Source organism: Pelodiscus sinensis, chromosome 30 (genome assembly GCF_052426305.1).
Source record: "Pelodiscus sinensis isolate ZL-2025 chromosome 30, ASM5242630v1, whole genome shotgun sequence".
Classification (NCBI taxonomy): domain Eukaryota; kingdom Metazoa; phylum Chordata; order Testudines; family Trionychidae; genus Pelodiscus; species Pelodiscus sinensis.
In genome coordinates, this window is record NC_143081.1 from 6,941,121 (window position 1) to 7,223,086 (window position 281,966).

Sequence of the window (281,966 nt, forward strand, 5' to 3'; positions counted from 1 at the left end):
AACTGAAACTGAAACACAGGGAAGTAATTCTTTGTGTTTTATTCTTTGTTGTTGTCACTGTCGTGTAACACCTAGCACCCAAGAGCTTTACCAACTATGACTTTCTTTGTTTTATTAATAACATTAACTTTCTTAAGATTATGAAGAGATTCCTGTTTCCTAAGAAAAACAAAAAGCAGGAGGTTCTGTGCGGACGTGTGAGACTGAAGGACTATTATTAAGAAATTACATTTTGTTTTCAAGCACTTTCCTAAGGGAGAGCTAATGAGGTTGGGAGTCCCCACAGGGAGAATTTCCCAAGTGTTTTTTCCTGGCTTTCCAGGGGTTTTTGTATTTGGTTGGTGGCTGCAGGCATAACTTCGAGCTTTCTTCAGTTAATTTAATGGAGGATGCATCTAATGTATTCAGATTTTGGGCATCTCTTCTGTGGGTGATGGTTTGAAATGTTTCTTTTGGTAGCCTTGGTGAGGATCTCAGGAGGTGCGTGACTGGTCGTTGCTTTTCTCCACAGTGCCGAGGGAGCTCACCCATCCCACTGGCTCCTCAACACTTTGCATGACTTGCCTTGCTCCCGCCCTCGCAGGCTCAACCTTGAGTGTATCACAGCGGGCAAATGGCATCTTTCCCCAAGGATGGTTCCTTGTTGGGACCTGCCTGATTATCTGGATTGTATGTTCACCCTGCCGGCAACCCAGCCCTGGAAATAGGCCCTGATGTTCCCGAGTGAAAGCCCCAGAGAATTTAGCGTGAGCGTGTAGTGAGAGCACCCGATTCTCAGTCTGAATTCCTCACCCACAGCCAGGCCTGACACTGGAGTCACATCTCTTGGCACCGCACTGAATGGGAGCCTGGACACAGGGTACTTTCAAGGCTGATACTGGCTACCAATGTCCCTCCCCCCCCCACCCCCCCACACACACACATACACCATTTCATTGCTACATTTATTCCAGAATAACCACTTCCTTGTACTGAATAAACTGGATGGGCCTTTATATTCAACATCCAAATGACACCAAACACTACATATGGGACACTTGCAACCCACTCAGCTAGCCTCATTAGCACTGGCACTGCAATGGACAGAACCTTTTATCTTCCCCCTCCCTTCTTTTTCTGTTATAAATTGGAAGGTTCCCCCCTTTTTTCCCACTCTCATCTGAGGAAGTGGGTTTGCCCTGGATAAATATAGCTATGATAGTCTGTAAGGTGCTACAGGACTAGTTGTGTTTTTAACATTACAGTTTAACAGGGCTCCCCCTCTGACACTCCCTTGCGCTTGGCTTCAGTCCAGGTTTGGTTTTACTTTTGGTTTCTCATCATCTTGCTCAAACAGAATGTGAACTGGAGCTCCTGGGCCCAGTGTCAGCGGGAGAAAATTTCTAGTCCCTGCCCTAGGCCAGGTCAGTATAGAATATATGGAGATATATACCTATCTCATGGAACTGGAAGGGACCTTGAGAGGTGACTGAGTCCAGTCCCCTGCTCTTATGGCAGGACCAAGTACCATCCCTGAAAGATTTGCCCCAGATCCCTTAGGGACTGAGCTCACAATCTTGGGTTTAGCAGGCCAATGTTCAAACTCCCCTCCCCACAGTCTCACTCCTCAAGCTTCTAGATCCTATTTTGTCTGTGAGAAACCTCTCAGCCGGATTGTCTGTCAGTGAGAGCACTTGACTGTTCTGTGTTCGGGATCCGCAGCATTGTGCAAAGTGTTTATTTTCCCATGTCTGTGGCCGATTTTCCCAGAGGAGCACACTGTGGGGCCAGGTCACTGTGAAGGCTGTTCCCCACTTGGGCACTGCAAATGCAGAAATTGGGGGCCCACATGAGACTTTAAAATTACTCTCAACTACAGGTTTGTGTTCAAACTCCTCAAGGTCACAGATTCCCTGGCCTAACACTGGTATCACTCCTCCCACCCAAATGCAACGACCCCCTTTGGGATCCCAGGAAACCCTCAAGCTCTTTAACCCTCCCTCTGGACAACCCCTGTAACTGTTCTGAATGGCTGGCTTTGCCATCTTAAGCAGGTGCACCCAGAACCGCCTGCCTTCTAGGTCCCAGAGCTCAGAGCACGGCCTGACAATGATGATTTTATTAACAAAAGGAAGAAAACATCCAGGTGAATGTCACTTGGGTGGCAGGTGTCACAGAGCGACTGAGAGAAGAAAGAGACTGAAACACAGAGGCTTGCCTACCTGGGATTCACTTTGGAGCATCACACCTGGCCTTTGTGTAATGACACCCCATACATGGCTGCAGCAATGTGCATGCACCATCTGCCTCTTGAGGTACCTTTGACAACTCCCACTGCACTGGTTATGACACCCCTGGGGAGAATAAGTGTCAAGCCCACAGATGGAAAGCAGTCTGTCTTACCAGCTGAAGGGCAAGACAGAGGTGCTGGGGTTGCTGAGGGCTTGAATACAAAAGAAGCAGGGAGGCCAGCAGTGTCCCTCTAAGATTTTCCATCCATGAGCGCAGTGAGTTTTGTCTTGTGACCCAAAATTGAGGCCATGTGTGCTGGTTCAGCTGGGTGCCACCATGGAACCTGCCAGTTACTAACAAATAGCTGAGGTGTATTTATTTTTAAAATGTTATAGGAGAAAAATATTAAAACAAGGGATAATGAACAATGTACCTGACTTTATTTCTTTATTTAATATGAAATCAAATCAAGAGAAAATTAATACTGCAAAAATGTCAGTAGCCATTTGGTATCTTACATGTATCTGTTCCATTGAGGCATAAAACTAAAACTCCGCAGGTGGAGTCATGGCTGTCCTGTGTTAAAGTCTTTATTGGAGCAAAGGGGAACCAGGTCTGCCGAGGGCTTTGTTACAAATAAAGCCGAGTGGACAGTGAGAAGGCAACTGCCATGATCTTGTTAAGATCAATAAGGAATCAAGCCACTGTGGAGAGGAAGTGATGACCCATGTTTCAAACAGGCAGAAGGTGGCCTGTTCACCCCGTGCTGCTCCTTGAAGCAGGATCAATGCACGTGCACGCCTGCAGGGCAGCAGAGATCACAAAACATTAAGCAGCCATCAGGGCAGTCATCGTTGGATACTAGCAGAAGCTAGTTCTCTAATTAAAACAAACTGTCCATTTGTTGACAATAAAGGGAGGGGAAAAGACAGGACTTTCACGGGGATGGAAGTTTTTTGTTACCAAAGATGGGTGTTTTTCCCAACAAAAGTAGGGTGTGTACACTCACTATTTTGTCAATGAAAGGCAGTTTTTGGTCACAAAATATGCCAGTGTAAACAAGGCCCAAGTTTTTCACCCACTTTGTCCTCCCTCAATGAAGAGAGTGCAATGGACCAGCCCCTGTTCATGAGCACAGAGCACAGGCAGTTTGACAAATTCCCCAGCCCAGTCGTTGTTCCTCAGTTGTTTCCAGGTGGTGAGTTGTAGTAGTGAGGCCATGTAGTGATGTTACCTCCTCTTTTCATAGCTGCTCCTGTGTGTCGAGAACGTCGCTGTCCCAGACAACTCCCCAGGGCAGGTCGTGGGAAAGCAGAGGCACAGGATGGAGTCCAGTGTCACATGAGTGGGTCACATCCCCTGTGGGCTTTGGTCTGTCATAGCAGGAGTAATTTGAGCTAAAACGCTCACAGGAAATGCCATCAGATGGGGTCTGAATCCTCCAAGGCCTGCTGTGTTTCCTAATAGGCCACCCCCCGAAAGGTTTGACCACATGGTGCTGGTGGGACTGGATGTGAACTTCGCTGTGGGTGTCATGCCAGGAGCAAACAGACTGAAATGTGGGCACAGAGTCAGGGCTGATCCCGTCAGACACAAGGCAGCACACACAGTCCAGCCATGTCTGAGCACTTGGCAGGGGAGGATTTTTAAAATGATCCCTTATAGGCAACTTTGAACCAAACCTGCCATCATTCCATCACCACAGATCCCTGGCCAATGAGGAGAGAAAGTTTAGAAGGAGCCAATCAGAGGGCAGGTGGCTGGGACAGCCCTGGCTATAAGGATCTGCGTATCAGAGCAGAGGGCAGTTGGGTGCAGGTCAGGAAGGTGCTGGAGGGTTCCCAGAGAAGCGCCGTGGAGAATGCCAGGCAGGCTCAGGGGGCTAAGGGGAGGGACACTCCGGCCTGACACCTGCCAGGCTGCTGGTCACGATACAAGGTCTAATGAGGTGCAAGGGTCACAGGGGAAGTGGCCCCAGGAAGAGGCGGCAGTGAATGGAGAGTGAGGGTGGGATGAGGCTGATGGCAGAGTCTCTGGGCGGGAACCCAGAGTAGTGAGTGTGTGGGCCTGGGTCCTTTCCCCTTGTACCACCTCTACCCACCATTGGCCTGTGGCCTGGACAGACTGTGGCTGCCCCAGAGGGGAGGGGCTAGACTGGGGCTGCAGTTGGCCACAGTGGCAGGTGAGGCTGAGGGCTGCTGACACCCCCAGAAAGGGGTGAGGGAGCAGAGTGGTGGGCACAGCAGCAGGCAGTGTCCTCGGGGGGCTGCCATGATCTGGGGAGGGACATGGGAGCAGAACGGAGCATGGCGAGAGCTCAGTGAGACAACAGGTGAGCCACCACCCAGAAGGGCAGGAACTCGTACCCCTTGGCCTGCCTGGATCCAGCTACCAAAGCTCAGGGTCCCCTCCTCCCAGCATTGGGAACCCTGTGCTGGCTCTTCAGCCCCCCCTCCCGGCACTCTCCCCCCACTATCCCACCATGAGGCTGGAGCACACAATATCCACTTGCTTGGGGGTCAACAGACCCACCCCAAGAGAGGTTGCTCATCCCTGCAGAGGGGGATGCCCTGCTGATGAAAGAGATAATTCTCAATGTGACAGACAGGAGGCACTGGGGAGGGGGGGGAGCCCTATTAAACCCTGGCAAACATGGGGGTTCCGGGGGTTGCTTTGGGGTACAGAACATCTCACCATCACTTGGGGACTGAGTGTGGGGATTGGAACCCACCCGGCCCCGTCACTCCCTGACTGCACAGCGCTGCCTGGGAAGGAGCAGAAACTCCAAACGTTAGCTTAAGCCTCACCCCCAGGCTGCCTGGGTCAATGGGCCGTAGCTCCACTGGAGTCAATGGGGCTGATCCCAGTGGGGGTCAATGGGCCATGGCTACATTGGAGTCAATGGGGCCAGCTGCCAATGGGTGTAAATCAGTGTAACGCAAGGGAGGTTCCAATGCACCAGCTGAGACCTTGGGCCACTTGTGGAAGATCCGACCCCTGGGGGCAGCTCCTTGCCCTCCCTCCCCCCGGCACTGGGTGACATTGCAAAGCCCATTGCAAGGCTGGGGGAGGAGGTGGCGGGAAGTGGGCAGCTGCTCTCAGCTCCGCCTAAGGCGAGTTGCAGCTGCTGGTCCAACGGCTGAGCGCTGTGTGCAACTGAGGCTGTGACTTCCCCTGCCTGCGTCACAGGGGAGGGGCCCATCCCCCTCCCTGCACTCACATGGGGCCAGAGGCTGAGCTGAGAACCCAGCTCCCAGCCCAGAGTGACCAGCTCAGCATGGTGCTGCCTCTGCTCCTGCCCCTGCTGGGTAAGTGACCTGCATCCGCCCCCTGCCCTGAGCCCCCATCTGTCTGGAGACTCTCCCAGCCCTGCCCCACATCCCCCTCTGCACCCCTGTCCCCTCTGTGAGCTCTCACCCCCTCTCTGCTCTTCCCTTCCAGCTTCGCTCCAGAGTGTCCTCAGCCCGGTGTCCCCTGCAGGTAACGATGCCTCCTGGCCTTGCTGAGATGTTCACGGTGGGGTGGGAAGTTCTTGGGCAGTGGGTTTGGGGATCCCCCTCCTCTTCCATTGGGTGTTGGGAATTGCCAGGACGGGGGGGAGGTCCCTGGGTGCCCCATGTCATGGGTGCATCAGGTGAAACCTGTCCAGCTGCAGCAGCTCCAGTCCAGAGCCATGTCCATGGGAGTGGAAGAGCAATTTGTGTTGATGGCTGATTGTGGGGAAATCCCTTTGGAGGGTCCCAGCCCAGGCCATAGGGGAGAAGCTGCTCCAAGTCCCAGGGGTGCTACCCAACCCTTCACTGGCAGCCTCAGCAGAGAGAGCGAGGGCTGGACGGGCCATGGAGACTGAGCTCCCATCTCACTGTGACACTGGGCCCCTGGGCAGGGCCTGTCACTGTGGGGCTGTGTGTGGAGGTGGGGGGGTCTCTCTACACCAGAGTTGGGCTCCCTTGAAGGGCTCTGGGCCGGGGCACTGACCCAGGACCACCCAGTGATGCATTAAAAGTAGGTTCTGCAGAGACCCCAGAGGAGAGGTGGCAAGTGGAAAACTCCCCCCTCCCTTCCTTCCCCACATCCAGCCAACCCCCCTCACTTCTCTTTCACCTCCATGTCCTCTAGTCAGTGGGGTCACCGTGTGAGTCTGTAACTAGAACCCGAGGGGCCCTGTGGCAGAGCAGACACTGACCAATCTAGCGAGATGGCACCATGAGCCTCTGTGGGCACAACCCGCTTCCTCAGGTGCACAGGGACTCTGCTCTCTCTGCTCCTCTGCCCACTGGGGCCGTGGGTTTGCCCACCCAAGCGCATGACACTCTCTGTGTGTCTCTATTGGTTGGTCTCCAAGGCGCCACAGGATGACTCTGTCGTCTAGTTAGTGCCAGGCAGGTCTGGAGCCCGGCAGACGGGTTCTGCCCTGTGGCCCTGGCAGGGGGTTGTGGGATGAACACCCTGATGGAATGGGGGAAGCTGAGACTGAATTTTCATCAATAATCCTGCCCCCACTTCAGTCCTGTCTGTGCACCTCACTGCCCCCAGCCTGGAGGGGAGGATTCTGGGGTTCCTGCGGCATTTAAAGGACCCTTCCTGCCCCAGCTCTGCTCCTGATCCCACAATGGGAAAAGCAGATTCCCTCCTGGGCTGCTTCCTTGTCCCTGAATTGCCCCTCAGCACAGGCTGGGTCCCATGCACAGAGCTCCTGCACCAGGTACGGGGGTGGGGAAGGGGGCAGCAGACCATGGGCAGACGGGGACATGGTGGAATTCTTATATTCTTATGTCTCTGTTCTAGCTCTCCTGCCGGCCCCTGCGCTCTCTTCATTTCCCAATCTCACAGAGTATCTCCCAGGGAACTGGGTCACTCTCACATGCCAGGCTCCTGAGAAGGTGCAGACTTCAGGATACAGATTCTTCTATCAGAAAGGGCAGCAGGATGCCACTGCAGTCTCACCCACTAAGACAAGTGTCCAGATTAAGCTCACAGTTGAGAAGGGAAATATTGGGTCCTACACCTGTGTGTACTGGAGACGGGAATCCAATGGCGAGATCTCTAGGAACAGCAGCTCCATCTCCATCGCCATAACAGGTGAGCCTGTTTCCTGCAGTTTGGCCACACGAATGCCCAGCTTACAGGGAGCATGGACCATGATCCTCTACTGCCCACATAGTCAGTGGGCACGTCTCTACTGCATGTAAGGAGCTGTAGCCCCTCTACAGTCACTGGAGCAGAGCCCAGCTAGTGTATGTGACACTATCTGGGGTATTCCCAGCTCTGACGCACATTGCCACCACCTGCCCTTAGGGCAGGGCAGCTGGACACCCCCAGCCTCAGCTGCTAAAAACTTCGAGTCAGCAGGATCAGTGTGTGAGCCTGTGGGGTGATGGGAACAAGCTGGAATCCTTATATTTTTATGCCTCTGTTCTAGCTCTCCTGCCGGCCCCCACACTCTCTGCATATTTGCCAGGGAACTGGGTCACCCTCACATGCACGTCTCCTGGGCAGGTGCAGGATTCAGGACACGGATTCTCCGATCAAAAATGGCAGGAGGATGCCACTGCAGTCTCACTCACTAATACAAGGGCCCAGATTAAGCTCACAGTTGAGAAGGGGAGTGTGGTGACCTACACCTGTGCGTACTGGAGACAGGAAACCAATGGAGAGATCTTCTCTGGGAACAGCAGCTCCGTCTCCATCGCAGTCACAGGTGAGCCCCTGTTTCCTGATGTTTGACGAGTGGGATTCTGAAGCCCACCCCAATACCACAGTCTCCCCGTTTCTCTGGTGAGGGCTACTCCCTCCCTCTCAGAGCCTCTATAGGGTCCAGATGGGTGCCCAGTTGATCCTCAGAGCTGGGCACTGCTGCAGGGAAGTTCACAGCACTAGGGCTTGAGGTGTTCATCCAGGGCATGCTCAGAAATTCTATAACACTGCAGCTGCCGGGACTGCTCAGTCATGATTTCCGTCGGGTGCAGGACGGGTCACTGTCCTGTTACCTGTTGCCCACCCCTAGTGGTGGCAACAACGGTCCAGGATAAATGTTCTCTCTGTTCATTTCCATCCATGTGAGGATTTTTTTCCTCCATGTGCAGAATAATTGTATGTGCGCTGAGGCGTGTGCAGATGTGAACCATCAGCACAAAAACAAACTAGCTGTGGCCCTCAGCTAATCAGCTGGGCGGCACTGGAATCTCTCCCGAGTGGCCGCATGAGTGCCCAGCTTACAGGGAGCACGGACCCATGTCATCAGTGGGGCAGATCTCAGCTACAGTTACGGAGCTGTAGCCCCACTAGAGTCAATGGAGCAGAGTCCAGCTGGAGTGACACTATCCAGGGAGGTATCCACAGCTCTGTGGCATGTCACTACCACCTGCCCTTAATGCAGGGCAGCCTGGTCTGTGCCTGCTGGATGCAGCTCCCTGATACCCCGGACCCAGCTGCTAAAAACCTACCTCCCACCTCCTGCAGGCTGAGCTGGCCTGGGCAGGAGCTTCCCCCTCAGGTACCCAGCAGAGGAGGCTGGTCCCTCTGGGTTCCCAACAGGGAGATCTCTGCTCCTCAGGATTTTCCTGGCCCAGCAGGGACATGGTTCCTGGCATGGGGCTGTGGCTGGCTGGGGTCTGTGCCCAGGATCGCTCTCCTGCTCTTCACTAGTTCTTCCTCTGCTTCTACATCACCAGCCTCCCATGTAGGAACCGTCTTCTCTCTGAACCCCTTGTTTTTTCCAGACTCCCTCCCCGCTCCTGAGCTCACCATGTCCCCACCGCAGCTTGTCTACATCGCTGGGGAAAATGTGACCCTGAGATGCTCAGCTCCTGGAGTGTATAACCTGGCCAGGATCCGGTTCTTCCGAAATGGAGAGACAATCCAGCCCCAGGAATTCCCCCAAGTTCCGTCTCATTCTACAGCTTCGATCCAGCTGTCGAAAGTTAACATGTCGGCCGCTGGTGCGTACAGCTGTGAATACTGGCACTGTGTGAATGGACGAGAGTTCAAATCAGAGAGGAGCCAGCGCATCCGCATCGCAGTGACAGGTGAGACCCCCGGTCTGCTGCTCTTTGCTGGCCCTGTGGCCGGGTGTCTGCTCTGTGAATGGGGTGAGACTCCACAGCTCCTGACAGGAATACCCCCTGGGTCACTTTCCATCCCTGTCTCCAGCTCCCCTGGAGAGATCGGACCAGGACTCAAGTGCAGTGCAGTGCCCAGGTCTGGTGCCGTATTTAAGGAAATAGGTGGGCAAATGGGAGATAGTCCAGAGAAGAGCAACAAAAAGGATTAAAGGGCTAGAAAACATGAGCTATGAGGCAAGACTGAAAGAACTGGGTTTGTTTACTCTGGAAAAGAGGAGACATGATGGCAGCTCTCAGGTACCAAATAGGGTGTCACAAGGAGGTGGGAGAAAAACTATTCTCTTCAGCCTCTGATGTTAGGGCAAGAAGTGATGAGCTTAAATTGCTGCAAGGGAGGCTTAAGCTTGATGTTAGAAAAACGTCCTGTCTGGGTGGTTAAACACTGGAATAAGTTGCTTAGGGAGATTGCAGAATCTCCATCTCTGGAGATATTTCAGAGCAGGTTAGACAGACACCTGCCAGGGATGGTCTAGATCGGGGTCGGCAATCTTTTCAAACCAAGGAGCCAAACAACATCAAAATTCAGAACAAGAGGTCAACAAAGAGCCAGTAAATAATTATGCCCATTTACATGACTGAAAATATACATCTAAATGTTATTGATAATTGACATAATGATTAATCATAGCAGAAATGAACCATTGTACTCACAGACTTTGTTTAATGGGACTTCTCCTGCTGCATCTTTTCACAAAGTTCTTTGAAGTTTACATCATAACTGGTCAAATCCAGCTCCAGGCAGGCATTCAGGCTGTCTTCTGTCAGTCCTATGGCAGGGGCAGGGCATGTGGGGATTCAGGAGTCTAGGTTGGAGTGTACAAGGGGCTCAGGGCAGGAGACTGGGGTATGATAGACTGAGGGCACAAGTTGGGGTGTGGAGACTAGGGATGTGGGGGTATGAGGGCTCAGGGCAGGGGGTTCAGGTGTATGATGAGTTCAGGGTTGGTGCATGGGGGCGGGGGGGTGCAGGAATGTTATGACACTGCAGCCGGATGGGGACTGGTTGATCAGGCTTCATTTTTTAAAAAGTAAAATATTATGTCCAACACAAAAGGTTTCAACACCATGTCAGGCCCTGAAACACCGGAGGAGGGGTGCTGGTGGAACATTGGAGTATCCCGACCTCAGGAAGAGGCTCCCCACTGATCAGTTATGTCTGTCATAGAGCGGGCACTGCTGTGGGGAAAGCTCACAGCCCTGGGCATGGCTGTAGGGGAGCTTGCAGCGCTATCTCATGAGCCCCCATCCCTGCCACTGCATACATGACTATGTTGCTAGGACAGGACAGGTTCTGATGTCACCCTGATCCTGTGCCAGGACTGCCCAGCCGGGTCCCTATGGCCCATGTGTGCAGTGGGGAAGTTGCTACCCTGAGTGCTTGGAATGCAGGAAAGAAAACCCCATTGCATTTGACTTCTTCTCCCAAAGTAGGTTTGTCTCTAGCGAGATCCCCAGCCTAGGGGACTGGCCAGCTGGTGCTCACAGCTGGGACAGAGACCCCCCAACCTGGGACGTGCTCTGGAAATCCCAGTTGTGAGGTCCCTCTCCCACTGGGTAGCACGTGGGCATGGGGCAGGGCTAGGGTGCAGGGAGTTTCCCCTGGAGAAATCTCTCTCCACTCTAATACCTGAGATGAATTTTGCCTGGTACAATCTGCCCCCCCACCACGTCCTTCCAGAGATCTGTACAGGGCGTGACCTTCTGTATGTGATGCTAAACCTACCCCCATGGCTGCCTCCATATCCCTGAGCCGCAGGTACCTCCCCAGAGCCTGTTCTCCGCACACTGGGCTGCCCCAGTCACAGAGCTGTAGGAACCAACATGGTGGCACAGGAGGCATCTCAGCTAGGGGATCATTCAACATCAGAGAGAGAGGGTATCTGAGCCATGCACCTCCCTGTGACACAAACCCCACCAAGCCGGGGGCTCTGAGCAACCCATCTCCATGTGCCTGGACACACACTGGGCATCCCTGCCTTGACTATCTCCCCTCTGGGGCAGCTGGATCCCAGCAGCACCCAGATCCCAGCCTGTCTGGCCTGAGAGGGCAGGACCCCAGATTCCCTGGGCCCTACCTGATGGCAGGTGGGGCCTGAGGCCTTAGCAATGGAGGGAAAGTGATTCATGTCCCAGTGTCCATGGCAACTTCTGACCTCACATCCCAGCCCCTCACTGTATGGGTATGTCTACACTACAAAGTCAGTTCGAATTAACGTCCATTAGTTCGAACTAACTTTGATAGGCGCTACACTAGTGCTCCGTTAGTTCGAATTTAATTCGAACTAACGGAGCGCTTAGTTCGAACTAGGTAATCCTCATTCCACGAGGATTAAGCCTAGTTTGAATTTACTAGTTCGAATTAAGGGCTGTGTAGCCCCTTAATCTGAACTAGTGGGAGGCTAGCCCTCCCCAGGTTTCCCTGGTGGCCACTCTGGGCACCACCAGAGAAACTCTTCTGCCCCCCTCCCGGCCCCGGGCCCCTTAAAGGGGCACGGGCTGGCTACGGTGCCCATGCCAGGTGCAAGCCTGCCAGCACCCAACCAGCAGACCCTGCACCTGGCACGGATTGAGCCACCCACCCGATGCCCCCCAGCCCTCCTCCTCTTCCTGGGACCAGGCTGGCGGCTCCCGGGAGCTTGCCCGGGACCGCAAGAGGCGGGCACCCACCTGGGCTAGTGCGGACATCATGGACCTCGTCCACGATCTCCGCACTAGGCACAGGAAAGTGGCCAGCTAGGGCAGGATAGCTGCCAGCCTGGCCACCCAGGAGCAGGTGTGCATGAAAATCAAGGGGGTCCACTGAGACCCCTGACCCTGAGCCCTGAGATTACAATGGCTGTCCTGGGTCAGACCAAAGGTCCATCTAGCCCAGTAGCCTGTCTGCCGACAGCGGCCAACCCTAGGAACCCTGGAGGGGATGGACCAAAGACAGTGACCAAGCCATTTGTCTCGTGCCATCCCTCTCCAGCCTTCCACAAACCTTGGGCAGGGACACCACTCCTACCCCCTGGCTAATACCACTCCATGGACCCAGCCTCCATGAATTGATCTCACTTCCCTTTAAACTCTGTTCTAGTTCTAGCCTTCACAGCCTCCTGCAGCAAGGAGTTCCACAGGTTGACTCTTTGCTTTGTGAAGAATAGCTTTCTGTTACTAGTTTGAAGCCTGCTACCCATTCCTTTCCTTTGGTGTCCTTTAGTCCTTCTATTATGGGAACTAATGAAGAACTTTTCTGTATGCACCCTCTCCACCCAACTCCTGCTTTTAGAGACCTCTATCCTGTCCCCCCTCCATCTCCTCTTTTCTAAGCTGAAAAGTCCCAGTCTCTTTAGCCTCTCTTCATATGGGACCTGTTCCCAACCCCTGATCATTTTAGTTGCCCTCCCCTCTCCCTGCCTCTCTCTTCCCCTCTCCCACCTCCTTTTCCCAGTCTCCCCCAGTTTTGTTCAATAAAGACAGATTCCATTTTTGAACACAATTGTCCTTTATTTTGTACATCAAGAAAAGGGGCTAGGGAAGGGTAAGTGGAAGGAGGTGAGGGAGGAATGGGGCACGAGCCCCCGATGGGGAGGACTGGGCTGGCTCTGCGGGCTTCTGGGGGTGGAAGCTCTCCTGCAGCCCCCCAATTGCCCCCTCTCCCCAGATGGCAGCCTGTGGCAAGTGCAGCTGGGCTGATGGCTGAGTGCTGTGATGTGCCCAGTGTGGGTACTCCGGGCACTCCAAGCCAGGACTGCTTTGCAAGCGGGGAACCCCTGAGAACTGTCTGTCCGGGGTGGGGGTCGGGACCCTTTAAGCGCAGCCCTCGGCTAGCCTGAGACAGCATCTCCACGCTCTAAGTCCTCCTCTGATGCCCTGCCGGCACTGCTTCCAGCCAGCCTTAACCCCGCTTCAGGGTCCACTCAGTGTGGACATGCTAGTTCGAATTAGCAAAACGCTACTTCGAACTAGTTTTTAGTTCTAGACGCATTAGTTCGAATTAGCGCTGTAGTGTAGACATACCCCCAGCTCTCACTCATTGCTGTGCCGAGACCCTCAGAGTCCTGAGGTGGAGCAAGAGGCTCCGGAGACAGAGCATGAGTCAGCCCTGAGTACATTGAATTCTGGGCCCCTTCCCCACTTTGTCCTCTGCCCTGTCCCTGCTGACTCCTCCCCTTTCCTGCTCCCCACAGATCCCCCTCCCCAGCCGGCACTGACTGTGGATCCCCCCTCTGGATCAGTGAGTGAAGGGCTCCCCCTGCTCCTCACCTGCACGGCCCCAGGGGACACCGGTGAGCAGAGGTTTCATTTCTACAAGGACGGAGTTGAGATTGTTCCTGGGGATGCAGGGTCTGAGATCAATGCAACAGAGCCCAGCACTGGCTCTGTGAACAACTCTGTGACCAGCATCCTCAGGGCTGGTCCTAATAACACGGTTGAATTCACCTGCGGGTACGAGAGGAACATGAGTGGAAGGTGGGTCCCGTCCCCCAGGAGCCTGCCTGTGAACATCACCATGTCAGGTGAGATGTCTCTAATTCCTCCTTCAGCCCCCTGTGCTGCTCCCAAGGGAGGAGAACCATACTCAGGGGCTCTGTTGGGAGAGGGAGGTCCAGTGGGGCAAGAGATGCCGCATGCAGATAGAAGACAAAGGGGTGATGACAAGTCTGTCACATGCCCTCCCTGTTCAAGCGATGACAATTTCATGGCCCAGGTGTCTGGTCTCCTCAGTGTGTCAGGAGCAGACTGAGCCCCTCGGTCCCCTTTGTAGAGATGGGGAAGGGAGGCAAGGACAGAACAAGCCCCCCAGGAGCAGAGAATTAAACCCCCATGGCCAGTGCCCTAGACCAGGCCCATAACTACTGGATCTCCCTTTCCAGCCTTAGAACGAGGAGCCGGCTGGTACAGACAGAACATGTCAGTGAAGGGCTGGCTCAGCAAATTGTTGTACTAGTGGACTGGTCTGTGGGTCCCGCCCTTGTCCCAGGGCTGCCTGGCTGTTCTCACGTCCCCTTCCCTCCCTTTTCTCTTCCTGCTGTGTAAACAGACTCACTCGATACCCGAGATATTCTGCTGACAGCAGGCGGTGCCCTGCTCCTGCTTGGAGCCCTGGCTGCTCTGCTCTGCTGGTGCTGGAGGAAGACAAGAAGTGAGTGACAGGAGCTGAGCTGACGTTGTGATCTCCCATCTGCTCTCTCAATATGGTGTAGCCTGAAACGATTGTGTAGTTAAACTATTAACAGCCACAAATCACCATACCATGGTGTGGGCATGGAAACCAAACGCAAGGTATCCTTGCAAAACGAGATATTCACCTCTGAGTGGGAAGTGCAGGTACAGAGAGAGAATCGAGCTGTAAAAATGAGAGTGTTTCCAGTCACAGATTGGTGCGTGTTTGGCGTCAATCACACATGATGTCACAGAACCAACCCAGAGGAACTTTGATTAGAGACAGTTGATCCGTCCTTTCACAGCAGTGTCCAGAGAAGAGAAAGGGAAACCTACAAGCCCTCTGAGACTGGAGAAGTGCTGGTACCTTTCCTCTCTTCTAGCACACACCTTAAAATTCATCCCTCATGTGCTGCTGTAAAAGAAAGGAAACCCCTTTCTTAGGTTTGATTTCAATGTGACTCAAAAAGCCAATGACCCCTGACCAGTTCCTCAGCACTGGGACTGTCAGGGTACATCTAAACTACATGCCTCCGTCGACGGAGGCATGTAGATTAGCCAGATCAGCAGAGGGAAATGAAGCCGCGATTAAAATAATCGCGGCTTCATTTAAATTTAAATGGCTGCCCCGCTCTGCCGATCAGCTGTTTGTCGGCAGATCGGGGCAGTCTGGACGCGACGTGCCAACAAAGAAGCCTTTCTTGATCGGCACAGGTAAACCTGGTTTTACGAGGCATACCTGTGCCGATCAAGAAAGGCTTCTTTGTCGGCGCGGCGTGTCCAGACTGCCCCGATCTGCCAACAAACAGCTGATCGGCAGAGCGGGGCAGCCATTTAAATTTAAATGAAGCCGTGATTATTTTAATCGCGGCTTCATTTCCCTCTGCCGATCTGGCTAATCTACATGCCTCCGTCGACGGAGGCATGTAGTTTAGACGTACCCTCAGTGTCCACAATTAGCCTTAAATGACATAGACATTAATGAATACAGAACTCAGGGTATGTCTACACTACCCTCCTAGTTCGAACTAGCGGGGTAATGTAGGCATACCGCACTTGCAAATGAAGCCCGGGATTTGAATTTCCCGGGCTTCATTTGCATAAGCGGGGAGCCGCCATTTTTAAAACCCCGCTGGTTCGAACCCTGTGCAGCGCGGCTACACGGGGCACGAACTAGGTAGTTCAAACTAGGCTTCCTAGTTCGAACTACCGTTACTCCTCATTTCACGAGGAGTAACGGTAGTTCGAACTAGGAATCCTAGTTCAAACTACCTAGTTCGTGCCCCGTGTAGCCGCGCTGCACAGGGTTCGAACCAGCGGGGTTTTAAAAATGGCAGCTCCCTGCTTATGCAAATGAAGCCCGGGAAATTCAAATCCCGGGCTTCATTTGCAAGTGCGGTATGCATATATTACCCCTCTAGTTCAAACTAGGAGGGTAGTGTAGACATACCCTCAATAATTTGTAGCTACACTGATTAGATCAGGCCTGTGCAAAGTACAGCCCATGGGCCGGATCTGGACTGCCAAGCCGCTGGATCTAGTTAGGGATGTAATAGTGCCATCAATTAACTGATTAACTGATAAGCAAAAGCTTGTAGGTTAATGCTAGACTACATGCAGTCCCTCCCCCCACTTGTCAGCAATTTTTTTAGCAGACTGGCCAGAAGCCCAGCTCAGTGCTGGCTTGTATCAAGTCTGGGCCCTACCCCCACTGCATTTCTGCATTTAACATGTATTAGGAGCCAGGAGGGCAGGCAGCCCTGCTCAGCCCTGCTCAGTTCCAGCTCCCATTCTACATACCCAAACCCTCTGCCCCCCTCCTGCACCCATATCCCTTTGCCCCAGATCAAAATCCCCTCATGCCTTAGGTCAGAATCCAAACCCTTCCACACCAATCCAGTGCAACAGGTCCCAACTGCCTCCTTCACCCAACCTCCATCCCAGAGCCTGCACTTCCTCCATTACTATCATGGCAGAGGACCAAATTCATGGAGTGGCCCCCATCAGAAATGATTGCCCAGCCCTGGATTAGAGCATATCTCTGTTATAACGAATATTGCCTCTAAATATTGGTAATTACTAGTATTTTATCAATTGCAGTGAGCATTTATCAGCATCCTGTATAAATAACCCTCTAATCCATTCCAATTCATGTTCTTTGCTGTCAGTTGCTTTCTGGCCAACCTCATGCTACTTCTCACATCAGCTCCATTCTTCTCTGGTTCTGTTTTAGATCTGAAGCCTTTGAAGAGCCCTGAGGGACCTCAGCCCAGAGCGCACACCAGGGACGTGGATCCCAGTCATGACAATAAGCGATCAAATGAGCGATCCACAGGTGCTGGAGAAAAGCAGGTACCATGAATGGGTTCATAGACCTCGATTTTGTGCCCAGTCCTGAAATGCAGCTGCCTGTCTGGGGTGGGGCAGCCAGAGAACAGTCACAAAGGATGCTGCCCAGGGTTTGTTCAGGCAGGAGAGCTGGACCTGTCCCCATCGCCCCAAAACTGCACTGAATCACACCAATGTAGGGCTGGAAGGGACCTCAAGAAACCATCTAGTCCTGCTACTCTGCTGACCCAGGATTCCTTAAGCCTAGCCCATCCCAACCCATGTTTGTCCAGTTCATCTCTTAAATCTCCAATGATGGTGATTCCCCAGCATCCCTAGGTCGCCTGTTCCAGATCTAAGCAACCCTTAGAGTTAAAAACTTTTTTCTTAAGATCTTGCCTAAACCTCCCTCGGCACAGATTAAGTCCATTGCATCTTGTCCTATGTTTATTGGACATGGAGGACAATTGATCACAGTCCCGTTTATAACATTGTATTAGAAGACAATTATCAAGTCCTCAGCTTTCTTGTCTTCTGACTAAACATGTCCCACTCATTCAACCTTTCTGCATAGGTCACATTATCTAAATATCTGTTCTTTTTGTTGCTTTCATCTGGACTCTTTGCAGTTTGTTCACATCTTTCTTCCAGTGTGATACCCAGACCTGGACATGTTTCTCCAGCCTAGGCCTCCCCACTCTCGAATAGGGAGGGATCATTAACTTGATTCTCTAACAGACGACAGTCCTGTTGCCTCAAATGCCATTTGTGCTGCTCTGAAACTCTTTTTCTGCAGTGCTGCTGCTGTACCAGTTACAGCTACTTGCGGTCAGTTGCCTTTAATTTTTCCTTCTTCCATGGAACAGCTCACAAGTCCCTGCATTCATAGAATCATAGAATCATAGAACACTAGGACTGGAAGGGACCTTGAGAGGTCATTGAGTCCAGTGCCCTGCCCTCATGGCAGGACTCAGTACTGTCTAGACCATCCCAGATAGGTGTCTATCTAACCTGCTCTAAAATATCTCCAGAGATGGAGATTTCACAACCTCCATTATTCCAGTGTTTAACCACCCTGACAGGTAGGAAGTTTTTCCTAATGTCCAATATAAACCTCCCTTGCTGCAGTTTAAGCCCATTGCTTCTTGTCCTGTCCTCAGAGGCCAAGGAGAACAATTTTTCTTCCTCCCCCTTCTGACACCCTTTTAGATACCTGACTGATCTCTGAGCAATCCTCTACTTTTATAAAAGATCATTTTAATCCCGTCCTCCTCCAGCCTTGTTATCACTGATGTCTCTGCCCCATCATCCAATAATTTAGGGTGCATGCACCCCTTCCCCTCACTGTGTCTTTTTTCTCCCCCACCAGGACTCAGATGTCACCTATGCACTCGTAGAGTTCTCGGCCTTGAATGCTCACAGATCCCCATTGAAAAACAAAGCCCAGCCTGCTGAAGAGGAGCATGTGCTGTACAGTGAGGTGGTAACAAAACCTAGCAGAAGGCAGCTGAATAAGGAGGATAAACCCTCTCTACATTCCTCTGCATAGTCCCCTCATCCTCCAAGCATCTATATCCTTAATCCTTTATACCTCAATGCCCCTTGTATAGCATGTGGCCAAGCACACACCAAAGTCACTGTTGTCAGAATATTTATCCTACCAGCACCTTGTAATTTGTGGTGGATGGGAGGAAAACTCCCTTTGTCTTTTAGAAATCCCAGCACCGAGTTAACTGAATGTTCTGTAAAAGGTTAAACCCAGAACAGTGGTTATACAGGAAATGTTGGCACTGAGCCAGGAGAGCCAATGGGAAAAGCAAGATTTTTAAACCAGTTTTGTCTGCGTCAGTCTCCTTTGTGTGTGAGTTCAGAGCAGGAGCTGGGGAGAGGAAGATGAAAGAACCAGGAATAAAGGCTTGGATTTTGCAATGATAGTCATGCCTAAGGAAAGACTGAACCCTGGAACAAAGGAGATGTAAGGAGCAGGGAATGTTTAGTTAGATGTAATCAGGTTATTTTCTCTGGGTTTTTTTCTTATAGGTTGGCTAAATTCCTCTATGCTAACCCCCCATGTACACTGTAACTGAAACGGAATCCCAGGGGAACAATTTTTTTAAGTTTATTTGTAACACCTAGCAACCAAGGATGCTTTAACAAATATGTCATATTTGTTTTCTTAATAAAAATTAAGACTAAAAGGCTATGTCAAGACTGCAGGCTTCTTTCAGAAGAAGCTTTTCTGGAAGAGATCTTCTGGAAAAAAAACTTCTTCCAAAAGAGAGCATCTATAAAGCAAAAGTGCATCAAAAAAGCAATCTGAATTTTTGAAAGGTAGCATGCACACTGAATGGATACTATCTCACATTTACGGTAAGCTGTGATTACTATGGATGGAGTGGCCACTAGGACACCCCCCCTCCCAGTCTTTTCAGCTGTTTCTATTTAAAGGGCTTGTGCCTTCCCCGCAGCTGCTAGGCAAGGTGCCCTTTAAATAGAAACAGCTCCAAGGGATCCTGTGCCTGAGGCAATGCACTAGAGGGGGGCGGGGGAGCTGAGCCCTTTCAGCTGGGTCTATTTAAAGGGCACTTGTGTTCCCCAGCTGCTAGGCAACCGGTTGCCTGACAGGCTCAGGGAAGGCACCAGCCCTTCAGTAAAAGCACTTAACAGGGCTCACAACTCCCCCAGCCTCTAATGAGTTGTTAGGAGGCCAGACAGCTGAGCCCTTTCAATGGCTTCTATTTAAAGGGCCTGTGCCTGCTGGGGGGTGCATTGCCTGGCAGTCACCCACAGGTGCAAGCCCTTTGAACAGAAGCAATTGATAGGGCTCACAGCTCTGCCCCACTGGCCAGTAGCCTGGGAGCTGCCCAGAGGTGTGAGCCTCACCTGCTTCTATTAAAGGGCTTGTGCCTCCCAGGCAGCTGCCAGGCAACAGGTTAGAAGCTCTTTGTAAAGAATGTCCTCTCACACCTGTGACAGACAATGCTCCAAGGGTGTGTCTAGACTACAGGGTTTTGTCGACAAAAGTCCACTTTTGTCAACAAAACTATACCTGTGTCTACACTGCCACTGAGTTCTGTCGACAGAACGTTGACAGAATTCAGCAGTTTTGTCGATGGCGGTAAACCTCATTCTACAAGGAATAATGCTTTTTGTTGACAGAGTTCTGTCAACAAAAGGCTTTATTGCATCTGCACTGTCCTTTGTGTCTACACTCTCATATCGACAAAGCAGTTTACTTTGTCAACAGAACTGGATGTAGTGTAGACGCTCTTTGTTAACAGAGGTTTTGTCGATAGAATCTGTAGTCTAGACGTACCCCAAGTGACCCCCAAATGGAGCTTATTGACTTGCAGAATGATGCTTTGCTTGCGGAGAAATTCAAATCAACACCACTTCTGGAATTGTGCGCATTTCTCAATGAACAAAGCTTTCCAAAGGGCAAGGCTCATGCCCCAAAGATGCTTCTCTTGTTTGGACCAACTTACATCCCTGAGCAGACATTTTCTGTGATGAAATTCAATAAATCTAAGGACAGATCTTCTATCAGTGATGGCCACCTTGCAGTAGTGCTCTGCACTGCAACATCAGCAACACATAGACTTTCTTCTTCACACTGAGTTGCACTTTTTCTTCAACACTTACATTTATTGAACATAAGTTGCATTAAATTCATGTGGGCAATAAGTCGGATGTGGCTTCTGCTAGTGCTTATTAACCTGTGCCCCTGCAGGTATGGCCATTTAAAGCTCCTGTTGTCTGTGGATCACCACTCCTAACCCTTGTGAGCTGTAGGAGGTGGTGTCCCAATTCATACAGTGCCCATTGGCTGGAGACGGTGCTCCACGGTGAATGGGAGATTCAAGCAGCTGTACCAGTGGAGGTGCATGTAAATGAATCACAGTAGGCCTGCTGGGACTAATCCTGGTGAACTGTGTCTGCTCCACGGGTTGGATACTGACCACCACTGGTGTAACTAAAAGTTTAGTGTTGTTGTTATTACAAATGTGACAAGTGTTCTCAAAATGTTAGCATTATTATTACAAATGTTACAAGTGTTGCCTTCTACGATAATCTTTGGACAATGCTGTATGCAGTTAATTATTATTAAAATGTAATTACTTTGTTGTTTAAAAACATATTGGCAACTTTTTACAGCACTGTGATGGTGCATTGCGGTTCCCCCGACTCTTGCACCCCCGAAATGGCACGGACAGACTCCACCAGCCAGTAGAATAGAGGTGGTTTATTGCTTCTCCAGGATACAGCACAGCACAGAAGGAATCTGGTTACAGGGCAGGCCTAGGATGCCTCAGCCCCCCTTGATATGGGGGGGTCTCCGCTTCTAAACCCCCCCAGCCTGTTGCTGAGGCTGCTTCCTCCATGCTCCCAGACAGAAAACTAACTAACTCTCCTCCAGCCCTGCCCCCCAGCCAGGGGCAGCATTCACCTTCCTTTGTTTCTCCCCATGGGGGTTAGCTGGTCAGACAGGTTTGGAGCTCCCTTTGCATAATGACCAGACAGCAGAGGTCACCACAGCCCTAGCAAGGCACCCCCACTACGTCACAAGCACATGGACCGCCCCTTCTGCCCAAGGCCCCGCCCCTTCTGGGTCTGCCTGCAGACACTTCTGAAATTTGTGAAGTGGCTCCCCCTCAAAAATTATTGCCCGCCTCTGCCCTAGGTGCCCATGCCCTAGGTGGTGGGAGGAGACTTCACACGCTCCCCTGCCCTCAAGCCCTGATTGGCCTGGAGGCAGAAGGGGGAGCACATGAAGTCTCTTTCCACTGCCAGGGGCATGGGCACCTCTTGGGGGGCAAAGAGTTCACATGGTCCCCCACCTCCAGGCCAATCATGGTCTGTGGGTGAGGAAACAGGGAAGTATCCTGGCCCCACCCCTTCTAGTTGAGGCCTCACCCCTTCCCATGCAGCTCAAGGCCACTTCAAACATTTCTGAAGTGGCCCATGGTAAAAAATTATTGCCCACCCCTGATTTGTAGCTCTTTGCAGTGTGCCTGGAATTAAACTATTGTGAGTAGTTTTGTATCATCTGCAAATTCTGTCACCTCACTGCTTACCCCCTTCCCCAGATCACTTACGGGTATGCTGAATAGCACTGAGTCCAATACAGGCCCTTGGGGAACACCATTATTCACAGCTCTCCCTGCGGAGCCCTGCTACTAAGGAAGTTTTAGAAAGGGTCCCAATATGCACTAGCAGCTGGTTTCTATATTGTGATGGTTGTCATGTTTGCCTAACATGCCAAGTGTCTCTGGTTCAAACACAGAGGCTATGTCCACACTGATGGGTTCTTGGGCCAGAAATATGAGGCTAAGCATGGAATATCCCGAGCCTCATTTGCATACCTAATGAGCTGCCATTTTTGCAGAAGAGGCTCTTGCGCCAGAAGGAGCTGTCTACACTACCTCTTCTTGAGTAAGAACAACCCTCTTGCGCAATGCCGTTACTCCTGAAAATAACCAGCGTAGCGGCATTGTACAAGAGGGTTTTTCTAGTGCAAGAAGGGGCAGTGTAGACAGTTCTTTCCGGCGCAAGAGCCTCTTCTGCAAAAATGGCAGCTCATTAGGTATGTACATGAGGCTCAGTAATATTCCATGCTTAGCTTCATTTGCATATTTCTGGCACAAGAACACGCCACTGTAGACATAGCTAAAGCAGCATTTCTTTTCTTTCCTACAAAGTCTATTGGCCTTTCACTACCTGCTGGTTTTTAGAATAATCTTAAACTCTCATGCTTACCTGCTCCTTATTTAAGGAGGTGATTAGCCTGCCTGCATGGGCGGGGGGAAAGGAGGGAAGGAATAGAGCAGGGGTGGGAACCTCAGGCCCAGGGGCCAGAGGCAGCCACCCTCCTTACCCCCAGCATCTGGGAGCCAGTGCTGGCACTCCAGGACCCCCACTGCCCCACCGCAGGGCTTGAGCACACAAAATCTACTGGCTGCCCTCCCGCCCGCCCCCCCACCTTTGGAGGGGAAAGTGGGAAGTGTTTTTCTCAGAGGGGTCACATCAGTGAAGGGTTTTGTTTTTGTGTTTTTACTTCTTGCTTGTGTGTGGCCGCTGACAGATTTTTCTGTGGGTCAGTGGCCCCAAGCCAAAAAAGGTTGCCCACCCCGAGAATAGAGCATCGTTTGAGAGCTTGGCTGCCGGCTACTCAGCAAATGTGAGCATAAAACAATTCCAGCCTCTCTGCCAGCTGTTCCCACTGTTCTGTTTCTTTCCAGTTTACAACAAACCACCTTCAGCTTCAGGTGAGGGTGGCTGTGTATGAAAACTACCTGCACTGAGACACTGCTAGGGGCCCTACTCTGCCTGCATCATCCCCTACAGCACAGAGGGAGTGAGCCGGCTGGCTGCCTGTTCAGAAACCCGCTTCCCCTTTTTGTGCCGGGCCCTGCGTTGCTCTGTGTCACTGTGGCCCTGGCGCAGTAATAGGTGGCGGTGTCTGTAGCTGTCAGCGAGCAGAGCTGCAGAGAGAACTGGTTCTTGGAGGTATCCGCGCTGAGCGTTGCGCGGCTCTGGAAAGCCGGGCCATAGTTTATGCGCCACTTAGAGTCACTCCAGTCGATCTCTCCTACCCACTCCAGCCCTTTCCCTGGAGCCTGTCGGATCCAGTCCCACCAATTACTGGTGACAGAGTCACCACTGATGGCGCAGCTCAAGGTCAGGGTCTCTCTGGGTTTCACCGCGCCGGGCCCAGACGGGATCAGCTGCACCTGAGAGCAAGCACCTGACGAGAAAACAAAACAAAATGTGGCAGAAATTCATCCGATCAGCCCCCCTCGCTGTGTGATTCCCGGCCCCTGCAGCAGCCACTCACCGTCTGGGGCGGCCACTAGGGCAAGGAAAAGCACCAGGCACTTCATTGCGTGTGATCGAGAGCGACACTGCGACCCGCGGGCAAGGCTGTGTCTGGGGAGAGATTGAGGCTCCCAGAACCAGGGGCCGGTGTTAAAGAGGAAGCCCGGGAGCAGGGATTTGCATGTGGCTTGCACCTAGCGAGGGTACAAAGGGACCGGCAGGGGCTGCTCTGGCTCACAGGGGACGTGTCATCCCCAGGGGACTGTCTCAATGACTTAACTACCTGCATCCTGCTACAAAGACCTTTTAAATCTGCACTTGAAAGGGAATCCTCTGAACTGTCATTCATGCTAAAATTTGACACTTTACATCTGAGTCTAAACAAAGGCTCTAGTTATCTTACCCATTACAAAGATAGCTTCCCTAATTATCACCTCTAATATCATTAGCCCACAGACATTCACCTCCCCCCCCATTCCCCTTCTGTTCTGAAATTTGATTTGTCCTTTTCATATGTGTTCATTTTTTAAAATTGTATCCTTTGGTATATATGGTTGCATTTTCTTCCACTGTTTGATCTGAGGAAGTGGGCCTGGCTCGCGAAAGCTCATCATCTAATAAACCATCTTGTTAGTCTTTAAAGTGCTACATAGTCCTGTATTTTGCTTTGTCTATAAGGTGCATGTAACATGGTGTCATAATCAGGCGTGCTGATCTGAGGGGTTAACTCTGTATCTAACAAGGCATTGGGTGGAGGTAGGAATTTCAAACTGGAAGAGAGAGGGAAAATCTCTCCTTTGTGTTAAGAGCAGTTTCTTCCATGTATTAGAGGAGATGGGAGATGCTTCTCTGTCCAAGAACCGACTTCTTAAAATGTGTAAGTAGCGAAAGAGTTAATTTGTGACGTCAGAGCGTTCCATCCTGAGGGCCCTTCGCTCTCCTGCGCTCCAGACAGGGCTGTTTGGCGCGTGTCTCTGCTGCCCCCGTGCGGCAGACGCGGGAAGTTCCGCAGCTCTGGTGTGTGTACGAGCAGCCCCAGGGTTCGTGTCATTGTGTGTCTCGCACAGTAATAGCGGGCGGTGTCCTCGGGCTTCAGGCCGGTCATTTGCAGGTGCAGCAGGTTGTTGGGATTATCCCTGGAGATGGTGAAGCGGCCCTTGAAGGCCTGGGCGTAGTTGATGGAAGATGAACTTGGGTGTATTTCCCCGATCCACTCCAGCCCCTTCCCGGGAGCCTGACGGACCCAGTTCATGTAGTAGCTGCTGAAGGTGAAGCCGGAGGCTTTGCAGGAGAGGCGCAGCAAGTCTCCGGGCTTCTTCACATCCCCTCCGGACTCCACCAGCTGCACCTGGGACTGGGCATCTGCGAATAAAGGGATAAGAAGCGGTAAAAAAAAAACAACAGCCGATAATTGTCTGAGCTTCTGACTCTGTTATTTGATCAGGGACAAAAAATACCTTCCAATGCTGTTACAAGGAAAACAGCTGCGACCCAAATTCTCATTGTCTCTAGTGCTGGAGGGGGAAGTTCTCAGGGGACTGGCTGATCACTCCCCAGACCCAGCGGGCTTTGGATTGTCCTTGCGGGTGCAGCCTGGTCTAAGAGAGGGGCAGCCTTAAACAGGAAACTCACTCCCTTATTTGCATATCCCCTCCCTGCAACACCTAATACCGCCTCACTGAACTAGCCCAATTCACCTCCTCGGAGATGCAGAAGGGAGCGAGCCAGGATCTCTCAAGGCGCTCACCTTTACCCTGCACGGCCAGGCTCGGTTCCCTGCTCTGGCGCAGACTTCCTTTTGTCACCCGGGTTAAGGCGCCTTCGCCCAGGTGCAGAGCGGGGTTTTCTGAAGCACCGAGCGCCCAACTCCCATAGGTGCGTCGGTGCCAGAACACCCCGGTACAAAGTCCTGGCGTAACCGCACTCGCTGGAGACGACACAAGGACACCCCGACCCCTCGTACCACTGAGGGCGGGGGGGGGGGATGCTTGGATCGAACCAGCCTGCACAAGGCAAAGGGGGGAATCTAGCCCCCTCCGCGGGGCCACACGTGACCTCCTTGTGTCACAATAGGGGGCGTAGAGGAGGAGCCTTGTCTGGCTGGGAGGGGACCGGGAACGTTCACGGGTCTCCGCGTCGGGCCATTCTCATGGGCATGTCAGGCCGGCTGGGCCCTGAGCCAGGCAGAGACACGGGAGCTTTGTGAACAACAACCCCGGGAAAAGGCACCGAAGGGTCACAGCCAGAGCCCCCCGCGTGTGACCAATGACCCAGTCCCCAGTGTCTCCTCACTGTGGAAAATCCCCTTCCCCCTGTTAGCGCAGGCGCGGCTCTGCCCTGTCACTGTGTCTCCGGCGCAGCACTAGGGGGCGCTGTTCGCAGCTGTCAGCGCGCGGAGCTGCAGCGAGACCTGGTTCCTGGCGGTGTCTGCAGAGACCGTGACTCCGACCTGTAGCACGCGCGCCCCGCCCGTTCCAGCCCCTTCCCCGCGGGCTGCCGGACCCAGTCCCAGGCGGCGCTGGCGTGGAAACCGAGTCTCCGGAGATGATGCAAGTGAGTGTCAGGGACTCCCCGGGCTTCGCCCCTCCCGGGCCCGTTTCCCGCAGTTGCACGTGGGAGAGGGCACCTGGGAGGAAACACGGAAATGACGGGGGGAGTCAGGCCCTGCCCCCTGGGAGCAGGGAACATGTGAAAATGACACACCCTAGAACGGGCCAAAGGGACTGAGGCACCCAACTGCCACTGAATTGCATTGGGATAGGAGCACCTCATGCCCTTAGGCTACCTGGGACATCTCCTCTTCTACAGGCAGTGCAACAGGGATCCCTCCAGTCACATCCCCAATAGCCACGTACTGAAGGGGCCTCCAGCACCAAGAGGAAAATCAGCAGCAGGTTCATCTTCAGTGAAGGTGCAAACTGTGCCCAGCAGCCAGGCCCGGGCAGATCTGAGCCAGGGGGGAAACTGAGGCTCCTACAACCAGGGTCTGGTATTAAAAGGGGAACCCGTCGGGCGGGGATTTTCACATGGGTTGCCCAGAATGAATGGGAAAGGGGCCAGGGTGTGAACTGAGTCTGCACAAGGGGATCCCAGCCTGGGTGTAGCCAGACAGACCGCCCCCCCCCCCATCTCATCCATCTTATTTGCCTCTCTGAGGATCCTGAAGCATACAGGGCGGAGAAGGAGCAGTAAAATCAGCATAGTCTATGCTGGCTCATCTGATCCTGAGAAGCTGAAAACATAGATATGAAGAGAGAGAGCGATTAAGGCAATCAGCATAGCCATTAAGCTTTGATCTGCTTTGATGCAAGATCAGGATATGCGAGTGTGCCCGGCTGGCACCCATGTTGATATGAACACACAGTCCCTGGGAGAGGAATCCCCCACTGAGAAAAGAATGCCCAGTACTTCCAATTTTGTTATCTCTCTTACAAGTGTAAATTAAGTTCACAACTCCCTTGTAAGAACTGGTCTCACAAAAGGCAGACCAGCACTATTTGGCATCACAGATAAGAAAGAGAAATACGTGACCCAAAATGGGTATAAAAGATGGGTCCAGCACACACTCACTTTGAGTGTCATTCTACCCTCTACCTGCTGATCGGTTAGGTGTTTGACCTCCCGAGGTTCTATGGGGACGCCCACCTCGTATTTTCATCTTTCCTAGGAATTGAGGGACCGGCCCTGGCCTGACATGCTGGAGTCGAGAGGCACAGAAGGGGGTAAAAATTGTACCTGGATGTGGTCCTCTGTCTTAAGTGTACACATAGAAAGAGTAAGCTGTTACTCGGTACCATTATTTCTATTTTTCTATCTTTATCTTCTTTGTAACCATTTTTAAGATCTATATTTTGCTAGTAGTTAAGAAATAGAGCAATAGCCATTGTAACCATATGATTTATAAGCTTCCTCAATAAACCTGTAACTGTTTAAGCTTTAACCTGATTCCTTCAGTTGCTGTAACAGAACCAGGCACAATTTAAAAGAACTTCAGCAGGTCATTAGGGACAGTATAGGAAGAGCTTGGGCGTTTGGATTTGTGTCACACCCAGGTGGCAGAATCCACTGGGGCACCTTTCAGTCTTTCCCCAAGGCTTCCCGCTGCGAAGGAATTACGAATTCTAGCAGCTGAAATCTAAGGTGTAATAAGCTCTTCCTATAAACTCCAGGCATCTGAGAGCCTGTTGGCTGCCCTCTGCGATGGGACCCCGGTCCTAGCACTAAAGTCACAGATGTTAAACTATTTTTCGGGGCACCCTCCAGCCTTCTAGGCTGCCCACTGCAATGAGACTTTGTGTCTCAGCAGTTGAAGACCTGGGTGTAACACACACGCACACACTGCCCTGACCGTCGGCTGACACTGGGACGTGACCTCCCCGACAGGGGAGGAGAACGGGAATCCCCCCAAAGATCCGCAGCCTTAGTAATCTCCGGGTGCTGGGAAATCTCCCTCCTGTGGGTGCTTCGGCTCTGCCCCGTGTCACTGCCCACAAAGCCCCTGAGACATTCAGTGCCTCGCATGTCTGCATGGGAACCATTTCCCCTTTTCAGGCCAGGCCCTGCATTGCTCCGTGCCACTGTGGGACTCTTTGGCGCAGTAATAGGGGGCGGTGTCTGCAGCTGTAAGTGAGCGGAGCTGCAGCGAGACCTGGTTCTTGGCTGTGTCCGCAGAGATGGTGACCCGGCCCTGGAGAGACTGGGCGTTGCTTGTGCTCCTGTCATATGGATGCACCCGCTCCAGCCCTGTCCCAGGGAGTTTCCGGATCCAGTGCCAGTGGCATATCCAGCACTGATGGAGAACCCGGTGTGACGTAGTGGGGGGGAACTTGCTAACCCCCACTGGCTGCCGTGGGTACCGCAGCCCAGAAGGACAGGCCATGAGTCATTATGCAAAGAGGGGCTCTCAACCGGTTTGACCACCCCCCCCCCCCCAGGGAGAGGAACAAAGGAAGGTGGGATGCTGCCCCTGGCTGGGGGGCAGGGCTGGAAGAGAGAGAGTTAGTTCCTGGCTGGAAAGCAGGGGAGAAGGAACTGGGGAGGGGGCTGGGATTCCCCTATCTCAAGGGGGGCCCTGAGGCCTCTTAGCCCCCAGTTCCTGTAACCAGATTACATCTGTGCTGTGCTGTATCCTGGAGGAGCAATAAAGCACCCTCAATTCTACTGGCTGGTGGAGTCTGTTTGTGCCATTTCGGGGTGCAGGAGACGGGGGCCCCCAACGCGCGGTCACACCCGGACACAGCGCAGCTCAGGGTGAGGGTCTCTCCGGACTTCACCACGCCAGGGCCAGACTGGACCAACCGCACCTGAGCGAGAGCTCCTGGGGAAGGCGAAACAAAGCGACAAAAGATTCAGCCACCGAACGTCTCTGTGTGTCCCTGACTCCCCCGCTGCCCGCCGACACTCCCAGCTGAGGGCAGAGAGCAAGGAAAGGAGAAGCAGCAGAAAATCCATTTTCATTTCCCATTGAGAGACTCTCTCCAGCAGGCAGGGCCGGGCCGGGCTGTGTCTGGGCGGAGACTGAGGCTCCTAGAACCGGGGTCTGGTACTTAACCAGGAACCCCCAGGCAGGAATCTGCATGCGGCTGCCGCAGGGAGGGGATGAGAGAGGCCGGGGCTGAGCGCTCAGTACGGGGCGATGCCCCCTCGGGGTCACGTCTCCCCTGTACACCCCAGACAGGCCGGGCGCTCAGCGCAGCGCACACGTAGGTGGGAACATTTCTCCTCTGTGCAGATTCGGTGGGAATTGTAGCTCCAGGCCTGGGGGTTCAAAGAGGCTCCTAGATCCCGCGGACGGTCAATTCGATCCTGGCTTCGAAAGTCCTGGCCGGTGTCGCAGTAGCGGGACTGTGAGACCAGGGCTCTTTCATACAGCCCGGGGGAGGCTGCCGGCTCCTAGGCGCCCCCTGCCGAGTCCCAGCGCCCGCCGCAGGCTGCAGAGTGGCTCTGCCTGGCTCTGGTGCACCCGCTGGTCAGTGCCGGGGCAGGAAGGGCCCTGAGCGGCCAGAGGGCGAGTGGGGAGAGCAGCCCCCATGCACGCTGGGAAGGCAGAACCGGGGGGGGGGGGGAGCCGATCTGTGGGGGGTAAAGCCGGGCACAGGGCTGCAGGGAGCTCTGGCAGAGGGGGCGGAGGAACCAGGCAGGGAAGAGAAAAGAGCGGCGGGCTAAAGGTAGGGGAAGGCAGGGACACTGGGAGAAAGGAGCCGAGTTGGGCCCAGAACCCCTGGGGGTAGAGCGGGGCTCTATAGCTGGAGCCAGACAGGGGAAGGAGCCGAGCTGGTCACAGGGTTGCTGGGGTGGGGGAGGGGGCAGAGAAGAGAAGGAGGGTGGGACGGGCACCTCAGGCAGGTGGGGGTGGGGCTGTGAGCGACCAGACACCAGAGTCTCCTCTCACAGAGGGGTGACGCTCGGGGTTTCTCTGGGTAGGGGGAGGAGAAGCTTGTGGCTTCCCCCAGGGCCCACTGATGTGTTGCCGGGGGGGGGGGGGGGCGGAATACCTGTGGGGGTATCAGGTGAGCATCTGTGTTCGTAGGGCGGCACCAGGAGTTGGGAACCTGACGCGCGGTTAGACTCACAGTGACACCAGGGCTGGGGGAGTTTTGAAGGATGGTCCAGAGCGTCAGTGCCCGGTGCCCAGCTAGAAAGTGTTTAACCTCCAGCGGCCCGGGCGGCTGCTTTTGCTTTTCCTGTTTCTCCCCTCACCCTGCAGCTGAGGGGGACGTGGGGATGTCGGGTCCCCGCTAGGAGGCACTTCGGGAAATCTAGATTCTAGTTACTGCACCTCGAGCAACCGATCCCCACGTCTGGCTCTTCCGAGCTGCGCGTTTTTACCTCTGTGTCTGAGCCTGGCCGCACCGAAACGTGAATAGTCGGGAAGCCCCGGGGTTCATGGACACAGGGTCATGGATGTAGAGACCTGGGGCCTAGTGAGAGGGATTCTGTTTACACTGCGGCCATAGACCCCGTTGCTGCGCCTGGCGCGGGATTCCCTGTGGAAGTGCTGCCCCCGCGCGGCGCAGGGGAGCGATTCTGCCGCTGGAGTTTTTGTATCAGCCTGTCGGAATTCCCCTCGCTGTGTCTCGCACAGTAATAGCGGGCGGTGTCCTCGGGCTTCAGGCCGGTCATTTGCAGGTGCAGCAGGTTGTTGGAGTTATCTGTGGAGATGGTGAATCGCCCTTTGACCGCGTCGTTGTAATATATGCTCGAGCTGTAAATGCTGGCGACCCACTCCAGGCCATTCCCGGGAGCCTGCCGGACCCAGCCCATGTAGTAGCTGCTGATGGTGAAGCCGGAGGCTTTGCAGGAGAGGCGCAGAGAGTCTCCGGGCTTCTTCACATCCCCTCCGGACTCCACCAAGGTGATCTGGGACCGGGCACCTGGGAACACAGACAAGTTATCAATATTGGTCTCCACGCAAGGGGAATTTAATATTCTTCTGCCGTCAGTCAGAGGAAGAAAATACCTCCCAAGCCGCTACAGCGACACAGAGAAGGAGCAAAAATTTCATGTTTCCTGGCGCTGGAGCGGAAAGTTCTCCGGGCACTTCGAATTGTCCCTGCGGGTGCAGCCTGGGCAGAGCGAGGGGCAGATTTAAACAGGACGCTGACTCCCTCATTTGCATACCCCGCTGCTTATAAGAGCCCCGCCCTGCTCCTGCCAAGGGTGAGCTTGTCTCGCCCTAGGGCTCCGGATGCAGGAGTCAGAACGACCCGGCCCAGGTGTCTGTGTAGCGCCGGTCTCAGGGCGCTGGGACCCTCCTGACACTTTCGGAACCCGGGGGGGATGAACCCGCCAGTGGCTGTGTTTCCTCACACAGGGATTGAGAGACTGGCCATTGTCATGTGTCATGGGAGCCAATGGCCTGGCTCCCAAAGCCCTTTTGGGAGAGCATCGATCTATGTACGGGCAGGGGGTTCCTCTCTGGGCTGGTCCGTCCCTTTGGAGCAACAGCGCCACCTGCCGATAAACACGCGGCACTTTCCCTACAGGAGATTTTACTAGATACGGGGGACTGATTCCCGTGGCTTGTGCACCTGCCTCTGACCTGCCCGGGGGCAGGGAGCTGAAGAGCTGTGGGGCTCTCCCGGGGACTGCGCTGCACTTGCTAGAGAGCCCCGCAACTCTGCCCATGGGCTCTGGAGGCTTCTCTCCTACAGGGAGTACCGGGTACTCAGGACTCAGCCCTGCCACTCCCAGCTTGGGCCGCAGCGTTCATGGCTTGGAGGGGGTGGGGGGAACCAGGGAGCCTTCAGCAGGATGTATGTGTTCTGGCGATTCAGGGTACCACCACAGATAAGGGATGCTAGGACTTCAGGGGCGCTGTGGATGGATTACGGCTACAGCCTGGAGAGGTGCTGGAAACTCAGGGGGTTGCAGCGGGTTCGGGGCTTCAAGCTGGGGGCCGCTGGGAATTCAGCCAGGGATCAATTTTCAGGCTCGCAGCTGGTGTCAGGATTTGGGGCACCGCTGTCTGAAAGAATTGAAATCTCTCCCCGTTGAGGAACCCTGTTTTAAGGTGCACGTGGGGTGGGGTGACACAAACCTCTAACTCACCCCCGCACCCTAACCCCTCTATCACACACAGGCTGCCTCTTCTGCTAGTGGCTAGCTGCCTGAGCGCGCCCCCTGTGGCACCACCTGCAGCATTCCCCTGAATTTATCCCTCCCCGTCTCTCACACAGTAGCAGCGGGCTCTAACTTCCCCCGATCCCTTTCCTACTGCGCTCAGTGAGTTTGATGCGGTGAGTGGCGGAGGCCGCTGACCCGTGTCTGGCCGCTCACCCAGACCGGGATGCTTCCCAGCTGTTCCCCTAACTCCATTGTGCCCCTCACTCTTGAGCCGCAAGAGGCCGTTGCAGGGGGAACCCTTGGACCCGATAGATTTTCTAAGGTACAAACTGGGAGACTTTTGATCTCTCCTGACTGGCTGCGGACAGACTGGAGCGGGGCTCTTGGCTTTAGCGGCCTCCCAGCCCGGCTACTCTGTTGGTAATTCCCTGCCCTAAGGAAGCGACCAAGGTTCCCACCTGAGCTCAAGCCCAGTCCCTGAGACTAAGAGCCCCACACTCGGGAGGATCCGTGTTTGCTGCACTTCTCCCTCCCCCGGAACCTGCCAAACCCCTGGCAAGGCAGAATCACTCCTGGGGAACCAGCCAGAACTACCTAGCCAGATGCCCTGAACTGCAGATTCCTAAGCACGTGTTCTTGCAGTGAGAGGGGGACATGGAAATGAGGTGACCTCTCCACACAGGAAGCAAAGGCGGTGCCGGAGCGGGATTTGAACCCAAGGCCACACAGATACATAGTAGAAAAGAGGGGACCACAGAGAAAAAGAAACGAGGGTTTCACACGCACACGTGTTGATATGTGAGCTCTTGCCAGACAGAAAGGGAGCAGCCTCCGCTTACTTTAAATCTTTTCAGCTCTCCCCTTCTTCTGGAGGCAAGAGCTGGGATCCCCTTTTCCCCAGCATCGAATTACCTCATTTCTCTGGACTGTGTTTGGACTTGAGGAAATGACCTGGCTTCTGGCTGCCCCTGTTGCTCAGCCAAAGGCCCCGGCTCAAGAGCAAGGCCTCAGGCTGTCAATGACCCATCAGCCTTCTATGACTGTCCCTCCAAATGGAGCCCGGCTCATTGCAAAGTGTAAGGGCTCCCATTGTCCACAGTCCTGCTTTAGCTTCCTCTGGGGATGGGGGCGGGCACAGAGTCACACATATTCCCCTCCCCCTTCTCCTGCCAAAGGCTCCTGCCTCCAGCCCTCTGACCCCAAGGCCACGGAGAACAGTGGGAGACAGTTTCTGGGAATGAGCCCCCAACACCCGCTCCCTTGGGCCATGGGCGCCTCAGGGACATGCGGTCACTTCATCCCTTTATAACAGGCGGACCATGCAAATGGGGAGAAGGGATCTGATTTAAATCTCTCCCTCTGCTTGCCCAGACTGCAGCCGCAGGGACAATCCGCAGCCCTCTGTGTCTGCACAGTGACCAGCCAGTCCCCGGAGAACATTGCCCGCCCGCACCAGGGACAATGGGACTTTGGCTCTATTTGGTGTTTATTCTAGGCGCTTTGGAAGGTATTTGCGTCTTTTAAATGCACTGTCTACGTGTGTGGGGGGGGGGGGTTGGGAAGGGGGGTTTATTGTGTCATTGCTCTCAATGACATTTTAAAATGCGTTTTAACTCCCAGGTGCCCGGTCCCAGGAGCTGGTGGAATTCGGAGGGGCTGAGAAAAAGGCCGGAGACTTTCTGCGCCTCTTCTGCAAAGCCTCCGGGTTCAACTTCGGGTCCTCTGGAATGAGCTGGGTGCGGCAGGCTCCCGGGAAGGGGCTGGAGTGGGTCGCGCACCTCTACTGGGATAGATGGGACAGAGCTATTTACGCGGACAGAGTGAAGGGCCGATTCACCACCTCCAGGGAGCCTTCCGAGAGCCTGCTGTACCTGCCAATGACCGGCCTGGAGCCGGAAGACACTGGCCGGTATCACTGCGCGCGAGACAGACAGTCACCACAGTGCGGGGAAGCCGGGCTGAGCTCGGACAAAAACCTGCCGGCGCTGACTCAGAAACGCTCCCCTAGGGGGCGCTGCGGTTCTACACTCGCAGTGGGGAGACAGGGAGCGTGAAATCTCCGGGCCTCGTCACAATCGCCAGGTTCCTTCTTTCCCGCATTGGGCACCCGGGCAGGTGCCGCGGGCCGGCCGGGCTGCTGAGGGAACCGGGCTCTGCCTGGCCCTGCCTGGGCAGCTCTGCCCCAGCCTCCCTGATGAGCTGGCAGCCGGGAGCTCATTAGTGACCCCGGGGCTGAGCTAGGAGCTGGGACTCTGGGGGCAGCGAGCGCTCGTGCAGCAGGGCGGGGCGGGGGGCTCAGAACCAGGACGCAATGTCGGAGTCTCTGTGAGGCGAGTGGCCATGGGGGGCAGCGAGGGGAGGTGGAAAGCGGATTGTGTGAGTGGAGAGGGCGTGTTGGGGTTTTCCCGTCTCCTGCACCCCCTTAATGGCAGGGACAGACTCCACCAGCCAGTAGAATAGAGGGAGTTTATTGCTTCTCCAGGATACAGCACAGATGTAATCTGGTTACAGGGTAGGCCTAGGATGCCTCAGCCCCCCTTGAGATTGCGGAGCCTGGGCCCCTAAATCCCAGCCGGTTGCTGTGACGTAGTGGGGGTACTTGCTGGGCTGTGGTGACCTCTGCTGTCTGGAGCAAGACCCAGCAGGGAAAACCTCACTATGCAAAGGTGACGCCACACCTGTTGAACCAGACACTCCCATGGAGAGGAACGAAGGAAGGGGGAATGCTGCCCTGGCTGGGGGGCAGGGCTGGAAGAGTGGGAGTTAGTTGCTGTCTGGGAGCATGGAGGAGACAGCCTAGGGAAAGGGGCTGGAGTTTAGGGGCCCAGTCTCCCCCCATCTCAAGGGGGCCTGAGGCATCCTAGCCCAGCTCTGTGATCAGATTACATCTGTGCTGTGTGGTATCCTGGAGAGGCAATAAACTTCCTCTAGTCCACCGGCTGGTGCAGTCTGTTTGTGCCATTTCGGGGTACAGGAGACAGGGGACCCCCAACGCGCCATCACAGTTGCCTAGGCTGCTTCCTCCATGATTCCAGCCAGAAACCTAAATACTTCACTTCCAGCCCTGCCCCCAGCCAGGGCTCCACTCCCTTTCTTCCCATTGTTCTGCTCTCTGGGAGATAACTCATCAGACAGGTTCGAAGCCCCCTTGAAAAATGACTCTTCCCCTGCCCTGCTGGGCCCTGCTGCAGACAGCAGCCAGTGGAGGTCACTCCCAACTCACTGCCCAGCATAGCAACCAGCAAGGTACCCCACACTACACACAGTGTCACACCCCCTCACTGACATGTGTAACTGAAGGGAAAGGGACACAAGGATCAGAGCAATCAGCAGCCAATGGGAACTTGGATTCCTCAGTACCTGCAGAGGTGCAGGTAAATATAGCCCAGCGGTGTGGGGGCCCAACCGGGGTTAATCCAGGTGCACCATGTGAGGCCCAGAGGCTGGTATTGGCCCACACCTACCTCAGCCTTAGCCCCCACAGGCCATTTTTTCCAGTTACCTGCTTCCACATAGAGCACTGAGTCACAGAGGTGATCTGGAGAAGGTTTCCCTAAATCTTATATAAAGTCAAAAGTATTTAAGGTCCTAAACTCTAAAATCACTCTTGAAAAATGGGGCATAACTTCCTGAGTCACTTAGTGGTTCCAAAATGTTCTTTGTCATTGTTGAAAATGGGATTTATGGCATTAGATGCTTTTAAGAAGTTTACCTTCGATTTGTGTATCAACAGCTTTAGAACAGGGGTGGGCAATAATTTTTGATGGGGACCATTCCAAGATTTTGGGAAGTGGTTGAGGGCCACACTCTTCCATGATATTAATGGAGGCGATGTGGGGTGTGGGATGCAGGTTGGGTGTAAAGGGCAGCTTGGGGAAAGGGAATGGGGTGCAGGAGGAAGACTGGAGTTTGGGAGGAGTTTGGATGAAGGAAGCAGTTTTGACCTAGTGCAGGGGACTGGAGTGCAGGGATTTGGGATGTGACCTATCGTAGGAGAGATTGTGATCTGGAGCAGATTTGGGAGGTGGTAACAGGGGGCCAGAGGGTTTGGGTATGTTGAGTTCAGCAGGGGTGGGGGTAGCAGAAGGTTGGGGCAGGGAAAGGCTGGGGTTCCAGAAGCAGGCAGTGGCCGGGAGACTTACCATCCAGAAGCCAAACTAGCCTGCCTGCCTGCTGAGCTAAGGCTTATGTAATCCACACACCAAGGCTATGTCTACACTGGCGTGATCTTGCACCAGAAGTATGCAAATGAAGCTAAGCGTGGAATATCGCCGAGCCTCATTTGCATATCTAATGAGCCGCCATTTTTGCAGAAGAGGCTCTTGCGCCAGAAGGAGTGTCTACACTGCCCCTTCTTGTGCAAGAGGGGTTTGGGAGCACAGCCAGCTCCTGTTCTTCCCCCCACCTTCTACACCCTGCCGCCTCGCTCTTGTCTATGCCGGCCGGTGGCATGCCCCTGCATGCCGTGCGTGCTGGCTGCTCCTCCTGGGGTCCCCAGGTCTGCTGCTTTTGGCCCCAGATCTACCATGCCTGTGCCCTCCATGCCCTGCTTGCCACTCACAGAAGTGGCTGCAGCGCCACTGGGGCTGCCCGTCTCTGCCGCAGGCAAGCGGGCGCCAGTGCAGGGAGCGGTTTCTCTGTCACAAGCAGGTATAGAAAATCCATATAGTCTCCCCCAAGATGTTTACCAATACATTTGACACAATACGTTTCGCAATCCTTATTAGCTTAGAATCAGAAGGGTATCCCTGTTAATCTGAATCTGCATAAACAACCAGAAATCCTGTGGCACCTTATTGACTAAGGGTATGTCTACACTACCCTCCTAGTTCGAACTAGGAGGGTAATGTATGCATACCGCACTTGCTAATGAAGCCCGGGATTTGAATTTCCCGGGCTTCATTAGCATAAGCGGGGAGCCGCCATTTTTAAATCCCCGCTGCTTCGAACCCCGTGTAGCGCGGCTACACGGGGCTCGAACTAGGTAGTTCGGACTAGGGTGCCTATTCCGAACTACCGGTACACCTCGTTTCTCGAGGAGTACCGGTAGTTCAGAATAGGACCCTAGTCCGAACTACCTAGTTCGAGCCCCGTGTAGCCGCGCTACACGGGGTTCGAAGCAGCGGGGATTTAAAAATGGCGGCTCCCCGCTTATGCTAATGAAGCCCGGGAAATTCAAATCCCGGGCTTCATTAGCAAGTGCGGTATGCATACATTACCCCGCTAGTTCGAACTAGCGGGGTAGTGTAGACATACCCTAACAGATTTACTGGAGCACAAGCTTTTGTGGGCAAAAGAGGGTCTTTTGCCCACGAAAGCTTGTGCTCCAATAAATCTGTTAGTCTATAAGGGTATATCTACACTACCACCCTAGTTCGAACGAGGGTGGCTAATGTAGCCATTCAAACTTCCAATGAAGCCCAGGATTTAAATATCTCGGGCTTTATTTGCATATTCCTGGGTGCTGCCATTTTTAAATGCCCCGAAGTTCGAACTACCTGCCCGCAGCTACCTGCTCTCCTCATTGCAGGAGGAGTAACAGTAGTTCAAATTAGGATCTTTATTCGAACTACCTAGTCCGTGCCTCGTGTAGCCGCAGGCATGGAGTTCGGACTAAGGGAGATTTAAAAATGTTGGCACCCGGGAACATCCAAATAAAGCCCGGGATATTTAAATCCTGGGCTTCATTTGCAAGTTCGAAAGACTACATTAGCCACCCTAGTTCGAACTAGGGTGGCAGTGTAGACATACCCTAAGGTGCCATAGGACTTCTCCTTATTAGCCCATTTTCTGTAAGCATGACTTTTGGACCTCCCTCTCCACTCTATCAATTTGGTTTTGGTAATTGTGATTTTATTAAAATTAAATGAGTAAACTAGTAGGAAATTTATTTCACTAACTACAAATTTTCTGTTTTCATTTTTTTAAAAATTTTAAACAGTAAAAAAAAAACATTGGAAAGTGCAAACATATGTAAAAGCCAACAAAAAAAGGGGGCGGCCAAAAATGTTTTTGCTTGGGGTGGCAAAAAACCTAGAGCTGGCCCTGCTTGGAAGGCTGCATATGGCCTGCAGGCTATATTTTGCCCTGGCCTGCTCTAGGCAGACTCAGGCAGCAGCCCTGGGGATCTCTTGTTTCAGTTTAGAATCTATGGCTCTTCTGAGTTGAAACAACCAAGATCCATTTTTTTCTTGTCAGAGATTTGTATTTCCTTCCCCCAGAGATCAGTAGGATGGGACCAGTTCACATGCAAGTCTCCAGTTCATGGATCAGGGGAGCAAAGAACAAAGTGTTGTGTCCTCTGATGTTCACAATTGTTTGTCTGATATCTAGAGGCCTTCTTACATTGGGCAGAAAATCGCCTCTCCCTTTGTAAACTCATATTTCACTCTTGGTCATACTTCTGTGTTCCATTTTAGAAGAAATACTTAAATATCACCTGATAACAAGGGAGATGCACATCATCAGTGAGATTAATGCAGACAACAACATATAAGCATTTCATAGAGTCTAAACATTACAAATATTTGTGTAAATTTTAGATTTATATTAAGAAACATTAAAAACATTCTTATAAGTCTAATACCAATATTGAGCAAAACACCCAAGTGACTTAGCCTGGTCTCCAGTTATGAGGTTGGTTCTTAGCTAACACCAGCAGCCGAAGCAAGAGCTGGCATCAAACGTGCCAGCAGCACACCAGCCATACTGTGTTTCTTAGCTGCCAGGTCGCTTTATCCACACAAACTCACAAACCCACTCTCCTGTGTCTAAATCTGGCCAGTCTTCCAAATACCTTCAGAGCGTATTTCCAGCTACATGGGTAACCCTTTCCACACAGCCCAGACACATCACACAGTGATATTCATGGCCACAAGTTTTTCCATGATCTCTGATAAGATGCTGACTGGCTAAATATTCTGACAGCAGAAACTTGGGTGAGCCCTTTGGTACATGCCATACAAGGACTGCAGGGGTATAACGGGTTCAGCATGTGAATTCTTAAGGTGGAGGAGAAGATACAGAGGAACAGAGAGGGATTCCCCTCTTATTTAGCTGTTTTCCGGGTGTGGGTTGTCACTACCTCACTGTACAGCACATGTTCATTTTCAGCAGGCTTGGCTTTGTTTTTCGGCTGGGTGGTGTGGGCCTGTGAGGCTGGCAGAGCTAAGAGTGCGTAGGTGACTTCTGAGCCCTGCTGGGAGAGGAAAGAGAAATGATGAGGAGGAGGGGGGCATGGATGCTGCAGCTGAGAAAGAGGCTATGGCATTCTTGAGGGTATGAACAGGAAGAGACCTGGGAGATAGTCGTCCCTGTCTATGCTGCACTGCTGAGTCCACAGCTGGAGTGTGTCTCCAGTTCTGTGCATCACACATTAAGGAACATGTAGAGAAATTTGGGAGGGTCCAGAGCAGAGCATGTCCAGTTTGGGGACAACACTACTGAGAGAGAACATGAAGCCATCTGCTAAGCCAACCTTACAAAGAGGATGGTGACCAACTGTTCCCCATGCGCAATGAAGTTCAGACAAGGGATACTGGGCGTAATCTGTGGCAAGGCAGGTTTAGCTTCGGTATTAAGAGAAATATTCTACCTCTAAGGGCAGTTAAGCTGTGGAACAGGTGACTGGGGGACGTTGGGAAATCTCTGTCATAGAAGAAACACCCACTGGTCTGGTCCAGGTTTAAGTAACACTACCACAGCACTGGAGGCCAGAACCGACGGCCTCTTGTAAGTCCATTTTCAGCCGTACAGTTCTGTGATTGGGTGGCAGTTTGGGGAAAGGGTTGGCTAATTCCCAGCCCTTCCTTCTGCATCATCAAACTCTGTGCAGTGTCGCCTAGTGACAGTTGTCTGATGGCCACACCCTAGAAAGGCAGAGATATTTGAGGCCTTGCCAAAAGATTCAGGCCTTGTAAATTACCTGCTCCATCTTCTCCACTCCAGCACCTGCGGCATTTGATCCCTTGCTGTCATGGCCTGGATCCAGGTTCTTGGTGTGTTCTCCAGGCTCAGCCCTTTCCGTGCTTTTTGGAGTCTTTGGAACTAAACCAGAAAGAGGGAAGAACAGAGCCGCGGTGGAGACATACCCTGAGGAAATGCTCAGCTACAGGGTGTGACCTTGAGTAAACTCATCCCACCTCTCCACTTGCTGTGCCAGAGATTGATCTTCCAGCAGTCAATTTAGCAGGTCTAGTTACAATCCACTAAACGGAATGCTGAGAGTGGCTCGGGTTGGAGCCAATACTCCTTGCAGTAGCAAGGGATAAAGGAAGCCAATGGGATCATTTGCTTGGCTTAAGGTAAGCTGACTCCAGCCACATATTTTACATAGCTGGAGTTGTGCACCTTAATGGCGATCTCCCAGGTCTGGTGTAGAACTTCGTGCCCAAAGTTGCTCTGCATTTGTTTAAAGATGTATTTTTAGCAGCCCAAAGCATGGAGATGTCTGTGAGTTTTGAATTGTTTTTCCCTCACTTCACCCTAAGCACAGCCAAAAGCCTTAGTGGTGACATCAATTGAAATCATTTGTCTGAACTCAAACTTCAGCTGAGTAGGTTATTTGACATCAGATGTTGATAAAGCTGAATTTGTGTCAATATACTTTTAATAACCTATCAATGAATGTCCTTTGTCTTCTTACTATGCTTCATCCTCTCATTCAAAGTCAAATGCCTCACTTGTCCTGCATATTCTGAACTAGAGAATTTACCAGGTGTTTTCTGGGTTCTTCAGGGCAGGGAGCTGGTGGTGTGCTGGTTGCAGGAATCAGGGCATGGATGTGGGGATGCAGGGAAAGAAACTGGAGTTTGGAGGTGGAAGAGTGAAGACCGGGGGTGAGGATGGGCTCTGGACAGGAGGTCCTATCTGGCAGGGCTTTCTCTCCTCCCCCCCCCATCACTAGGAGCCTTCTGGCTCCCCTTTCCCAGTCTCACTGGATGACAGGAGCCTTCTGTCTCTGACCCCAAACCACAGCTGCCAGGGGCCTGCCTCCCTCCAGGCTCCCCTCTCCCAGTACTGTGGTCTAGGGCTGGGGGAAAGGGCTTTGTGGTTGGTGGCTACTTACTCATTGTGGTGGCAGGCAAGGTGGCAGAGCTCCAGTCCTACTGGACACTCTCTGGGTGGTGCAGCTGGCCCCAGTAGCCACTCTGCATATAGCTCTCCCCTGTGGTCTCACTGCCCCCAGTGGCAACTCCCAGTGGCCATTCTCAGTATCACATCCCTCCCCTCTCTGCTCCCTCTCCATGTTCTGGATAACAGTCCCATTCCTGGCACTTCCCTTTGTCTTCCACACCCAAACCCTGACTTTGCTTTAAAGTTAGGCTAAGAGAAAGCTGCATATCAAATGTAGTGGTTTCACCTCTTAGTATTTAGGAGGCATTCTTGAAAAAAGAGATTCACAAACTGATAGGCAGACATTTGTAAAATATAGGGACTGGTTTTGTTGGAGTAAGAGTTTTATATCTTTTTATATTTCTATTTTAGCTTTAATAATGGAGTAATTTAGTAAGACATTTACACTTTACCAATTAAGCCCTTTAGTTAAATATAAATTTCTTTGTTTTAAAGTTTAGTAAGTAAAGAGACAGGGTTTTGGTATTGTGTCTGTGTTAATGGGATTAGAAATATTGAAAGCCTGGGCCTTCAATGTGAACTGTTTTGATTACAAGATTTAGTAAGGTCTAATTTATGAAGCCTTTTGCTTTTTATGAATATAAAACACTGCTGTTTGTATACTTTTAAAGGTCTCTGTGAAAAGACTGTGTCAATGAGGAATGTATCATCATAAAGTTAAGGTGTGAAGGATGGTGTTAGAGCCAGATGGTCAAGAGAGAAGGGGGAGAATGCGGGGTGAAGACAGATTTGTCAGCCTTGGAAAAATCATCAGCACACATCATGATTAAGGAAGGGGCAAACTGATGACTCTGGAGTGAAGCTGGCACCCTAAAGACAATTGATTACAGGATGAGCCTTTCTGAGATGTTTTGGAATGTTAACATCAAAAAGATAACACTGGACACAGACTGACAGAGCAACATCCATAGACTTCAACAGAGGAAAGGATTATAAAATCTGGGTATTTTGCTATGGGACTTTGGGTTCATCTTGCCACCAACTCCAGAAGCATCAGATCGTGACCAACAGAGCCCGGATCCCCCTCAGTGATCAATCTGGCTGGCCACTAGATTGATCCAGACTCTGGACTGGCAGGGCTCGCCAAGCCGTGGCGAGCCCCACTCACCAGCTGTGCTGTCTGGCGTTCTGCGCATGTGCAGATCGCCCGAACCTGGCTCTTACGGGTGAGTAGATTACATAGATTGTTGAGCCCTGTGGACTGGTAACAATAACATCGTCTGGTGGGGCTGCGTGTATGGTGTGTGTGTGTGAGTGACTGAAAAGCATATGCTAACTGTTGTATTCTCAATAAATGCGGCGTACTGCCTTTTCCCCTATAGAAGATCTTGTGTGCTTTGTTTAAGCAGAACAATTTGGTTTCCATGCCTGAACCATAGTAGGATTTTTTTGGGTTGTTAATATTTTAAACTCTTTATACTGCTCTTTACAGAACACTTTCTGACTAGACCAGATCTCAGGTGCAGGTGGGAAATCCCAGCTGCTTGTCCTTTACCCACCTCTGTTCTTCTTAAGGCAGTAAGAGATCAGAGCAGCCAGGGCTGCAATCAGAAGGAAGATGCCACCAGTTATCAGCAGAATATCACGGGTTTGGGGTGAGGTTGTCCCTGGTGCAAAGGAAAGATGAGGAAGGGCAAATGAGAACAGCGAGACAGCCTTGATAAAAGGTCTGAGGCCCACAGAGGAATCTGACCTGGCAACAAATTTCCTGTGATAAAAACCTCACTATGTTGTCTATGTCACTTTCTATCTGTCCCAGACTGCTCCTCTTTTGAAGTGAGGAAGAAAGGTCCAGTGCTTATGGGACTGGTCTTTGACATTGGCTGTGGGGGAGGATCAACTCCCTGATATACCACAAGGTGACTGTGGGACTTGACTCCTCTTTGCCTCATTTCACCATCTCTAAAATGGGCACTGAGGGGCTAACTCCATTAACAACACTGTGAGGGGCCCAGATCCTACACCACTGAAGTGTCATAGCTAGAAAAGTCATAGGGGGACATCAGGGTTTCCTTTCCACTTTGTTTTCTGTCACAAGTGAAATCTGTCACCTCGTCCAATCTCCTTTTCCCAGAGCAGCACCAGGGTCTCCTCCAGTGGGAGTAACACAGCAAGCTGGATTAAGACATTAGGGAAGTCTCACCTGTCACAGTCACATCCACAGCCTGGCTCCTGGGGGACGGGATCCACCTCCCACTCACATTCTCCTCGTACCCACAGGTGAATTCCCTGCTGTTGTTCAGACTGGCCCATGGGATGCAGAGCACAGAGACGTTCATAGTAGTGGTGCTACTCTCCATGGTGCTGATCTCTGACTCGGTTTCAGCAGGAATAAATTTGATTCCGTCCTTATAGAATAGAAACCTCCGCTCACCAGCATCTCTGGGGGCTGTGCAGGTGATGAGCAGGGAGACCCCTTCGCTCACCACTCCAGACAGGGGATCCGTGGTTATCAAAGGCGGGGGAAGGGAATCTGTGGGAATAACCAAGGGGGGGGGGGTTCAGTAGGGACAGAGCATGGGAGGTGAAGTGGAGATAGTACCCAGAATTCAATATACTCAGAGCTGACCTGTGCTTTCTCCAAAGCTTCTGGTTTACTTAAAGATCCCACAGAAATGAGTGAGAGTCAGGCCAGGAGCTGAGGGTGGCTTCCTTCAGATACAAAGTGGGGCTGGGATTTCTCATCATCAGGTGGACAGCGTTACTAGGACGTGACTTGGTATCTCCTAATCCCTGAGCCTATGGAGCACTCTGCAGACAGGCAGGGCCATGGGAGTTTGGCGATCATCCCCTCTGGCCAGACTGACCTAAAACTGGGTGGTCCTGCTGGGATCCAACATTCCCAGAGGGCGGAAGCACAAGGCAGCCATGTTCTCGGCCAAGCTGAGTGGCCATCTGTTGGGTTCTTCTCTGAAGGGCAGCCATGTTGGAAATGAGGCAGCCATATTGGCTACAGGTGTCCTTGGCTGTGCTGATGTACATGTAGGATACAGAGCAGTTGCCGTGTAAGTCTGTGTCACCAGAAACAAAAGGAATCCTCTTACAGAATAACAAATGTAGCTGGGCATGAGACTTGTGGGCAAGAGGCCATGCACACTGACACCCAAATGAATGTGTTGATCTTTAAGGTGCTACAGGGACCCCTTCCCTAGCCATGTTGTCATTTGGTGGGTGTTTGGGATATTAAGGAGGCTGGGGGCATGGCTGAGGAGAGGGGAGGAACTAGGAGCATGGCTGGGGCTGCAGCTGGATAGGGATGGAGAAGGGCCTCCCCAGTGAAGACCCACACATCCCACCACCCCCAGGTGGAAATAAATGCCCCCCTGAAATCTCACTGCCCCCCAATAAGGTGTCTCTCTGTGATGCTGTATTACACGGCCTTCCAAAGGTCACAGGAGGCACTTGGGGTGAGCAGGGTTCAGGGAGAGGGACAGGGCTGCGGAAGAGTCTGGACACCAGGGGTCAGTTAGGTACAGAAGAAGGGGCCCAGCCAGCAGGGATCTCTGGAGGGATCTGGGAGCAGGGGCAGATGTTACCAGGCTAAATTCATCTCAGGGGGAGTGGAGTTTCCATGGGAAATGCCCTGCACCCCTGTGCCTCGCTGTGCCCACGTTACCCAGCAGCAACCTCAATCCCCCTGATTCCAACACTTTCTGGGGAAAGTGTGTGTGTGTGGAGGGGGGAGGGAGGGCATTGTTACAAATGGATTAAACCCAACACACCCATTCCCATCAGGCTATTCACCCCCATGGTCCCAAAACATGGACAGAGGCAGAAAATTGGGGAGAACCCGTCAGTCGACCACAAGACCATGGTGCCTGCTCCTCAGCAGCACCTAATTGCTGGATTCCTCCCCTCCCAGGGATCTCAATCACCCCACAGCCCACCTTGCCTCACAGCCGCTCTTCACCAATTCCCTTCCACCAGGGCAAATAGCACTGGCCACTCAGCATCGGCAAGGGGGGTTGGACCTGCTGCCAAATCCTGCCCTAAATGCCCCCATACAGCCCTTGTATCTCCTCAGGCCCATGTCGCTGGGCCCCCAGCCTAGGAGTGGGTCAGGCCAGAGCTCCCCTGGCTCCTCCTGCCTGTCCACTGCTAGCTGCCAGCTGCATCCTTCTTTTGCCAAGGCTAAGAGAGACTGGGTGTCCCCTGGCCAGCCACCTTTTTATGCTGCCCAGCAAGGCTCTGATTGGCTGACTCTCTCCTGCTTGTGATTGACTCCCTGACCCAGCCCTTTCCCTTATATGGAAGCTATGTTTTAACCCCTTATTTGCCGGTGCAGGACCACCACAGTGTCAGACTCTCATTCACCAGATGTGTGTGCGTGTGCACACACACACGTATGTTTGTACCCAGGGACGTGAGCACCCTGCTCTGTTTGTGTAACACTCATCTCATGGGCTACAAGTCCTGGATTCCACGCAGGGAATTCATCTCTGTACCAAAAACCAACCCAGGGAATCTGGGGACAGCCCAGCACTCACCTGTCAGAGTGATGAGAACTGGGGGACTCTCCAGTGACTGGATCTCCCGTCCCGTTGGGTGTATCCAGTACCGGCAGGTGTACGACCCGGAGTCCCCAGGCTTCAATTTTAAGATCCTGACACCAGAGTAGCTGTTTCCGGGTGGGACAAAAGGTAGGAAGATCCTTTTCCCCTCCTTGGAAAATTGAAATCTTGTAACTGCCTCATTGCCAGTGGGAGGAGAACATGTTAGCTGCACGGATTCCCCTGAGAGGTAGAGCTGGTGCTGGGGGCTCAGGGCGAGGGTGGGAGCTGCTGGGGAGTCTGGAAAAGACATCGGGTCAGATTCCAGTGCAAGAGAAGAGACACAGAGAGCTGAGAGGCAGAGATGCAGAAGAGGAGGCTGTTACTGCCTAAATGGAGCTAGAGTGTTTCTTAAACTCTGTGCCATGGCCTCTTTTAACATTTTCCCCCCTGTCCCCAGTGGAGATGGAAGCTCAGCTGGGACAATACATGCAGCAATTAAAGGAGCCACGACCATTTCTTTTTTCTTTTTTCCCACCTCAACAATTTTCCCTTGGTATTTCACATAAAAAATGATTGTTTGGTGTTCCATGGTCTTTAAAAGTTTAAGAAACACGAGTTAGAGAGATTCCCACAGAAAAATAAATATCCCCCTGAAATCCCACTGCATTTCCCCCGTCCAGTGTCTCATCTTGCCCCTATATCACACAGCCCTCCAAAGGTTCCCTGGTGGGGTAACTGGGTGGGCAGGGTTAAGGGAGAGGGGAAAGGTGCGGAAGGGTTTGGAAACCAGTGTTGGGGTTAGATACAGAAGAAGGGGCCCACCCAGCAGGGGTCTCTCTGGGGATTCCATCCCTGCTTTGAGAGAAGAGTTTGTATCCCCTGCTGCTTTCACCCCAGGGGTGAGCATGTCCAGGTACCTTCTGCCCCTCTCATACACGTGGCCTGTAGGGGGTCCTGACATATTTGTGCTGCCAGTGTCTGGCATAACATGATAGACACCAATCCCTTTTTTGACAGAAATCAGATTGTTCTCCTCTGGCAATGCCCACCCAGGACCCCAGAGCTGTGAGCTCTCCACAGCAGTGCCCTGGCAATGCCCAGTCTATGCTGAGCAGCTGGGAACCCCAGTCCCACCAGGGACTCTCTGAGATGCAGGGAGGGAGGCTGGGAAGATAGAGGGTGAAGGTGGGGTGCTGGGGTGGGTTTCAGGTCCCCAAAGACTCCTCCCATCCAACGGCAGGGAAACCAGGGGCTCACCTCTCACAATGATGGAGATGGAGTTGCTGTTCCTAGAGGAGATCTCTCCACTGTATTCCTGTCTCCAATATGCACAGGTGTAGGACCCAGCCCTTCCCTTCTCAGCGATGAGTTCCAGCCGGGCCCCTGCATTTGGGTGTGGGACTATGCTGGGCTCCTGCTGTTCATTTTGAAGGAAGAATCTGTATCCTGAGACCAATCCATTTGAAGGAGCTGAACAGGTGAGGTGAACCTGATCCCCTGGGAGATAGACTCGGTAGCTGCGGTCCAGAGAGAGGCTGGGGGCCGGCAGGGGATCTGGAACAGAGACTCGGGGTCAGTGGGCAGGGAGATGCCAGGATGGAATGAGGAGAAGGGAGAAGGGTAAAAGATCCGTCCTGGGCAGACAGGAACACAAACCAGCCTCACTCCTTGCCTTGCCCCCACTCCCACACACCATGGCAAATAAACCTCATTCCGGGCCCTTTTCCGAGATCCCAGGCCAGAAGGGCCCATTGTGCTCATGGAGTCCAACCCGTGTGTCACCCAGCCCCTGGGATTTCCCTGGATGGTCCCTCTGTCACCCAGGGCAGATCCCTGGGAAGCTCATTGAGGCTTCATTCAGAAATCATCAGCACTGGAGAATCCACCCCAGAGTTTTGGGAAGTGTCCCCCTGGTTAATTCCCCCACCGTGAAAATGCCCCCTATTTCCAGCCTGAGTTTGTCTGGCCACAGCTCCCGGGCACTGGGTTGTGTTTGCAACTGAGCTGTTGATTAATCCCCAGATAGGAGCTTCTAGACAGAGATCACGCCCCCCCAACCCTTCTCTGTGTTGTTAAACAGCTCCTGGACTGTCTTTCTCTAAGAAGGACCCGCTGTGGCGGCGCGTCGGGGTTTCCCCGACTCCTGCACCCCCATAGTGGCACGAACAGATTCCACCAGCCAGTAGAATAGAGGGAGTTTATTGCTTCTCCAGGATACAGCACAGCACAGATGTAATCTGGTTACAGGGCAGGCCTAGGATGCCTCAGCTCCCCTTGAGATGGGGGAGACTGGGCCCCTAAATTCCAGCCCCTTCCCTAGGCTGCCTCCTCCATGATTCCAGACAGAAACTAAAACTCTCTTCCAACCCTGCCCCTCCATCCCGAGCTGCACTCCACCTCCCTTCCTTTGTCTTTCTCCCTGGAAGCCAGCTCGTGGGACAGGTTGGGAGCCCCTTGCATAATGACTCATCCCCTGTCCTGCTGGACCATGCTACAAACAGCTGCCAGTGGAGGTCACACACAGCCCACCGCCCAGCATAGCAACCAGCAAGGTACCACACTACATCACACCCGCCCTCCGTCTCACTGGACAAATTCCAGCTCCCTCCCTCTGTGCAACTTCACTCCCATCTCACAGCCTGCTCCCTGCACCCCTGAACTACACTAACCCTCAGTCAGCTGCTCCCCATCCCATAGAGGCAGGAGATGGCAGGGTGATGGAGGGGACCCAGACTGTGCCACGGGGCAATTCAGGGACAAGGGCAGGAGCTCTGCAGATGTCCACATAGGGCAGCAAGGATCGTCCATGTGACTCGGAACCACCAGATCCCCTCTCTCTCCATCCAGAGGAAGCGGGTGAGCTCATTTGTGGAGGGTGGAAGGGCCCTTCCTCCACTTGGGACCCCCAACATCCCAACACTCTCCATTCAGGGGGAATGTGGGGTGCAAACAGAGGGGCAGGGATGTTGTTGAAAATGGATCGATCCCAACAGCCCCATTTCCATCAGGACAGTCACCCACAGTCTCCATCCAGGGGCAGAGGGATAAGCGGGTAAGAGAATCTGTCATGTGACCATCAGCCCTGCCCAGCAGTAGCTAGAAGGCGCTGACTAGAAATGAGGAAGCTCTGGCAGATGTGAGGGAGTAAAGGGGGGAATTCTTCTGCCCATCACTGTTCCTCTGGAGCCTCTGCAGAATCTGCTTTTACTGCCCTGCTGCATGCGGCTCAGTCACTGTCCCTGTCCCTGTCCTTGAGCCCTCTGATCTGAGAGCTGGGGCAGAGAGCTCCACATGGGTGGGTGTGACGTAGTGGGGGTACCTGGCTGGTTTCTATACTGCTGGCTCTGGGGTAACCCCCACTGATGCCGTGGGTACCACGACCCAGCAAAACAGGATAAGTCACTATGCAAAGGGACCTCTCAACCGGTATGGCCAGACACCCCCCATGGAGAGGAACAAAGGAAGGTGGAATGCTGCCCTGGCTGGGGGGCAGGGATGGAAGAGTGTTGGTTAGTTGCTGTCTGGGAGCATGGAGGAGACAGCCTAGGGAAAGGGGCTGGAGTTTAGGGGCCCAGTCTCCCCCATCTCAAGGGGGCCTGAGGCATCCTAGCCCAGCTCTGTGACCAGATTACATCTGTGCTGTGCTGTATCCTGGGGAGGCAATAAACTTCCTCTATTCCACCGGCTGGTGCAGTCTGTTTGTGCCATTTCGGGGTGCAGGAGACGGGGGACCCCCAACATGCCATCACAGTGGGCCCTGCCTAGGGGTCAGTGTCATGTGGAAGTGGGAGCTCAGTCTCCATGGCCCCTCCCACCCTCACTCTCTCTGTTGAGGCTGCAAATGAGGGGCTGGGTAGTGCCCAAGATGATGGGGGCAGCCTCTCCCCTATGATCTGGGCTGGGACCCACCAAACAGACCCTCCCAGCAGGTATCAGATGGAGTCGCTCTTCCACCCCTCTGGATGTCAGGGGAAGTCATGGGGACATCAGGGTATGATCCCCCCTTCCTTGCAATTCCCATCACCATGGTGTGAGAGGATCAAGATCCCAGCCCCACTGACAGAACCCCTCTCCCCTCCCCCACCCCACTGCCAGCATCTCAGGGAGGCCAGGAGACGTCGTTACCTGCAGGGGACACCAGCCTGGGGAGACTCTGGAGAGAGGCTGGAAGAGAAGAGCAGAGGAGGTGAGAGATCTGGGGATGCAGAACTGGGAGGATGCAGACAGATAGACACAGACACACAGAGGGCCAGAGGCCAAGCACTCACCCAGCAGTGGCAGAAGGCGAGTTAGCTCCATGCTGAGCCGGTCACTCTGGGCTGGGAGCTGGGTTCTTGGCTCAGCAGGGGAAGTCACAGCTTCAGGCGTGGCCACCACTCAGCTTGGGCTGGAGACACACTGGTGTGTGGGGCACAGAGTGTGGGGGAGGGGAGCTGCCCATTTCCTGAACTTGACAGTGGGGCATGGGGAGGGTTTCCTGTCGCCAAACATTGACCCCCTCTGCTGGGACTGACCCCGCTGTGGGGAGCGGGAGCTGGAGGCAGGGCCAGGCCCAGCTGGAGATGGAATCTGGCTGAGGAAGGGCTGAGGGGGAGGGGCATCCCAGCCGAGATGAGGCCGTGGGGAGAAGCTCTCCTGTCTCTTGGTTTATCCCCAGAGGGGAGAGTCTTTACACTGAGGGGGCTGCAGCCGTGAGTCCCTGCTCCCCCACCAGCTAGACCCTGCCCAGGTGTAATTTCCATGTCTCTGGAGGGAAAGAATCCGACATTTTCTGATCATTGTGAAACTTCCCCTTAGTCACCAGCTGGGCCGTTGCTGTGGCTTTGGCTTCCTGTTCCGTGGTCTGAGCGCTGTGAATTTCAACCCCTCCCATCAGGCACAGATTCCCATTTGCCCCGTGACCAAGGTTTAATTTCTCTCTCCCTGAACTGCCCCTGAACGCAGTGCATGGAATGGGGATGGTCCCCTCCCTCCCCCATCCTGTATGGAATTGTCTTATGGACACTGTCATGATTATGAGGTTAGCCAGCAGCCTGGGGATTAAGGGGTTAACACACCTAGCCAGGATGTAGGTGGGACTTTCAAACTGGGACAAAGGAATTTGGGTTTTTTCCTTTCTCCCCTTTTGTCTCTCTGGGTGAGTTCTCTGCAGCTACAGAGCGGGACAAGCATGTCTCTCTCTCTCTCTCCAAGACACCAGTCTCCATTTTCTGTAAGTAGGGTAAAGTTTAGGTAGTTTCATTAGGTTTTATTGTGTTATGGATTGGCTGCTCTTCCTACAGGAGATCTCGTGAGGGGATTCTCGTCTCCAGCACCTGCCTTCTCAACTGTGCGCTCCAGCCCGGCTCTTGCCTTGGGGGTGGGGCCTTGTTGCCCTTTCTGTGAGAAGACTCTGTAACCCGAAAACTGCACGAATCAAGTAGCCAAGCTCCTGGTGCAGATTCACCCTCCGCACAGCTGAACAAATTCCTGGCCCCCTACATTTGTGCAACTTCACAGCCCCATCCCCCAGCTTATTCCCCTCAGATAACCCCATTCAGAGTCCCAATCGGCTGCTCCCCCTCCCATGTGTGGAGGAGAAAGGAGGGTGGGTGGGATCCAGACTGTGGTTAGGTGCAACTCAGGGTCAAGGGCAAGAGCCTAGGAGACAATTTGCATTCTCCAGAGGTGACTGGGGCATCAGAAGTGGCCCTGGGGCTGGAAGGTCCTAAATGTGTCTCAGGAATCCTCTAATCCCCACTCTGCCCATGCAGGGGCAGCAGGGGAGGGCAAGGGGCGTGTGGGAGATTCCTTCATTCTCCTGGGACTCCCCTGGCTGGGGCTGGAGAAGTGGGTGGAAAGGGGGGGAAGGGTTGTTAATACAAATGGTTCAACCCAAAGACCACCATACCCATCAGGGTATTCACCCTCCATTCTCCAAGGGGGGGAAGGGAGTAGAGGTGGAGGTGGGGTAGAACCCATGAGCCCAATCTCAGACCTGCCCATCAGGAACTAAAAGGCCCTGAAAGCTGGAAAGAGAGATGAGGGAGTCTGGCCGGACAGTTTAATATTTGTAAGTTTAGTATGTTGTTAAATAAAACAATTGTTGTTACAGCTCTTCCTGTTTGACTTGACTGATGCACGGTGATCTACAGATACAGTGCAGGTGTGTCCCAATAGGCAGGATTCAGTCCTGGTCTCACACTTACAGTCCCCATGGGCACTACCCAGTCTGTACGTCCGTCTGTCCCTCTCTCTCTGTCTCTCGTATTTCCTAGACCCCAAAGTCAGAAGGGACTGTTGTGAATTGGAGTCCAACCTCCTGTGCCCCCAGGTCCTAGGAAATCCCTGAACTGGCCCCTCTGTGACCTAGAGCGGGTCTCTTAGAAGCACACTCAGGCTTGATTCAGAAATCACCAGCGCTGGAGAATCCACCACAGCCCCTGGTGTCCCTGTTGTTAATTCCCCTCAGTGTTACACGCTGGGCCTGGTTTCCTGTCTGAATTGGTCTAACGCCAGCTCCCGAGCACTGGGTTGTGTTTAAAGCTTGTCCACCCTCTCCCCTCCCCTCCGCTCACTGAGCCAGAACCTCTGGTCTCCCCCAGCAGAGCGCAGAGTTGGGATGAGACATCCCCCAGCAGAGTAAGGCAGACACTGATAACAGCCCCGCTCGGGGAGGGCTTAGCTACAGGGATGTGACAGCACCCAGGGCACAGGCCCAATGGGACCAAACCCCACATCGGCCCATCTCACTCTGCCTAGGGCAGCTCCTGGGACGTTCGTCCCACTGACACTGGGCCCTGCGGCTCCGGTTCACGTTCTGTCGGAGCGAAATCACAGGAAACCGAAAGTAAAACGCGAGCCGGGGCCAAGGCAAACAGAAGGACGAGGTTATTGAGGAACAAATGTGCGGGTGGCGGGTTAGGGCGTGCCCGGCTTGCATTACAGCTGGTGACAGACTTTGCCCCGCCCTGGACAATGGGAGGGGCTTGACTCCGACCTGGCAGGAAAGGGCGGAGCCTTAGTTTGGAGGGGTAGGGCTAGGAGCAGCCAGTCTTCAGTCCCACTCAGACCATGCTGCCCCTCCCCCAGCCAGACCTCAGTGCTGCCCTGATGCGGCTCTACTGACGGCTTAAAGCATCCATAGACCGGTGTCAGACCACAAATTGCTGGTTGCTGGATCACGGTGACTGCTGGAAATTTTGCCCGTCTGTGGTGCTGGGGCTGAGGTGGCAGCAGGAGGAGCAGAGCAGGAAGCGTCTCCCGCCTTCCCGCTCCTACTCAGCTATGATGGCATCCTGGCCCTGCATCCTTGGGGAGGGGAAAGAGGAGGGATCATGCGCACTGCCCACTGGAAATAATAACCATGCGCCCTACAGGTGGCAGCCCTAGTCTGGGGAGTGCTGGTCTGGGGTGGTGTCAAAGAGCAAAGGGGTATTGGGAGGGGGCATGGTGGGGTCATGGAGCAAAAGGGTGTTGGCAGGAGCTGTAGAAGTCAGAGGTTAAAGGGTCAAAGGGCATGGGTGTGGTGGGGGGGTCTGTAACGTAGTGTGGGTACCTTGCTGGTAGCTAGGCTCGGGCTGTGGGTGACTCCCACTGGCTGCTGTCTGAACCACGGCCCAGCTGAGTAGCTGATGGGACAGGGAGGTTACCTGTTCTACCAGTTACCTCCCTGGGAGAGGAACAAAGGAAGGGGGAATGCCGCCCCTGGCTGTGGGGCAGGGCTGGAAGGGACGGTTAGTTAGTTTCTGTCTGGGATCATGGAGGAGACAGCCTAGGGAAGGAGCTGGGATTTAGGGGCCCAGTCTCCCCCATCTCAAGGGGGACTGAGGCATCCTAGGCCTGCCCTGGAACCAGATTACATCTGTGCTGTGCTGTATCCTGGAGAAGCAATAAACTCCCTCTGTTCTACTGGCTGGGGGAGCCTGTTCATGCCACTACGGGGGTGCAGGAGACGGGGGACCCCCAACATGCCGTCACATGGTCAAATGATATTAAACACTGGGGAACAAGGGGCTGGGTTGGGGCTAGTTAGACTGGCAACATGTTATTTCCATATTCATTATTTGCATAATCAATATTCAAATATAATGTTACTGGTCCACCAAATGTTTGTGAATGGGTTTGCTGGTCCACAGTATAAATAAGAATGGAAACCACCAGTTTAAAGAGCTCAGAGCCCATTAACCCTGGGGCAGTGCCCCCCGGCCTCCTCCCCGCCTCCCCAGTGGTCCTGCCCAGCATCAACCATCAAAAACTTCAGCACAGTCTGTCTAAACCTCGGCAGGCCCCGCCCACCTGATGGCAGGTTCTATGGCATGATGAGTTCAGCAAGAGAGTGAGAAATGTGAAGTCCCGATGCGCTGCACCAGCCTTCCCCTGGAGGCACAGAGTCCCCTGGATGGTCCTCTTCATCAGTGGGGGACACAGTCAACTAAGCATTTTGCTCTGTGATGTGCCACAATCGTCTGTCTGGTGTCTCTGGGCCTCGTGCTGCTTGGCAGGAAAAAGCCCCTTCTGGTACAAATGCAAATTGCACTCTTGGTCCCACTTCCCACCAGACTGGGAGTGTTTATAGCGACAGAGCAAACACTGAACTATCCCATTAAACACGGGGCACTGCCAGTATCCGCGAGATTAACGCAGGCAGCAACTTGCAAGTGTTTCCCAGCACCTAGCTGCTAAATACTGTCTTTGACGTTGAATCGCTTTGTGGAGTAAAAGGAACGTAACCCATGAGCTGGTCTATTTCCAGGTAGGAGCGTGTCTGTTCTTACCTCGTACCCACAGACTGGGCAGCAGCTAGCATCAGACATGCCGGTTGTGTACAGGCCATGCTATTTGGTCCATGCAGATGTGCAAACCCACATCCCTTTGTCCAGTGTTGGTTTTTTTATTAAGCACCTCCAGAATATAGATCCAGCATCTCTACATACGTGCCTGTGTACACGCCATACGTATGTCACACAGGGATCGTCATAGCCGGGGTCATCAGCTTTCCATGAACCCTGACAAGACACTGGTGTGATGAAGCAGGAGATCTCAGGGGTTTCTGAAGGGTTGGCAGGCAGAGGAGAGACCCCCAATGTCCCTGGGTGTTACTGTTTTCATCAGGAGGTTTGTTGTTCAGTGGTCAGCACAGAACTGGGGATTCCAGACACGAACCTGGAGAACAGAGACCCCGGTGACTGGTGACCTGCTGATGGAGAGGCCCAGATCGGGTGGCACAGCTGCATCTGGCCAGTGGGAGGACAATGGGCTCTGGGGAGGACCCCAGTGACCTGCCCAGCTGGTTCCAGCCTTGGGGAAACAAAGGGCAGAAGAGAGGAAAGGCAGAGAAGAGAGGAGGCCAGGTGACCCTGTTTAGCTGGACCAAAGACAAAGGACAGGGGAGAGGCTTCTGGGGGCAATATCAGAGACTACGGTGGGAGGAGAAGGGGACATCTGGATGAGGCAGAGAGAGCAGGCAGAGCATCCCAGCTGCAGGGGAGACTGAGGCATGCTGGGTTTAGGGAGGCCAGACCTACAGGCCTGAACGTTCCTATGCTGGTTTCAGATGCACAAAAAAACCCCTCCAGTTTTATTCTGGCTAAGTCATGCCAGTGTAGAGATCAAGGTGCAGATACCTGGGTGTCCCGGCCCTGAGGATCCAGAGCAGGTGGACTCCCGGACAGGGACCACGGTGAGAGACAGGTGTGCTGGAGGATCACCTTGTGGGGTGACTCCAAGCCACAGAAGGAAGGGCCCTTCCCAGAAGAATCCAGTCACATTTGTTTACAAGCAGCAGTGGGAGAGGAAGATGATGAGGCCATTGATGATGAAGAAGGAGCCACCCACGGCCAGCTCCCGGACCCAGAGGAAGCTGGGAGCTGCAGAGAGAGAGAAGCATGGTGGAACCAGGAGCTAAGTGTCACTGCTGAGAACGATGGGTGTGATGTCCGTGTATCCCTGCCTCCTGAACTCATGGCAAACTCCCCCAGGGCTCACAAGCCGTCAAGCTGAGACGTGAATCGCACGCCAGCCCGTCTCTCTCACACTGATTCTTCCCCACACTTTGTCTGTCCCTCTCCTCTCTGCATGTCCCCCAGCCCATGTGTGCCCTGTCCTGGCCTCACTGGTCCATCAATAGAGCTGGGTAAGAACGTGTGGGAGTGAAGAGGGTGAATTTCTCTAAGGAGACATTAGCGCCCAAGAGCCACCTCACCTGACACTGTGATGTTCCCAGGGATGGTCACAGCCTGGCTCCTGGGGGACGGGATCCACTTCCCACTCACGTTCTCCTCGTACCCACAGGTGAATTCCCCGGTGTTGTTCAGACTGGCCCATGGGATGTGGAGCACGGAGACCTTCACAGAGCTGGTGCTGGGCCCCATGGTGTTGATCTCAGATGCTGCTTCACCAGGAACAAACTTGACATTGTCTTTGTAGAAGTGAAACCTCCTCTCGCCGTCATCCCAGGGGGCCGTGCAGGTGAGGAGCAGGGAAAATCCGTCCGTCACCACTCCAGATGGGGGATCCATGCTCAGGGAGGGCGGGGGAAGGGTATCTGTGGGCATTACAAAGGGTAGGGTGTGACAAAGTGGGGACTGTGCTCCTTCTGTTTGCTTTGTTATCTTGTGTGTGATTCCCACTGTCCTGCGCTGCTCTGTTGTACCCACGTTTCCCCGGGCACTGCACTGGTGCCTGGCTGGGGATGGGAATGTTGGGTGTGGCTCTCACTGAGGGAGGCTGCCCCAGGCTTCCCCATTGTAGCACATACCAACAATAGCCCAGGCTGTCTGGTAACCTGAGCCTAGGTGGGGGGTGCAACCAGGTGACACCTTGCCTGGAATCTAAGCAAAGGAGGGGGTGGGGCTGCCTAAAGGGCTGAGAGCAGTTGCTGGGTGTGTGAGCTCTCTGGGCCGGGGAAGGATGCAAGAAGGGGGCCAGGGCAGTGGCTCTGGGCCCCCCCTCCCGCCATGGTGGATTGCACTGACTGCTCCTGGTCCCTGTGTTAGCAAGTGTGAGCTACGCTGTGTGGCTGCCAATGAATAACCCTTCTGTTCCACGTGCCGGATGAGAGTCAGTCTGGCTGTGGAGGGGGGTGCAGGGCCCAGGGACTCTCCCACACTCTGTGACAGTGAGGTCAGTAGGGACAGAGCCTGGGAGGGGATGTGGCGATTTTGCCCAGAATTTAATATACTCGGAACTGACCTGTGCTCTCTCTCCAGAGTCCTTTGTTTCACTTCAGGAAGGGGCTCCCCATAGAAATGAGTGCGAGCTGGGCCGGGAGCTGAGGGTGGCTCCCTTCGGATGCAAAGTGGGGCTGGGATTTCTCATCAGCGGGTGGACAGGGTTACCAGGGTGTGACTCGGTTTATGCTAATCCCTGAACCTGTGGTATTGACGGAGCCCTCTGCAGACAGGGAGGGGCATGGGAGTCTGATTGTTATGTTGTGGGGAGTATCACAGCATAGGAAGAAATCAGTGGAAAGGCAGAGAGCTGGAGTAGCTGCAAGTGTCCATTTTACTGTATAGCACAGAACTAACTAGAAGAAGCCCAAACCAGCTGGGCTGACTCCAGTGGCCTAACTTGGTTACTATAACAACAAGATCTACATCTACAACCCAATACACAACACTAGTGATCTGTCCTCCCTAGTGCTGGGTGGTCCTGCTGGGATCCAACGTTCCCAGAGGGTGGAGGCAGAAGTCAGCCATATTGGGTGCCCTGGTCTCTGTCTGTTGGGCAGCTATGTTCTTGGCCATGTTGAGTGGCCTTGTGTGGTGCTCCTCTCCGAAGGGTGTCCATGTTGGACACGAGGCAGCCATATTGGCTAAAGGTGTCCTTGGCTGTGCTGGAGGGTACAGAGGGTAGACATGCTGGTCTGTGTCACCAGAAAACAAAGGAATCCTCTTACGGAAGAACAAATGTAACTGGGCATAAGATCTGTGGGCAAAAGGCCATGCGCACTGAGCCCCAAGTGAATGGGTTGATTTTTAGGTGACACAGGGCCCCTCAGGGTATGTCTATACTACAAAGTTAATTCGAACTAACAGCCGTTAGTTCGAATTAACTTTCATAGGCGCTACACATGCGCTTAATTCGAACTAGATAAACCTCATTCCACGAGGACTAAGCCTAGTTTGAATTAAGTAGTTCGAATTAAGGGCTGTGTAGTCACTTAATTCGAACTAGTGGGAGGCTAGCCCTCCCCAGCCTGCCCTGGTGGCCACTCTGGGCACCACCAGGGAAACTTGTCTGCTCCCCTCCTGGCCCCGGAGCCCTTAAAGGGGCACGGGCTGGCTACGGTGCCCGTGCCAGGTGCAAGCCTGCCAGCACCCAGCCAGCAGACCCTGCACCTGGCACAGCACGAGCCAGCCACCCGCTGCCACCCAACCCTCTGCCTCTTTCCAGGACCAGGCTGGTGACTCCCAGGAGCCTGCCCGGGTCGCAAGAGGCGGGCGCCTGACTGGTCTAGTGCAGAGATTTTGGACCTCATTGAGGTTTGGGGGGAGGCCTATGACATCCACGACCTCCGCACTAGGCACAGGAATGCAGCCGTCTAGAGCAGGATAGCTGCCAGCCTGGCCACCAAAGGCCACATGCGAACCCAGGAGCAGGTTTGCAGGAAAAACAAGTTGGTCCAGTGAGACACCCGACCCTGAGACCTGAGCTTAGAACATAAGAACATAAGAACATAAGAATGGCCGTATTGGGTCAGACCAAAGGTCCATCTAGCCCAGTAGCCTGTCTGCTGACAGCGGCCAACACCAGGTACCCTGGAGGGGATGGACCGAAGAAAATGACCAAGCCATTTGTCTCGTGCCATCCATCTCCAGCCTTCAACAAACAGAGGCCAGGGACACCATCCGTACCCCCTGGCTAATAGCACTCCATGGACCCAACCTCCATGACTTTATCTAACTTCTCTTTAAACTCTGTTCCAGTTCTAGCCTTCACAGCCTCCTGTGGCAAGGAGTTCCACAGGTTGACTATTTGCTTTGTGAAGAAGAACTTTCTTGTATTAGTTTGAAGCCTGCTACCCATTCATTTCATTTGGGGTATGTCTAGACTACAGGGTTTTGTCGACAAAAGTGGACTTTTGTCGACAAATCTATACCTGCATCCACACTGCTTTTGAGTTATGTCAACATAATGTCAACAAATCTCAGCAGTTTTGTTGACGTATGTAAACCTCATTCTACGAGGAATAACACCTTTTATCGACAGAGTTCTGTCGATAGAAGGCATTATCGCATCTACACTGTCCTTTGTGTCCACACTGTTATGTCGACGCTCTTTGTCGACAGTATCTGTTGACAAAACTTCTGGCGACAAAACCCTGTAGTCTAGACATACCCTTGGTGTCCTCTAGTCCTTATATTATGGGAACTAATGAAGAACTTTTCTTTATTCACCCTCTCCTCACCACTCATGCTTTTATAGACCTCTATCATATCCCCCCTCAGTCTCCTCTTTTCTAAGCTGAAAAGTCCCAGTCTCTTTAGCCTCTCTTCATATGGGACCTGTTCCAAATCCCTAATCATTGTAGTTGCCCTTTTCGGAACCATTTCCAAGGCCAAAACATCTTTTCTGAGGTGAGGAGACCACATCTGTACACAGAACTGAAGATATGGTGTACCATAGTTTTATACATCCCCTCTTCCCCTGGCTTCCCCCTTCCAGCTCCCTCCTCCCAGGTTTCCCTCTCCCCTCTACCACCCTCTCTCTTCCCCTCTCCCACCTCCTTTTCCCAGTCTCCCCAGAGGTTCATCCCCCCCCTTTTGCCCCCAGTTTTGTTAAATAAAGAGAGTTTCTATTTTTGACCACACATGTCCTTTTTTACATCAGGAAGGGGGGCTAGGGAGGGGTAAGTGGAAGGAGGTGAGGGAAGAATGGGGTACGAGCCCCCCATGGGGAGGACTGGGGTGGCTCTGTGGGCTCCTCGGGGTGGAAGCTCTCCTGCAGGGCCTCCTGGATCCTGACAGCCCCCGATGGACACCCCCCCGGATGCCAGTCTGCGGCAAGTGCAGCCGGGCTGATGGCCGAGTGCTGTGATGTGCCGAGTGAGGGCACTCAGGGCACTCCAAGCCAGGACTGCTTTGCTGTCCCTCATCGAGGTAGACAGGCAAGCGGGGAACCCTGAGAACTGTCTGTCCAGGGTGGGGGTCGGGTCCCTTTAAGCACAGCCCTCGGCTAACCTGAGGCAGCAGCTCCATGCTCTAAGTCCTAACCTGGCACTGCTTCCAGCCAGCCTTAACCTCGGTTCAGGGGCCACTCAATGTGGACATGCTAGTTCGAATTAGCAAAATACTAATTTGAACTCGTTTTTAGGTCTAGATGCACTAGTTTGAATTAGCTTAGTTCGAATTAACTAATTTGAATTAAGTTAGTTCAGGTTAATGCTGTAGTGTAGATATACCCTCTCTGTCTATATAGCAGCCTTGTTCTCAGTCAGGTGGGTGTTTGGGATAGGGAGGAGGCTGGGAGCCTGGCTGGGGAAAGTCAGGGGACACTGGGAGCATGGCTGGGGCTGCAGCTGGATAGGGATGGAGAAAGGGCCTCCCCACTGAAGACCCACATGTCTCACCACCCCCAGGTGGAAATAGGGTCTCACTCAACACTGACCCCAGGACAGGAGGGCTCAGTTTGGACAGGCTCTGTCACCCAGTCTCCAATACCCAGTGCAGACAGTGTAGGCTTGGCTGTTTGCTGTCAGTGGTGCTGCCCTGGATGGAGACCCCACTGAAGGTCTGGTCCTTTCCCTGACTGAAGAACCCATATCCCAAGAGCTAAGCACCCCAAGGTGATCAGCTTCACTGGTACACTGATGGTCCCAGGGGGCCCAGTGAGAGGATGGCGAACTGGTGGAGGGTCATAGAGGAGAGGGGACTGGTGAGAAAGTCTGTGACACACACACACACAATCCACCCCAATACCCCACCCCGCCCAGGCTGATGGATACTTGCTGGCTCTCTGGAGCGTGGATCTCTGATGTACAGACACGTGCATGGCCTGGAGCCCTTTTTCTTTGCACATTCAGGGTTAGAGGGAGCAGCCCCTGGCAAACGCAGCTGAGACGCTCCATCCACCTCCTTAGTCACACTGCAGACGTGTGACCCCCGGAGCAGCCCAATGTGAGGGGACCAGGCTCTCCTAGACAGTAACTAGGGAGATCAGGACTCAGGAAGAGGGACGGGGTTTGGGATCAGGAGTAGATAGAGAAAGAGAGCTGGCATTAGATACAGAAGGGTCACAGCTGGCAGGTGGAAAGCCCTGGGAGATGAGGGGCCACTGGCTTGAGGGGGGTGGAGGGATAGCTCAGTGGCTTGAACACTGGTCTGTTAAGCCAAGGGTTGTGAGTTCAATCCTTGCAGAGGCCATTTGGGACAAAACATTTTTCAGGGATAGTATTTGGTCCTGCTCTGAAGACAGGGTTTGGACTTGATGAACATTCAAGGTCCCTTCCAGTTCTAGGAGATAAGCAATCTCCATTAATTTAATTTAATCAAACTCATTTTCAAGTATTAAAAACCCTGCACCTCTGTACCTCAGCCCTGCCCTGTGCGCACATTGGCCAGTAGGAGACACGGGGCCTTATTGCTCGATGTCGGTACGGAGCTGATGGGGGAATGGGCAAGATTCCATTAACTCCCTGTCTCCGGAAGATTGTCATATAGGAAGTGGCAGGGCTGGAGGCAATGAAATGAGCTAACCACAGAGGTGCCACCTCGCTGATCAGCTGGGAGCATCTCCCTGCAGTTGGGGTGCCCAACCCCCCATGGCTTGACAGAGAGCAGAGATGTTTCTGGGGGCCAGGAGCCCCAGATCACCAGCAAAGCACTGATGAACCTCCAGATGGAGCTGTGACGTAGTGGGGGTACCTGGCTGGTTTCTATGCTGCTGGCTCTGGGGTAACCCCCACTGGCTGCTGTGGGTACCACGACCCAGCAAAACAGGATGAGTCACTACGCAAACCAGTGGCCAGACACCCCCATGGAGAGGAACAAAGGAAGGTGGAATGCTGCCCTGGCTGGGGGGCAGGGCTGGAAGAGAGTTAGTTAGTTGCTGTCTGTGAGCATGGAGGAGACAGCCTAGGGAAAGAGGGTGGAGTTTAGGGGCCCAGTCTCCCCCATCTCAAGGGGGCCTGAGGCATCCTAGCCCAGCTCTGTGACCAGATTACATCTGTGCTGTGCTGTATCCTGGAGAGGCAATAAACTTCCTCTATTCCACCGGCTGGTGCAGTCTGTTTGTGCCATTTCGGGGTGCAGGAAACGGGGGACCCCCAACGCGCCATCACAGGAGCCATGGACCCAGGGAGCAACACTGACCAGAGACAGGGACTGAAATTGCCGTGACCTGGACCTGAGAAACTGGGCAGTGTCACAGCTGGTACATGGAGCAGAAAGACCCTGGGGCTGTTGTTGGTCCTGTGGCAGACAGGGGCACTTACCAATCACTGTGATGGAGATGGGTTGAGTTCTCTTCGATGGGATCTCTCGCCCAGACTCTATCTTCCAGTAATCACAGCTGTATGCTCCGGCTTCTGACTCAGACACATTCAAGAGCAGAAGGAAAGTGCTGACATGGGACCAAGATTCGTGGAGCTTTCTGGAGTCAATTATCCGCCCACCCTTAAAAAACCGGATCCCGGATTGGGTGGAAGCACTGAGAACTGAGCATGTCAGGTTCACAGATTCGCCGTGTAGGAGGCTGCCGTGCGGTGGGCTCACAGTGAGTTTGGGGACCAACGGCTGGGCTGGAAGGAGGAGGGAGGAAGCAGAGAAGTCTCTTTACAAGCAGTGCCCCCATTCGTGTAAACAGTGACCCCCTCCCCCTCAGCCAGTCCCACCCACAGCTTCTCCCAGCCTCCCCTTTGTTCTTCCCAGGCCTTTGCACAGTTCTGGGGGCACCTTCCAAATATCAGCAGCTGCATCATTGGAGGCTGCCAGGGTGGATGTATCCAGACCCGGACAGGTGAACACGGACCCAGCGTAAGAAGCGGAGGCTCTTTGGGTGGAGCAGGACTAGAAGGCAGGGCTGGGAGGGAACCAGGGTCTCTGATGTTCTCTCTTCACACCTGTAAGGCCCATAGGATGGTCCGTTCAAACACACAGGGCTTGGGGTCACATGACTGGTGGGCACACACTGCTGAAGCCAGGAAATGATCCAGCTGGGACCTGGCTGAGCAGCTGTGACGTCCTGCTGCTGTGAGGGACCCTGCTTCTTGCCAGGCTCCTGCAGTCAGTATCCAGCCTATTCCTGCCCCACTCCCAGCCTGTGCCTGCCCTGCTCCACCCTTGTTCCACGTCTGGCCCCACTGTCACCATCCAACCAGGCTGCCTCCATCCTGGCTCCTAGAACCCAGAGCAGGGCCCAGGGCTGCTTCAACACTGGTGATTTTCCAGCCAGCACTGGGTGTGTTTTCTGAAAGATCTGCCCTGTGCCCAGCAGGGTTCACTCAGGGCTGTGCCCTGGGCTCTGTGGGGTCCAGGCGTGTAATCATTCAGCCCTTCAGGACTCAGAGCTGATGTTTCTGTGACAGTAACACCCCAGCTGATAAATCCTGATATGCATTAAAGCAGATTCTTTGGCTTGCTCGGACACCAGCCCATCCCCATCTCAGCATTGGCAAGGGGGGGGGGGTGGACCTGCTGCCCATTCCTGAACTAGATGCCCCCAGGCAGCCGTGGTATCTCCTCAGGCCCATGTTGCTGGGCTTCCAGCCTGGGAGTGAGTCAGGCCCGAGGTGCCTTGGCTCCCCCTGCCTGTCCCCAGAATGGCACAGTCCAAGGTACTTCTACTCCCCTGGTCCCAATGCCTGCCCCCAGTACAGTGCTGTCCAAGGTAGTGACGAATCATAGAATAATAGGACTGGAAGGGACCTCGAGAGGTCATCGAGTCCAGTCCCCCGCCCTCAAGGCAGGACCAAGCTCCGTCTACACCATCCCTGACAGATGTCTATCTAACCTGTTCTTAAATATCTCCAGAGAGGGAGATTCCACCACCTCCCTTGGCAATTGATTCCAGTGTTTGACCACCCTGACAGTTAGGAATTTTTTCCTAATGTCCAATCTAAACCTCCCCTGCTGCACTTTAAGCCCATTACTCCTTGTCCTGTCCTCAGTAACCAAGAGGAACAAATTTTCTCCTTCCTCCTTGTGACACCCTTTTAGATATTTGAAAACCGCTATTATGTCCCCCCCTTAATCTTCCTTTTTCCAAACTAAACAAGCCCAGTTCACGAAGCCTGGCTTCATAGGTCATGTTCTCTAGACCTTTAATCATTCTTGTCGCTCTTCTCTGTACCCTTTCCAATTTCTCCACATCTTTCTTGAAATGTGGCGCCCAGAACTGGACACAGTACTCCAGCTGAGGCCTAACTAGTGCAGAGTAGAGTGGCAGAATGACTTCACGAGTTTTGCTTACAACACACCTGTTGATACAACCTAGAATCATATTTGCTTTTTTTGCAACAGCATCACACTGTTGACTCATATTCAACTTGTGGTCCACTAGGACCCCTAGATCCCTTTCTGCCATGCTCCTTCCTAGACAGTCGCTTCCCATCTTGTATGTATGGAACTGATTGTTCCTTCCTAAGTGGAGCACTTTGCATTTCTCTTTATTAAACCTCATCCTGTTTACCTCTGACCATTTCTCTAACTTGCTAAGGTCATTTTGAATTATGTCCCTATCCTCCAAAGAAGTTGCAACCCCACCCAGTTTGATATCATCTGTATATAGGGGAACCTGGAAAGCTGTGCCTTGAGGATAAATGGTGATGTCTGCTTTTTCCACAGTGCATATCCCTAAAAAGAAATCTGGTGCACATAAGCACGCAGGCAGGTTTGGGAGGGAGAAACTGTGAGAGGAAGGAATGTTTTGAATAAAAATGCAGATTAAAAATGATAGGTGAGACCACATTAAGAACAAAGGACAAGCAGCCGTGTGCTGGTACTGATACTTCTGATCAGCTTCTGATCAGCAAACATTACAGGTGAAGCCATAAAACTGTCACCTGCACATATAGTTTAGGCAACACCCCAATGTCCAAGGCACCACTGCTAGCAGACAGCTGCATCCCTCTCTCTCCAGGGCTTGAGAGCAACTGAGTGTCCCCTGGCCAACCACCTTTTTATGTTGCCCAGCAGAGCTCTGATTGGCTGACTCTAGCCTGCTTCTCATTGGCTCCCTGCCTCAGCCCTCATTCCTTATGTGGAGTTATGTTTTAACCCCTTATGTGCCATTGCAGGACAATCACCTTGTCGCACTGTCATTCAGCAGGTGTGTGTGTGTGAGTGGGTGGATGTGGGTGCGCGCCTTCCTCTGTCAGTGCAACATTCATCTCATCAGCAGCAGGTGCTGGATTCCCACAGGAAATGTCTCTCCATGGCACAAAGGCACCAGTGGAAGCTAGCACAGCCCAGCACTCACCTCTCACAGTGATGGAGACAGGGAGACTCTCCACAGACTGGATCTCCTGTCCAGACGAGCGTGTCCAGTATCGGCAGGTGTATGATCCAGAGTCCCATGACCACAATGTTAAGTTCATGATGTTGTAGTAGGTGTTGCCAGGTGTGAAGATCCTTTCCCCGTTTTTGGAGAATTGAAATTTTGTAATTGCCACATCACCACTGGGAGGAGAACACTTGAGCTGAACAGACTCCCCAGAGAGGTAGAGTTGGTGCAGGGGTCTCTGGGAGAGGGTAGGAGCTGCTGGGGGGCCTGAAAAAGACAACGGGTCAGATTTCAAAGCTGAAGGGATTCAGGGTGTGAGAGGAGGAGATAAAGGGCAGGAGGCTGTTACTGCCTAAGTGGAGGACGAGGGGGATTCCCACAGAGAAATAAATGCCCCCCTGAAACCTCACTGCCCCCAGTCAGGTGTCTCTCTGTGGTGCTGTATTACACGGCCTTCCAAAGGTCACAGGTTTCATCTGGAGGCACCTGGGGTGAGCAGGGTTCAGGGAAAGGAACAGGGCTGCAGAAGAGTCTGGACACCAGGGCTGTGTCTACACTGGCCACTTATTTCGGAAAATCAGCCGCATTTCTGGAATAACTTGCCAGCTGTCTACACTGGCCCCTTGAATTTCCGGAAAAGCACTGACAATCTACTGTAAGAAATCAGCCGCTTTTCCGGAAATACTATGCTGCTCCCGTTCGGGCAAAAGTCCTTCTTCCGGAAAACTGTTCCAGAAAAGGGCCAGTGTAGACATCACAGTAGAGTTTTCCGCAAAAAAGCCCCGATTGCAAAAATGATGATTGGGGCTTTTTTGTAGAAAAGTGCGTCTACATTGGCACGGACGCTTTTCCGGAAAAAGTGCTTTTCCGGAAAAGCATCCTGCCAATATAGATGCGCTTTTTCTGGAAATACTTATCACAGAAAACTGTTCCGTTTTAAGCATTTCCTGAAAATCATGCCAGTGTAGCCCTAGCCCAGGAGTCAGTTAGGTACAGAAGAAGGGGCCCAGACAGCAGTGATCTCTGGAGGGATTTGGGAGCAGGGGCAGATGTTACCAGGCTAAATTCATCTCAGGGGAGTGGAGTTTCCATGGGAAATGCCCTGCACCCCTGTGCCTCACTGTGCCCACGTTACCAGCAGCAACCTCAATCCCCCTGATTCCAACACTTTCTGGGGAAAGTGTGTGTGTGTAGGGGGGGGAATGTTGTTACAAATGGGTAAAACCCAACACACCCATTCCCATCAGGATATTCACCCCCACAGTCCCAATCCATGGACAGAGGCAGAAAATTGGGGAGAACCCATCAGTTGACCACCAGACTATGGTGCCTGCTCCTGGGCACTACCCCTCAGCAGCACCTAAACGCTGGATTCCTCCCCTCCCAGGGAGCCCAATTACCCAACAGCCCACCTTGCCCCACAGCCGCTCTTCACCAGTTCCCTTCCACTAGGGCAAATAGCACTGGCCACTCAGCATCGGCAAGGGGGGTTGGACCTGCTGCCAATTCCTGCCCTAGATGCCCCATTGCAGCCCTTGTATCTCCTCAGACCCATGTCACTGGGCCCCCAGCCTGGGAGTGGGTCAGGTCAGAGCTCCCCTGGCTCCTCCTGCCTGCCCCCTGCTAGCAGCCAGCTGCATCCCTGTCTCGCCAGGACTAAGAGAGACTGGGTGTCCCCTGACCATCCACCTTTTTATGCTGCCCATCAGGGCTCTGATTGGCTGACTTTATCCTGCTTGTGATTGGCTCCCTGCCCCAGCCCTTTCCCCTTATATGGGGTTAGGTTTTAACCCCTTATGTGCCAGTGCATGACCACCACACTGTCAGACTTTCATTCACCAGATGTGTGTGTGTGTGCGCACACGTATGTTTATACCCAGGGACGTGAGCACCCTGCTCTGTTTGTGCAACACTCATCTCATGGACTACAAGACCGGGATTCCACGCAGGGAATGCATCTCTGTAGCAAAAACCAACCCAGGGAATCTGGGGACAGCCCAGCACTTACCTGTCAGAGTGATGAGAACTGGGGGACTCTCCAGTGACTGGATCTCCCGCCCGGACGGGTGTATCCAGTACCGGCAGGTGTACGACCCGGAGTCCCCAGGCTTCAATTTTAAGTTCCTGACACCAGAGTAGCTGCTGCCCGGTGGGACAACAGGTGGGAAGATCCTTCTCCCCTCCTTGGTAAATTGAAATCTTGTAACTGCCTCATCGCCACTGGGAGGAGAACATGTTAGCTGCACGGATTCCCCAGCGAGGTGCAGCTGGTGCGGGTGGCTCAAGGTGAGGGTGGGAGCTGCTGGGGGGTCTGAAAAAGACAATGGGTCAGATTCCAGTGGAGGAAAAGCGACACAGAGAGGCCAAGAGGCTGAGATGCAGAAGAGGAGGCTGCTTCTGACTAAATGGAGCTAGAGTGTTTCTTAAACTCTGTGCCATGGCTTCTTTTAACCTTTTTCCCCCCTTTCCCTCCTCGTGGAGACTGAAGCTCAGCTGGGATAGCACATGCGGCAATTAAAGGGGCCATGATCTTTTCTTTTTTCTTTTTTCCCCCCTCAACAATTTTCCTTTAGTGTTTCACATAAAAATGATTGTTTGGTGTTCCACAGTCTTAAAAAGTTTAAGAAACACTGAGCAGTGGTTTGAGCATTGGCCTGCTAAACCCAGCGTTGTGAGTTCAATCCTTGTGGTGGCCATTTGGGGCAAAAATTCATCAGGGCTGGTATTTGGTCCTACTGAGAAGGCAGGGGACTGGACTCCATGACCTTTCAAGATCCCTTCCAGTTCTAGGAGATAGGCAATCTCCATTATTATTATTTATTAGCCAGAGAGATTCCCATAGAAAAATAAATGCCCCACTGAAATCCCACTGCACCCCGCCTCTCCCGCCCAGTGTCTCACCTTGCCCCTATATCACACAGCCCTCCAAAGGTTCCCTGGTGGGGTACCTGGGTGGGCAGGGCTAAGGGAGAAGTGAAGGGTGCAGAAGGGTTTGGAAACCAGGGTTGGGGTTAGATACAGAAGAAGGGGCCCACCCAGCAGGGGTCTCTCTGGGGATTCCATCCCTGCTTTGAGAGAAGAGTTTGTATCCACTGCTGCTTTCACCCCAGGGGTAGCTCCTGCCCCTCTCATACATGTGACCCGTAGGGGGTGCTGACATAGTTGTGCCACCAGGGTCTGGCGTAACAGGATAGACACCAATCCCTGTTTTGACAGAAATCAGGGTGTGCCCCTCGGCAATGCCCACCCAGGACCCCAGCGCTGTGAGCTCTCCACAGCAGTGCCCTGGCAATGCCCAGTCTATGCTGAGCAGCTGGGAACCCCAGTCCCACCATGGACTTTCTGAGATGCAGGGAGGGAGGCTGGGCAGACAGAGGGTGAAGGTGAGGAGCTGGGGTGCTGGGGCTCACCTCTCACAGTGATGGAGAGGGAGTTGCTGTTCCTAGAGGAGATCTCTCCACTGTATTCCTGTCTCCAATATGCACAGGTGTAGGCCCCAGCCCTCCCTTTCTCAGCGATGAGTTCCAGCCGGGCCCCTGCATTTGGGTGTGGGACTGTGCTGGGCTCCTGCAGTTCATTTTGAAGGAAGAATCTGTATCCTGAGACCAATCCATTTGAAGGAGCTGAACAGGTGAGGTTAACCTGATCCCCTGGGAGATAGACTCGGTAGCTGCGGTCCAGAGAGAGGCTGGGGGCTGGCAGGGGATCTGGAACAGAGACACGGGGTCAGTGGGCAGGGAGATGCCAGGATGGAATGAGGAGAAGGGAGAAGGGGTAAAAGATCCGTCCTGGGCAGACAGGAACACAAACCAGCCTCACCTCACTGCCCTGACCCCATTCCCACACACCATGGCAAATAAACCTCATTCCGGGCCCTTTTCCGAGATCCCAGGCCAGAAGGGCCCATTGTGCTCATGGAGTCCAACCCGTGTGTCACCCAGCCCCTGGGATTGCCCTGGATGGTCCCTCTGTCACCCAGAGCAGATCCCCGGGAAGCACATTGAGGCTTCATTCAGAAATCATCAGCGCTGGAGAATCCACCCCAGAGCTTTGGGAAGTGTCCCCCTGGTTAATTCCCCCACCGTGAAAATGCCCCCTATTTCCAGCCTGAGTTTGTCTGGCTCCAGCTCCCAGGCACTGGGTTGTGTTTGCAACTGAGCTGTTGATTAATCCCCAGATAGGAGCTTCTAGACAGAGACCACGTCCCCCCGACCCTTCTCTGTGTTGTTAAACAGCTCCTGGACTGTCTTTCTCTAAGATGGACCCGCTGTGCGGCGCGTTGGGGTTTCCCTGACTCCTGCACCCCCATAGTGGCAAGAACAGACTCCACCAGCCAGTAGAACAGAGGGAGTTTATTGCTTCTCCAGGATACAGCACAGCACAGATGTAATCTGGTTACAGGGCAGGCCTAGGATGCCTCAGCCCCCCTTGAGATGGGGGAGACTGGGCCCCTAAATTCCAGCCCCTTCCCTAGGCTGCCTCCTCCATGATTCCAGACAGAAACTAAAACTCTCCTCCAGCCCTGCCTCCCCAGCCCGGGCTGCACTCGACCTCCCTTCCTTTGTCTCTCTCCCTGGAAAACCAACTTGTTGGACAGGTTGGGAGCTCCTTGCATAATGACTCATCCCCTGTCCTGCTGGACCATGCTACAAACAGCTGCCAGTGGAGGTCACACACAGCCCACTGCCCAGCATAGCAACCAGCAAGGTACCCCACTACATCACACCCGCCCTCCGTGTCACTGGACAAATTCCAGCTCCCTCCATCTGTCCAACTTCACTCCCTTCCCACAGCCTGCTCCCTGCACCCCTGATCTCCACTAACTCTCCGTCAGCTGCTCCCCATCCCATAGAGGCAGGAGATGGCAGGGTGATGGAGGGAACCCAGACTGTGCCATGGGGCAATTCAGGGACAAGGGCAGGGGCTCTGCAGATGTCCACATAGGGCAGCAAGGATCGTCCATGTGACTCGGAACCACCAGATCCCCTCTCTCTCCATCCAGAGGAAGCGGGTGAGCTCATTTGTGGGAGGTGGAAGGGCCCTTCCTCCACTTGGGACCCCCAAGATCCCAACACTCTCCATTCTGGGGGAATGTGGGGTGCAAACAGAGGGGGCAGGGATGTTGTTGAAAATGGATCGATCCCAACACCCCCATTTCCATCAGGACAGTCACCCAGAGTCTCCATCCAGGGGCAGAGGAATAAGTGAGCAGGAGAATCTGTCATGTGACCATCAGCCCTGCCCAGCAGTAGGTAAAAGGCGCTGACTAGAAATGAGGAAGCTCTGGCGGATGTGGTGGAGAGAAGGGGGAGTTTTTCCACCCATCACGTTTCCTCAGGAGTCTCTGCAGAACCTGCGTTTACTGCCCTGCTGCATGGGGCTGGGTGTCTGGCCTTGGCCCTCAGCCCTCTGATCTGAGAGCTGGGGCAGAGAGCTCCACAGGGGTGGGTCTCCATGGCCCGCCCAGCTCTCTCTCTCTCTGCTGAGGCTGCCAATGAGGGGCTGGGCAGTGCCCATGGGGATGGGGGCATCCTCTCCCCTGTGACCTGGGCTGGGACCCACCAAACAGACCCTCCCAGCAGGCATCAGATGGAGTCGCTCTTCCACCCCTCTGGATGTCAGGGGAAGTCACGGGGACATCAGGGGATGATCCCCCCTTCCTTGCAATTCCCAACACCATGGTGTGAGAGGATCCGGATCCCAGCCCCACTGACAGAACCCCTCTATCCTCCCCCACCCCACCGCCAGCATCTCAGGGATGCCAGGAGATGCCGTTACCTGCGGGGGACACCGGCCTGGGGAGACTCTGGAGAGAGGCTGGAAGAGAAGAGCAGAGAGGGGGTGAGGGATCTGGGGATGCAGAGCTGGGAGAGGGGACTCTCCAGGCAGACAGACAGACACAGATGGGCTGTGGGGTGGGGGGGGGCTGAGGCCAAGCACTCACCCAGCAGAGGCAGAAGGCGAGTTAGCTCCATGCTGAGCCGGTCGCTCTGGCCTGGGAGCTGGGTTCTTGGCTCAGCAGGGGACGTCACAGCTTCAGGCGTGGCCACCACTCAGCTCTGGCTGGAGACAGCTGCTGTGTGAGGCAGAGTGTGGGGGAGGGAGCTGCCCATTTCCTGGGCTTGACAGTGGGGCGTGGGGAGAGTTTCCAGTCCCCAGACACCGACCTCATGTAATGGGACTGATCCCACTCTGGGGAGCTGGAGCTGGGCCAGGCTGAGGAAGAGCTGGTGGGGGGAGAAAGGGGGCAGCTCAGCTGAGATGGGGCTGTGGGGAGAAGCTCTCCCATCTCTTTGTTTATCCCCACAGGGGAGAGTCTTTAAACTGAGGGGGCTGCAGCCGTGAGTCCCCACTTCCCCACTCAGCCAGACCCTGCCCCTGGGCTCACACCTTCCTACCCAGGTGTCATTTTCACATCTCTGGAGGGAAAGAATCCGACATTTTCTGATCATTGTGAGGGAGCCACTTAGTCACCAGCCGGGCCGCTGCTGTGGCTTTGGCTTCCTGCTCTCTAGTCTGAGCGCTGTGAATTTCAATTCCTCCCACCAAGCAGAGATTCCCATTTGCCCCGTGACCAAGATTTATTTCGCTTTCCTTTCATGGCCCATGAACACCATGCACGGAATTGAATGAGGTTAGAGATCTGGAGTGTGGAATGGTTTCTGGTTTTACATGTGCACAGGGAATCCATCCAGGGTGTTTCCCTCAATGTCTGGGTGATCATCTGTGGCTCTGGGCTGAGAGCTGGGTTCTCAGCTCAGCAGACGCAGACCCAGCCTTAGGTGAGGCCACCACTCGGCTCAGGGGCTGGAGAGATGCTGGGGTGTGGGGCACAGGGAGTGGGAAGTGGGGATGAAGCAGAAGCCCCATGTGACCAGTAGCTCAGGGAGGGGCTGGGACTCATTTAGTCGAGAGAGGCTCAGAGGCTCAGAGGACAGTCGAGAGAGGCTTACACTCACTGGAGATCTGGCCCCAGGGGCTAAGGCCTGTTGACACCCTCGTTCCCCTGCAGACTTGGGAACTGGCCTGGCATTGCTGGGGCCTGTTAAACTAGCGCTGTATGCTCTGCTGTGGCACAGGGAGCCGTAGCACAGCAAGGTAGCCCTGGGCCCCAAACCTTCACCGTGTCACGGGACTGACCCTGTCCTAGGCAACAGGAGCTGGAGGTAGGGCCAGACCCAGCTGGAGATGGAGCCCAGCTGGGGAAGGGCTCGGGAGAGCTGAAACGGGAGCAGCCCAGCTGAGATGGGGGTTGTGGGGAGAAGTTCTCCCGTCTCTTTGTTCATCTCCACAGGGGAGTGGCCCAGCTGCAGGGACACATCATGGGAGGAGAAATCACCTCAGGGCCTGTGGGTCTGTCATCAGCGGTGCTGTGCCAGGCCCTGCCATGAGGGGACACTGCAGCCATGAGTCCTCTCTGCCCCACCCAGCCAGACCCTCCCCCTGGGTCCAGGCCTTCCTACCTGGGTGCAATTTTAACGTCTCTGGAAGGAAAGAATCCGACATTTCCCATCCCCGGGAAACCTGCCTCGTCTGTGCTGAGGTGTCGGTTCCCTGTTCTCGGTTCTGAGATTCAGTCCCTCACACCAGGCAGAAGTTCGTGTTCACCCCGTAACAAAGAGCTTTGGGGATTAACCGTCTCTTCCCTTGTGTGTCCCATAAATACCAGGCATGAAGTTTTCCACCATTGTACTTGATGGGGTGTCTGTGCTCCACTGGCGATGGAGCTGCTGTGCCTAGAGGAGATCTCACCATTGGATTTGCATCTCCAGTACACACAGGTGTCTGTCTCACTTCCTCCATTCCCAGCTGTGAGCTCCAGCCAGGCTCCTGCATTGGGGCTGTGGACAATCCTGGGGCCCTGCTGCCCGTTGTGTGAAAAGAGCCTGTGTCTGAAACCTGCACAAGGCAAGGAGCAGAGCGGAAGATCGTAGCCCAGTCCCTGGGAGAAGCAGAGCTACAAAAAGTGTGTGTGGGCCAGAGAGGGAGTGAGGACAGAGGGTGGGTGGGTCAGCGGAGAGGGAGAGGCCAGGATGGAATAAGAAGGGGGAAGAGATGAGCCCTGCACAGACATGAAAACAAACTAACCTCATCTCATTGCATGTCTCCACCCCCACACTGGGAAACACACCCCGGCAAATAAACCGTGGCCCAGCTTTCTGACTCTCCATCCATCTGTCCGTCTCGCTCTCTCTCATTTCCTAGATCCCAAAGTCAGAAGGGATCATTGTGAATTGGAGTCCAACCTCCTGTGTCCACAGATCCTAGGAGTTCCCTGAATTGGTCTCTCTCTGACCTAGAGCAGGATTCTGAGAAACACATTCAGGCTTGATTCAGAAATCTCCAGCACTGAAGAATCCACCACAAGCCCTGGGGAACTGTCCCTGTGGTTAATTCCCCTCCTTGTTACGCTCTGGGCCTGGTTTCCTGTCTGAACTGGTCTAACATCAGTTCCTGAGCACTGGGTTGTGTTTCACGCTTCTCCGCCCTCTCACCTCCCACCCTGTCTTGCTGAGACAAAACCTCTGGTCTCTCCCAGCAGAGCACAGAGTTGGGGTGAGACACCCCCCGGCGGAGCAAGACAGACACTGATAACAGCCCCGCTCGGGGAGGGCTCAGCTTCAGGGATGTGACAGCACCCGGGGCACAGGCCCAATGGGACCAAACCCCACATCAGCCTGTCTCACTCTGCCTACGGCAGCTCCTGGGACATTTGTCCCACTGACACTGGGCCCTGCGGCTCCGGTTCATCTTCTGTCTGAGCAAAATCGCAGGAAACCCAAAGTAAAACCAGAGCTGGGGCCAAGGCAAACAGAAGGCTGAGGTTCTCATGAAACAAATGTATGGGGGATGGGGAAGGGCATGGCCAGCTTGTATTACAGCCGGTGACAAGACTTTGCCTGGCCCTGGGCAATGGGAGGGGTTTGACTCTGGCCCTGCAGGAAAGGGCGGGGCCTCAGTTTGGAAGGGTAGGGCTTGGAGGGGCCAGTCTTCAGTATCACACGGACCATGCTGCCCCTCCCCCAGCCACCCCTCAGCGCTGCCCAGATGTGGCTCTGCTGGACTGGTGCCAGACCATAAACAGCTCGTTGCTGGGCCGCGGTGGTTGCTGCAGATTTTACCCGGCTGTGGTGCTGGGGCTGAGGAGCCAGCAGGAGGAGGCAGAACAGAAAGTGCCTCCCTCCTCCCCGCTCCTACCCAGTTACGATGGCAGCCTGGCCCTGCATCCTCGCTTGGGGAGGGGAAGGAGGGATCATGCGCACCGCCCACTGGAAATAACGACCATGCGCCCTAGAGGTGGCAGCCCCACTCTGGGGAGTGCTGGTCTGGGGTGGTGTCAAAGGGCAAAGGGGTGTCAGGAGGGGGCATGGTGGGGTCATGGAGCAAGAGGGTGTTGGCAGGGGCTGTAGGAGTCAGATGTTAAAGGGTGAAAGGGCTCAGGTGTGGGGGGGTCAAAGGGTATAAAACACTGGGGAACAAGGGGCTGGGTTGGGGCTAGTTACACTGGCAACATGTTATTTGCATATTCATTATTTGCATAATCAATATGCAAATACAATGTTACTGGTCCACCAAATGTTTGTGAATGGGTTTGCTGGTCCAGGGTATAAATAAGAATGGAAACCACCAGTTTAAAGTGCTCAGAGCCCAGGACCTTTTCAATCACCAGCCCTGGGTCAACGCCCCTCCCCCCCCCACCGCTGGTCCTGCCCAGCATCCACCATAAAAAACTTCATCGCAGTCTGTCTGAACCAGGGCAGGCCCCGCCCACCTGATGGCAGGTTCTATGGCATGATGAGTTCAGCAAGAGAGTGAGAAATGTGAAGTCCCGATGCGCTGCACCAGCCTTCCCCTGGAGGCACAGAGTCCCCTGGATGGTCCTCTTCATCAGTGGGGGACACAGTCAACTAAGCATTTTGCTCTGTGATGTGCCACAATCGTCTGTCTGGTGTCTCTGGGCCTCCTGCTGCTGGGCAGGAAGAAGCCCCTTCTGGTACAAATGCATATTGCACACTTGGTCCCACTTCCCACCAAACTGGGAGTGTTTATAGCGACAGAGCAAACACTGAACTATCCCATTGAAACACAGGGCACTGCCAGTATCCGCGAGATTAACGCAGGCAGCAACTTGCAAGTGTATCCCAGCACCTAGCTGCTAAATACTGTCTTTGACGTTGAATCGCTTTGTAGAGTAAAAGGAACGTAACCCATGAGCTGGTCTATTTCCAGGTAGGAGCGTGTCTGTTCTTACCTCGTACCCACAGACTGGGCAGCAGCTAGCACCAGACATGCCGGTTGTGTACAGGCCATGCTATTTGATCCATGCAGATGTGCAAACCCACATCCCTTTGTCCAGTGTTGGTTTTTTTATTAAGCACCTCCAGAATATAGATCCAGTGTCTACATACGTGCCTGTGTACACGCCATACGTATGTCACACAGGGATCGTCATAGCCGGGGTCATCAGCTTTCCATGATCCCTGACAAGACACTGGTGTGATGAAGCAGGAGATCTCAGGGGTTTCGGAAGGGTTGGCAGGCAGAAGAGAGACCCCCAGTGTCCCTGGGTGTTACTGCTTTCACAAGGAAGTTTGCTGTTCAGTGGTCAGCACAGAACTGGAGATCCCAGACATGAGTCTGGAGAACAGAGACCCCAGCGACTGGTGACCTGCTGACGGGGAGGCCCAGCTCAGATGGCTCAGCCATTTATGGCTAGTGGGAGGACAATGGCCTCTGCAGAGGACCCTGGTGACCTGCCTAGCTGGTTCTAGCCTGGGAGGAAGAAAGGGCAGGGGAGAGGAGAGGCGGAGAAGAAAGGGGCCCAAGTGACCCTGTTTAGCTGGACTGAAGACAAAGGAAAGGGGCGAGGATGCTGGGGGCAATATCAGAGACTTGGTTGGAAGGAGAAGGGGACATCTGGATGGGGCAGAGGCAGCAGGCAGAGCCCACCTGGCTGCAGGGGAGACTGGTGTGCTGGGCTGAGGGAGACCAGGCCTACAGGCCTGAGAGTTCCTATGCTGGTTTCAGATGCACCATAAACCCTCTGGTTTTATTCTGGCTGAGTTGCTCCGGTCTAGAGATCAGGGTGTGGAAACCTGGGTGTCCCAGCCCTGAGGATCCAGAGAAAGTGGGCTCCCTGATAAGTCTGACAGTCAGCGACAGGTGTGCTGGATGGCCCTTCTCAGAAGAATCCAGTGACTTTTGTCTACAAGCAGCAGTGGAAAACGAGGAAGATGAGGCCGTTGATAAGGAAGAAGGAGCCGCCCACAGCCAGCTCCCGGGCCCAGAGGAAGCTGGGAGCTGCAGAGAGAAGAGAAGCGTGGGTGGAATCAGCAGGTAGGTGTCACTTCTGAGAGCAATGGGTGTGATGTCTGTGTATCCCTGCCTCTAAAGCTCACGGCAAACTCCCCCGGAGCTCACAAGCCATCTCGCTGAGATGTGAATCCCACCCCCAGCCCTTCTCTCTTACACTGACCCCTGATTCTTCCCACTTCTGTGTTTGTCCTTCTCCTCTCTGCACATCCCCCAGCCCACCTGTGCCCTGCCCTGGCCTCAACAGTCCATCAAAAGATCTGGGTAAGAGCATGTGGGAATTAAGAAGGTGAATTTCTGTAAGGAGACATTAGCACCCAAGAGCCACCTCACCTGACACTGTGACTTTCCCAGTGACGGTCACAGCCTGGCTCCTGAGGGACGGGATCCACCTCCCACTCATGTTCTCCTCGTACCCACAGGTGAATTCCCCGGTGTTGTTCAGACTGGCCCATGGGATGCTGGTGCTGCTCTCCGTGGTGCTGATCTCTGACTCTGCTTCCCCAGGAGCAAACCTGACATTGTCTTTGTAGAAGTGAAACCTCCTCTCGCCGGCATCACAGGGGGCCGTGCAGGTGAGGAGCAGGGGGAGCCCTTCGCTCACCTCTCCAGATGGGGGATTTATGCTCAGTGAAGGCTGGGGAAGGGGATCTGTGGGATTAGAAATGGGAGGGGTCAGACGGGACAGGGCATGGTAGGGGATGTGGAGCTGGTGCCCAGAATTCGACGTACTCAGCCCTGATCTCTGCTCTCTCTCCAGAGCCTCCTGTTTCACCTCAGCATCCGGAGGAGCCTCCGCTCAGAAATGAGTGAGTGCTAGGCCAGGAACTTCAGATACGATATGGGGCTGGGATATCGGGTCAGAAGGTGGCCAGGGTTAACAGGGCTTGACTTGGTTTCCATCACCCCTCCATTGCTAATGGCCCAACCCCTGGTACTTATGGAGCCATCTGCAGACAGGGAGGGCCCTTGGGAGTCTGGAGATGCCACCCCCTCTGGGCAGACTGGCTGAGAGCTGGATGGTCTTGCAGGGACTGGACTCTCCCAGAGGGCCGAGGCACAAGGCAGCCACATTCATTCCCCTGGATTGTGTCCGTTGGTCAGCCATGTTCTTGGCCATGTTGAGGGCTCAAAAGCAGTGCTCCTCTCTGAAGAGTGGCCACGTTGGGTGGACTTGTTCGTGGCTCTTTTGAGCAGCCTTGTTCTGTGGCTGTTCGTGTAAGTTTCAGAGGGGGTCACCACATTGGGCTGTGTCTCTGAAAGCAAGGAGGCACCTTCAGCAACCATAGACACTAACAAATGTCTCTAGGCATAAGCTTTTGTGGGCTAGAGGCCAAGAGACGTTTCCATGGGAAATTCCCTGCACCTCTGAAACCCAACCCTATTCATGCCTATATGTTATCCAGCAGGAGGCAGGGGATTATCCCTCTATGGCATATTGGAGGGGCCAGGGGAATGATTAAGATGCCATTGCCTGATCCATCTCCTTATGATCCTCATGTATGAAGCGGCAGGGCTGGAGGCTGAGAGTGGGCATTGAAATGATCTAACCACAGCAGTGCCCTCTAACTGACCAACTTACTGATCAGTACGCACTGTCCTGCTGTCAGGTCTGACATCAGGGCCTTCATTGGTGTGTTGGAGCGGAAACAACAGATTGTATGGTAAATAGTACAGCAAAAGTTGTTTCCTGTCAATTGTAGGACCTGTGTTCATGAAGTGCCGTAACGAGGCTGAATGTGTCCCTTTCATTGCTTTTGATGTGAAAATGCAAATATCAAAGGCAGGGGAAATGAGCTTTGTAGTGCGTTAACCAGTTAATGTTTTTGTTCAAGCCCAGGGTAACGGTACCAAATCTGTCAATTTGAGATTCTACAGACTGTCTCTGCAATTGGCTAGTGAAATCCTTTTGTAGAAGAATGGCTACCTTTAAACCTATGATCGAGGGGCCAGAAAGGCTAAAATGCTCTCCTACAGGTTCATGTTCTGATTTCTGATTCATGGGAAAGCACCCAGGAGTCCTGGCTCCCATTAGCTGCCCATTAGCTGGCTCTGGAGTGGTTGGGAGATATTTCCTGGAACTCAGAGGAGGGTGCTCCAGTCTGTGCTTGATGGTGTACTTGTCAGGCCTGTCATAGAATTATAGAACCATAGAGCTGGAAGAGACCTCAGCAGGTCATCAAGTCCAGCCCCCTGCCCAAGGCAGGACCAATCCTAATTAAATCAACCCAGCCAGGGCTTTGTTAAGCTGGGACTTAAAAATCTCTAGGGATGGAGGTTCCACCACCTCCCTAGGGAACCCATCCCAGCAGCGGCAGATTTAAGGCAGGGCAAGCGGGGCGGCTGTCCTGGGTCCCATGCTACCAAAGGCCCCACGCATGCGCCATGTCAAAGGGGGGGGGGGACGGCAAAATTGTGCTGCCCTGGGCCTCTGCATCCCAGTGCTTCACAACCCTCCTAGAAAATAGAGTTTTTCCTTATACTCAATCTAGACACCCCCCTCCACTATAACTTGAGACTATTGCTCCTTGTTCTGCCATCTGTCACTACTGAGAACAGCCTCTCTCCAGCCTCTTTGGAACCTCCCTTCAGGGAGTTGAAGGTGTGACGTAGTGGGAGGGAACTTGCTGGTTTCTATGGGTCTGTGGTAACCCCACTGGCTGCCCAGAAGGACAGGGATGGGTACCACAGCCCAGAAGGACAGGGATGCGTCATTATGCCAAGGGAGCCCTCAACCGGTCCGACCAGCTAACCCCCATGGAGAGGAATTAAGGAAGGTGAATGCTGCCCTGGCTGGGGGGCAGGGCTGGAGGAGATTGAGTTAGTTCTTGTCTGGAAAGCAAGGGAGAAGGAGCTGGGGAGGGGGGCTGGGACTCCCCCATCTCAAGGGGGGGCACTGAGGCCTCCTAGCCCCAGTTCCTGTAACCAGATTACATCTGTGCTGTGCTATATCCTGGAGAAGCAATAAACTATCTCCATTCTACTGGCTGGTGGAGTCTGTTCGTGCCATTTCGGGGTGCAGGAGACAGGGGACCCCAACGTGCCATCACAGAAGGCTGCTACCAAATCCCCCCTCACTCTTCTCTTCTGCAGACTAAACAAACCCAACTCCCTCAGCCTCTGCTCGTAGGTCCTGTGCCCCAGCCCCGGAATCATTTTCGTCTCCCTCTGCTGGCCCCTCTCCAATGCGTCCACATCCTTTCTGTAGTGGGGGGCCCAGAACTGGACACAATCCTCCAGTTGTGGCCTCCCCAGAGCTGAATAAAGGAGAATAATCACTTCTCTGGATCTGCTGGCCACGCTCCTCCTAATGCACCTAAATAACCATTGACCTAAATAAACAACTAAAAGGTCTAATTTCTGCTGCTCTGCACTACAAAGGCTGAAGCAGCACAGAGGAAATGTAATTGCTGTAGAAGAATTGCTGGTTTTTGCAATTGTATTGTGCTTTTATGAAATTTACGGCCACCTACATATTTTATGGACTTTATGGACATGTCCAATTGAGGCTAATTTTGTATGAACTGTTCATACATGTACTGATGGTTGGTAAGCCCACTGAGACGGCTTCTGTTTGGTGGAGCAGTAGAGTTAAGGCAGCTTGTGCCTGTCCTAGCTCTGCCGCACTCCTGAAAGCAGCTGGCGTGTACAGTGATGGCTCCATGGTGCCATGTTCTGCCCCACTCTGACAGGCACCGAGCCCACAGCTTCTACTGGCCACGGGTCCCTGTTATCGACCAGTGGAAGCTGCAGGAGAGGTGTCTTCCAGCAAGGATTGCATGGGAGCACTCCCTTCTCTGCCTTTTTCAGGGACATGTCAGCCCCGTCCAGGAGCACCACTTACCATGGGGATCACAACCCCAATCTTGGCAGGTTCCCCAAGTAGTACAAGGGCCCTACCATCAATCAAATGTTAGCTCCGCCCCCTACCCCGGCAGTCCCGTCTCCCCTGTCACCGGAAGTCTCGCCCTTGGTGGTAATACATCTGGGGTCAAGAGGGACAGGTGACTGGAAATAAGGGGTGTCATGTGACCCCTCTGAGGACTCGCCCTGCCTCCCTCTACCAATCAGGAAGGGTTTTTTCCCCCCATGTGGGACCACCCCATGAGCCGCTTTGACCAATCGGGGGGCAGTTCCAGGATCGGATGACCCGCCCAGAAGTGGGTCATGTGACCCTTCTAAGAGCTTCCCATGACGCCCTAATGGGCAAGAAGTTTAATGAGTCTATAAAACAAATGCCCATGGCCTTAACTTTCACACACATTAGTTTACTACCCTGAGTGATCAGTTCTAGGCACATCTTTTCCTTCAGTAGCTGTCTCACGACTAAGTACACATCGTAACCTTTGGAATTGTGTGCTATGAATGTGTTGTCAAGGAACTCTTTGCCAATAAATGTCTTAACGAACATAGAGAGACACTCACTACCCTTAAATTCCCAGGATTTTTCTGGTTTTACGGCCATAGCAAAAATGTAATTGGGGGTGTGCAACCCAGTCTCCTGCGTGCATTCGAAATCATAAAAAATATACTCTGAGGATTCGGGCTAAGGCTGTCCATAAAAGATAAATGACTGTCAATGTTGCCAACAAGAAAGCCCTTACACTGCTTACAGCACCGTCGCTTGTCCACATAAGACTGACACACATCACACAAAGTTTTAGACAGGCATTCGACTTGTTTTTTCGATGCGCAGTCTGTGTGTCTGACTAAGAACTCTTTGGATCGACAAAATAGTCTACAGCTAGGACACCTCAGTGACACGCCCACGCTGTCTGAGCACGTTCTGCTCAAGCAGAGGCAGCAACAGTACCTGCAAGAGTGGTCGTGACTGTACACTGTGGGGCAAAACTCAATTTTTCGCTCCGAACAACTTTTTCACATCCAGAACCCCATAATAATGCTCATCGTGCAACAGGATAAAATCATCTTGGGGTACACCGGGACCCCCATTTTAAAAAAGCCCCAGCTGCCTTTCGCCGTATACAGCACCACCTGTATGTTAACTCCTAAATGCTGTTCATTTAGGATAAACTTTGCTACGCCGCTGAGCATAACCTTTTTTGGATCTGACCACCCCAGTTTCCCGGGAAGCTCTCTCACCCCCTCTAACAATTTGGCGTCCGTAGGTTTACTATCGGACATGACGGCCAAGAGCCCGCACGCAAAATACAGACTGGTACCGGTGTAGGCCAGGTCTACTAAACATGGTCTCTTTTATGAATAATTTAAATACCAAGGATAGAGTTTTAAATTCTACGAGCACCCCCACCCCTGTTTTTTACAATTGTCACAAGGAGGCGCATTGTTCCATTGAGGTGCAACTCTCTATTACTCTGGAATAGCTTTGAGGTCTGGTTTAAAAAACCCTCAGCAGTCAGCTCGTTCCTAGACCTTCTGACCGAAAACAAAGGGTTAGTTAAATTACGGCTCTCTAAACGTAACTGAACATAATCATCAGGGCCTACCCTACCATTAACGTCATCTAGAACTAACTGTATTCCCCTACGTATGGCTTCAATAACCTGTTCAGCTGAATTTATTTGCTCAAGATTGACAAAAGGGAATGCCTCACAATACACTTACCCCACAAATCTACGTACTTCACGTTGCCAACTTCTCGCTCTCTCCACATACAACTCTGGATTTTCAGGGGCACTTGAGGGTTCCTCTACGGGCCCATCAGGGGCATCTTCTGCCTCAGATGCTATTTCAGAGTCAGAGCTGTCTCCGTGAAATTCATCAGGACTAGCCAGGGACCCGTCTACAGACTCACCACCCCGCAGGTCAGAAGCCATTTTGTGAGCCTCCAGCAGGGGGCATCTCTTTTTGGTATTTTTTCCTCATCACCTCTTTAGGATTTTTTAAAAATTTTGCAGTCATCTTGGCCTGGAACTTTTTGGAGGCCACCAGTTCATCCGCCAAATGCTGTACCCCCTCTTTCTTTTAGGCCCCCTGAGGATACAGAATTCCTCAGTTTTCTGAATGAAGCATCAAACTCTTCCCCCATACTAGAATATGGGGGAGCTGTGATGAGCTTATGGTTTTGGGAGAATGGTTTGTCAGTCCTTGGTTTTTTATTCACAACCCCTAGAGCGCGTGCTCCGGGTTTGTGAATGTGTGTGGTTTTGCGCACGTTCAGAACCCCTAGAGCGCGTGCTCCGGGTTTGTGAATGTGGGCGTTTTTGCTCACAGTTCTCAGGGCTTGGTGTGGCAGTAGCCGCTGAGGAACTGGAGTTGTGTTTGTGTGGCTGCAACACCTCGGCATTGCAGGAGTTTTCAGTCCTTGGTGTTTTATTCACAACCCCTAGAGCGCGTGCTCCGGGTTTGTGAATGTGTGTGGTTTTGCGCACGTTCAGAACCCCTAGAGCGCGTGCTCCGGGTTTGTGAATGTGGGCGTTTTCGCTCACAGATTTCTCAGGGCTTGGTGTGGCAGTGGCCGCTGAGGAACTGGAGTTGTGTTTGTGTGGCTGCAACACCTCGGCATTGCAGGAGTTTTCAGTCCTTGGTTTTTTATTCACAACCCCTAGAGCGCGTGCTCCGGGTTTGTGAATGTGTGTGGTTTTGCGCACGTTCAGAACCCCTAGAGCGCGTGCTCCGGGTTTGTGAACATGGGCGTTTTCGCTCACAGTTTCCTCAGGGCATGGTGTGGCGGTGACCGCTGAGGAACGGGAGTTGTGGTTGCATGGTTGTTTCTTACCAGAGTCTTTCGTTTTGTCCTTGGGTTTGACGTATGTGAGGTTTGGACCACCCGGATGCTTCACCTGCACTCGTGCTGGTTTGCGTTGTTAAGGGTCTCAAAGCAGATTCCTGGTTCTTTGGCGGTTCTGGAGGAGGTGTCCTTGTAGCTCTGACTACAGCGTTGCTCACAGTTCTCAGGGCTTGGTGTGGCAGTAGTCGCTGAGGAACTGGAGTTGTGTGTGTGTGGCTGCAACACCTCGGCATTGCAGGAGTTTTCAGTCCTTGGTGTTTTATTCACAACCCCTAGAGCGCGTGCTCCGGGTTTGTGAATGTGTGTGGTTTTGCGCACGTTCAGAACCCCTAGAGCGCCTGCTCCGGGTTTGTGAATGTGGGCATTTTCACTCAGTTTCCTCAGGGCTTGGTGTGGTGGTGGCCACTGAGGAACTGGAGTTGTGTTTGTGTGGCTGCAATACCTCGGCATTACAGGTGTTTTCAGTGCTTGGTTTTTTATTCACAACCCCTAGAGCGAGTGCTCCGGGTTTGTGAATGTGGGCGTTTTCGCTCACAGTTCTCAGGGCTTGGTGTGGTGGTGACCGCTGAGGAACTGGAGTTGTGTTTGTGTGGCTGCAATACCTCGGCATTGCAGGAGTTTTCAGTCCTTGGTTTTTTATTCACAACCCTTAGAGCGCGTGCTCCGGGTTTGTGAATGTGGGCGTTTTCGCTCACAGTTTCCTCAGGGCATGGTGTGGCAGTGACCGCTGAGGAACTGGAGTTGTGGTTGCATAGTTGTTTCTTACCAGAGTCTTTTGTTTTGTCCTTGGGTTTGACGTATGTGAGGTTCGGACCGCCCGGATGCTTCATCTGCATTCTTGTGCTGTTTTGCGTTGTTAAGGGTCTCAAAGCAGATTCCTGGTTCTTTGGCGGTTCTGGAGAAGGTGTCTTTGTAGCTCTGACTACAGCATTGTCAGAAAAGTTGTCCATGCCTGTGAGGTGGGGGAAAAACATTTTTTTTGTAAAAACACAACAACAACACATCTAAACTTAACATCTCTCTCACCCACACCTGTGTATTTACTTAAAACCTCATAGAGCCACCAAACCGACAAGCAAAATACATTTACTGGGCTTCATCGATCCATCGGTCACTGATGCTGGGGAATTTTCCTTTTCCGCTGTCTCTTTCCTTTTTCTTTTGAGCTCCTTTTCCCTCTGGTCGAATGACCTCTCATGTTTTGACCGTACTGTGGAACAAACAACATTATTATAAAACACATGAAACCCTCTTGTAAACTTTAAAATCATTAGGGGTTTTTCTATTTAAAAAGTTATAGCTTTAAAAACAAAATAATCCATTTCCGGCTGTACAACAAACACCAGTTTTGAGTTTATTTCTACCACTTAAAAAAACAAACAACAAAAACCCACACAATTTTTTTAAATACATCTCATTTTGCAGAATAAAAGCCAAAACTGCTTTTAAAACCCCTTGTTAGTTTCAACAAACCAAGTACTGTAAAAAACCCTACACCTATGCCTTGCACAGCCCCTTCCCCCTCCCTCCACACACATACACTAAACAGCAGCTTTATAACACACACTAAATCAAGTTGGCAACCATATACTTTTCAAAACCCACATGCATTGAACACATCACATTTTGCACAGAAAAAGCAACCCACCAAACACACCTTACCAGCAGTTTGCCAACATCTATTTTAAAAACACACCTTTGTCTGTCACAAACTCCATCACACACACACCTTCAAAAACTCCCCACAACGGTTTTAAAACCATTTGCAACTCTATTTTTAAAAAGCAGCGGTATGCAACAAACTGTTTTTTAAAAACCACTTATATGTAGCATAAGCCCCTGAATCACCCACAACTTAACCCCTACTGCCAGCTTTTTTAAAATAAAATCGCCAGGTAAAAACACTCCACCTTTTTGTAACCATCCCAGATACTTTTAGCCTAACCCCACCATTTCCTCCCCCAACTCAGAATTGAACATTTATTTTGAAAACACATTTGGCACAGAAAGAACAACCCACCACCCAGCAGTTTGCCAACATACAGTTTAAAAACACCAATAACTCCCCCACAATTAAGTTTTGAAAAAAAAAACCCAACTCACAATTTAAACGTTACAATTAGTTAAAAGAAAAAAATAACCCGCACGCTTTAAAAAAGATTATGGATAGTTACCTTCTACCACAGGGTAAAGGCATGCTGGCACAGGGCTGTTCTATTTTCCCCTATGTATATTTGGGACTATGGAATAAAGAACAAGCAAAAAAATGTGAGTTAGGATTACCCCCAAATGCTTCAAACCCCATTTTAAAAACACACCTAGGTCTTGCACAGACCTCATCGCTCTCTCTCTCTCTCTTACAAATGACACACACACAAACCCTGCATAAATTTAAAAGCCAACTGCAAAAAAGTTACCTTTCACTATGGGCACATGCTTGTTCTGTTAATCCCCCCCCCCCCAATGTGTGCTTGGGCCTTAAGGTTAAAGAATAAGCACAAATATTAGTTAGTATTACCCAGGTTTTTTTTTTTTTAAACGGTATTAAGCACAACTACAGTTAAAAATGGTTTTTACCTTGGCCTGGTGGGGAACTGCAGATTAAAATTACTGGTTCCATGTTAAACAGATCACACTGCAATTAAGATAGACACCATTATTTTACTAAGAGAGCATGGCCAAAGAGTGGCATTATAGAATATATATTTTCAAAGTTAAAAACAAGGAACACACCTTCTCCTGTTGCACTCCAGCAGCCATTCAAGAAAGTTTCTGTTGAAAAGGACAGTCTCCAAACTACCTAGGTTTTTGATACCTTCCTAACACATTGTTTCAAACAACTTCAAAGTAGTAACTAGCAGGTGAATTTGATCACTGCAACTCTGAAATAATAGATCCTTAAAGCCTTTAGGCACCCCTCCCTAGCATTGCTCTTTGTGATCTGAGGGTGGAAGAATTAAGCTGTCTCCACAACTGAGTTGCTTTTGGCTACATTTTTTTCCTTTTAGTTAAAATATATTTTTTGTAGGGCTTTCTTACAGTATTAACAGTAAAAGCACCAATCCTTAATGTAGCTGTATCCATTTCCACGTGGACACCATTTGCAGATATCAATACATGTCTTGGGCTTTGTTTTTTCTAAACATGCTTCTTTCATGCTGAAGGTTTGGGGTTTAAATGAAATGCTTTTAAATGTTTGATTGTCTTTAGAGCAAATGCTTGTTCTACAGTATGGGTAAAAGTTGGAAACATTTCAGTTTGGGGTTAGACCCTTAATTTTTTGTAACTTCTAATGGCTAGAAAAAGTAGCCCCTAGCATTTAACCATCTTCTGGGTCATATTTAAACTGTCCAATAGCATTTCTACCAACTGCTGTGTCCTTTAAACTGTCCAATAGCATCTGCAAACTCCTGAGGTGTTATTTAATTAGATATTCATTAGAGCCACCCATCCAACCCATCAAATTTAATTACTGAACATTACCCTCACTTGAGGGTAAGTGGTCACACCTAATCCGAACCATTGACTAGAGCCCCTGGCTATTCAGTGAGGTGCGGTTAAACTATTGAGTTTTTGTCTAATCAATCCTAACTGGGGAGAGGGGGGATTTTTTTCTTTTATTTAAAAAAACAAAACATTTTGAGGGGTTTTTCCTTCCCCTGAGTTTCTACCATACATCTTTCATAGTCTTTTTCTTAAGCAGGGTTCTGTAACTTTTTGTACGCACCAGACATTCAATATAACCCTCTAAGCAGGGGTCTTTTGGCTTGGTCATGGTCTTTAAAACACTGTGAGGATCTTGACTGAATTGCACTGCATTTACCAAAGTCACCCCTTGTGCTATGTGTTCTTGAGTTAAGCACAGACATTGCATAGCATTACCTACGGCAATAACAGTATTTAATAATGGACTATGGAGCACTTTAAAGACTAACAAGATGGTTTATTAGGTGATGAGCTTTCGTGGGCCAGACCCACTTCCTCAGATCAAATAGTGGAAGAAAATAGTTTCAAGGGAATCCTCTGAACTGTCATTCATGTTAAAATTCGACACTCTCCAGGAAGGAATGAACAAAGGCTCAAACTATCTTACCCATCACCTCTAATACCATTAGCTCACAGACATCTCACTCTCCCCACCTCTAATATAATTAATTCACAGACACTTACCTTCCTTCCTCCCCCCCCCCCCCTGCATCCCCCTCCTGTTCTGAAATGTGATTTGTCCTTTTCATATGTGTTCATTTTTTTTAATTTTATCCTTTGGTATATATGGTTGTGACTATTTTCTTCCACTATTTGATCTGAGGAAGTGGGTCTGGCCCACGAAAGCTCATCCCCTAATAAACCATCTTGTTAGTCTTTAAAGTGCTACATAGTCCTGTTTTTTGCTTCAGCTACACCAGACTAACACGGCTACATTTCTATTAGTATTTAATAAGCTTTCCAAACACAGTTCAGCACATAGGCCCCGGAGCTTGCAGTTTATATCCTCTGGAGTCCAAGTCACACAGTCATGGTACCACTGGGCTGGTGCATCTATGACACAACCCTCACAGTCCTCAAAAAGCTTTTCCCTAAGGGTATGTCTACACTACCACCCGAGTTCAAACTAGGGTGGTAATGTAGGCAACCGGAGTTGCAAATGAAGCCTGAGATTTGAATTTCCCGGGCTTCATTTGCATAAAGCCGGGCGCCGCCATTTTTAAATGTCCACTAGTGCGGACTCCGTGCTGCGCAGCTACACGCGGCCCGGACTAGGTAGTTCGGACTAGGCTTCCTAGTCCAAACTACTGTTACTCCTCGTGAAATGCCAAAACCCTGCTTAAGAAAAAGCCTATTTGTAAGATGTCTAAAAGGATGAAGTTAGAAAATGGTGAGGGGACACACATGAGATATAAAACGTAGTAGCTGTAAATATCTCTTGAAAAGGGGCTTTTGTGACTCTCTTCTCTCAGAAGGTTTGTGTGATCCTTACATGAGTAAAAGTTTTAGTGGAACACATGGTCTGTATGTTTTTTAAATAAAATCATTTAAAAAAATAAAGTTTGTGAGAATCCATTTTGTATAAAGAGGCCCATTTACTGAAAAAGCCTGAAAGATGTATGGTAGAAACTCGGGGGAAGGAAAAACCCCTCAAAATGTTTTGTTTTTTTAAATAAAAGGAAAAAAGTATTTCCCCCCCCCCCCCCCAGTTAGGATTTATTAGACATGAACTCAATGGTTTCACCACACCTCGCTGAATAGCCAGGGGCTCTAGTCAGTGGTTAGGTTTAGGTGTGACCACTTACCCTTGTTGAGGTTAATGTTTAGTAATTAAATTTGATGGGTTGGATGGGCTGGCTCTGATGAATATCTAATTAAATAACACCTCAGGAGTTTGCAGATGCTATTGGACAGTTTAAATATAACCCCTGGGGTGGGTAGAGCGCTATTGGATAGTTTAAAGGACACAGGAGTTGGTAGAAATGCTATTGGACAGTTTAAATATGACCCAAGAGCTGGTTAAAAGTTAGGGGCTACTTTTTCCTAGCCATTAGAAGTTACAAAAAATTAAGGGTCTAACCCCAAACTGAAATGTTTCCAACTTTTACCCATACTTTAGAACAAGCATTTGCTCTAAAGACAATCAAACATTTAAAAGCATTTCATTTAAACCCCAAGCCTTCAGCATGAAAGAAGCATGTTTAGAAAAAACAAAGCCCAAGACATGTATTGATATCTGCAAATGGTGTCCACGTGGAAATGGATACAGCTACATTAAGGATTGGTGCTTTTACTGTTAATACTGTAAGAAAGCCCTACAAAAAATATATTTTAACTAAAAGGAAAAAAATGTAGCCAAAAGCAACTCAGTTGTGGAGACAGCTTAATTCTTCCACCCTCAGATCACAAAGAGCAATGCTAGGGAGGGGTGCCTAAAGTCTTTAAGGATCTATTATTTCAGAGTTGCAGTGATCAAATTCACCTGCTAGTTACTACTTTGAAGTTGTTTGAAACAATGTGTTAGGAAGGTATCAAAAACCTAGGTAGTTTGGAGACTGTCCTTTTCAACAGAAACTTTCTTGAATGGCTGCTGGAGTGCAACAGGAGAAGGTGTGTTCCCTGTTTTTAACTTTGAAAATATATATTCTATAATGCCTCTCTTTGGCCATGCTCTCTTAGTAAAATAATGGTGGCTATCTTTATTGCGGTGTGATCTGTTTAACATGGAACCAGTAATTTTAAGCTGCAGTTCCCCACCAGGCCAAGGTAAAAACCATTTTTAACTGTAGTTGTGCTTAATACTGTTGAAAAAAACCCTGGGTAATACTAACTAACATTTGTGCTTATTCTTTAACCTTAAGGCCCAAGCACACATTGGGGGGGGGGGGGGGGGGACAGAACAAGCATGTGCCTGCAACACTTTATCCCATAGTGAAAGGTAACTTGTGTGCAATTGGCTTTTAAAGTTATGCGGGGTTTGTGTGTGTGTGTGTGTGTGTGTGTGTGATTTGTGAGAGAGAGAGATGAGGTCTGTGCAAGACCTAGGTGTGTTTTTAAAATGGGGTTTGAAGCATTTGGGGGTAATCTTAACTCACATTTTTTTGCTTGTTCTTTATTCCATAGTCCCAAATATACATAGGGGAAAATAGAATAGCCCTGTGCCAGCATGCCTTTACCCTGTGGTAGAAGGTAACTATCCATAATCTTTTTTTAAAGCGTGCGGGTTATTTTTTTTCTTTTAACTAATTGTAACGTTTAAATTGTGAGTTGGTTTTTTTTTTTTCAAAACTTAATTGTGGGGGAGCTTATTGGTGTTTTTAAACTATATGTTGGCAAACTGCTGGGTGGTGGGTTGTTCTTTCTGTGCCAAATGTGTTTAAAAAAAAAATGTTCAATTCTGAGTTGGGGGAGGAAGTGGTGGGGTTAGGCTAAAAGTATCTGGGATGGTTACAAAAAGGTGGAGTGTTTTTACCTGGGGTTTTTATTTGAAAAAAAGCTGTCTGTAGGGGTTAAGTTGTGGGTGATTCAGGGGCTTATGCTACATATAAGTGGTTTTTAAAAAACAGTTTGTTGCATACTGCTGCTTTTAAAAAATAGAGTTGCAAATGGTTTTAAAACCGTTGTGGGGAGTTTTTGAAGGTGTGTGTGTGATGGAGTTTGACACAGACACAGGTGTGTTTTTAAAATAGATGTTGGTGTTAGGACCTAGAGAATTGGGCCCAGTGCAGTTATGTTAAGACAGATCAAGGAAAGAGGTTAACAAAAGTTTCTAAGTAGTCCCTGAGCAGAACTAGAGACATAGTTCAAGCAAGGGGGCGTTCACTACATACTTGCTTGAGTTGCAGAAGTAAAGTAAGTGAAAGGCTGTGCCTGTGATGGGAACAGCTAGTTTGAGAACTGAGAAGGTAACTCCCTGTTTCTGTTCTCACCCTGATCTTAACGAACTGTCTCTGCCCTCTGTTGTTTTAACTCCCTGTCTCTTTGTTGTTTGGTACTTGCCTTCTGGGCTGATAAGAAAGCTGTTGACGTATTATGAATTGCTTAAGGCCATGAAGTATACTCATTAACACTAGAAGCTTCTAACTAATTAAGGGAAGGCTGAGATGCTTGGGCAAATGTTTTATGACGCGACGGAACTGTCTATATAATCTTACTTGTTACTGAAATCAGAGCTGGTTCACTTAGGAGACTGGCCGCTCTCTATTGTAGTGCGCACTATTCAATAAAGAGCTTGTGATTGGATCTTGCTGGTGTTGCCTGTCTCTTTGCGGTCAGACAACGAACGGAGGCCGTCCGGGTTAAAGTCCCTGACATTGGCAAACTGCTGGTATAGAGTGTTTGGTGGGTTGCTTTTTCTGTACAAAATGTGATGTGTTAAATGCATGTGGGTTTTGAAAAGTATATGGCTGCAAACTTGGTTTGGTGTGTGTTATAAAGCTGCTGTTTAGTATATGTGTGGGGGGGGGGAAGGGGCTGTGCAAGGCATAGGTGTAGGGTTTTTTACAGTACTTGGTTTGTTGAAACTAACAAGGGGTTTTAAAAGCAGTTTTGGCTTTTATCCTGCAAAATGAGATGTATTTAAAAAAATTGTGGGTTTTTATTTTTGTTTTTTTAAGTGGGAGAAATAAACTCAAAACTGGTGTTTGTTGTACAGCCTGAAGTGGATTATTTTGTTTTTGAAGCTATAACTTTTTAAATAGAAAAACACGCTAATGATTTTAAAGTTTACAAGAGGGTTTCATGTGTTTTATAATAATGTTGTTTGCTCCACAGTAAAGTCAAAACGTGAGAGGTCCTTAGACCAGAGGGAAAACGAGCTCAAGAGAAAAAGGAGAGAGACAGCTGAAAAGGAAAATTCACCGGCATCAGTGACCGATGGATCGAGGAAGCCCAGTAAATATGTTTTGCTTGTCGGTTTGGTTGTTCTGAGGTTTTAAGTAAATACACAGGTGTGGGTGAGAGAGATGGTAAAGTTTAGATGTGTTGTTGTTGTGTTTTTACAAAAAAAAATGTTTTTCCCCCACCTCACAGGCATGGACAACTTTTCTGACAATGCTGTAGACAGAGCTACAAGGACACCTCCTCCAGAACCGCCAAAGAACCAGGAATCTGCTTTGAGACCCTTAACAACGCAAAACAGCACAAGAATGCAGATGAAGCATCTGAGCGGTCCGAACCTCACACACGTCAAACCCAAGGACAAAGCAAAAGACTCTGGTAAGAAACAACCATGCAACCACAACTCCAGTTCCTCAGCGGTCTCCGCCACACCATGCCCTGAGGAAACTGTGAGCAAAAACGCCCACATTCACAAACCCGGAGCACGCGCTCTAGGGGTTCTGAACGTGCGCAAAACCACACACATTCACAAACCCGGAGCACGCGCTCTAGGGGTTGTGAATAAAAAACCAAGGACTGAAAACTCCTGTAATGCCGAGGCATTGCAGCCACACACACACAACTCCAGTTCCTCAGCGGTCTTCGCCACACCAAACCCTGAGGAAACTGTGAGCAAAAACGCCCACATTCACAAACCCGGAGCATGCGCTCTAGGGGTTGTGAATAAAAAACCAAGGACTGAAAACTCCTGTAATGCCGAGGCATTGCAGCCACACAAACACAACTCCAGTTCCTCAGCAGCCACTGCCACACCAAGCCCTGAGAACTGTGAGCGAAAATGCCCACATTCGCAAACCCGGAGCAGGCGCTCTAGGGGTTCTGAACGTGCGCAAAACCACACACATTCACAAACCCGGAGCACGCGCTCTAGGGGTTGTGAATAAAACACCAAGGACTGAAAACTCCTGCAATGCCGAGGTGTTGCAGCCACACAAACACAACTCCAGTTCCTCAGCGACTACTGCCACACCAAGCCCTGAGAACTGTGAGCAATGCTGTAGTCAGAGCTACAAGGACACCTCCTCCAGAACCGCCAAAGAACCAGGAATCTGCTTTGAGACCCTTAACAACGCAAAACAGCACAAGAATGCAGATGAAGCATCCGGGCGGTCGGAACCTCACATACGTCAAACCCAAGGACAAAACAAAAGACTCTAGTAAGAAACAACCATGCAACCACAACTCCAGTTCCTCAGCGGTCACCACCACACCATGCCCTGAGGAAACTGTGAGCAAAAACGCCCACATTCACAAACCCGGAGCACGCGCTCTAGGGGTTGTGAATAAAACACCAAGGACTGAAAACTCCTGCAATGCCGAGGTGTTGCAGCCACACAAACACAACTCCAGTTCCTCAGCGGCCACTGCCACACCAAGCCCTGAGGAAACTGTGAGCAAAAACGCCCACATTCACAAACCCGGAGCACGCGCTCTAGGGGTTGTGAATAAAAAACCAAGGACTGACAAACCATTCTCCCAAAACCATAAGCTCATCACAGCTCCCCCATATTCTAGTATGGGGGAAGAGTTTGATGCTTCATTCAGAAAACTGAGGAATTCTGTATCCTCAGGGGGCCTAAAAGAAAGAGGGGGGACAGCATTTGGCGGATAAATGGGTGGCCTCCAATAAGTGCCAGGCCAAGATCACTGCAAATTTTTTAAAAAAGGCTAAAGAGGTGATGAGGAAAAAAATACCAAAAAGAGATGCCCCCTGCTGGAGGCTCACAAAATGGCTTATCTGACCTGCGGGGTGGTGAGTCTGTAGACGGGTCCCTGGCTAGTCCTGATGAATTTCACAGAGACGGCTCTGACTCTGAAATAGCGTCTGAGGCAGAAGATGCCCCTGATGGGCCCGTAGAGGAACCCTCAAGTGCCTGTGAAAATCCAGAGTTGTATATGGAGAGAGCGAGAAGTTGGCAACGTGAAGTACCTAGATTTGTGGGGTAAGTGTATTGTGAGGCATTTCATTTTGTCAATCTTGAGCAAATAAATTCAGTTAAACAGGTTATTGAAGCCATGCGTAAGGGAATACAGTTAGTTCTAGATGACGTTAATGGTCGGGTAGGCCCTGATTATGTTCAGTTACGTTTAGAGAGCCGTAATTTAACTAACCCTTTGTTTTCAGTCAGAAGAACTAGGGATGAACTGTCTGCTGAGGATTTTTTAAACCAGACCGCAAAGCTGTTCCAGAGAAATAGAGTTGCACCTCAATGGAACATTGTGCCTCCTTGTGACAGTTGTAAAAAACAGGGGTGGGGGTGCTCGTAGAGTTTTAAATTCCAACCTCGTGAAAGGAGGAGTACAGGTAGTTCCGAATAGGAAGCCTAGTCCGAACTACCTAGTCCGTGCCGCGTGTAGCCGCGCGGCACGGAGTCCGCACTAACGGACATTTTAAAATGGCAGCGCCCGGCTTTATGCAAATGAAGCCCAGGAAATTCAAATCTCGGGCTTCATTTGCAAGTCCGGTTGCCTATATTACCACCCTAGTTCAAACTAGGGTGGTAGTGTAGACATACCCTAAGACAGTGGCTAAGGAAGGTATAAACAGCAACGCGTACAATAGAGCGCATAACTTTTTTACGCTTAGGATGTGGCACTGGCTCAACTAGGTCAATGCCAAGCCACCCCCTGAATTCTTCATGGCCGTCGTCCCTGGCGTTCTCTTCAATGCTTTGTATTGGTGTTGAGCAAAAACCAGGTGGGCCTGATTCGTCTTCCTTGTCCGATGCAATGCTGTCCTGGGTCTGAGGGTCAGCTAGAAAGGCATCGTCGAGCTGTTGAGAAATTGCCAGAAAGAAATAATGTAAGACGCTCTGGTCATTTTATTTTTTTTTAAAGTTTACTAAATCGCGGTTTCCTAACCCCATGATGCCACAACTTCGATGTTTCATTTACCTGTTTGGCTTCTTTTCCATGCATCTTCTCCAACTTCTGGGAGCCGTGGTCACCTTTCTCCTGCAGGCCATCTAGCTCGTCGGGCTGCCTCGTGAGCGGTTGGGTTTCGGCGTCAGATTCCGGTGTATCCATCAGTGGCTGGGCCAAAGGGCTCCCTTCAACTTCTCCTTCCTCCTCGGAACTGTCGCTGATGTAGCGCTTTCTTCTCGGCACCAAAACAAAGTTGGTGAAAGAAGCCATGTTTCCGCTCAGCGTTTGCATGCTCTCTGAAACATGCGCTCTTGGAACAAGATGGCCTCCTCTTGTGTGGCGCTAGAACTTATGGGGAAGTGCTATGCTCTGATTGGCAGAGGGTGTCATGGGAAGCTCTTAGAGGGGTCACACGACCCGCTTCTGGTCTGGTCAATGGGTCCTGGAACTGCCCCCCCGATTGGTCAAAGCAGCTTGCAGGGTGGTCCCACAGGGAAAAAAACCCTTCCTGATTGGTAGAGGGAGGCGGGGCGAGTCCGTAGAGGGAGGCGGGGCGAGTCCTTAGAGGGTCACATGACACCCCTTACTTCCGGTCACCTGTCCCTCTTGACCCCGGATGTGTTACCCCCAAGGGCGGGACTTCTGGTGACAGGGGGCAGGACTAATGTTTGATTGATGGCAGGGCCCTTGTACTACTTCTCCATTTTAGAACTCACTCCTCAAAATTCAATTCAGGCATAAGAGAGGAAATGAAACTGAGACAATGCCCAGACCAGTCATGAACCCAAACTAGCCCGCGTTGTGAGCAGTACCAGGAGTAACCACAGTCCCCCACGTGTGTGTTGGTGAGTGGGAGATGCAAGGGGAGGGCAGTGTGTGTATGTGAGACTTTCAGAGACGCACACAATGTGAGAGAATGGTAGAGATTTGAATTGCCAAGATCCCTCCATCCCCCTCTCTCTGTGTGGAGATGGGATACAGGCGTGGAAGGGGAGGGACACCCTGACATCAGCACCCCTCTTCTCCCTCCCACAACCTGTCCGGAAAGGAGGAGTTTCCCAGGGGGGCCGCTCCAAGGCAGGAGCATCAGGACAGTGGGTGGAAGGGCAACTGAAGCTTGGCATCCAAACCAGTCAGGATCCCCCTGACGGACCAGGAGGGACTAGTTGCAACTTGGGAGGTGAAAGGTGATGGAGGTGAAAGAGATCCCGAAATGGTCACATCCTTGATCCTAAGGAGAGGCAGGAGCAGCAGAATACGGCCCTGTGACGTAGTGAATACCAGAATACGGCCCTGTGACGTAGTGAATACCAGAATATGGCCCTGTGACGTAGTGAATACCAGAATACGGCCCTTGCTGGTTGCTATGCTGGGCAGTGGGCTGTGGGCGACCTCTGCTGCCTGTAGCATGGCCCAGCAGGGCAGGGGGTGAGTCATTATACAAAGGGGGCTCCAAACCTGTCTGACCAGCTACCCCCCAGGGAGAGAAAGAAAGGAAGGTGAAATGCTGCCCCTGGCTAGGGGGCAGGGCTGGAAGGTTAGTTTCAGTCTGGGAAGCAGGGGAGAAGGAGCTAGGGAGGGGGCTGGGATTGTAGGGCCCAGCCACCCCCCCATCTCAAGGGGGGGTACTGAGGCCTCCTAGCCCCAGTTGTTATAACCAGATTACCTCTCTGCAGTGCTGTATCCTGGAGAAGCAATAAACTCCTTCTATTCTACTGGCCGGTGGAGTCTGTTCGTGCCATTACGGGGGTGCAGGAGACGGGAAAAACCCAACGCGCCGTCACAGGCCCGAAGATGTCAACACAGCAGGGACGTCCCCATGCAGAGCAATTGGGAGGGCTGACGGAGTGCTGAAGATCGGGCTGCTTCTCATGAAGCCAATACGGAAGTCTCAACTGATGTGGGGGGTGGGGCTTATCGGCCAGGGTTACCCTCTGTCAGGGCCCATCCCATCTTATTTTCTCTGCACATACAGCATATCACACCTCCCATTGGCCAAGGATCAACCTTCCTAACCCATGAGAGCTGCGATTGCCTGTTCCTTCAGAGGCACATAAGTGATCCATGGGGAGGGAATGGAGGTGAACCCTAGTGCATTGCCACAGATTAATTGCCCACCCCTGGCTTAGCTCTTACAGTGTAGGAGGCGTCCTTGAACAGACTCACAGACAGACAGATGCATGAACCTCTACAATATAGAGCTCCATGATTGGGGGAGAGATTTATACAAGACTGGCCATGTAAGGGGTCATTGGAAGCGTGAGGATCGGCCCAATAGGATATGTCCTATTTCTGAGCGTGTGTCATCTTTGTGTCTGAGGGGAGGAGTACGGACAATGAATCTGTATTTCAAATACAGGACATGGATCTAACCCACGACCAGCGGCGGAGCGAGAGAGAGCCGATGGGCCGTCAACCAAGACAATGGACCATGCCAGAGCTCAGCCTTCTTAGGAACCATTCAGACAACCTGTGAGTAATGGCAGCTGTCACTCAGCAAATCACACGAGAGCATGTGACCAGACCATATGACACTGAATTTCCTTGAGATCCCCCACACATCCATTTTAGATCCATTCCTATCCATAGAGATCTCTTTTAGTTTTCTCTAGAGACTCATATCTATTATAGATCTATCCACATCAATAGAGATCTTTTCTAGTTTCCTGTTGATCTCCACACATCCATTCTAGATCCATCCCTATCCATAGAGATCTATTCTAGTTTACTCTAGATACTCATACCTCCATTGTAGATCTATCCACGTCAATAGAGATCTATTCTAGTTTCCTCTACATCACCACACATCCATTCTAGATCCATCGCATTCCATCGGGATCTTTTCTACTTTCTTCTAGTTGCCCAAACATCCGTCCTAGCCCCATCCCTGTCCAGAGAGATCTATTCTAGTTACCTCAGGATTCTCATGCATCGTTCTAGACTCTTCTCCCCAATCTGGCCAGTGCTGGACCCACCTGAACAGGGCTCCACAGCCGTTTGGAATGTGGGCCAGGAGCATCGGAGACTAGCCCCTGTGGGAGATGGGATGCGGAAATGGCTGGACCTGTGATGCTCACTACTATGTGTGTGCAAATCCGCCCCGCTTCCACCCCCAACAGGGAGAGGATTCTGTTAAGTTGGGTCCTGCTTTGGGCATGGGGCTGGACTCAGTGACCTTCTAAGGTCTCTTCCTGCCCTAGAGTTCTATCGCTCTACGGAAGGAAATCACATGCAACCCTTTTCTTGGGGCTCTTTGGGTTGACATGTTGGCCACTGGGAGGTTCGGTGTGTGAAAGGCCCAGGCTTGGGGAGGAGCATGGGGTGGCTGACAGGATTCAGAGAACCAGGGAAGAGCCGTAATCACAATAAGGAATAAGACCATCTAGGCCCTGCTCCTCAGAGGGGTTTGGGTGCCTAACTCCCTTTGACATCCCAGCCAAAGGCAGATCCCTGAGACTTGCATCAGGAAAGGGGCACTTTCCCAGGTATATGCCCTGCACCCCAATCCCTGAGCCCGTCCTGCATCCTAATGCCCTCCCCGAGCCTCAACCCCCAACCTGGCCCATCCCTCAGCCACCTCCCAGAACTCAAACCCAGACTCTGCACCGCACCGCACTCCTGCCACCAACCTCCCTGGCACTCCAAATATCTTGGCCACAGCCGCACCCCCGGGCTCCTGCTCCCACTGAAGCCCTTGCCCCCTTCTGCACCCAACTCCTGCCTCAGTCCAGACCCCCACATTTTTGGCACCATCCTGGAGTCCAGAGAAGCCAGGAGCCGGTGCCCCCGTCATGGGGTGATCATGTTGTTTTGCACACAGGGGTCCCCAAAATCTACTAGGCCCAGCTCCAAAGGAGAGTCCCCTCTTCACCTCCAAAACCCTCACAAGAGCCATCTCCTTGCAGCACTGCCGGCTGGACAGGTCTGCAGATCTCCGCACTCTCGATCTGCCCTGGCTTTGCCCACAGTGCGGGGCTGGAGGCTGCTGTCACAGAGTGTGTCTGGCCTGTAGGTTCAGGCCTTGTCCCTCCTGGCCTGCCCCTGAAATCTAGGGGCCAAGGAATCTTGCTGCAGAACAGCCCTGGAGGGTTTCTGACACTGCTGGCTAGGGTGAGGCAGCGTTAGTCACGTCCACAGTCAGGACCAGGCTGTGAGCCGCTGTGTTAGCCACATCCTCAGGCAGATGGATGGGCAGGGACTCTGTTGGCCATGGCGCCAGGCCAGGGACCGGAACAGAGAGGAAACCTCCCGCTAGGTGGGCGTGGCCGTGACCTGAGAATTGCCCCAATGGGCATCTCCCCCCATGGCCGATCTCCAGTGGATGTTCCCAGACAGGAGAGTATGTGGCCCTGTCCCCACCTGGTCCATAAAAGCCTCAGACCGGAGGGAGAGGCTGCATGACATGCCCAGGATAGATCTGACGATGAAGCGGTTGGTGCTGGGGCTGCTCCCCTGGGCCTTCCTCATGCCCCCGGGTGCTGGGCTGGTGAGTGGGGGAAGGGCGCTGGGGGTGTGGGGAGAGGGGCCCATGCAGGGTAGGGGACTGGGGGTGATTGAGGGTCTTCCCCTGAACTACCTGGGGCCAAGGGGCTATTGGGACCCCTGCAGCCTCTCCTGAGTACCTCTGAGGCTTTCCGCCTATGCGGATGGGGGGGATCAGCCCACAGGGCTTCTGTGGGACTCCACTGCCAAGCCGTGTGTCCTACTTGGAGATGCAACGAGCTGCTGGTAGGGCGGCTGGGGAGAGATGGAAGGAGCAGATACTGGAGAGGGGCAAGAGCAGGGAGCTAAGGTGACGGGCTTGGAGCTAAGAAACTTGGGATCCTTTCCCAGCTCAGCCCAGGATCTCTGGGGGGAACTTCAACTTGGACATGGGGCTCCTATTTCCATGGGTGGCTGACGGAAATCGGGCACCTAAACCCGCTAGGAACACACCCCTGGGGCCTCAGAATCCCCTTTTAAGAATGAAAATGATTCTGTGTCTGTTTGAACCGGACACTGCTCGGGGAAGGGGTTGTGATCCATGCTGGGACTAGCACAGGAAGAAGTCCCTGACCTGGGTCTAGGTCCCACAATAAAGCCAATCGCTGCCATTCTTTAAAGGGGAGATTTTCCAACACGCCCGCCCACCCGCCCGGCGCCTTCTCCCGAGCAGATACCAGAAGGTTGGTTGTTTTCCGGAGGGACATTCCTACTTTGCATTTTCAACCCCCAAAGGAAGTTTTTCAGCCACCAAAACCCTAGAAAATTCCTAGCCCGGGAGGGAAAGAACCAGGTTGTAGAAGAAAAACATTCAGCCAAGCTGAAGGGCAGAAGGCTTCCATGGGTGGGATTTCTTCCGTCAAACCCAGTATCCCTGACACCGGGAATTCGTGAGTCAGCAGAGGATCCTGGCCCCTATGGGTGGGTGAAGTAGCCACAGAAGCCCCGTCCGTGCCCTGCTGGGGACTGGCAGGACCAGCTTGGGGTGACGTTGGCCCACAGCACAGAGATCACAAGGCAGGGCGATGAGTGCCCCACTCCGTGTGCTGGGTAGCGACTCCGCACCCAGCCAGCCCAGAGATGCAGATTGACCCTCTGACCCCATAGGGCGCCCTCTGTGTGGGGCAGAGCAGAGAGGAGGGATCCAGGGACACCGATCCCCTAGGGGAACGTCTCAGGGATGAGGCTTTGAGGTTCCCAGTTCAGATGGGGAACAGGGTCCCAGTGCATAGAGGTGAGGGGGCTCTCTGTATGGACCTGGTCTCCTTCCAGGTATGATCACTGGGGCCGGGAAGCCCAGCCCCACTCCACGCCCTGCATGGCCTCTCTGAAAATACAGCAAAGAACCAAGACAACTCTCTGCGGTGGGTTGCTGCTGGAGGAGAATTTTGTGCTGACGGCGGCTCATTGCCAAGCAGGGTCAGTTCCTTTGGGATGAGATGTAGGACCAGGGGAGGGGAAGCTGGGAGCTCTGGTCCCAGTATGGGGGCAGGGGAGGGGAGGGGGCAGCCAGGCTGGGGGAGCAGAGCCAAGGGGTCTGATCTGCTTAGGGGGCATTGGTGAGTCTCTAGTGGCCTCTGCAACCCACTGCCGAGCCCCAGTGCTGGGTAAATTCATGGGGCTACAGGCAGTGAGACCAGCTGGGGTCTGGCCCATGGCCCAGCATGGGGCAGGGAGGGGTCACAGTCCCAAGGCAATTGTGCAGGGTTCTGGGCTGGGGGACTGGGCATCTGGAGGTATCTGGGAGGGAGGAGTTGGCTGTGGGGAGTTGGCATCCAAGCACAAAGGAAGGAACCTGAGACCCAGCCAGACAGCACCGCACTGCCCTGTCCCAGCAAATCAGAATTTATGAGCCAGCAAAACACGTATTCAGCTCCCTCCCAAACGCCCCACGTGGGCTGCTCTCGGCTTTTACAGCAGCGTCGCTGTCGTCCTGCAGGGCCCACACCATCAAACAATGGGAACGGAGTCGGCAACGCATCCGTGTGCAGCAACAGTCCCTCCCCGTGCAATACAACAGGGAGACTTCAAACAATGACATCATGCTGCTGCAGGTACCGCCCCCATCCCATCCCCCACCCCCAGTGACCTCACACTGCTGCAGGTACCGCCCCATCCCATCCCCCACCCCCAGTGACCTCACACTGCTGCAGGTACCGCCCCCATCCCATCCCCCACCCCCAGTGACCTCACACTGCTGCAGGTACCGCCCCATCCCATCCCCCACCCCCAGTGACCTCACACTGCTGCAGGTACCGCCCCATCCCATTCCCCACCCCCAGTGACCTCACACTGCTGCAGGTACCGCCCCCATCCCATCCCCCACCCCCAGTGACCTCACACTGCTGCAGGTACCGCCCCCATCCCATCCCCCACCCCCAGTGACCTCACACTGCTGCAGGTACCGCCCCCATCCCATCCCCCACCCCCAGTGACCTCACACTGCTGCAGGTACCGCCCCCATCCCATCCCCCACCCCCAGTGACCTCACACTGCTGCAGGTACCGCCCCATCCCATCCCCCACCCCCAGTGACCTCACACTGCTGCAGGTACCGCCCCCATCCCTCTGCCCTGGGCCTGGCTGGATTCTCCATCCCCCGACAGATGAACTCAAGCAGGGTATTTCTCTCACAGCTGCCCTCAAGTTGGAGTCGGGGCTAATTCAGGGCCAGCCCAGGGCCAGGGGTCAGATGGGACAAGCACCGAGTCTCTCAAAGCAATGTGGCTCTGTCATCACAGTGGGGAAGAGTGGGGGGACTCAGGGCATCTGGGGGCAGCTCTGGGAATCTCCCCCCTTTTCCCTGGCTCTCACACATCTGGCCCCTACCCACGCAAGGATCACCCACATGGCTGGCCAGCTCTGCCCCAGTTACCAGAGGGGAGGTGTACGAGGAGACACCCCGACCAGTTCTGTCAGTATCTGCCCCACAGCCGCTGGATGTGGGGGGTGGGTGTATTTCAGCCCTGCGGAGGTTTCGTCCCCGCACTCTCCACCAGAACCCGGCCCCAGAAGTCTTGGGTCAGTGCTGGAGACGTTTGGGTCCGATAGCAGCAGATACAGGACAGGAAATGAAATTAACAAGCAGTGGGGTGGAGGGGCTGAGGAGAGCACAGCATCTGGGACTGCCTGCCTGAGCTGCTGCGAGGGGTGGGGCAGCAGTGTGGCCTAGTGGCCACTGCACAGGCCTGATGTTTAAGCCACTTGGATTCTGTTCCTGGATCTCCTGGTGGATGAGCTTTGGCAAGGCATTGTGCCTCAGTTTCCCCATCTGGACCTAATGGTGCTTAAAATGATTTGAGATCTGCTGAAGGGAACAGTGTGGGGCTCTTGGCTGTTTCAGTGAGACTGAGGTGTCTAAACAGCTCTCAGGATCAGGGCCTGAACTATCTCATTTAGCTCAAATTTTTTCCGGCCATCCTTCCCACTGCCCCATGGTCTCCCCACAAGCCTGGCTCATTGACACCATCAGCATCCAGGCTGCAGGCCAATGACGGACAAGACAGTTGAAAGAAAAAGTTTTTATTCAGAAAAAAATGACTTTCATTCTCCCTTTCAAGCACCGTTTGTTTTTTCAAACAAGCATCTATTTTGGACATGTTCCACCCAAGTCTTTCTCTTGTCCCCATCTCTTCCAGCGACACTTTCTGGGTTCCTGTCCTTTGCGGGGTTTGCACCCTCGCATCAGAATCACAATAATAAATAATTAAATAGACATGAGGGTTAGGGGAGGAAAACAGGAAAAAATAGCCCTTAAAACAAGCCAACGTTGGGTCCGGCTCAAAACGTCTGAAACAAAGTCTTTGAAATTTCACGTTTTTTTTTTTAACGCGGCCATTTGAGTACCCAATGTGGATGTGCTGTGAAATCCGACTGTCCATGCTTTGTGATGGCAGGTTGGCCTTCTAAGCCACACGGCTGCTTTGCTCCTCTCTGGCTGAGTGAAAGAAAGTTTTTAAGCCAGGTAGGGAGTTTGATGGTGGAAAACCCTTGTAGATGAGATCCCACTTCTTCAGATGACTGGAGTATTAAAAGCCAGATCCAAGAATGAATAAAGGAAGGAGGGGAGGAAAGAATAAGAAAAAAAAATAGTGAATTAGATTGTTCAAGTTACAACAAGCTGAAAAGTTGTTGTTGTTGTTGTTGTTTTTAAGGTTTTCCAGTTACAGACTAACACGGCTCCCCCTCTGAAGCCTCAATACATCTGAAGAAGTGGGCTGTGCCCACAAATGCGCATGATCCCATCGACATGTTTTGTTCATCTCTAAGATGCGACGAGAATATTTGTTACTTTTTAAAAGTGTTTCCAGTTACAGACCAATGTGGCTCCCTCTCTGAACCTTTTATAGAAGTGTGGGAATTCTATCGACTCGGGAGGGAAAAAAAAATCACCGATTATTGGTCTTGGGCCATGGGCATTTGCATTGGACAGTCACAGCACAGACAGAGACCTGAGGACAGAAGGAAGGGAAATGCAGAGTCAAACAGCCAGGCAAACACAATTGTGGCATCAGAGGTAGCTTTTGGGGCACAAAGTCACGGCTGGGCTTGGGACAGCAAACGGGGGACGACTCAGTTGCTGTTTGAGTCCCGCTGTGTTCAGGGAATTCTTCCGATATTCCTCGCCAATAAACCAGATTGCATCAAAGTAAATACCAAAAATGATTGACAGTTTCTGCTCCCAGCCGGGCCATCGGTAGGACCCAAATATTGACCAGCCGTTTGGGGTGACAATACAACAGAACAAATTTTCTAATATCAAAAGGCGTTTCTAGTCCCAAAAGTGTTTCATGACGACCCATTCGTGACATTTCTCTAACGCTATTATAAATATTCTCACGTAAACTCCCTCAGGGTTCCCCACAGGTATGGAGACCCATCTGGGCAATTGGGCCCTTGAACGGGGACTGTCTCCTTCAAGTCAACTTCTCCAAAGTTGCATTGATCCAAGGGATGAATTTGGAGATCCTTGTGTAGATGCTGGGGGGGCGCCCGTCCGGATCTCCATTGGAGACGATGCCCTGCACCACGCCGTCACACACCAGGGGCCCGCTGGAATCGCCCTGCCAAGAAGAATAACATCGGTGATCAGCAAGGTAGGTTGACGTTGGACATGAGGAAAAACTTCCTATCTGCCCGGGTGGTTAAACACTGGAACAAATTGCCTAGTGGGGTTGTGGAATCTCTACCCCTGAAGATATTTAAGAGCAAGTTGAATAGACACTTGTCAGGGATAATCTAATGGTGCTTGGTCCTGGGGAGTTGTGGCCCCTCCTCTCTCCTTCCAGAACAGACGGGCAGTTTGCAGACACACACAACCTTGGATCTGAAAGCAAGCCAAAAGTGCTATCAATTAGCCTTGAACAAAGACGCAGTGAAGTTTCTGGGCTTGGATTTTTTCCTTGGAAGGCAAATTTAACTCTTGGGGTGCAGCTTTTACAAATGTGCAATGTATCCATTTTATTCTTTTATGCAGTTAACCACTTAAGTTTCAGTAGAAGTTCTTATTTCTCTTTAGTAGGTTTAACAGTCTGTAGCCAAATGTTTAAATTACTGTGTGTGTGTGTGTGTGTGTGTGTGTGTGCGCGCGCGCGCGCGGGTGGGGTTTGCCTAGATGATTAAAAGAGGCTGCAAGAAACAAGGAGTCATTTGAAATCATGTTTTCCTCCTTACACATTACAATATTGCTTAATTGCTTTTCTTTACAATTTGGAGGAACACTTCCCGTAAACTGGTAAACTTATTCTAAACTTGGTGTTTTGCTTTGGGTTGGGCAAGTGTGTTACAGGAGCCCGTGTTTTCCAAGGGAAGAGCTAATTGCTTTCAGTTACTTTCCGTGTTTCCTCTCTCTCTGTGTATGCGTCATAAAGAGGGGAAGAGGGGTGATGGTGTCGAATTCCCTCCCCTAAGCTTGGTTGACACGGGTGTGCCAACTGAGAAATCCTTTTTTTTTCTTTTTCTTCGCCCACTTCTTGTGCTTTGTTTTGGCACAGAGGTGCTGTAGCTGCTTGTAAGTTACATTTCTCGCGGCAGGGCGGATTTTTGAGTCTGCCGGGTTTAGAGTGTCAGACCTTAGCAGCTCGTGAAATAAGGGGAGTCGTCACTCCCTCACATATCCGCTGAGTTTCGAGGTTCAGCTGATCCCCCCCCCCCCCATTTGCGTTCAGAACTCCCTCGTGGGAGAGCACTGGTGCAGCTGGGATCAGCTCAAGTCTCAGAGCTATGCAGCAGCATTCATACGTCACTCATTACATTCATACTCCTTTTCCACACACAATTTTTTTCTACAGTTTCCACATTTAGGCTTTGTCTAGACTGCAGGCTTCTTTCGAAAGAGCGCGTCTAGACTACAATGCGCGGATCGAAAGATCGAGCCGCTATTTCGAAAGAGCGTCCAGACTGCTGGACGCTCTTTCGAAATTGAAAGCCACCCGGAACTGCTTCTGCCAGGGCATGGGGGCAGCATTTCCTTCCGGGTGCTGCCTGCCTGCCCTTTGCAGAGACGCGTGGTGAGAGGGACGCCCCTGAACACCCGTTGCTCTGCTCCTGCAGCTGCCTTTGCTGTCCCTCGAGGAGGTAAGCAAGGCATTGCAGTGCTGCTTTGGAGTGCTCAGCTTCCTGGGACACCCCAGCAGCTTTTTTCTTTTGAGGTTTTTCTGCTTGCAGACCCTTTTTTTTTTGGCATGGAGCCAGAGCTGCCCCTGGTCAGGCGATGGCCCCACACCACCATACTGCAGCTGTTGCTGCATCTGCATGACACTGTCATGAGGCTCCTTCCCGAGCTGCTCCCAGACCAGAGGTACGAGGGCTTCCTCCGTCAGGCAGCCGCACTGCCCTTGCCTCCGAACTTTTTTGTGGACAGGCGTGTTTGGAGGTTTGACACCAGCTCTGAATGGTGGGACCGGCTCGTGATGGAGATCTGGGATGACCAAGACTGGCTACGGAACTTCCGGATGAGAGACCACTTTCCAGGAGCTGTGTACCTGGCTCGCCCCTGCTCTGCAATGGCAAGACACCCACCTGCGGCCCGCCATCCCCCTGGAAAAGAGAGTCGCCATTGCCCTCTGGAAGCTGGCAACCCCCGACAGCTACCGCTCCGTGGGACACCAATTTGGCGTGGGGAGATCTACTGTCGGGGCCGTCTTGATGAAGGTAAGTCATTGTCTGGGGACAGTCACAGTTTGGGGTGGGGGGAAGGGAGACTGTCAGAAAGGGCCAAGTGGAGTGGGAGTGGGAGGGAGCACCTCCACTCACCCTGAATTGTGTGTGTGGGGGGGGGGTTCTGAGGAGGGGATTCCCGGGGTGTTTGTTTGAGAGGGAAGGTGGGCGGTGGGTTCTTCTCCTAAGAGATAAGGCACCCCTTCTAACATTTTGTTGTCTGTCTCGTTCTGCAGGTGGTGAGGGCCATCAATTCGGAGCTGCTCAACAGGCTCATCTGTCTACCAGATCTGGACAGCGTCATGGCCGGCTTTGCTGCCCTCGGCTTCCCGAATTGCAGAGGAGCGCTCGATGGGACACACATTGCCATCTGTGCACCGCCCCATCGAGCAGCCCAATTCATCAACAGAAAGGGCTACTTTTCTATGGTCCTCCAGGCCCTGGTCGACCATCGTGGCCAGTTTTCTGACATTTGTGTTGGGTGGTCAGGGCAGGCACATGATGCCCGCATCTTCAGAAACTCGTACCTCTACCGGAGGCTTCAGGCAGGAACATTTTTTCCCCCATCGCCAGTTTGCGGTTGGGGATGTGCACGTGCCGGTGTGCATAGTGGGTGATGCTGCCTATCCCCTGATGCTGTGGCTGATGAAGCCCTACACCGGTCAGCTGGATGCGAGCAAGGAGCAGTTTAATGCTCGCCTTAACCGGGCTCGCAACCAGGTGGAATGTGCGTTCGGACGTTTAAAAGGCAGATTCCGATGCTTGCTCACACGCCTCGACATGGGGGAGAGCAACATCCCTGAGGTGGTGGCCGCGTGTTGCGTCCTCCATAACCTGGTGGAGAGGAAAGGGGAGGCCTTCCTACCAGGGTGGGGGAGAGCTGCTGATGGCCAGGAGAGGCTCTTTGCCCAGCCCCGGACAGCTGCCATCCGCCAGGCTCACCGGTCTGCAGTTGGCATCCGGGAGGCCCTCCAGGAGCAATTCTCCAGTGGAGGCCACTGAGACTGAGTGCACTGAGGGGCTTCTGCCTGGGGACTGGGCCCTGGCCCAATATAAGCTTCCCTCCACAACCCATCTCCTGACCCTGTTTGGACACATCACTTACACCAGGGTGTGTTTCAAAATAAAATGTTCTGTTTACTTATTTATAATTTTGTACATATTATCAAACAATGTTGCAAACAACAAAATTTTTTTTCATTTTTGTTGTTGCCAAACTATATACAATAAAGAAACATTTAGTTGAACCCTTTGTTTGTGCTTTAACTGGGGTGATGGGGGTGCTTGAAACCTGGAGGGGGGAAGGGGACTGGAAACCTGGAGGGGGGAAGGGGATCAGGTTGAACGGGGCTTGGCAGATTTCCCTTTCCTGCCTGGGCCTCGTGTTTGGGGTGCTCCCCGGGTGCGGGATCGGGTGGTGCACCTGTCGGTTGGCTGGCTGCTGGGGTGCTCTTGGGACGTGGAAGCCTGGGGGAGAGGAGGGCCAGGGGGAGAGAGGGGTTGGGGAACTGGGGGGGCTGGGGGAGAGGGAGGTCCAAGGGGGGAAAGGGATGCTGTTGTGGAAGGGGGGTTTGGTGGGGTGGGGTCATGGGGTGCTGGAGGAGCAGGACCAGGCACAGCAGCAGGCAAGCCACTGACCTCCCTGAGAGTGCTGTACAGGACCGTGCGCTGCAGGACCAGCTCATTCATGAGCCGATCACGCCAGCGCTCCTCTGCCTCCGCCCTCTGGAGCAGGATGGAGTTCTGCTCCTGCACGGCCTCGACGTGCTGTCTGAGGATGTCCGCGTAGACACGCCTGTGTCTGCGGCTCCCATGTCCCCGAGATGGAGATGGAGATGGAGGTGGGGCTGGGGTGCTGCGGCCCTCTTCCATGGCTGGTCCGGCTGTGGAGGAAAAGAAGAAGACACAATCAGTCCTACAAAGTGGACTCTGTAGCACTTAAAATACTAACAGGATGGTTTATTAGGGGATGAGCTTTCCTGGGCCAGACCCACTTCCTCAGATCAGAGTAACACGGCTACATTTCTATCACAATCAGTCATGTGTGCAACAGCTGTCCAAAAGGGCATGCCCTCTCCCTTGAGACAGGGGAAGCAGACATTCTGAAGGTCACACTGTGTGTGTGTGTGTGTGTGTGTGTGTGTGTGTGTGTGTGTGTGTGTGTGTGAGAGAGAGAGACCTGGGCATCAGCCTGAGCATGACAGGTTTCCCTTGTGCATCACCCACTGTGCACCCACCTACCTCCCCCCCCCCACCCCAGGTGTGACACAAACTCACTGTACTCACCTGCTGCTTCCTCTCCTGCGCCAGATGACGCCTGGGAGGCCTCAGAGGTCTGGGTGACTGGCTCCAAGGTGGTGAGGATCGCCGTCTCCTCGCTGTCCTCCTCCTCTGGGACCATGTCCCTGTCTCCAGAGTGCTGTAGAGTCCTGCTCTGGAGCGTCCGCCACGGGGTCTGCCAGTCCAGACTGTACGAACCTCCGTGGTGTGCGTGCTTCGCCACTGCCACCCAGGATCTGGTCCAGCTCTGGGTAGTAGGGGCAGTAGTGGGGGGCTGCCCCAGACTGGGAGCTCTCCTCCCTGGCCTTAACGTACCCCTGGCGCAGCTCTTTTACTTTGGACCACACCTGGTCCTGGGTGCGGGGGTAGTGGCCCTTCTGGGCCAGGGCTTCAGCCATACGGCCATAAATATCGGCGTTTCGCCGCCGGCTTTTGAGGGCCTGTAAGGCCGCCTCCTCTCCCCACAGCTCCAACAGGCTCTTTATCTCTGCGCCAGACCAGGATGGTGCCCGGCGCTTAGAGCCCTTGGCTGGGTCCCCAGAAGGCTCGGTGGAAGGGCCAGGACGGTCTTGGGGCTGGGACATGCTGCAGCAAAGTAGCAGTGTGCTCTGGCTCCTTGTCTGCAACAAGTGTCTGTGAGGGTGCCTGTCCCTTTAAGGAATGGCTGCAGCCAGGAACCACAGACGTGCAACCCATGCCCCAGATTGTCCACCAGGGCTTCTTCCTGGAGGCCAATTCTTTCGAAAGAAAGGGCTCCCCCCGTCCAGACTCACGTTCTTTCGACGGATCTCCCTCGAAAAATGCGTTCTTCCTCGTAAAATTAGGTGTACAGCCGTCGAAAGAAAAGCCGCATTCTTTCGATTTACTTTCGAAAGAACGCGGCTTGAGTCTGGACTCAGGGGAAGTTCTTTCGAAAAAAGGCTACTTTTTTCGAAAGAACCCCTGAGTCTGGACACGGCCCCACTGACAGAGACCAGAAACTTCAGCATCTCCACCAAGCATTTATAAACCTCAACTACCCACCCAGTGAAATAAAAAAGCAAATTGAAAGAGCCTGACGAATACCTAGAAACCATCTACTTCAAGACAGACCCAAGAAAACCAACAATAGAACATCACTTGTCATCACCTACAGCCCCCAACTTAAACCTGTCCAACACATTATCAATAAACTACAGCCTATACTGGAACAGGATTCCAAACTCCGAGAGGCTCTGGAAGACAGACCCATAGTCTCCTACAGACGACCTCCTAACCTCAAGTTGATTCTTACCAACAACAGGACATACCACTCTAATACCAACCCTGGTACCTTCCCTTGCAACAAACCCTGTTGCCAGCTTTGTCCAGACCTTATTCACTCTGCTGAAACCATTATTGGACCTAACCAAGTGAGTTATAAGATCAAGAACACATATTCCTGCGCATCCAGAAATATAATCTATGCTATCATGTGCCGAAAGTGTCCGTCTGCTTTGTACATTGGACAAACGTCTCAGACACTTCGCCAAAGGATCAATGCCCACAAAACAGATATTAGACAGGATCACAAAGAAAAAACAGTTTCTTGCCATTTCAACCAGAAAGGACACTGTCTCAACGACTTGATTACCTGCATCCTGCTACCAAGGCCTTTTCAGACTACACTTGAAAGAGAATCCTCTGAACTGTCATTCATGCTTACATTCAACACTTTACACCTAAGTTTGAATAAAGACTCTAGTTATCTTTCCCATTACAATGATAGCTTCCCCAATTATCACCTCTAATATCATTAGCTCACAGACATTTATCTCCCCCCCCCCCCCCAATCTCCCTTCTGTTCTGCAATGTGATTTGTCCGTTTCATATGTGTTCGTTTTTTAAATTGTATCCTTTGGTATATATGGTTGTGACTATTTTCTTCCACTATTTGATCTGAGGAAGTGGGTCTGGCCCACGAAAGGTCATCCCCTAATAAACCATCTTGTTAGTCTTTAAAGTGCTACATTGTCCTGTTTTTTGGTTGGTATGAGATGAGCCTTAGGGCAAGGATGGGGGATCTGGGCAGGAGGCTCAGGGCAGGAGGCAGGGAGCCATGGGGGGGGCCCAACATGGCTTCCTGGGGTGGCCAAGATGTCACTGGTCCAGGGAGAGGGCCAGGCTGAAGTGCTCAGCCTTGAAGTCTTCTCTGGGCCGGTTGTCTCCTCCATGTGTGGGAGGGGGTTAGGCCGTGGCACCGTTCCTATTCCTGACATCTTCCCCAGGAAGGGTGGATCTGCAATTCCTAGTCCTGCGGGGGTCTGCTTTGGGGGGAGGGGCACTGAGCCAGACCCTGGCATGTGCTTTGGGGGTGGGGAGCCATGATTCGTGGTCCCGCCAATGTTCCATGTGGAGCCGGTCCAACAGGGGGAGCAGGAAGGGCTGTGACACTCAGTCCACCTTCTGTCCTAAGAGGGGGCAGGCCATGGCTCCCGGTGCCCCCGCCCACTTGTCCTGGGAGGGTGGCCAGACCAAACTGTAGTTTCTGGACCCTCTGCCTGTCCTGTGTGGGGTGAGGGTTGGTCAGGCCACAGCTCCTGGTTTCACCACCTATCTTTGGTGGGGGAGGGGGATGGATACTTTCCCCGATCCCAGCATGAGGTCCAGCTGTGGCCAAGGCCGGGCCTTTTTCTGGGCCCTGGCACGAGGTCTGGGGGTGGGTTCAGGGCGAGGGCTCAGGGTGGAGCCAGAGCGGGATGGGCTCCCATCTCTCTGCTTGAGTGCTAGGTGAGTGGGAATGCAGTACCTCTCTGAACTCCCTGTTCTGGGCTGGTGTTAGCTGTCAGGGGAATACATTCCAACAAGGGGCAACTCTGGTCCCCAAGGCCTAGGAGCTCAGCAAACTTTTCTTGGGAAGCCAGGACATAGTCCACCACCAATTCCCCACTGGGGAGGCCTTCTCCTCCCTCTCAGCTCTTAGCAAGTCCGGGGTCCCCTCACTCTTCTCTCGTACAGAACCTCAAATCCACAGGAACCCTGTGGATTCCTGGGGAACCTTTGTGTAGGTGAAGAGCAAGTGGCACAGTCATGGAGGGTACGTCTACACTACAGCGCTAATTCGAACTAACTTAGTTCGCGTTAGTTAATTCGAACTAAGCTAATTCGAACTAGCGCATCTAGACCTAAAAACTAGTTCGAATTAGCATTTTGCTAATTCAAACTAGCATGTCCACATTGAGTGGACCCTGAAACGAGGTTAAGGCTGGCCGGAAGCAGTGCCGGCAGGGCATCAGATGAGGACTTAGAGCGTGGAGATACTGTCTCAGGCTAGCTGAGGGCTGTGCTTAAAGGGACCCGACCCCCACCACAGACAGACAGTTCTCAGGGGTTCCCCACTTGCAAAGCAGTCCTGGCTTGGAGTGCCCTGAGTGCCCACACTCGGCACATCACAGCACTCGGCCATCAGCCCAGCTGCACTTGCCGCAGGCTGCCATCCCGGGGGGGGGGGTCAATCAAGGGGCTTCAGGAGAGCTTCCACCCCGAGGAGCCCGCAGAGCCAGCCCAGTCCTCCCAATCGGGGGCTCGTGCCCCATTCCTCCCTAACCTCCTTCCACTTACCCCTCCCTAGCCCCCCTTCCTGATGTACAAAATAAAGGACACGTGTGTTCAAAAATAGAAACTGTCTTTATTGAAAAGGAGGTGGGAGAGGGGAAGAGAGAGGCTGGGAGAGGGGAGGGCAACTAAAATGATCAGGGGTTTGGAACAGGTCCCAAATGAAGAGAGGCTAAGGAGACTGGGACTTTTCAGCTTAGAAAAGAGGAGACGGAGAGGGGACAGGATAGAGGTCTATAAAAGCATGAGTGGTGTGGAGTTCTTCATTAGTTCCCATAATAGAAGGACTAAAGGACACCAAATGAAATGAATGGGTAGCAGGCTTCAATCTAACAACAGAAAGTTCTTCTTCACAAAGCAAATAGTCAACCTGTGGAACTCCTTGCTGCAGGAGGCTGTGAAGGCTAGAACTAGAACAGAGTTTAAAGAGAAGTTTGATAAAGTCATGGAGGTTGGGTCCATGGAGTGGTATTAGCCAGGGGGTAGAAATGGTGTCCCTGGCCTCTGTTTGTGGAAGGCTGGAGATGGATGCACGAGACAAATGGCTTGGTCATTGTCTTCGGTCCATCCCCTCCAGGGTACCTAGTGGCTGGCTATAGTATGTATAGTGATGCCTCACAATGAAAATGCAATAATTTGATTTAGAAATGAAATCAGATTGCTCACCCCCATATCTGAGACAATAGGGTTGCTTATTCAATCCAGGAGAGGGAACGACATTCTCCATAGTAATGTTATTAGCGTGAATAGCAAAATGGATTTTGGGCATGATGGATTACTAAGCATATTTGTGGATAGCTTGTAATTGGTGGAATATGCCATTCTGATTTGGTTTTGTTTCTGAAGTTATGAATATCGACTCTGTGTCTGTTTTTGAAACATAGTTACACTTGTGTAATGCCCATCAGGAAACATGCTGCCAGTCTAGGTAGGAGGTTGGGATGGGCCTGTCGGGGTAATTAGGCATTAGGAAACCGATAAACATTAGGGGAACCTCATCTCTCAACTGCTGAGCCATTCTGCAACCTCTCCAGAGACCCTGTCAGTCACGCTTGCTAGGACTCTATAAAGGGAGGGGAGAGTGTCCAAGCCACATGACTCTAGACTCCCTCAAAGAAAGTTTTTATTTGTCTGCTAACTAATCTGGGAATTAACTTTTGAAACAAAGGGTTCCTGCCCCAACTGAATCTCCATATAGCAGAGAGCGAGCTCATCGGTTCTCTTCATTCACCACAGAAGAGAGCTCCTAGAAAGACCTGGGGATCAAAGACAGACCTGAGGGAAGTGCTGGATCGGGGCTAACGGGATTTCCAGCCTTTGTAATTGAACCTGGGAAATGCAAGCTCCAAAGTAAATGCAGCGTGTGCCTTGAGAATCTACCGGAGGCCTGGTGTCATCAGTGCAGGTGAGATGTGACTCATTCACAGCCAGTCTGACCAGCGTGTTTGCTTGCTTGTGGCTTCATGTGTGTGTTTGCTTGCTTGCTAGATGAGCGGCTTTGGCCGGTTTGCTATCTCTTGTCTCTTACCAGCTACCTCTGTAGTTAATAAAAGTGCAGTTTGACTTTAACTAGGGTGACACTAAGTGAACTCTATGAAGGAAAATCTCTCAGCCGGGGAACCAGAGATGCACCCACAGCATATCAGGCCAGCTACCTTCGCAGAGCTGGCATAACAGACTTCATGAGAGCCCTCAGAGCACAGACTCAGATAAAATATGAAGGCACCCGAGTCAGGTTTATTGTCAAACGAAGTACATGAATAATCATCCGTAGCCAGATGGCTTCTGATCCCCTATGCATTTGTACCTGTGACAATGCACCCAGCTCAGCCAGTAGTATGGATTTACTATTGCCCCTTAAGACAGTCAAAGAGTTAAATTGAAGTAGCCCAACATTTATAGACAGAGATAAACAACTCTAGGTATCATTTTTTATGCATTAATTACACATTTGGTACTTCCTCTTGTACTTTCCTTCCCGAGTATTCACTACTGGTTGTTCTGATTTCACTTCTTTTGTTTCAAAGGCTACGTCTACACTGGCATGATTTTCCGGAAATGCTTTTAACCCGAACGGGAGCAGCACAGTATTTCCGCAAGAACACTGATGAACTTACTTGAGATCATCAGTGTTCTGGCGGAAATTCAAATGGCCGGTGTAGACAGCTGGCAAGTTTTTCCACAAAATCACCTGATTTTGTGGAAAAACTTGCCAGTCTAGACACAGCCAATGGTTTTATCATGTACTAAGTTGGGGTGTCCTTGTACCACGCTGAGGGAGTGTATTAATGTATTTCATGTGCTTTTTAGCAGAACTAGCAGTTCAAGTGTGGAGAGACACTGACTTGCAGGCAAACATGTGCTTTTAACAACGCCTGTCTGTGACTCATAGGATAACTCTAGCTTACTTTGATTCATGCTCCAGGCTCTTTCTTTCTCCTACACACACGATTGGAATATTGGTATCAAAGGGCACAGCTTGCTCAGGAAGGATCGGCAACAGAAGTTTCCTTCTCACTGTCACAAGAGGGAAACTCCTCAGTGGGCAGAGCCGGGCAGGTCTGTGTCTGGGCACAGACTGAGGCTCCTGGAACCATCTGGTCCCTCTGCTCTTGTGAGCTCCTTGGGCAGGTTGTGATCTTCCAGGGAACCTTGGCCAGGTACCTGAGTAACCAGATCTATGTCTACACTTGTGGCTTCTTGTGGGATAAATATGCAAATGAGGCTAAGCGTAGAATATCGCCAACCCTCATTTGCATACCTAATGGCTGTGTCTACATTGGCCCCTATTCCGTAATAGGGATGCAAATGTAGCACTTTGGAATAGGCAAATCCGTGGGGGATTTAAATATCCCCCGTGGCATTTGCATTAACATGGCTGCCGCTTTTTTCCGGCTTGTAGATAAGCCGGAGAAAAGCGCCAGTCTGGACGCGATCCTCCGGAAAATAAGCTCTTTTCTGGAGGATCTCTTATTCCTTCTTTCCCTTGACTTAACCCATATTGATATGAACACACAACCGTCCGCAGGGGGGGAGGAATCTCCCGCCCAACAAGAACATCCGGCAGTCTTAATTTAGCTATCTTCCTCTCTTACAAGTGTAAATTAACTTGAAACTTGCTTGTAAGAACTGGCGCCACAAAATGGACCAGTACAATTTGGCCTCTTAAGAAAAGAAAGAGAATACAGGCCCTCAGGGGTATAAAGATGAGTCCAGCAGCACACTGAGTTTGTGTGTCAATCTACCACCTATTTTCTGGTCGGGTTAGGTGTTTGATCTCCCGAGGTTCCAAGGGGACGCCCTGGCCTGACACGCTGGAGTTGAGAGGCACAGAAGAGGGTAAAAATTGTACCTGGATGTGGTCCTTTGTTTAAGTATATATATATACATAGAGTCAGAGCTCTTTAAAGATTAAGCTGTCACTTGGTACCATTATTTCTATTTTCTATCTTTATCTTTTTCCTGTAACCATTTTTAAGATCTATATATATTTTGCTAGCATTTAAGAAATTGAGCAATAGCCATTGTAACCATATGATTCATAAGTTCCTTTAATAAACCTGTAATTGTTTAAGTTTTAACCTGACTCCTTCAGTTGCTGTAATAGAACCAAGCACAATTTAAAAGAACTTCAGCCGGTCATAAAGGGACAGACATAGGGAGAGCTTGGGCGTTTGGATCTGTGTCACTCCCAGGTGACAAGATCCGTTAGGGCACCTTTCCAGCCTTTCCCAGGCTGCCTGCTGCGAAAGAACTTTGTGTTCTAGCAGCTAAAATCTAAGGTGTAATAAGCTCTTCTAACACTCTGGGGTGTCTGTTAGCCTGTTTGGCTACCCTCTGCGACGGGACCTCGGTCCTAGCAGTAAAGTCACGGACGTTAAACTCTCAGGGCTCCTTTCAGCCTTCTGGGCTGCCCGCTGCGACGAGACTTTGTGTCTTAGCAGTCAAAGGCTTAGAGACATACCCACACACACTGCCCTGACCGTTAACTGACAAGGTCCCAGGGCCCCGGCCAGTTGGTACCGGATACCATCCGTGTCACGTGCTCAGAGCTGGCAGGGGGGCCCCCGTCCACATCTCAAGAGCATTTGTGGCAGTGTGTTTGTGTGGGGGGGCAGGGTTGTAACCAGGAGGAGGCAGGGAGGATGCGCCTCTGAGATGCAATGCTTCCCCACTCGCTAGCACAGAGTCTGAGCGTAGAAAAGAAACTTTTAATGAAAGAGAGAGATGTCACATGGCATTAACGTGGGAAAATCCCACAACAGAGTCCATAGCCCTCCCCAACGAGGAACTGTCCCAGCTCAAATGGATTGAGCAATGTCGTTTGCCTCTCAGGCTCACTAGTCCACCACGAGAAGGGATCCATTCACTTACCCGAACTTTCTCCGTACCCCACTTCAAACGCCCCACTTACAGCTCTGTCCAGTCAGCGTAGACCCTGACAAATCGTCTGGATGACTCCACTCCTTGAGCCTGAGGTTAGGCCACCTTTATGCTGCTTCTGTAGACCACTGGTTGTTCCTGCCAGCCACTCCACCAGCCGCTCCACTGGCCGCCTGCCACCGCTCCTATGGGCCACCCACCAGTCGTTCCCGTCAGCCGCTGCTCCTACCAGCTGGCTGGCTGGCAGTCGTTCCCACCAGCCGCTCCGCTGATCACCCGCCGGTCTTTCCCACCAGCTGCTCTGCTGGCCGCTCACCAGTCGTTACCGCCCGCTGCCCGCCGGACATTCCCACCAGCCACTCCGCTGGCCACCTGCCGCTGCTCCTACTGGCCACCAGCTGGTCATTCCCTCCAGCCGCTCTGCTGGCCTCCCGCCAGTCATTACCACCAGTTGTTACCACCAGCCGCCCACCGGTCGTTAACGCCAGCCACTCCGCTGGCCACCTGCCACCGCCCCTACTAGCTACCAGCCGGTCATTCCCAAAAGCCACTCCGCTGTCACCCACCGGTCATTCCCTCTGTCCACTCCACTGGCTGCAATAGACCTGGTTCCCAGCCAAACCAGTGATTTCAGCTCTTAGGGTATTATCTGCACTACATGGCTCCGTCGACGGAGCCATGTAGATGAGGGTTGTAGACATAGCAAAATGAAGTAGTGATTTAAATAATTTCCACTTCATTTGCATCAAAATGTCTGCCATGCTGTGCCGATCAGCTGTTTGTTGGCACAGCGAGGAAGTCTGGGCACTTGGCGGTCGACTTCAAAAGTCTTTGTCAACCCCCTGGTAAACCTCATCCCAGGAAGCATAATGTGGCATTCGACAAAGTCTTTATAGCCTTTGGAGCCATGTAGTGTAGACATACCCTTAGAGATTTCAACTCTTCAGCCATCACTTGGGCTATGTCTACCCTGGCAGCTTCTTGTGCAAGAACATCTTTCTTGTGAAAGAAAACATCCACACTGCCATGTGTGAGCTGTGCTTTTGCACAACAGCACCCATGGCAGTGTTGATGCTCTCTTGCACAAGAAAGCTCTGATGGCCATTTTAGCCATAGGGCTTTCTTGTGCAAGAAATCCCTGCCTAGCATCCACACTGCGCAAGAGCTCCTGCTCAGGAGAGCTTACAACTGTTAAAAAAGAGCGCAGCTCTTGCGCAAGAAGCCCTCTCTTACCACGCCGTACTGAAAATGGCCATACGCAAGAGCAGGCGGGCAGTGTGGACGCTCTGCGGATTCTTGCGCAAGAACGGCCATACTTGCACAAGAAGCCACAAGTGTAGACATAGCCATGGAGTCTGCTTTAGGTCTGTCCTTAAAACCAGGGGAAAAGGAACAGGTTGAGCCAGTCATACAGCTCACACCTGGCAGCCATGAAGCAGGCTCACTCAGCCCTCAAACCCTTCCTCCTCCCCGCCAAGTCAGTTCACTCAACTCTGGCGGGTTATTCCTATGAGACCTCTTCCAATGATGCTTTCTCTCCTGCAAGCACTGGTGTCATATTTTACAGTTCCTACATTTAGGGGGTCACATGATTTGTGACCCACACAACAGCCTAAATTATTTACACTGCACCTGTGACGTAGTGGGGGTACCTGGCTGGTTTCTATGCTGCTGGCTCTGGGGGAACCCCCACTGGCTGCCGTGGGTACCACGACCCAGCAAAACAGGATGAGTCACTATGCAAACCAGTGGCCAGACACCCCCCATGGAGAGGAACAAAGGAAGGTGGAATGCTGCCCTGGCTGGGGGGCAGGGTTGGAAGTTAGTGAGTTGGTTGCTGGCTGTCGGAGGGCATGGAGGAGAGCCTAGGAGAAGGGGCTGGAGTTTAGGGGCCCAGTCTCCCCCATCTCAAGGGGGCCTGAGGCATCCTAGCCCAGTTCCTGTGACCAGACTACATCTGTGCTGTGCTGTGCTGGAGGAGCAATAAACCACCCTCAATTCCACTGGCTGGTGCAGTCTGTTTGTGCCATTTCGGGGTGCAGGAGACGGGGAACCCCCAACGCGCCGTCACAGCACCACATTCCATTCCCACACTGATCCTCCTTCAGCCCTGCCTGAACTGGATTTCCATAACCACACCCGGATTTCTGCCCCCTCCTGGCATGATCTGTATTTACATATTGTGGCAGTGCATCGAAGTTCCCCCACCTCCTGCACCCCCGTAATGGCACAAACAGACTCCACCAGCCAGTAGAATAGAGGGAGTTTATTGCTTCTCCAGGATACAGCACAGCACAGATGTAATCTGGTTCCAGGGCAGGCCTAGGATGCCTCAGCCCCCCTTGAGATGGGGGAGACTGGGCCCCTAAATCCCAGCCCCTTGCTCAGGCTGCTTCCTCCATGATACCAGACAGAAACTAAAAACCTCTCTTCTAGCCCTGCCCTCCAGCCAGGTGCTGGTCTCCGCCCTCCATCCTTTGTCTCTCCCTGGGAGGCTGAGCTTGGGTGTCTGGGTCAATAAACATTTGGGAGAGTCAGTGAGAATCTCCCATCACAGCGCAGGGGGACCCCGGGTCACAGAACAAACAGCGTCCCTGCTACGCCACACATATCAACAGTTAACAGTTAATTGGCTTTCAGGGCTAACCAACTGGAGTGAGCACCTCCACCCCCAGGGCAGGTCTCTCCTTTAAGCTGGCTGATAGCAGGCAGTAATTTAGCTCCTGCTTACACTTGTGGAAAGCATCCCTGCCTCTCCAAGCTCTGTCTGCCTGGTCTGTGCTTCTATTTATTTTACAGCTAAAGGAAACCAGGACACTCCAGAGAGACTTACCCACTTACTTATTTATAGCCGGCGTTAAGCCTGTTAATATAGCTGTTTAACTTTTACAAGCCTTGGAAACAATGACTAGGCAAGTTATGCCTTAAATACTGTTCATTCTAAAGCAATTAACCCAGCGCAAAGCAATGCCAAAGCAATCCCTAGAAGCTCTACTACCATGCAATGATTAAAGCTAGTTCTCTTACACTGCACCCATCTGCCACCCACAGTACCCGGCGGAAGGTCGTGCTCACTCCTATTCCCACCCGCTGGGATGCCGGGCACTAGGGTCGCCGGTGTGAAGGGCCCGTCACTTCTAGTTACAAGGGCAGGAGCTGTGGGTCCCTCCTGCTCCCTCCCTCCCTCCCAACGATTCTGCTCACACAGCCCCTTGTACAGCAGAGCCAGACTTGGTCGCTTACCAATGGATTCTGTGTGGAGTGAGGTGCCTGGTTGGCCCGTCCTTGGGGGACATCCTGCCACTCAGGAACTTGCCAAACTCTGTGCCTGGGTGCCAGTTTCCTGGCTGCGTGTGGCCTTGTTTTACCGATTGGAGATAGAACGTCCCGGTCCCAGGCTGCCCCAGGCCTTGGCAGGGTCTCGCTGTACCGTGCCCAATTGGCGTGATTGTGCAAAACATCCCTGCCTCTCCCAGCTCCCCTGCCAGGCCTGCGTGCGATGCACCCTAGACGTGAGACAGGCCTGGGCTTTGCCGTGTCACAGAGCCGGGCTTTGCACAAGGCCATGGCAGGTCTGATCATGTAGTCGCTGTGGGTTTGGTTGAATCCTCCGTCCTGCCAATTCCCGTCCCAGTGGGGCTCTCCTGCAGGAGCTATGATCCTCAGGGTGGGGCTCTTCCCCCCTTAGACACACCCAGACACTCAACCATGGCCAGCGCACGTCTGAGGGGCCTGGTTCATCCTCACGCACCCTGATCCCAGGACATCCCTGGCCTCAGCAGGCTGGTTTAACAGCCAGGCCGCGCTGCCCCCTCCTGCGCCTTTGGACTGGGTGGGCTGGTTTAACAGCACTTCAAGGTGCCCTCAAGTTCAGCACCTCCCCCTCCCCACTTTACACCAGAATCGTTCAGCAGGTAACCCAGGCAATGAGACCCCCCCCCCCCCCACGGTGTTTGGGCGCCGCAGGGATCTTCAGCTGGGGCACAAGGAGCGCTGGTGGACGCTGGTGCAACAGAGCGAATGGGGAAGCGAGAACCGCCCCCTGAGGTAGGGAGAGCGAAAGAGAAAGGAAAAGAGAGAGAAGTCACCGTGTAACCAGGACAGTTCTTGACGTCTGGGCAGTGAGTAGCTCTATGGACGGGGAGCCAGACACACATAACAGTGTGAAATCCACCAGTCACAATGAACTGATGTCCAGTGGTCGGGCCGCCAGCGCACAGACCTGGTTCCACAAAGCAGGGTCAGGAGGTCGTGCCTAGAGAGATGTGGGGCAGAGGTGGTGGGGGGGGGGGGGGAGATCTCACCACTCTTGGGAGCTTGCACTCATGGGGTTTCCCAGAGGGCAGGGGATGAGCAGGGCCGACCCTCAGAGGATCAGGCAGGAGAGGACAGAGTCCCAATGGGACTGATACAGGGTTCGCATCCAGGCATCAGAACTGTTTTCCCTGGAGAAGGGCGGCGTTTTGGCAGGGACCAGACGCTGGTTCCCATTGGGCACTGGGTTTACTCCAGTGCAAACGGAGGCGAGACAACAGATTGGTCACCTCAGTGGAAACTCACTTCTGCGGGGGAGGGGGGTTTCATGTACGTCTCCCATCGCCTTGGGGCAGGGGCGAGCCACTCACAGAGTTCCAGGAAGAGGTCCTGGGTTGCAGGGATTGTCCGTGAAGGGCACAGGAGGGGGAGCAGGCCAGTAGTGCCAGCCGCCTGTCTCCCCCCCCTTCTCCCATCGGGCCCCTCGCTGGGCTGGCAAGGCGTGAGTGGAGGAGCCCAGCAGGCCAGGAGGACGGGGAGCGGCCGTGAGTCAGGGCTGGGCTGGGTCCACTCCCCTGGCCTGGTGCTCTCCCCACAGGCTGTGGGAGCTACCCTGGCCGGCAGCCGAGAGCCCTGCCTATGACGCTGGCAGGGGGCCGATGGGCGTCCACCCCCCCGCTGAGTTTCCCCTCCCCTCTGTGCCCCAGCGATGGGTCGGAGTCTCTCTGGGGCAGGAGACGGGGCTGGAGCAGGGCCCCGCTGGGTGGGGAATGGGGCACTTGGAGCAGCCCTGCCACTGGCCAAGGCCCCCTCCGTCTGTGCAGCCCCTGCAGGGCAGCTGTAGCTCATGTCTCTAGCCCGGGGCGGGCCTGCGGCCCCTGGCCAGCTGGCACCAGGTACCGTCCATGTCACCTGCTCAGAGCTGGCAGGGAGGCCCCCAGGCTCAGCCCCCGCAGGGAGCCGCATCGCTGACGTTTCGGTGCAGCCCACCTGTGTGTCAGGGCCTGCGCTGCCTGTTCCCACCTCCGCCCGGCCAGTCTGGCTGCTCTCCAAATGGGCAGAGCCCAGGCCGCCCTGCTGATCCGAGAGATTCCTCAGTTTCCCCTCCCACTCCTCTTCCCCCACACCCGGCCAGGCTCTATATATCTCACTCCAGGCCGGGCAGCTGGATCAGGAGGAGGTGCAGGTCGGATACGGCGCCAGCACAGACACAAGGACTTGGTGAGTGGAGGGAGCTCCTGCCTGCCGGGACAGGCAGTGTGTCCTGGTGGTTAGAGCAGACAGAGCCGGGCAGAAGAGCTTCTACATGCTCTCTGGAAAGGAGGGGTTTGTTCAGACTCTGACCCCACAGCAGCCCGATCTCCAGCGGGTTTGGGTGCCATTTGGGCGTAGAGGAGAAAGACGCTCTCAGCACAGCCTGGGAGTCCATAGGGGATGGTGCGGGAGCTGCGGGGTCTGGAGCGCTAGTTTGGATTCCCCGATGTTGGGGCAGCTCTAAGTCTTGAGGGCTGGATCCTGGGCCGGAGATTCCCCATCTGCTCTGGAGTATTTGGGGCAGCTTTGGGGTGGAGGGACAGGGAGCAGGCAGATCCGGCCCCACACTGTCTCCATCCATCTCCCCCTCTCCCCATGGCAGGTGGGTCCAGGCACACAACATGGCCCCGGGGGGACTCCGCCCCACGCTCCTGCTGCTCCTGGCCCTGCTGCCGGCCGGCCTGGCCTGGTGGTTTGCATCCCGCAGTGCCCAGGAATTCGTGGCCAGGCATGTGGATTTCCCCAGGAGCAGACCCCCACCCGGCCAGCAGTACTGCGACTACCTCATGCGGCAGTGGCGCTCCCTGCCCGGCACCCCGAGACGCCCCTTCATCTTCGTCCACGCCGATCCCAGCCAGCTCGCCAGCCTCTGCCGCTGTGGGGACGGGTCCCAGCCCCCAGCCAGGACGTGTGTCAGCAGGAACCGCATCCCCACCACCACCTGCCGCATGGCCTTTGGTGCTGGTCTCGGGGGATCCTGGCCTCTGTCCCTGAAAAGCAGGATCCGCGTGGCCTGCCGTGGCGGGGAGCCTGTGGACATCCTGGGAACTGTGTAGAGCCAGACATGGGCAGAGGGCTGGGAGAGGATCCCCTGCACCCCGCTTTGCTCCCGGGCAGCCTCTGCCCTGCCCGTGGGTTCTGCCCTGTCCCTGTCCCACTGGCATGAGTCCCCCGCGGAGCATGCTGTGCCCACATATCCCAGGGGCTGGGTGCCCGGCTCTGTGGGGGGTTCCCATGCTAGGGCCCGGTTCCCAGCCCCTCTCACCAGTGACTTGCCTGGAACCCATTCCCCCACTGGCACAGAGACCCTCAGCGCCCACTGAGCGACTCTGAAATCTCCCAGGAATGTGCCTTGGGGGCCTCATGTCAGTGTCCCAGGGCAGAGCAAAATTCCCTTGCACTCTGGCTGGCTACCCTTCCCCACCCCACCCCCTGCTGTGCCCATTACCCCGCACAGCCTCTTCCCCTCCGTCTCCCACGGGCTGAGGGGCTGATCCTGGGGGAAGCTGCCGCTTTGTTGAATTTTCTCGCTGCTCCTGGCAATAAAACCCTTCCCTGTGCATGCAGCATGAGGGGTGAGTCTGTGTGGGGGGGGGGGGGGCAGGGTTCTGGGGTCCCAGAGGGAAGGGGATCATGGCTCATCCTGTGGTCAGGGCCAGGGCCTGCCACGTGCTGTGTGGGAAGAGCCAGGGGCATTTCACCCTAGGCACCTTCTGTGGTGCGCCCCGCTCACAAGACTCATTGGCCCCCAGTGGGGTATCTCTGCCACAGGAGCCCGGGAAGTGGGGGGAGAATCTGTCTGGAGCTCCCAGAGTGAGTCAAACTGGGGCAAAGTGCCCAGAGATGTGGCCACTTCCTGCCAAAGCCTGGAGGTCCGTCCCTCTAAGGCCCAAAACCTCACTTAGAGACCTCCACCTCGGCCCTGGCTCCCCAGAAATTTCACGAGCGACCCCCTGAGATCCTCTGTTCCCCATGGCCCCCCTTCACCTCCACATCTCCAGCCTCCCCTCAGACACCCCAGTGTTCCTTGTACCCCACCCAGCCCCACCTCACACAGGGGAGAGGTTATAACCCATCCCCCACCTCCCCTCAGACACCCCAGCATTCCTTGTGCCCCACCCAGCCCTCCTTACACAGGGGAGAGGTTATAATTTGTCTGAACATCTTCCCTTGCTGCATGGTTCAATTTATTTTAGATCCAAGGGGAACCAGGACGCTCCAGAGAGACTGAACTACTTTTATATTTCTTGCCAGCAAGAAGCAATTAACACAGTTGTTTAAGTTTAAGAAGCCCTAAAAACAATTCCTAGACAAGTTAAGCCTTAAATACCGTCAATGGGAAAGCAATTAACCCAGCGCAAAGCAATGGCAAAGCAATTCCTAGAAGCTCTACTAGAATACAACGATTAAGCCTCGTTCACTTACACTCCACCCGTCTGCTGCCCACAGTACCCAGCGGGAGGTTGTGGTCCTTTGGATTCCCACCAGTCGGGATGCCAGTCCCTGGGGTCGCCGGTGTGAAGGGCCCGTCACTTCTAGTTAAAAGGGCAGGAACTGTGGGTCCATCCTGATCCCTCCCTCCCGTCGAGTCTTCTCACTAAGCACATTGTATAGCAAAGCCAGTCCTCGTCACTTAGGAATTCGTCATGTGTTGGCTGAGGTATCTGGACAGCCCATCCTTGGGGGACATCCTGCTACTCAGAGTGTTGCCAACTCTGTGCCTGGGTGGCAGTTTCCTGGCTGCGAGTGGCATTGTTTTACTGATCAGAGATAGAACAGTCCGGTCCCAGCCTATTCCGTCTTCTTGTACGATGCCCAATTTGCATGCTTGTGTGACCCTTCTGGCAGGTAGGGCCGGCAACAACCAGGGCCGGATTCAATATCTAGAGGTCCATATCACACAGAACTGGCTCGAGCCCCCACCCAGTAGCCTGGGAACTTCGGATGCCCATGGGCGCCTCTGAGACGCAATGCTTCTCCACTCGCAGGCACAGAGTCTGAGCGTAGAAAAGAAACTTTTAATGAAAGAGAGATAAGTCACATGGCATTAACTTGGGAAAATCCCACAACAGAGTCCATAGCCCTCCCCCACAAGGAACCGTCCCAGCTCAAATGGATTGAGCAATGTCTTTTGCCTCTCAGTCTCACTAGTCCACCAAGAGAAGGGATCCATTCACTTACCTGAACTTTCTCCGTACCCCACTTCAAACGCCCCACTTACAGCTCTAAGCACAGACCCTGACACATCATCGTGATGACTCCACTCCTGGAGCCTGAGGCCATGCCACCTTTGTGCTGCTCCTGTGGTCCACTTGTTCTCCCTGCTGCTGCTCCTACCAGCTGCGCACCGGTAACTCCTACCAGCCGCCCTGCGGGCTGCCTGCCGCTGCTCCTACTGGGCACTCACTGGTTGCTTCCACCAGCCGCCCCACTGAACACCTGCTGCCGCTCTCACTGGCTGCCCCCCGGTCTCTCCCACCAGCCACTCCACTGAACACCTGCCCCTACTCCTACCGGCTGCCCACTGCTCACTCCCACCAGCCGCCCTGCTGGCTGCCTGCTCTTGTTCGTACTGGCCACCTGCCAGTCCCTTCTGCCAGCTGCTCGGCTGGCTGTAAGAGTTCTGGCTCCAGGACAAGCCAGTGACTTCAGCTCTTAGGGTATGTCTACACTACAGTGCTAATTCGAATGAACTTATTTTGAATTAGTTAAGCTAATTCAAAATAACGCATCTAGACCCAAAAACTAATTCAAATTAGCATTTTCCTAATTTGAAATAGCGCATCCACACTTATTGGACTCTGGGTTGCATTTAAGGACAGCTGACACTGGTTCCGGCAGGGCATCAGGTCAGTAGTTGCTTTGTGTGGCTGCTGTCAGAGGCTATCTGAGGCTCGTTCTTAAAGGGACCTCCCTGGACAGCTGGTTCCGCTTGTTTGCCTACCTCGCTGAGGGACAGCAAAGCATTTTTCTCTCTGCTTGCCTGTGTCGGTGGTTCCCATTGGGAACATCGCCACAGTTGGCATCATGGAGCCAGAGCTCGCCCTGGGCATGCTGGTGCAGTTTTTTGACTTGTTGCTGCAAGCCTGCCAGCAATGGCTGGAGGCTGCCTAGCACCATCTGGTGCATGTCAGTGCCCCACCTCTCCCCCTGGCCTCCCTGGGGGTCATGGAGGAGCCACAGCAGCGCCCAGACACCAGCGTGCCCCGCCGCATCTGGCGTCTGGACACCAGCAGTGACTGGTGGGATCGCATCGTCCTGGAGCGCTGCGGAGACTATTAGTGGACCCAGAACTTCAGGATGAAGTTCCTTCCTGGAGCTCTGCGAGTGGCTCAGCCCTGTTCTGCAGTGATGGGACATTCGCATGAGGCCCACCAACCCCCTCCAGAAACGTGTGGCCATCGCCCTGTGGAAGCTTTCCACGCCGGACAGCTACCGATCCGTCGGGGACCAGTTCGGTGTGGGGAAATCCACCATCGGAGCAGTGCTCATGCAGGTATGGCACTCACCGGCCACTGGTCTGGGGGGGAGGAGGGCTGCAAGGAGGGAATGGGCCACCCCAGGGAAAATGGGGGGGAGGAGGCAAAAGTGCCCCGCACGGGAGGGTTTGGTCTCTCCCGGCCGTAATTCACGCCACCCGCAGCAGCCAGAATCGTAGCAGGGGTCGCTTCCAGGAGTGGGGCATGGGGCAGTGCCAGGGAACTAACACTCCCAGACACCAGGATGATGAAGCTGTACACGGGGCACCTCAACCCCTCCCAGCAGGCCTTCAATGCCATGCTCACCAGGGTTCGCATTGTGGTAGAGGGGGCCTTCGGCCGACTGAAAGTCCTATTTAGATGACTCCTCACCTGCCTCAACCGCGCCAAGCACAACATCCCTCCCGTGGTTGGAGCATGTTGTGTGCTGCACAATTTATGCAAACAGAAGGGGGAGGCTTTACTGCCAGCCTTCATGGCTGAGGCTGACCGCATGGCTGGCCAGTACGTGCAGCCCTGCACCTCCGCCGTCTGGGTGGCCCAGCGGGGGGCCGTTGAGATCCGGGAATGCCTGTGGGAGAGCTTCCCGGTGGAGGAGGAAGACTGAACTCTCCCTGCATGCCCCACTGGGGACTTGTTGCACCCTCCCCTCCTTCCCCTTTCTCCCCCAACCTCTCTTCTTAATGTTAAATAAAGACACCTGTTTTGCCAACAAAAATCTCTTTTTAGTTTATATAACTGGGGTGGAGGGAGGGAGGAGTGAGGGTGGAAGAGAGGAGGGGGAAACCTGGGAGGAGGGAGCTGGAAGGGGGAGGAAGGGGAGGAAGGAAAGGGAAAGCTCAGGGTTGGGGGTCTTGCTGACTCTCCCATCTCACAACACTGTGGGTGTGGGGTCGTTGGAGGGGAGTAGGTGTGGAGTGTGGAGCAGGAGGGACGGGGGTTGTGGAGGAAGTGGGAGGGAGAGCAGGGGTGGGAGGAGGAGCAAGAGCTGGGGCGGCCACAGGGGCCAGAGCAGGAGGAGGCAGGAACCTGTCCATCAGGGTCTAGAGATGACCTCTGAGGGCACAGCCCCGCCTCTCTAGCGCCTCCAAGCTCTGCTGCTACAGCCTCAAGTCCTCCTGGACCCAGAGGTCCTGGGTACGGAGATGGTGCTCCAGTAGCCACAGGTGCTGCCGCTGGTACTCCTCCTGGTTCCTGGAGCACCTGCTGGCCCAGGTGCGGGTGGCTGTTGCAGGCAGGGTGGTGCGCATTGCAGTCCCAGGTGCTGTGGCTGTGGTGAAACAAGAGCAGTGGTCAGTTCTCCCTGGGGACAGGGTGGGTGAAAACCAGCCCCCCTCTGCAAGGTGAAGTCGGCATGTGGGGAATGGGCCAGGGCCCCTGCATGACACCCAGATGCTGGTCCATGGTGGGCAAGGCCCAGGCGCACGGTCCCTGTGCTCTCTCTCCCCCCACACCTCCTATACACATAAGGGGAGCATGATGGCACTCACATGTGAAGCCCTCCCCGGCCTCGGATGACACAGCTGATGTGCTCTGTGGGGTGCCTCGGGGGTCCTGGGTCCTGGGCAGGCTCCCTGAAGGCTCCTGGCTCCCAGCTTCCTCCTCCTCCGTGTTAAGGACGGGTCCCTCTGCCCCGGGGTCAATCACCATCCAGGGAGCATGAACTGTGTGAGCCCCCAAGGTGTGGTCCAGGGCCTCGAAGTGAGGGCATGCCTATGGGTCGACCCCTGGGCGGAAGGCCCTGGAGTAGGAGTAGGCCTGCCGCAGGTCCTTTATTTTGCAGTGGACCTGCTCCCGGGTCCGCATGTGGCCTCTGGTGGCCAGGCTGTCAGCCATGTGGCTGTAGACGGCAGCATTCCTTTGCCTAGTGCGGAGATTGTGGATGTTGGAGGCCTCCTCCCAAACCTCGATGAGGTCCACGATCTCAGCACTATACCAGGCGGGTGCCTGCTTTTTGTGGCTGCAGGCAGGCTCCTGGGAGCCGCCAGCCTGGTCCTGGGAAGAGGCGGAGGTCTGGGTAGCAGCGAGTAGCTGTCTCATTCTGTGCCAGGTGCAGGGTCTGCTGGGCGGGTGCTGGCAGGCTTGCAAACGGCACAAGCACCGTAGCCAGACTGTGCCCCTTTAAGGGCTCTGGGGCCGGGAGGGGGGCAGAAGAAGTTCTCCTGGTTTGGCCCAGAGTGGCCACCAGGGCAAGCTGGGGAGGGCTAGCCTCCAACTAGTTCGAATTAACTACACGTGGCTACACGGTCCTTAATTCGAACTACTTAATTCGAACTAGGCTAAGTCCTCGTAGAATGAGGTTTACCTAGTTTGAATAAAGCGCTCCCCTAGTTCGAATTAAATTAAATTCGAACTAGCGGTTTGCATGTGTAGCCCCTATGAAAGTTCATTTGAACTAATGGCTGTTAGTTCGAATGAACTTTGTAGTGTAGACCTACCCTCAGAGATTTCAACTCTTTAGCCACCACCTAGACCTGCAAGATTTCAGTTCCCACTGGACTAGCAAAAAGACTCCTGCTGGAGTGTGCTTTAAATCTGTCCTTAAAACAAGGAGGAAAGAGGCAGGTTGGACCAGTCTTGCAGCTCACACCTGGCTGGCAGGAGCAGGCTGACTCAAACACTTTCCCCCCAGCTCCATACACTCATCTCTGGAAGGGGTGGGGGGCTTGTTCATCTGAGACCTCTTCCAATGATGCTGTCTCTCCTGCAAGCACTGGTGTCACAGTTCCCACATTCGGGGTCGCTTGATTTGTGACCCCACAACAGCCCAATTGAGCTACGATACAGCACATTCCATTCCCCACGGATCCTCCACCAGCCCCGGCTGAATTGGATTTCCAGAAACACACCCCGGATTGCTTCCCCCTCCTGGCCTGAGCTGTATTTACATATCAACAGTTAACAGTTAATTATTCTGCAGAGCTACCCAACTGGAGTGAGCACTCCCACCCCCCGGGCAGCTCTCTCCTTAGGCTGGCTCATAGCAGGCAGGAGTTTAGCTCCTGCTTGCACCTGTGCAAAGTGTCCCTGCCTCTCCAAGCTCCGTCCGCCTGGCTTGTGCATGACGCGCACTTGAGACAGAACTGGGGTTTGCCCTGTCAGAGAGCCAGGGTTTGGACAAGGCCAGGACAGGGCCTGACCAGGCAGTCGTTGTGGTTTTGGTCACAAGAGGGCTGTCGGAGCTGCCCTGCACCCTTCAGGCAATCCAGAATTCCCCACCCAGTGCTCCCTGTGCCCCACCCAGCCCCACCTTACACAGGGGAGAGGTTGGAATCCATCCTCCACCTCCCCTCAGACACCCCAGTGTTCCCTGTGCCCCCCCAGCCCTTCTTACACAGGGGAGAGGTTAGTACCCATTCCCCACCTCCCCTCAGATATCCCAGAGCTCCCTGTGCTCCCCAGCCCCCCCCTCCACACACACAGGGGAGAGGTTAGTACCCATCCCCCACCTCCCCTCAGACATCCCATCATTCCCGTCACTTCTAGTTACAACGGCAGGAGCTGTGGGTCCATCCTGCTCCCTTCCCCCCATCAATTTTTCTCACTGAGCCCATCGTACGTCAGAGTCAGACTTGGTCGCTTACCAATGGGTGACGTGTGGGGTGAGGTGCCTGGTCGGCCCATCCTGCTACTCAGGGTCTAGGTAAAGTTGGTGCCTGGGCGTCAGTTTCCTGGCTGCGTGTGGTCTTGTTTTGCTGATCAGAGACAGAACGTCCCAGTCCCTGGCTGCCCCTGCTCTTGGCAGGGTCTCGCTGTACCGTACCTAATCTGCATGATTGTGCAAAGCGTCCCTGCCTCTCCCAGCTCCCTCCCCGGCCTGCATGCAATGCACCCCAGAGGTGAGACAGTCCGGGGGTTCACCGGGTCACAGAGCCGGGCTTTGCACAAGGCCAGGGCAGGTCTCACCAGGCCGACATTGTGGGTTTGGTTGAATCCTCCCTCCTGCCAATTCCTGTCCCAGTGGGGCTCTCCTGCAGGAGCCATGATCCTCAGGGCGGGGCTCTTCCCCCCTTAGACACACCCAGACACTAACCCACTGCCAGAGTATGTCTGAGGGGCCTGGTTCATGCTCACGCACACGCTGACCCCTTGGACATTCCTGGCCTCAACAGGCTGGTTTAATAGCAATGCCCCACTGTGCCCTTGTCAAGACTTTCCCCCACTCTGGTATGAGAAATGCAGAAGTTGGGGGGCCACAAGAGCACCCCGAAATCTTTCTTGTAGAGGCTCTAGTACAAAAATTTCCCCCCAAATCCTAAGAGCCAGATTTTGGGGGAGTTGCTGCCACCGTCAAGTGCTTTTGAATCCCCCAATAGCAAACACAAACGGGGTGGACACTTGAACCCACGACAGGGGCATCCCAAGCTCTTTTCCCCCTAAGGAGCTTGGAAAGGAGAAGAGAAAAACAATCTGCAGTCTCCGGCAGCTGACCCTTCCATCAAGGGCCTGCAGACACACCCATGTGTGGAGAGAGACGCGTCTCCCACCTCCCTCGATCCCTGAGCGAAACTGCTCTGATCTCAGACAAAGAAGAGAGAGAGAGAGAGAGAGCCCCTCTTTCCCAGGAGCTGGGGGTTCCAATTCCCCTTCTCATTCTGGCCTAGCTTGGCTCTTTATCACCAGCTTCCCCTTTTTGTGTGAGTCCCTTGGTTGCTCTGTGTCCCTGTGTATGGTTCTTGCCGAGCGCAGTAATAGGTGGCGGTGTCAGCAGCTGTCAGCGAGAACGCGTTCCTGGAAGTATCTGCAGAGATGGAGATCCGGCCCTGGAAAGACTGGGCATAGGCTGTGCCCCCGCTGCTATATCGGTACACCCACCCCATCCACTCCAGCCTTTTCCCGGGGGGCTGCCGCACCCAGACCCACTCTTTACCGCTAGCGATGGAATAACCAGAGACAGCGCATGTCAGGGTGAGGGTCTCTCCGGGCTTCACTTGCCCTGGGCCAGACTGGACCAGCCTCACCTGAGCGAGGACACCTGGGGACAGGGAAACAGCCAGAAATTAATTAATTAATTAATGAACCCTGGGCTCTGTCCCTGATTCCCAAGAGCCCACGGACACTCACAGGGGAGGGCGGAGAGCAGGAATAGGAAAAGCTGCAGAGATTTCATTCTTGTTCAACGCACAGAAACAGCGGGCAGGGCCGGGCAGGTCTGTGTCTGGGCAGAGACAGGCGGTTCCTAGAACCAGGGGCTGGTATTTAACCAGGAACTGCTGAGGCGGGGATTTGCATGCGGGCTCCCCAGGCCGGATATAAGGGGCGAGGGAGGTGAGCGCTCGGTACACTGTGATGTCCCCTCGCGGACCTGTCTCCCCTTCACCCTAGAGAAACACTGCCTCAGGCGGGGGCTGGGAGGGGCCGTGCACTGGGGCCCAAGAGACTCCGCGGGACCGGGAATTTGCATACGGGTGTCACTGACTTAGCGGAGATAAACCGCTGTGCATGGGGCGCGCTGTGGTGGATCGTAGGCAAATAACCCCCCTCCCGTGGAAGCGAGGGGTGTCTTTCCCTTGGCTCACGGGCGGCTCTGCAATGTGCCGGGGTCTGCCAGGGACACAGCCAATGCCCGGGAGGTGCCCAGAGGGGGGAGTCTCCCGCGTAAGCCTGAACTCGAACTGCTGGGGGGTTCTGAATAGCTCGTAGCCCGCCCCCTGCCGGTTGTGTCTCTCCCCCACAGGAGCTGGTGCAAAAATGTTACCCCACCTCGGCCTCTGCGCGCTGTTGGACCTGAGAAAGGAGGAACCGGGCTTAGGGCACAGAAAATGGAGCAGAGACGTTTCATTCCCAGCGGAGAAATGGGCGGTGCCCCTGGGACAGTTACAACCAATGCAGCAGTTGTGATACTTTTCTGGAGTTAAAATAGTTCTTGGCGCCCTTCGGGGGCAACTGGCTGCTGAGAAAGCTTTCGAAAAGGGCCCCCAGTCTGCTGTTATCTGTTCACTGTGGTGTAGTGGTTATTCCATTTGCCTAAGCCCGCAAAAAGTCACTGGTTCAAAAACAAGAATCGTTTCCCTTCCTGCGAGATTCATTTGGTGGTTCAAACCCAGCTCATTTCGGGAATAACCCTCCACTTCTGTGCGTCCTTCCTCGTTATTGTGACCTTCCCTGGGACTGTAAGGAGGGAGGCAGGTTACAGATCCTCATCTGAGAGCTTGGCTGCCAGCCACTTAGGACCTCTCCCCATGAATGAACCTGCATTTGCTTCCCGCCCCTGCGAATTCCATCCTGTGCCCAGCCTGAGTGGGGAAAAGAACTTTCAAGTGGCCCTCAGAGTGTGCGGAAACCGCTGCCTGTCTCTGGGCCGGGCCCTGTCACTGGGCGTGTCCGGGCGCAGGAATAGTTGTGTACAATCGCGCAGGGAAGATTTGTAAAAGACAAACCCTCCCATCATGTGTCCCTGACCAGTGAGGGCCACACGGGTTCCCGGTGGCACTGACTTTGGGTACTTTCCAGAAACAGCGTGTTCCTCAGCTGCGGGAGCCCAGTGGTTAAGGCGATGGAGTATTAATCCATTGCGCTCCGCCTGCGTGGGTTCCTATCCCCGAGTATTTACAGTCTGTTTCCCATGTTGCTCTTGACAGTTCGGTGACAGCCCCCCCTCTGTATTGCTCCTTCCTACACACAAATCTCTTCGAGTTGCTGTGACGTAGTGGGGGTACTTGCTGGGCTGTGGTGACCCCTGCTGTCTGGAGCAAGACCCAGCAGGGAAAACCTCGCTAGGCAGAGGTAAGGCCAAACTTGTTGAACCAGTGGCCAGACACCCCCCATGGAGAGGAACAAAGGAAGGTGGAATGCTGCCCTGACTGGGGGGCAGGGCTGCAAGGGAATTTAGTTAGTTACTGTGGGAGAGCATGGAGGAGAGCCTAGGAGAAGGGGCTGGAGTTTAGGGGCCCAGTCTCCCCCATCTCAAGGGGGCCTGAGGCATCCTAGCCCAGCTCTGGGACCAGACTACATCTGTGCTGTGCTGTATCCTGGAGAGGCAATAAACTTCCTCTATTCCACCGGCTGGTGAAGTCTGTTTGTGCCATTTCGGGGTGCAGGAGACGGGGAACCCCCAACGCGCCGTCACAGTTGCGTAGTTGTGAACGCTCCACAGACTCTCCTCCTTGCGCATTCGCGTGTGACACTCAATTCTCTTTCCGCCCTCAAACAGAACCCTCACAAAGGAGTTTCCATGTGGCAAAGCTACAAAGGCTTCTGAGCCGGACCCTGGCCAACCTGGCTATTGTCAGGGTTCTCTCCCTGGGGTTTGTGTAGGGCTGCAGCTTTTGTTTATGTCAGTGTGTCCCCAGCGCAGTAATATGTGGTGGTGTCATCAGATCGCAGGCTGCCCAGCTGCAGCCAGGCCGTGCTCATGGAGGGGTCCTTGGTGGTATTGAGTCGCCCCTGGAAGGCCGGGGGCATAGTCCGTGCTACAGCTGCAGGGATTGATACGTCTGACCCACTCCAGGCCTTTCGCGGTATCCTGCAGTGCCCAGTGGGTATAATAGCAGGTAAAAGTGTAGCCGGAGGTTTGACATGTCACCTTCTCGGACTCTCCAGGCTTCTTGATTTCTGCCCCACACTGGGTCAGCTGAGACCTGTCGATAAACAAACAGTTATTTCCCTTCTTTTCCTCCGCTTCCCGGGTTTATCCAAGTCTCCCTGTTTCTCGCCTCACGGCAACATGTAATCTGTCTGGGTCTGTTATTTCTCCGCACCACGTTCCTGTAAAAGTGCCCTGTGCTGTTATCCTCACTTTACAGGAGAGAAACTGAGGCACATGAACAGCATGCCACATTTCAGAGCTGCCTATGGGATTTTGACACCTCGCTCCCACTGCACATTGATGATAATTGCTTCTCAGAATCCCCTATGGGGCTTTAAAATTCCACGCAATGTGAATTGTGCGGAGCTAAAGGATTTATAATCCCGAATTTCTGGGTCGCGCTGCTGCGTCTTCGCCCCATGCCCATGTGTCCTATCTCAGCTGTCACAGCCAGAACCCTGCGGGTCCCTCCGCTTACCTGGGAGAGCTGCCAGAAAGAGAAAGACCCCGACAGACTGTGCTCATTCTCCTCACCAGCCTGGTGGCTACAGATCACTGACCCTTCCCCTGCAGGCAGGTTTTCTGAGGGCCGGTTGGGCTCCTTTCTCGGACAAGTTTTTCGCCTCATCTGCACGCGGGCACCTCTAAAGCATTCGAATGACCCGCAGGTCAGCCAGGCTTTGTAGATATTTGATCGCAGAGCTGAGAGGGACACGGCAGAGGACGCTAGAGAGTATTGATGAATTTTGGGCCCCGATTCAGGCAAATACTAAAGCCACTTTGACATCCTTGGGACTGGAGCACGAGCTTAAAGAGAATTGGTTAATTGCAATAGTGAAATGCCAAATGTGTACGCCCGTCACTCTCTTCCGAGAGCAAGGACAGGGACCTCGGTGCGCACCAACGCGCTCTGGGACACGGGCGCGCGGAGAGGGACGGACAGACACTCCCCGTGCGATTATTTCTAGCTCCTAGTTCCGTGAATCTCTCTCTGCCCGCTCCGACGGGCGCCTGGAAGGAGAGAAAGGCTTTTGCTCTCTCGGCGAGTGTGACGCGATTTCTGTGGCTGCTCCACTGGGAGCCGCGTGCAGAGACACTGGGCAAACTCCGCGTGGAATTCTTCAAAAGTCCCCCGAGGGGGCGTTTTCCACTGCTCGCTGCGTGTGTTTCGGGAGACCCAACTCCCCCTGGCTGTGACTCAGGCACCTCTGTGCTGTCTCCAACAGTCCTTTCTCCTCTCCCACCCTTTCCTGACGTGCTCTGTGTCACCGTGTGTCCTCTGGAGCAGCACTAGGGGGCGCTGTCTGCAGCTGTCAGCGCACGGAGCTGCAGCGAGACCTGGGTCGTGGCGGTGTCTGCAGAGATGGTGACTCGACCTTGGAGAGATGGGACTTAGCCTGCACCCCCGTTGCATGAGTACACCCGCCCCATCCACTCCAGCCCTGTCCCAGAGGGCCGCCAAAGCCAGTTCCAGCCGCTATTGCTGTCAGTGAGGGGGGTCCCAGAGACAGAGCAGGTCAGGGTGTGGGTCTCTCCAGGCTCCCCGCCCCCAGCACCCTCCCCCGCGTCGGACTGGAGCAGCTGTACATGAGAGAGGGCACCTGGGGAGGACAGGGAAAGAGAGCAAGGAATGAATTACCCACTGACTCTGTGTGTGGGGGGGGGGAGTGTCCCTAATTCCCCCGCTGTCCCACAGACACTCACAGCTGGGGGCGGCGAGCAGGGACAGGAAAAGCTGCAGGCAGGGCCGGGCACGTCTGGGTCTGTGGAGAGACCGAGCCCCCTAGAACCAGGGATCGGTGTTAAAGAGGAAGCCAAGGGGCAAGGATTCGCATGCGGGTTGCACCCAGCGAGGGTAAAAAGGGGCCGCCAGGAGCAGCTCTGGCTCAGAGGCGACGTGTCATCCTCAGGCACAAAGGGGGTGGGGGGAAATCCAGCCCTGCCCCGGAACTGACATCGCAGCTTGTCTCCCGCCTTAGAGAATTAGCCCCGGGCGGGTTGATCTCCGATGTATTCCCACCACGGATCCCGGGCTTTATACATAGTGCCGGGCTGTGGATTGTCTCTGGGGAGGAGCCGAGGTTCTTGGGCTTTGCATGAGGCTGGTAGGAGGGGCTGTCCGGTTCCCGAACCAAGGAGGGAGCCGGTGAGGGGGACGGGGCTGCTGTTCCCAGCCGGGTAGAACCCTCCCTATCTACGAGTGCGTCACTGCTCCGCCCTGGGAGAGCGCCTCGCGGTCAGAGGGAGAATCCCCGCTGGTGACTCCCGGGCTGCGGTTCGCTGGGGAACGGAACCGTCTCTGCGCGGTGCCCAACGTGCAGCCAGCGGTGACGTTGCCAGGGAATTGCGGGGCTAAAGCCCAGGTCGGAGTTTTGATTCCCACGGAACCTTTTCTGTTGCCAGAGCCCAGCGCTGCGCGGTCACTGCTGCCCCCAAGCGGCGCACGGGGGTGGTGCAGCCTGGGTTCTGGCATCAGCGCTGCCAGGTTTTGTGTCACTGTGTCCCTGGCGCAGTAAGAGCGGGCGGTGTCCTCGGGCTTCAGGCCGGTCATTTGCAGAGAAGTCGAGTTCACGGAGTTGTCTCGGGAGATGGTGAATCGGCCTTGCACAGCGAGGGATTAATGCTGGTTGGATCCACTTGGCTTACTGACCAGAGCCGCCCACTCCAGTCCCTTCCCTGGAGCCTGCCGGACCCAATGCATCTCAAAGCCAGTGAAGCTGAAGCCGGAAGCTTTGCTCACTTAGCAGGTATAGAACTGGGGAGCCGCTAGAATCGATCGGACACGAAGAAGGACGGGTCCGGGAAACGCCTTTCGCAGCCAGGCGCCCGGCAGTGGATCTGGTTTGTGTCTGAGCTCCCAGCGGCTTCCCCTGCCTGTGTCCGGCGCAGCGGTAGCGGGCGGGGTCGTCGGGCTGCAGGCCAGTCAGGGCCGGGAACGGAGGGGTTAACACGGGCAGGAGGTTTTTGTGACATTCACACCGGTGCCTGGTCCCCTGCCAGAGCTCGGAGGGGCGGTAATTCCGAAGCCTGAGTTTTTGCATGATCGCAGACCGGTTTCGTGTCGCTGTGTCTCTCGAACAGTGATAGCGGGCGGTGTCCTCGGGCTTCAGGCCGGTCATTTGAAGTTGCACCGTGCTCTGGGAATTGTCCCTGGAGATGGTGAATCGGCCTTTCACGGAATCCGCGTATGCGGTACCTAAACTTGGGTTTATATGAGCGACCCACTCAAGCCCCTTCCCAGGAGCCTGCCGGATCCAGTCTATGTTGTAGCTAGTGAAGGTGAAGCCGGAGGCTTTGCAGGAGAGGCGCAGAGAGTCTCCGGGCTTCTTCACATCCCCTCCGGACTCCACCAGCTGCACCTGGCACCGGGCACCTGCAAATACAGACCGGATCTTAATGTTGCTATAAAATCAGCCCTAACGCACCATTCCTCCAGCTGGGCCAGTGACTCAGAGGCAGAAAATACCTTCCAAAGCTGCTGCGACGAAACACAGAAGGCGCCAAAGTGCCATTGTCGCTAGTGCTGGAGGGGAAAGTTCTCAGCGTGGTAAACGCACAGACCCAGGGAGCTGCGGATTGTCCCCGCGGGTGCAGCCTGGGCAGAGGCGGGACAGATTTAAACAGGACGCCGACTCCCTCATTTGCATACCCCGCCTCATAAAAGACGCGCGCTGCTCCTGCCGGGGATCTGAGTGACGTGCCCAAGGGCCCGGGTGTAGGAGTCAGACCGCCCCGGCCTGGGTGTGTGTTCGTAGCGCAGGGCACTGGGCGCTGGGACGCTCCTGACGCTTTCGGACCTGGAGGAGCGAGCAGCTCCCTGCAGTGACTGTGTCTCCTCACGCAAGGGAGGGAGGGGCTGGTGACTCTCAGGGGTTGGGGGGTGATCTCTGACGCCCCCTCCCATGCGCAGAGGGCCCATGGAAGGCCGGGCGGTGGCTCTGTGTCCGGGAAGGAGCCGTGCCCACGGAGCCACCGGGCCGACACCCCGCTGGAGAGGGGAGATTTCCAGCCCCACGGAGGCATCTCATTCCCTTAGGCTACCTGGAACAGCTCCTCTTCTGCAGTCAGTGCAGCAGAGACGCCCAATAGCCACGCACTTGAAGGGGCCTCCAGCTTAAAATGAAAATCAGCAGCAGCTTCATCTTCAGTGAAGGCGCAAACTGCTCAGCAGCCAGGCCCGGCCAGGTCTGTGTCTGGGGGAGACCGAGTTCCTAGGGCCAGGGGTTGGTATTTAAAGAGGAACTTCCCTGGAAAGGTTCCCCACAATGAACATAAAAGGGGGCAGGGTGTGAGCTGAGTCCACAACTGGGGTCCGTCCCTGGGACGCGACCTAGTCCCAGCCACTGTGTTCAGGTCAGCACAATGTGAAGCCACGTGAGGTATTTGGTCGCTCAAACTCAGTTTACAAACATTTAACCCTCTGAAGAGTCTTTGAAATTCTCCCCCAAATGTAAGCGCAGGGGGCGACTTCTTAGGAATGAAGGACATTTCTGAGAAGAGAAATTACATCCCTTCTCCTGTGGCTTTGGTGGGCATTTCAAAACGTCCCACGGAAATTAAGGACCCAAATGGCATCGAAATTCAGTAGGATCTGGGACTTCAACTCTCAGTCTCAGTTTTTAAACATTTTGTTCAAAATGTCTCCATTTGTGCATCCCAAAATTTCCAGGCAATTCACAATCACCATTCGGAAGTTTTGGCCTCGGGTCCTTATCTGATCCCTACCGCTACGGGATCCGCACCCTTCACAGGCTGTTACGGGTGCAGGCTCGCTACACCCCAGCCTCCGGCGCGCTGTTACTTCCCTTCTGCGGGGAACTCCTAAGAAGAGTAAGGAATCGAACCCGAGAGCCTATTTCATGCACTAACCATTAGACCGTTCTCCCTCTCCCCAGGGCAGGGCAGTGCGATGAGAGCCGTGCGTTCTATGCATGCTGGAAGAGGCTAGGACAGACATTTGCCAAGGCAAACAGTGTTTATTTGGAGCTGTCCGGAGTCTGCGCTTACTTTGCGCTCCAGTCACCTGATCCAACGCCCGTGGAACAGAACGGGGATGCCTGATTCAACGCCCGGAGCAGCTCCCAAGTCGCAGAGGAAATGTGTGTGAACAGGTCTCCCCCCGCAGGGCAGAGCGGAGCGGAGCTTCCCCTGCAGCTGCCTGAGAGGAAACAGCCCGTGACTCAGCGACGGCTCTGCCAGGCAACGCGGGTTTCTGTACCAGCCCGGCGGGGCTGTCACTCACTGTGTCTCTCGCGCAGTAATACAGGCCCGTGTCTTCTGCCGTCAGGCTGGTCATCTGCAGGCTCAGCAGGCTGTTGGCGTTGTCCCTGGAGATGGTGAATCGGCCTTTGACTGCCTGGGAATAATACATATATGTTCCGCTGGTGCCACTAATGTAGGCGACCCAGTCCAGTCCTTTCCCGGGAGCCTGCCGGACCCAGTGCATCTTGCAGTCTGCGAAGGTGAAGCCGGAGGCTTTGCAGGAGAGGCGCAGAGAGTCTCCGGGCTTCTTCACATCCCCTCCGGACTCCACCAGCTGCACCTGGGACCGGGCACCTGGGAACACAGACCGGTTATCAGTATTTGTATCACACAAGGGGAATGTAATATGCTCCCACCTCTGCCGTTATTCAGAGGAAGAAAATACCTTCCAAAGCCGCCACAGCCCAAACTACTAGGAGCAAAAGATTCATTATCCTCGGCGCTAGCGGACAAAGTTCTGCGGGGAGTAGCCGGTCACTGCCCAGACCCAGGGGGCTGCGGATTGTCTCTGCGGGTGCAGCCTGGGCAAAGAGCGGCACAGATTTAAACAGGAACCGCTCTCCCCTATTTGCATGACCTGCTGCTTATAACCGACCCATCCTCCTTCCCTTAACTCTGAATTTCTGGCTCGGGGCACAGGGCGGAGTCAGATCCTCCCCCGCTGTGTCTGTGCAGCACCAGCTCAGGGGCGCTGGGTTAAAGGGGAGAGAAGCAATTGCCGGGAGTTCCGCGGTATTGAATTTAGGGCCCGAATGTCAACTAATTATCCCGTCGTGGGGAGTGAGTCCGGGACCCTGCCCGTGTGCTCATGGCGTCAGGGGCTCAGTGCCTGGGAGGGGTCGGGTCACTGGGTGGCTCGGCGCTGGGACACGCACCGAGGGTTACAAGTCAAGGGCTGGCGAGCGCGGTGTGTCCGGCAGCCTGTCCCCAGGTGCGGGCGGGGAATGAGGATTTGGAATCAGTCCAGGGGGGTGACCCGGGTTCTCATAAACCACCGGGGAAGGCGGCAAAGGGGAAGCAGCAGGAGTCGGTCACTGGAGCGGGGATTTGTGCAAAGGAGATTCGAGGGGGGAGGGTCTGTCCAGCTGAGAGGCCGCCCAGTGCGACGGGCAGAGCGAGCCAGGCTGGATTTACCCCAGTCACAGCAGCGAACAGCGGGAGGGAGGGGCGCTGTGAGGCTGGAAAATTCTGGGCTGTAGCCAAAGGAGGCCTGGGATTGGCCAAAGGAGGCCTGGGATTGTGGCAGGTCATTAGCGGGGCTGGGACACACACTGCGGGCTTGGGGGCTTTTGCCAGGGCTGTTAAACCTTTTCCTGCAGGGCTCGCACCTGTAACAACGCTCAGGGTTTCAGAAGGCAAATTAGCGATCAGAACTGCCCCAGCGAGCCAGTCGTCTGACTGACGGGACATGTATATATAGAGAAAAATATTGATATTGAATATAATAATGTATATTGCCCAGGTCCAGATTAAGAAAGGCGCTTCAGTGGCTTCAGCCCAGAACCCTGGGGTTGCGGGGGTGCGGTGGGGCGGGGAGAAGTGACATTTCCTGGCCACCAAAACTGCAGATCTTTTTGCAGGCGGCCCTTATGCTGGGGCTCTGGGCTGTAGCCACTAACCCGTAGAACTCGCTGCAAGGCTGGAGCCTCATGACCCGAGCGCCAGGATAACTCTGTCCCCTCTCTGCCCTCACCTACAGGATCCGCCCCGCAGTTCCCATTGGCTGGGACTCATGGAGCTGTCCCGGGAACCACCTCGCACCTCAGCACCCTATCCCAGCCCTGAGCTCCCTCCCGCACTGCAAACCGCTTGGCCCTAACCTGGAGCCCCGTCTGCACATTAGAAATATCACCCCAACCTCAGTGCAGAGCGTGCACCCCCAGTCGGCGAACTCAGCCCCTCTCTCACCCTCCCTCTGTGACGAAGCGGTTGGGATTCCCCCATCCTGCACCCCTATAGCAGCCAGAACACTCTCCACTAGCCAGCAGACTAGAGAGGGGTTTATTGATCTTCCAGAATACAACACAGCATAGACTTCATGTGGCAATAGGAAGGGGGGGGGGCTAGGATGCCCCAGACTCCTTAAGGCAGGTGCCTGAGCCCCTAGTCTCCAAGCCCCCCTCCTTAGGCTGTCTCCATCATGTTTCCAGTCCCAGACTAACTCTTCCCCCCTCACATACTTCCTTTGTCCCAACCTCCTTCCCTCCCCCCAGCCAGAACCGGTCAAGCCAGTGTCTGGCCCCCCTCCTGGGCGTGCTCACAGACAGGACCAGGAAGGACAGCCCAAGCCTAGCGACCAGCAAGATGCCCCTCTACATCGCACCCTCCTCCCTCCAGCCACAGTCCGGTCTCTCTGAACCCCGCATTTCTGGCCTTCCCCGCAGAGCCTAGGAGCTCCCGGGAAATCGCATCGCCCCGGCCCCAGAAGAGTTTTTCCTGCTCTGCCTGCGCCTGTCACGTTCTCACCGCCAGTCCGTGTATCACGTGGTGCGAGTGGGTAACTGGCCCGACCAATCAGCGAGCGAGATCATCCGGGCAGGTTACCCGGGTTGGTCAATAATCCGCTCGCCCCGCGTTCCAACAGCACGTGCTGCAGAGGGCGCCGGGAGACACGTTTTGGCGCCACCTGCCGGGCCAGCCCCGCAGTCTGAGCGACGCTGGTTTTAGCCGGGCTCTGTGGGAGACCAGGCCAGACCCGATGCGCAGGGCGGAGCGTCTCAGTCAGACCCTCCGTGCGGGGCCCTGCTCGGAGACAGGGGATTGGGCTCCGCGGAGCTTGATTCGCCTCCTTTCCCTTCCCCTCCTCAGCCCCTCGGCCAGTGTCTCCCCGCTTCTGATGCGGACTGAGTGTGACCGGGCCCCAGTGACTCCAGACAACGCGCCTCCCCTTTCGCAGCAGCCCCGCTGCGCTCTGTGTCCCTGTGTCTGGCGCAGTAACAGGGGGCGGTGTCTGCAGCTGCAGGGAGACCTGGTTCTTGGCGATCTCTGCTGAGACGCTGGTCCGGCTTTGGAGAGACGCGGCAAACCACTTGCTCCTGTCATAGGGGAATATCCGAGCTACCCACTCCAGCCCTGTCCGGGGGAGCTGCCGGACCCAGTTCCATGAGGATAGAGACCCGGTCACAGCACAGGTCAGGCTCAGGGTCTCTCCGGGCGTCCCTGCGCCTGGCCTGACTCGACCAACTGCACCTGCGATCGGACACATGGGGACAGGGAAACAAGACCATGGAAGAAATGAGCCAGCCCACGAATCTCTGGCCCTGTTCCCAGTTCTCCTGCTCTCTAACCCGCACTCACAGCCGGGGTCCGAGAACCGGGAAAGGAAAAGCCACAGAAATTTCATTCTCGCTTTCGTGCACTGAGGGAAACTCCCCAGCGGCCTGTCCCGGCAGGTTTGTTTTTGTTCATTCCCTCTGGGGCACCTCGAACTGGCCACTGTGAGCAGACAGGACACTGGGCTAGAGGGACCTTTGGCCTGACCCAGTCTGGCCCTTGTCGTGTTCTCAAAAGAGAGAATCTTGTGGCGGCGCGTATCACGGTGGGTCCCAGCGGGTGCAGTGATACGTGCCGGTGTCCCCAGCGCTCAGCGAGCGGAGCTGCAGATAAAACTCGTTCTTGGCGTCATCCTTGGAGATGGTCGCTCGGGATTTCAGGGCCGACGCGTAGTTTGTGTCCCCGGAGAAATGGACGTGCCCGACCCATTGCAGCCCGTGGCCGGGCAGCTCCCGCACCCAGTTCCACCAGGCTTGGTTAGCGATGGAGTCCTCGGATACAGCACAAGTGATTGTCAGGTCCCCGCCAGGGGCCACCACTGCCGGGGCGGACGGGACCAGCTGGATCCCGGAGAGGACACCTTGGAGAGGGGAGAGACACCGAGAAGTGAGGCCTCAGGGAGAATCCAGACTATAAGCAACAAACAGAAAGAAGGTGGAATCCCCTGCTCCCGCTCTCTCTCACACACACACTCACAAGGCCACAGCAGGGCTTGACGTTATATGTAACGGAAAGGTATATATATTGGGGTTTGTTTTGTATTTGAAAATCCGCTTATGCTGTCTTTCCTTGCAATATTGCTCAAATAAATTTCCTCTGGCTATTTGTTGCTTAACACAGAGCAGAGTGAAGGCTTGTTTTCTTCCACAACATGTTCTTCTTTTTTTTTAACTCCGATATAGTGTTGGATTTCACAACATCCGCTGGCAAGGAGTTCCACGGGTTGCCAGGTAGGGAAAGAGCCCCAACTTCAGGGTGAGGAAGGCTTATCTTAGACATCTGTGTGTCAAACAGCCTTCGCCAAGGGGAGGCAACCGGGTATAAACAGAAGACTCATCTGGGCCATGTGTCCAATGAGGCTGTGATCACAGAAATGAGATTGGGGAAGGAATCCAAGGCTTCGGCACAGCTTCCTGCATCGTTGTAATCATTGGAGTGAGGGGGATGCGGGAAGCCGGGCTGGGAAGAGAAGGAGGGGGCTGAGTTCTAGGCCAGGCACGGGATTGCGGGGAGCTGTGGTCGAGGGTTAGGAACTGGGCTAGGAGCGGAGTGGGGGACAGAGATTGTCAGGGATGACTAGGGGAAAGGAGGGGCAGAGCTGAGGGGCAGAGCTGTCTGAGGGGTGAGGGAAGTGGAAGAAACCGAGGTGGGCACAGGACCGCAGGGGGGAAGAGGTGGGCTGAGGGTAGCAGGGAGGGGAAGGAGAATGGGGAAGCAATTGGGGGTTGGGACTGTCACCTACCAGAGGGTTCTCTGACAGAGGGGTGGCACTCGGGGTTTCTCTGGGTGGGAGGAGGTTTGCGGCTCGGTAAGAGGGAAGGGGACAGGGACCCTTGGACTGCGCTGTCCCAGGGCCAATCGGGCCTGTCTGGCTAAAAGCCTTTGGCCCACCTGTCCCCTGGGAATTTCTCTGTATTCACTCCCCCCTGTAAAATAGGTTCTGTGCCCAGGCCGAGCCGGAGCTTTCAAAGGGCGCTTGTTGTGCGTGTGGAAACCGCTTCCCATTTTTGTGCCAGGCCCTGGCGCTGTGTCTCTTTTCCTGGCGCAGTAATAGGTGGCGGTGTCCGCAGCTGTCAGAGCGCGAAGCTGCAGCGAGAGCTGGTTCCGGGCGGTGTCTGCGGACAAGGTGACCCGGCTTTGGAAAGACTCTGCGGCATAAGTGGCGGTAGCCCCGTCATGAACCCCTCCCACCCACTCCAGCCCCTTTCCGACAGGCTGGCGGAACCAGTCCCAGCCGTAGGTTCTGTGAGGGATGGAGACCGAGACACCCGAGACAGCGCAGCTCAGTGTGAGGGTCTCTCCGGGCTTCACCGTCCCCGGGCCGGACTGGACCAGCTGCACCTGAGCGAGGACACCTGGGAAAGGAGAACACAAGCAGAGACAATAGTAACCCCCGAACCAATCGGGCTCTGTTCCTAGGTCCCCTCTGCCCCACGGACACTCACAGCTGGGGCGGCGAGCAGGGCGAGGAACAGCAGCAGAGGTTCCATTCTCGTTCCCAGGCACAGAGGGAAACTCCGCAGCGGGCAGGGCCGGGCAGGTCTGTGTCTGGTCAGAGACTGAGGCTCCTAGAAGCAGGGGCTGGTATTTCACCCGGCAGCTTGGGGCAGGTATTTGCATGCGGGTTCCCCAGCGCGTGTAAGGGGGAGTGGACAGACACACGCGCCTCGTCTCGGCTGGGCTGGGTGAAGAGGTCACTGGAGGGTACAAAAGCCTTTCCACTGAACGCTGGTTCAGGACAGGGCTTACCAGGGTCTGTGAATCAGAACCTTCCACCGGCGGCTCCTGCGCAACGCGCCGGGCCTTGAGGAGAAATAGCAACAGTGCAGAGAAGCGTCACGAGAAACGCGCTGTCACGGGATCCAGAAAGAGGAAAAGGATTCTTGTTTAATAATAATAGGTGATGCTGAAGCTGAACACCTCACATTGCAGAACTAGCCAGCGGGGAGGAGTGGAGGGTGGGGTCAGGGTCTGACACACGGAGCTCTTGGGGGGAAGGAGTAAAGTGGGTGTCGAAATGCTGTTGGCCTGCCAATACCCCGGGCCCGGGGACCTACATCCCTGTCCCTTTCCCTTTCTCTCCGACGCTCCCCTCCCGCGCTCCTTGCGGGCTGGGACTCACTAGCGCCCCCTGGCAGATCATTTCTCCCGCCGCAGTCTCAGGCGGGATTTGTCTGGGCCCGGCCTGGCTTCCCCGCCCTGTGATCGTCTCTTGCTCAGTAACACACGGCGGGGCCCTCGGGATCGGGATGCGCATGCGCAGCGATAACGTGGCGCTGTCCTTGGTGGCTGCGTATCAGCCCTGCTCTGAAGCCGAGGTTTGTGACTCGTCAGAACCCTTCGCCAGACGCTCCCGTCCCTCCCCGGGCTCCTGCCTGGCCCCGCCCATCCAGGGGCTGCTGAGAGCAGACCCGTTGGGGTCGCATTGTCTTAACACTGATTTTCTGGCTCGGGGCTCAGGGCGGAGTCAGACCCTCCCTCGCTGTGTCGTAGGGAGGGGTCTCCGGGGCCCTGCCCGTGCGGACATCGGGCCAGGGGGTCAGTACCTGGAAGGGGCCGGGTCACAGGGTTTCTCGGGGCTGGGACACTTACTGGAGGGTTACAAGTCACAGGCTGGCAAGCGCGGTGTCTCCGGCAGCCTCTCCCCCGGTTCGGGCGGGGAATTAGGATTTGGAATCAATGGGGGGGGGGGGGGTGTGACCCGGGCTCGCACAAACCGCAGGAGAAGGCGACAAAGGGAAGGCAGCAGGACTCGGTCACTGGATCCGGGATTAGTGCAAAGGGGGCTTGGAGGGAGAAGGCGCCGGAGGGGATTTGACGGGGATGTTCAACTTTGTCCTGCAGGACTCTCACCAGGGACACTCAGACCTCGGGGAAGTGGGCGCGGGAGCTGTCTCGCCATATGGGCTGCAATGGGTCAGATGAGTCCATTTTCCTGGGGCACAGAGGCCCTGAAACCCCGAGCGACCATCTCCGGGAATGAAGCCAAGACCGAGTTTTATCTGCTGCTCGACTCGCTGAGCGCTGCGGACACCGCTCTGTCAGTGCCCCCGCCGGGACCCACAGTGATATGCACTCCAGCCCCATGGACCAGAGTTTATGCACAATTCCCTCCCCAGCTGTGGCATGGAAGCCAGTGCCCAGTGTGGACGCTGGAGTAGAAGTAAGAAGACACAGCACGGACCCGTGAGAAAGGCCTACAGGGCTTCCCCCCTCCCTAGCCCGGACTGGACCATCTGAATAGTGCTGAGGGGGGTGATTTTTCTTTACAAAGCTATAGATCCAGCTGTGAATTGCATCCCACAGCAGCTGTCCGAGTGATTCTATTGCCCCACTACCTTAATCTCTGTAGAGTGTTCTCCCTCACAGCACCCTTGTGAGGCAGAAAGTGCTCTCAGCCCCACTTCACACCAGGTTGCTCACGGGACTGATTTACACAGGTGCTTCAGCACACAGAGCGGTACCTAACAAGCCGGGCCAAAGAGCCTGAGCGATGGAGCCCCGCTAACTCCCACTGCAGGTCAATGGAAATGAAAAATCTGCTCCTTCCATGTGTGAAATCCGCCAGGGCCAGGCTCTCAGCGCTTTGCAGGCCCCGGGAAACACAGACAGATGCCGAGGGAGGGTCACGAAAGGGACGTGCAGCTCTCAGGTAAGTCACTGGGCGTTAGTCGCCTGGAAAATTCTGAAAATCCCGCCGAAAATCCCTCTGGGTGGCCGGATACCTCTACAGTTCTGGCTGTGCCGGACTTGTCAGCGGTCACACAGGGAGGCTGCGACGGATCAAGAAAGCGAATCCAAGTGTCCGAGCCCCAGGCTGGAGCCCTTAGCTTCCTTCTCCCAGATACTCACCGGCTGGCGGCAAAGGCGGGCGGAGGAGAAGGGCAGGGATTCCTCATTGGCACCGAGACACGGAACAGACGTGAATAGCTCAGCGGCTAGTGGGTCTGTTCTCTGGGTCCCCGGGAGCTGCTGTTTAAACAGAGCGCCCTGAATGAAACATGGCACAGGACTGTCTGTCTCCAGCCCAGTGGCGACCCAAACCTGCCCATCCCCCTCAGTGCCCACACACATCCAGTGTCTCCGACGTCTCCGCTGTGTCTTCGATCGCTTCCTTTCCAACTCGGTGGGCGGGGCGGATCTGCTCCACGGGCCCAGAGGGACTTAAACTACAACCAGGGCACGTGGCCGGGCAGTGAAAGGGTTAAAGCCCCGCGGGGTTTGTGGGTTATTTGCCTGGAGGCGCCTGCTCCGCTCTGTGCCCAGCGCCCGCTTGTTTGTGTCTCTGCTGCCCCCGCGTGGCAGCAGCGGGTTCTGCAGGTTGGGTTTTTGCAAGAGCGGCAATAGGTTTCATGACACTGAGTTGTCCCTGGAGATGGTGAATCGGCCTTTCACGGCATCGAGGTAGTATATAGTACCCCCGCCGCTGCTGATTACAGCGACCCACTCCAACCCCTTCCCGGGAGCCTGCCGGACCCAGTTCATTTCATAGCTGCTGAAGGTGAAGCCGGAGGCTTTGCAGGAGAGGCGCAGAGAGTCTCCGGGCTTCTTCACATCCCCTCCGGACTCCACCAGCTGCACCTGGGATCGGACACCTGGGAACAAAGAGGCGATACGAACATCAAAATGTCAAACACAAAATCTCCGTCCGCCTCCCCAGAGTGTTTAGCTAGAAAATACCTGGCAAAGCTGCCACCACGAACCCTAAATAGACCCAAAATTCCATTTTCCCCGTTGCTGGGGGCGGAGCTGGCTGGTAACTGCACAGACACCGGGGGCTGCGGGGTGTCTCTCCGGGTGCAGCCTAGGGCGAGGGGAGACACCGATATAAGCAGGCAGCGGTCACGGCCATTTGCATATTCCCCGCCTTATCAGAGACACAAACGCCTTCTCTTAACGAGCCACTGCCATGGAGTCTCCGGCAGGAGTCTCCGTCCCCCTCCCTCTGTGTTTGTGCAGCGCCTGGCACAGCGCGGGGGTTCCCGATGGGCTCTCACAGCTCTGGGGAGACACCGAGAAATGACGTCACTGACGTCTAGGGGTTCCTGGGGATCCGTTGTGGTGAAGGGAAATATTTTCCCCGGCGTTAGTGGGTTTCGGCTCACTTGGGGGGTGGGGGGTGGATCCGTGTTTGTTGGGACCCCGGAGGCGCGAACATTTCCCCTCTCGGGTCAGGTTCGGCGGGATTTGCAGCTCCAGGCCAGGGGGCTCCGAGCGGTTCAGTGCGATTCTTCCTCCTTTACGCCGCTTGGGACACGCGAGCCCCAGTTCGCACCGTGTCTGTAACTCCCCCCCCCCCCCCCCATCGCTTCCCGCTGCGCTCGGTGAGTTCGATGCGGTGAGTGGCCCAAGCCGCTGGCCCATTTCTGGCCGCTCACCGGGACTGGGATGCGCAGCCGCAGCGAGGCACCTGCGTTGTCCCCGTCACACTCCCCCTCACTGGGGAACCCACATTTCTACCCCGGCCCCTTCTCTGCGACGCTCCCAACACCTGCCCCGTGCGGACCGTGACTCACCAGCGCCCCCTGCCAGAGAATTTCTCCCCCGCAGCCTCAGGCGGGTTTTTGTCCGGGCGCAGGTAGGAATCAGCGATCAGTCTTCAGGAGTGAGGGGTCAGCGAGTCTGGGACTGTCCCTGCTCCCCCCCCTTCGACCCCCAGTCAGTGTCTGCTCAGCCAGGCCCTGGGGGCAATGGCCCCGGCTCACACGCCGGGCGGTATCAGCCCGGGGAAGGGCGGTGTCTGACGGCGCTTTGCTGCCAGAAGCGTTTTCCAACCCACGTGGCATTTCTGCTCCTCAGATCACTAGTTCCTCCTCCCTTGGGACTGGAATCTCCGCGGGGGACGTGGTGGGACGGGGCAGCGGGGCAGCGCCTGGCTCCCTCGGGCACCTTTGAGATTCCAGACCTAATTCACTCGGGGAAATCCAGCGTTCTCCGCCTCCCTGAGCCCCCTAGAGACCAAGGGGCGGAATCAATCCCGGAGCCAGGCCCGATATGGGACGGAGCCTCCCCCGTTCCCTGCCCGGCTCGGCTCCCCCGGAATTCTGCAGGCGCCCGAGCGCACCTGGAACCGACATTTGGCAGGAAACGTTCCCCGGGCACCGACCCGGACACAGACGTGCCCCTGCCCGTCGATTGCAAAGTATCTGGCAAGCGGGGCGGGCCACTTGCTAATTCCCTGTTGGGTTCATTCCTCCTGACGCACCTGCCATTGGCCGCTGTCGGCAAACAGGACTGTGGGCTTAGGACCTCGGGTCTGACCCATCGTGGCCACTCCTATGGTTGCAGCTCTGGGCAGGGGATGGCGTTCCACTCACTTGTCGGAGACATGAGAGCGGAAGTGCGGGATAGAGCCCGAAGGGCTCTATAGCTCAGGGGTCAGTGTATTGGTTTTCTAAGCCAAAAGGCATAAGGTCAAATCCTCCTAAAGCCTCAGGGACAGTGTCTACTTTTAAGTGTACCTAGATCCGTAGTGTGCAACAGGCTCACCTCTAATCTCTCTTTGGCTGCTTGAGTGTGGCTAGGTCGCAAGTTCAGAATTCGTTGGACACCGCGGATCTAGACGGTGCTTGGTCCTGCCGTGAGGGGGACGGGACTTGATGGTCTTTGCAGGGCCCTTCCAGTTCCAGTGTTCGAGTCTATAGGTCCCGCTTCCAGCCTGGCGAGGCGAACACCTCCCGCGGCAGAGGGACACTGGGCTGGCGGCTGCTCCTCTCTGGGGCTAGTAACGCCAGACCGGTTCTCCGCGCGGTTAGTTTCAGTCCAGGTTTTCCTAGGTTCCCTCTCGCTGTGTGTATCTGGCGCAGCGATACAGGGCGGTGTCTGCGGGCTACAGAACGCTCAGCTGTAAGGACACTGCCGCACGGTCACTGCTGCCCCCAGGCGGCGCAAGGCGGAGGTGCAGGCTGGGTTCTTGTAGAATCTCTACTAGGTTCTGTGTCGCTCTGTGTGCGGAACAGTAATAGCGGGCGGTGTCCTCGGGTTTCCCTAACCCAGCCCGGGCTGCAGCTGTTCCATTTTCACCTACGCAACCCGCTGGGCCAGAATCTTAGAACCCTTAACTGAGTACTGAGCACAGATGTAGTTGCCTCATCTAAAAAAAGATCTATTGGCATTAGGAAAGGTAAAGAAAAGGGCAACACAACTGAGGAGGGGCTTGGAATGGGTCCCATGTGAGGAGAGATTAAAAAGACTTGGACTTTTCATCTTAGAAAAGAGGAGACTAAGGGGAGATATGATAGAGGTTTATAAAATCATGACTGCTGTGGAAAAAGCGAATAAAGAAAAGTTATTTACTTATTCCCTAAATATAAGGATTAGGGGTCACCAAATGAAATCAATAGGCAGCAGATTAAAACAAAGAAAAGTTTTTCTTCATTCAGCACACAGTCAACCTCTGGAACTCCTTGCTAGAGGATGTGGTGAAGCCTAGGACTTTAATAGGGTTCCAAAAAGAGCTAGCGAGATTCATCGAGGTTAGGTCTATGAATGTCTATTAGCCAGAATGGGTAGGAATGGTGTCCCTAGTCGCTGTTTGTCTGGAAATGGGTGAGAGGGGAAGGATCAGTGAGGATTACCTCTTGTGTACTCTCCCTCTGGGGCACCTGCTACTGGCCACTGTTGGCAGACAGGATACTGGGATAGATGGACATTTGGTCTGATCCAAAGTGGGTGTTCTTACGTTCTTAATTCTCTGCAAGCTTTGCACAGGGCCTCTTGGACCTCTCTGTTTCTCAGGGCGTAGATGAGTGGATTGACCAGGGGCGTCAGGACAGTGTAGGAGACAGAGAGAACTTTCTTGAAGTCGCTCAGGAGGTCGGTGGTTGGGAACATGTAGGCAATCATGAGAGCTCCATAGTAAATGCTCACCACGATGAGGTGGGAGGAGCAGGTGGAAAAGGCCTTTTGCCTCCCGGTGGAGGAGCGGATTCTGAGGATGGTGCTGAGGATGCAGATGTAAGACGCCAAGGTGAGCAGGAAGGGGACCAGTGCGAAAATCAAGCAAATTGAGAACGCCAGCGTGTCCATCAGCAGAGGATGATTGCAGGAGAGTTTTAGAAGGGGAATAAAGTCACAAAAGAAATGGTCGATACCATTAGGGCCACAGAAGGTTAACTGGGACAATGGCAATGCTGTAATACTAGAAGCAATGAATCCACCTATCCATGACCCCCTGGCAAGCTGGAGGCAAGACCTGCTACTCATCCGGGCTGTGTAGTGCAGCGGGTTGCATATGGCTAGATACCGGTCGTAGGACATCACTGATAGGAGGAGGCATTCTGAGCCTCCCAGAGCACCAAAGAAATAAAATTGTGTGAGACACCCTGTAAAAGAAATTGTCCAGTCCCCAGCCAGGAGCCCGGCCAGCAGCCGGGGCAGGAGGGTGGAGCTGTAGCAGATTTCCAAGCAGGACAAGTTGCCCAGGAAGAAGTACATGGGGGTGTGGAGGTGTCGATCAGCCACAACCAACACTATGACAATGACGTTTCCAGCCATGGTCACCAGGTAGATCACGAGAAAGAGCAGGAAGAGAGGAACCTGCAGGCCAGGAAGATCCCCGAATCCCAGGAGGATAAATTCTGTGACAGACGTTTGGTTTCCTTGTTCCTGGCTTGCCATGGGGTGTGTCTGTGGGACAGAGACAGGGTCACTGGGAGCAATAACTAACATTCATTGCAATATGGCAACCTGTGGTGCTGGACTTGGACAGGGGGTACAGACTCCTTGACAGATGTGACAGAGGCTGGTTCAGACAATCACTCCCATCACTGCCTGGTGGCTAAAAGCTGAACAAGGGAGGGGGAGATCGGCTGGAGGGAATATTTGACAGGGAGCTCCAGCAGAGAAACCAGCCAAGCAAGCGGGCCTGGGACTTGTAAGGGCCGGGTGAGGAGCTTCCCTTTGGCCTGGCCCCCGGTTCTCCTCCTTTGGATAGAAAGCAGCAGGATACATGTAAGAGAGCCTGGACGGCCCTTCCTTAACCAGAACAACAATGTCTCCAGTGCCAGCCTCATCCGGTCCTTGGATCTCTCACAAAGCAAAGCCTGGGTCTGACTCAGCTCTGGAGGACTCATGGACACATACAAACAAGGCCAAAGAGGGTGGGGGAGAGTCAGGAGTGCTGCCCAATCAGCATAGCTTGTACAGGACAGCGAGACCAGGACACTTGGACCAGAAACAACCTGGTCCTAGTGCATCCCATTTTTATAAGAAAAATTCCAGAGACATCCGGAAAACTATTAATTAAGCACTTTTGCAATATTTTGGCCCAGCAAAATGTATCCTAAATATTGACATAATAGGTATCGTACACGATATGCAGTTGATTGGTAGTTATGACTAGAACCACCAAGTCTCGCTTTGCTATAAATTGGGTTTAGTAAGAAGAATCGATGGGAGGGAATAAGCAGGAATGACCCACAGGTTTTGCTTTTGCTGTAACTAGAAATAATGGAGCCCTTCACCATACCCAGCATTCAAAGGAACCTCCTGCCTGGAACTGTAGGTAGCAGGTACAACCAAACTAGGCTTAATTATTGTATGTTCATCTCCACCTTGAATGTGCAAGCAGGTGTGGTTGTCCTATCCCAAAAAATCTACACTAAGTATGGAAAAGGTGCCGAGAGGGCAATAAAACACGAGGGGCTTGGAAACAGTTTCAAAAGCGGGGAGAAGAAAAACATCAAAATTTCGCAGTTATAGATAGTCCGTGAAATCATGAATGATCATCTCCTGCAGGGGTGGGCACTAAAACTGGGCCATTTCACCAGGGTTAGCCCCTGCTGGGCTGCCGCCGCCATGTTTACCTGCACCGCCCCTGGTCCTGGAGATCGCAGCTCCCAGTGGCCAGGAACGGCGATCCGTGGCCAAGGGATGCTGTGCTCCCCGTACCTGAGGAGGTGCAGGTAGATATGGTGGGGCCGGGGCCTACAGGGGTTAACCCCCAGAGACCGAACCCAGCCACAGGCCAGTATTTGCCCACCTCTGTCCCAGAAACACGTCCAGCCTTGATTTAAATCTCAGCAATGAAGGAGAATCCCCCACAGGACTGGGCGGGTTGTTCGGATGGCTCATTCCCCTCACTATCCAAACTGGGAACCTTTGCTCCAGTCTCTGTTTTTCTAGCTTCCACTTCCAGCCATTTCATCGCGTGACATTTCGGTTTGCTGGACCCAGCTCTGTGTTCCCCGGGTAGGTACCTACAGGCCAGGATCAAATTACCCAGCCGGCTTCTCCTTGCTGAGAGGAGCGTATGGAGACTGTTACTGCAAGGAAACTTCCCAGAGCTTCCGCCGTTCTTGTGGCTAGTTTTTGAACACGCCTTAATTTCTCAGTAGCTTTATTCAGATGGGCACCGCAAAACGGACGTGGGATTTCTGCATGTGCCAAATCCAGGGGAGAAAGGACACCTCTTCTCCTAGTAACTATTCCCCTGATTTAACAGCCAAGAAAGCAGTCAGCCTGTTAGGTCACAGCGTGACCCCCGCACCTGCTGGGTGTGGTTCATTGTCCCATGTAGTGGCACCGACACCACCCACTGTGAGTGAGCGAGAATGAGCTCGCTCTACAGCCTCAGCGGGGACCCAGCTGTTCTTTTCCTCAAGCAGTAGCTGTTCTGAACCTTTTTCGGTCCACACACCCCTTGGTCTCAGCTAAACACATCACCTATCCCGCTGGGTGATAATATTTTTTATAACTAAATTCAATACATTACCTATAGTTGAACATACGCGAACATCACGTACCCCCTGACACGGCTTCATGCGCCCCTTGGGGGTCCATGTGTGACGTAGTGGGGGTACCTGGCTGGTTTCTATGCTGCTGGCTCTGGGGGAACCCCCACTGGCTGCCGTGGGTACCACGACCCAGCAAAACAGGATGAGTCACTATGCAAACCAGTGGCCAGACACCCCCCATGGAGAGGAACAAAGGAAGGTGGAATGCTGCCTTGGCTTGGGGGCAGGGCTGGAAGTTAGTGAGTTGGTTGCTGGCTGTGGGAGGGCATGGAGGAGAGCCTAGGGGAAGGGGCTGGAGTTTAGGGGCCCAGTCTCCCCCATCTCAAGGGGGCCTGAGGCATCCTAGCCCAGTTCCTGTAACCAGATTACATCTGTGCTGCACTGTGCTGGAGGAGCAATAAACCACCCTCAATTCCACTGGCTGGTGCAGTCTGTTTGTGCCATTTCGGGGTGCAGGAGACGGGGAACCCCCAACGCGCCGTCACACTGGTGTCAGAAGTGGGATGCACTGCACCCCGTGGATGGAGCTTCCAGCGGCAAGCGACAAGGCGCAGTAGAAGCAAGAGCCCTGGAGCCAGGCGTGCTGGAGACAGAGCGAAGCGGTTCCTGGGAATCGTGGGGCGCTGCAGCACTAGACTGGTGAGTCTGCACCGAGGGGCCCAGCGGGCAGATGGCCTACGCCCAACTCTTGAAGGCAGAGCTGGTGGGGCTGTGCAGAGAGAGGGGCTTGCCTGTGCAGAAAGCCACCAAGGCCCAGCTGATTGCTCAGCTAGAAGAGAACGACCAGCCACAGGGCCAGGATCTTGTCCCCAGGGGAAGCAGCCAGACCCCCCCTGAGAGTGTGTCAGGCTCAGAGAGGGGGAGGAGCGCTGGAACCCACAGGAGAGATGAGACAGCTTCCCCCAGGAGGCCTGCAAGCTGCAGCCCATCTAGGGCAGGGGCCAGCCAAGCAGAGCTGCGGCGGCTGGAGATCCAGCTGCGGATCAAGGAATTGGAAGTAGAGGACCGAGAAAGGGATCGCCAAGATCGAGAGAGGCAGCGGCAGCATGAGCTGGCCATGGCAGAGCGGAGAACCGGCGGGGCACCGGCTGCGCCAAGTGCGGATGGGCCCCAGGGTCCCAGGACTGCCAGATGCTTGGAGAGGCCCGTGGTGGCCCAATTGAAGGACATGGGTGACATAGACGGGTTCCTCAGTGCCTTTGAGAGGGCCTGTGGACTGCAACGGGTTCCCCCAGCTGACTGGCTGCAGGAGCTCATCCCCGCACTGAGCCAGGAGGCGGCCGGAGTGCTCAGTCAGCTGGAGGACCTACAGCCCGGGGATTACAACCGAGTCAAGGAGGCCCTGCTGCACAAGTTCGGGCTGACCCCCGAGATGTACAGGAAGAAGTTCCGGGGGGTACAGAAAGGGCCACGGGAGACCTATGTGGATCTGGTCTCCCGCCTGGCGCAATACTGCCGCAAGTGGGTGTCTGGAATCGGAGCCCAGACTGCAGAGGAGCTGCTCAAGCTGGTCATGATGGAGCAGTTCTATGCAGCGTGCCCACCCAAACTGAGGCTGTGGCTCAAGGACCGGAGACCAGAGAACCCCCAGGAGGCCGGGAGACTGGCGGATGAGTTCACGGAGAGCCGGTCCGGGTGTGAACGGGAGTCCCGGAGAGAAAGGGAACCGCGCAGAGACCGGATCTCGGCTGAGCGACGGAGGGAGTCAACTACGGGGCGAGACCAAGGAACAGGTCGTCTGCGCCCCAGAGAACCAGCCAGGGCCTGGACAGAGACAGCCCAAAGCCTAACTTGCCAGCGCTGTGGGCAAAAAGGCCACAAGAGGGCTCAGTGCACCAGGTCCCAGGACCGGGGACTTTCCAGGGTTAACTGGCTGGGGCGGGAGGAAGGGCAGGCTGCCCCAGAGGCAGGGGCTGGCAGGCAAACCTCAGCTCAGAGAGAGGGGAAGGATGCTCAGTGCACCTCCCCTGGGAGGTCTGATTCTCAGGAGGCGGATTTCTCCGTGTACCGGGTGGGGGCAGGACGGCCCCTGCGGAGCGAGTGCCTCATACCCCTGGAGGTGGATGGTAGGAAGGTGACGGGCTTCTGGGACACGGGGGCGGAGGTGACTCTGGCCCGATCCGACATAGTGGCCCCGGAGCGGATACTACCCCACGCGCAGCTGACCCTGAAGGGCATAGACGGGTCCCCGCTTAAGGTGCCTGTAGCCAGGGTGCATCTGAAATGGGGGGCCAAGGAGGGCCTCAAGGAAGTGGGGGTGCACCCGCACTTGCCCACCGAGGTGCTGATGGGGAACGACCTAGAGGAGTGGCCCCATGAATCCCAGCGGGCTCTAGTCACTACCCGGAGCCAGAGCCAGCGGGGGGCTGACAACGTGGGTCCAGGGAAGGACTCCTGGCAGCGTCCTCAGGGTCCCATCCCAGTGGACACGGGGTCCAGCCAGGCTGGGACTCCGGACCTAGGCAGAGGTGGGGGACAGGTCCCGATCCCTGCCTCAGCAGCTGAATTCCAGGCTGAGGTGCAGGCAGACCCCTCCTTGCAGAGGCTGAGGGACCAGGCTGGCCTCCGTGCAGCTCAGCCCCGGGGGAGAGGTGGCCAGGAGAGATTCCTGCGGGAGCGTGGGCTCCTGTTCCGTGAGCGTGGGCTCCTGTTCCGTGAGTGGCTCCCCCCCAGGAAGGCGAGGGCATGGAGGGTAGAGCGGCAGCTGGTCGTCCCCCGAAAGTATCGCCTCAAGCTGCTGTATTTGGCCCACGATTCCCCCGTTGGGGGCCACCGGGGGATCCGGAGCACCCAGCTGAAGCTGCTCCAGCACTTCTATTGGCCGGGAATCTTTACAGCCGTGCAGCGGTACTGCCGGTCCTGTGACTCCTGCCAGAGGGGCGGGAAGGCCCAAGACAGGAGGAAAGCGGCTTGGGGGTCTCTACCCCAGATAGACCCTCTGGGCTGGCTGAGAGAGTTATGGGAGGGGAAGTCCTCCCTGGATGGAGCATCGGGGGTGGAAGCCGCCCTGGCTGTCCAGAGAAGGCTCGCTGGGCTCATGGCCCCGGCCCGAGAAACCCCGGCCAGAGATCAAGGCCAGCGGAAGGGTGGGTGTGACCCCCGAGGACAGGCCTGCGCCAGTCGCCCTGGAGCGGGGCGGCGAGTGGACAGAGGGAAGCCAATTCATGTGGGGCCTCGCCACGGCCGGCCCGAGTCAAGGGGAGCACCCATGTCCCCAGGGCGGGTTCCCACGCAGAGGACCCGAACTTCCCCAGGTCACGAGCGGAGTGACCCTGCTCAGTTCGCTCTCGGAGGGGGGAGAACTGTGACGTAGTGGGGGTACCTGGCTGGTTTCTATGCTGCTGGCTCTGGGGGAACCCCCACTGGCTGCCGTGGGTACCACGACCCAGCAAAACAGGATGAGTCACTATGCAAACCAGTGGCCAGACACCCCCCATGGAGAGGAACAAAGGAAGGTGGAATGCTGCCTTGGCTTGGGGGCAGGGCTGGAAGTTAGTGAGTTGGTTGCTGGCTGTCGGAGGGCATGGAGGAGAGCCTAGGGGAAGGGGCTGGAGTTTAGGGGCCCAGTCTCCCCCATCTCAAGGGGGCCTGAGGCATCCTAGCCCAGTTCCTGTAACCAGATTACATCTGTGCTGCGCTGTGCTGGAGGAGCAATAAACCACCCTCAATTCCACTGGCTGGTGCAGTCTGTTTGTGCCATTTCGGGGTGCAGGAGACGGGGAACCCCCAACGCGCCGTCACACCATGGACCCCAGGTTCAAAACCCCTGCAGTAGAGCCTCATGCCCAGGTTCAGTTCTGCCTGTCGGAGTCTCGTGTTCTGCTGGTTTTTCACCAGGACCCTGGAGATTTTTTTTCAAACCCACTTTTCCTTAAGACTCATCCTAGAACATCTCACACAAAACACTTTCAAATGCCCCATTGCCGCTCATGCGCTTTACACGGAACAATATTTTTCAGCATTTCAAGGCTGGCAAACCTTTCCATGAAAATATATTCAGAATCCCACCATGATAGATGTAGAGAATAAAATATTTTATCAGTGACAACAAGAAACCTGTTTAATACAACCACTATGTGTGACCTCAGAAACTCTGAAGCTTTTAATGATTCCAAATTTATTCTAAAAGATGTACTTTCATTGTATCAGGAAAATACAATGTGTAAAAATATCAGTGCCCTACAGGTACCCCTCTCGGATTGCCTTTCATTTTTTCTGCCCCCAAATTAGTTGCCAAATAAAGATTGAATCTTCTCTCAGCATCACATAAACCATACCACTCACAACTCAACCCACAACTTGGATTTTAAATAGAGGATATATTCAAGAAAGACATCCAGACTCAATGTAAACAGTTCATGTGACGGCATATTTACCACCTCTCTCATCCAACCCTAACCCTAACTCAATTGTTAACAACTCTCACTCTTTAAAACATGCACCTGACCTCTTGTTTCAATGTGTCTAACTTCAGTTTCCAGCCAGGGGATTTTTTTTTCTGCTCGATGAAGCAGTTTTGAACTCTCAGAAATCTGTTCCCCGGAAAGTCTTCTCCGCCTGTTCTTAAATAATCTGTTTGGATTGAACTTCACTGTTACATTTTTTCCTCCGCCTTTCTGTATTCCTTGCTAGATTCTTTTTCTATATCTCTTTAATTGAGCAACAACATCAACACAGCAGCCAAAGTGCCACTTACGTGTGCCTTGTAGTGACAGACTCAAGGAACTCAATCCATTCCGAAATGTCTTGGTTGCCCGTACGTAGCACCTACATCAGGAGTAAATTGGCTCTTCTAACAGAGACATTCAAAAATGCCGCACTGAATGGTGGTTGAAAGAAGACAAATTCACACTAGACATAAGATGCACGTTTTAACATGGAAGATAATTAACACTTTACCGAGGATTGTGATAGATTCCTCATAATGGACTGCTTTTAAATTAAAAGTGGATTTTTTCCTAAAAGTTCTTCTGTAGGAGTTTTTTTCCAATGAAGTGTTACACAGGATTTCAGCCTAGAGATCAAAACGGTCCCTTCTTGTCCATGAAATTGTGAGCCAAGGAACATCAAAGCGTAGGAATAGGTCTGCATAGTTATACAGATCTCACCTTTTCAGACTGGCTATGATTCAGATGCTGTAATCACAAATTAAGTAAACGCCTCTCTTATTTTCCAAATTACTCTCTGTCAGTCTTCATTGCTCTACTATCATGTTGCCTCTGCCCATCTGGGAAATAAACTTTGCCTGCATCCGTTCTATAAATACGTTTTTTAAAGTGGGATGGTTTCATCTGGGCTCTGCCAATACCAGTGGGAAATTACAAATGGAAAAAGTTTCCTAGGACTTGTTGAGCTATGTAAACAAATTGAACAGAAAAATGGTCATCTTCTTTAAGGATCACATTTTCAAAAAAAACTAAAGAAGTTAGGTACAAACCTCCCATGGAATTCAGATGCTCAAATCCCATAGGAATCTTTGGAAATCCCACTCTGTAATTTGAAAACAGACGCCAGTGATTAATTTGTTATTAATTTCTCACTCTTTGATTTTTTTTCATTATTCCCCCCCCCCCCATCAAATTTTGGAAGGCTGTTCTGAAAAAACACTGGAAAATATTTCCCTTCAACAGTCACCAATTCGTTATCCATTTTGCAAGCACTTCTATGGATTGCATTCTTAAACACACAAACTATAGCAGTTGTAGCAAATGAGTGTATCAGGGTACCTGTGTGAATGAAGGTGTTCAGTCACCTTGCAAGTGAAAAACATATTTGAGGTTGAAAAAAATTAATTTACCTTTGTGAAAGCAAAAGTTAAAAAAAAAAACTCCCAAAACTCTTCTTAGATCAGATTCACCCTGAAATGCATTGCTTCAAGTTTTACTGTTTTGAGAAACAACGATCAGTTTCACACATACTGAATAGGAAATGACCCACAAGTAATGGACCAGAAGCCAAATATGAGCCAGCAGTGTTACATGGCAAACATGATTCTGGGATGGATGAACATGAGTGTTGTGAGCAAGACACAAGAAGTCATTCTTCCGCTCTGCACTGCACTCAGACAAACTGTTCTCCTTGGCCTCTGATGATAGGACAAGAAGCAATAAGCTTAAACTGCAGCAAGGAAGGTTTAGGTTGGACATTAGTAAAAATGTCTTAATTGTCAGGTTGGTTAAACACTGGAATAAGTTGCCTAGGGAGGCTGTGGAATCCCCATCTCTGGAGATATTTAAGAGCAAGTTAGACAGACACGTGTCAGGGACTGTCTAGAATGTACTGGGTCCTGCTGTTAGGGCAGGGGACTGGACTCAATGACCTCTCGAGGTCCCTTCCAGTGCTAGAGTTCTATGAAGAAGGGGTTGGTGCGAGGACAGTGGAGCAGCCTGGGACAAGACTCTCGCAACATGCAAACTGGTGTTTAATTAGGAACTGAACTATTTCCGCATGGGGGGAAGGGAAAGAGACAATTAGCCAAGGCACATGGAAGGCAAGTGCCTCTGTGCAAGTCCCACTGGGCATTGTTAGCTCCAAAGCTCTGGAGACAAAACCAGTCAGCGGGGGAAAGGCTGGTGCTGGGCAGTCATGAAAAGTGTGAAGATATCAGAGGATACAAACTTCAGGACACGCTGAGTGGGGTCCCAGTGGGCCAGGCTGGGATTGCTCTGCTGGGGCAAATGGCAACGAAGGGGGCAGACAGTCCCCCAAACTGTCAGTCTGATATTTAGATTGTTCAAACGGGGGAGCAAAAAGCTTCTGCAGGACTTTGCTGGGACCCAGGAGCCAGAAACACAGTTCCCTTAAATCAGTGCTGACCAACCAGTCCATCGGGATCTACCAGTAGATCCTGGAGCCTCTGGCAGGGGATCCCGACTGGTTTGGCCAGGAAGCTGTCAAGTGCTGGCACTAATATTGCTCTTCCACCCACTGTCATGCTGCTCCTGCCCTCTGCCTTGGAGCGCTCCCTTGGGAGCCTCCTGCTTGCTGGGCAGGTGTGGGAGGGGGAAGAGGAAAGGAGCTGATGTCAGGGTGTCCCTCCTCCCCCCTCTCTGTGTGGGGTCAGGAGAAGGGGATGGAGGGAGCTTGGCAATGCAAATCCCTGCCACGCTCACAGTCTGTGTGTCTCTGTCATTTCTCTCTCACACACACACACACAGACCCTGCCCTTCCCCCTCCTCTCTGGTCCCATCATGTATGCGGGGGGGAGGGGAGAGGGGAGGTTACCACTTTCACTGCTTGCAAAGTGGGTTAGTTTGGGTTTGACTGGGCTGTGCAGACATCACTTTCATTTCATTTCTCTGGGTTGTTTAAATGTGACTCTGAGCAGTGAGCTCTAAAATGCCAAACCTGCCACGTCTGGAGTCATTATCCCCGTGGTAACTGCTGCTCCTGGGTGTGGCTGGCATGTCCCTGCAGCCCCTGCGAGGCAGAGCAGGGGGTGTCCACATGCCGTCCTTGCCTGCAGACACCACGCCTGCCCCTCCCATTGACCAATACCAGGGAACTGTCTGTAGATGAGGGGCAGCACATCAAACCGTGAGGCCACTGCAGTACGTAGCAGCTGCTCTCAGGAGCACTGTGGGGCCAGGGTGGGTGAAGATCAAGCGCCAGGCCCTGTGCTCTCTGTGTGAATGCTCCAGCCCTTGCACAGCCCAGCACCCCTCCATAACGTCAGGGGGCCCCTTATCCTGCCTCCTAGAGCAGGGGCCAGCTGGTGTGGGATCCCCAGCCGCTCCCAGGCTGTGTCTACACTTGCTCCAAACACACCCTCACTGCCAGGTGCTTTTGTGCAAGAGCATCCATGGCGTGTGTGTGCTCTCAGGGCGTCCTTAGGATCCATGGTGCCCTAGGTGGGATTGTTAAACTGGTGCCCCTAGGCCTGACTTGCTCTTCCACCCCCTTCCCTCAGACTGTGCTGCAGGCAGAGCATTCGGCTCTCTCTAGGACCCAGCCCTGCAGTTACATGCCCCACTGCGTCCCGTCACAGGCATGCGCAGCACATCTCATTAGGCTGTGCACCCAGGGAATGTTTTACATGTTCTCTTTGACCCCCATTAGCCAGGCCCCTGAGCCCTGTTAACCACGCCCCTGGCCCCATTAGCCTCTGCAGGCAACACTCTCGGGGCAAGATGGACACGTGACCAAAAGTAACTGCTGCTCCTGGACGTGGCTGGCAAGTCCCTGCAGCCCCTGAGAGGCAGAGCAGGGAGTCGCCACACGCTGTCCTTGCCTGCGGACTCCGCTCCTGCAGCTCCCATTGATCAATATCAGGGAGCTGTGGCATCAGTGTCTGTAGCCTCAAGCCACTGCTGTAATTGCCAGCTGCTGTGAGGAGGGCTGTGGGACCAGGGCAGGTGTGAGTCTGCCGTAGCTCTGCTGCTCCATCCCTGGGCCAGCTGTCCCCAGCCATTCCCAGGCTATGTCTACACTGGTGGGTTCTTGCACAAGAACACGTCCACACTGCCATGTGCTTTTGAGGAAGAACATCCTTGGCAGTGTGGATGCTCACTTGTGCAAGAAAACTCTGATGGGCATTTTAGCCATAGGGATTTCTCACGCAAGAAACCACTGCCACGTGTCCACACAGCCCTCTTGCACAAGGGCTCTTACACTTGTTAGAACAGAGTGTAGCTCTTGTGCAAGAAGCCCTCTCTTCCCACACTTGAAGCTATATCTAAACCTGTGGGTTCTTGCAAAAGAAGAGCCGTTCTTCTGCAGAGTGTCCACACTGCCCACCTACTGCTGCGCAAGAAGATTTACACTATGGCTTAGTAAGAGATGACCTCTTGCACAAGAGCTATGCTCTTTTCTTACAAGTGTAAGCTTTCTTGTGCAAGAAGGCAGTGTGGCTGCACAGCAGGGGTTTCTTGCACAAGAAAGCCCCATGGCTAAAATCAGAGCTTTCTTCTGCAAGGCTGTGTCTACACTGGCCCCTTCTCCGGAATAGGCATGCTAATGCAGAATTTTGGAATAGGGAAATCCGTGGGGGATTTAAATATCCCCCACGGGATTTAAATAGACATGGCCGCCACTTTTTTTCCAACTTGGGGAAAAGCCGGAAAAAAGCGTCTAGACTGGCGCGATCCTCCGGAATAGGGCTTTATTAGGATCCTCTGGATTCCTTGCAAGTAGGAATAAGAGATCCTCCGGAATAGGGCTTTATTCCGGAGGATCGCGCCAGTCTAGACGCTTTTTTCTGGCTTTTCCCCAAGATGGGAAAAAAGCGGCGGCCATGTTTATTTAAATCCCCCGCGGATTTCCCTATTCCAAAGTTCTGAATTAGCATGCCTATTCCGGAGAAGGGGCCAGTGTAGACACAGCCCATGAGTATGTCTACACTAGCCCCCTAGTTTGAACTAGGGAGTCTAATGTAGGCATTCAAAGTTGCAAATGAATCCCGGGATTTCAATATCCCAGGCTTGATTTGCATCTTCCCATCTGGTCGCCATTTTTCAATCCCCCTAGTCCGAATTAACTACCATGGGAAGCGAGTTGCATTCCTCAGCCGGGGACAATTGACCATTCAGCTGCCGAGTCGCCACTTGACTTCAAAGTGACTCATGGACACTGACACTGTCACAGCCAAGTCCTGCCGGTTCACAGCCTCTTGGGGTCTTGGAACCAAGAGCATAGAGCAGGGACAGAAATCGCTGGGGACATCACTGACCTCCAGTGAGGTGCAGGGACCCCCAGAGCAGCACAGTCACTAGCGAGCAACCAGCCGGCCTGTCAAAGCGCTGCTGTGTCGGACATGGCTCCATTCGCCACCTCTGGTGACGGGCTCTAATGACCATTTCTACCCTGTTCTCATCTGCCTTTAGTGGCTGAATGTGGGTGATGTAGCCTCGAAGTTTCCTGTCCCTTCCCGGCTCAGTATCAGCGTCTGTGGGGACATTTTCACACACACTTCAGTGAATCTCAAAAGGAGTTGGTTGAATTTCAGCGAGGCAGAGACTGCTCAGCCCTAGCGATGAAGCCCCTTTGAAAATGGGATCCAAGCTCCCCAGTCACTTAGATGCTCATTATAATGACACCTGAACTGAGCTGTTACAGACGCGGACAGGACAGGGACCTGGGTGTTCCTTTCCAAGGGCAGCAGGAGGTTTGTTTCCAGACCGGGCAAGCTCAGCGAACCAAGCTGAGATTGTCAAACCTGTTAAAGGGAAGTGGATGAGAATTTTGTGCACTTAGGCAGTTCTGACAAACTCAGCCACACAGCGTGTTCCTGGGATCCGTGTGTTATTTCTTGAGAGCCAGCGCAGACGTTGCGCGCCACAGAGGGATTTGCTTTAGGGCTCAAAGTTTCTCCCCTCCCTGGGATTTTGCCTTTGAGACTAGAAGTTTGCATCTGCTGATGTCATCTAGAACTAGACCAAACACCAACTTTCCTCACCGGTGATGTTCCCCGTGGGACTGGCACCTGGGGAGGCGGCCCCTGCCCGCAGCAGGCTATACAGCGCACCGAGAAGATTTTCCACAATTGGCGCAGAGCTGAGGCGTGGGGCGCGTAACCGGACAGGGCAAAGGAGCTTCGGTCGCTGCTCTGGGCTCTGAAGTTCCATTGACCGGGCCGGGGCGCAGGGGAACGCGCCGGGCAGAGCAGACAGACGGAGGAACCTGCCTCCGGCCCTGAGACGCTACGTGCGGAGGTGGGAGCCGGGATCCCGTTGCTGCCTGACCTGCCTTGGAGGTAAATCAGCCGTTTCCTCCCGGCTCCCTGCCGCTCCAGGGTTGTGGATTCAGGCTTCCAAATCACTTAGGTGCTCATTAAAATGATACCTGAACTGAACTGACCTGTTACAGACGCGGACAGGACAGGGACCTGGCTGTTCCTTTCCAAGGGCAGCAGGAGGTTTGTTTCCAGACGGGGCAAGCTCAGCGAACCATGCTGAGATTGTCAAACCCGCTTAAGGGAATTGGATGAGAATTTTGTGCCTAAACCACTTAGGCAGCTCTGACAAACTCAGCCACACAGCGTGTTTCTGGAAATCGGGTGTCATTTCTTGAGAGCCAGCGCAGCCTTCGCCCGCCACAGAGGGATTTGCTTTAGGGCTCAAAGTTTCTCTCCTCTATGGGATTTTGCTTTTGAGACTAGAAGTTTGCACCAGCCGGTATCATCCAAAAACAGACCAAACACCAACCTCCCTCGCCGGTGACGTTCCCCGCGGGACTGGCACCTGGGGAGGCGGCCCCTGACCGCAGCAGGCTATACAGCTCAGCGGAGAAGATTTTCCACAATTGCGGTAGGGCTGAGGCGTGGGGCGCGTCACCCAGAGAGGGCGAAGGAGCCTCGGTCGCTGCTCTGGGCTCTGACGTTCCAGTGACCGGGCCGGGGCGCAGGGGAACGCGCCGGGCAGAGCAGACAGACGGAGGAACCTGCCTCTGGCCCTGAGACGCTGCGTGCAGAAGTGAGATCCGGGATCCCGTTGCTGCCCGACCTGCCTTGGAGGTAAATCAGCCGTTTCCTCCCTGCTCCCTGGCGCTCCAGGGTTGTGAACCAACGTGGGTTTGGTAGGACACTAGCGGAGGCGGGGTGGATGGGGCTATGGGCGCTGGTCTCTAACCGTTCCCCGCCCCCAAAAGAGAGGATTTCAGATCACCAAAGAGCTTTGAGCTCACAATTTCCCTCGCTCCCATCAACCTGGTATCTGGGCTCCGCACTCTCTGGAACGTGTCTCTCCTGCCCCATCCCCCTGAGGTGCTAGGAGACCAGTGTGGCAGATGGGCACACGGCGTGTAGAGGGATCGATCTCTGGAGGAGTTTGGGCAGCTACTGGTGTGAAATCAATGGGTGCATGGTGTCTCCCCCACTCTGGCATTGAGCCCCATTCTGAGACAGTGATGGAGCCTTGCTAATGGGCCCAGTGAATCCTAGAGAGAGCTGGGAGCAGAGCTGGGACGGGATTCATAGAATCACAGGAGACTATAAATGAAAGGGACCTAGAGAGGTCATCGAGTCCAGTCCCCTGCCCTCATGGCAGGACCCAGTACCGTCTAGACCACCCCTGAGAGACATTTATCTAACCTGCTCTTAAAGAACCCCAAAGATGGAGATTCCACAACCTTCCTAGGCAAGATACTGCAGTGTTTAAGCACCTTGATAGTTAGGGAGTTTTTCCTAATGTCCAACCTAAACCTCCTTTGTCCAGTTTAAGCCTGTTCTTCTTGTCCTATCCTCACAGACCAAGGAGAAAAAATTTTCTCCCTTCTCCCTGTGAAATCCTTTTAGATAGCTGAAAACTGCTCTCATGACCCCTCTCAGTCTTCACCTTTCCAAGCTAAAGAAGCCCAATTCTTTGAGTCTTCCCTCATAGCTCCTGTTGTCTAGACCTTTCATCACTCTTGTTGCTCTTCTCTTGACCCTCTCCAATTTCTCCACGTCTTTCTTGAAATGTGGTGCCCAGAACTGGACACAATTCTGCAACTGAGGCCTCACCAGCGCAGAGTAGAGCAGAAGAATGATCTCTCGTGTCTTGCTTGCAACACTCCTGTTAATACCTCCCAGAATCATGTTTGCTTTTTCTGCAACAGCATCACACTGTTGACTCATATTTAGCTTGTGGTCCACTATGACCCCTAGATGGCTTTTTGCAGGCCTCCTTCCTAGACAGTCGTTTCCCATTCTGAATCTGTGAAATGGATTATTTCATCCCAAGTGGAATACATTTCATTTGTCCTTATTAAACTTCATCCTATTTACCTCAGACCATTTCTCCAGTTCATCCAAATCATTTTGAATTATGACCTTATCCTCCAAAGCAGTTGCAACCCCTCCCAGTTTCATAGCATCCGGCGGGGAGGTAAAACACTGACAAGAGAAATGCCAGCCCCTGACCCATGCAGTCTCCCTCCTTGCCCCTCCCAAGGAGGACCAAAGGGGTGGGACACAGACCCTGACTCACCCCCCCCCCAATGGAACATGATTTCTAGGAGGTGCCATCGGGGTGTGCACGGTGGGTGTCTCTGTGTCTGTGGAGGAGAAGGGTGGAGTGGGAAGGGGGTTGGTAATGGGGGAATGGGGCACTGGAAATAGGGGAATGAGGAACAGAGACCCAGGCAGGGCTCTGCATGATTGGAGCCTGGGTACAGAGCAGAGGGACAGGGGAGCCCATTGGTGTGTGTGGCTGGGGGTTACAAGAAGGGGTCTGTTGGGTGAATAGCTGTAGTTGGGGAGAGGGAAACTGTTGGCCCACAGAGATGCACCCGACAGGTGGGCATGGCGTGGGAATCCACCTGCTTGGACACTGGCCCCAAAACAAGTCTCACTATCTGCACTTCAGACTGTGCCCTGCTGCTTTCTGCCTAAAGGGGCAGAACCAGGGTGAAGGGAAGCCCCTCACACCAGCCCTTATGGGTCCCAGGACCGCTTGCTTGGTTTATTTCTGTGCTGGAGCGTCCTGTGAAATATCCCCTCCTGGCTGATCTCCCCAGTGGAACGGCCCCTCCCTCATTCAGCTTTTAGCCACCAGGCAGTGATGGGAGTGACTGCCTGATCTGGTGTCTGGCACATCTGTCAGGGTGTCTGTATTCCCTGTCTGAGCCCAAGGCCACAGGATTTGAGTGCCTGGTGCCAGCTTTCAAGATGCTCCACAGGGTGCAGAGACACGGTCTGTTTCACCTGGGCTCTGCTCAGAAATCGAGAGACGGCGATTCCCTTCCCCACCCTCCATTCCCCACTTGGCTGCTGTGCCAGGGCTGGCAGCAGGAGGCAATGAAGACAAGGCTGCCATATTACAATGAATGTTAGTTACTGCTCACAGTGTCCCTCTTTGTGCCCCACAGACACACCCAATGGCAAGCCAGGGACAAGGGAACCAAACCTCCATCACAGAATTCATCCTCCTGGGATTCGGGGAGCTTCCTGGCCTGCAGGTTCCTCTCTTCCTGCTCTTCCTCGTGATCTACCTGATGACCATGGCCGGGAACATCCTTATCCTGGCGCTGGTTGTGGCCCATCGGCACCTCCACACCCCCATGTACTTCTTCCTGGGCAACTTGTCCTGCTTGGAGATCGGCTACAGCTCCACCATCCTGCCTTGGCTTCTGGCCGGGCTCCTGACTGGGGACTGGACAATTTCCTTCACTGGGTGTCTCACACAATTTTACTTCTTCAGTGCTCTGCTGGCCACAGAATGCCTCCTCCTATCGGTGATGTCCTACGACCGGTATCTAGCCATATGCAACCCACTGCACTACACAGCCCAGATGAGTGGCAGGTCTTGTCTCCAGCTTGCCGGGGGATCATGGACAGGTGGATTCCTTGCTTGTAGTATAAGCACAGTGTCAATAACCCAGTTAACCTTCTGTGGCCCTGTGACGGCACGTTGGGGGTTCCCCGTCTCCTGCACCCCGAAATGGCACAAACAGACTGCACCAGCCAGTGGAATTGAGGGTGGTTTATTGCTCCTCCAGCACAGCGCAGCACAGATGTAATCTGGTCACAGGAACTGGGCTAGGATGCCTCAGGCCCCCTTGAGATGGGGGAGACTGGGCCCCTAAACTCCAGCTCCTCTCCCTAGGCTGTCTCATCCATGCCCTCCGACAGCCAGCAACCAACTCCCTAACTTCCAGCCCTGCCCCCCAGCCAAGGCAGCATCCACCTTCCTTTGTTCCTCTCCATGGGGGGTGTCTGGCCACTGGTTTGCATAGTGACTCATCCTGTTTTGCTGGGTCGTGGTACCCACAGCAGCCAGTGGGGGTTCCCCCAGAGCCAGCAGCATAGAAACCAGCCAGGTACCCCCACTACGTCACAGTTCTCCCCCCTCCGAGAGCGAACTGAGCAGGGTCACTCCGCTCGTGACCTAGGGAAGTTCGGGTCCTCTGCGTGGGAACCCGCCCTGGGGACATGGGTGCTCCCCTTGACTCGGGCCGGCCGTGGCGAGGCCCCACATGAGCTGGCTTCCCTCTGTCCACTCGCCGCCCCGCTCCAGGGTGACTGGCCCAGGCCTGTCCTCGGGGGTCACACCCACCCTTCCGCTGGCCTTTATCTCTGGCCAGGGTCTCTCGGGCCGGGGCCATGAGCCCAGCGAGCCTTCTCTGGACAGCCAGGGCGGCTTCCACCCCCGATGCTCCATCCAGGGAGGACTTCCCCTCCCATAACTCTCTCAGCAAGCCCAGAGGGTCCATCTGGGGTAGAGACCCCCAAGCCGCTTTCCTCCTGTCTTGGGCCTTCCCGCCCCTCTGGCAGGAGTCACAGGACCGGCAGTACCGCTGCACGGCTGTAAAGATTCCCGGCCAATAGAAGTGCTGGAGCAGCTTCAGCCGGGTGCTCCGGATCCCCCGGTGGCCCCCAACGGGGACGTCGTGGGCCAAATACAGCAGCTTGAGGCGATACTTTCGGGGGACGACCAGCTGCCGCTGGACACCCCATGCCCTCGCCTTCCTGGGGGGGAGCCACTCACGGAACAGGAGCCCACGCTCCCGCAGGAATCTCTCCTGGCCACCTCTCCCCCGGGGCTGAGCTGCACGGAGGCCAGCCTGGTCCCTCAGCCTCTGCAAGGAGGGGTCTGCCTGCACCTCAGCCTGGAATTCAGCTGCTGAGGCAGGGATCGGGACCTGTCCCCCACCTCTGCCTAGGTCCGGAGTCCCAGCCTGGCTGGACCCCGTGTCCACTGGGATGGGACCCTGAGGACGCTGCCAGGAGTCCTTCCCTGGACCCACGTTGTCAGCCCCCCGCTGGCTCTGGCTCCGGGTAGTGACTAGAGCCCGCTGGGATTCATGGGGCCACTCCTCTAGGTCGTTCCCCATCAGCACCTCGGTGGGCAAGTGCGGGTGCACCCCCACTTCCTTGAGGCCTTCCTTCGCCCCCCATTTCAGATGCACCCTGGCTACAGGCACCTTAAACGGGGACCCGTCTATGCCCTTCAGGGTCAGCTGCGCGTGGGGTAGTATCCGCTCCTGGGCCACTATGTCAGATCGGGCCAGAGTCACCTCCGCCCCCGTGTCCCAGAAGCCCGTCACCTTCCTACCATCCACCTCCAGGGGTATGAGGCACTCGCTCCGCAGGGGCCGTCCTGCCCCCACCCGGTACACGGAGGAATCCGCCTCCTGAGAATCAGACCTCCCAGGGGAGGTGCACTGAGCATCCTTCCCCTCTCTCTGAGCTGAGGTTTGCCTGCCAGCCCCTGCCTCTGGGGCAGCCTGCCCTTCCTCCCGCCCCAGCCAGTTAACCCTGGACAGTCCCCGGTCCTGGGACCTGGTGCACTGAGCCCTCTTGTGGCCTTTTTGCCCACAGCGATGGCAAGTTAGGCTTTGGGCTGTCTCTGTCCAGGCCCTGGCTGGTTCTCTGGGGCGCAGACGACCTGTTCCTTGGTCTCGCCCCGTAGTTGACTCCCTCCGTCGCTCAGCCGAGATCCGGTCTCTGCGCGGTTCCCTTTCTCTCCGGGACTCCCGTTCACACCCGGACCGGCTCTCCGTGAACTCATCCGCCAGTCTCCCGGCCTCCTGGGGGTTCTCTGGTCTCCGGTCCTTGAGCCACAGCCTCAGTTTGGGTGGGCACGCTTCATAGAACTGCTCCATCATGACCAGCTTGAGCAGCTCCTCTGCGGTCTGGGCTCCTACTCCAGACACCCACTTGCGGCAGTATTGCGCCAGGCGGGAGGCCAGGTCCACATAGGTCTCCCGTGGCCCTTTCTGTACCCCCCGGAACTTCTTCCTGTACATCTCGGGGGTCAGCCCGAACTTGTGCAGCAGGGCCTCCTTGACTCGGTTGTAATCCCCTGGCTGTAGGTCCTCCAGCTGGCTGAGCACTCCGGCCGCCTCCTGGCTCAGTGCGGGGATGAGCTCCTGCAGCCAGTCAGCTGGGGGGACCCGTTGCAGTCCACAGGCCCTCTCAAAGGAGCTGAGGAACCCGTCTATGTCACCCATGTCCTTCAATTGGGCCACCACGAGCCTCTCCAAGTGGCTGGCAGCCCTGGGACCTTGGGGCCCATCCGCACTTGGCGCAGCCGGTGCCCCGCCGGTTCTCCGCTCTGCCATGGCCAGCTCATGCTGTCGCTGCCTCTCTCGATCTTGGCGCTCCTTCTCTCGGTCCTCTACTTCCAATTCCCTGATCCGCAGCTGGATCTCCAGCCGCCGCAGCTCCGCTGGGCTGGCCCCTGCCCTAGATGGGCTACGGCTTGCAGGCCTCCCGGGAGATGCTGTCTCATCTCTCCGTTGGGTTCCAGCGCTCCTCCCCCTCTCTGAGCCTGACACACTCTCAGGGGGGGTCTGGCTGCTTCCCCTGGGGACAAGATCCTGGCCCTGTGGCTGGTCATTCTCTTCCAGCTGGGTAATCAGCTGGGCCTTGGTTGCTTTCTGCACAGGCAAGCCCCTCTCTCTGCACAGCCCCACCAGCTCTGCCTTCAAGAGTCGGGCGTAGGCCATCTGCCCGCTGGGCCCCTCGGTGCAGACTCACCAGTCTAGTGCTGCAGCGCCCCACGATTCCCAGGAACCGCTTCGCTCTGTCTCCAGCACGCCTGGCTCCAGGGCTCTTGCTTCTACTGCGCCTTGTCGCTTGCCGCTGGGAGCTTCATCCACGGGGTGCAGTGCATCCCACCCCTGACACCAGTGTGACGGCACGTTGGGGGTTCCCCGTCTCCTGCACCCCGAAATGGCACAAACAGACTGCACCAGCCAGTGGAATTGAGGGTGGTTTATTGCTCCTCCAGCACAGCGCAGCACAGATGTAATCTGGTCACAGGAACTGGGCTAGGATGCCTCAGGCCCCCTTGAGATGGGGGAGACTGGGCCCCTAAACTCCAGCTCCTCTCCCTAGGCTGTCTCATCCATGCCCTCCGACAGCCAGCAACCAACTCCCTAACTTCCAGCCCTGCCCCCCAGCCAAGGCAGCATCCACCTTCCTTTGTTCCTCTCCATGGGGGGTGTCTGGCCACTGGTTTGCATAGTGACTCATCCTGTTTTGCTGGGTCGTGGTACCCACAGCAGCCAGTGGGGGTTCCCCCAGAGCCAGCAGCATAGAAACCAGCCAGGTACCCCCACTACGTCACAGTGTGGCCCCAACGGTATCGACCATTTCTTTTGTGACTTTATTCCCCTTGTAAAACTCTCCTGCAATGACCCTCTGCTGATGGACACGTTGGCGTTCTCAATGTGCTTGATTTTAATACTGGTCCCCTTCCTGCTCACCTCGGTGTCCTACATCTGCATCATCAGCACCATCCTCAGAATCCCCTCCACCACCGGGAGGCAAAAGGCCTTTTCCACCTGCTCCTCCCACCTCATCGTGGTGAGTGTTTACTATGGAGCGCTCCTGATTGCCTACATGTTCCCGACCACCGACCTCCCGAGCAATTTCAAGAAAGTTCTTTCAGTCTCCTACACCATCCTGACGCCCCTGGTCAACCCACTCATCTACGCCCTGAGAAACAGGGAGGTCCAGGAGGCCCTGTGCAAAACTTGCAGGAAATTAAGGTTTCCAAGATACTGGCCCATTGGGTTGCTTAGGTGACAATGGAATAGCTGCAGCATGGGCGGGGTTAGGGCCAGTATCAAAGCCGACCAAATAGAAGGTTTTATTTCCACTCCCATCTGTGAGCTTCTTGCCCTGCACTTGTAGAGTCACAGTCTAGTGAGCAACGGGGTGCAGGGACCTTTTCCAAACCCTTGCTCCGTTATAGTTAGGACCAATGGCCAATGCTACTGGGGAAGTACCAGCAGGCTGCAAGGGACATGAACTGGTGGCTCTGTGAAATGAAAAGAGCTGGGTAGATTGAGCCCAGAGAGAGGTGCAGGTGTCGGTCGCATGCTCTGTGCCTTGGGCCAGCTCTGCACCGAGAGCCAGCAGGGAGCATGTGACCGGTCCAATAAGACACTGACCAGGGGTAGCCAACCCGTTTGAGATGAAGAGCCACAATAGCAGTGGAGACAGTGTGAAGAGCGGGGACAAAGTTGTTGAGAAAAAAACCAAACCACAACCACGTGGCGGGGGGGAAAGAGATTTTGGTACTTCCATCCCAGGGCACGGCTTCTCTCTCTTTTTTTTGGTTAACAACTTTTCCCCGGGGTCTTTTTTGCGGGGATCGGGGGGGGGGGGGTGTGAAGGGAGCTCAACGACTTTGTGCTGGCCTTTCATGCTGTCGCCACTGCTATTGTACCTCACAAAAAACGCACTGGGAAGGGGTGAGAGGTGCCAGCTCTGGGAGGGAATCTGGATGCAGGAGGAAGGAGAGAAGAGGATGCTGGCTCAAGGGGTCCCAGGCTGCACAGTTTTGGTGTCAGGGGGATGGGTTAGGGTTGTGTGCAAGCTGCAGGCTTGTAGCAGTGAAGGTTCAGGAGTTTGGGCTGGGGTACATGAGGGGCTCAGGGCAGGGAGGCTGGTCAGGGACGGATGAGGGTTTTGCGGGGCCCAGGATGGCAAAATTTTGCAGGGCCCCCCCTTTGGAGAAAAAACAGAAAAAAAGGCATCAAATGTGCAAATTGAAGGCTATTTGCATATTAAATGTGAATTGAGTAAATGTGATAGAAACTTAAATTTACTTGGATAATTTTTGTTTTAATGATATTGTAATTCATTCGTAAACACAATTCTGCATTAATAATTAAACATTTTCATTTGTATTTAAATCTATTCTAGCTGTCTAGCTCTTTTGGCAGCACATTCTTCAATTATGTCAGTAAAGTCCATTTCTTTACACGGGTCTTTTTCAATCGATATAGTCGAAAGATCTACAATACGCTCCTGGCTCGCAGTAGATTCTCTTTGGCTGCCCATGGCTGGTATTTGCCAGGCAGTGTTGGGTGTTGGCAGCCAGGCAGCATTGGGACTTACTGGGGCCAGATGGAGTGTGGGTGTTGAGACTTGGGGGGGGGGGCAGGGGGCGTATGGGTGTTGGGGTTTGGGGGGCAGGCAGCATTGGGTGTTGGGGGGAGGCAGTATGTGGCTGTTGGGACTTGGGGGGCCAGGCAGCATTAGGTGTTGGGATTTGGGGGGGATAGGCAGCGTGTGGCTGTTGGGACTTGGGGGGCCAGGCAGCATTAGGTGTTGGGATTTGGGGGGGATAGGCAGCGTGTGGGTGTTGGGACTTGGGGGGGCAGGCAGTGTGTGGGCACTCGGGTTGGGGGGCAGGCAGGGTGTCGCTACATGGAGGATGGCGCACAGATGGGCCATAGGGAGGACCAGTGGGCAGGGGTGTCTGACGCATCAGACAGGCCAAAATGACCATTTCAGCCTATTGAACAGCTCCTGGCTGGGCGGGGGCAGCTGGCAACTTCCCCTGCTCCCAGGGACGGGGGGGAGGAGGTGGCGCTGTCTGTGGAGCTGGGTTGCGCTGCACCCATGAGTGGGGGGGAGGTGGGGACTGGAGACAGGAGACGGGGATGTTTCCTTTGTTTAATAAATGAATTTTAGAGGCAAAATGTGTTTGGATACATGTTTGTTATGTGTCCTTCACATTTAAGGTAGCTTTATTTCATACAAAATTAAATGCTGGTTTTGTTTATTTTAAATAGAATTTCCCTCCAGACAGAAGTAGATGCAAATCATATGTTTTAAAAAAAGTAGGCACCACTTAGCAAATAATAAATGAGGTAAAACAGGAAATATTAGGAAAATATTTTAAAAGTATAATTTAAATGATTAATTACTCATTTAAACCTAGGGTTTCTGCTTGCCAGATTAAATCATGATTAAAATTAGAGATTAAAATCAAAGCTATTTAAATCAATCCACCCTGCTTCAGAGGCTGTTTTGTCCGTTCCTGAAGGAAAAAGCACCGGGCTGCTCTCATGGAATAGGTCCTAGGCTAGTGGGGTTTTGTTGTGTGGTGCCTGTTTTGTTCTGGACAGTTGAGCTGGGGAGTTGAAACAAAAGTTCCCTTAATCCCTTTGAACTGTTTCATTGTATAGTGAGGCTGATTCTTGTCCCTGGACACCAAGAGTCGGACAGTTTATGTGTTGGGGATGGAGTCTGAGTGATTATAAGATTTCTAATAAATTCCCTTTGCAGAGTGCGGAGTGGGACTCGGCCTCCAGCACTAGGTGATGTGAATAGTTGCCTGCTTTGGAAGTCTGTAACTGACTTGGTGTGGATGAACCTGCCACAGCTCCCATTGTCCTCACGTGGGGAGTCCCTGGTGCTCTCCTAGGAGATGAAAATGCCCCGGGGTTTGGGCTCCCCCTCTGAAGCGTGTACCCCACCCTCTAGGAAGCTGCACAAGCTGCATTTGTGAGTGCACCCTCCCCGGACAAAAAAAGGGGGCGGGGGCAAATTTTTTTTTGCTTGGGGTGGCAGAAAACCTAGAGGTGGCCCTGATGCTAAGCAGGGTGCTTTCGGAATCAGGTCTTTATCCCATGCCTCGCCTTGCCCACCAGCCCCTCCCAGAACGATTCCAATGCCCCCCCTTCCCTAGAACCCCCAGCCTGAGGACCGCCCCATTGGCCTGCGGGCGGCGCTGGGCTAAGTGACGTCATAAAGGACTCGGGCGGGGCTTTTTCTCTCCTGGGAAAGTCTGTGGAATTGCGGGAAGGGACAATTCCTTTCTGACACCTGCAGAGACGGCTCATGGGGCTAGGAGAGGCCGGGCGGAGAGTCCAGCCTGCCGGGTGAACTCTGGCAAGTCATTTCTCCGAGCCTCAGTTTCCCCTTCTGTAGGACGGGGCGGGGCATGTCGGGAAAGCGCTGTGACACCCACTGACGCAAAGATACATTTATGAATAAACAACAGCAACGCTGGCAACTCCCGGGGTCGTTCTCTCAGTCACCTGTAGGGAAGATGCACCAGGGATGAGTCTCCAGTGCGGTTGTTTTAGACACATTTGCGGGGGGAGGGAGAATTAATTTAGTCTTTACAGATGGAAGTAATGACGAGCCAGCCACGAGCAGACGAAAAATTCAGAAATGCGCGTTTCGAAACCCGGGTTCCCAAACCCTGCAGAAGGGTCACGGAGCGATTCGCTATCAGCTTCACAGAGCCCCCCTGCCAACGGCTGGGTCCTGAGCGGTGTGACAGCGCTGTTCTCTCCCGCAGCGTTTCTCAACCTGTATTTATAGCGCGCCCCCTTTTCAAAAGAACAGTGGAAGTTCCCCCAGAACCTACAGTTTTCAGACACATTTTTTGTATCATTGCAACACATTTGTTTAAACCGCTTAATGCCACGTTTGGGTAGAAAAAGTACAAACAGAATAAAGTGTTTTAGAAATGAATTAAAAACAATCAGTTTTCTCCAAATTTCAGTTGTGTTGAATTACCGCCCCCCCCCCAGACTTTTCTCAAGTACCCCTAATGGTTCTCGTACCACTGGTTGAGAAACGCTGCTCTAGTGACTGACTAGAAAGCCCGAGTGACAGGGGCTCTATTCCAGCTGGGGAAGGGCTGCTTCTGTCTGGCACAGCTGTTCTCTTCCGCCCGGGAGAGGGAGGCGGATACGCCCGGGTGGAAAATATTCTTTCTTTTCATTGAGAGGGAGGTTGGTTGGGGAAATCTCTTTGCTCTGAGCTCATTTGGCCTCGCTGTGCTACTCAGAATCCGCTTCCCCTTTTTGTGCGAGTCCCTGCTGGGCTCTGTGTCACTGTGTACGCCCTGGCGCAGTAATAGGTGCCGCTGTCTCCGGCTTCCAGGCTTCTCATTTCCAAATACACCTCGCCCTTGGAGGTGTCCCTGGAGATGCTCAAGCGGCTTTTCAGCGAGTCCTGGTAATACTTGTCCTCATCCCAATCCATACGGGACAACCACTCCAGGCCTTTCCCCGGGGGCTGTCGGACCCAGCTCATTGAAATCCCGCTAGTGGTGAGAGAGAATCCGGACACGGAGCAGGTGAGGCTCAGGGTCTGCGAAGGCTTCACCTGGGCGGCTCCGGGCTGCCGCAGTGTCACCTGGGAGCGGCCACCTGCAAAGAGCCAGGAGAAACCTCAGCCAGAGCGCGGGGCGCGGCGGGCTCCGGGGGGCAGAGACAGCTCGCGCCGAGGCACTTACCTGCCGCCAGGGCACAGAGCAGGAGAGACGGGAGCAGGAATTTCATCTCCCCGCTGGGCAGCCGGACAGACACAGGCACCGAGACCCGGAGGGAGCGACACCGGCTGGGCGTTGGGAGGGGCCGAGGGACTAGTGGACAGAAATAGTCTGTGCTGGAGGGGAAACAAACCCCCCATTTGCATAGCGCGCGCGGTATGCAAAGCAGGGGCCGGTTCGTTCGCCCTTTAGTGCCCAGAGATGCGGCCCCGGCCTCATAGTCCCCAGCGAGCGGCTCGTGCGGCTCCCACGAGTCACCAGCGAGGTGTCGCCTAGAAACCGAACCCGAGTCCACAGCCCCGTTGTGCTCGGCGCTGCACAGACCCGCAGTCACAGCGAGCCCGGCCCTTGGGAAGGGGCCACATCCCTCACCCTGAGGTGTCTGTGAGGGGCCTGCGCACGTGGGTGAGCCAGCGGGAAGGACACGGGTTATTATTATTCTAGTTATTGTTACTAGAAATCTCTGCTGGGATCCCCTAGTCTGACCTGCTGCTCTGCACGGGTCACGTGAGCATTGCTGAGTACAGAGCATGCTGGTTTGTGTGGACAAAGCACCGGGCTCGGACTCAGGAGACTTACATGCGGATCCTGGCTTTGTCCCTGCCGCTGGGTGACGGCGGGCAAATCCCTTCAGCTCCCTGTACCTCAGTTTCCCCATCTGTGAAGCACGACATAACAGAACTGACCTCTCCTTACAAAGAGCTTCCCAGTGCGGTGAGAAGCAGGTACCAGGGCTGATAGGAACATACAAGTGTCGGGGGTTCGTCCAGGGACACACGGGTAAGGTGAATATGCCATGTGACTTCCGGTCGCTTGCAACTTGCTTCAGACCAGCGGAGCGCTAATACTGGCCCGCGGGCCTGATTCGGTCTGCCAGGGTCAGCCCCTAGCGTGCACCCACTTCACCGTATTTACCTCAGCCTCCTTGGGTACGGTGATCACAGAGCTACGGGGCCTTCCAAAGCCACCACACGGGGGAGGGTTGCCTCATGCAGCTTCTAGCTCGAGCAAATGCCGAGAAGGGGGTTAGGTACCGAGCTCCAGTTGGGATTCACAGCCTTGGAGGTAAGTGCCTCAGCTGATAATAGCGCCCCCAAATCCCTTGACCACAGAAGGAGTTGATGGTGCTTCGTATTGCCTAGTGGTTAGATCACTTGCCTAGCAAATGATACAGCCAAGATCATCCTTCCTAAGCCTGATGTGGGAGCAGGGATTTGACACCCCACCCTCCACTGTGAAAGGGAGGGTGACATGGGGGGAACCCCCCCCTTAATTTTTCAGACTTAATGGGTATTAGCTTCAACAGGAGATATTGAAAGATTCTTCCCCCACGCCTCCCATTGTCTTGCATTCACGACATTTGCTCAGGGATATTTTGTTGGTGTCACAAGTGACACAGGGGCCTAATTCATACTTTGAAAAGTGACTTAGCGCTTCAGCCAGAAAACTTTCATTACTATGCGACTTAAGTGAGTCACGGGGCTATGAAGTTTGGGGCGAAATTATCCCGGACTGTTGACCGGTGCAAACGCTCTCTGGAGGGACTAAAGCTGCAGCCAGGCCGTGCTTATAGAGTTGTCCCTGGTGATGGTGAGTCGCCCTTGTAAAGCCAGGTCATAGCCAGTCCCCGACCGGGTGAGCTGGACTTGGGAATAAAAAGCGATACAAATTCAGTAAACTCTACTCGTCTTCTTTCTGGGCACTCTCCAATGGAGAAAATTTGCTTGTGAGCGGTGATAGGCGAACTTCCAAGGGGCGCTGGGTACCGAACTCGTACTGACTTTGAAGCGAGCAGGCTGGGCAGAGCCTCGCGCTGCGGTTCCATCCCAGCCTGCGGAGCCGAGGCCAAAAGTTCTGTCTCCGAAGCGAACGTGACGCTTTGCTGCCCCCGTGCGGATCTCTCCCGTCAGTAACCACAGAAACGACCCCCCCTCTTCGCCCTTTCAGCCTCAGAAAAGGGGAGGAGACGTGAGTGTGTCCGAGTGTCTCTGTGTCTGAGTGACTGTGTTTGATTTGTTTGTGTGTCTGCGCTGTGTGTTACTGTGTGTGCGGTTCGCGTGTGTGTGTCCTGTCCCAGCTGCGGACAGTCACTCCTGTTCTGTAACAGGCACAGGGGCGCACCTGGACTCAAGTCCCCTCTGCTGTCCGAAATAGACCCAGTGTCCAGCCGCTCTTGCTTCCTAAGGCCTCTGATAACTGACTGTGGCCTGTTTGCGTGTTTCCTTCCGTCACCCTCCGCCCCCCGGGCGCTGGCACAGAGCCGAGGGGCAGAAGGAACCGCTGCCACCTCTCTGCGTGACTTGCTGCAGAGCGCAGGCCGCGGGGGACCTTCTCTCCCGGGCCGGGGTGGCTCCGAGGAAGCTGGGCCCGGGTCTCTGTGGGGGAAGGGGAGCGCAGGAGCCACGTTGGAACGAGTCCAATGAATCCCGGTTTATATCAGTGCAAGTGCCCGATCTGCAAGCCGAGCCGGGCCGGGGGAACAGGGCTCCCGCCTCAACGGGACTGGCTGAGGCAGCCGGCGATGTCCGCCCCGCAGGCCCAGGGGAACACCGTGAAGCAAACGGGAGGGAGAGGGGGCGTTTCTAGGCAACGAAAGGGTTAAAATCTCCCCGCGGGTTTGTTTTTCATCCACCGAAGTTTGTTCTCGGTTCTGTGCGCAGCGCCCGGTTGTTCGTGTCTCTGCTGCCCCCGCGTGGCGGCCGCGGGTTCTGCACCTGGGTTTTTGCAGGAGCATCAATAGGTTTCGTGTCGCTGTGTCTCTCGCACAGTAATAGCGGGCGGTGTCCTCGGGCTTCAGGCCGGTCATTTGCAGGTGCAGCAGGTTGTTGGGGTTGTCCCTGGAGATGGTGAATCGGCCTTTGACTGAGTCTGCGTAGTACTGTGCGCTCCCATCGCTGTAAATATACGCGACCCACTCCAGCCCCTTCCCGGGAGCCTGCCGGACCCAGCCCATCCAGTAGCTGCTGAAGGTGAAGCCGGAGGCTTTGCAGGAGAGGCGCAGAGAGTCTCCGGGCTTCTTCACATCCCCTCCGGACTCCACCAGCTGCACCTGGCACCGGGCACCTGCGAATAAAGGGATGTTAGAAGAACCGGCATAAAACCAGCGAGAATTGTCTGGGCTCTGCCGCTTCATCGGGAACTAAATACCTTCCAGAGCTGCTAGAACGAAAACAGCTGCGACCCAAAGTCTCATTGTCTCTGCTGCTGGCGGGGAAAGTTCTCCGGGGACTGGCTGGTCCCTGCTCTGAGCCAAGGGGCTGCGGGTTGTCCCTGCGGGTGCAGGCTGGGCAGAGGGAGGCTCTGATTTAAACAGGAACCTCTCTCCCCTATTTGCATGGCCCGCTGCTTATAACGGACCCAGGCTCCTTCCCTTAACTCTGAATCGCTGGCTCGGGGCTCAGGGCGGAGTCAGACCCGCCCCGCTGTGTCTGTGCAGCGCCCAGCTCCAGGGGGGTGGGTTAAAGGGGAGAAGCAGTTGCCGGGTTCGAGCCCGGTTCCCCGGTATTGAATTTAGGGCCCGATTGTCACGTATTTATCCCGTTGCGTGGAGGTGTCCGAGGTCCTGTCCATGCGGGTCAGGAGGTCGGTGCCTGGAAGGGGCGGGGTCACAGGGTTGCACGGGGCTGGGTCACTCACTGGAAGGCTACAACTAAGGGGCTGGCGAGCGCGGTGTGTCCGGCAGCCTCTCCCCGGGCGCGGGCGGGGAATGAGGGTTTGGATCAGTCCGGGGGGGACCCGGGCTCACACAAACCGCAGGCGAAGGCGGCAAAGGGGAAGCAGCGGGAGTCGGTCACTGGAGCGGGGATTTGTGCAAAGGGGGCTCGGGGCGGGAGACTGGGGGCCGGCTCCCCCTGGCTGGGTCTGTGCAGCCGAGAGGCCGCCCCGTGTGACCGGCAGAGCGAGCCAGGCTGGATTTGCCCCCGTCACAGCAGCGAACAGCGGGAGGGAGGGACGTTGGGAGGCGGGAAAGCTCTGGGCTGTAGCCGAAGGAGGCCTGGGATTGTGGCAGGTCGGGAGCGGGGCCGGGACACACAGCGGCGTGGGGGGAGCTGTGGGCGGGGGTGTTAAACCTCGCCCCGCAGGGCTCGCACCAGGGCAGCGCTCGGGGATTCCGGAGGCGAATTAACGACCCGCGCTGCCCCAGAGCCACAGTCCGAATGAGCAGGGACGGAGAGACCCGGCTCAATATTTATAGCGAATATTCTAATGTCTATTGGCCGGGCCCAGACTGAGAAAGGTGCTTCCGTGGCTGCCCTGGGCGGGGGGAGGAGACATCGCCCGGCACTACAAGGGCAGATCTTATTGCAGGCGGCCCTTGTCCTGGGGCCCTGGGCTGCAGCCACTAACCCCTAGAGCGCGTGACAGGGCTGGAGCCGCATCCCCGAGCGCCAGGCTAGCGGGGTCCCCTCTCTGCCCCCACCTGCAGGCTCCGCCCCCAAAGCTCCCATTGGCTGGGGCTCATGGAGCTCTCGCGTGAACCACCTGGCTCCCCAGCTCCCTATCCCAGCCCTGAGCCCCTCCCGCACTGCAAACCCCTTCACCCCAGCCTGGAGCCCGCTCACCTTAAAAACGTCACCGCAGCCCCAGTGCAGAGCGTGCCCGCCCACCCGCCTCTACTGGGCATGCGCCAAGTGCTGCTGCAGTATAAAAGGGAGCCGCCCACCTCAGTCTGGTCTGACAGCCAAGGAGGAAGGACACACGGTGCCGGTTCTAGAGGAGCAGCGGAGGGAATCCCAACAGAACAAGAGGAGAGACACCCAGATTCAGAGAGGTGCCCAGGTACCCAGGGAGGTTGCAGCAACCAGCAGCATCGGCACAAGGAGCCCAGAGACTAGTGGGCTGTGTCTACACTGGGCCACTTATTCCGGAAAATCAGCTGCGAGCTGTCTACACTGGCCCTTGAATTTCCGGAAAAGCAACAATGCTCTACTATACAAAATCAGCCGCTATTCTGGAAAAGCTACGCTGCTCCCACTCGGGCATAAGTCCTTATTCCGGAAAACTGTTCCGGAAAAGGGCCAGTGTAGACAGCCCAGTAGTCTTTTCTGGAAAAAAGCCCGGATCGTGAAAATGATGATCGGGGCTCTTTTCCGGAAAAGCGCGTTTACATTGGCCACAGATGCTTTTCCGGAAAAAGGGCTTTTCTGGAAAAGCATCCTGCCAATGTAGGCGCTCTTTTTCCGGAAATACTTATAACAAAAACTATTATGTTTTAAGCATTTCCGGAAATTCATGCCAGTGTAGACACAGCCCTAGTGTAGGAGTCACAATAAGAAATAGCCCAGGGACTATCTATTGCCCCTACCACTATTGCTCCAGCCACTGGGCCACGCTGCTCTGCAGCCAGGGGCTGTCCCATTGATTCTGTCCACTGAGCAACGCCACCCTGAGGCTAAGGGAAGCCATATTGACTTATCCATGGGACTACCACACCCTTAGCTCACTCCAAAAGGCAATGAGCTGCACTTGCCATGTGACTACTAAAAAAAATTGGTGAAGAAAACACTAAGCCAAGTGGGGTAGAAAGAAAATTAAATGAAGACAGAACGGCTGGGTTGATTCTCTCTGGAACACACTAGATCTCACTTTCCTCCCAGATCTTGGAGCAGGACTAACCAAGTGTTTTGTCATGTGATGGTCCATTTCTCTCATGTCCGCTGGACTCTTTTTCTGTGCAGGAAAGAGCCCCTCTTCTGGCAAACTCATATTTAACCCTTGGCCAGGGTCTCTCCAGATTGTGGGCATTGACAGTGTCAGAGCAAACACTTACCCATCATGCTACCACATGTGACATGCGCATTACCAGTGAGATTACTGCAGGTGGCAACACACCCACATTTCCTAGAGTTTTAATATTACAGACACCCTTGTATAGTGTTAATCTGCCAGTTATGAACTTGTACATCCACCTTCCCTTGTCTAGGGCTGACTTGTATATCACCTGCCCCCATGGAATATTTCCAGCTCACAAAGAATTCTTTCTACACAGCCTGTACATAGTGAGCACAGCTGAGGATGCATCTGTGTCCAATTCTGGGCATCTTACTTCAAGAAAGCTGGGTACAAACTGCAAACATTGCAGAGGCGAGCAACCAAGGTTCAGATGTTTAGGGAATAAGACCTTTGAGGAAAGGAGGCGCGTGTGAGGCCTGGAGAGTAAAGAGATGAAAAGGCTGAGGACATGGTTGCCATATTCTCAGATGAGGCTGTAACAAGGATGAGGGTCAGTTTTTTCTCAAAGTCCACTGAAGGCAGGACAAGATAATAAAGGACTTAATCTGTGGTAAGGGAGGTTTGGGTTAGATATTAGGAAAAACTTTCTAACTCTAAGTGTTGTTAAGCTCTGGGACAGGCGACTTAGAGGGGCTGGAGAATCTCCATAGCTGGAGGTTCCTAGGAAGGGCTGAACAAACGCTGAGGTGGCCTGTGTTTAAGTAATCCTGCTTCAGCTCAGCGGAACGGACGAGGAGATTTCTGGACCTCTCAGCCCTGCCCTACGTGTCTGTGAGTCTATTGTGGTTCAGCGTGATGGGGAAGGGGTGACCAAATCTCAGCCCTTTCTCCTGCCTGAACAAACCCTGGGTAGCTTCCCCGTGGGGCTGTTCTCTGCCTGCCCGGCCCAGATGGGAAGCTGCATCTCAGGACTGGGCACAAGATTCCAGCTGGGCAGTCTCAAGGCAGCCGGACTGTGCTGGGGGATTGAATCTCTAAATCCATTCCTGTTACCTATTCCACCTGCTCCACCCCAGCACCCGGGGCTTTGGGTCCCTTATTGTGACAGCCATGATTCACGTTCCTGGCGTGTTCTCTGGGCACAGATCCCTCGGTGCTTGTCAGAGGCTTTGGAACTAAAACAGAATCAGAGGAGAATGGAGCTCAAGTGGGGAGCAGCAAGAGGGAATGACCCTGAGAAAGCAGAATCTAAACTCAGCTTTGTGTCTGATTTCAGAATGTGCGTGAATCCTCGGCTTCTACCAGGGCACAGGGTGAAAACAGACAGAAATTGTCTCTGTATTTAAATACACATTGCTCCAGCAGAGAGTCATGAAGATACCTGAAAGTTTAAAATTATTTTACTCCTTCCTTAACCTTAACTCTAACCGCAGCCAATGACCATAGCACTCACCACAGTGCTATTGTCTAGCCCTGTCCTGTGGCCACAACCCCAATCACTCACCCAAACAATCTGGAGAAGAATTTGGGCCCAGAGACCAGAATTCTTGCTTGGAACAAGGAGAAATTCAGATTCTCTGCTCCACCCTCCACTTCCTGTGAGAGCCTGGACCCCAAGGGTGCATCTAGACTACATTTCTCTTTCGAAAGAGGAATGCAAATGAGGGAAACTGAAAATGCTTATTTACAAATCTTGCACTTCATTTGCATAATCTCTTCCGTTTGCTTTTTCGGATGAGATTTTTTTGAACCCCCCCTGCATTCTAGATGGGGTTCTTTCAAAAGAAAACCCCTTTTTCAAAAGAAACCTTAGTCATGAGAAAATGAGGTTTACAGGTTCTTTCAAAAAAGGGGTTATTTTCTAAAGAACTCTGTCTAGACTGCATTTTTTTTTGAAAAAATCTCTTCCGAAAAAGCGATCAGAACAGATTATGCAAACGGAGCGCAAGATTTGTAAATCAGCGCTTCATTTGCATTTTTGATTTCCCTCATTTGCATTCCTCTTTCAAAAGAGGAATGTAGTCTAGACACACCCCAAGGGAATTTGGCATGAAGGGGTTTAATCGGGAAGGCGAAAGTACAACTGAAGTTGCAGCTAGTAAAAGATGTGAGGGACGAGGAGGGTTTCTATAGGTATGTTAGCAACAAGGAGGAAGTCAGGGAAAATGTGGGGCCCCTACTGATTTGGGAAGGCAACCTAGTGACAGATGAAGTGGGAAAAGCTGAAATCCTAATTTTTTTTGCCTCTGTCTTCACAGACAAGGCTGGCTTACGCTGAAATGAGATCTAGGGTGAGAAACTCTGATTTGTAACAACATCTCTGAGTGCACTAGGCCTCCTTTGTGTGTGTTTGTTTTATTTTAGCTCAGTATCTCACTTGGACCTGCCTGGTATCAGCCACAACCACTTAAATCCCTCTTTTTATACTTAATAAAATCACTTTGTTTATTATCAAAGCCAGTGTAAATAATTGTTCCCTAGGGGGAAACAGCTGCTGTTATTCATCCCCTTTACTGATGAATGAAGCCGACTTCATGAGTTTTCTCTGGGTAAAACAGATATACAGAGTAAGGCGGATTGATGGTGGTGTGGTAGTTTGTGGTTGTTAATGGTTTAAAACTATTTACCCTGATTACAATAGTCTCAGGGGGGCTGCCGTGTTCGTCTGCAACTTTAAAAACAAGGCCCAGCCCTGTAGCACCTTAGAGACTAACAAATGTATAAATAGCATCATGAGCTCTTGTGGGCAAAACCCACTTCCTCAAACTCTGCTCCCCTGAGGAAGTGGGTTGTGGCCATGAAAGCTCATGATGCAAAACGTGTATTAGTGAGTCTCTAGGTGCGGCGGGAGGACGTGTTGTTTTTAATGAACAGTTATTGACTTGACCACATTGAAGGACCTGATGGGAGGTTCCAGCCCCCAGCCACATTTCACCCTCCTCTTCTCTTCCTAGGGCCGTAGCAGAGCAGAGCAGCCAGGGCTCCAGCTGGAGGCAAGAGGCTGCCTGTGGGCAGCAGGATACCCTGGGTGCAGAGTGGGGCTGTGCAGGCAAGAGACAAAGCAAAGGGAGGGAAGGGGACATGGGGACAGCTGGCAGCCCTGGGACAAGCTCTGGGACCACAGATTACACCCATTATGCTGTAATTTCAGTGGGCACAGAGAACAGTGGATCACCATCCTCTTCATACTATTGGCTTAGGAGATGGCCAGCATGTCCCCCCTCAGCCATGGCACCTCCAGACTGAACATACTCTCCTCTGGACCCGCCCCAATGTGCCCCCATGTGTCTACACAACTGGACACACCCCTGCAGCTGTGGCCTCACCAGTGCAGAGTAGAGCAGGACCATTATCTCCCTGGTCTCTTCTCGTTCATACACCAAGAATGCCAGTAACCTCCTCTCAGCAGCAGCATCCATGCCCCCCTCCCTCCCACCATTGCTCCTTCCTCCCCCAGCAGGGCTCAGAAATCACCTCTGTGCTCTTAGCTCTCCCGGCCTCACAGGCCCCACGACCCAGTCGAAACACAAAGCCAAGCCTGCTGAAGATGAGCACGTGATGTACAGCGAGGTGGTGACAACCCGCAGCCAGAAAGCAGCTAAATAAGAGGGGAATCCCCCTCTCTGCTCCTCTGCATCTTCTCCCCTCCTCAGACATTCACATCCTGAACGCTCTATACCCCACAGCCCTTGTATGGCATGTAGCAAAGGGCTCACCCAAGTCACTGCTGGCGGAATATTTAGCCAACCAGCATCTTGGTAGGTATCATGGAAAAACTGGCAGCATCCTGGTCATGAATATGACTGTGTGATGTGAGCCTGGGTTGTGTACTCAGGGCTGTGCATGTACCTGGAAATATGCTCTGAAGATTCTTGAGAGGCAAACCAGCCTGATTCACATGAATGTGGATTTATGAGTTTATGTGGATCAAGTGAACTGGCAGCTAAGAAACACGACATGGCTTGTGTGCTGCTTTCACTTCTGAGACCAGCGCTTGCCTAGGCTGCAGGGACTAGCTAAGAACTGAAGCCTCATAACTGGAGACTAGGCCAAATCCCCTGGGTGTTAGTTTTGCTCTATGTCAGTATTCAACTTATAAGAATGTGTTTAATGTTTAGAGTCTGCAAAATGTGTGTATGTGGCTGCCTGCAATAAACTCACTGATCATGTCCATACCCCGTGTTATCAGGTGATATTTAAGTGTTTGTTTAACTGTAAACACCCACACAGTCCAGAGAGAAGCGTGACCAAGTGAGAAATACGAGTTTGCCACAGGAAGTGCGGCCAGGTGTGAAAAACAAGTTTGCCACAGGAGGGGTCATTTCCTGCCCAGTGAATAAAGCCCCTAGACATCAGACAAACAATTGTGAAACATCAGAGGAGAAAACACTTTGCTGTTTGCTCTCCAGACCCATGAGCTGGAGATGAGCAGGTAGCTTGTCCCATTCTCCTGGTCTCTGTGGAAAAGGAATAAAAATCCCGGACAAGAAGAAACTAGTTTTAAGCTGTTTGAATTCTGAAGGGCTCGAGACTCTGAACTGAAGGCAGAGATCACCAGGGCTGCCTCCTCTTTCTACCCAGAGAGAGTTTTGATTAGACAAAAGTCTCCCTCACTCCTCAGAGTCATGTGGTGACTCATCGCTGTCTATCCGTTTGCTTGTTTTAACCCACAGATCACTCGCTTATTCCTTTCTCCTAGTTAATAAACCATTAGAGGGTTTCTCACAGCTCTGGCTACTGGTGTGATCTTTGTAGGATCTAGGGAACCAAATGATCTGGGGGTGTGTCTAGATTAGATGACGGAGCCATGTAGATTACAGTCGTAGGCATAGGGATATGCCTTAAATGGCTTCAGTTAAATTTAAATGGCTGGCGCGCTGTGGCATGAGGTTTACCAGGAAGGTCAACAAATGCCTTTGATGTCGACGGGGGAGCATCCAGACTAGCGCGCTGAGCTGACAAACAGCTGATCGGCACAGCGCACCAGCCATTTAAATTTAAATGAAGTGTCGATTATTTAAATCACCACTTCATTTCCCTATGCCCAGTAAACACGTCTACATGGCACCGTCGATGGAGCCATGTAGTCTAGACATACCCTAAGGGACTGGTGTTTAGGGCCTGGAAGCAACCAACATGTGATGTGATTTTTGGTGTCATTGACCAATGTCCCTAGTTCCTGTGTGTCTGGGGCAAGATGGACTAGAGAGCCGAAAGGGAATAGCTATTACTCCATGATTAGGCTGTTACAACGACCCAGGAGTTCACATTTTGATCCTGGCTTCGAGGAATCTCCTAGAACCCAACAGTAGTTCGGGCCAGTGTCTGCCCTGGCTGTGAGAGTTGCTCTGAGGTTAGGACCCATGGTCATGAGCCGCTTCAGACAGAGTGAAACGCCCACAGAAGCACATTTGCATGTAAGGCAAAGGGACTGTGATGAATGGGAGGGACACTGCCCTGTTCTGGGCAGCCCAGTCATTTGGTAACTTGAATTGCCTGTAAGGGTTAAACCCACACACAGTGGTGGAGCCGACTGAGTCAGCAGGAGGCCAGGCTGACTCACAGCAAGCCCCAGGTCTGCAGCCTGAATGGCTGGATGGCTGCTAATTAGCAGTTCAGGGCCAGGCAGTAAACCAACCATTAACGAGTGGTCCGGCCGGCTGCCCCACAGATCAGGAGCCCAGGTCCTGAGTCAGGCAAGCCCACAACTAAACACTGAGACTGTGGTCCTAGGGCTCCACCACCGTTCAGTGTAGGGATGGGCACTGGTTTATCTGAATTGTATGGTCACCCAGCAAGCAGCTCAGCACTTGAAACAGGGGATGATGTTCCCGAGTGAGAACCTCAGAGAGCTCCAAGTGATCTCCTGGGGAGAGCACCTGCTCTCTAGAGTGAGTTTCTCACATGCAGCCATGAATGGGAGCCGACACACGGGGATTTTTCAGGCTGCTGCTAGTTACCAATTCCCCACCCCCACCACTGCTGTGTTTGTTCCACAATAACCACGTCCCTGTGTTTGCCTGGGGCCCCTTTAGGTTTTACTTTCACTTTCTCTTCATCTCTTCAGGCATATTGTGAGCCTGAGCTCCTGGACCCACTGTCAATTGGAGAAATGTTCCAGCCCCTGCTCTGGGCCGTGTCCAGTCCCGCTCCTCAGACCTGCTAGACCCCAGTGTGTCTGCGAGACACCTCCCAGCTGGACTGTCTGCCACTGGGAGCACTTGACTGTCTGTGTTTGGGATCCGCAGCATTGAGCAAGTGTTTGTTTTCCCTTATTCATGACAGAATTTCCCAGGGGGATGCACCATTTGGGCCCAGGGGGGATCCACATTCTCCACACCTGGTTTCACAGGCAGCTTTAATTTTCAGAGGAAGTTGGACCCTCTTGGATGGGATCTGTTCTAGCTCCATTCACTGGTACGTAGCACACGGGAAACCCCTTCTGGTGAATGCAACTCTGGCTGGTGCTGTCACAGTGTCTGCTGCCTGCATGTCTGGGGAGCATGTTCTGCAGTGAAATCTCCTGCACGGAGCCTTTTCTCTTTTCACACATTGTTAATACCACACGTGGGTCTGTCTCTGGCCAGGGGCTCCATCTGTTCACCAAGAGTTTTCTTCACTCTGTGCTTTATGCTCCATGATGCCATGAGGTGTTCGCAGGCCTTTAGAAAATGGTCTCTCTCTCCTGGGCTCGTTCCTTTTTGACTTGCTATTTGCTTCAAATTTAGTCAGTATCTGACTTCCTGCTTTCACTGTGATCACACTTAACATTGTTGTAAATGACCAAAGCTTTCTGCTCCCGACATTTTGTCTCCTCTGTGTCTGTGAGTGATAAATTCAATTCAAATACATGTAGGATTTGGTTTTTTCCCCAGTTGTCTGCTGCATTGTCTGACAGTGTCAGACTTGATGGAGGCTGCACATTTAGCTTTTTTGTGGTCAAGCTATTTGTGTTCACCCAGCACATGCATAAGTATGATACATGGGAGTGGTACCACTATTATCCCCCTCCTGTTCTGCAATGTGATTTGTCCTTTTCATATTTGTTCATTTTTTTAAATTGTATCCTTTGGTATATATGGTTGTGACTACTTTCTTCCACTATTTGATCTGAAGAAGTGGGTCTGGCCCACGAAAGCTCATCATCTAATAAACCATCTTGTTAGTCTTTAAAGTGCTACATTGTCCTGAATTTTGCTTACTCTATTCTAGACATCCCAGACAATTGGTGAATGAAATTGCCTGCAAAGGGTTAAACCAAGAGACAGGGGATATCCAGGGAGCCAGGAGAGAGAATGGCAAGACAGTGAGAGATTTGAATAGGAAACCGTGTTCCTCCTGCTTTAGTTTTTATGTGAATTCAGAGCCGGAGCTGGGCTAATGGACTAAGCCAGGAGTTTTCTGCAATGTCAATGTCTAAGGAAAGGCTGAACCTTGGAACCGCAGATGTGAGTAGAAATGGGAATGTTGAGTAAGACACAACCATGTTACTTTCTAATTGTGTGGTGTGGGTCATCTTCTCTGTGCTTATCCTATGTGACCCCGGATCCTGATTTCAAGGGAAGCAATATCTGGATTTAAACTTCCTTTTTTCAGTTGCCCTATAACACACAGCAAACAAGTTGTCTTCTTCGTTTTGTCACTACAGTCACCATTTAAGGACTGTGATCTGATTCCTGTGCCCTAGAAGGCAGGGGGCGGGGGGAGGTCTGTGTGAACATGACTGAAATGGAAGGTCAGCTATTAAGAAATTACTCTTTGATTTCGTGATCCCTTTTAGTTCTATACTTCTATGAGCTTATGAAACAGAATGGAGGTTTTAACACAAGACACTAGAGATTATCTGTGGTGACCTGGGCCTGGGTTCTCCACCCCCAGCATCCAGTGCACATCTCTAAACACCTCTATTCCCTTAGGAGGGACAGTCTGCATTTTAATCTTCCAGAAACACACGCAGTGACCCTCTGGTGAAGCTTGTGGCTTATTCAGGGTCTTGGAGCTGGCAGTGGGAGGCTTCTTCTTCCTCATCAGTATCCTCAACTTCCTCATTGCCCCCTGCTGCTCCTAGAGCCGGGGAACTGTCTAGTTCTGGGAAGGGCCCTTCATTCTGTGCCTGGGATTCTCCCCACAAGGTGATTCCTTTGGGCTAGAAACACCAGGCTCAGCCTGGAGGAGGAGACCCAGGTCTGAGAAACACCCACAGGATCCAAAGGGGCTTTGGGCACCACCAGCACTTCAGTGAGCAACTAAAATGCAGCCGCATCCTGGGAGGGTCACGGCCGCCGTGTCACAGCCCTGTGGTCATTGTGCTCTTGAAGATGGAGCTTTTGAGCTGGGTCACATTAAAGACTGTCCCTGGGGGGGAACCACCCTCCTCCCCCGCACCCAAAGGCCAGTAAACTATCCTCTGGTCAGCACAACTCTCCATCCCTCCCTGGGCTCCATAATCTGCAGCCCCATTGACACTCGCCTGGGCTCTGCAGGTCGTCAGCTGGTCCTGAACAGACCAATGAGTCCGAAGACTTTCACCCAAACTCAGCAGCACTTCTCCTCCATCTGCTGGAGGATCCCGTCCACCTTTCCTGGGGCTGGACCCAGGGTGCTGTGGTGAGACGCTGAGATCTTAGATGCCTCTGAGCTTCTTTAGATGCTTTTGTACCTTGGATTCTTACCCATGGCCCTGCACAGGGCCTCTCTCCTCAACCCTTTCCCAGCCAGGCTCCATCTCCAGCTGGGCATGGCCCGGCCTCCAGCTCCTGTTCCTCCGAGCGGGGTCAGCCCCATCCCACAGGGTCAGAGTTTGGGGACTGGAAACCCTCCCAGCCCCGTCACTCGCTGTCTGTGCCAAAGTTCCCTGCAGCCCAGCAGAACATCCCAGGGTTATTTTTAAACACACGACAGGGCCCCAGCTGGATCTGGGCCTGGCTGGAGAGTTGTCACCAACCCCCCTCTGGGGTCAGTGTGTTGCGTCTCCTGCAGTCGATGGGGCCTGGTAGAAGGTAGAGTAACTCAGCTGAGTTTCTTTTACCCCAGCTGCATTCCTGGCCCAGCCCCAGATCTGTCAGTCACTAGGGGCTGCTGGTTTAGCTCCTCCCCCAGTATCAGCAGTGGAAAATCGGCCGCCGTCCCCCACACGCCCTGTGCAGCGAGCACCGAATTCGGTTACGCCGCTGAGCTGAGCGGTGACCACACCTGAGACTGTGACTTCCTCTGCCTGTGTCAGAGGGGAGGGTCCCATCCCCCCCCCCCCCACAGCCAGACGGGGCCATTAGCTGAGCTGAGAACCCAGCTCCCAGCCCAGAGTGACCAGCTCAGCATGGCGCTGCCTCTGCTCCTGCCTCTGCTGGGTAAGTGCCCCCCTCAGCTCCCAGCCCCTCGGTGTGTGTCTGTCTGGAGACTCCCCTCCTCTGCCCACATCCGTCCCCTCTCCTGCACCCCCAGCTCCTCCCCAGAGCTCTCACCCCCTCTCTGCTCTTCTCCTCCAGCCTCTCTCCAGAGTCTCCCCAGGCCGGTGACCCCCGCAGGTAATGACGCCTCCTGACCCTGCTGAGATGCTCACGGTGGGCTGGGAGGACTCAGTCCATGGGGAGTGGGGATCCCCTGCCCTACACATGAGGCTGATTAAATGGTATGGAAGGGGGATTACCAGGTGCCCCCATGTCATCCCCTGGGGGGGTCCAGCAGCCCCGTTCACAGGTGTCACCCATTGAAACTGCAGCTTCAGTCCAGAGCCAAGTTCATGGGGCAGAAGAGCAACCACAGCTGATGCCTACTTAGGGCACCAGTTTGGGGCTGTGTGTGGGGGGATCCCTCTGCCCCAGCTCTCGGCTCCCGCAGAGGGCTCAGGGCCAGGAGCACAGACCCAGCACCACAACCCAGGACACAAAAAGCAGGTTTTGCTGAGACCCCAGGGAAGAGGCAGTGAGTGGAACAACCCACCCTCCCTACCCCATGTCTGGCCAGCCCTCCTCGCTTCTCTGCAGCACCTTCTAGCTACTGCTGGCTGGCCTGGGGTTGAAGCATTGGCAGAAACCACCCTGCTCCTTTTGGCCTCCTCCTTCCCCCAGAGTGTGGGATCTGGAGCTGCACTGGTGGGTGAAGGCCCCTCCCAACCTGCCCTCACCCCTCCCCTGGATGGAGAGGGGGAAGGCTGGGGATACTGGGACACATGAAGGAACCTTCCCAGCCAGGTTCTCTCCTGACGCCCCTTGTCCCTGCTGGGACAGGCCGATTGTGTCCTGATTGCTCCTCGGCACCATCCCCTACACAGCTCATCTGTCCCTGGGAGAGGGGAGCAACAGGTTGGGGGCAGGGCAGTGTCATTGGGAGTCGCAGGATGTGGGGTGCAGGAGTGATGATGCAGAGACTTGAGGGAGGAATTTGCCCAGCTGTGCAGAAGGCAGGTCCATGTTCTAGGAGAGACTCCAGGAGCTGAGCCTGTTCAGCGTCAGAAAAGGAAGGTTTTGGGGGGACTGAATCCTTGCCCAGAAGTTCCAATGTGGGGAACAGACACATGACAATGGAGGGTTCTTCAGGTGACGAGACAGTGATTCTACACCACCCGGTTTCTCCACAAATCCAGCTGGGAATGAACTTCGGGTTTTCATCATCAGGGGAGAAGTAATGGGACATGAGAGAGACAGAATCAGCCGTGGGTTATTTGCCGTGGGGTATTTCCCAGCATGGGGGCAGGTGCTGGGCAGTGAGCTGCAGCTGGTTTCTGTTTATATTTTCCTCTCACTTCTCATTTTCCCTTGATTGCATCCTGGCCGCTCCCTCTGCGCTGACCCCTCTGCCTCTGTTCTAGATCTCCTGCCACCTCCTACCCTCACAAGGAGAGCCACATACAAGGCGTATCCCCCCGGGGAGCTGGTGAGGCTCATGTGCTCCCCACCGCACGGTGAGCAGGCTGGGGGATACAGATTCACCTTTCAAAAAGGGCAGCAGGGCCTCCTCATCCCCACAGCAGAGCCCTGGCTAGAATTCTCAGCTGAGAGGGGACGGGCTGGGTCCTACACCTGTGCGTACTGGAGACAGGATCCCAAAGGAGCAAAGTCATCTCGGAGCAGCAACTCCATCTCCCTCACAGTGACAGGTGAGCCCCTTTCCTGCTGTTGGGTGGGTGGGTCACTGGGAATCTCAGGCCCATCCCAACACATCAGCTTTGGCCCCTGCTTGGATCAGGGCCCCTCCTTGCCAGGGGGGCACTGCTGCAGGGAAGCTCACAGCACTGGACGCTGAGCCGGGCACTGTCAGGGAGACCCTGAATGAACATTGAGCTGCCTGGATTTTCCATTGTGATTAGTCTCAGGAGAGGGATTGGTCACTGTCCTGTTCCCCACCCCACTGCTGGCACCAACACCCCAGCTGGTGAATGGGCGAGATCCCAGCAGTGGTAAAGAGGATGGAGCTTCCCTGGAGTCACTGGGCCAGGTCCCAGCTGGAGTGTGGGAAGCTGCCTGGGGGACACAGAGGGATCTGCAACATATGGCTGCCTTCTGCCCTTAGTGCTGGGTATCCTGCCCTTTGCCTTCTGGGGGCAGCTCCCTCACACCCCCAACCTCCTCTGTGCAAGCTCCTATGCCCCAGCCCCTTCAGGCTGAGCTGGCCTGAGCAGGAGATGCCCCTCAGTTCTCAAGCAGGGAAGGTTGGTCCCACTGGATTCCCAGCAGGGAGATCTCTGCTGCACAGTGTTTGCATGGCCCAGCAGGGACGTGGTTCCTGGGCATGGGTCTGACTCTGGCTTGGTCTGTGTCCAGGATCCCTCCTTCCTCTTTTGGCCTTCACTGGTCCTTCCCCTGCCTCTGTGTCCCCGGCTTCCCAAGTAGGAAGCATCCCCTTCCCTGACCCCCTTCTCTTTTCCAGCCCCCGAGCTCACCGTGTCCCCACAGCAACCTATCTACATCACTGGGGAAGCCGTGACCCTGACGTGCTCAGCTGCCGGGGCACCTGCTGTTTCTGGGATCCGGTTCTTCAAGTATGGCCAGAAAATCCACTCCAAGGAGCTCCCATCCCCTCAGGACAGTTACAACCTCTCCCTGCAGCTGTCGGGTCTGTCTGGATCACAGGTCGGAGCGTACAGCTGTGAATTCTGGAAGACAGTATCTGGGCGAGAGCTCCTATCCGAGACAAGCAGCCCGATCTCCATCACAGTCACAGGTGAGTCCCCCTTTCTCCTGCTGTTGGCTGGCCCAGGGCAGGGTATCTTCCCATGATGCCCAGGGTGAGACAGCTCCACACAGGGCCACTCAGGTCACTTTCAACCTCCTGGAATATCACCCCCTGGTTCCTGGAAGGTTTGGGGTCCACCTGGAACTGGTTAACAGCCTCCTCTTTAGTCAGTTCAGTGGTGCACCCGGTACAGTGGAAGGAACATTCACTGGTTCAGAACAGGAACTGCAGAGACACTGTCAGGGGTGGGAGGGAAACCTGCAGGTCCAGATGCGAGGGGCAGGGAGAGCCCTGCCTGGGGAATGGTCCCTTCACCTCCTGAGGGGAGCCAATCAGACAGGGAGTTGCCGTGTCCCCAGACAGGGAGATGAAGCTCAGTGTCCTGCTGCCCTGAAGTGCAGGAGCCACCGTGTGAAATTAGGAGCTTTGTGAAAATTCCTCCATCCCAGCAGCCCCCATTGTGTGTGAAGGGGCAATTCCCATCCCTAGCCCGGCCCTCGCTCATGTCTGTGAGGAGCCCCCCAGCATCCTGATGTGAACCAAGAGCTCTGGAGAGAGAGTCCAAGTCAGCTCTGGGTGCACTGAACTGTGGGCACCATCTTCACTTTCTCCCCTCCCCTTTGCTGCTCCCCACAGACCCCCCTCCCCAGCCAGTGCTGAGTGTGGATCCCCCGTCTGGAGCGGTGAGTGAAGGGCTCCCCCTGCTCCTCACCTGCACGGCCCCAGGGGACACCGGCGAGAGGAGGTTTCATTTCTACAAGGACGGAGTTGAGTTTGTCCCCAGGGATGCAGGGTCTGAGATCAGCACCATGGAGCCCGGCTCCCGCTCTGTGAAGGGCTCTGTGCTCAGCATCCCACGGGCCAGTCTCAATCACAGCGGGGAATTCACCTGCGGGTATGAGGGCAACGTGAGCGGGAGGTGGGTCCTGTCCCTTGAGAGCCAGGCTGTGAATGTCACCGTGGATGCCACCGGGACAGGTGAGACACCCCTAATACCTTCATTCAGCTCCCTGTGTTTCTCGCATGGGAGGAGACCCATCCCTGGGACCTCTGCTGTGAGTGGGAGGTTGGATCAGGCGGCAGACTCCATGTGGAGATTGAAAAAAGGGGAGTTTGAAATCTCCAGATCCCTTTCACAGCCTTTCTAGCCATGGTGCTTTGATGGTTCAACTCTCCGAGGGGCTGTTGTTGGTGGATTTACCCTTCCCATGCCCATTTTAGGGATGGGAAAAGGAGGCAGGAGAAGGACTGTGCTCCGGGGACCTGCACTACAGCAAGCAATGGAACCCCCATAGCCCATGCCCCAGGCAGGCCCGTAACCCCAAAATCTTCCTTCCTCTTTTTGGCATGAGGAGGAAGCTGCTACAGATGGATCGTGCCATGGGCAGCAGTGAAGGGCTGTCACAGGATAGTTGTTGCAAGGGCAGATTCCCGCGTGGGCCCCGGACTTGTTCCATGGTGGTCCGGCTGTTCTCATTTGTCCTCCCTGCCTTTTCTATGTCTTCTGTATGAATTGCCTCACTGAAAGCCAACGAAATTCTGCTGATAACAGGCGGCATCTTGCTTCCAGCTGGAGCCCTGGCTGCTCTGATCTGCTACTGCCGTAGGAAGAAAACAGGTGAGTGAGAGGTGGCTGTGACCTGCCATCTGTGCATTGGTCTAGCCAATAACTGTTCTGTCATGAGCAGTGTAAACAATTTCAAACCATGATCAGCCACAACCTAACATAGCACAATGGGGAGGGGGGGTATGGAGAGTAAATCCCAACATGCCTGGCCCAGGATATATCGAACTCTGACTGAAAAGCCTCTCCAGAAAAAGACGACCGAGTTCTAAAGCTCTTAGTAGCTTTTCAAACGCGAATTGGTCCCTGTTTGGCTTCTCTAACACATGATGCCCAATAATCTGCTCTACGGCTGTCTGATTTGAGACAAATACCCCTCACACAGCACTAGTCAGTCAGGAAAGAGGGGAAACCCTGCAACTCTGAGCCTAGAGAATTGTTGGCACCTTCCTTCACTTCCTGTTCACTCCCCAAATCCTCAGATGCTGCTTGAAAGACAGAAAATCATTTGTCACAACCTGATTCTATGTTGAAGTGGGAAGGTCCAGGCATTGCCACAGCATCTGAGCATCCCCACAAGCAACTGGCTCCATTTCACAGGCGGAGACATGAGGTGTGAGCCACAGTATTGACAGGACTGAGGTGGCCAATTCCACATGGGTCCAAGCTCACATGGGAAGTGGGGGGCGGAGCTGAGAATCTGAGTTTCCCTTTGTACCAAGTAAGAACTCTGGTCTCTGGGCCCTTCTTCGGGAGCATTTTGGGTGAGTTGTTGGGGTCGTGGCTATGGGGCGGGGTCATGGCAGCAGAAGAGCAATGAGGTTAGAGATGATCATGAAGGTCACTGACTGTGGTCAGGGTTAATGTTAAGGGAGCAGTAAAATAATGTAAAACTTTCAGGAATCTTCCTGGCTCTGGACTGCAGAAATACACATCTACACACACGTACAGAGATATTTTCATGTGTTTGCACCCTGTGCCCTGGTGGAAGCCGCAGACTCACACACGTACTGGAATCAACAAATACAAAGCTGAGTTTGGCTTCTGCTCTCTCAGGGTCACACACTGGTGGAGTCATTCCCTCTTGCTGCTCCCCACTTCAGCTCCGTTCTCCTCTGATTCTGTTTTAGTTCCAAAGCCTCTGACAAGCCCCGAGGGATCTGCACCCAGAGAACACGCCAGAAACACGAATCCCAGTCGTCACAAAAAGCGACCCAAAGCCCCAGGTGCTGGGGTGGAGCAGGTGGAACAGGTAACGGGGCTGGATTGAGAGAGTCAAACCCCCAACGCGGTTCAGCTGCCTTGAAACTGCACAGCTGGAATCTTGTGCCCAGTCCTGAGATGCAGCTTCCTCTCCGGGGCGGGGCAGGCAGAGAACAGCCCCAAAGGGAAGCTGCCCGGGGTTTGTTCAGGCAGGAGAAAGGGCTGAGATTTGGTCGTCCCTTCCCCATCACTCCAAACAGCCACGGACTCACAGAAACGTAGGGCAGGGCCGAGACAGCAAGTCTTCTAATGTTACCCGCTGTGCTGAGGTAGCATTAATTAAACCTTCCGTGGACACTGAGAACAGCCGGTCACCGTCCTGTGTGTAACGTTGTCTCAGAAGGGTTGTTCTGTCCTCAGCTGTCTCATCTCCTGACTGAACAGGCCCCATTTGTGCACCTGTCACCTGGATCGTATTGTACAAACATCTGGTCAGTTCGGTCGCTTTCCTCTGGGGTCTTTGCAGTTTGTCCCCATCTTCCTTCAAGTGTGATGAACAGGCCTGGACAGGGGGTCCCACCTGAGCCCTCACCAGTGTTAAATTGCGAAGGGTAATTCTCTCCGCTGCCTCACACACAGCACTCCCGTTCATAGAGCCCAGAGCGACGGGAGAGTTTTTCCCAGCAACTTCGTTCTGTTGCACCAAAGACAATTTGGGCTCCTTTTCCACAGTGCTCCTGCCCTGCCAGTAAAACTCAATTTTTAAAGGTGCCTTTTATTTACCTTCCTACCTGGAGGTCTTTGCCCCTCCTAGAAGATATCAGGGCACTTCTCCAAATTTTCTCAGCTCACTCTCACTCTGTCCTCCAATATCCTTGTAACCCCCAATTTCATAGAGATCCTTCCTAGTGCATCATTCAAGCACTGAATGCCTACACACCCCTCCCCCTCACTGTTTCTCCGTCCTCCCCCTCCAGGGCTCAGAAGTCACCTACGCACACATCAAGTTCCCCGCCTCGGACGCTCACAGAAGTCAGTCGAGAAACAGAGCCCAGCCTGCTGCAGAGGCGCATGTGCTGTACAGCGAGGTGGTGACAAAGCCCACCCGGAAGGCAGCCAGATAAGGAAGGAGACACTGTCTGCATCTCCCTGCGTCTCTCCCCCCTCCCTTGGTTTGCTCTGTTAGACTTACAAGAATGTCTTTAGTGTTAAAACTTTGTGAGATATTTGTGCATTAGGGTCTCCACTGATATTGGCCCCACCCCACACTCTAGTGTTATTTTTAAGTGTTTGCTCTGAAACTGTGAACCCCGGCACAGCCACAGGATGACGTGTGAAGTACAGTAGGAGTTTGACGGGGAGAAGCGATTTCCTGCCCAGTGTAAGAAGGACCCAGACAGCAGACAAACAATTGTGCAGCAACAGAGAAGAAAACACATCTCTGATTCCTGCCCTGGCCCATGAACTGGGCACAAACATGTGAACTTGTCACCACCTCTTGCCCCTGGGGGAAGGGATTCCCACACGCAGCCAGGGCTAAAAGAGGCGTCACCTCCTTTGACACTAAAATGCATGAGCCTGGAATTGGTGGGTTTTTAAGGCCGATGCTAGTTACCAATCCCCCCCGCCCCTGCACTGCTGTGTCTGTTCCACAGTAACCAGGTCTGTGTGTTTGCCTGGGGACCCTTTACGTTTTACTTTTTGTTCCTCCTCATCTTGCTCAGACAGAATGTGAACCTGAGCTCCTGGGGCCGGTGTCGGGGGAGAAATATTCCAGCCCCTGCCCCCCTCCTCAGGCCTGCTTGGTCCCAGTGTGTCTGTGAGAAACCTCCCAGTCGGAGTGTCTGCCACTCAGAGCACTTGACTTTCTGTAGCTGGGATCTTCAGCATTGCACAAAGCTTTTATTTTCCCCATTGTCTGTGATAGAATTTCCCAAAGGGAACGCAGAGTTTGGGCCCAGGCAGTGACCCACAACTTCCACAGAACTGTCTGCACCTGGGTTCACAGGCAGTATCAGTTTTCACCGGAAGTGGGACCCTCTGGGATTGGATCTATTCTAGCTGCATTCACTGATACGTAGCACACGGAAAACCCCTTCAGGTGAATCCATCTCTTTGGCTTCTGATGTCATGTTGTCTGCTGCCCTGCATGTCTGGGGAGCATGTTCTGAATTGAAATCTCTTTCTTGTAGCCTTTTCTCCTTTCACACATCGTTAAACCACACATGGGTCTGTCTCTGAGCAAAGGCTCTGCCTACTCACAAAAGGTTTTCTTCATTCAGTTCTTTAGTGCTCCATGATTCCATCAGGTGTTAGCAGCCTTAGGAAATGGCGTCTCTCAACAGCTCCTTCCTTTTGGACTTGCCATGTTCTTCAAATCTGGTCATTGTCTGACTTCCTGCTTTCACTATCATCACATTTAAAATTGTTATAAAGGACCAAAACTTTCTGCCCCGACATTTTGTCTCCTCTATGCCTATAAGTGATAAATTCAATTCACATTCATGTAAGATTTGTTTTTTCAATTCTCTATTCCAGTCTCTGACAGTGTCAGACTTCATGGAGGTTGCACTTTTTAAATATTTTGTGGTCAGGCTATTTGTGCTCATAGAGTCCATGCAGAAGTAGGATGGACGGGAGCAGTACTACGGTATTTTAGACATTCTAGACATTCAGTTAATTAAATTGCCTGTAAAGGGTTAAACCAAGAGACAGGAGATATCCAGGGGGCCAGGAGAGACAGTGATAAGAGAATGAGATTTGAATGGAAAACCGTGTTCCTCCTGCTTTAGTTTTTGTGTGAACTCAGAGCAGGAGCTGGGCAAGAGATGGACTAAGCCAGGTTTTTTCTGCAATATCTGTGCCTAACGCAAGACTAATCTTGGAACTACAGATGCGAGTAGAACAGGGAATGTTCAGTTAGATGCAACCATTGTGTTTTTATTTTGTGGTGTGGTTCAACTCCTCTCTGTTTAGCCCATGTGACCCCTGATACCAAGTGAATGAATCTGTCCTGTTAACCTGCCGTTTATTAGTTGCTCTGTAACACGTAGCAATCAAGTCTGTCTTCTTGTTTTGTTAATAAAACACCTTTTAAGGACTATGATCTGATTCTTGTGTCCTACACGTCAGGGGGTTCTGTGTGAATGTGCCTGAAATGGAAGGTCGGCATTACCCTTTGATTTCATAATCTCTCCTGAGGAAGATTTAAAGAGCTTGGGGTTACCCCACAGGTAGACGTTCTCAAGTGAGTAATCTCAAGGGGTTTTGCATTTGGGTGATTGGAACTTCCCCCACGCAAGGTCAGGGGATCTGTGACCTTACAGTGTTTTTTACACTGAAGTTTTAATGGCAGGGAGTTTTAGGTCTCTTGTGGGGCCCCAACTTCTGCATTCGAAGTGCCAGAGGAGGGAGCAGCCTGGATAAGAAGCGTTTGCTCATCTCAGTTTGCATCCTCCATTTCAGTGGCAAACACAGGGATTAGTTCCACAGAGCTGTCAGTTTCCTTCTCATTCTCTGCTTCTGACACCCTGTCATGATCTTGGGGTTCATTCAATAAGAAACCAGCCAGTAAATAAATGGCCGAGGGAAGTTGTGGAATCTCCATCCCTGGGGATATTTAAGAGCAGGTTGAATAGACATTGATCACAGATTATGTTAATTGTGCTTGCCCTGCCATGGGGGCTAGGGATGGAACTTGAAAACCCCTTGAGGTCACTTTCTTCTATGAGGTTATGAAATGAGAATGGAGGTTTTAACACAAGACACTAGAGAGCATCTGTGGTGATCTGCTGGAGCTACTCTGGGTTCTCCACCCCAGCATCCAGGGCACATCTCTAAACTCCTCTGTTCTCTTAGGGCTCGTCTACATTGGCCCCTTTTCCGGAAGGGGCATGGTAATTTTTGAGATCGTAATAGGGAAATCCGCGGGGGATTTAAATATCCCCAGCGGCATTTAAATAAAAATGTCCGCCGCTTTTTTCCGGCTTTTAGAAAAGCCGGAAAAGAGCGTCTACACTGGCCAGATCCTCCGGAAAAAAGCCCTTTTCTGGAGGATCTCTTATTTCTACTTTGGCTCTTAGTTCGAATTAACATTGTAGTGTAGACACACCCCTACAAGGGAACAACTCTAAATTTTAATCATCCGTAAACACACTCAGTTACCCTCTGGTGCTGCTCGTGACTTATTCAGGGTCTTGGAGCTGGCAGTGGGAGGCTCCTTCTTCCTCATCAGTATCCTCATCTTCCTCATTGCCCACTGCTGCTCCTAGAGCCAGGGAACTGTCCTGTTCTGTGAAGGGCCCTTCATTCTGTGCCTGGGATTCTCCCCACAAGGTGATTGGGCTAGAATCACTGGTCTCAGGTCTGAGGAACATCCACAGTGTTGGAAGGGGCTTTGGACGCCATCAACACTTCAGTGAGCAACTAAAATGCAGCCGTGTCCAGGGAGAGAAACACCTGCTGTGTCACAGCCCCCATCTCCGTCAGGTGGCCCCCTGTCCTGCTCCTCTCCCCCCCAGCTCCATCTCTAGCTGGACATGGCCCGGCCTCCTGCTCCTGTTCCCCAGAGCGGGGTCAATCCCATCCCACAGGGTCAGGGTTTGGGGACTGGAAACCTGCCCCAGGCCCGTCACTCGCTGTCTGTGACAATGTTCCCTGCAGCCCGGCAGAACTTCCCAGTGCTATTTTCAAACACACGGCAGGGCCCCAGCTGGATCTGGGCCTGGCTGGAGAGCGTTGTCAATCCCCCGCTGGGGTCAGTGTGTTGCGTCTCCTGCGGTTGAAGGGGCCTGGCGTAAACTGAAGTAACTCACCGAAGTTTCCTTTAAGCCAGTTGAATCCTGGGCCCAGCCCCAGAGCTGTCAGTCACTAGGGGCTGCTGGTTGAGCTCCTCCCCCCTCCACAGTATCAGCGATGGAAAATCGGCAGCCATCCCCCACACGCCCTGTGCCAAGCTGTGTGGTGACCACACCTGAGGCTGTGACTTCCTCTGCCTGTGTCAGAGGGGAGGGTCCCATCCCCCCTGCACCAGATGGGGCCAGTAGCTGAGCTGAGAACCCAGCTCCCAGCTTAGAGTGATTGGCTCAGCATGGTGCTGCCTCTGCTCCTGCCTCTGCTGGGTAAGTGCCCCCCTCAGCCCCAGCCCCTCGGTGTGTCTGTCGGGACACTCCCCCTCTCTGACCACGTCTCCCCTTCTCCTTCTCCCTCAGCCCCTCCCCAGAGCTCTCACCCCCTCTCTGCTCTTCTCCTCCAGCCTCGCTCCAGAGTCTCCCCAGGCCGGTGACCCCCGCAGGTAACGACGTCTCCTGGCCTTGCTGAGATGCTCGTGGTGGGTTGGGAGAAGTCAGTCAGTGGGGGTGGGGCTCCCCTACCTCCCACATTGGGGGTGTTTGAAATTGCAGGGAAGGGGGATTCCCAGGGCCCCCCGTGTCACCCCTTGGGTGGTTCCAGCTGCCCATTCACAGGAGTCTCCCATGGACCCTGCAGCTGCAGCTCCAGTCCAGAGCCGCGTCCATGGGGCAGAAGAGCAGGCCCAGATAATGGCTCCTTGGGGCATCTCTTTGGTGGGTCCCTGCCCAGGCCGTAGGGGAGAAGCTGCCCCAGCACCATGGGGGCTTTCCAGCATCAATATGGGAACTTCAGCAGAGAGAGCGAGGGCTGGACGGGCTGTGGAGACTGAGCTCCCACCTCCCCATGACACTGAGCGCCCCTAGGCAAGGCCCATCAGTGTGGGGCCATGTGTGGGGGGGTCTATCTCCCCCAGGTCTGTGCCCCCACAGAGGGTTCAGGGTCGGGGCACAGACCCAGCACCACCAGCCAGGACACTCAAAGCAGGTTTTGCAGAGACCCCAGAGGACAGGTGGTGAGTGGAAAAACTCCCCCCTCCCTTCCCCATGTCCGGCCAACCCTTCTCTCTTCTGTGCAGCGACTCTGGCGGGTCTGGGGATGAAGAATTGGCAGAAACCACCCTGCCCCTCTCGGCCTCCTGCTTCCCCCAGAGTGTGGGATCTGGAGCTGCACTGGTGGGTGAAGGAGCCTCCCAACCTGCCCTCACCCCTCCCCTGGATGGAGAGGGGGGCAGCCTGTGGATACTGAGACACATGAGGGAAACTTCCCACCCAGCTCTGCTCCTGACACCCCTTGTCTCTGCTGGGACAGGCCAGTTGAGTCCTGATTGTTCTTTGGCACAATCCCCTTCCCAGCTCCTCTGTTGTCGGGAGGGTAGAGCAGCAGGTTGGGGGGCAGGGCAGGGACACTGGGAGGCCACTGAGCATAGAGCAGCAAGTTGTGGGCTGCAAAGGTGAAGATGGGGGAAGGAATTTGCCCAGCTGTGCAGAAGGCAGGTCCATGTTCTAGGAGAGACTCCAGGAGCTGAGCCTGTTCAGTGTCACAAAGGGAAGGTTGCCCGGAAGTTCCGACGTGGGGAACAGACACGCGACAATGGAGGGTTCTGTAGGTGGCCAGACAGTGATTCTACACGATCCAGTCCCTGGGAGCAGGAGCTCCACAATTTCCAACTGGGAATGAACTTTTGGATTTCATCATTGGAGAAGTAGCGGGACACGAGAGAGAATCAGGCCGTGGGTTATTTGACGTGGGGCATTTCCCAGAGGGGAAAGGTGCAGGGTGCTGGGCAGTGAAATGCGGCTGGTTTGTGTTTATATTTCTCCTCTCACTCTGATTTTCTCTTAATTGCACCCTGGCCTGTCCCTCTGCGCTGACCCCTCTGCCTCTGTTCTAGATCTCCTGCCACCTCCTACACTTGTGAGGAACTCCACATACCGAGCATATCCCCCAGGGGAGCTGGTGAGGCTCATGTGCTCCCCACCGCACAGTGAGCAGGCTGGGGGATACAGATTCTTCTTTCGAAAAGGGCAGCAGGGCCTCTTCATCCCCACTAAAGAGCCCTGGCTGCAATTCCCAGCTGAGAGGGGACGGGCTGGGTCCTACACCTGTGCGTACTGGAGAGAGGATCCCGAAGGAGCAAAGTCATCTAGGTGGAGCAACTCCATCTCCCTCACAGTGACAGGTGAGCCCCTTTCCTGCTGTTTGGTGGGTGGGTCACTGGGAATCTCAGGCCCATCCCAACACGTCAACGTTGGCCCTTGGCTCTGGCCAGGCCCCCCCTTGTATCTCTTGTGATTAGTTCAGGAGAGGGATTGGTCACTGTCCTATTCCCCATCCCACTGCTGGCACCAACACCCCAGCAAGTGAATGGGCGAGATCCCAGCAGGGGTCAAAGGGCTGGAGCTTCTCTGGCATCACTAGGCTGGGACTCAGCTGGAGTGTGGGAATCTCCCATGGGGCACCCAGGGCTCTGCAGCATTTGGCTGTCTCTGCTCTTAGTGCCGGGTGTCCTGCTCTGTGTCTGCTGGGAGCAGCTCCCTGACACCCCCGGCCTAAACTGCACAATCCCAAACCCACCTCCTGCAGGCTGAGCTGTCCCAGGCAGGATCTGCCCCCTCAGGTACCAAGCAAGGGAGGCAGGTCCCCTGGGTTCCTGGCAGGGAGATCTCTGTGGCTCAGTGTTTGCGTGTCCTGGCAGGGACGTGGCTCCTGAGAACAGAGCTGGGGCTGGCTGGGGTCTGTGTCCTTCCTCTGCCCTTCACTGGCTCTTCCTTTGCATCTGTCACCAGATAGGAACCATCTCCCCCCACTGAGCCCCTTGTCTTTTCCAGCCCCCAACCTCACTGTGTCCCCGCAGCGACCTGTCTACATTGCTGGAGAAAATGTGACCCTCACGTGCTCAGCTGCTGGGGTGTCCAGCGTGTCTGGGATCCGGTTCTTCAGGGACAGCCAGAAAATCCACTCCATGGAATTACCCTTCCCTCGAGACAGCTACACTGACTCCCTGCAGCTGTCGGGTCCATCTGGGTCACATGGAGTGTACAGCTGTGAATTCTGGAAGACAGTGTCTGGGCGAGAGCTCCTCTCGGAGACAAGCAGCCCCATCAACATCACAGTGACAGGTGAGCCCCCTTTCTCCTTCCTTCTACTCACACCATGGCAGGGCATCTTTTCATGACGTGCAGAGTGAGAGACAACCTGCCCATTCAGCTCCACATAGGGAGACTCAGATCAATCTGAATCCTCCAGTAATATCACTCCCTGGTTCCTAGTAGGTTTGTGGGGAATTGTTGATGCTACTTTGGGGTTCAGAAGCTCCTAACCCAGAGAAACATTGAATCCGTTCAAGGACCAGCTCCAACTGATGAAAAGCCTCCCCTTTAGTCAGTTTAGTGGGATGCCAGGAGTGGCTGGAGGAAGATGCAGAGCTGGAGAACAAGGAACTCTACAGGACCAGGAGGGAAAACCTGCAGGTCCAGGAGCAAGGGGCTGTGCCTGGGGAATGGTCCATTTGGGTCCCAAACGTCTGAGGGAGAAGGTCCCCCTTATCTGAAGGAAGAAATCCCCACCCCGTCCTGGATCTCACTCATTTCTGTGTGGAGCCTCCCAGCACCCTGAACTGTAGCAAGAGGCTCTGGAGACAGAGCCCAGGTTGTCTCAGAGCACACGGAATTTTGGGAACCATCTTCACTTTCTACCTTTCCACGTCCCTGCTGATCCTTCCCCTTTGCTGCACCCCACAGATCCCCCTCCCCAGCCAGTGCTGAGTGTGGATCCCCCGTCTGGAGCGGTGAGTGAAGGGCTCCCCCTGCTCCTCACCTGCACGGCCCCAGGGGACACCGGCGAGAGGAGGTTTCATTTCTACAAGGACGGAGTTGAGTTTGTCCCCAGGGACGCAGGGTCTGAGATCAGCACCATGGAGCCCGGCTCCCGCTCTGTGAAGGGCTCTGTGCTCAGCATCCCACGGGCCAGTCCCAATGACAGCGGGGAATTCACCTGCGGGTACGAGGCCAACGTGAGTGGGAGGTGGGTCCCATCCCTCCGGAGCCAGGCTGTGAACATCACCGTGAATGTCCCCAGGACTGGTGAGACACCCCTAATATCTTCATTGAGCTGAGTTTGTTATTCCCATGGGAGGAGACGCATCCCAGGGAGCTCTGCTGGGAGAGGAAGGTTGGTTGGGGTAACACGGAGAGAAAATAAAGTGGAGGTAAAATTCCCCTCCCCCCCCCGGCCTTTTTCCATCCTTAACACTGGACCTTCCTTCCCCCTCTGGCTGGTACGGATGGAATGTGCCATTTACAATTCAATGGAGGTGTGTGGGGGAGTCACCAGAATTATTTTGGAAGGGCAGGTCCCTGCATCACCAGGAATGTCCCAGTGCCAGGGGAGGCAGCCCGTGGCTTGCTGACCTCTACCTAGATAGATTCCCCTTCTCACCCAGCACATTTCCCGGTGGAGCAACCAGCTCCCAGACCCCAATGGCCAATCGCGCACAGGGCAGGGCACAGGGCAGGCAGAGAAGAGTGGAACAGACACTCGTGTGGGGTGAACGAGGGTCAGTGTCCCCCTCTCTGAGAGAGAAGGGCTGTGGGTGGGTTTCACATCCCAGCTTGGGGCTGCTGAGATTCGGGGTGGGGGGTGCTAGAAGCACAGACACACGGACACCATGTGCATCCCATCAGCAGTGATGTTCACCAGCTGGTTCCACTCCAGATTCTTTCCCAGCAGGTCACAGCTTCGTCAGTGTCCGGGAGCTGGCCATGGGCGGCTCCTTCTGCCTCATCAACGGCCTCATCTTCCTCGTCTCCTGCTACTGCTCCTAGATCCAGGCGCCTGGCTTGTTCTGCGCAGGGGCCCTTCCTTCTGTGCCTGGGATTCTCCCCACAAGGAGACCCCTCCGGGCCGCCCTTGCTCCCTGTGAATTCCAGCCTGGAGGGGGAGATGCTGGTGGGAAGCCCTGGAGCGAGAGCTGAGAAACATCCACAGGATCTGAAACAGCTTGAGCACCAGCAACACTTCCGGGACCAATGAAAATGCCGCTGTATCTGGAGCGGGGCACGGCCGCGTATTCATCGGGGTAGAACCCTCATGCACAGAGTCTGCTTGCTCTGTGTGAACTCCTGCACCCCTGTATTCACACCCTACACACCGACACAACGCTGTGTGCACCCTCTGCCTCGTGAAGTGTCACGGGACTCGCCCCTGGCACGTGCCATTGACATCACTGTGCACTATAGGAGGCAGTGCCCCAGAACGAGATCCGGCTGCCCTCTGCGAGTCTGTTTAATTGTCTTTATTGGAACTAAGGGGAACCAGGCTGCCCAGGGCTCGAACACCAATGGGGCAGGGTGAGAGGGTCCCCCTCCCCCGAAATGACCATATTGATCTCAATATGCATCACGTGCAGATGATTTGGGCAACATACCTCCTGTAGCCTATCGGCTGTGTCTACATTGGCACCCTTTTCCGGAAAAGGGATGCTAATGAGACACTTCGGAATTGCAAATGCCGCGGGGGATTTAAATATCCCCCGTGGCATTTGCATGAACATGGCTGCCGATTTTTTCTGGCTCGGGGTTTTGCCGGAGAAAAGCGCCAGTCTAGACGGGATCTTTTGGAAAATAAAGCCTTTTCCTTAAGATCCTACTTAAAATGAGGAATAAGGGATCTTCCGGAAAAGGCTTTATTTTCCGAAAGATCCCGTCTAGACTGGCGCTTTTCTCTGGCAAAACCCCGAGCCGGAAAAAAGCGGCAGCCATGTTCATGCAAATGCCGCGGGGGATATTTAAATCCCCCGCGGCATTTACAATTCCGAAGTGTCCCATTAGCATCCCTTTTCCGGAAAAGGGTGCCAATGTAGACACAGCCATCCAGTTTAGTGTCACACCCGGCTGGGTCTGTGCCTCTCTCTCTGGTGTGTGAATAATTCCCATGTGGCAGGTTGGAGCTGTGCGGTTTGGGATTGTCTCTGGTTTTAAATGGGCAAATGGGAGCCAGGAAGGATTCTCCTCTGGCAACCCTAATGGCCGGATGATCAACTTAATGGCTTGTAAAAGGCTCTCAAAGGGGTCACCATGTGAGTCTGTAATTTCAGAAACAAGGCCTGGTCCTGCAGCACCTTGGAGACCAACCAAGATCAATAGAACCAGGAGCTTTGATGGGCAAACCCCACGTCCTCAGGTGAAGTGGAATGTTTCTGTGATTTCCACTCCAGTCCACCTGAGGCAGTGGGGTTTGCTAAGCAGAGGGGGTGGAGAACGAAGGATTCCTGCCCCAAAAGAAAGTCTGTGGCAGCCTCTCTCTCTCTGGCTGGCATGACACCCCCAAATGGAGAGCCAGGGACCCAAGTCACAAGGAAAGATTCTCTCTGGCTCTTTGGCTTGTGTGAAATAAAAACAGTTGTAGGGTAAGTTTGCAATAAGCTTTGGTGTGTTCGAACTAGCCACGTGCTTCTGTTTGTTTGAAATGTGGAACTTCCTTTGCTCTGCCTGTTTTCACTCACAACCTCTTCAATCCGTCATGTATTTATCATGTCAGATATAAACTGCTGTGTGTGCTGTGTGTACGGGATGTGCAGACAGAGTTGTGTGTGTGCTGGGGATGTGCTGTGGGTGCAGCTGATACACAAGATGGTCCCAGACAAGGCAATGTGGATTGACCAGTGTCCATGGGTCAAGCCAACGGAAGAGAAGTGAAACTGGCCGGGGTGTGACGCTGGCCCGTCTGATCCCTGCTCTTGCCCTGGCTGCAGGGATTAGCTAAGGGACGAGCTCACAGCTGGAGACTGGACCAGGGCACCTGGGGCTGGTTTGCTCTGCAGAGGGGTTAGACTTACAAGAAAGTCATTAGTGTTTAGACCCTGTGAGCGGTTCCTATGATGGACCCTCCGTTCATCTCACTGATAACGGCCACACCCCCTGTCCTAAGGTTATTTTTAAGTGTTTGCTCTGGAACTGTGAAAAGCCACAGGATGACGTGTGAAGTACAGCGCTAGTTTGCCACAGGAGGGGCGATTTCCTGCCCAGTGTAAGAAGGACCCAGACAGCCGTCAAACAATTGTGCAATGTTACCAAATTTGCCCAATACTCTGGGGTATGCTCATTTATCAGGGTTACCCTTATGGGACTGGGGGAAGGTTAACAGTTCTATCAGGGTGCTGTTGGTGCTTACTTGGGCTCTCATATGGAGCTGAATTCTCCCTGCTGCCAATTCCCCCTCCCACTGGAGCTCTCCTGCAGGAACTAGGTTCCTCAGGACGGGTTCTTCCCACCTTAGCAACACACCCAGACACTCACACCCACTAACAGAGCACGTCTGAGAGGACTGGGTACTCAGCACTCCCAAGCTGACCCCCTCATATGTCCCTGGACTCAGCTGGCTGGGTTTCACAGCAATGCCACACTGCACCCTCATGTGCCTTTGGACTCCATGGGCTGGATTAAACAGCACTTTAAGCTGCTATCCTCATAAGCCCCCAGGTTCAGCACCCCGTATCCCCACTTTCACACCACAGTCATTCACAGGTAAACCACACGATGAGCAAACCCCACAGGATTTTGGGCACTACAGGGATCTTTTGCTTGGGTACAAGAAGCGTTGTTGCAGAGCGAATGGGGAAGCCAAAACAACACCCCTTAAGGAAGAGTGAGCAAAAGAGAAAGAGAGAGAAGCAACCAGTTTAACAATGAAAGTGATTTATTTCTGAGTAGTGAATAGGTATCAAACAGTTACAATATTAACAGTTTACATAGGGCAGGGTCAGGAGGCTATGCTTAGAGAGATAGTTGATGGGAGGGAGGAGAGAGAGACCTCACCACTCCACGGAGCTTGCACTGATCGGGGTTCCCAGATGATGATCGTAGCCGGGGGTCCAGAGGGCAGGAGAAAAGCAGGACAGAGCCCCCAGCACGATCAGACAGGAGATGAAGAAGTCTCAATGGAACTGATGCAGTTTAAGTCCAGGTATCAGAACAGTTTTCTTGGGGCAAGGAGAGGAGTTTTTATAGGGATAGTTCAAAGAGAAAGAGGAGAGACAATAGAGACTGATCACCCCTGGTTATGGGGGATGTTCCTTGAAGGAGCTCACAATGCAACTAGGCAGTTTCAGTATTTTAGATGTCAATAGGATCGTTACTAGAATTGGTCTGATAATGACTAATCTGGGTGTGAGCAGGCCTGGGTTCATTAGCATCTGGAGCAGGGATTTCCCATCAGGCAGTGCTTCTCTGCTTTCGGTGTCCCATAGTTCAGTGCGGTTCCTGCCTTGGAAGAGCTGCTCTCCATTCTGTATGCTAATGAGATGTCCCTCTGTTCCATCTTTAAAGCAAATGAGGCTGGGGTGTTTCCTTAATTATATCACCCTTGTCTGAAGCAGTTTAGGTGTGTCTTCCCTGGCCTTTTCTTCGCTTTGTCTTTGATTCTAGCAGAGGCCTGAGTGAGGGGAATGGTTTTCCATGAATGTCACTCCCTGGCTCCCCAAGAGCACAAGGCTGACAGGTGACCATGTTCTGGTTTCCCCAGAATCACAGAGCTGGTGGGAAACAGCAACAACAGTGGAGAAAACACATGGCTTTTTGCAGCCCTGACTGATGAAGTGGAGAAAAACATGGGAACTTGTCACTGCCTCTTGCCCCTGGGGGAAGGGATTCCCATACGCAGCCAGGCCTACAACTGGAGACACTTTCTTCAATACGACAATAGATGGGAGCCTGGAATTGGTGGGTTTTTTAAGTCTCATGCTAGTTACCAATAACCCACCCCTGCCACTGCTGTGTTTGTTCCACAGTAACCACCCCCCTGTGTTTGCCTGGGTTTTACTTTTTGTTTCTCCTCATCTTCCTCAGACAGAATGTGAACCTGAGCTCCTGGGGCCGGTGTCAGTGGGAGAAATGTTCCAGCCCGAATCCCCTCCTCAGGCCTGCTTGATCCCAGTGTGTCTGTGAGAAACCTCCCAGCCGCAGTGTCTGCCACTCCAAGCACTTGAGTTTCTGTGTTTGGGATCTTCAGTATTGCACAAAGCATTTATTTCCGCCAGTATCTGTGATTGATAGAATTTCCCAAAGCGAACACTGTCTGTGGGCCCAGGCAGTGACCCACAACTTCCACAGAACTGTCTGCACCTGGGTTCACAGACAGTGTCAGTTTTCACCGGAAGTGGGACCCTCTTGGATTGGGTCTATTCCAGCAGCATTCACTGGTACGGAGCACACGGAAAACCCCTTCTGGCGAATGCAACTCTTGGGCTTCTGCTGTCACAGTGTCTGCCGCCCTGCATGTCTGGGGAGCATGTTCTGAATTGGAATCTCTTTCTTGGAGCCGTTTATCTTTTCACAATTGTTAATACCCCACACGGGTCTGTCTCTGAGCAGAGACTCTGTCTGCTCACAAAAAGTTTTCTTCATTCTGTGTTTTATTGCTCCATGACGCCATCAGGTGTCTCGCCTTAGAGGATGGCGTCTCTCAAGGGCTCATTCCTTTCTGACTTGCCATTTTCTTCACATTTAGAATTATCTGACTTCTTGCTTTCACTTTAATCCCACTTCAAATTGTTATAAATGACCAAAGCTTTCTACCCCCATTTAGTCTCCCCTGTGCCCGTAAGTGATTAATTCAATTCACATTCATGTAAGATTTGTTTTTTCAGTTCTCTAGTCAGGTCTCTGACAGTGTCAGACTTCATGGAGGTTGCATTTTTAACTTTTGTGGTCGAGCTATTTGTGCTCACATTGTACATGCACAAGTATGATGGATGGGAGTTCTACTACCTTATTTTAAAAATACTAGACATTCTGTTAATTAAATTGCCTGTAAAGAGTTAAACCAAGAGACAGGAGATGTTCAGGGGGCCAGGAGAGACAGTGATAAGAAAATGAGAGATTTGAATAGAAAACCATGTTCCTCGTGCTTTAGTTTTTGTGTGAGTTCAGGGTAGGAGCTGGGCAAGAGATGGACTAAGCCAGGTTTTTTCTGCAATATCCATGCCTAAGGGAAGACTAATCTTGTAACTACAGATATGAGTAGAACAGGGAAAGTTCAGTTAGATGCAACCATTGTGTTTTTATTTTGTGTTGTGGTTCAACTCCTCTCTGCTTAGCCCATGTGACCCCCTGATACCAACTGAATGAATCTGTCCTTTCATTTGCCTTTTTTGAGTTGCTCTGTAACACGTAGCAATCAAGTCTGTCTTCTTGTTTTGTTAATAAAACACCTTTTAAGGACTATGATCTGATTACTGTGTCCTAGATGTCAGTGGGTTCTGACTGATTGTGCCTGAAATGGAAGGTCGGCTGTTAACAAATTACACTTTGATTTCCTAATCTCTCCTGAGGAAGGTCTAAAGAGCTCGGAGTTACCCCACAGGTAGAAGTTCCTAAGTGAGTCATCTCAAGGGGTTTTTCATCTGGGTGATTAGAACTTCTGCCACGCAAGGTCAGGGGATCTGTGACCTTACAATGTTTTTTACACCAAAGCTTTAGTGGCAGGGAATTTTAGGTCTCTTGTGGGCCCCCAACTTTTGCATTCGATGAGCCAGAGCAGGGAGCAGCCTGGACAAGAAGCCTTTGCTCATCTCGGTTTGCATCCTCCATTTCACTTGCAAACCCTGGAGTTAGTTCCACAGATCTGCCCGTTTTCTTCTCATTCTCTGCCTCTGACACCCTGTCATGATCTTGGGGTTCATTCAATAACAAACCAGCCAGTAAATAAATGGCCGAGGGAGCTTGTGGAATCTCCATCCCTGCGGATATTTAAGAGCAGGTTGGACAGACATTGATCCCGGATGATGTCAATTGTGCTTGTCCTGCCATGGCAGCTGGGGATGGAACTTGATAACCTCTTTAGGTCACTTTCTTCTCTAAGATTATGAAATGGGATGGAGGTTTTAACACAAGACACTGGAGAGCATCTGTGGTGATCTGCTGGGCCTGGGTTCTCCACCCCAACATCCAGAGCACATCCCTAAACTCCTCTATTTTTTTAGGAGGTAGCAATGCTACATTTTAATATTCCATAAAGACATTCAATTACCCTTTGTTGCTGCTTGTGGCTTATTCAGGGTCTTGGAGCTGGCAGTGGGTGGCTCCTTCATCCCCATCAATGGCCTCATCTTCCTCATTGCCCACTGCTGCTCCTAGAGCCGGGGAACTGTCCAGTTCTGTGAAGGGCCCTTCATTCTGTGCCTCGGATTCTCCCACAAAGTGACCCCTTTGGGCAAAAGAGCGCGCCGAGGACAGAAAGCCAAGTGGCCCAATCTAGGGGTACGTCTAGACTCCATCCCTCTGTCGGGAGATGGATGCAGATTAGGGAGGTCGACACTGCATATGAAGCGGGTATTTAAATATCCGGTGCTTCATTTGCATAAAAATGGCCACTGCTTTTTGCTGACGTGGCACTTTGTTGGCAAAAAGCAGCAGTCTAGAGGGGGATCTGTGGAGAAAGAAAACCTTTTTCGGCAGATCCTGTAAACCTCCTTGCAGGAGGCATAAGGAATCTGTCGAAAAGGGCTTTCTTTCTCGACAGATCCCCCTCCAGACTGCTGCTTTTTGCCAACAAAGCGCTGAGTTGACAAAACGTGGTGGCCATTTTTATGCAAATTAGGCACGGGATATTTAAATCCCTGCCCTATTTGCAATGTCGACCTCCCTAATCTGCATCCCTCTGCCGACAGAGAGACGCAGTCTAGACAGACCCTCACGGTCTTCCCAGGGCTGTTTTCAACCACACTGCAGGGCCCCAGCTGGATCTGGGCCTGGCTGGAGAGTTGTGGCCAATCCCCCACTGGGGTCAGTTTGTTGAGTCTCCTGCAGTTGATGGGGCCTGGTTGAAACTAGAGTAACCCGGCTGAGTTTCCTTTACCCCAGTTGAATGCCTGGCCCAACCCCACAGCTGTCAGTCACTAGGGGCTGCTGGTTTAGCTCCTCCCTCTAGTATCAGCAGTGGAAAATCGGCCGCCGTCCTTTACACGCCCTGCACAGCGAGCAGCGAATTCGGTCACACCGCCGAGCTAAGCGGTGACCACACCTGAGGCTGTGACTTCCTCTGCCTGCGTCAGAGGCGAGGGTCCCATCCCCCTGCACCAGACGGGCCAGTAGCTGAGCTGAGAACCCAGCTCCCAGCCCAGAGTGACCGGCTCAGCATGGCGCTGCCCCTGCTCTTCCCTCTGCTGGGTAAGTGCCTCCCTCGCCCCCAGCCCCTCGGTGTGTGTCTGTCGGGAGACTCCCCCTCTCTGACCACATCTCCCCTTCTCCTACTCCCCCAGCCCCTCCCCAGAGCTCTCACCCCCTCTCTGCTCTTCTCTTCCAGCCTCGCTCCAGAGTCTTCTCAGGCCGGTGACCCCCGCAGGTAACAACATCTCAGTTGATGGCTACTTGGGGCATCTCCCCAGTGGGTCCCTGCCCAGGCCATAGGGGAGAAGCTGCCCCCAGGCCCATGGGCACGACCCAGCCTCACACTGACAATCCCAGCAGAGAGAGCGAGGGCTGGATGAGCCAGGGAGACTGAGCTCCCACCTCACCATGACACTGAGCGCCCCTGGGCAGGACCCATCGGCGTGGGGCTGTGTGAAGGGGAGGGGTGTTGCTCTGCCCCAGCTCTGGCCTCCCACAGGGACTCAGACCCAGCACCACTAGCCAGGACACTAAAAGCAGGTTTTTCAGAGATCCCAGAGCACAGGTGTTAAGTGGAAAATCTCCCCCTCCCTTCCCCATGTCCAGCCAACCCCCCTCGCTTCTATTCAATGCCTTGTAGCTACTGCTGGGGGGCTGGGGTTGGAGCTTTGGAAGAAACCACTCTGCGCCTTTTGGCCTCCTGCTTCCCCCAGAGTGTGGGGTCTGGAGCTGCACTGGTGGGTGAAGGCCCCTCCCAACCTGCCCTCACCCCTCCCCTGGATGGAGAGGGGGCAGCCTGGGGATACTGGGACACATGAAGGGACCTTCCCATCCAGCTGCGCTCCTGATGCCCCTTGTCTCTGCTAGGACAGGCCGATGGTGTCCTGATTGCTCTTCAGCACAACCCCCTTCCCAGCTGCTCTGTTCTCCGGAGGGGAGAGCAGCAGATTGGGGGACAGAGCAGGGACATTGGGGGTCACAGGCTGTGGAGTGCAGGGGTGAAGATGCAGAGACGGGGGAGGAGGAATTTTCCCAGCTGTGCAGAAGGCAGGTCCATGTTCTAGGAGAGACTCCAGGAGCTGAGCCTGTTCAGTGTCACAAAGGCAAATGTTTGGGAGGAGGGGGAGGGGACTGAATCCCTGCCCAGAAGTTCCAACATGGGGCGCAGACACGTGACAATGGGAGGTTCTGCAGGTGACCAGAGAACGATTCAACACGACCTGGTTCCAGGGAGTGGGAGCTGCACAAATTCCAGCTGGGAATGAACTTTGGGTTTTCTTGATAGGGGGAGAGAGATCATGGGACACGAGAGAGAGAGAGAGAGAGAGAGAGAGAGAGAGAGAGAGAATCAGGGTTTATTTGAGCTTTGTCTACACTACAGGGTTTTTTGAGAAAAACAGCCATTTTTCCAAGAAAATACTCGCGGAGCGTCCACACCTCAAGCTTGTTTTTGTGCAAAAAATGGAAGGAACAGAGGGGTTTTCCGTTATAGGTATTCCTCATTCTACAAGGAAGAAGACCTTTTTATGAAAGACCTCATTCAACAAGAGATGTGTGTCGACAGGAAGGAAAGAGGAAAAGGCACAGGTGGCCTTTTGGCCCTTCTGCCCATAGCAATCAGAGCTGACTTTCGAGCTCTGTAGCCGGATGCTCTTTTTTGAAATAGCTGATCACTTTTTCACTGAGTTTTTGCAGTGTGAACGTTCTCTTGTGTAAGAAGGTTTCTTCCGAAAAAGCTTCTTGTGCAAGAGTCCTGCAGTCCACACGCAGCCTTGCTGTGGGGCATTTCCCAGCGTGGGGGTAGGTGCCAGGCAGAGAGATCTGGCTGGTTTGTGTTTCTATTTCTCCAGGGTTGATTTCTTCTCACTTCTCATTTTTCTTCAGTGCATCCTGGCCTCTCCCTCTCCACTGACCCCCCTGCCTCTGTTCCAGATCCCCAACTGGATCCCACCCTCTTGGTGAGAGGCGGCTCTTTGGTGTATCCCCCCGGGGAGCTGGTTACGCTCGTGTGCTCCCCTCCTCTAGGTGAGCAATCTGGGGGATACAGATTCTTCTTCCAAAAAGGGCAGCAGGGCCCCAGCACTCGGCTCAGGGAAAGTCTAGAGCCCCAGCTCGAGTTCCCAGCGGAGAGGGGACGGGCTGGGTTCTACACCTGTGCGTACTGGAGATGGGGATCCAAAGGAACAAAGTCATTTAGGAACAGCAGCCCCGTCTCCATCACAGTGACAGGTGAGCCCGTTTCCTGCTGTTTGGTGGGTGGGTCACTGGGAATCTCAGGCCCATCCCAACACGTCAGCTTTGCTCCCTGGTACTGTTCAGGGCCCCTCCTTGTATCTCAAACACTCCCTAGTGGGCTTGGCTTCCAGCTCATCCTCAGAGACTGGGCTCACACCACTGAGACTCCAGGTGGGCACTGCTGCAGGGAAGCTCACAGCACTGGACTCTGAGCTGGGCACTGTCAGAGAGACACTTAATGAACATTGAGCCCTGCAGCTGCTCGACTGGTCTGTTGTGATTAGTGTCAGAAGAGGGATTGGTCACGGTCCTGTTCCCCACCCCACTGCTGGCACCAATGCCCAGTGGGAGAATGGGTGAGATCCCAGAAGGGGTCAAAGGGCTGGAGCTTCCTTAAAGTCACTGAGCCAGGTCCCAGCTGGAGTGTGGGAATCTCCCCTAGGGCACTCAGGGCTCTGTGGCACATGGCTGCCTCCTTCCCTTAGTGCCGGGTATTCTAGTATGTGCCTGCTGGGTGCAGCTCCCTGACACCCCCAGTCTAGGCTGCACCAGACCCCTCATCCCAACCGATGCAGGATGAGGTACCCTGTGTGAGAGGTGCCCCTCAGGTACCCAGCAGGGGAGCATGGACCCCTGGATTCCTGACAGGGAGATTTCTGCTGCGCAGTGTTTCCCTGGACTGGCAGGAATGTGGTTCCTCGGCCCAGAGCTGGGGTTGGCTGGGTCTGTGTCCAGGATCCCTCCCTGCTCTGCCCTTCCCTGGCTCTCCCTCCACCTCTGTGTCAACAGGCACCCACATAGTAACCATCCTCCCCCCCAACCCTCTTCTCTTTTCCAGCCCCCCAGCTCACTGTGTCCCCACTGCAGCCTGTCTACATCACTGGGGAAGCCGTGACCCTGACGTGCTCAGCGGCTGGGGCACCTGCCGTTTCTGGGATCCGGTTCTTCAGGGATGGCCGGGAAATCCACTCCAAGAAACTCCCCTCCCCTCGGGACAGTTACAACCATTCCCTGCAGCTGTCGGGTCTGTCTGGATCACAGGCCGGAGTGTACAGCTGTGAATTCTGGAAGACACTGTCTGGGCGAGAGCTCCTATCAGAGACAAGCAGCCCCATCAACATCACAGTGACAGGTGAGTCCCCCTTTCTCCTGCTGTTTGCTGGCCCCAGGGCAGGGTATCTTCTCATGATGCCCAGGGTGAGATGCTGAGCTCAGCACAGGGCCACCCAGGTCATTGTGAACCCCCTGGAATAGCACTTCCTGGTAGGTTCACAGGGAGTTGTTGATGCTACTTTGGGATTCAGGGGCTCCCAACCCAGAGGAATATTGGAAAACCTGGGTCAGCCAAGGCCACTGGTGCAGGGTGCTCACAGTACGACCATCCCAGTGGTCAGGGTGCCAATTCTAATCACCCACCCCAGCAGCTTCCCTTGTTATTACTGCCAGGAAATGGATCAATTTGTGGCCTTTTACCCAGTCCTGCATCAGCACCAATAGATCAGGGTGCCCTAGTGCCCATGTGCACTGGAAGGGAACACGCCAGACTGAGGAGCTCGACACCCAGAGATTAATGATCCCTTGGACACGACTTCTTCTATCAAAGCAGGGACTTGATCTCTGAACAGGCTCCCTTGTCCCACTGCCGTGACTGGTTCGTACTCACAGCTGAGGCACAGACGAGAGATCCCTGACCCCTGCTGTGCACTGGCTAATCCATGCGGTTGCCAGGTGTCTGGATTCTGTCCGGACAGTCTGGTAATTGCATCTTATGTCCAGATAAAAAAAAAGAGAAAATACTAGACATGTAAAATGTCCGGTATTTTCTGTTTCTCTTGGACAGGAGGCCAGCGGGGACATTTTTCCCTTGCTGTGCCTGGTGGGGCAGGGAGAGCAGGGAGCGCAAGAATTTAAAGGCACAGTGACCCTTTTTTTTCTTAACAACTTTGGTCTCCCTATTTTTTTGTTTGCTCGACCAATGTTTGGGTTTTTTCATGAAGGTATCTGGCAACCTTAGTAATCCAGTTGATCCAGCTGATTTCAGAGAGAGGCCCTAGGTTCCCCTGGGTAATATATGGACCAGAATTGGCAAAGGCTAAGAATGATTTTAATGGACTGTATGGAAAAATTTTTACATACAAGCAAACTTTCTGTATGGGCACATTCTTGCATAATGTGAAGGTGATTTGAAAGGAAAAATGTGAACAATATTCAGTGTTTTATATTTCGTCAGAGGGAGAAGGCAAAATGACCCCCAGAAAGCAATAAATTCAGCTATTTGAGACTGAGGCTGAACAAATCCCTGTTGCCATGGCACCCAAATTGCAGTTACTTAAAGTTAATTAACACACCTGTGATTACTTAAGAAATTCCTAGACTTCATTGAGGCAATTAGTTAACAAAGGCAGCTGAAGGCAATCTAGAACCTGCTAGAGCAGACTGATACAGTGAGGGTTGAATGGGGACCCTGTACCCTTGGAGGACCACCTGGAACTGGTTAAAAGCCTCCCCTTTGGTCAGTTCAGTGGCGCACCTGGACTGGTGGGAGGAAGATGCAGAGCTGGAAACCTAGAACTGTAGAGACACTGTCAGGTCCAGATGCAAGGGGCAGTGAGAGCCCTGCCTGGGGAATGGTCCCTTCAGGCCCCAAAAGTCTGAGGGAGAAAAACCCCGTTTGGAAGGAGAGAGACTGAGATGAGGGATCCAGTCTGTGGCCTCCAGGCCTGTGGAGACACTAGAGGCTGGGGGATTTTTCCACTCTCTTTCCCTCCTGCTAAGAAGCAGAGGGGCTGAATCAGACTGTGGCTTGCCCCTGAAGTAGCGGGGTCAGACAGAGCTGTGGTGAGCCAGTGCGGGGAGCTAATCAGACGGGGAGCTGCCAGACAGGGAGATAAAGCCCTGACGCGCAGGAGCCACCGTGTGAAATTCGGAGCTTTGTCAAAATTCCTACATCCCAGGAGCCCACATTGTGCGTGAAGGGGCAATTCCCATCCCTAGCCCGGCCCTCGCTCATTTCTAGGGGGAGCCCCCCAGGGTCTTACGGTGAAACAAGAGTGTGTGGAAGAGACCCCAGGTCAGCTCTGAGTGCACTGAACTGTGGGCACCATCTTCACTTTTCTTCCCTGCCCCTGCTGACCCCTCCCCTTTGCTGCTCCCCACAGATCCCCCTCCCCAGCCAGTGCTGACTGTGGATCCCCTGTCTGGAGCGGTGAGTGAAGGGCTCCCCCTGCTCCTCACCTGCACGGCCCCAGGGGACACCGGCGAGAGGAGGTTTCATTTCTACAAGGATGGAGTTGAGTTTGTCCCCAGGGACGCAGGGTCTGAGATCAGCACCATGGAGCCCGGCTCCCGCTCTGTGAAGGGCTCTGTGCTCAGCATCCCACGGGCCAGTCCCAATGACAGCGGGGAATTCACCTGCGGGTACGAGGACAACGTGAGTGGGAGGTGGGTCCCGTCCCTCCAGAGTCAGGCTGTGAATGTCACCATCACAGGTGAGACGTCTCTAATATCTTCATTGAGCTGAGTTTGTTATTCCCATGGGAGGAGACCCATCCCCAGGAGCTCTGCTGGGAGAGGGAGGTTGGTTGGAGATAGAAAAGAAAATGAAGATGAAATTCCCCTCCCCCCTGCTTTCTCTGTCCTTAATAATTTGATGGCCCAAGTCCCTCTGCACCTCCCTGTGTCCTTAGTGGACTGAGCCCTCCCCCGTTCCCATTTGCAGAAGGAGGAAGGAGAAAGCACGTTCCACAGGGGCCTGTGCTACAGCAGGGAATTGAACCCCATTGACAATCCCATAACAACTGGACCTTCCTTCCCCCTCTGGGGCAGGGCTGGTACAGACAGAATGTGCCATTAACAAGCCAGTGTGTGTGTGTGTGGGGGGGCGGGGGTGTCACCAGAATTATTTTGGAAGGGCAGGTCCCTGCATCACCAGGAATGTCCCAGTGCCAGGTGAGGCAGCCCGTGGCTTGCTGGCCTCTCCCTAAATACATTCCCCTTCTCACCCAGCACATTTCTGGTGTAGGAACCAGCACTCAGGCCCCAATGACCGAGCATGGACAGGGCAGGCAGAGAAGAGTGGAACAGGCACTCATGTGGGGTGAATGAGGGTCAGTGTCCTCCACTCTGAGAAGGGCTGTGGGTGGGTTTCATGTCCCAGACTGGGGCTGCTGATATTGTGGGGGAGGGGTGGCTCAACACGAGTGCTAGAAGCAGAGACCCACGGACACCATGTGCGTCCCATCAGCAGTGATGTTCACTGGCTGGTTCCCCTCCGGATTCTCTCTCCACAGCTCGCAGCTTCCTCTGGCTCCGGGAGCTGGCCGTGGGTGGCTCCTTCTGCCTCATCAATGGCCTCATCTTCCTCATCTCCTGCTACTCCTCCTAGATCCCAGTTCCTGGTTTGTTCTGCGCAGGGGCCCTTCCTTCTGTGCCTGGGATTCTCCCCACAAGGAGACCCCTTCAGGTTGCACTTGGTCCCTTTCGATTCCAGCCTGGAAGGGGTGATGCTGGTGGGAAGCCCTGGAGCGAGAGCTGAGAAACATCCACAGGATCTGAAAGGGCTTTAGCACCAGCAACACTTCCGGAACCAACCAAAATGCAGCTGTGTCTGGAGCGGGGCACGGCCGCGTATTCATCAGGGTTTGACCCTTGTGCACAGAGTCTGCTTGCTCTGAGTGAACTCCTGCACCCCTGTATTCACACCCTACACACCGACACAACGCCGTGTGCACTCTCTGCCTCGTGACATGTCACAGGACCTGCCCCCAGCACTGGCCCATGATATCATAGTGCACTGTAGGAGGCAGTGCCCCAGGCACAGATACAACTGTCCTCTGTAAATCTGTTTTAATGTTTGTATTGGAATTAAGGGGAACCAGGGCTGCCCAGGGCTCAAACACCAAAGGGACAGGGTGCGAGGGTCCCCTCCCCCGCAATGCTCATATTGATCTCAATATGCGTCACTCCCAGATGCTTTGAGCAACATACCCCCTGTAACCGATGCATTTTAGAGTCCGACCCTGCTGGATCTGTGCCTCTCACATTGGTGCATCAGCCATTCCCATGTGGGAAGTTGGAGCTGTGCGGTTTGGGATTGTCTCTCGTTTTAAAGGGGAAATGGGAGCCATCAGTGGTTCTCCTCTGGCACCCCTAACGGCCGGGTGAGCAACGTAATGGCTTGTGAAAAGCTCTCAGAAGGGTCGCTGTCTGAGTTTGTACCTTCAGAAACTAGGAGTGGTTCTGCAGCACCTTAGGGTATGTCTATATTACAGCACTATTTTGAATTAATTTCATTTGAAATAGTTAATTCGAATTAAGCTCATTCGATATAGCGCATCTATACACAAACTATTTTGAAATAGCGTTTTGCTGTTTCGAAATAGCGTGTCCATACTGAGTGGACCCTGAACAAAAGTTAAGGCTGGTCAGAAGCAATGCCAGCAGGGCATCAGGTTAGGACTTAGTGTGTGGGGCTTCTGTTTGAGGCTAACTGAGCTCCGTGCTTAAAGGGACCCTACCCCCATCCCCGACAGACAGTTCTCAGGGTTCCCTGCTTTCTTGTCTGCCTCGATGAGGGACAGCAAAGCAGTCCTGGCTTGGATTGCCCTGAGTGCCTGAACTTGGGACCCCAAGCACTCGGCCGCATGGAGCCAGAGCTGCCCCTGGGCATGCCAGTGTGTCTCGTGGGGTCGTTGCTACCAGCCCGGCTGCACTTGCTGCTTTCTGCCATCCGGGGGATCCATCGGGGGGCTGTCAGGATCCAAGAGGCCCTGCGGGATAGTGTCCACCCCAAGGAGCCCTCAGAGCCACCCCAGTCCTCCCCACTGGGGGCTTCTGCCCCATTCCTCCCTCATGTCCTTCCACTTACCCCTCTCTAGCCCCCTTTCCTGATGTCAAATAAAAGACACGTGTGTTCAAAAATAGAAACTGGGTTTATTGAACAAAACTGGGGGTAATGGACCTCTGGGGAGACTGGGAAAAAGAGGTGGGAGGGGGAAGAGAGAGGGTGGGAGAGGGGTGGGGGAAACCTGGGAGGAGGGAGCTGGAAGGGGGAAGCAAGAGGAAGAAGGGGGAGGGGAAGCTCAGGGCTCAGGGTTGGGGGTCTCACTGGACCAACCTGTCTTTCATGGAAACCTGTTCCCGGGTTCGCATGTGGCCTTTGGTGGCCAGGCTGGCAGCTATCGTGCCATACATGGCCGAATTCCTCCATCTAGTACGGAGATCATGGACGTTGGGGGCATCCCCTACAAACCTGAATAAGGTCCATGATCTCCACCCTGGACCAGGAAGGCGCCTGCCTTCTCCATCCTCTGTCAGACTCCTGGGAGCTGGCAGACTGCTCCTGGGGAGTGGTGGAGGGCTGGCTGCCAGTGGCTTCCTGGCTCCTGTTTTGGGGCCACTGGGTCAGGGGCCCTGGTAGCCACTGCTGGCTCTAGGCTGTCAGGCTTGGAGCTGGCACAGGCACTGTGGCCAGGGTCTACCCCTTTAAGGTCTCCGGGGCTGGGGGAGAGGAGAGTAAGCTTTCCTGATTGTGCCCAGAATGGCCACCAGGGCTCCCTGGGAAGGGTTGGAGGCCCCCTATTTCGAATTAAGTGTCTACACAGCACTAGTTCGAAACAGCTAGTTCGAATTTGGTGTTACTCCTCGCAGAATGAGGTTTACCAAATTCAAAATAAGGGCTCCACTATTTAGAATTTATTTCAAAATAGCAGTTTGCTTGTGTTGATGTTATTAAAGTTAATTTGAAATATCTGCTGTTATTTCGAATGAACTTTGTAATGTAGACGTACCCTCAGAGACTAAGCAAGATCTACAGAACCAGGAGCTTTCATAGGATATCCCACCTCCTCAGGTGAATTGGAATGTTTCTGTGAGATCCACTCCAGTCCACCTGAAGAAGTGGGGTTTGCCCATGCAAGCTCGTGGTTCTATCGATTTTGGTTAGTCTCCAAGGAGCCACAGGGCCTCTCACTGCTAAGGGCTTGTAAACGGCCTTGTTTTGTCTCTGAAGTTTGAGCAGTGGAGGGTCCTGGAAAGTCCTGTTCCCATGCCAGCTTGTGCAACAGCAGTTTAATCAGGTAACTTTCCAGGGGTGCTGGGGAGAGAGGATGAAGAACGAAGGATTCCTGCCCTGAAAGAAAGTCTGTGGAAGTCTCTCTGTCTGCCTGCCATGACACCCCCAAAAGCAGAGCCAGGGACCCAAGTCAGAGGGAAAGGTTTTCTCTGGCTCATTGACTTGCTTGAAATAAGACCAGTTGTAGGATAAGTTTGCAATAAGCTTTAGTGTGTTAGAACTAGTCAAAATCTTCCTGTTTGTTTGTTTGAAATTTGTAACTTACTTTGCTCTGCCTCTTTTCACTTGCAACCTCTTCAATCCTGCACGTAGCTGTCATGTCAGAGATAAACCACCAACCCAGTGCTGACTGTCCCTGTGTGCTGTGTGTATGGGGTGTGCAGACAGAGTTGCCTGTGCTGGAGATGGGCTGTGGGTGCAGCTGATACACAAAATGGCCCCAGACAAGGCAATGTGGATTGATCAGTGTACGTGGGTCAAGCCAACGGAAGAGAAGTAGAACTGGCTGGAGTGTGATGCTGGCACGTCTGATCCCTGCTCTTCTCCTGGCTGCAGGATTGGCTAAGAACTGACAAGCTCACAGCTGGAGACTGGACCAGGGTACCTGGGGCTGGTTTGCTCTGTAGAGGTGTTAGACTCGCAGGAATAGCTTTAGTGTTTAGATTCTGTGGCTTCTGTGTTGGATCCTCCATTCATCTCACTGACAATGGCCACACCCCCTGTCCTAAGGTTATTTTTAAGTGTTTGCTCTGAAACTGTGAACCCCCGCACAGCCACAGGATGACGTGTGAAATATGAGTTTGCCACTGGAGGGGCGATTTCCTGCCAGTGTAAGAAGCCAACAGACAGCAGACCAACAATTGTGAAACATCCGAGGAGAAAACACTTTGTTGATTGCTCCCCCCCACACACACTCTACCCATGAACTGGAGACAAACATGTGAACTTGTCACCTCCTCTTGCCCCTGGGGGGAGGGATTCCCACACGCAGCCAGGCCTGAAATTGGTGTCACTTCCTTAACACTACAATGGGAGCCTGGAAGTGGTGGGGTTTTTAAGGCTGATGCTCGTTACCAATGCCCCACCCCTGCCACTGCTGTGTTTATTCCACAATAGCCGTGTCCCTGTGTTTGCCTGGGGCCCCTTTAGATTTTACTTTTCGTTTTTCCTCATCTCACTCAGACAGGACGTGAACCAGAGCTGCTGGGCTCAGTTTCAGTGGGACAAATGTTCCAGTCTCTGCCATGGGCCAGGTCCAGTCCCGCTCCTCAGGCCTGCTAGACCCCAGTGTGTCTGTGAGACACCTCTCACCCAGACTGTCTGCCACTGAGAGCACATGAATTACCCATGTTTGGGATCCGCAGCATTGTGGACACTGATTGTCTCCCCTTACGTATATTAGAGTTTCCCAAAGAGAAGGCAATGTTTGGGCCCAGGCAATGATCCACAACTCCCACATATTTGTCTGCACCTGGGTTCACAGGCAATGGTAGTTTTCACAAGAAGTGATACCCCCGTGGATGGGATCTGTTCTAGCTGCATTCACTGATACGTAGCACACGGGAAAATCCCTTCAGGTGAATCCAAGTCTGGCTTGTGCTGTCACAGTGTCTGCTGCCCTGCATGTCTGGGGAGCATGTTCTGCAGTGAAATCTCCTCCTCGGAGCCGTTTCTCATTTCACACGTCATCATTAATACCACACATGAGTCTGTCTCTGGCCAGAGGATCCGTCTGTTCACCAAAAGTCAGAGCTCTACCAAGTTTCCTCCATCGTGTGCTGTGTGGCTCCATGATGTTATCAGGTTGTTGCAGGCATGTAGAGAACTCTCCCTCTCTCTCTCCCTCTCAGGGGGCTCATTTCTTTTTGACTTGCCATTTTCTTCCAGTGTTGTCAGTATCTGCCTTCATGCTCGCACTTTCCTCACACTTAAAATGGTTATAAATGTCCAAAGCATTTTCCCCCATGACCTTTTGTCTCTTCTGTGCTTGAAACTGCACAATTCAGTTCACATTGGTGTAGGATTTCCTTTCAGTTCTCTGCAGCATCGTCTGTACCACTTATTAGAAGTTTATATTTCAGTGTTTGCTCTGAATGTGTAAACACCCACACATGTGGAGAGACGCATGATCAGGTGTGAACTACGAGTTTGACATGAGAGGGGTAATTTCCTGCCCAGTGAAAGAAGGCCCCTCAATGTCAGACAAAGAATTCTGAAACCAGAGAAAAGAAAACACTTTGTTGATTCCTCCCCCTTAACCAATGAACTGCAGAAAAGCATGTGAATGTGTCACCTTCTCTTCACCTCTGGGGGTAAGGGAATAAAAATAATGAGATAATTAACCATGCCCAGGTACCACTAGACATCTGTCTTGAAATGGACCGTGGCTTCCTGAAATCTTTCTTTTTTCATGTTTTCCATCTTCTTTGGAAATAACGCCCCAACCAAAGTCAGTTCTGTCTCCTCAAACACACCGTACTCACTTGAGATTTGCAGCTCTAGCTGCATCCAGGACTTCCTGAGGTTTTTGATCATACTCCGCTTCTACTGAGCCCCAGATGATGGTGTCACCCACGGACGTGTCTGCCCCATTAAGACGTGGTGCTCTCCTGGTTCTCAACCTCTGCCTGAGGGAAAGCCTAAGAGACTGTGTTTTGCAAAAAGGGGGTTAAATGGGCATAATCTTGAGCTCTCTCCACTTAATTTCAGTTGCCAAACTCCTGAGGCGTACTTAGATCTTGGGCATTTGCAAACTGAGCTGAGATCTCTTCCCTGGGTGGTGGTTTCACATGTTCTCTTTTGAGAGCCGTGGGGAGGTCTCCTGGGGCTCAGGAGAGGTGTGTCTGGCTGCTGCTTTCTCCGTGTTGAGAAGGGAGCTCACCCCTTCCATTGGATCCTCACCACTTTGCCTGACTTGCCTTGCTCCATCCTCGCAGGCTCAGCCTGGAATGTATCACAGAGAGCAAATGGCACTTTCCCCAGGGATAGACACTGGTTTATCCAAATTGTATGGTCACCCGGCAAACAGCCCAGCACTTGAAACAGGGGGTGATGTTCCCAAGTGAGAGCCTCAGAGAGCTCCAAGTGATCTTCTAGGAAGAGCACCTGCTCTCCTGATTGAGTTTCTCACATGTAGCCATGAATGGGAGCCAACACACGGGTATTATTAAAGCTGATGCTAGTTACCAATGCCCCAGCCCCTGTGTTTGTTCCACAATAACCCCGTCCCTGTGTTTGCCTGGGTCACCTTTAAGTTTTACTTTCGCTTTCTCCTCATCTTGCTCAGAGAGAATGAGAACCTGAGCTCCTGGACCGTGTCAGCGGGAAAAATGTTCCAGTCCCTGCACATGCCATGTCCAGTCCCAATCCTCAGGCGTGCTCGACCCCAGTGTGTCTGTGAGAAACCTCTCAGCCGGACTTGTCTGTCACTTGGAGCACTTGCTTTCTATATTTCAGATCCGCAGTATTGAGCAAAGTGTTTGTTTTCCTCTTATTTGTGACAGAATTTCCGAAAGGGAATGCACCATTTGGGCCCACTTTCCACACTTGGTTTCACAGACAGTTTTAATTTTCATGGGAAGTGGTATCCTCTTGGATTGGATCTATTTATTGTAGTGTGACGTAGTGGGGGTACCTGGCTGGTTTCTATGCTGCTGGCTCTGGGGTAACCCCCACTGGCTGCCGTGGGTACCATGACCCAGCAAAACAGGATGAGTCACTATGCAAACGAGTATGGCCAGACACCCCCCATGGAGAGGAACAAAGGAAGGTGGAAGGATGCCCTGGCTGGGGGGCAGGGCTGGAAGAGGGTGAGTTAGTTGGTGTCTGGGAGCATGGAGGAGACAGCCTAGGGAAGGGGCTGGAGTTTAGGGGCCCAGTCTCCCCCATCTCAAGGGGGCCTGAGGCATCCTAGCCCAGCTCTGTGACCAGCTTACATCTGTGCTGTGCTGTATCCTGGAGAGGCAATAAACTTCCTCTATTCCACCGGCTGGTGCAGTCTGTTTGTGCCATTTCGGGGTGCAGGAGACGGGGGACCCCCAACGCGCCATGACAGTAGCTACATTCATTGGTACATAGCACGTGGAAAACCCCTTCTGGTAAATCCAGCTCTTTGGTTTGTGCTGTCACTGTGTCTGCTGACCTGCATGTCTGGGGAGCATGTTCTGAAGTGAAATCTCCTTCTCGAAGCCATTTGTCTCTTCACACATTGTTAATACTGCACACGGATCTGTGTCTGACTAGAGGCTCTGTCTGCTCACAAAAGGTGTTCTTCAATCTGTGCTTTATTGCTCCATGATGCCATCAGATGTTCACAGGCCTTTAGGAAATGGCATCTCTCAAGGGCTCATTCCTTTTTGACTTACCATTTTCTTCAAATTTAGTCAATATCTGACTTCCTGCTTTCACTTTCATCACACTTAAAATTGTTGTAAATGTCCAAAGCTTTCTGCTCCCTGTGCCCAGGAGTGATAAATTCAATTCAAATTCATGGAAGATTTGTTTTCTCAGTTCTCTGCAGCATTGTCTGACCGCATCAGACTTGATGGAGGTTGCATTTTGACCTTTTTTTTTGTGGTCAGGTCATTTGTGCTTACACAGTATATACACAAGTATGATGGATGGGAGCGGTACTACCCTATTCTAGACATCTTAGACATTTCATTAATTATATTGCCTGCAAAGGCTTAAACCAAGAGACAGGGAATATCCAGGGATCCAGGAGAGACAATGGCAAGAGAGTGAGAGATTTGAATAGAAAACCATGTTCCTCCTGCTTTAGTTTTTGTGTGAATTCAGAGCAAGAGCTGGGTAAGAGATAAACCAAGCCAGGATTTTTCTGTGATATCCATTCCTAAGGAAAGAGTAAACCTTGAAATTACGGATGTGAGTAGAATAGGGAATGTTCAGTTAGACACAACCATTTTGTTTTTATTTTATTTTGTGGTATGATTCAGCTGCTCTGTGCTGAACCCATGTGACCCCTGACACTAACTGAATCCTAGATAAGCAATATCTGTGTCTTTTTTTAGTTTCTATGTAACACATAGCAACCAAGTGTGCTTTACTAAGTCTGCCTTCTTTGTTTTGTTAATAAAATCATCTTTTAAGGACTATGATGAGAGGAGTAATGGAACATCTTAATAAGAAATGTCTTGGTACAAAAACTCCCTAAACACGAATGTACATACCGACCAAGGTTCAGGACCAGGTCGAAATTGACAGCATGGAGGATAGTAAGTGAGCCCCCCTTTCATAAGGTAAGGTGAGGTAACTAGGCAACAGAGGGTGGTAACCTGGTACATAAAGAAATGATGTAAGTTGTTTGTACCTGTCTATAAAAGGACACTGCAGAGGGTGCTCTCCGGCCGACCTTGGGGAGGCGCACTAGGCGCCTGAACGGCAGGTGTCATTGCCTAAACTTACAGAGTGCACAGTAGCTTAACTTTGACTAACTGCTGTTAATATCTGTTATACGGCAATAGGCCTGCCTGGTGTTGGTACCTTGTCAACGCAGGCCATAGTGCCCAGTGGTGTAACATTGTACTGATCTCTGTTACCAACTGGTAGAGCTTCGCATTTGACAATAAACCTGCTCAATTGATTTCAAACCTGGCCTGCATCTGTTGTTTCCGGGGCCTCTCAGAGATTTCCTGTGTTGACCCAAGTGCACGGGGTCTAACACTCCAGATAAAGGGAGCACCGATTGTTACGCACGCAGCCGAAAGTTTATCACCGACGGAGTAGAGGTCCTGTCAGGAGCGCGCCAGGACGACCCTGACCAGACAACGCTGACACTGACAGTCCAGACCACCGAAGGTACCGAGGTACGAAAACACTGAAGGTACAACAGTCCCTTCCAGTTCTATACTCTTATGAGCTTAAGAAACTCAATGGAGGTTTTAACACAAGAAACTAGAGAGCCTCTGTCGTGATCTGCTGGGCACAGCTACCCTGGGTTCTCCACCCCAGCATCCAGGGCACATCTCTGAACTCCCCTGTTCCCTTAGAAGGGAGCATCTCTACATTTTATCTTCCACAAACACATTGAATTAGCCTCTGTTGCAGCTCGTGGTTTCTTCTGGATTTTGGAGCTGGCAGTGGGTGGCTCCTTCTTCCTCATCAAAACCCTCATCTTCCTTGTATCCCTCTGCTGCTCCTGGACCCAGGAGGCTCTAGTTCTATGAAAGGGCCGCATTCTTTGCATGGGATTCTGCACCCCCTTGGCTAGAAACACCCTCTCAGCCCTTTCCCCCCCCCCCCCGACCTCCCCCATCCAGCCCTTTCCCAGCCAGGTGTCATCTCCTGCTGGGCATGGCCCAGCCTCCAGCTCCTATTCCCCAGAGCAGGGTCAGTTCCATCCCTCAGGGTTAGGATTTGGGGACTGGAAACCCTCCCCGACCCCGTCACTCACTGTCTGTGCCAAAGTTCCCTGCAGAGCTTCCCAATTTTATTTGTAAACACACGGCAGGGCCCCAGCTGGATCTGGGCCTGGCTGAAGAGCTGTTGCCAATGCCCTGCTGGGGTCAGTGTGTTGCATCTCTTGCAGTCGACAGGGCCTGGCGTAAGCTAGAGTAATTCAGCTGTGGTCCCTTTACCCCAGCTGCATCCCTGGCCCACGCCCAGATCTGTCAGTCACTAGGGGCTGCTGTTTCAGCTCCTCCCCCTGTACCAGCAGTGGAAAATCGGCAGCTGTCCCCCACGCACCCTGCGCAGCGAGCACCGAATTCGGTCACGCCGCCGAGCAGAGCGGTGACCACACCTGAGGCTGTGACTTCCTCTGCCTGCATCACAGGCGAGGGTCCCATCCCCCTGCACCCAGATGGGGCCAGTAGCTCAGCTGAGAACCCAGCTCCCAGCCCAGAGCGACCAGTTCAGCATGGTGCTGCCTCTGCTCCTGCCTCTGCTGGGTGAGTGCCCCCCTCAAACCCCATCCCCTCTTTGTGTCTGTGTGGAGACTCCCCTTCTCTGTCCACATCTCTCTTTCTCCTGCTCCCTCAGCCCCTCCCCAGAGCTCTCACCCCCTCTCTGCTCTTCTTCTCCAGCCTCGCTCCAGAGTCTCCCCAGGCCGGTGACCCCCGCAGGTAACGACATCTCCTGGCCTTGCTGAGATGCTTGTGGTGGGTGGGAGGACTCAGTCAGTGGGGGTGGGGATCCCCTGCCTCTCACAGGGGGTGTTTGAAATTGCAGGGAAGGGGGATTCCCAAGTGCTCCCGTGTCATTCCCTGGGTGGGTCCAGCTGCCTATTCACAGGCATCTCCCATGGAATTTGCAGCTCCAGCTCCAGTCCAGAGCCACATTTGTGGGGGGAGAAGAGCAGCCCCCGATGATGGCTGCTTGGGGCATCTCTTTGGTGGGTCCCAGGCCATAGGGTAGAAGCTGCCCCCAGCCCCATGGGCCGTACCCAGCTCCTCACTGGCAGTCCCAGCAGAAAGTCAAGGGCTGGGTGGACCATGGAGACTGAGCTCCCACCTCCACATGACACTGAATGCCCCTGGGCAGGGCCTGTCAGTGTGGGGCTGTGTGTGTTTGGGGAGGGGGGTCTCTCTGCCCCAGCTCTGGGATCCCACAGAGGGCTCAGGGCCAGGGGCACAGACCCAGCACCACCAACCAGGACACTAAAAGTAGGTTTTGCAAAGACCCCAAAGGAGAGGTGGAAAGTGGAAAATCTCCCCCTCTCCTTCCCTACATTTGGCCAACACTCCTTACTTCAATGCTTTCTAGCTACTGCTAGGGCTCTGGGGTTGAAGCACTGGCAGAAACCGCCCTGCCGCTTTTTCCTGTTTCTCCTGGAGTGTGGGGATCAGGATCTGTACTGGTGGATGAAGGACCCTTCCAACCTGTACTCATCCCTCACCTGGATGGAGAGAGGGCAGCCTGTGGATACTGAGACACATGAGGGAAACTGCCCACTCAGCTCTGCTCCTGACACCCCTTGTCTCTGCTGGGATGGGTCAATTATGTCCTGCTTGCTCCTCGGCACAATCCCCTTCCCAGCTCCTCTGTTCCCGGGAGGGGAGAGCAGCAGCTTGGAGGACAGGGTAGTAACATTGGCAGTTGCAGCCTGTGGAGTGCAGGGGTGAAGATGCCGAGACTGGGGGAAGGAATTTGCCCAGCTGTGCAGAAGGCAGGTCCATATTCTTGGAGAGACTCTAGGAGCTGACCCTGTTCAGTGTCGCAAAGGGAAGTTTTGGGGTAACTGAATCCTTGCCCAGAAATTCCATCACGGGGAACAGGCACGTGACTCTGGAAGGTTCTGCAGGTGGCCAGAGAGGGATTCAACATGTACTGGTTCCTGGGAGTGGGAGCTGCACAAATTCTGGTTGGGAATGAACTTTGGGTTTTCATCACTGGGGTAGAGAGATAATGGGACAGGAGAGAGAGAGAGAGAGAGAGAATCAGGCCATGGTTTATTTGTTGTGGGGCACTTCCCAGCGTGGGGGTAGGTGCCAAGCGGAGAGATGTGTCTGGTTTACGTTTATTTCTCCAGGGCTGATCTCCTCTCACTTCTCATTTTCTCCTTGCATCCTGGCCTCCCCCACTCCACTGACCCCCTTGTTTCTATTCTAGCTCCCCTGCCACCTCCTACCCTCTGGGTGAGAAACAGCAACATGGTGTATCTCCCTGGGGAGCTGGTTACACTCGTGTGCTCCCCTCCTCGCCGTGAGTGGGCCGGGGGATACAGATTCTCCTTCCAAAAAGAGCAGCAGGGCCCCAGAGCACACCTCAGAGATACTAAAGCGTCCTGTCTGGAGTTCCCAGCTGAGAAGGGAAGGGCTGGATCCTTCACCTGTAAGTATGGGAGACTGGAATCCAAGAGAGTGATCTTCTCTAGGAGCAGCAGCCCCGTCTCCATCACAGTGACAGGTGAGCCTGTTTCCTGCTGTTTGATGGGTGGGTCACTGGGAATCTCAGGCCCATCCCAACACGTCATCATTACCCCCTGGCTGTGGCCAGAGCCCCTCCTTGTATCTCAAACACTCCATAGTGCAGTGTTTCTTAAATTATGTTCTGCGGCACACTGGTGGAGAACAGCAGAGTTCAAAATGGCTGCCCTTAAAGGGGCAGACCTTTTTTCTCAATAACATCCCCCCAACCTTTTTTTTGCTCCACAAAAAAGCCATGATGTTCCTCATAAGAAAAATTGTTGTTTGGTATTCCTCAGTCTTAAAAAGTTTAAGAAACACTGCCATAGTGGGCTTGTGTCAGGGTGTCATCTCATCCTCAGAGACTGGGCACTGCTGCAGGGAAGCTCACAGCACTGGACTCAGAGCTGGGCACTGTCAGTCAGACCCTCAATGAACATTGAGCCCTGCAGCTTCCTGGATTTTCCATTATTATTAGTGTCAGTAAAGGGATTGGTCACTGTCCTGTTACCCATCCCACTGCTGGCACCAATACCCAGTGGGTAAATAGGTGAGATCCCAGCAGGGGTTAAAGGTCTGGAGCTTCCTTATAGTCTCTGGGCCAGGTCCCAGCTGGAGTGTGGGAAGCTGCCCTGGGGCACCCAGAGCTCTGTGGCATATGGCTGCCTCCTTCCCTTAGTGCTGGGTATCCTGGTCTGTGCCTGCTGGGTGCAGCTCCCTGACACCCCCAGCCTCAGCTGCACAAACCCCCACTGCAGCTAATGCAGGCTGAGCTGCTCTGGAGGAGAGCTGCCCCGTCAGGTACCCAGCAGCGGAAACTGGTCCCACTGAGTTCCTGGCAGGGAGATCTCTTCTGCTCAGGGTTTTCCTGGCCGGATGGGGATGTGGGTTGGGCACAGAGCTGAGGCTGGCTGTTGTCTGTGTCCAGGATCCCTCTCTGTTCTGTCCTTCCCTGGCTCTCCCTCTGCCTCTGTGTCACCAGCTGCCCATGCAGTAACTGTCCCTCCCCATCCTCTTCTCTTTTCCAGCTCCCCAGCTCACTGTGTCCCCTCCGCAGCCTGTCTACATCACTGGGGAAGCCGTGACCCTGACGTGCTCAGCAGCCAGGGCACCTGCCATTTCTGGGTTCCGGTTCTTCAGGGATGGCCGGGAAATCTGCTCCAAGAAACTCCCCTCCCCTCAGGACAGTTACAACCATCCCCTGCAGCTGTCGGGTCTGTCTGGGTCACAGGCCGGAGTGTACAGCTGTGAATTCTGGAAGACACTGTCTGGGCGAGAGCTCCTGTCAGAGACAAGCAGCCCCATCAACATCACAGTGACAGGTGAGTCCCCCTTTCTCCTGCTGTTTGCTGGCCCCAGGGCAGGGTATCTTCCCATGATGCCCAGGGTGAGATGTTGAGCTCAGCACAGGGCCACCCGGGTCAGTGTGAGCCCCCTGGAATAGCACTTCCTGGTAGGTTTAGGGGGAGTCGTTGATGCTACTTTGGGGTTCAGGGGCTCCCAGTCCAGAGCAATATTGGAAAGTCTGGTCCAACCATGGCCACTGGTGCAGGGTGCTCACTGCACTGCCATCCCCGTGGTCAGGGTGCCAGTTCTAAGCCCCCATCCCAGCAGATTCCTTCATTATTACTGCCAGGAGATGGATCAGTTTGTGGCCTCTTACCCACTCCTGCATCAGCACCAATAGATCAGGGCGCCCTACTGCCCAAGTGCACTGGACTGAGGTGTTAAAGCCCAGTGATGAAGGATCCCTTGGACAGGACTGTTCCCATAGCTGTGATTGGTTCATACTGACAGCTGAGGCACAGCCCAGCCATCCCTGGCCCCTGCTGTGCACTGGCTAATCCAGTTGACCCAGCTGATCTCAGAGGGAAGCTCTGGGTTCCCCTGGGTAATATGTGGATCAAGGTTGGCAAAGACCAAGTATGATTTTAATGGAGAGTATGGGAATAAAATCATACACAAGCACACTTTATTTACGGGCACATTCCTGCAAAATGTGAAGGTTCTTCAAAAGGAAAAATGTGACCAATATTCAATGTTTTTATTCTATGAGGGGGAGAAGGCAAAATAACCCTCACAAAGCAATAAATGTAAGGATATGAGACTGAGGCTGAACAAATCCCTGTTGCCATGGAAGCCAAATTAGAATTACTTAAAGTCAATTAAGACACCTGTGATTAGTTAAGAAACTGGTAGAACTTAGTTGAGGCAATTCGTTAATTAAGGTAGCTGAAGGCAATCTAGAACCTGCGAGAGCAGGGTAATACAGAAAGGCTACGTCTAGACTGGCAAGATTTAGCGCAAATACTCTAAACACAAGAATTTTTGCGTTAGAGTATTTATGCAAGAGAGTGTCTATACCGGCATGTGCCTTTGCGCAAAAGCATCCGTGCCAGTGTAGACGCTCTCTTGCACAAGAAAGTTCCAATGGCCATTTTAGCCATCGGGCTTTCTTGCTCAAGAAATTGATGTTACCTGTATACACTGGCCTCTTGCGCAAGAACACTTGCACAAGAGGACTTATCCCTGAGCGGGAGCGTCAAAGTATTTGCGCAAGAAGCCCTGATTTCATACAGTAGAACGTCAGTGTTCTTGCACAAATACTCGCGGCCAGTGTAGACAGGCGGCAAGATTTTCCGCAAAAGCAGCTGCTTTTGTGCAAAATTATGCCAATGTAGACACAGTGTATCGTTGGAATGCGTACCCTTCAGGGACCACCTAGAACTGGTTAAAAGCCTCCCCTTTAGTCAGTTTGGTGGTGTGCCTGGACTGGTGGGCAGGAGATGCAGAGCTGGAGAACAGGAACTGTAGGGACACTGTCAGGTCTAGGAGGGAACCCCCTTCAGATCCAGATGCAAGGGGTGGGAAGAACCCTGCCTGGGGAATGGACCCTTCCAGCCCCAAAAGTCTGAGGGAGGAAAACCCCTTTTGGAAGGAAAGAGACAGAGATGAGGGATCCAGTCTGTGGCCTCCAGGCCTCAGGAAGCCACTAGAGGCTGGGGAATTTTTTCACTCTCTTTCCCCCTTGCTAAGAAGCAGAGGGGCTGGATCAGACTGTGGCCTGCTCCTGAAGTAGCGGGGTCAGACTGAGCTGTGGTGAGCCAGTGAGGGGAGCTATTCAGACAGCGAGTTGCTGTTTTCCTCACACAGGGAGCTCAGCGTCCCACTGCCCTGACTGCAGGACCCACTGTGTGAACTTAGAAGCTTTGTGAGAATTCGTACATCCCAGGGGCCCACATTGTGCCTGAAGGGGCAATTCCCATCCCTACCCCGGCCCTTGCTCATTTCTGGGGAGAGCTCCCCAGGGTCTTGAGTGGAAACAAGAGTCTCTGGAGAGAGCCCAGGTCGGCTCTGAGTACTTGGAATTCTGGGCACCATATTCACGTTGTCCTCTATGCTGTCCTTGCTGACCCCTCCCCTTTGCTGCTCCCCACAGATCCCCCTCCCCAGCCAGAGCTGAGTGTGGATCCCCCGTCTGGAGCGGTGAGTGAAGGGCTCCCCCTGCTCCTCACCTGCGCGGCCCCAGGGGACACCGGCGAGAGGAGGTTTCATTTCTACAAGGACGGAGTTGAGTTTGTCCCCAGGGATGCAGGGTCTGAGATCAGCACCATGGAGCCCGGCTCCCGCTCTGTGAAGGGCTCTGTGCTCAGCATCCCACGGGCCAGTCCCAGTGACAGCGGGGAATTCACCTGCGGGTACGAGGACAACGTGAGTGGGAGGTGGGTCCCGTCCCTCCAGAGCCAGGCTGTGAACGTCACCGTGAATGTCCCCAGGACAGGTGAGATAACCGTAATACCTTCATTGTGGTGTGTCTGTAGCTCTCATGGGCTCTGCAGGGAAAGGGAGGTTGGATCAGGTGGCAGATGCCACATGGAAATAACATCAAAGTGGAGACTGAAATCTCCAAAATCCGTGCCACACACACACACACACACACACACACACACACACACACACACACACGTGCCCTTTCTAACTATGATCCTTTTTTGATGGTTCACATGTCCGAGGGTTTTACCCTTCCTGTGCCCAATTGTAGAGATGGCAAACAGAGGCAAGGAGAGGGAATGTGCCGCAGGGGACCTGCAGCATAGCAAGGAATTGAACCCCCATTACCCATGCTAAAAGTCAGGCCCATAACCAGAGGATCTTCCCTCCCCTTTTTGACATGAGGAGCAGGATGCTACAGAGAGATCATGCCATGGGCAGCTGTTAAGGGTTGTCACAGGATAGTTGTTGCCAGGGCAGATTCCTGCGGGGGTTCCAGACTTATAACATGGTGGTCTGGCTATTCCCAATTGTCCTTCACTGCCTTTTAGTTTGTCTCTTTTGTTAACAGACCCTTACAAAGCCCACGACATTCTGCTGACAACAGGTGGGGTCCTGCTCCCTGCTGGAGCCCTGGCTGCTCTGATCTGCTACTGCCGTAGGAAGAAAAGAGGTGGGTGAAAGGTGGCTCAGACTATGATCTCCTATTTACCTCCATGACGTGATCTAGCCAATAACTGTTCTGTCACGAGCAGTGTAAATAGTTTTAAAGCACCAACAGCCACAAACTACCTTACCACTAAGTGGCCACGGAAACCAGATCTCAGTGTGCCTGGCCTGGGATGCAGTTAGCACTGATCAACCTTTGACACAGGCCTAATCGGACAGGAAAGAGGGGAAAACCTGCAACCCCCTTGAGCCAAGAGAATTGATGGCACCTTCCTTCACTTCCCATTCACTCCCCAAGTCCATCCCTTACATGCTGCTTGAAAGACAGAAAATAATTTCTCACTTCCTGATTTTATGTCGAATTGGGAAGGGCCAGGCATTGCCACAGCATCTGAGCATCCCCACAAGCAATGGGCTCCATGTCATAGCTAGAGAGTGAGGTGTGAGACCACAACATTAACAGGACTGAGGTGGCCAGTTCCCCTGGGATCCAAGCTCACACGGGAAGTGGGGGCAGAGCAGAGAATCTGAGTTTCCCCTTGTCCCAAGGAAGAATTCTGGTCTCTGGGCCCAACTTCTTCTCGAGTTCTTTGGGTGAGTTGTTGGGGTTGTGAGCACAGGACTGGGTCATGGTTATGCTATAACACTGAGGTGAGAGATGAGCACCAGGGGCATTGGCTGTGGTTACGGTTAAGGTTAAGGGAGGAGTAAAATATTTGTTTATCTATTTTCACCCATTGCTCTGGTAGGAGCCGCAGACTCACACACGTACTGAAATCAACAGACACAACACTGAGTTTGGCGTCTGCTTTCTCAGGGTCACACACTGGTGGAGTCATTCCCTCTTGCTGCTCCCCACTTCAAGTCTGGTCTCCTCTGATTCCATTTTAGTTCCAAAGTCTCTGACAAGCCCCGAGGAATCTGCGCCCAAAGAACACGCCAGGAACACGAGTCCCGGTCGTCACAGTAAGCGACCCAAAGCCAAAGGCGTTGGAGTGGAGCAGGCAGAACAGGTAACGGGACTGGATTTAGAGAGTCAAACCCCCAGCACAGCCCGACTGCCTTGAAACTTCATGGCCAGAATCTTGTGCCCAGTCCTGAGATGCAGCTTCCTGTCTGGATGGGGCAGGCAGAGAACAGCCCCACAGGGAAGCTGTCCGGGGTTTGTTCAGGCAGGAGGAAGCGCTGAGATTTGGTCACCCCTTCCCCATCACTCCAAACTGCCATGGACTCAGAAACAGGACAGGGCCGAGACAGCAAGTCTCCTAGCCTGTCCCATTGTGTACAGATAGGATTAATTAAAACTTCCCTGGACACTGAGAACAGCCGGTCACCGTCCTGTCTGTAACATTGTCTCGGAAGGGTTGTTCTGTCCTCAGCTGTCTCATCTCCTGACTCAACAGGCCCCATTTGTGCACCTGGCACATGGGTCATATTGTACAAACATCTGATCAGTTCGGTTGCTTTCCTCTGGGCTCTGTACAGTTTGTCCCCATCTTTCTTCAAGTGCAATGCCCAGACCTGGAGAGGAGGCTCCACCTGAGCCCTCACCAGTGTCAACTTGAGAGGGAGAATTCACTCGGCTGCCTCACATACAACACTCCCATTCATGGCGCCCAGAACAGATGTGAGACTTTTTCTTAGCCGCATCATTCTCTTGACCCAAAGGCCATTTTCCGCAGTGCTCCTGACACACTGGTAATACTCAGTTTTTACAGCTGCCTTTAATTTTTTCATTCCTACATGAAGGAATTCCACCCCACTGATTTCAGGGCAATTCCGCTCTTTTTAAAGATCATTTTCATTCTATCCTCCAATGTCCTTGTAACCCCCGATTTCATAGAGATCCTTCCTAGTGCATCATTCAAGCACTGAGTGCACCTCAGTGCTCCTCAGTCCCCCTCACTGTTTCTCTGTCCTCCCCCACCAGGACTCAGAAATCACCTACGCGCACATCGAGTTCTCGGCCTCGGACGCTTGCACAAGCCCGTGGAAGAACAGAGCCCAGCCTGCTGCAGAGGCGCATGTGCTGTACAGCGAGGTGGTGACAAAGCCCACCCGGAAGGCAGCCAGATAAGGAAGGAGACACTGTCTGCATCTCCCTGCGTCTCTTCCCCCTCCCGCGGGCACCGATATCCTTAACCCTTCACACCCCAACCCCTTGTGAGCCATGTGGCAAGGGCAAGCCCACGTCACTGCTGTCAGAATATGGAGTGGTCATGTCAGGGATCATGTGAAATCCACTGACCCCGGTGCTGACTGTCCCTGTGTGCTGTGTGTATGGGGTGTGCAGACAGACTTGTGTGTGTGCTGGGGATGTGCTGTGGGTGCAACTGATACACAAGATGGCCCCAGAAAAGGCAATGTGGATGGACCAGTGTGTGTGCAATGGAAGAGAAGTAAAACTGACCAGGGTTTGATGCTGGCCCGTCTGATCCCTGCTCTTACTCTGGATGCAGGGATTAGCTAAGAACTAACAAGCTCACGGCTGGAGACTAAACCAGGGCACCTGGGGCTGGTTTGCTCTGTAGAGGTGTTAAACTTATAAAAAGGTCTTTAGTGTTTAAACTGTGTGAGATGCTTGTTTATTTGAGTCTCCATTACTGCTAATGGCCACACCCCATGTTACAAGGTGATATTCAATTGTTTGCTCTGAAACTCTAAACACCCACACACTATGGAGAGAGCATGATGAAGTGGGAAATACGACTTTGACACAAGAGGGGACATTTCCTGCCCAGTGTAAGAAGGCCCCAGGCATCAGACAAACAATTGCACAACATCAGAGAACACACTTTATTGCTTGCTCCACACCCCTCTTGACCCATGAACTGGACACAAGCATGTGAACTTGTCACCTCTCCTTGCCCCTGGGGGGAAGTGATTCCCACATGTAGCCAGGGCTAAAACTGGTGTCACCTCCTTTGACACTACAATAAACGAGATTGGTATTGGTGGGTTTTTTAAGGCTGATGCTAGTTACCAATGCCCCACCCCCACCACTGCTGTGTGTGTTCCACAGTAACCACGTCTCTGTGTTTGCCCAGGGCCCCTTTAGGTTTTACTTTTGCTTTCTCCTCATCTCACTCAGGGAGAATGTGAACCTGAGCTCCTGGGGCCGGTGTCAGTGGGAGAAACGTTCCAGCCCCTGCCACAGGCCAGATCCAGTCCCACTTCTCAGGTCTGCTCAATCCCAGTGTGTCTGTGAGACACCCCTCAGCAGATTGTCTGTCACTGACAGCACTTGTATTACTCGTGTTTGGGATCCACAGCATTGTGCAAAGTGATCATTTCCCCTTATTTATACTAGAATTTCCCAGAGGAAATACAGAGTTTGGGCCCACGTGCTAAGCCACAACTTCCACAGAACTGTCTGCACTTGGTCTCACAGGCAGTGTTAGTTTTCACAAGAAGTGGTACCCCCTTGGATGGGATCTATTCTAGCTACATTCACTGGTACGTAGCACACGGAAAACCCCTTCTGGGGAATCCAACTTTTTGGCTTGTGCTGTGACGGTGTCTGCTGCCCTGCGTGTCTGAGGAGCATGTTCTGCAGTGAAATCTGCTTCTCAAAGCCATTTCTCTTTTCACCCATCGTGTTTAATAGCACACAAGAGTCTTTCTTTGACCACAGGCTTCATCTGCTCACCAAAAGTCACAGCTTTACTGAGTTTCCTGCATTCTGTGCTATATTGCTCCATGATGTGATGTTTTTTTGTTTGTTTGTTTGGTTGGTTGGTTTTTTTTGCACACCTGTAGAAATTTGTCTCTCTCAAAGGGCTCCTTTTTTTTTTACTTCCTATTTTCTTCAGGTTAGTCAGTTTTTGACTTCATTCTTTCCCTTTCCTCACATGTAAAATTGTTATAAAGGTCCAAATCTTTTTGCCCCTAGGACATTTTGTCTCTTTTGTCCCTATGACTGCTACAGTCAAATGAAATTTGTGGGGGATTTTTTTCCTGTTCTCTACAGCATTGTCTGACAGTGGCATTTTTGGGGTTTTCCCTTTTCTTAATGTGTTCAGGCTATTTGTGCTCACAAACTACATGCACAAGTGTGATGGTTGGGAGCAGTACTACCTTTTCTAGACCTCCTAGGCATTCAGTTAATTAAATTGCCTGTAAAGTGTTAAATCAAGAGATTGAGGGGGGGGGGACATACAGGAAGTTTTGGCAGGGAGCTAGGAGAGACAATGGAAAGAGAGTGAGAGATTCGAATAGAAAATTGTGCTCTTCTTGCTTTAGTTTTTTATGTGAGTTCAGAGCAGGAGCTGGGGGAGTGATGGAGTAAACCAGCATTTTTTTTAGCAACATACACTCCTAAGGAAAGATGAATCCTTGGAACAACAGATGTGACTAGAACAGGGAATGTTCAGTTAGACACAACCATGTTATTTTTGTATTTTGTGGTGTGGTTCCACTCCTCTGTGCTTAGCCCATGTCCCTCCCCACTAACTCAAACTGAATTTCAGGGAAACAATTATATGTGTTTTTTTTTAGTTGTCCTGTGACATCTAACTCCCAATGAGGCTTTACCAAATCTGTCTTCTTCATTTTATTAATAAAATCACCTTTTTAAGACTATGATCTGATTCCTGTGGCCTGGGAGGCAGGAGTTTCTTTGTGCACGTGTCCCAGACTGAAGGTCAGCTCTTAACAAACTACACTTTGCTTTCAAGCTTTCTCCCAAGCGTTCATTTCTGGCTCTGAAGGGGTTTTGCATTTGGGTGGAGACAGCGTAGCACCCAAAGTCAGGGAATCTGTGGCCTTGACGTGTTTTTTTAAACACAAGCCTATAGTGGCAGGGTATTTTCGGGTCTCTTGCAGGCCCGAACTTCTGCACTCAAAATGCCAGAGCGGGGAGCAGCCTGGACAACAAGCCTTTGCTCTTTTCTGTTTGCAGCTTCCTTTTTGCTTACAGACACAGGAGTTAATATCACAGTGATGTCAGTTCCTTTCATGTCACCATCTCTGGGTTCGTTAAACTACAAACAAGCACATAGAACAGAGGTTTTAACACAAGACACTAGAGAGCATCTGTAGTGATCTGCTGGACACAGCTAGCCTGGGTTTTCCACCGCAGCATCCAGGGCACATCTCTGAACTCCTTTATTCCCTTAGGTGGGAGCAACTCTACATTATAATCTTCCACAAACACATTCAATTACCCTCTCTGTGAAGATCGTGGCTTCTTGTAGGTCTTGGCGCTGGCAGTGGGTGGCTTCCTCGTCAATGGCTTCATCTTCCTCATTGCCCACTGCTGCTTTAGATCCAGGGAACTGTCTAGTTTGATGAAGGGGCCCTTCATTCTGTGCCTGGGATTCTCCCCACAAGGTGACCCCTTTGGACTGCACCACTGGACTCAGCCTGGAGGGGGAGACCGAGGGCTGAGAAACATCCACAGGGTCTGAAGGGGCTTTAGGCACCACAAATATTTCAAAATGTAGGACAATGTAGCACTTTAAAGACTAACAAGATGGTTTATTAGATGATGAGCTTTCGTGGGCCAGACCCACTTCCTATTTGATCTGAGGAAGTGGGTCTGGCCCACGAAAGCTCATCATCTAATAAACCATCTTGTTAGTCTTTAAAGTGCTACATTGTCCTGCATTTTGCTTCAACTACCCCAGACTAACACGGCTACATTTCTATCACTATTCTACAAATATTTCAGTGAGCAACTAAAATGCAGCCGTGTCCTGGGACAGTTAGTAATTTTGCCGCTGTAGATGGAGCCTTCGAGGTGGGTCACATCCAGGCCTCTTCCTTGTGGGTAAAAGCAAAAAGGCCAGAACAATAAATTCAAATCAACATAATTCTCCATCCCTCCCTGGGCTCTTCCTCCTCCCCTCGGCTCGGTAGGGTCGTCATGAGGCTTCTGTGCAGACCAATGGCTCCAAGGCCTTTCTCCCAAACTCAGCAGCGCTTCTCCTCTGTCTGCTAGGGGATCCCATCCACCATTCCTAGGGGCAGACTGGGGAGCCAAAACCCACACCCTGTGGTGGGAAGCTAAGATCTACTCTCTCAGGTGCATCAGAGCTGCCTCCAGGGCACCTTCTTACTTTGGCTTTTCTCCCAGTCCTTTCCCCTGCCTCTTCCTGGGCTGTCTACTCAGTCTCCTCTCCAGACCTCCCCTCCAGTGACCACAGAGACAGACAGGAGAGCTTCTCCCTTCAGTCCCCGACCCATCTAGGCAGCCTCCCTTTCTGCTCACCCCACAGCCCTTCCCAGCCAGACTCCATCTCCAGCTGGGCCTGGCCCAGCCTCTAGCGCCTGTTTCTCAGAGCAGGGTCAGTCCCATCACATGGGGTCAGGGTATGGGGACTGGAAACCCGCCCGAGCCCCTCTCTGTCTGTGGCAAAGTTCCCTGCAGCCCAGCAGAACTTCCCCATGTTATTTTTAAACATGCTGCAGGGGCCCAGCTGGACCTGGTTGGAGACTTATCACAAGCCACCATCACTATATTGCACCTCCGCTGTCAATGGGACCAGATCCCCACCTGGCGTAAGCTAGAGTATCTCAGCTGAGCTTCCTTTACCCCAGCTGCATCCTTGGCCCACCTGCAGAGCTGTCAGCCACCAGGGACTGCTGGTTTAGCTCCTCCCCCCAGTATCAGCAGTGGAAAATTGGCTGCTGTCCCCCACACGCCCTGCGTAGCGAGCACCAAATTCAGTCACGCCACCGAGCTGAGCGGTGACCACACCTGAGGCTGTGACTTCCCCTGCCTGCATCAGAGGCGAGGGCCCCATCCCCCTGTGCCCAGATGGGTCAAGTAGCTGAGCTGAGCGCCTGTCTCCCAGCCCAGAGAGACCAGCTCAGCATGGTGCTGACTCTGCTGGGTAAGTGCCCCCCCTCCATCCCGAGCCCCTCTGTGTGTCTGGAGACTCCCCCTTCACTTCCCCACTTCCCACCCCATCCCTGTCCCAGAGCTCTCACCCCCACTTTTCTCTTCTCTTGCAGCCTTTCTCCAGATTCTTCCTAAGCTGGTGTCCACCACAGGTAACAACATCCTCTCTGCTTATGGTACTGTCACTGGTCTCTGGGAGAGGGACTAGCCCCCCACAACACAGCAAAGGGTTTGCAATTTCAAATAGGGAGGGTCCCCGGGTACCCCAACATCATTTCCACGGGGATCAGGCTGTCCCATTCACAGACAGCTCCTGGGAGCCTACCCAGCTCCCGTTCCAAGGGCTCATCTCCTTCCCCCTTCTCCTCATTCTACCCTGGACTCTCCCTGTGCCCTGTTTCCTCTGCCTCTCTTCCAGCTCTCCTGCCGGCTCCTACGCTCTCTCCGTTCCCCAGCTACGCAGTGTATTTCCCAGGCGAGCGGGTCACCCTCACGTGCACCACTCCTTCGTATATGCAGTTTTCACGATACAGATTCTTTTATCAAAAAGGGCCCCAGGGACCCAGCACAGTCCTCAGCCCAAATACAGGGCCCTGGCTGAAGCTCACAGCTGGGAAGGGAAGTGCTGGGTCCTACACCTGTGCATACTCGAGATGGGGATCCTATCGTGAGTTCTTCTCAGAGAACAGCAGCTCCGTCTCCATCACCATGGCAGGTGAGCCCCTATTTTTCCTGCTGTTTGGTGGGATGGTTCCTGGGAAGCTGGAACACACCCCAATGCCTCAGCTTCCCCCCTGGTTCTGGTCACAGCCACTCCAGGTGCCTCGGGCGCTTCAGAAGCTGATCTGCAAAGATGGGGCACTGCCGAGGTTCCTCTTTGATTGCTGTCAGGAGGGCGATTGAATTGTATTGTGACCCAACCCCCTGCCAGCACAAATTCACCAGGATTCCTACCCCCTTCCATGGGTATGTGGGAGTCTTGGTGCAGGGGGCGGGGGGAGTTAGTACCCCAAGGAGACTTGCCTCTACAGGGCAAGTTTCATAAGGCACAAATACTCCTATCACAGCTGAGGCAGAGACCTCCTGTCCCTCACCCTGGCTGTGCCCTGGGCAGCCCAGCCCAGCCAGGGGATCCCACACAACGAGACCCTGCCCCATACTGGGTAACATGTGGGTACAGGGCAGGGTCAGGGATCAGTGAGGTCCAGTGGGTAGGGAGTGTCCCAGGGAGAAGTCTCTTCCCCCCGCCCCCCATCTCATAATGCTTAGATATATTTGACCTGGTAACATCCACTTCTCCCACCTCTCACCCCCAATGACTTCCAGAGTCCCCTGCAGAGTGGAACCCACCCTGCGTATTTCATGCTGAGACCTGTTTCCCAGCCACTTCTTTGGTCCTGTCCTTGTCCCTGGGCACCCCGGTTACCACCCCATGGAGCCTCATCCCCTCCCTTGCTGGGCTGCCCTGGTGTCACAATGCTGCAGGATTCCAATGGGACAAGCCCTGCAGCTCCTGTTGCCTCGCTCGGGGCCAGGGTTGGGCTCATGCCCATCAGTTGGGGTCAGGGTGTGGGGACAGGAACCTCCCCCCCCTCAGCCCCATCAGTTACCTTGTGTCCCAAGCTCCCTCGGGTGGTTGGTTTCAATCAGACCCAAGAGCCCAGCTGGACTCTGAGTTTTTGGTATGAGGAAGCAACATCCCCAGCTGCACAACCTCCCTTCCCCAGCCCTGCAGGAGCTGCCCTGTTAGGTACCCAGCAGGGGAGGCTGGTCCACTGGGTTCCCAGCAGGGAGATCTCAGCTGCTCAGTGTCTGCATAGCCCCATGGGGACGTGGTTCCTGGGCATGGCTGGGATCTGTGTCCAGGATCCCTCCCTCCTCTGCCCTTTAATGGATCTTCCTCTGACTCTGTGTCATATGCCTTTCATGTGGGAATGGCCTTCTCCCCAACCCCCATGTCTTTTCCAGCCCCCCTCCCGGCTCCCCAGCTCACCGTGTCCCCCCAGCAACCCATCTACGTCATGGGAGAAACTGTGACCTTGACTTGCTCAGCTTCTGGGGCTCCCACTGTGTCCGGGATCCGTTTTTTCAAGGACATGCAGGAAATCCGCTCCACAGAACCCCCCTCAGCTTGGCACAGTTACACCCTCTCGCTCACACCTCCAGGGGTGTCTGGGTCGCAGGCCGGAGCGTACAGCTGTGCTTACTGGAAGGCAGAGCGTGGGCGAGAGATCCCATCGGAGAGGAGCCGACCCATCTTCATCGCAGTGACAGGTGAGTCCCCGATCCCTGCTCTGTGCTGACGTGTGGCAGGATATCGGCTCAGCTCTGGACAGGGCCCCAAGTGAATCACTTTCCACTCCCCTCATTGGTCAGGGTCATTCCCTGGGCCTCTTATTTCTCTAGTCAATTCTCAGGGGGGAGGCTGCTAATTTCTGCATCAGAGGCTCCTAGCTATGAAATTTTCCAATTATGGGGAGCTCAGAGCTAAGTGCAGCTTCCCTCATGCCCGTAATGTCAGAGCACTAGATGGACTCCGGGCCATGTCCTGCCCCCCGGGCCTGGGATCCAAGAAGGGAAGAGCAGCCGCTCTGGCTGGCTGGGGGAGCTGCCCGGGGAATGGCAATCTGCGTGAAGCTCTTTCTGTTTGTCAGGGACTCTTCTCATCTGTCTCCTGCCCCCCTTTCAGCTGGGTCCCCATCTCTCTTCCAGCCCCTCCTCCAGCCCCTTCACTCTCGCTGGATCCCTTGCACCCCATCTATAGCCGAGGGGAGCCTGTCACCCTCAGGTGCTCGGCTCCCCAGGCAGAGCAGCTGGCAGAATTCAGATTCTTCAATCAGAGAGGGGAGCAGGTCTCCAGTGGGGTCTCCAGTCCGGGCACCTGGCTGCTCAGCACGACAGATGCAGCAGACACACAAGTGTACTCCTGTCTGTACCGGAGAGTGGAGCGCGGGCGAGAGATCCCGTCGGAAATGAGCCCTCCGGTCCCAGTGTCAGTGACAGGTGAGACCTTATTTCCATGGGGGATGAGGGAGACATGAGGGGCTTCACTGGGACTGGCCCTTCTCCATCCCACCTAGCTACAGCTGCAACCCCAGGCTATGATCCGTGTTCCTTCCCGGACGCAAACATCAAATCATCACCTTAAAAAAGTGATTTTTGTTACAACCACTTGATACACTTGATAAGGCAGACTTGGTTGCTGAGTGCTCCAGAGCAGCTAAGTAAAGCAAATTAAAACACAAAGAAAGTTTCTGGGAACAACTCTTAGGGTATGTCTACACTAGCTCATTAATTTGAGCTAGGTAGGCAAATGAGGGCAACCGAAGTTGCAAATGAAGCCCAGGATTTAAATATCCCGGGCTTCATTTGCATGTTCACGGGTGCTGCCATTTTTAAATCCCCCCTTAGTCCGAACTAACTGCCCGTGGCTAGACGCGGCAGTTAAACGTTAATTCGAACTAACTCGTTAGTTTGAATTAACTGTTACTCCTTATTCCACAAGGACTAACAGTTAATTCGAACTAAGGAGTTAGTTCAAATTAACGTTTAACTGCCATGTCTAGCCGCAGTTAGTTCGGACTAAGGGGGATTTAAAAATGGCGGCGCCCGGGAACATGCAAATGAAGCCTGGGATATTTAGATCCCGGGCTTCATTTGCAACTCCGGTTGCCCTCATTTGCCTACCTAGCTCGAACTAACGAGCTAGTGTAGACATACCCTTAGATGTTGAGTGGGGGATGGGAGGCATAGATTCGCACAGAGCAGTTCAAACCAAACCACGAAAATAAAGAAAAATACCCTGATCATGACTAGCTATCCTTTTTTCCCTTTATTGACTCGTGATCCCTTCTAGGTTCAGTCCACTTCCATGCCTCAAATTCCTTGGAAGCATGGTAGTCCTGCCTGGGTTTAAATAATTTTTTATCTTTCAACTCCTGGTTTAACTTGCCCACACAAATCAAACAGGCAAGTATATTAAACAAATCAAATTTCAGCACCCATTGGTTCTTCTGGTGTCCTGCCAACACCCTTGCTAGCTATCTCAGATTAATCTCTGAGGGTATGTCTACACTACCACCCTAGTTCGAACTAGGGTGGTTAATGTAGTCATACGAACTTGCAAATGAAGCCCAGGATTTGAATTTCCCGGGCTTCATTGGCATGTTGCCGGGCACCGCCATTTTTAAATGTCCGCTAGTGCGGACTCCGTGCCCGCGGCTACACGCGGCATGAACTAGATAGTTTGGATTAGGCTTCCTATTCCGAACTATCTGTATGCCTCGTGGAACATTCAACATGACTGCCTAATACTACCCCCGCCCCACCCGGAGCACTAGGGTCCCAACAGAACCACACAGTTCCCAGGTGCTCTAAGCCCCAACATGAGGTGCGTGGTATGGAGGGGTCACGTTCTGCTGGCTCTGGCCATATTCCAAACCCACCTTCCAGCCCCACACTGGATCTGAAGGGAGCCACCTCTCCCCTCATCTGGTCTCTAATTTCCATGGGAAGCTGCTCAGGATCCCCTCAAAAATAAGACTCTGGTCGCTTGGAAGACACTGAATTTTGGGAACCAGCAGCTCTTTCCCCTCGCTTTGTTATGCAGACCCCTCCCTATTTCTGCTCCCCACAGATCCCCCTCCCCAGCCGGTGCTGAGCATGGATCCTCCGTCGGGAGCCGTGAGCGAAGGGCTCCCCCTGAGCCTCACCTGTGCAGTCACCAGGGCTGCCCTTGAGCGGAGGTTTCATTTCTACAAGGATGGAACCAAGATTGTCCCTGGGGACCTGGAGTCTGAGATCAGCACCTCAGAGCCCAGCACCAGCTCTGTGAACGTCTCTGTGCTCAGCATCTGGGCTGGTCCCGACATCTCTGGGGAATTCGCCTGTGGGTACGAGGAGAATGTGAATGGGAGGTGGCTCCTGTCCCCCAGGAGCCAGGCTGTGACCATCACTGTGACAGGTGAGAATTCCCTGGTTTCTTAATCCAGCGCCCTGTGCTGCTCCCATGGGAGGGGAACCGTCCCTGGCTGCTGTCCTGGGAAAGGGAGGTTGGATGAGGTGACAGATGCCACATGGAGACTGAAAACAAAGCGGAGATGAAAGTTCCCATCCTCCCTCCTCCCCAATGTCCTCTCTGTCTAATATTTCAATGGGACCAACCATCCTGCCATGTGAGCTCCAGCCCTCGGTGCCCATTTTAGAGGTGGGGAAGGGAGGCAAAGAGAGGATACATCCTACAGGGGGCCTGAGGTGCAGCAGGGAGTTGAGTCCCCATGGCCAGTGACCAAGGCCTGCCCCATAACCATGGAACCCACCCGCTTTGGAGTGATGAGAAGGCTGGTACAGACAAAACATGCTGGAGACACAGTCACAGGAAATGTTTCACAAGGGTAGATTCCTGCACAGATCCCAGACCTTGTCCCAGGTCTGACTGCCTGGTCTCATGGCTCTGCCCCCTTTCCTTTGTCTCCTGCATGCACAGCCTCACACCATACCCGTGATACTCTGCTGACAACTGCTGGTGTCTTGCTTGTGGCCGGAGGTCTGGCTGCTCTGATCTGCTGTTGCAGGAGGAAGAAAAAAGGTGAGTGGGAGGGCAAAGGGGCTGTGAACTTTCTTCCACTCCCTCGATATGGTCTAGCCAAAAACTATTGTGTAGAGAACAGTGTCATTTTTTAAAAGAATTGGCCAAGGCAAAGCACCATTCCATTGGGTGGGGATGCAAACCAGATCTAAACAATGAACAGAAAAAGAGGCATTTACCCTTGAGTAAGAAGACAAGATATGCAGACAAAAGAGAAAGCTGCAAATATATTCCTTGATTTTCAAATGTACATTGGCAAATGTTTGGCTTTTATTAACTGCTGGTGTCAAATAACCCCAAAGTATTTCCTCTGGCATGTTCCTGTATAAACATGTAGCATGGTAGGAAATGACACAATGGAATCACAGCGTAGTGGCTCTTCTGGCTGTTGCTGGTCGCTAATTTGCCTCCTGAAACATTGCGGCCTGCACATCAGTGGATAAGGCAATAGCAGTAGGGTTAGAGGTGAGCACCATGTCCATTGGCTGTGGTTACTGTTAAGAGTAAGTTTATGGTGAAGTAACTTAAAATACTCAGACGTCTTCATGGCTCTGGCTGCGGAAAATACACAATGAAACACTTATGGAGAAATTGTTGGATTTATGTTTGTCCTGTGCCAAGGGAAAAGCCCCAGAATCACCCACGAACTGAAACCAGTGGGGACAAAGCTGAGTTTCACTTCTTTCTCTAGGCGGCGTATTATATCTCAGTATTTCCTCACAGTATCTCCCCACTCCCCCTGGTTCTGTTTCAGTTCCAAAACCTCTGAAAAGCACCGAGGAGTCTGAGGCAGAAGAACTCACCAGAAACCTGGATCCTAGTTGTGATAATAAGGAAGCAAAAGCCAGGGGTGCTGGAGAACAGCAGATGGAGCAGGTAACATGAATGGTTTTATAGGCTCAGCCTCAAACCCCATCACAGACCAACCCCCTTGCAATTGAAAGGCCTGGATCCTTTGCCCAGCAATGAGCTACGTCTGCCTCTCTGGGTGTGGGTCAGCCAGAGAGCAGCCACAAAGAGCTGCTGCACAGGGTCTGCTCCTGAAGAAGGAAGGGCTGGGAATTCATCATCCCGTTCCCCCAAACATCCACGGAATCATAGAAATGTAGGACTGGAACACACCCCAAAAAAGTCATGTAGTCTGGCCCCCAATACCAAGGTTAGATTCCTTAACCCTAGACCATCCCATGGGTGTTTGTCAGATTGTTCTTAAAAACCTCCAGTGACCAAGATTCCACAACATCCCCAGGCTCCTATTCCAGAGAGTAACTAGCGCTAGAGTTGGAACACTTCCCTTAATCGCTAACCTAAATCTCCCTGGCCTCACATTACACCCCATACGTCTTGTTTTTCCTTCAGCGGAGCTAGAGAAGAATTGATCGATGTCCCCTTTATAACGTCATTACAGAAGATGGTCATAATGTCCCCCTCAGTTTTCTCATCTCCAGACTAAACATGCCCTATGTATTCATCCCTTCTCCAGAAGTCAGATTTTGTGAATATCTCTTTGTTTTGTTGCTCTCCTCTCTCCCCTCTCCAGTTCCTCCACATACATGTTGCCTAAACTGGGACACGGTGCTCCAGATGAAAACTCACCAGAGCTGAGTTTTACACCTCCTGAGTTTTACATACCACATCCCTGCTCACGCATCCCACAATGAGATTAGTTTTTTTCATAGCAGAATAATGCTTAGACTCAGGGGCATTTGTGCTCCACTAGAACTCCTTGTGTACAGCTTGGCTGTTATGCTGGCTAGACCCCTTTTGTATTGCTGCCTTGGATTTTTACATCTAGGTGGAGAACTTCACACTTCCCTGAAATTTATCTTACTTATTTTGAGACAATTCTGATTGTTTCAGCTCACTTAGATCTTGTCGTTCAATGTCTTTGCAACCATTGGCTTTATAGTCATATCTCCACACCGTCATTCAAGTATGCAGTGACCGGTCATGCTTCCTCCTGACCATGTATTTTTCTTTCTCTCCTAGGACTCAGAAATCACCTATGCAGTCATAGCACCTGCAGCCTTGAAGGCCCACACAACCCAGTCCAAAACCAAATCCAAGCCTGATGAAGAGGAGCACGTGCTGTACAGTGAGGTGGCGACAAAACACAATAGAAGGCAACTAAATAAAGAGGGGAAACCTTCTCTTTGTCTTTCCTTGTATTTCTGCGTCTCCTCCCCCTCCTCCAGGCATCTGCATCCTTAATCCTTTATACCCTACAAGCCCTTATCTGCCATGTAGCATAGGGCACATCAAATTTTCCCAATATGCAGACAACCAGCTCCTTGGCCGGTATCATATAAAAACTGGTGAGCCCCTGATCATGGCTATTACTACATCATGTATGTACAAGCAGTGTATAGTTAAGTGCGGGTGCTGGAAATGTGATCTAGGTGCAGTTGATAAACAAGATGGCTCTAGACAAGGGAATCTGCATTTGTGAGTTCATGTGGATGAAATGAGCTGGCACAGAAAGAACACCACATGGTTTCTGTGCTGCTATGGGGCCGGCTCTTGCCCTGGCTGCCTTCATTCACTATGAACTGACAGTCTCACAACTGGAGCCTAGACCAGGACACCTGGGGGTTAATTTTGCTGGACAGAGATGTTACATTGATAAGAGAGTCTTTAATGTTTAAACTCTGTGAAATATTTGCAAGTTGCTGCCTGCAGTAATCTCACTGCTAATGTGCATGTTTGCTCTGTAACTGTAAACACCTACGCAGTCCAGAGAGAAGTGTGACCAAATGTGAAATTCGAGTTTACCACAAGAGAGTTTATTTCCTGCCCAGCTAAACCCCCCTAGACAACAAACAAACAATTGTGGAGCTTCAGAGCAAAAAACACTTTGCTGTTTGCTCCCCAGACCCATAAACTGGAGATGAGCATGTGAACTGGTCCCACTCTCCTGATCGCTGGAGGGAAGGAGTAAAAATCCCTGACAAGGAGAAACTGTTTTTTGGCTGTTTGAACTCCTAGGGCCAGAGACTCTGAACTGAAACCAGAGATCCCCAGGTCTGCCTTGTGGGCTGGCTACAAATCCCCTTTGAAAAGACAGATCACTACAGCTGTGTCACTCTTCAAAGTCCAAAGGGAGACCTGTGGTGTATCTCTCTTTGCTGGTGTTAACCTGCAGCTCACTCGTTTATTTCTTTTTACTATGTAATAAACCTTTAGAAAGTTTCTCACAGCACTGGCTATGGGTGTTGTCTTTGGCGCAGGTTCTAGGGAATCAATTGATCTGGGGTAAGTAGCTGTGTCTTGAGCCTAGAAACAACTGAAATGTGATGTGAGGTTTGGTGTTAGTGACCATTATTCCTAGCATACCTGGGTGATGAGATGGACTGGAGAGTCTCAGAGTCACTGTCTGTGACTCCACAGTAAGGGTCTTACAATATCCACATTTGTTACTGGCTGTGATGGATGGAAGGGGGATACTCTCCTTTTCTAATTAAAGGGTTAAACCCAGAACAGTAGGGATCCTGGAAGTGTTGGCAGGGAGCCAGGAGTCTCAATGAGGAGAGGGGGAAAGATTTTTCAAATAAATCAAGTTTTGCCTTTTTAAGTTTCCTTGGAGTGAGTGAAACAGGAACTGGAGAGAAAATGGACTGAGGAGGAAGAAGACCTGGATTTCCCAGCAATAGCCATGTGTAAGGAAAGAAACCTAAACTTTGGAGTAACAGATGTGAGTAGAACAGGAAATGTCTAGTTATACACAATCAGGTTATTTTCTTTGGTTTTTTTGTTTGGTTAAAATCCCGTGTTAAACCCCCCTGAAAACTGAAACTGAAACACAGGGAAGCAATTCTCTGTGTTTTAATCTTTGTTGCTGTTGTTATGTAACACCTGGCACCCAAATGCTTTACAATCTGTGTCTTCCTTTGCTTTATTAATAAAATGAACTTTCTTGAGATTCTGATCAGATTCCTGTGTCCTAAGAAAAGCAAAAAGCAGGAGGTTCTGTGTGGACGTGTGAGTCTGAAGCTCCACTATTAAGAAATTACATTTTGTTTTCAAGCTCTCTCCTAAGGGAGAGCTAAAGAGTTTGGGGTTCCCATAGGGAGAGTTTCCCAAGTGTTTTTTCCTGGTTTTCAAGGGGTTTTTGCATTTGGGTGGTGGGTGCATGTACAACTTGGTGCTTTCTTCAGTGAATGTAATGGTGGGTGCATCCAATGTATTGAGATTTGAGGCCTTTGCAAACAGCTGTAAGCTCTTCTCTGGGTGATGGTTTGAAATGTTTCTTTTGGCAGCCTGGGTGAGGTCTCCTGGATCTCAGTAGACGTGTGACTGGCCGTTGCTTTTCTCCACAGTAGTGAGGGAGCTCACCCGTCCCACTGGCTCCTCAACGCACTGCATGACTTGCCTTGCTCCTGCCCTCGCAGGCTCAGCCTTGAGTCTATCACGGCAGGCAAATGGCCCCTTTCCCCAGGGACGGATCCCCAGTGGGACCTGCCTGTTTATCTGGATTGTATGTTCACCCTGTCGGCAACCCAGCCCTGGAAACAGGCCGTGATGTTCCCGAGTGAGAGCCCCAGAGTTCAGTGTGAGCGTGTAGTGAGAGCACCCGATTCCCAGACTGAGTTCCTCACCCACAGCCAGGCCTGACACTGGTGTCACGTCTCTTGGCACCACAATGAATGGGAGCCAGGAGACGGGGTATTTTTAAGGCTGATGCTACCTACCAATGCGCCCCTCTTCATTGCTGCATTTGTTCCAGAATAACCATTTCCTTGTACTGAGTGAACTGGATGGACCTCTATAGTCAACATCCAAATGGCACCAAAAGCTACGTATGGGAAACTTACAACCCACTCAACTAGCTTTGTTAGTACCAACACTGCAATGGACAGGAGCTTTTTTCTCCCCTACTCCCTTCATTTTCTGTTATAAATTGGGAGGTTCCTCTCTTTTTTTCCTTCACTCTCCTCTGAGGAAGTGGGTTAGCCCAGGATAGGTATAGACATGATAGTCTCTAAGGTGCTGCAGGACTAGTCATTGTGTTTTTAGTGTTAGAGACTAACAGGGCTCCCCCTCTGACACTCCCTTGTCCTTGTCTTCAGCCCAGGTTTGGTTTTACTTTCGCTTTCTCCTCATCTCGCTCAGACAGAATGTGAACCTGAGCTGCAGAGCCCAGTGTCAGTAGGAGAAATGTTCTTGTCCCTGCCCAAGGTGGGGTCCAGTCCCGCCCCTCAGGCCTATCTGTGAGCGTGTCTCCCAACGTATGTGTGAGAAACCTCTCAGCTGGATTGTGGGCTCAGAAGAGATTAAAATTCCTTACCACTAATGACGTGTGTTAAAACTTCCCAAACTTTCAGATTTTCTGTTCTTCGATTGGTATCACTGCCCCCACCCAAATGCAACAACCTCCTTTGGATGCCAGGAAATCCTCAATCTCTTTCATCTTCCCTCTGGATAGAGCTTGGAACAACTCTTCTAATTGTTCTGAATGGCTGGCTTTGCCGCCTTAGGCAGGTGCACACAGAACCACCAGCCTTCTAGGGCACAGAAGTCAGAGCATGGCCTGACAATGGTGATTTTATTAACAAAAAGAAGAAAACATCCAGGTGAACATCACTCGGATGGCAGGTGTCACAGAGCGACTGAGAGAAGAAAGAGACTGAAACACAGAGACTTGCCTACCTGGGATTCACTTTGGAGCATCTCACCTGACCCTTGTGTAATCACACCCCATACATGGCTGCAGCAGTGTGCATGCACCATCTGTCTCTTGAGGTACCTTTGACAACTCCCACTGCACTGGTTAATGACACCCCTGGGGAGTATCAGTGTCAAGCCCACAGATGGAACCAGTCTGTCTTACTGACTGGATGGTGAGAAAGAAGCACTGGGGTTGCCGAGGGCTTGCATGCAAAAGAAGCAGGGGGCCAGCAGCATCTCTCTAAGATTTTCCATCTGTGAGCTCAGTGAGTTTTGTCTTGTGACCCAAGATTGAGGCCATGTGCGCTGGTTCAGCTGGATGCCACCGTGGTACACGCCAGTTACTAACAAATAGCTGGGGCGTATTTATTTTTTAATTATTATAATAATTAATAATTATAGAAGAAATAATTAATAATTATAGAAGAAAAATATTAAAACAAGGGATAATGAACAATGTACCTGACTTTATTTCTTTATTTAATATGAAATCAAATAAAGAGAAAATTATTATTGCAGAATTTTCAGTAGCCATTTGGTATCTTACACGTATCTGTTCCTTTCAGGCATAAAACTAAAACTCTGCCACCACTGGAGTCATGGCTGTCATGTGCTAATGTGTGTTAAAGTCTCTATTGAAGCAAAGGGGAACCAGGTCTGCCCAGGGCTTGGTTACAAATAAAGCTGGGTGGCCAGTGAGAACGCAACTGCCATGTCCCTGTGTGACGTAGTGGGGGTACTTGCTGGGATGTGGTGACCCCTGCTGTCTGGAGCAAGACCCAGCAGGGAAAACCTCACTAGGCAGAGGTAAGGCCAAACTTGTTGAACCAGTGGCCAGACACCCCCCATGGAGAGGAACAAAGGAAGGTGGAATGCTGCCCTGGCTTGGGGGGCAGGGCTGGAAGAGGGTTAGTTAGTTCTGTCTGAGAGCATGGAGGAGAGCCTAGGGGAATGGGCTGGAGTTTAGGGGCCCAGTCTCCCCCATCTCAAGGGGGCCTGAGGCATCCTAGCCCAGCTCTGTGACCAGATTCCATCTGTGCTGTGCTGTATCCTGGAGAGGCAATAAACTTCCTCTATTCCACCGGCTGGTGCAGTCTGTTTGTGCCATTTCGGGGTGCAGGAGACGGGGGACCCCCAACGCGCCGTCACACCCTGTTAAGATCAATCAGGAATCGAACCACAGTGGAGAGGAGGTGATGACCCAGCTATCAAACAGGCAGGAGGTGACCTGCTCACCCCATGCTGCTCCTTGAAGCAGGATCAATTTACAAGCATGCCTGCAGGGCAGCAGAGATCACAAAACACTAAGCAGCCATCAGGGCAGGCATCATGGGATACTGGTGGAAGCCAGTTCTCTCTCAACAAAACAAACTGGCCATTTGTTGACAATAAACGGAGGGGAAAAGACAGATCTTTCTCTGGGAGGGAAGCTTTTTGTCACCAAAGTCGGGTGTTTTTCCCGACAAAAGTAGGGTGTATTCCCTCAGGGTATGTCTACACTAGAAAGTTAGTTCGAACTAACGGACGTTAGTTCGAACTAACTTTCCTATGCGCTACACTAGCGCTTCGCTAGTTCGAATTTGAATCGAACTAGCGGAGCGCTTAGTTCGAACTAGGTAAACCTCATTTTACGAGGACTAACGCCTAGTTCGAACTAGCTAGTTCGAACTAAGGGCTGTGTAGCCCTTTAGTTCGAACTAGTGGGAGGCTAGCCCTCCCCAGGTTTCCCTGGTGGCCACTCTGGCCAACACCAGGGAAACTCTATGCCCCCCTCCCGGCCCCGGACCCCTTAAAGGGGCACGGGCTGGCTACGGTGCCCGTGCCAGGTGCAAGCCTGCCAGCACCCAGCTAGCAGACCCTGCACCTGGCACGGCACAGAGCCACCCACCCGATGCCCCCCAGCCCACCCCCTCTTGCCGGGACCAGGCTGGCGGCTCCCGGGAGCTTGCCCTGGACCGCAAGAGGCGGGCACCTTCCTGGGCTAGTGCGGACATCGTGGACCTCGTCCACGATCTCCGCACTAGGCACAGGAAAGTGGCCGGCTAGGGCAGGAGAGCTGCCAGCCTGGCCACCCAGGACCAGGTGTGCATGAAAATCAAGGGGGTCCACTGAGACCCCCGACACTGAGCCCTGAGCTTACAATGGCCGTCCTGGGTCAGACCAAAGGTCCATCTAGCCCAGTAGCCTGTCTGCCAACAGCGGCCAACCCTAGGGACCCTGGAGGGGATGGACCGAAGACAATGACCAAGCCATTTGTCTCGTGCCATCCCTCTCCAGCCTTCCACAAACTTTGGGCAGGGACACCACTCCTACCCTCTGGCTAATAGGACTCCATGGACCCAACCTCCATGACTTGATCTCACTTCCCTTTAAACTCTGTTCTAGTTCTAGCCTTCACAGCCTCCTGCAGCAAGGAGTTCCACAGGTTAACTATTTGCTTTGTCAAGAACAACAACTTTCTCTTACTAGTTTCAAGCCTGCTACCCAGTCCTTTCCTTTGGTGTCCTCTAGTCCTTCTTTATGGGAACTCATGAAGAACTTTTCTGAATGCACCCTCTCCACCCAACCCCTGCTTTTAGAGACCTCTATCCTGTCCCCCCTCCGTCTCCTCTTTTCTAAGCTGAACAGTCCCAGTCTCTGTAGCCTCTCTTCATCTGGGACCTGTTCCCAACCCCTGATCATGTTAGTTGCCCTCCCCTCTCCCAGCCTTTCTCTTCCCCTCTCCCACCTCCTTTTCCCAGTCTCCCCCAGTTTTTTTCAATAAAGACAGAGTCAATGTTGGAAGAAACGTTATCTTTATTTTGTACATCAATAAGAAGGGGGGCTAGGGAAGGGCAAGTGGAAGGAGGTGAGGGAGGAATGGGGTACGAGCCCCCGATGGGGAGGACTGGGCTGGCTCTGCGGGCTTCTGGGGGTGGAAGCTCTCCTGCAGCCCCCCAATTACTCCCTCTCCCCAGATGGCAGCCTGCGGCAAGTGCAGCCGGGCTGATGGCCGAGTGGTGTGATGTGCCCAGTGTGGGCACTCAGGGCACTCCAAGCCAGAACTTCTTTGCAAGCGGGGCACCCCTTAGAACTGTGTGTCCGGGGTGGGGGTCGGGACCCTTTAAGCGCAGCCCTCGGCTAGCCTGAGACAGTATCTCCATGCTCTAAGTCCTCCTTTTATGCCCTGCCGGCACTGCTTCCGGCCATCATTAAGCCCTGTTCAGAGTCCACTCAATGTGGACTTACTAGTTCGAACTAGCAAAACGCTAGTTCGAACTAGTTTTTAGTTCTAGATGCGTTAGTTCGAACTAGCTTAGTTCGAATTAACTAATTCGAACTAAGTTAGTTCGAACTAGCGCTGTAGTGTAGACGTACCCTCACTGTTTTGTCAATGAAAGGCAGGTTTTGGTGACAAAACATGCCAGTGTAAACAAGGCCCAAGTTTTTCACCCACTTTGCCCTCCCTCAATGCAGAGAGTGCAGTGCACTCTGTGACACCTGCCATCGCAGTGATGTTCACCTGGATGTTTTCTTCCTTTTGTTAATAAAATCACCGTTGTCAGGCCATGCTCTGACTTCTGTGCCCTGGAAGGCAGGCGGTTCTGTGTGCACCTGCCTAAGGCGGCAAAGCCTATTTGTGAGCACATTGCCACTAGCACTTTGACAAATTCCCCAGCCCAGGTTTTCTTCCTAACGTGTTTCCAGGTGGTGAGTTGCAGAAGTGAGGCCATGTAGTGATGTCACCTCCTCCTTCACAGCTGCTCCTGTGTGGTGAGAACGTCGCTGTCCCAACCAACTCCCCCGCGCAGGTCGTGGGGAAGCAGAGGCACAGGATGGAGTCCAGTGTCCCATGAGTGGGTCACATCCCCTGTGGGCTTTGGTCTGTCATAGCAGGAGCCATTCGAGCTAGAACATTCACAGGAAATGTCATCAGATGGGATCTGAATCTTCCAAGGCCTGTTGTGTTTCCTAATGGGCCGTCCCCTGGAAAGGTTCGACCACTGGGTGCTGGTGGGACTGGATGTGAATGCCAGGAGCAAACAGATTGAAATGTGGGCACAGAGTCAGTGCTGATCCCGTCAGACACAAGGCAGCACACACAGCCCAGCCCAGCCGGGTCTGAGCACTTGGCAGGGGAGGATTCTTAGAATGATCCCTTATAGGCAACTTCGAACCAAACTTGCCATCATTCCATCACCACAGAGCCCTGGCCAATGAGGAGAGAGATCATAGAAGGAGCCAATCAGAGGGCAGCTGGCTGGACCTGACCTGACTATAAGGAGCTGCATATCAGAGCAGAGGGCAGTTGGGAGCTGGCCAGGAAGGTGCAGGAGGGTTCCCAGAGAAGCACCGTGTAGAAAGCCGGGCAGGCTCAGGGGGCTAAGAAGAGGGACACTCCGGCCTGACACTTGCCAGGCTGCTGGTCGTGATACAAGGTCCAATGAGGAGCAAGAGTTGCAGGGGACGTGTCCCCAGGGAGAGGAGACAGTTAAGGGAGAGTGAGGAAGGGCAGGAGCAGGCTGGGCCAGAGGGCCCCTAGGCTGGAACCCAGAGCAGTGAGTGGGTGGGCTGAGTGGTGGGCACAGCTGGAGGCAGTGTCTTGGGGGGGGGAGGCTGCCATGATCTGGGAAGGGACACAGGAACAGAACAGAGCATGGAGACCGCGCGGTGTGATGGAGGGTGAGACACCACCCAGAAGGGCAGGGTGGGGAGCCTGTGCCCACTGGCCTGCCTGGAGCTGGCTCCTGAGGCTTGGGGCTCTGCCCCCAGAATTGGGGAGCCTGTGCTGGTGCTCCAGCCTCTCCCCCCTGATATCCCACCATGGGGCTGGAACACACCAAATCTACTCACCTGGGGGTCAGCAGCCCACGACCCAGAAAAGGTTCCTCATCCCTGCAGAGAGGGATGCCCTGCTGAGGGCAGAGCTAATTCTCAGTGTGTGACAGGAGGCACCATGGGGGGAGGCAGAGCCCTGTTACACCCTGGCAAACTTGAGGATACCAGGGGTTGCTTTGGGGTACAGAACATCTCACCATCACTTGTGGGCTGAGTGTGGGGATTGGAACCCGCCCAGCCCTGTCACTCCCTGTCTGCACAGCGCTGCCTGGGATGGAGCAGACACTCCAAACGTTAGCTTAAGTCACCCCCAGGCTGCCTGGGTCAATGGGCCGTAGCTGGAGTCAATGGGGCAGATCCCAGCTGGGGTCAAAGAGCCGTGTCTATAGCGTAGTCAATGGGGCCAGCTGCCAGAGGGTGTAAATCAGGGTAACTCAAGGGAGGTTCCAATGCACCAGCTGAGACTTGGGCCACTCCTGGATGATCCGGCTCCCAGGGGCAGCTCCCCCCCTCCCCCCCCCCCCAGCGCTGGGTGACACTGCAAGGCCCAGAGCCAGGCCGGATGAGGGGGAGGAGATGGCGGGAAGTGGGCAGCTGCTCTCAGCCCCACATAAGGTGATTTGCTGCTGCTGGTCCAGCCGCTGAGCGCTGTGTGACTTCCCCTGCCTGCGTCACAGGGGAGGGGCCCATCCCCCTTCCTGCACTCACATGGGGCCAGAGGCTGAGCTGAGAATCCAGCTCCCAGCCCAGAGCCACCAGCTCAGCATGGTGCTGCCTCTGCTCCTGCCTCTGCTGGGTAAGTGACCTGCATCGCGCCCTCCCCCCTGCCCTGAGTCCCCATCTGTCTGGAGACTCCCCCAGCCCTGCCCCACACCCCCCTCTGCACCCCTGTCCCCTCTGTGAGCTCTCATCCCCCTCTGCTCTTCTCTTCCAGTCTCACTCCAGAGTCTCCCCAGCCCAGTGTCCCCTACAGGTAACGATGCCTCCCGGCCTTGCTGAGATGTTCACGGTGGGGTGGGAGGTTCTTGGGCAATGGGGTTGGGGATCCCCCTCCTCTTCCATTGGGTGTTTGGAATTGCCAGGACGAGGAGTCCTTGGGTGCCCCATGTCATGGGTGGGTCAGGGGAACCTGCCCAGCAGCAGCAGCTCCACTCCAGAGCCATCTTCTTGAGGGTGGAAAAGCAACTTGTGTTGATGGCTGATTGTGGGGAAATCCCCTTGGAGGGTCCCAGCCCAGGCCATAGGGGAGAAGCTGCCCCAAGCCCTATGGGCACTGCCCAGCCCCTCACAGGCAGCCTCAGCAGAGAGAGCGAGGGCTGGATGGGCCATGAAGACTGAGCTCCCATCTCCCCATGACACTTAGCCCCTGCGCAGGGCCCGTTGCTGTGGGGCTGTGTGTGTGGAGGGGGGGAGGTCTCTCTGCCCCAGCATTGGGCTCCCATGGAGGGCTCAGGACTGGGGCACAGACCCAGCACTGCCCAGCAAGACATTAAAAGCAGATTCTGCAGGGACCCCAAAGGAGAGGCAGTGAGTGAAAACTCCCCCCTCCCTTCCCCACATTCCGCCAAATCTTGTCACTTCTCTTCTCCTCCATGTCCTCTAGTCTGAGGGGTCACTGTGTGAGCCTGGGGCAGACGGGGCCACGCTGGAAAAGTTCTATTCTTACGCCTCTCTTCTAGCTCTCCTAGCGGCCCCCACACTCTCTGTGTACCCCAGTTGCACAGAATATCTCCCAGGGGACAGGGTCACCCTCGTGTGCACGTCTCCTGAGCAGAAGCAGGCTTCAGGATACAGATTCTTCTATCACAAAGGGCAGGAGGATGCCACTGCCATGGTACCCAATAGTACAGGGTACCAGATGAAACTCACAGTCAGAAAGGGAAATGCTGGGACCTACACCTGTGCGTACTGGAGACAGGAAACCAATCAATCGGTCCACTCCAAGAACAGCAGCTCCGTCTCCATCGCAGTCACAGGTGAGCCCCTGTTTCCTGCTGTTTGACGAGTGGGATTCTGAAGCCCACCCCAATAGCACAGTCTCACCCCTTCTCTGGTGAGGGCCTCTCCCTCCCTCTCAGAGCCTCTTTAGGGCTCAGCTGGGGCCTCAGTTGAATCTCAGAGCTGGGCACTGCTGCAGGGAAGCTCACAGCACGAGGACTTGAGAGGTTTGCCCTGGGCATGCTCAGAAATTCTAAAATGCTGCAGCTGCCGGGACTGCTCAGTCATGATTTCTGTGAGGTGTGGGACGGGTCACTGTCCTGTTACCTGTTGCCCACCCCTAGTGCTGGCAGCAATGCACCAGGATAAATGTTCTCTCTGTTCATTTCCATCCACGTAAGGATTTTTTCCCTCCATGTGGAGAATAATTTTACGTGCGCTGAGGCATGTGTGAATGTGCACCACCAGCACAAAAATAAACCGAGCTGTGGCCCTCTGCTAACCAGCTGGGCGGCACTGGAATCTCTCCCAAGTGGCCACACGAGTGCCCAGCTTACAGAGAACATGGGGACCAAGATCCTCTACTGCCCATGATGTCAGTGGGGCAGATCTCAGCTACAGTTATGGAGCCATTGCCTCTCTAGAGTCAATGGAGCAGAGCCCAGCTGGCGTGTGTGACACTATCCGAGGGTATCCAGGGCGCTGAGACACGTCGCCACCACCCACCCTTAGTGCAGGGCAGCCTGGTCTGTGCTTGCTGGGGGCAGCCCCCTGACACTCCGGCCCGAGCTGCTAAAAACCTACCTCCCACCACATGCAGGCTGAGCTGACCCAGGGAGGAGCTGCCCCCTCAGGTACCAAGCCGGGGAGGCTGGTCCCACTGGGTCCCCGGCAGGGAGATCTCTGCTCTTCAGGGTTTGCATGGCCTGGCAGGGACAAGGTTCCTGGGCACGGAGCTGGGGCTGGCTGGGGTCTGTGTCCAGGATCCCGCCCTGATCTGCCCTTCCCTGGATCTTCCTTTGTTCCTGGCCCCAAGCAGGAACCATCTCCACCCCAACCTCCTTCTCTTTTCCAGCCCCCCAGCTCACCGTGTCCCCACCGCAGCCTGTGTACATCACTGGGGAAGCTGTGAACCTGACGTGCTCAGCTGCTGGAGTGTATGACTTGGCTGGTTTCCGGTTCTTCAGGGATGAAGAGGAACTCCAACCCCAGAAATTCCCCCAAATCCGGTACTGTCCTATGGCCTCGATCCAGCTGTCGAAGGTTAACCTATCGGATACTGGTGCATACGGCTGTGAATACTGGCGCAGTGTGAGTGGACAAGAGTTTGAATCAGAGAGGAGCCAGCGCATCCCCATCACAGTGACAGGTGAGACCCCTGGTCTAATGCTGTTTGCTGGCCCCGTGGCCGGGTTTCTGCTCCGTGGATGGGGCAGACAGCTCCTGACAGGAACACCCACTGTGTCAGTTTGAACCCCTGTCTTTAGCTCCTCTAGAGAAATTGGACCAGGCCTCAGGTGCAGCGCTGTGCCCAGGTCTGGTGCCGTATTTCAGGAAATAGGTGGGCAGATTTGAGATAGTTCAGGGAAGAGCAACAAAAGTGACGAAAGGGCTAGAAAACATGAGCTAGGAGAGAAGAGGGACAGAACTGGGTTTGTTTAGTCTGGAAAAGAGAAGACTGAGGGAGGGATGATACATTTTTTAGGTACCAAATAGATTGTTACACGGAAGTGGGAGAAAAACTCTTCTCTTTAATCTCTGCTGATAGGCTAAGGAGCAAAGGGCGTAAATTGCAGCAAGGGAGGTTGAGGTTGGACACAAGGAAAAACTTCCTGCCTGTCAGGGTTGTTAGACACTGGAACAAATTGCCGAGGGAGGTTGTGGAATCATCGTCATTGGGGCTATTTAAGATCAGGCTGGGCAGACACCTGTCAGGGATGCTCTAGACGGTGTTTGGTCCCATTTTCCAGACCCTCCTGTGGCCCTGCCCCTCTCTCTGAGCCTGAGGACCCTGGTCCCTCCCAAGGACCTGTTCTCCCCACATGCCTGGCTGCTCCTGGGGTCACTAACTTGCAGGAATCTCACACAACTTGCAGGAATTTCTTAGTGCCAGTGCATGGTCAATGCTCATCCTAGTGAGTAGGGATGGAAACGTGTAATTAATCAAACGATTTACAGATAAGCCTGGGCCTAGGTTAATCTCTATCTCCTCACATTCCTCCACCCCCCGCCCCCACACCCCCACCCTGCTGTATCTGTATTAAGGATGTTAAGTGACAGTTGTTTTACTATTCAAGTAGTCGATGGACTCAACTAGTCGACAAGCACTTCTGAGGACTGTGGAACTCCGCGTGCAGCCCGGGGCCAGCAGGAAGTCTCTCTGACTCCCACTGTGTGCAGGTGCCAGCTTTGAAATGTGCAAGAGTCCCCAGCAGAGGCTCTCATGCATTTCAAAGTGGCAGCTGCAGCCTGGAGCCCGGGGTCAGCAGGGGACTCTGAGCGGCTCCATGCTGTGCTGCCGATTTGAAGTGCCACGCAGATCTGGGGTCAGCTCAGGGTGGGTAATAATTTTTAGTGGGGGGGGCACTTCAAAATTTCGGAAAGTGGTCAAGGGCTCCACTTTTCTGTGGAGGATGTGCAGGATGGAGGCTGGGCACAGAGGGGTGCATGGGATAAAGGACGGGGTGCAGGAGATGGTGTGAGCTCAGCAAGGCTGTTTGGGAAAGGGAAGGGGTCATGACTTGGGTCAGGGGATAGGGTAGGGCTGTAGGGTCAGGGAGAGGGTAAGGGTGCAGGAGAGGATTCTGGCCTGGGAGAGGGGATCCAGGAGGGGATCTGGGAGAAGGAGAAAAGGGGGTACAGACTGCAGAGGGTGTGAGTGGTGACTGTGGGCAGGGGAGAGGGGAGTAGGGTCAGGGAGGGGTATGGGTGCAGGATTCTGACCTGCGGGAGGGATGTAGGGGGGGTACAGGCTCTGGGAGGGAGCTGTGACCCGGGGCAAGGGGGTGCAGAGGGTTTGCATGGTGACCTGGGGAGGGAGTTCACACAGACTGAACTTTGAGCTACATGCCTGAGGGTCCCAGTGGGGGCGGGGGGGTCCGTGGGCCAGATCCAGTGGCTTGGCAGCCCGGATCTGGCCCCCTGGACATATTCTGCCCAGCCCTGGGTCAGCTGCTGATCCCGGCTCTGCCCGGCATTTCAGCGGAACCTGGGATCAGGTGGGGACTCCCCAGCTGACTGCGGGTTCCATGGGAAGGCTGCGCTGGAGCCCAGGATCAGCTGGGGAGTCCCCAGACAAACCCAGGCATCACACGCGGCAGCACCACTCAGCTGATCCCGGGCTCAGTTGTGTGACTGCCACTTTGAAGTATCCTCTTTCCCCCCCTTTGCTGCCTCTGTCTGGTGGGGGAGGGAGACTTGACTATCCGCCTGGTCCTTAACATCCCTCATCTCTATCAGGACAGTGGGGGGGGGGGATCAGGAGCTGGTGCTGGGGGAAGCCATCTTAAAAGTCAGTCCCCAGCCCCCCAGGCTCCATGGTGCCACCTGCCCTCCCCCGCTGGGCCTCTATCAGAGGCAGTCACAGGAGGGGGGAGGGGATTAGGGAAGGCTGACATGAAGCAGCCTCTGCCCATGATGGACCCAGGTTTGCCACGACAGAGGCTGCTTCACAGCCCTGGCCCTCACATCAATGGGCAGATCCCAGCGGTGTGGGTGTGACGTGGGGGGGGGGGGGGGGCTGTGCACTCTGGGGTGAGCTGTCTGCTCCTGTGGCCCTCAGTCCACTCTGGCTGGGCATTCGCTGGTTGCTGTGTGTGCTGTGGGTGACCCCTACTGGCCTCTGTGTGTAAGCACTGCCCAGCGGGGGCGGGTCACCCCTGAGCACAAGCACGTAGGCAGTGGCCAGCGGCTTCTCACCTGACCGGGGAGAGGGGTTTGAGCAAAGGAAGGGGAGTGGCTCCCTGGTGGGATGTGTGTTCGGTGCTTCTGAGCAGGGGCAGTCTTGGCTGGGCAAGCATGAAGAGAAGAGATTAACTCAAGTCCTGGGGGGATCAGGAGCCTGTGTGTCCCCACCCCAAGGGGTATAAGGCTGCCGGCCCCCTTACTCCAATATCCACATCGAACCCAGGCTGTGCTGCATCTCTGAGAAGCAATAAACCCTCCCTATTCTACTGGCTGGCGGAGTCACATCTTGCTGCAGACGGGGGTGCAAGATCAGGGGTCCCCAATGTGTCGTCACAGCGGGATGCTTCCCAAAGCTACCCAGGGCTCTAAGTCTCCACCACCAGACTCCCAGGTTGGAGCCAGCTCTACCTCTGACCCTCTTGTCCTTCCCAGCCCCACTGCCGGCTCCCCAGCTCACCGTGTCCCCAGCCCCGTCTGTCTACACCCTTGGAGAGGCCGTGACCCTGACATGCTCGGCTGCTGGGGCACCCAATGTGTCTGGGATCCAGTTCTTCAGGGACGGCCAGAAAATGTTCCCCGAGGAACTCTGCTTCTGCCCACACGCCACGGCCTCTGTTCAGCTGTCGGTGGGGCCTGGGTGGCAAAACGGCTCGTACACCTGTGGGTCCTGGAGGACAGAGTCTGGGCGAGAGATCCCGTCAGAAAGAAGCCGATCCATCTCCATAGCAGTGACAGGTGAGACCCTCTGTCTGCTGGGGTTTGCTTGCTCTGGGTGGGGCCTCTCCTCCAGCGACAGGCAGAGATACAGCCCCGTCACTCAGCTCCATTTCAACCCCGCTGAGGTTGGCATTTGGGAAGTTACATTTCGGTGACCTGGCTCATCGTGTCGCCAATACAATTTGTATCGATGATCTGATTGGTCGATACGACCAGTTGGCAGAGCTGCAGCAGGGGTAGCTCCTGGAGCCGGCATGAGCTACGTCCTATATTCGAAATGCAGAGTCACAGCAACCTGGACCAGCGTGAGCCGGGGCTGCTCGGTCCCTGTCGCGTTGAGTCCAGCAGCCCCTGGAGCCCATGGAGCAGCCTCTGGCCATGGTGAGCCTTGGCCTGCCACATGCAGAGGCTGCTTCTCAGCATCCTCCCCTATCACTCCCTGCTGCCTCTGATAGAGGTGGGGGGGGAAGCCTCACTGTGCAGATGGTGCTGGCTCCCTTCACCATTGGCGCCTGTTCCCCCTCTTGCTGCCTCTCCATAGGAAACAGGAGGAGCGAGTAGTCGACTTCTCTCTAGCATCCCTCCTCAGCATCGCTCCCTGGGGCTCTGCTGGGGCCTGAAGGGGGCGCTGGTGCCACTCGCTCCCAGCTGGCAGCAACATTTGAAACCTTGGGGAGGTTTAATGAAACAAACTGCAAAGGTCCCATTTCTGCTCCGTGTCAGGCCCTGGTGTCAGACACAGCGGGCATCCAACATGGCCACCTTGACTATCTCTCCTCTGGGATAGTTGAATGGCAGCAAGGCCCCCAGCTCCCAGCCAGTCTGGCCTGAGAGAGCAGGACCCCAGATACCCTGGACCCGCCCTGCCGGCAGATGGGGCCTGAGGCAATGGGGGAATGACAGAAACTGATTCACGTCCTGGTGTCCATGACAGCCTCTGACCCCCTATCCCAGCCCCTCACTGTGTGTGGGGGAAGCCACCCTCACTGCCCAGCCCAGCTCTCACTCATTGCTGTGCTGAGACCCTCAGAGTCCTGAGGTGAAACAAGAGGCTCTGGAGACAAAGCACCGATCCTCACTTTCTCCCCTGCCCTGTCCCTGCTGACTCCTCCCCTTTCCTGCTCCCCACAGATCCCCCTTCCCAGCTGGCACCGAGCATGGATCCCCCATCTGGAGTGGTGAGTGAAGGGCTCTCTCTGCTCCTCAACTGCACTGCGGCAGGGGACACCGACAAGTGGAGGCTTCATTTCTACAAGGACAGAGTTGAGATTGTCCCTGGGGCTACAGGATCTGAGGTCAATGCAACAGAGCCCAGCACTGGCTCTGTGAACATCTCTGTGACCAGCATCCTTAGGGCTGGTTCTAATAACACTGTTGAATTCACCTGCGGGTACGAGAGGAACATGAGCGTGAGGTGGGTCCTGTCCCTCGGGAGCCCAACTGACATCACCGGGACAGGTGAGACGTCCCTAATTCCTTCTTTCATTCCCCTGTTGCTTCCAAGGGAGGAGACACATCCTTTGGGGCTCTGTTGGGAGAAGGAGGTCGGGTGGTGCAAGAGATGTCAAATGCAGATAGAAAACAAAGGGGCAATGAAAAGTCTGTCACACTGTGACGGCGCGTTGGGGTCCCCCGCCTCCTGTACCCCCGAAATGGCACGAACAGACTCCACCAGCCAGTAGAATAGAGGTGGTTTATTGCTTCTCCAGGATACAGCACAGCACAGACGTAATCAGGTTACAGGGTAGGCCTAGGACGCCTCAGCCCCCCATTGATCGGCTTCTAAACCCCCCAGCCTGTTGCTGAGGTTGCTTCCTCCATGCTCCCAGACAGAAAACTAACTAACTCTCCTCCAGCCCTGCCCCCAGCCAGTGCAGCATCCACCTTCCTTTGTTCCTCTCCATGGGAGGTAGCTGGTCAGACAGGTTGAGAGACCCCTTTGCATAATGACTCATCTCCTGTCCTTCTGGGCCACGGTACCCACGGCAGCCACTGGGGGTTACCCCAGAGCCAGCAGCATAGAAACCAGCCAGGTAACCCCACTACGTCACAGTTCTCCCCCCTCTGAGAGCAAACTGAGCAGGGTCACTCCGCTCGTGACCTAGGGAAGTTCGGGTCCTCTGCGTGGGAACCCGCCCTGGGGACATGGGTGCTCCCCTTGACTCGGGCCGGACGCAGCAAGGTCCCACATGAATTGGCTTCCCTCTGTCCACTTGCCGCACCGCTCCAGGGCCACTGGCACTGGCCTGTCCTCGGGGGTCACACCCACCCTTCTGCTGGCCTTGATCTCTGGCCAGGGTCTCTCTGGCCGGGGCCATGAGCCCAGTGAGCCTTCTCTGGGCAGCCAGGGCGGCTTCCACCCCCGTCGCTCCATCCAGGGAGGCCTTCCCCTCCCATAACTCTCTCAGCAAGCCCAGAGGCTCCTCTATATGGGGTAGGGGTCCCCAAGCAGCTTTCCTCCTCTATTGGGCCTTCCCGCCCCTCTGGCAGGAGTCACAGGACCGGCAGTACTGCTGCACGGCTGTAAAGATTCCTGGCCAATAGAAGTGTTGGAGCAGCCTCAGCTGGGTGCTCCGGATCCCCCGGTGGCCCCCAACGGGGACGTCGTGGGCCAAATACAGCACCTTGAGGCGATACTTTCGGGGGACGACCAGCTGCCGCTGGACCCTCCATGCCCTCACCTTCCTGGGGGGAAGCCATTCACGGAACAGGAGTCCACGCTCCTGCAGGAATCTCTCCTGGCCACCTCTCCCCCGGGGCTGAGCTGCACGGAGGCCAGCCTGGTCCCTCAGCCTCTGCAAGGAGGGGTCTGCCTGCACCTCAGCCTGGAATTCAGCCACTGAGGCAGGGATCGGGACCTGTTCCCCACCTTTGCCTAGGTCCAGAGTCCCAGCTTGGCTGGACCTCGTGTCCACTGGGATGGGACCCTGAAGACTCTGCCGGGAGTCCTTCCCTGGACCCACGTTGTCAGCCCCCCGCTGGCTCTGGCTCCGGGTAGTGACTAGAGCCCGCTGGGATTCATGGGGCCACTCCGCTAGGTCATTCCCCATCAGCACCTCGGTGGGCAAGTGCGGGTGCACCCCCACTTCCTTGAGACCTTCCTTGGCCCCCCATTTCAGATGCACCCTGGCTACAGGCACCTTAAACGGAGACCCATCTATGCCCTTCAGGGTCAGCTGCGTGTGGGGTAGTATCCGGTCTGGGGCCACTATATTGGATCGGGCCGGAGTCACCTCTGCCCCCATGTCCCAGGAGCCCGTCACCTTCCTACCATCCACTTCCAGGGGTATGAGGCACTCGCTCCGCAGGGGCCGACCTGCCCCCACCCGGTACACGGAGAAATCCGCCTCACCAGGGTCAGAACTCCCACGGGGAGGTGCACTGAGCATCCTTCCCCTCTCTCTGAGCTGAGGTTTGCCGGCCAGCCCCTGCCTCTGGGCCAGCCTGCCCTTCCTCCTGCCCCAACCAGTTAACCCTGGAAAGTCCCAGGTCATGGGACCTGGTGCACTGAGCCCTCTTGTGGCCTTTTTGCCCACAGCGATGGCAAGTTAGGCTTTGGGCAGTCTCTGTCCAGGCCCTGGCTGGTTCTCTGGGGCACAGATGACCTGTTCCTTGGGCTCACCTCGTAGTTGACTCCCTCCGTCGCTCAGCCGAGATCCGGTCTCTGCGCGATTCCCTTTCTCTCCGGGACTCCCGTTCACACCCGGACCGGCTCTCCATGAACTCATCTGCCAGCCTCCCGGCCTCCTGGGGGTTCTCTGGTCTTCGGTCCTTGAGCCACAGCCTTAGTCTGGGTGTGCACGCTTCGTAGAACTGCTCCATCATGACCAGCTTGAGCAGCTCCTCTGCGGTCTGGGCTCCGACTCCAGACACCCACTTGCGGCAGTATTGCGCCAGGCGGGAGGCCAGATCCACATAGGTCTCCCGGGGCTCCTTCTGCACCCCCCGGAACTTCTTCCTGTACATCTCAGGGGTCAGCCCGAACTTGTGCAGCAGGGCCTCCTTGACTCGGTTGTAATCCCCTGGCTGTAGGTCCTCCAGCTGACTGAGCACTCCGGCCGCCTCCTGGTTCAGTACGGGGATGAGCTCCTGCAGCCAGTCAGCTGGGGGGACCCCTTGCAGTCCACAGGCCCTCTCAAAGGAGCTGAGGAACCCGTCTATGTCACCCATGTCCTTCAATTGGGCCACCACGAGCCTCTCCAAGCATCTGGCAGTCCTGGGGCCCTGGGGCCCCTCCACTCTTGGCGCAGCCGGTGCCCCGCCGTTTCTCCACTCTGCCATGGCCAACTCATGCTGTCGCTGCCTCTCTCGATCCTGGCGCTCCTTCTCTCGGTCCTGGCGGTCCCTCTCTCGATCCTCTACTTCCAATTCCTTGATCCGCAGCTGGATCTCCAGCCGCCGCAGCTCCCCTGGGCTGGCTCCTGCCCTAGATGGGCTACAGCTTGCAGGCCTCCTGGGGGGGGGGCTGTCTCATCTCTCCGGTGGGTTCCAGCGCTCCGCCCCCTCTCAGAGCCTGACACACTCTCAGGGCGGGTCTGGCTGCTCCCCCTGAGAACAAGGTCCTGGCCCCGTGGCTGGTCATTATCTTCCAGCTGGGTAATCAGATGGGCCTTGGTTGCTTTCCGCACAGGCAAGCCCCTCTCTCTGCACAGCTCTGCCTTCAAGAGACGGGCATAGGCCATCTGCCCGCTGGGCCCCTCGGTGCAGACTCACCAGTCTAGTGCTGCAGCACCCCACGATTCCCCGGAACCGCTTCGCTCTGTCTCCAGTACGCCTGGCTCCAGGGCTCTTGCTTCTACTGCGCCTTGTCGCTCGCCGTTGGGAGCTCCATCCACAGGGTGCAGTGCATCCCACTTCTAACACGAGTGTGACGGCGCGTTGGGGTCCCCCGTCTCCTGCACCCCGAAATGGCACAAACAGACTGCACCAGCCAGTAGAATAGAGGTGGTTTATTGCTTCTCCAGGATACAGCACAGATGTAATCAGGTTACAGGGTAGACCTAGGATGCCTCAGCCCCCCTTCATATGGGGGGGGGGGGGTCTCGGCTTCTAAACCCCCAGCCTGTTGCTGAGGCTGCTTCCTCCATGCTCCCAGACAGAAAACTAACTACCTCTCCTCCAGCCCTGCCCCCAGCCAGTGCAGCATCCACCTTCCTTTGTTCCTCTCCCTGGGGGGTAGCTGGTCAGACAGGTTGAGAGACCCCTTTGCATAATGACTCATCTCCTGTCCTTCTGGGCCACGGTACCCACGGCAGCCAGTGGGGGTTACCACAGAGCCAGCATAGAAAGCAGCCTGATACCCCCACTACGCAGCCCGATACCCCTACTACGTCACACACACCCTCCCTGTTCGAGCGATGACAATTTCATGGCCCCAGTGTCTGGTCTCCTCTCTGTGTCAGTAGCAGATTGAGCCCCTCAGGGCCCTTTGTAGAGATGGGGAAGGGAGGCAAGGACAGAACAAGCTTCCCAGGGGATTGTGGTAGAGCAGAGAATTAAACCCCCATGGCCAGTCCCCCAGGCCAGGCCCATAACTACTGGATCTCCCTTTCCAGCCTTAGAACGAGGAGCCGGCTGGTACAGACAGAACATGTCAGTGAAGGGCTGGCTCAGCAAACCATTGTACTGGTGGATGGTCTGTGGGTCCTGCCCTTGTCCCAGGGCTGCCTGGCTGTTCTCACGTCCCCTTCCCTCCCTTTTCTCTTCCTGCTGCGTGAACAGACTCACTCGATACCCGGGATATTCTGCTGATAGCAGGCGGTGCCCTGCTCCTGCTTGAAGTCCTGGCTGCTCTGCTCTGCTGGGGCTGGAGGAAGACAAGAAGTGAGTGACAGGAGCTGCCGTTGTGATCTCCCATCTGCTCTCTCTATATGGTGTAGCCAGAAACCATTGTGCAGTTAAACCATTAACAGCCACAAGTCACCATGCCAAGGTGTTCAGGAAACCAAACCTAAGGTATCCATGGTAACTGAGGTATTCACCTCTGAGTGGGAAGTGCAGGCACAGAGAGGATCGAGCTGTAAAAGTAAGAGTGTTTCCAGTCACAGATTGGTGCGTGTTTGGCATCAATCACACATGATGTCACAGAACCAACTCAGTGGAAGTTTGATTAGAGACAGTTGATCCGTCCTTTCACAGCAGTGTCCAGAGAAGAGAAAGGGAAACCTACAAGCCCTCTGAGACTGGAGAAGTGCTGGCACCTTCCCTCTCTTCTAGCACACACCCCAAAATTCATCCCTCACATGCTGCTGTAAAACAAAGGAAACCCCTTTCTTAGGTTTGATTTCAATTTGACTCAAAAACCCAGTGAACCCCGGCCTGTTCCTCAGCACTGGGACTGTCAGAGTCCACAATGAGTGTTAAATGACTTAGACGTTAAAGAATACATCACTCATTGATTTGTAGCTGTACTGATTAGATCAGGCCTGTGCAAAGTACGGCCCATGGGCTGAATCTGGCCTGCCAAGCCACTGGCTCTAGCTAGGGATGTAATAGTGCAGTCGATTAACTGATTAACTGATAAGCAAAAGCTTGTAGGTTAATGCTAGACTACATGCAGTCCCTCCCCCCGCCTTGCCAGCAATTTTTTTAGCAGGCTGGCCAGCAGCCCAGCTCAGTGCCAGCTTTCATCAAGTCTGGGCCCTACCCCCACTGCAGCTCTGCATTTAACGTGTATTAGGAGCCAGGCGGGCAGGCAGCCCTGCTCAGTCCCAGCTCACGCCGGGTCTGGGAGCTCAGACCCACTGAATCAGAGGCGACAGCGCAGGGCAACAGGCAGCCAGTCCATGAGGGGAGCTGGTTTTTAAACAGGCTCCCTGCGCGGACCAGCTCCCACCTGGCCCCCCGCCCTGCAGCCTCTGTATCAGCAGCTCAGAGTGGCAGGGGGTCCTTGGGAGTGGGGCCAGAGAGCACTGGCTGCCGGCCCCGCCCCAGGGACTATGGAATAGTCGAGTAACCAATAAGAATTCCTGAGGTTAATCAACTAGTCAATCAACTGATATTTAACATCCCTCCATCCGGCCCGTGGATGCAGCAGGAGCCCCAGGCAGGCTCCTCGCTTGCCCTGCCCCACCCGCACGCGGCTTAGAAAAGCGGCTACTGGGACATTTCTGTTTCACAGCTGTGAGCCTGAAAAGGAGGGGGGAGGCTTCATGAGCTGCCTCCGCCCACAGCACAATCCTATTGGTCAGAAACCAGCCAATGGGAGCTTCCTGTTTGAATAACAGGCTGCACAAAGCACCACATCCCCTCCCCTCTGATTTGTAGTTATTCACACATGCACATGGCCCTGCAGCCTGTGGGGGGGAGGGGCAGGTAGGCAGGCTGGCTGAGAAACGTGCTGGGCTGCTGGCTGGGAGTCACCCAGATAAGTCTCCTGGCCAGAGCCTGCCTCTGCCACCCCAACCCTCTGCCCCCCACTCTACATACCCAAACCCTCTGCCCCCCCCCCTGCACCCATATCCCCTCCCAGATCAGGCATTCCAACCCCTTGCCCCAGATCAAAATCCCCTCGTGCCCTAGGTCACAATCCAAACCCTTGCACACCAATCCAGTGTAACAGGTCACAACTGCCTCCTTCACCCAACCTCCATCCCAGAGCCTGCACTTCCTCCATTACTATCATGGCAGAGGACCAAATTCATGGAGTGGCCCCCATCAGAAATGATTGCCCAGCCCTGGATTAGACCATATCTCTGTTATAACTAATATTGCCTCTAAATATTGGTAATTACTCATATTTTATCAATTGCAGTGAGCATTTATCAGCATCCTGTATAAACAGCCCTCTAATCCATTCCAATTCATGTTCTTTGCTGTCAGTTGCTTTCTGGCCAACCTCATGCTACTTCCCACGTCAGCTCCATTCTTCTCTGGTTCTGTTTTAGATTTGAAGCCTTTGAAGAGCCCTGAGGGACCTCAGCCCAGAGCGCACACCAGGGACGTGGATCCCAGTCATGACAATAAGCGATCAAATGAGCGATCCACAGGTGCTGGAGAAAAGCAGGTACCATGAATGGGTTCATAGACCTCGATCTTGTGCCCAGTCCTGAAATGCAGCTGCCTATCCGGGGTGGGGCAACCAGAGAACAGTCACAAAGGATGCTGCCCGGGGTTTGTTCAGGCAGAAGATCTGGACCTGTCCCCATTGCCCCAAACCTGCACTGAATCACACCAATGTAGGGCTGGAAGGGACCTCAAGAACCATCTAGTCCTGCTACTCTGCTGACCCAGGATTCCTTAAGCCTAGCCCATCCCAACCCGTGTTTGTCCAGTTCATCTCTTAAATCTCCAATGATGGTGATTCCCCAGCATCCCTAGGTCGCCTGTTCCATATCTAAGCAACCCTTAGAGTTAAAAACTTTTTTCTTAAGATCTTGCCTAAACCTCCCTCGGCACAGATTAAGTCCATTGCATCTTGTCCTATGTTTATTGGACATGGAGGACAATTGATCACTGTCCTGTTTATAACATTGTATTAGAAGACAATTATCTAGTCCTCAGCTTTCTTGTCTTCTGCCTAAACATGTCCCACTCATTCACCCTTTCTGCATAGGTCACATTATCTAAATATCTGTTCTTTTTGTTGCTTTCATCTGGACTCTTTGCAGTTTGTTCACTTCTTTCTTCCAGTGTGATGCCCAGACCTGGACATGTTTCTCCAGCCTAGGCCTCCCCACTCTGGTACAGGGAGGGACCATTAACTTGATTCTCTAACAGACGACAGTCCTGTTGCCTCAAATGCCATTTGTGCTGCTCTGAAACTCTTTTTCTGCAGTGCTGCTGCTGTACCAGTTACAGCTACTTGCGTTCAGTTGCCTTTAATTTTTCCTTCTTCCATGGAACAGCTCACAAGTCCCTGCATTCACAGAATCATAGAATCATAGAACACTAGAACTGGAAGGGACCTTGAGAGGTCATTGAGTCCAGTGCCCTGCCCTCATGGCAGGACTCAGTACTGTCTAGACCATCCCAGATAGATGTCTATCTAACCTGCTCTAAAATATCTCCAGAGATAGAGATTTCACAACCTCCATTATTCCAGTGTTTAACCAGCCTGACAGGTAGGAAGTTTTTCCTGATGTCCAACCTAAACCTCCCTTGCTGCAGTTTAAGCCCATTGCTTCTTGTCCTGTCCTCAGAGGCCAAGGAGAACAATTTTTCTCCCTCTCCCTTGTGACACACTTTTAGATACCTGACTGATCTCTGAGCAATCCTCTACTTTTATAAAAGATCATTTTAATCCCGTCCTCCTCCAGCCTTGTTATCACTGATGTCTCTGCCCCATCATCCAATAATTTAGGGTGCATGCACCCCTTCCCCTCACTGTGTCTTTTTTCTTCCCCACCAGGACTCAGATGTCACCTATGCACTCGTAGAGTTCTCAGCCTTGAATGCTCACAGATCCCCATTGAAAAACAAAGCCCAGCCTGCTGAAGAGGAGCATGTGCTGTACAGTGAGGTGGTAACAAAACCTAGCAGAAGGCAGCTGAATAAGGAGGAGAAACCCTCTCTACATTCCTCTGCATAGTCCCCTCATCCTCCAAGCATCTGTATCCTTAACCCTTTATACCTCAATGCCCCTTGTATAGCATGTGGCCAAGCACACACCAAAGTCACTGTTGTCAGAATATTTATCCTACCAGCACCTTGTAAGTTGTGGTGGATGGGAGGAAAACTCCCTTTGTCTTTTAGAAATCCCAGCACCGAGTTAACTGAATGTTCTGTAAAAGGTTAAACCCAGAACAGTGGTTATACAGGAAATGTTGGCACTGACCCAGGAGAGCCAATGGGAAAAGCAAGATTTTTAAACCAGTTTTGTCTGCGTCAGTCTCCTTTGTGTGTGAGTTCAGAGCAGGAGCTGGGGAGAGGAAGATGAAAGAACCAGGAATAAAGGCTTGGATTTTGCAATGATAGTCATGCCTAAGGAAAGACTGAACCCTGGAACAAAGGAGATGTAAGGAGCAGGGAATGTTTAGTTAGATGTAATCAGGTTATTTTCTCTGGGTTTTTTTCTTATAGGTTGGCTAAATTCCTCTATGCTAACCCCCCATGTACACTGTAACTGAAACAGAATCCCAGGGGAACAATTTTTTTAAGTTTATTTGTAACACCTAGCAACCAAGGATGCTTTAACAAATATGTCATATTTGTTTTCTTAATAAAAATTAAGACTAAAAGGCTATGTCAAGACTGCAGGCTTCTTTCAGAAGAAGCTTTTCTGGAAGAGATCTTCTGGAAAAAAAACTTCTTCCAAAAGAGAGCATCTATAAAGCAAAAGTGCATCAAAAAAGCAATCTGAATTTTTGAAAGGTAGCATGCACACTGAATGGATACTATCTCACATTTACGGTAAGCTGTGATTACTATGGATGGAGTGGCCACTAGGACACCCCCCCTCCCAGTCTTTTCAGCTGTTTCTATTTAAAGGGCTTGTGCCTTCCCCGCAGCTGCTAGGCAAGGTGCCCTTTAAATAGAAACAGCTCCAAGGGATGCTGTGCCTGAGGCAATGCACTAGAGGGGGGTGGGGGAGCTGAGCCCTTTCAGCTGGGTCTATTTAAAGGGCACTTGTGTTCCCCAGCTGCTAGGCAACGGGTTGCCTGACAGGCTCAGGGAAGGCACCAGCCCTTCAATAAAAGCACTTAACAGGGCTCACAGCTCCCCCAGCCTCTAATGAGTTGTTAGGAGGCCAGACAGCTGAGCCCTTTCAACGGCTTCTATTTAAAGGGCCTGTGCCTGCTGGGGGGTGCATTGCCTGGCAGTCACTGGCAGGTGCAAGCCCTTTGAACAGAAGCAATTGAAAGGGCTCACAGCTCTGCCCCACTGGCCAGTAGCCTGGGAGCTGCCCAGAGGTGTGAGCCTTTTCAACTGCTTCTATTAAAGGGCTTGTGCCTCCCAGGCAGCTGCCAGGCAACAGGTTAGAAGCTCTTTGTAAAGAATGTCCTCTCACCTCTGTGACAGACAATGCTCCAAGGGTGTGTCTAGACTACAGGGTTTTGTCAACAAAAGTCCACTTTTGTCAACAAAACTATACCTGCGTCTACACTGCCACTGAGTTCTGTCAACAGAACGTTGACAGAATTCAGCAGTTTTGTCGATGGCAGTAAACCTCATTCTACAAGGAATAATGCCTTTTGTCGACAGAGTTCTGTCGACAAAAGGCATTATTGCATCTGCACTGTCCTTTGCGTCTACACTCTCATATTGACAAAGCAGTTTACTTTGTCGACAGAACTGGATGTAGTGTAGACGCTCTTTGTTAAGAGAGGTTTTGTCGATAGAGTCTGTAGTCTAGACGTACCCCAAGTGACCTCCAAATGGAGCTTATTGACTTGCAGAGCGATGCTTTGCTTGCGGAGAAATTCAAATCAACACCACTTCTGGAATTGTATGCATTTCTCTATGAACAAAGCTTTCCAAAGGGCAAGGCTCATGCCCCAAAGATGCTTCTCTTGTTTGGACCAACTTACATCCCTGAGCAGACATTTTCTGTGATGAAATTCAATAAATCTAAGGACAGATCTTCTATCAGTGATGGCCACCTTGCAGTAGTGCTCTGCACTGCAACATCAGAAACACATAGACTTTCTTCTTCACACTGACTTGCACTTTTTCTTCAACACTTACATTTAATGCACATAAGTTGCATTAAATTCATGTGGGCAATAAGTGGGATGTGGCTTCTGCTAGTGCTTATTAACCTGTGCCTCTGCAGATATGGCCATTTAAAGCTCCTGTTGTCTGTGGATCACCACTCCTAGCCCTTGTGAGCTGTAGGAGGTGGTGTCCCAATTCACGCAGTGCCCATTGGCTGGAGATGGTGCTCCACGGTGAATGGGAAATTCAAGCAGCTGTACCAGTGGAGGTGCATGTAAATGAATCATTGTCGGCCTGCTGGTGCTAATCCTGGTGAACTGTGTCTGCTCCATGGGTTGGATACTGACCACCACTGGTGTAACTAAAAGTTTAGTGTTGTTGTTATTACAAATGTGACAAGTGTTGCCTTCTACGATAATCTTTGGACAATGCTGTATGCAGTTAATTATTATTAAAATGTAATTACTTTGTTGTTTAAAAACATATTGGCAACTTTTTACAGCACATGAACCGCCCCTTCTGCCCAAGGCCCCGCCCATTCTGGGTCGGCATGCAGACACTTCTGAAATTTGAGAAGTGGCTCTCCCTCAAATATTATTGCCCACCTCTGCCCTAGGTGCCCATGCCGTGCCATGCTCCCCTGCCCTCAAGCCCTGATTGGCCTGGAGGCAGAAGGGGGAGCACATGAAGTCTCCTCCCACCGCCAGGGGCATGGGCACCTCTTGGGGGGCAAAGAGTTCACATGGTCCCCCACCTCCAGGCCAATCATGGTCTGTGGGTGAGGAAACAGGGAAGTATCCTGGCCCCACCCCTTCTAGTTGAGGCCTCACCCCTTCCCATGCAGCTCAAGGCCACTTCAAACATTTCTGAAGTGGCCCATGGTAAAAAATTATTGCCCACCCCTGATTTGTAGCTCTTTGCAGTGTGCCTGGAATTAAACTATTGTGAGTAGTTTTGTATCATCTTCAAATTCTGTCACCTCACTGCTTACCCCCTTCCCCAGACCACTCATGGGTATGCTGAATAGCACTGAGTCCAATACAGGCCCTTGGGGAACACCATTATTCACAGCTCTCCCTGCTGAGCCCTGGCTACTAAGGAAGTTTTAGAAAGTGTCCCAATATGCACTAGCAGCTGGTTTCTATATTGTGATGGTTTTCATGTTTGCCTAACATGCCAAGTGTCTCTGGTTCAAACACAGAGGCTATGTCCACACTGATGGGTTCTTGGGCCAGAAATATGAGGCTAAGCATGGAATATCCCGAGCCTCATTTGCATACCTAATGAGCTGCCATTTTTGCAGAAGAGGCTCTTGCGCCAGAAGGAGCTGTCTACACTACCTCTTCTTGAGTAAGAACAACCCTCTTGCGCAATGCCGTTACTCCTGAAAATAACCAGCGTAGCGGCATTGTACAAGAGGGTTTTTCTAGCGCAAGAAGGGGCAGTGTAGACAGTTCTTTCCGGCGCAAGAGCCTCTTCTGCAAAAATGGCAGCTCATTAGGTATGTACATGAGGCTCAGTAATATTCCATGCTTAGCTTCATTTGCATATTTCTGGCACAAGAACACGCCACTGTAGACATAGCTAAAGCAGCATTTCTTTTCTTTCCTAGAAAGTCTATTGGCCTTTCACTACCTGCTGGTTTTTAGAATAATCTTAAACTCTCATGCTTACCTGCTCCTTATTTAAGGAGGTGATTAGCCTGCCTGCATGGGCGGGGGGAAAGGAGGGAAGGAATAGAGCAGGGTTGGGAACCTCAGGCCCAGGGGCCAGAGGCAGCCACCCTCCTTACCCCCAGCATCTGGGAGCCAGTGCTGGCACTCCAGGATCCCCACTGCCCCACCGCAGGGCTTGAGCACACAAAATCTACTGGCTGCCCTCCCGCCCACCCCCCCACCTTTGGAGGGGAAAGTGGGAAGTGTTTTTCTCAGAGGGGTCACATCAGTGAAGGGTTTTGTTTTTGTGTTTTTACTTCTTGCTTGTGTGTGGCCGCTGACAGATTTTTCTGTGGGTCAGTGGCCCCAAGCCAAAAAAGGTTGCCCACCCCGAGAATAGAGCATCGTTTGAGAGCTTGGCTGCCGGCTACTCAGCAAATATGAGCATAAAACAATTCCAGCCTCTCTGCCAGCTGTTCCCACTGTTCTGTTTCTTTCCAGCTTACAACAAACCACCTTCAGCTTCAGGTGAGGGTGGCTGTGTATGAAAACTACCTGCACTGAGACACTGCTAGGGGCCCTACTCTGCCTGCATCATCCCCTACAGCACAGAGGGAGTGAGCCGGCCGGCTGCCTGTTCAGAAACCCGCTTCCCCTTTTTGTGCCGGGCCCTGCGTTGCTCTGTGTCACTGTGGCCCTGGCGCAGTAATAGGTGGCGGTGTCTGTAGCTGTCAGCGAGCAGAGCTGCAGAGAGAACTGGTTCTTGGAGGTATCCGCGCTGAGCGTTGCGCGGCTCTGGAAAGCTGGGCCATAGATTATGCGCCACTTAGAGTCACTCCAGTCGATCTCTCCTACCCATTCCAGCCCTTTCCCTGGAGCCTGTCGGATCCAGTCCCACCAATTACTGGTGACAGAGTCACCGCTGATGGCGCAGCTCAAGGTCAGGGTCTCTCTGGGTTTCACCGCGCCGGGCCCGGAGGGGATCAGCTGCACCTGAGAGCAAACACCTGACGAGAAAACAAAACAAAATGTGGCAGAAATTCATCTGATCAGCCCCCCTCGCTGTGTGATTCCCGGCCCCTGCAGCAGCCACTCACCATCTGGGGCGGCCACTAGGGCAAGGAAAAGCACCAGGCACTTCATTGCGTGTGATCGAGAGCGACACTGCGACCCGCGGGCAAGGCTGTGTCTGGGGAGAGAGTGAGGCTCCCAGAACCAGGGGCCGGTGTTAAAGAGGAAGCCCGGGGGCAGGGATTTGCATGTGGCTTGCACCTAGCGAGGGTACAAAGGGACCGGCAGGGGCTGCTCTGGCTCACAGGGGACGTGTCATCCCCAGGGGACTGTCTCAACGACTTAACTACCTGCATCCTGCTACAAAGACCTTTTAAATCTGCACTTGAAAGGGAATCCCCTGAACTGTCATTCATGCTAAAATTTGACACTTTACATCTGAGTGTAAACAAAGGATCTAGTTATCTTACCCATTACAAAGATAGCTTCCCTAATGATCACCTCTAATATCATTAGCCCACAGACATTCACCTCTCCCCCCCATTCTCCTTCTGTTCTGAAATGTGATTTGTCCTTTTCACATGTGTTCATTTTTTAAAATTGTATCCTTTGGTATATATGGTTGTGACTATTTTCTTCCACTATTTGACCTGAGGAAGTGGGCCTGGCCCACGAAAGCTCATCATCTAATAAACCATCTTGTTAGTCTTTAAAGTGCTACATAGTCCTGTATTTTGCTTTGTCTATAAGGTGCATGTAACATGGTGTCATAATCTGAGGGGTTAACTCTGTATCTAACAAGGCATTGGGTGGAGGTAGGAATTTCAGACTGGAAGAGAGAGGGAAAATCTCTCCTTTGTGTTAAGAGCAGTTTCTTCCAGGTATTAGAGGAGATGGGAGATGCTTCTCTGTCCAAGAACCGACTTCTTAAAATGTGTAAGTAGCGAAAGAGTTAATTTGTGACGTCAGAGCGTTCCATCCTGATGGCCCTTCGCTCTCCTGCGCTCCAGACAGGGCTGTTTGGCGCGTGTCTCTGCTGCCCCCGTGCGGCAGACGCGGGAAGTTCCGCAGCTCTGGTTTGCGTAGGAGCAGCCGCAGGGTCCGTGTCACTGTGTGTCTCGCACAGTAATAGCGGGCGGTGTCCTCGGGCTTCAGGCCGGTCATTTGCAGGTGCAGCAGGTTGTTGGGATTGTCCCTGGAGATGGTGAAGCGGCCCTTGAAGGCCTGAGCGTAATTGATGGAAGATGAACTTGGGTGTATTTCCCCGATCCACTCCAGCCCCTTCGCCGGAGCCTGACGGACCCAGAACATCCAGTAGTCAGTGAAGGTGAAGCCGGAGGCTTTGCAGGAGAGGCGCAGAGAGTCTCCGGGCTTCTTCACATCCCCTCCTGACTCCACCAGCTGCACCTGGGACTGGGCATCTGCGAATAAAG

The 281,966-nt window shown here is 53.5% G+C and overlaps 7 protein-coding genes, 2 pseudogenes and 2 gene segments (V, D, J or C); 5 read left to right on the forward strand and 6 right to left on the reverse strand.

Moving 5' to 3' along the window:
* Positions 1-3,321: 3,321 nt before the first annotated feature.
* On the forward strand, positions 3,322-206,906 carry LOC149521081 (Fc receptor-like protein 5). Its single transcript, XM_089774211.1, has 11 exons — positions 3,322-3,409; positions 5,653-5,691; positions 7,000-7,293; positions 7,673-7,912; positions 8,934-9,239; positions 193,678-193,689; positions 194,160-194,453; positions 195,102-195,424; positions 205,091-205,097; positions 205,824-206,165; positions 206,812-206,906. Exons 1-11 carry the CDS (start codon positions 3,322-3,324, stop codon positions 206,904-206,906), a joined length of 2,040 nt encoding a protein of 679 aa, XP_089630337.1.
* Positions 24,168-25,600, reverse strand: LOC142821185 (Ig heavy chain V region 3-like). The segment is given in 2 exon segments: positions 24,168-24,986; positions 25,082-25,600. Coding segments are annotated over 2 exon segments (540 nt in total).
* On the reverse strand, positions 38,089-50,116 carry LOC149521082 (alpha-1B-glycoprotein-like). The gene is made up of 7 exons (XM_089774138.1): positions 50,086-50,116; positions 47,075-47,371; positions 45,812-46,114; positions 43,468-43,797; positions 42,824-42,931; positions 40,114-40,235; positions 38,089-39,387 (listed from the first exon to the last, which is right to left on the reverse strand). Exons 1-7 carry the CDS (start codon positions 50,114-50,116, stop codon positions 39,238-39,240), a joined length of 1,341 nt encoding a protein of 446 aa, XP_089630264.1. The 3' UTR covers positions 38,089-39,237.
* LOC149521083 (Fc receptor-like protein 5) lies at positions 55,401-81,017 on the reverse strand. The gene is made up of 6 exons (XM_089774139.1): positions 80,828-81,017; positions 76,886-77,203; positions 67,248-67,550; positions 65,216-65,506; positions 56,001-56,342; positions 55,401-55,665 (listed from the first exon to the last, which is right to left on the reverse strand). Exons 1-6 carry the CDS (start codon positions 81,015-81,017, stop codon positions 55,571-55,573), a joined length of 1,539 nt encoding a protein of 512 aa, XP_089630265.1. The 3' UTR covers positions 55,401-55,570.
* On the reverse strand, positions 81,307-87,039 carry LOC149521084 (uncharacterized; annotated as a pseudogene).
* On the forward strand, positions 92,737-94,619 carry LOC149521085 (uncharacterized; annotated as a pseudogene).
* On the reverse strand, positions 150,617-151,558 carry LOC149521086 (olfactory receptor 10A7-like). Its single transcript, XM_089774140.1, has one exon. It carries the CDS (start codon positions 151,556-151,558, stop codon positions 150,617-150,619), a length of 942 nt encoding a protein of 313 aa, XP_089630266.1.
* Positions 167,467-172,123, forward strand: LOC149521087 (olfactory receptor 6F1-like). Its single transcript, XM_089774141.1, has 2 exons — positions 167,467-167,988; positions 171,665-172,123. The coding sequence occupies exons 1-2, from the start codon at positions 167,467-167,469 to the stop codon at positions 172,121-172,123; spliced, it is 981 nt and encodes a 326-aa protein (XP_089630267.1).
* Positions 206,907-214,216: 7,310 nt separating the features above from the next.
* On the forward strand, positions 214,217-221,448 carry LOC149521088 (Fc receptor-like protein 2). The gene is made up of 4 exons (XM_089774212.1): positions 214,217-214,247; positions 217,261-217,554; positions 219,581-219,910; positions 220,712-221,448. The coding sequence occupies exons 1-4, from the start codon at positions 214,217-214,219 to the stop codon at positions 220,804-220,806; spliced, it is 750 nt and encodes a 249-aa protein (XP_089630338.1). The 3' UTR covers positions 220,807-221,448.
* Positions 221,449-228,718: 7,270 nt separating this feature from the next.
* Positions 228,719-251,440, forward strand: LOC142821258 (Fc receptor-like protein 5). The gene is made up of 8 exons (XM_089774213.1): positions 228,719-228,728; positions 233,387-233,680; positions 245,611-245,916; positions 246,355-246,645; positions 248,279-248,605; positions 249,128-249,229; positions 249,984-250,105; positions 251,219-251,440. The coding sequence occupies exons 1-8, from the start codon at positions 228,719-228,721 to the stop codon at positions 251,438-251,440; spliced, it is 1,674 nt and encodes a 557-aa protein (XP_089630339.1).
* A 29,689-nt stretch (positions 251,441-281,129) lies between these two features.
* Positions 281,130-281,966, reverse strand: part of LOC149521089 (Ig heavy chain V region 3-like) — a 1,441-nt gene continuing 604 nt past the window's right edge. The window contains 1 exon segment of the V gene segment in view: positions 281,130-281,954. Coding sequence covers positions 281,461-281,954 — 494 coding nt within the window.

Coding starts and splice junctions, on each gene's coding strand:
- LOC149521081 (XM_089774211.1), top strand. CDS start 3,322: ATGGACCAGCCCCTGTTCATGAGCACAGAGCACAGGCAGTTTGACAAA. Junction 7,913..8,933: donor CGTCTCCATCGCAGTCACAG/GTGAGCCCCTGT, acceptor TGTTTTTTCCAG/ACTCCCTCCCCGCTCCTGAG. Junction 206,166..206,811: donor CGTGAATGTCCCCAGGACTG/GTGAGACACCCC, acceptor CTTTCCCAGCAG/GTCACAGCTTCGTCAGTGTC.
- LOC149521082 (XM_089774138.1), bottom strand. CDS start 50,116: ATGGAGCTAACTCGCCTTCTGCCACTGCTGG. Junction 40,236..42,823: donor CTGCCTTAAGAAGAACAGAG/GTGGGTAAAGGA, acceptor TTTCTGGTTTAG/TTCCAAAGACTCCAAAAAGC. Junction 39,388..40,113: donor GAGTGGAGAAGATGGAGCAG/GTAATTTACAAG, acceptor TTCCTCTCCCAG/CAGGGCTCAGAAGTCACCTA.
- LOC149521083 (XM_089774139.1), bottom strand. CDS start 81,017: ATGGCCGTAAAACCAGAAAAATCCTGGGAATTTAAGGGTAGTGAGTGT. Junction 65,507..67,247: donor AGTTCTCATCACTCTGACAG/GTAAGTGCTGGG, acceptor TGTCTTTTTCAG/GCCCCCCAGCAGCTCCTACC. Junction 55,666..56,000: donor TGGGAACATCACAGTGTCAG/GTGAGGTGGCTC, acceptor CTCTCTCTGCAG/CTCCCAGCTTCCTCTGGGTC.
- LOC149521086 (XM_089774140.1), bottom strand. CDS start 151,558: ATGGCAAGCCAGGAACAAGGAAACCAAACGTCTGTCACAGAATTTATC.
- LOC149521087 (XM_089774141.1), top strand. CDS start 167,467: ATGGCAAGCCAGGGACAAGGGAACCAAACCTCCATCACAGAATTCATC. Junction 167,989..171,664: donor AGTTAACCTTCTGTGGCCCT/GTGACGGCACGT, acceptor ACTACGTCACAG/TGTGGCCCCAACGGTATCGA.
- LOC149521088 (XM_089774212.1), top strand. CDS start 214,217: ATGGCGCTGCCCCTGCTCTTCCCTCTGCTGG. Junction 214,248..217,260: donor CCTGCTCTTCCCTCTGCTGG/GTAAGTGCCTCC, acceptor TCTCTTTTCCAG/CCCCCCAGCTCACTGTGTCC. Junction 217,555..219,580: donor CATCAACATCACAGTGACAG/GTGAGTCCCCCT, acceptor TGCTCCCCACAG/ATCCCCCTCCCCAGCCAGTG.
- LOC142821258 (XM_089774213.1), top strand. Junction 233,681..245,610: donor CATCAACATCACAGTGACAG/GTGAGTCCCCCT, acceptor TGTCTTTTCCAG/CCCCCCTCCCGGCTCCCCAG. Junction 245,917..246,354: donor CATCTTCATCGCAGTGACAG/GTGAGTCCCCGA, acceptor TCTCTCTTCCAG/CCCCTCCTCCAGCCCCTTCA.